The sequence below is a fragment of the Danio rerio genome, chromosome 22 (genome assembly GCF_052040795.2).
Source record: "Danio rerio strain M-AB ecotype USA chromosome 22, GRCz13ab, whole genome shotgun sequence".
In the NCBI taxonomy this organism is placed as follows: Eukaryota; Metazoa; Chordata; class Actinopteri; order Cypriniformes; family Danionidae; genus Danio; species Danio rerio.
Window position 1 is genome coordinate 8,184,881 of NC_141042.1, and position 245,227 is coordinate 8,430,107.

The window sequence follows — 245,227 nt, forward strand, 5'->3', positions numbered from 1 at the left end:
AGTGCTTTAAGAGGACAGGTTCTTCCCAGAACAGGCCTCGCCATGGTTAGCCAAAGAAGCTGAGAGCACGTTCTCAGCAACACATCTAAAGATTGTCTTTAAAAAACAGACGGATGAGTTCTTCCAGCATTGCTGCGGAGATTGAAAATATGGGAGGTCAGCCTGTCAGTGCTCAGATCGTACGCCGCACACTGCATCAAATTAGTCTGCATGATTGTGGTCCTAGAAAGAAACCTCTTCTAAAGACGATGCAAGAAAGCTCGCAAACAATTTGCTGCAGGCATGCAAACTAAGGACCAGGATTACAAGAACCATGTCATGTGGTCTAAGACCAAGATAAACCCATTTGGTTCAGATGGTGTCAAGTCTGTGTGGCAGCAAACAGGTGAGGAGTACAAAGACAAGTGTGTCTTGCCTACCATTAAACATGATGGTGGGAGTGTCATGATATGGGGCTGCATGAGTGCTGCTGACATTAGGGAGCAACATTTCATTGAGGGAAACATAAATTCTAACAAGTACTGTGACATACTGAAGCAGTTCTCTCAGGAAACTGGACTGCAGAGCAGTGTTCCAGTATGATAATGACCCCAAACACACCTCCAGGATGACCACTGGCTTGCTAAAGAGGCTGAGGGTAAAGGTGATGGACTGACCAAGCATGTCTCCAGACATAAACCCCATAGAACACCTCTGGGGCATTCTGAAAAGGAAGGTGGAGGAGCACAAGGTGCCAAAATGTCCACCACCTGATGTCCAGAATTTCAATGGCAACCTGTGAAGCTCTGGTCAACTCCATGCCCAACAGAATTAAAACCATGCTGGAAAATGATGATGGCCACACAAAATATTGACATTTCACATTTTCACTTAGGGGTGTACTCACTTTTGTTGCCAGGGGTTCAGCTATTATTGGCTGTATTTGTAGTTATTTTGAGAGAACAATAAATTTACAGTGCTATACACACTTTACACTGACTACTATTCATTGTGTCAAAGAGTCATTTCTACAGTGTTGTCTATGGAACCAGATTAGTCTCAAAAGAAATTCACGCAAAAGACACGATGTACATATGCTTAGCCAAATTCACGTGCATAAAACCAAATTCACGTGCGTTAAGTATTTATTTATATTCACAAAAAAATTTCACGTGTACAAAATAAAAATACATTTTCATAAAATACGTTTCACAAATGCAAAACACCATTTGCAAATGTTTACGAGTGTACAAAATGTTTTGAATGTTTAAAACTGGCGAGTTCATCCTGAATGAGAATGTGCAAATCCTCTTTCACGTACGACTCCCCCTGGATACGCGTGTGTATTTTAGAGACTTTCCTGCCAGAGTCAGGACTGCTCGTACCTTTCAGCCAATCAGATGAGAGCTGTATTCAATGAAACCAACTCTGCGCTTCTTTTGTGCAGACTGTTCCTCTCCAGCATGGCGAACGGAGAAAGCAGCAGTCGCACTTTTTTAAAATTTATTTATTTATTTGACCATATCCTCACTCTTTTTATCCATTATTTTGCCGCAGCTCCACTTTTCTTATTTATTGTCTTGCACCCCCATGAGCAACATGTATCCTGCAGGGTAATCATAAGTATCATTCCGGCTACTCCAGTATTGCAGCGCCATTGTGGTCCAGTGGTCAGCACATTGGGTTACCATGCGCCTAAACCCGTGATCGAACATGTGATTTTATACATGTGAATTTGGCTACGCATGTGTACATCGTGTCTTTTGTGTGAATTTCTTTTGAGACTAATCTGGTTCCATAGTTGTCCTATGAAAAGTTATAAATAAATATTTGCAGAAGTAGGAGGGGTGTACTTACTTTTGTGACATACTGTTATATATACTGTATACACACATACGCGCGCGCACACTTGAAGTCAGATTTATTAGCCCCCCTGAATTATTCGCTCCCCTGTTTATTTTTTTCCTCAATTTCTGTTTAACTGAGAGCAGACTTTTTTCAACACATTTCTTAACATAATAGTTTTAATAACTCATTTCTAATAACTGATTTATTTTATCTATGCCATGATGACAGTACATAATATTTGACTAGATATTTTTCAAGACACTTCTATTACAGGCTTCACTAGATTAATAAGGTGAACTAGGCAGGTTAGGGTAATTAGGCAAGTTATTGTATAACGATTGTTTATTATGTGGACTATTGAAAAAAAAAAAAAGCTTAAAGTGGCTAATAATTTTGTCCTCAAAAAAACTGCTTTTATTATAGTCGAAACTCTAGAAGAAAACATTATCAGACATACTTTGAAAATTTCTTTGCTCTGTTAAACATCATGTGGGAAATATTTAAAAAAGAAAAAAAAAATTAAAGGCGGGCTAATAATTCTGACTTCAACTGTATATATTTCTTTTTTTGTGATTTAATATCACTAAGTTGCATCAGGGTCAAAATACAAAGGTCAAAGTAAACAGCACATTAAAGTTAAAAGCTTCAGCGGTATAATGTAAACTCTGTTTCAGTGTACAGTCTAGCTCTGGTATAAAGGATTTTGCTAAAGTAGCCAAAATATTCACCCAATAAAGAAGAGTTTTGCTCAGCAAGAAAAAAAAATACAGGAAACTTTGGTGCATAGATGTTAAAAGTATGTGATGTCATCGTGACAACATGACAAACAGGGAAAAGAACTTGAATCTTAAGCTTATATGTAGAAAATGCAGAGAGAATAATATTGTAGTAAAATCATTTCCAATAATCCTTAAAAAAATTAATGTTGAAAACACAAGTGGCTCCAGTTTCTCTCCTCAGTTACTGTGAACTAAAACTGTCGCTGATGAAGGGGTAAGACAACATCACACTGAATCAATCATAAGCAGAGCTTAAAAAGAGTGATGGCAAAACACATGGTTAACACTCAACTGAGCCGCAAATAAAGCTCAGTGTTTTTCTTTTGCTGTATCAATTGTAATACTTACCAAGTCGTTTCTGTAGTTTAGAGTTCTTGTTGCGATAGTAAAGAAAACCCAATACAGCTGCAACTGCAACCAGCAGCAGCAGAACAACAATTCCTGCTACAGCACCTGAAGATAGACCTGAACCTGTAATGATAAAGACAATCATTATAAACATTCTGATTTATCACACTATAAACATCAGTGCTTCAGAGGAGCAGCCGTGATTCTAGAGTGAAGGTGCAAACAGCACAGACATGCAGCAACAGACAGAATAACAATGAAAGACAAGTCAAACAGGATTAAGAAAAATCATTGAGTTAACTATTATTAGTTATTTTCAATTTGACATTATTAAAAGATAATACGGCAAAACAGTTTACTTCCAAGTCCTGTTATATTTGTTGTCCTATAATAAGGTGCCCTATAAAGAAAATCTAGATATACCCAGGCATACTCAAATAAAAAGACATACTGCATACATAGGACATATTGTGAGCCTCAGACACTACCGTTTCCTCGTTCTCATGTTAATTCTACAAGCGTAAAACCTTCGTGAATAACAGCCCAATCAGAACACAAAACAGACTAGTGAGACAATAATGATAATTTTCTTCCCTTAGTTATTTCGAAGTTTATTTAATTTTATATTTAACTTACTATGTATGTGAGACTTTTATTATGAAAATGAGAAACACAGATAGCTTACTATGCATTACTACGCAATGACTGCATGAGCCACTAACTTGTCAGAATGTGAATTGTAGGATTTGCGGATTGCAAATTTATTCAACTCCACCCTAAAGAGACATAAGGGGCCCTATTATACACCAGGCGCAAGGCGTATGGGGTGATTTGTTGTTAGTTTCAGACGGAAATATTCGGATTACGATATATCAGCATATCAATATTTTGTCTTAGCACTAGTGCCCTATGAGGCTTCAGTATTTGAGTTTAAGAGGAGTTCTCATATCGTTGGTACTAAACGCAGCGATAGTAATCGACATGGTTTTTCTCCTATCTCGGCTGTTACAGTGTTACTTGTAGATCCAGACACAAGTGTGTCTGCAGAGCAAGTTTTCTCCTCTTTATCTATGAACTGATATTTGATCAATCTGCAAATAAATTAGCTGGAAAACACATCAATGTGACCACTCAGTGAGCACTTTCCATTAGAGTCAAACACAGTCATTTCTGTTGAGCATGTGAACAACAATGGCCAATTACAGGTGCTTAGGAACTCGCTCGACAACAATTGAAAAGCAAGTGGGAAAATATATTATTTACTTTTGTGTATTTGCTTTAAATGCTTCTGTTATCTTCCTTGCTGACACATTCAAGAAGCATGTTTTCTTTGAGCAGGTAAAATTAGAGTTTCTGACTGCTTGTATTAAAAGTCAAAAATGTATTCTTGTGAAATAAAATAAAATAAAAAAAATGCAGATGGAAAACATTGTCAATGCATCGTGATGCACTGTGATATCAAATTGATGACATGATTATCATAATTGAGTCATAAAATAAACAAGATCATCAAATAAAAGTGAGTAAAATTCATTTGAAGCATTTTATAAATGAGGCCCCTGATGTCACCTTTAAGAAATTTGATAACTTAAATTTAAAAGCAGGAGCAAATTTTATGGGTTTTCAGCAGTTCTTCCAGAAGCTTGATAAACGTGGACCCAGGTCATCCTGATTATTTAGAGATGGATTATAAACAATTATTTTAACACTTTAGTTACTTACCACTGACAGTGACAAAAAATTTCTTGTATAGTATCTGTTTGTTGCTGCTGATCTTCACTGTGTAAAGTCCAGCATCTGTGTATTTCATGTTATTGATGATCAGAGATCCGGTCAGGTCAATCAGCTCCAGTCTGTGTCTGAATCTCTCATCAGTATCATATATTTTTTTGCTCTTGATCTCTTTATCATCTATAGCCATGAGTTTTTCTTTATCTCCAAACCTCCACACTATCAGTTCATCTCCGTGTAGTTGAGGAACATCAGTGTGAAGAGTGACAGGATATCCCTCCTTCACTGACACATGCATCATTTCAGCTTCAGGAGCATCAATTAAAGGTGAAGGCTCTGCAGGAAACACATTAACAGACAGAAATGAAACACTGAACACCAAAACACAACAATGACTTAACTTTATGGCTATTACATAATGCAGAAATATCAATTAATATTTTTTATTCAATAGTAAAAATATTTGTTCAAATAACATAAGATGTTTTGTACTACGTCTGCACAAAAAAAAAAAAAAAAAAAACTTAAAAATTTAGAGTTATTTTTTAAATTCAATCAACATTGAGAATGTTTAATTTTAACTGGACACAAAGCCAGCCAAATGTATAATGTTTTTTTTTTTTTTTTTTTTAGTTTAGAGTCAATTTTGGGCTAACTAACAAGTGATGTCCTTAAGCAAGAAAAAAACATTTGTTGAACTGGTTTTCTAAAATTAGTTACTTAATAATAAATTGTTAAAACTGCTTAATTTTATTTTAAAGTTAACTGTAAATAAGGGAAAATATATTAACATAAACAGCTATGGAGAAAGAAAAATTCTAAAAATTACGTTTTTCAGTATGTCAGGTATGTGTTTAAGTTAAATGTAAATATTTGTTTTATTTCATAAAGTTCTGATAAATTTCTAATAAAATATTGTCATTTAGAATACTATCTTTGCAGAAAATGTTTTCATTTACATAACATTTTGCTTTCCATAAAAGTGTTGTCTAAAAATAAAAGAATATAAACATTTCTGGAACAATTGCTTTTTTTTGGTCAAGTGTCATATCATGCTTTGACAAGATTTTCATTTTAAGTTCAGAAATAAAGTCTGGAGAGCAAAATAAAAACTGTTTTACTCAAACACCTAACTATAAATTAATCATAAGTCCAGAGAAACTGAGATATACGAAAATTAAAAAAAATATAATAATTATACAATTCAGAGTTGTATGCAAGTCTCTTCCACGCTCAAGGAAACATGAACTGTTAAAGCATTATTTAGAAAGATTGATTAAAAAAGAAACCTGAAATCATTCAAAGGACTCCTATTGCGCAAAAAGCTGTTTGGACAGAACTGTGTAGATTTAGTGTGTCCACTGTCATATTGGAGTGACAAACACAAGTCTTTTTTCGCAATCTCGATTCGACCCCCTAGACAATCTTAATCCAGCATTTCTACGATTCTGTCAATCATAAGTTCAGGAGAGAAGAAAAGGTGGCTGCACGAGTCTTTTCATTGTTTCACATACGTTGCTCAGCGACATGGACACCTACAAATGATGTTGAAAGAGTCACATACTGTATTTATAGGGTATAATTCACCTAAAAATGTCATTTTTGTCTTCATATAATGATGTTTTGAAATCACAAGTGACGTGAGCTGCTGATCGTAAGCTGTTATCACAGAGAGGGCATGTGCGCGTCTACTGTAGTGAACAGAACCTGCATATTGAGTAACAGGTAAAGTTGTAAATAATATTCAGTTTGTGTCAAAAAGTGATCGTTTGGGAGTGGCGAGCGAAGTATAAACAAGCACTTAGCAGTCAAAATGAAATAATACAGTCATGAATAATTAAGAAGCCGGCTCTTTTCATAGGATAAGAAAACTCAGCTATGAATAATGAGAAACCGACACGCCATCACTCCACTTGCAGTTTTGCACTACGTCACCTATTTTGATCCTGCCCCAAAAATCATTTCAAATCATTTTGTGATATTTTCAGTCGGTATACATTATCAATACTCTGGTGACAAGTATCAATATTTTTCTAAATGTACAAAAAATCTTAATTAACTAATCAGTTCATTGACTGCAGCAGGGGGTGATGCAGTGGCGCAGTGGGTAGTGCTGTCACCTCACAACAAGAAGGTCGCTGGTTAGAGCCTTGGCTGGGTCAGTTGGCATTTCTGTGTGGAGTTTGCATGTTCTCCCTGCATTCGCGTGGGTTTCCTCCAGGTGCTCCGGTTTCCCCCACTAGTCTAAAGACATGCAGTACCGGTGAACTGGGGAAGCTAAAATTATCTGTAGTGTATGAGTGTGAATGAGTGTGTATGGATGTTTCCCAGAGATGGGTAGTGGCTGGAAGGGAATCCGCTGCATAAAACATATGCTGGATAAGTTGCCGGTTCATTCCACTGTGGCGAACCCAGATTAATAAAGGGGCTAAGCCTTCATAGTCATATGGATACCTTCTTCTGATCAAGCTGGACTGAGATATTTGTGTTTAGACATCCCAACTCTCTTAAATTGCCCACTAGTTTCCCCCTCACAGACCCACTTTCACTTTGCTAGATCGCTTGCCTGTGCCCGCGGTCAAAGCTATAAGACTTCGTACAGGAATAAGTGTCTTAGGTTTACAGAAAACTAGAAAGTAATAAATTGCTATTTTGACAGTGTTTAAATGTATATTCCACAAAATTAAGATTTTGCTAAGACTATTTTAAAGATGTGCCATTTCAGTCACAAATGTCTCTCTGCACAGAAGGATTTTTAAGCTTGTAAGACAGCTGTGTGCTTGTTTTACACTGTTGCAATTCTATAAAACGTGCTGTTAATAAAAGAAATGCATCATTACTTTTTCATGCATTTTTTTCTCATTCATTTACAAATGGTGATGGGTTTTCTTGTGATAAATCGATATATTTATTGCAAAGTTGACAATATTGTGATATATCAATATCAGGAGCAAGATACGGTGATAATATCCCCTACAAGACTAATGACAGTTTGATAAACATAAAAGTGAAGTTTGTGGTGTTTGGTTGGTTTAATGACATTAATTGTAAAAGACAAAAAACTTAATTTACATATTCGGATGTTTCGATGCTTACAAAAAGAGCTGTTAGAGATGAGACGAAGTGTAAGAGTCGAGAGAGGCAAATCTGACAGAGAATTTCAAAATATCAAAGATGGTTTACTAAAGTGGGTCAGCCATCTGCTGGCACTAAAGGAGGATACGGTCCAGATAACAGTTCTAATCAATTGCTAATAGCAGCCTGGAGGAGGTATGGAAACATTACCTCCGAAAAGAAGATAAAGAAGGCCAACTAAAAAATATGACTTTGGTGGACAACCCTGATGAACTGCTAAAATGTGGATTTACATGTTTAGAGATATACTACAAGCTTTCCTGATCTAGTAATACAAAAAGTATATCAGCAATAACATTTATGAATGAATACTGTATAAAAGGCTGGAGCATACAAACCTGCAGCGTGCTTAACTGACTTCTTTATACTGAATTCATACATCCTTTATTCTCAGCGGAGGATAAAGTAAAGGATTTTTGTTTTGTTCTCATATTTGTTTTATTCTTTTTTTCACCGAATTTAATTTATTAATAATAGTGTATTTGTATTAATTTTCTTTAATAAGCACAGGTACAGGTGCAAAACAGCTATAGTTCCCTCTGACCAAAAGATCTGATGGCTATTTTTTCCTGAAACTTCACAGAAACATTCTGGAGACACAAAATACATATTTCATATCTTGTAAAAGGAGCAAAATAGTAGCCCTTAAATAGTTTGCAAAAAAATGTTTCCTCACCATTGACAGTAACAACGAAGTTCATTACTAATTTTCCTCCACTGTGGTCGATATGTAGAATATAAAGTCCAGAATGTTTGGCTCTCGTGTTGTTGATGGTCAGAGATCCAGTCTGATTCAGCTTCAGTCTGCCTTTGAATATCTCAGTGTAGTTAGGATATGAGATATTATTTTCATTGATTTGAGCAATGGTGGAACCTTTGTCTCCAAACCTCCAAAGTAATAGATCGATCTCCTTTAAACCCTGACGAGGATTTAAAGTGACAGAATCTCCCTCCGTCACTGTCACTGCTTTTACTTCATCTGCAGTAGCAGCAAACACACCTGCACAAAAAGCAGAAACAGATATTTAAATACAATATAAAGAATACAGTGACAAAGACAATAAATAAAGTTTTCATACACACCCTTTTAAAAGTTTTAGAAAATTCATATTCTGGTCACCCAGGCTGCATTTAGTTAAAAGAAATTACAACCTGAAATCTATGGGTATCTTTTTCAATTCATAATAGTTAAACAAAATGTTTATATTTGAATATATATGAAAAATGCTAACTATTCCTGTAATGTCAAATCTGAATTTTCAGAATCATTACTTTTCAGTGTGACACAATCTTCAAGAAATCTAATGATTTCATGCACATGAAACAATATGCTAACATGCGGAATTGTCCCCATTTAGCATGTCTTTAAAGGGGGGGTCCACTACGATATTATATTTTAAACTTTAGTTGATGTGTAATGTAGCTGTGTGAACATAAACAGCATCTCTGAATGTAAAATGCTCAAAGTATAATGCAAAGGGAGACCTTGATGTTTACAGAGTTAGCTTAGAAAAGCCTACAATGAAAGAATTTTGGGGACTACAAAAAATACTTCCGCCCCCTGTGAGATCACAAAAGTTAGTTTATTGTGCATCCACATTGCGCAGCTAAGGGCCGTGGCCAGAGGCGCTGTAGCGTTACAGCAGAGGGAGAAATGCCATCCTGCTGTTTTCACAGAGCTTCTCTGTTTCTGTATTTGGGCTTCCAAATGACACAACCCAAACACAGAACTGCTTACAGTTTAATATTAATTACCTTCCAGAGAAAGTTCAATATTAATTACATTCCAGAGAATTTTAAAATACATAGCAAGCATGATTTGACAAAAAACTGCTTCCAGAATCTCTCCCAGTTCAGTGCTGGATTCGGCTAAAATCTCCTCAAAGATGGAGCAACTACAAGGAGACACTGTGAACTAGGCCTGGGCGAAAAAAAAAAATCTAGATTTTTTATGAAGTTTGACCGATTCACGATTTCGATTTTTTTTATTATTGTGTAACTAGTCAACTTAAAACATTGCAACAACATGACTGAAGTAACATTCTCTTTGTAAGTAACTTGAAAAACCATCTGGTTAAGGAATATTGTATTTTTAATAGCCATGCCATAAATTGGTCAACAAGGTGTAAATAAATGTAAAACAAATTCACGAGTCAAATATCACTGCAGAAGATTTGAATAAAAAATACTTGTGTAAATATTGCAGTTGCAGGAATAAAGAGGTATTGTTTTGCAAGTTTTGCTAAGCCTAGGAAAGATTGGCTGTCAGCTCGGCTTTGACTGTCTTCTTCTGATTAAATGACAGGTTGTAAAGCTGCTGCCTGTTTCTTAAAAAGATACAGTGGAAGTAAAGGATTGAACATGGAAACTGTAAAGCCTAATTTAACCCAATGCGTGAAGTTGTGGACGCATAGCAGGAGCAAAAACAAGCACCAGATGTGTGTCTAATATAAAATTATATATTTAATCTATTTTTCTTTTTCCCCCCTTTAATATCGATGCGCTTTGCACCACTCTCGTGCTGCCTGACCTGTCTGGTTTTCAACTAGGTCCATTAAATGACGTCATGGGGGCGGGTACTTTCATTTTCTCTGCCACAGCTGCTCACCTCTGCTCGTGTTCAAACTAAGTTCGGCACGTTTTTTTCACATGGCTGGTTTTTTAAATTAATCATATTGCCACACTGCCTCCAAAAACTTTCGTCAGTCATAAAAAAATTTGAATCAGGCTCCTTTTTTTCTGCATCTGAGAAAGTATTTGAAAGGTGTTTTGACAGCTCAGAGCCACCATATAAGTGAAATGTGCACCTCATTTAAATAATCATATTGCACTTTAGAGTTATAATTACGACAAGCATTTGATGTTTTTTTGTTTGATATGTTTTTTGTCATTTAAGTGTTGTGCATGAGAATAAATGTGTAACAGTGCGAGTATAACTACTCTAGCCTATATAATGTTGAATATAATGCAAGATGGAATCTGATAATGACAAATGTCTCATTTTATTTTAGTGGAAAAAGTGGTCTAATAATCACAGATTGCAAGCATACATCTCAAACATAATAATTCAACTTTCAAATTATGAATAGTTGTATTCAGATGACATCACTTTACTGTGCATTAATGACCAGGACATATTTAAAGTCTGTTAAAGTCCACCATTCCAAGTCTATACAAAATTTAGCATTTTAACCAACAGTAGACCTACACAGAGGCCTAATAATATTGTTGCCTTAACACGTTTGGGAAATAACAATAATTATAGATTAACCATATTAACCTTTATTTTACATCGACAGAATCGTGAGAAAAACGTGATTTGATTTTAAGCAAAAACAAATTGTGATTCATCATTTTAGCCAGAATTGTGCAGCCCTACTATTAACCGCACTTTAATTCATCATGTTTAATAAATTGTATTAATAAATTGCAGCAACACTGCGTTTTTATTGAACAAAATGGAATTATTGCAATTTTGGTCAAATGAAAAAATTTTACCATCAGCATGACAGCTTAATGTCACGAGTTTATAAGAGGCACAGAGGCTATTAGCATTTGTGCCAGCCTGATCTCACGAGGAAACGTAACGTTTTGTCAGTTTAGTGGCTACTTCAGTCGTACCAAAATGTACGATTTTAAAAAGGAGGCGTGGCACCTAACCCCACCCCTAACCCCAACCGTCATTGGGTGATGAGCAAATCATACTAAATTGTACGAATTAGATTGTACGAATTCATACAAATTAGCCACTAAATCAAAAAGTTACGAATTGCTGTGAGATTATGTTGGTTGTGCACATATTTTTTGTTGTATTGATAATAAAACACCAGATATAGATAACAAATATAGTTTTGATGATTTAGTTTAACAAATTTAATTAGCTGTGTTTACAGGGTTCAACACTAAGAATCTTTTTGTTCAGATTTTAACTTGGCCTGCCAAAATTTTCACTTGCCCCATAAAAAAAAAAAAAAAAAAAAAAAGTTAATAGCTATTTCTTAGCCACATATTTTTAAATGTGTCAAAAGCCAAACATAACTGCATACATACACTTTAGTATATTCAACTGTATTAGTTTATACAGTTTATTCAACATAAATTTTCTTTAAATACAACTGTAAAATTGTAAAAACATTTTTGACAAAAATTGTACAACAATACAAATTGTAAACAAAAAAATACAATTGTGATGTAACTAAATTTGGGGGGGGGGGGTTAATAAATAATAATATATACATACATATTTTATTTTATGTTAGTAAATGTATAATGAGCAAAATTCAAAGTGTTATGCAAACATATCTAGCAGTATGGGAATGCTGTTATAGGCAAACAAGGAGATCTAAACTCACCAAAACACCCAGAAACAGATTAACGTTACAGGGTCCCTTATGCGAGTTTAAATTCACTTGAATAAATTTGATCACAACTCTAAACGAGATAATAAACTTAGGAAAACACAAAACAATAGCACACAATAGCAAATATTTAACGTTATGATATTGCAATGCGAAACCGAAAGTTTCAATAATAAACAGAAATGTCACACTTACTCCACATTAGCAGTAAAATCAAAATGAAGATTGAAGTCCTCTTCATAATGTCGAAGATTCAAGCAAAATGAGATTTTGGATGATTTAAATATTTGTTTTTATGTTTGATTCTGAACCACACCCGAGATAACGTAGCGACAAATCTATAACAAGGTTCAGAAAACCAAACCACTATTTACTAATTATATATTTCTAGAAAATAATCTATAATCTTTTTGATTTCAATTATAAAGTAACATTACCACAAAAAAGACCTCTCAAGCCTCTAAAAACGGATATTCTAACGGTATTTTTTCTTTCCTCTTTTTTTCCATTTCCTCCGTCTTCTTCTTATTATTTTGGCGGTTGGCAGACCAAATCTAAATAATGAACTCCTGCCACCTACTGGATTGGAGTGTGAAGCACATTATGGTTGAAAAAAGCATGAAATCAAGGATATCAATGATAAGACTGGAGGGAATGAGATAAGCAGGAGAAAGAAAAGTGGGGGTGGTCTATTGTTAATACTTGTGTAAATTAATAATTCCTTTATTTTGCTAAACCATTGTTTCTTTTAAATAATAAATTAATTGATGCACTTAATAATTTTAACTTGATTTCCTAACAGGACCTAAAGTGACAGATTATTTACACCATATAATCTTAGCACTTGGATTAATTGGAATCTCAGTTTCTCATATGCCACACATTCTGCAAATACTTGCTCTATTATTGTGTCTGCTTGTCAACATTTATCACAACAACCAATCTCATGCTTTTCTATTCCATAAAGACACTGATTTAACAAACAATAACCAACATGCAATCTTGTCAACACCACATAATTCCTTCTATTACTAAACATATTTCTTACTAACCCACACTTCCTTGAATAAGATGTACAGTTGAATTCAGAATGATTAGCTCTCCTGAATTATTAGCCATACCCTCCCCCCCGGCCTTTAGTTTTTCCCTATTTTTTGTTTAACGGAGAGAAGATTTTTAGACACGTTTCTAAACACAATAGTTTTAATTACTCATCTCTAATAACTGAGTTATTTTATCTTTGCCATGATGACAATAAATAATATTTGACTAGATGTTTTTCAAGACACTTCTATACAACTTAAAGTGACATTTAAAAGGCTTAACTAGGTTAATAAGGTGAACTAGGCAGGTTAGGGTAATTAGGCAATTTATAATGATGGTTTGTTCTGTAGACTATCGAAGAAATATAGCTTAAAGGGACCAATAATTTTGGCCTTAAAATGGCTTTTAAAAAAATTAAAAACTGCTTTTATTCTGGCTAAAATAAAACAAATAAGACTTTCTCCAGACGAGAAAATATTATCAGACATACTGTGATAAATTCCTTGATCTGTTAAACATAATTTGGGAAATATAAAAAAAATTAATTAATAAATAAAAGTGTGGCTAATAATTTTGACTTCAACTGTATATGTATATCTCCATTATCCCACTCCTTAAGCCGTTTACTACCTATTTCTTTTGTAATCATCCCTTTCACATCCCTTTACTCATTGTTATCTTTATTTGTATTTGTGTATGTTGCAATGCTTGTTTAGTGAGTTGATCTGCCTCTTCATTGCCCACTACTCCCATGTGACCAGGAATCCACAAGGAGCTTACAAGAAGTCCATACTATCTTAAACTCTGCATCCCCTCGTTTACCATGTCCTGTCTTGCTGTTGAAGTTCCACTTATTAAGCTATTCAGTACTGACATAGTGTCTGTACATACTACTGTCCTAATTGTTTTCTTTGTGTATTCATAATGTCAATTTACTACCTGTTCTGTTATTTAAATCACCGCATATTAAACATGTCCTTGTGTCTGGAAATGACAGACGTTGTCTTGCAGAACTGAAAAGGTTTCTTCATTGTAATAGGGGGATTTAGACAATTAAGGGGAAAGTTTGTGGTACACAAGAGTGACGGTCTGTGGATATAGTATCTTCATACTTTGTACAGTATTTTCATTAACTAACAATAACTAACCATGGCAGCAAGAAGGTAGCTGGATCGAGTCCCGGCTGGACCAGGTGCCACATGAATCCATCTGTCTCTCTTTTCCTCAAAGTCAGGAAAGAATAGCATAATTTATTTACAAGCTGAATTGCAAGCTTTAGGTTAAATAATAATAACAAAAAAATATATTACATTAGGAGTAACAAAGAAATAATTAAATTATGATTAAATATTTAAATCGGCATGGCGGCTCAATGGTTTGCATTGTCGCCACACAGCAAGAAGGTATATAATTGCGCTATAGGTGAATTGAATAAACTAAACTGGCTGTAGTGTATGTGTGTGTGATTGAGAGTGTATGGGTGTTTCCCAGTGGGTTGCAGCTGGAAGGGCATCTGCTGCATAAAACATATGCCAGAATAGTTGGCGGATCATTCCACTGTGGCAGCCCCTGATGAATAAGGGACTAAGCTGAAGGAAAATAAAGGAATGAATGAATGAATGAAGGCATGAATGAATAGTGCAATTATGTAAGCTTATGACATATCTATATTATAAATATATATTACGACTTTTATCAAACAGACTGAACATATTGTTTGTAAATAGACTGACAAAAACATTACAAATCTTTCTATTATTCAAATCATTTACCAATTGTTGAAAAATTAATGCCTCCTAGTGGCAAATTACAATAATTTTTCAAGTGAGTTTGGCCACTCCCCCTAAATCTGTAGCCCGACGCCTAGAGTCGAGAAACACTAGTTTAAACCAATGAGCATTAAGTTGTTCTATCAGGATGCACCAGCAGCACAGAGGGTGTTTTTCACATCTGCTCAAAAGTTTTACTTAATCATTATTACAAACCAGCAGCGGCACAGTCTTCTTCAGCTCTTCTGTTATTATATTAAAAAAAAAATAATAATAAGTTTAAAAATAAATTTTAAATTGTTTTTTGAAGCCCTAAAACAAAAATGGCTAAAAATATATTTGACATATTTATATTATTCTGTTTATTCTCATGGAGTCAAAACGGTGAGTCTTTGTAAATTATTTTCCCACATGCATTGCTCAGTTTGGATTTATTAAACTATTATACTTTATTAGTTTGTAATGTTGTTTTGAAATTTGCCTATTTAAATAAAATAGTTTTGTTGTTGTTGTTGTTAATCAGGTGTGTGTGGTGATGGAGTGAAGTCGGTGTTGGTCACTGAAGGAGATTCGGTCACTCTTAAATCTGCTCTTGTTGGAATCCAGAGTAATGATCTGATAATGTTGAGATTTGAGCCTGGAGATATTCTCTTAGCTAAAATCAGTGAAAAGAGGGAGATTTCTTATAGTCGTGATGGGAGATTGAGAGACAGACTGAAGCTGGACAGTCAGACTGAATCTCTGATCATCACAGACAGCAGAATCACAGACTCTGGACTTTATAAAGTGACCACAGTCAGCTCAAACACGCGACTCAACAAATTCAGCCTCACTGTCTATGGTGAGTTGAGAATTACTTACCATGTTTTATAGACACCATCAACAATTCAGTAATGACACACTGATTCATTTCTTTATAATTACATAGTTTAATTATTAACCTTAATAATATTTTGGTTTCATTGCTACTTTAATATAAAAAAACTATATAATATCTGTACATTTTAATCAACTAACTAATAGCAGGTTTCCTATTTACTTTTTTCTTGTTTACTTTACATAAAATATTTGATTGATTTTCCTATATTTTCCAGCTCATCTGTCTGCTCCTGTCATCAGTAACTCTTCATCAGTGCAGTATTGTTCAGTGGTGTGTTTAGTGGTGAATGTGAGCGCTGTGAGTCTCTCCTGGTTCAAAGGAAACAGTTTTTTGTCCAGCATCAGTGTGTCTGATCTCAGCATCAGTCTCTCTCTACCTCTGGAGATTGACTGTCTGGATGATTCCTACAGCTGTGAGGTGAAGAATCCCATCAGCAATGAGACCACACAACTCAGTAATCAAATGTGTCAGCCGTGTTCAGGTACTTTAATGGTCATTTATACACTTTAAACTCTCTCTTTCTTATATCTAACGAACAACTCAATAAATCAAATATATACATTATTATATGTTATATATAACAATATAACATATATCTCATTACTTCTCTTCTAGACTGTGTCTGCTGTTGTGGTTTTACTGAAGCTGTGATTCGATTGGCTCTCTCTGCACTGGTGGCTGTGGCTACTGTTGCTGTGCTGTTCCATGACATCACATCTAAAAGACCTGACAATAAAAGAGAAAACAAACATCACCTTCAGACTCTGATTAACCAGGAAGGTGAAGATGTTTTTTGATTTCTATTTGATTTACATTATGTAACAAAATAAATATTGATGTAATTTATTTTTTAAAATAAAGGTAGGTTATTTATTCATTTTCTTTTCGGCTTCGTCCCTTTATTAATCCGGGGTCACCACAGCGGAATGAACTGGCAACTTATTCAGCACATTTTTATGCAGCGGATGCACATCCACACACACTCATTCACTACAGACAATTTAGCCCACCAATTCACCTGTACCGCTTGTCTTTGGACTGTGAGGGAGACCGGAGCACCCAGAGGAAACCCACGCGAATGCAGGGAGAACATGCAAACTCCACACAGAAATGCCAACTGACCCAGCCAAGGCTCGAACCAGTGACCTTCTTGCTGTGAGGTGACAGCACTACCTACAAAGCCACTGCATCGCTGGTAGGTTATATTAATCAATTTATTTAATGCAACTTGTCAGAAAATAGAGTCTTACAAATCAACTGATCAATCATGTAATAAATTTGTAATATCACTCATGCTTATTTTGTTATATTTTTGGAAGATTAGTCCAGTTAGATTTACTTATTACATCCCATGCCCGGAGCCCGGAGCCACTGTTGTTGCTTTTCTTGTGTAAGAAAGATGTTTTCGAAGAGAATGGATGTATGGATGAGAGTGTTTGTTAGTGGTGTCTGATAACAGAGAACATTTTGATAAAAGTCACTGTGACTAGAAAAACATTTCATTGTTTGTGCTTTTCATGCTTTTTCCCTCAGTTTTTTTTAACCCTGTGTGTTTTAGTAGGCTAATTAGTGTAAACATGCAGACATTAAAAAGTGGAAAATCCCAATAGTACTGTATCTGCAGACTTGCACATGTAAGGGCTGGAACACACCAAGCCGACGGCATTGGATTGTGTCTGGACCAAAAAGCTGCAATTGAACACACCAAATGGACAAAATATTGTCTTTGATTAAACAGAGTAGGCCGATAACTAAAGGTTTTTTGTTTTTATTTGGTATTTAGTTAATGATATGTTGAACCCATTTTTTTCTTTTGGCTTAAGTTCACCTTTTATAGATGATTGTGCTTTCTTCTTATGAAATAAAGGCATTAAGTCACTCTGAAATCTTTTGTTGTCCTTATTAAGGAGTTGTGATTTCACCCTTTCATAATTTTACTGTGTTGTTACCGCTGATGTATTGAGCTAATAAACATTGAGATGTCTCTGCATCTTGTCTGAACACAATATAATTTTTTTAAATATAATATTTAATATAATATTTTCAGCTTAGTACCTTTATTAATCCGGGGTAATTAATAATATTAAATATGTACAAACCCTCTTTGCAAATACAAATTCTAGAATTTATTACAGTAAAATTGATAAAATACTATAGTGTTTACATCTTACTGCAATGTAAGTTTTTTTCTACTGAATTGCAAACAGTAAATACTGTACAACTTATACAGTAATCGAGTAGACTGAAACACTATCATATTGCAGCATTTATTATAGTATTTAGTTTGTTATAGTATTTATATGTTGTTATTTTATACAATATTCTAAACAAAGAACTAATTAAATGAAAAAAATATATATTTTAAGAGTTGCCTCTGAATTTTTTTTTTTTCATTGAGTTTACATTTTTAAGGTAAGTGGTTGCAAAAATATAAATGGGCTGAATTGAAACAAACAAATAACATTTTCCTAAACTTAATTAGTTTGTTTAAATTCAGCTAATTTAAATTGCTTGCAACCGCTTACCTTAAAAAATATGTAAATCCGATGCCTGATTTTTTTTCAGTGTATGTGTTTATAACAATTTGTCTTTTTTATTTATTTATTTATTTTTTAGCTAGAACAGCATAACATTTTTGCCATAAAATTGAAATATTCCTCTGAATACTCATATTTTCCCGAAGGCTATCACACATAGTTGCCTACAATATAATACTGTAATAGCTGTAGAAAATCTTGCAGGTACTAATGAAGTTTTTATTTATTATGTTTTTATTTATTACATATTTACATTAATAATAATTACATAAAAACTTAATATCGTTTAAATTTGTAGTCTATTTAAAAAAAAACTATACCATTTTACCTCATTGAATTTAGTAATATTGGCATATTTAGTATGCCTATTTAGTATAAAAATGTAGCATTTATTAAAATAATAAACACTAATGTTAGTAACTTGCTGATGCTGATAAATTTCAACAATGTTTTTTTTTTCATATGCTAAAGCAACAATCAATCAATAAATAAAACGGTTTGTTAATCAAGACCATCAAGATGAATTTTTTTTTACGGAAAACATTCTGCCAATTCTGCCGGCACATTATCCTATTATCCTATACCACCGGAAAATGACTAATCTTCTGTAATAATTTTAGCCTATTGTAATTTTAGCCTAAAATTGTGCCTTTTTATTATGTTATTACTTTATCGGAAAACTCTTTTTTGTGTGTGTGTGTGTGTGTGTGTGTGTGTCTGTGTGTGTGTGTGTGTGTGTGTGTGTGTGTGTGTGTACAGACGAAGAAGGGAGGTGCTTCTGGATGCGTTTCTGACTAGTTTGAAGGAACTGCTTCATTACACAAGATGCACTTTTGTTTTCGGCCTGTTTTTATTTTTTCTAAGTTCAAAGGTGTATAGTAGCGTTTCTTGATTGATTTTCTTTGTAAAATTAGCAAAAGTTTGCTTCTGTTGATTAAATGTCAAAAAGGACATTCGACATGTTTATGTTCATTTGTTTGTATCTATGGAGTCTGCCTGGTAAGTAACGTCTTTCCTTGGTTATTTTTGTGTATTATCTTTTGCTGTATCTACATACCTGTATACTTAAATCTCAAAAAATCTCTCTCCCTCCCCCCATTATTATCAATATAATATTGGATTAAAACATGAAATCGTTTTTAAAAACAAAAAACGAAAAACATTGTAGTAAATCTTAAATAATAGAAAGCCTAACCATGTGTTTGTTGATCAGGTGTGTGTGGTGATGGAGTGAAGTCGGTGTTGGTCACTGAAGGAGATTCAGTCACTCTTAAATCTGCTCTTGTTGGAATCCAGAGTAATGATCTGATAATGTTGAGATTTGAGCCTGGAGATATTCTCTTAGCTAAAATCAGTGAAAAGAGGGAGATTTCTTACAGTAGTGATGGGAGATTGAGAGACAGACTGAAGCTGGACAGTCAGACTGGATCTCTGATCATCACAGACAGCAGAACCACAGACTCTGGACTTTATAAAGTGACCACAGTCAGCTTAAGGTCGCCAATCAACACATTTAACATCACTGTCTATGGTGAGTAGAGAATTACCGAGTCTAAACGTAAGTGTCTCCTCAACATTTACTTTTAGCTAGGAAACAATTTAGAACCTGTGATAGCAATGATGATTAGTCTGTCTTGCTATGACACATTACATTGTAGTTTTTTTTTTACAAAACAGTTTTGCTATCATATACATAAAATGCAAAGCATTTTCATACTTTTTGCATATAATATAATTTAAATATAAAAATATAATGAAAATAGTTTGCATTTACTTATCATCTCATGTATTATCACGTTTTTCAATGATAGCCTTGCATGCTTTCAAAACAAGCATTATTCATTAAGATGGGCGATAAAGCCTCAAAATTCAATCACAATATTTCCAGAATAGTTTTGACAATGACATTTATGACTATATAGCAAAAAATAGAAAAAAAGAAAAATGGAACATTGCTTTATTAATGATTTTAGGTGGCAGACAGCAACATCTATTAGTGCCAACGACCAATTTTAAGAACAAAAATCTGCTCAGTATATAATTTATTAAAGTAAATGAGATGTGGAAAATTGGTGAAACTAAATAAAAATGTATCATGAATAAATATTAGTTTTAAGAATATTGCAATTTATTTAAAAAATGTTTAACTGATATTTCACTGACATAATTAATTAATATTGCCTAAAAATACTTTATTAATATTTCAAAATATAAAAATTATGAATAAATGTATGAAAAACTGTTATTTCAAGGATTTTATGTCCAAAACATGAACAGTTTAAGTTGTTTTATTTGTAGTATGGCTAATTTGATAATAATAGACATTTACATTGTTTCAATTTGTTAACATTGTTTTTTCTACGTTGGGCGACATGGTGGCACAGTGGCAAACACTGCAAGAAGGTCACTGGTTTGAGCCCTGGGTCAGTTCACATTTCTGTGTGGAGTTTGCATGTTCTCATCGTGTTCGCATGGGTTTCCTCCGGGTGCTCCGGTTTCCCCCACAAGTCTAAAGACATGCGCTATAGGTGAATTGAATAAACTAAAATTGTCCATAGTGTATGTGTGTGAATGCAAGAGTGTACTGTATGGGTGTTTCACAGTGGCGTAGCGGAAAGGTCCTCACTTAGCGTGATTTCCGTGCAATGCTGCTCTTGTTCTCAGGAAGGTGTTATTGTTGGCAGATTTGCAGAGGGTCGTGTGTGCTAGAAAATCTTAATGTGTCATATGTCATCACATCGCTTTATCACTGATATCACAATATGGCATTTTTTTTTATCATGTATAAATGTTATTATCATTGATGACATAACATGGCACAGCCCTACTACTCAGTATCATATTGATCATACTTAAGTATCATATTTAAGACGTTATATTTTTTTAGCCAGTGATTAAACTAATTAAATGTGTTTACTCATCCTCAATTCTGTATATTCAATGATGTCTTTCAGCTCGTCTGCTCATTCCTGTTCTCAAAAGAGACTGTTCATCATCAGTGCAGTATTGTTCAGTGGTGTGTTCAGTGGTGAATGTGAGTGCTGTGAGTCTCTCCTGGTACAAAGGAAACAGTGTATTGTCCAGCATCAGTGTGTCTGATCTCAGCATCAGTCTCTCTCTACCTCTGGAGGTGGAATATCAGGATAAAAACACCTACAGCTGTGTGGTCAACAACACCATCAGCAACCTGACCACACATCTCAATATAACTGAGCACTGTCTGACGTGTTCAGGTATGGCACTATTAAAACGTGTTTGATTACTAAAACTGATCTCCTAAGTTATACAGTGCTGCTATTTTGTATAGTATGTGCTGTATTAAATAACACCACATTAATACTACATTTTGTCTATTACAGATCTGGGCATTACCTTGTTGTACACAGTGCTGCCATCTGCTGGAGGATTTCTGATAATTGTTTCTGTGGTCTTCTGTATCTTCAGGAAACAAAGAAAAATAGGTCAAGGAGGCAAGTGTTACCTAGAAATACCTCTTATAAACATTAGAATAATGTGTGAAGTACATGAAACAAGTTTGCCGAACACTGTTTTCCAGTTTTCTTGTTTTTTTTGTCATTGTAGTTGAACCAGTTCAGAAGTGTGAAGCAATACCAAATGCTGATCCGACATTCTACAAAAGAAAAGCACAGAAAATGGTATGTTCATTTATTTCACTTGACATACCTTGCCTTGTGTAAGTGTTGATATGTGTGTGTGTCTGTTTCTGTGTGATGTGTCAGCCAGTCTGTTATATAGTCAGTGGTGCTTAACAGTATGTGAATAATGATGTAAATTAATGACTAATATGTAAATTAAGCATTACTACAACATGAGTCACGACTTTATTTGTGAATAACCGACTTCCTTAATTATTTCTTAGGATGTTAATGTTTTAATTAACACTTTAGTTTCAGAACTAACATGAAGTCATGACCTGATAATGAATCTTTAAGTCATTTCATTATCATTAACTCATTATTAACTGATTATCTCCTGTGTTTAAACATAAAGGTTACACACGTTCGTTTAGTGCGTGTTTACTTTGAAAAACAATAGGAATGTGTTCTGTCTACATCAAAATGAACAGTTAAGAATGAGTTAATGATGATGTGCCCCTACAAGTAAAGTCATGATATAAAGATACATTAACAGCTCATGAGTTCATGTTGGTTACATTTAGCTTAAATAAAATTGTCAATTAATACCACATTTAACAAATATGTACTAGCAATTAAGGAAGCCATTATTCTAACATAAACTCATGTGACTCAAGATGTAAATAAAGCCTAAACTCATCATTAGTTCTTAATAAAATAACGTTTAGGTTAAATGGTAGTGCATCATTATTCATGTAATGTTATTATAAAGTGTTACCAACATATCTGTGACATTAACTTGTATTTCTTTCAGAGAGCTTTAGAGGAGGAGGATGTGGTGTATGCTGGAATCGTCATGAAAAACTGATCAAACATTCTGTTTAAGGACTGAATTTCTAAAACTCAAATACCCCAAAATTCAAATGCCAGTTATTTAGTTTACTGTATGAGTCCGGATGAGAGACAGATCTTTGTATACCGAGAATCTCAAAGCAAAACATGAACTGAGTACATAAAGGGTTAGGAATTGGGCGGCATCACACCATGTCATTTTGTGTTTAATAGACCTCTAATAAACACCTAAAAATAGACATCTTGGCTAAAACAAGAGTAAATTTGGGATGTCAGTGAAAATCTAATAGAAGAATAGCCCAAAATCAAACACTCATTATACAGACTTCATATTTTAAGTCATTCATTCATTCCTGTGTATTGGTGACTCATCTAGTTTTGGGCAATTCTTAAACGGCTATTAGATGTTGACTGTCAGCTCAAATGTAGCCTTGTTTTAGCCAAGATGTCTATGTTTAGATCTCTATGAGACTTCCTGGATTGCAGAGTCTCAGTGAATCCACATTTTCCTGATTGTGCTCATTTTTGTTTTAAATTATGACTAGCACTTTAGGTTTGAGGAACTTGCATTAAAAAGAACTGAAACATCAATTCACATGAGCAGGTTGTGCTACAAATAATACAAATAAAATAATTTTCTGTAGTGCAAAACGAATAGAGAGGCATATTTTCCTTTTATACTGTTCTTACACTATTTAATAACATTATACCATTATGACTAAATAATTACAAAATAATTAAATAGCATTCCTATAGATCTTTTTTTAATTTGATACAGTTCATTATAAAAGCATTTGTTTTATTCGTTGATATTGATTGGTAATTTATTTAAGTATCACTGCACAACACACAACTTAGGAAAAAAATCTATATAATATTGAAATGCTTAGAGAAGTTGTGTATTTCAATAAAAGTAATTGAGTTTGAAGTTTGAGTGACCCCTGCTGGTGTTATGTTGCATCATTCCCCTTTTTTGAGACTGCACCCTTCCTTCTTTCACTGCTTTGATGTCTCACAATGTGGTCCATTCGTAAAAGTTCATTATAAAAATCAGGATGAAGCCTGAAAGTAACACTCATTTAAAATTCATTTTTTGTGGTTTGTGTTTTGACTAATTTTTTATCTAGTGAGAAGGTAGAATTGTAGTAATTAAATATGATATTATTATATAATTACAACTATAATAATCAGCAAATATGTTTTGTTGTATATGAATAAACTGTTGTCTTAAAAGTTTGTGCCAATTTTTTAAATGTTGCAAATGCTGATTCCCAAGAGTCACTGCAGCAAGTCAGCTGCCTATGTAAAAGCCATTAACACACACACACACACACACACACACACACACACACACACACACACACACACACACACACACACACACACACACACACACACACACACACACACACACAAACACGCACGCACGCACGCACACACACACACACACACACATATATATATTTATTTTTGTGCATGTGTGTCATTCATATGTATATGTATCACAACTCTGTGTAAATAACTTTTAAAAAAGTGTTTTGCTGTAGTAAAAGGAAACAGAATTTTACTGTAAAATGTATAGCATTTGTATTAAATTCTCTCGTGCAAAAATAAATTATCCATGTACTCATTACAGGTAATAACTGTGGCAATAAATGGCAAATTACAGTTCAACAATTGTTCAAATTTTCAAATATTGTTTAAGGGTTAATTGTTAAAATTAGTTGGGTCCGTCATTCAGTCAGTCAGTAGGTCAGTCATTTCGTCAACAGCGGCCTCTGTTGCATTTATGCGAGAACAGTAGACACCAATGGCACTCGCAAGTGAAATTCGAGATCTCAAAAAGCGTACTTAGCGGCCTCTCGTGCGATGTAAAAAATATATGTGGTTTTAACAGTAAATCTGTAAAATCTACAGTGAACATTTGTTAAATAATTAACTGGACAAAATACGGGAAATAGCTGTAACAGGTCTAACCTTTGTTTTCGAGAAAGTAGGCAGAGTGTCTGAAATCTCACCATACAACCTCATTCACTAGTCCCTAAAATAGTTGATTAGTTTAGTCCACTAGACAGAGTGAATGAATACAAATGACTGATTGATGAACAGCTGCTATTAATAACCACAATCACTGAAGGAAAGAACTAAAAAATAAATACAAATAATAAAACTACAGACACCTCCTCACAGCAAACCAACTGAATTAAAACAGAGGATTAAACAATTTCGATAAATAACAGCATTAGCAGCTTCACTGATTACAGTTTGAACACATTTCTGTCATATCTGCAAGAATATTTGATAATTAACAGAGGTTTACATTTTTTATTGAAAATGTTTCATTTGACCTCACCATCATAAAGATCAGATGCTACTTTAATTGAGCTCTTGAACCTTCACTCTTCTATTTTAATGTTTCTCTGGCCATCATAACTCTGTTTCTGAAACTCATCGGTTATAGCAAGAAAGGTGATGACGAGAAAATATACTAAATTTTTACAGATATAATTTCTAGTATTTTATAAGTTAGGTCATAATTGAAGAATTACCAATTTATATTAATGCTGTTTGGGACAATATTGCAGCTTCTCATGGAGGATCACTAAAGAAAGGAAGGAAATAATAAAAGCTTATAATTAGAGTTTTATGCACAAAACATTGAGAGCTCCAGCAGCACATTAAGAGACACAGACATCAAAAATCAGGATATGAACCTCAAACATGCTAGAGGTTAAAAAGGAAAAAAAAACTGCATATTTCATTCATGCCGCAATGCATGCTGGGTGCCAGCATAGTACAAACTCCCAGCATGCATTGCAGCATGAACATATTACGCAAACTTTATGTTCTTACAATCTCTTTCTTTGCTTTTATTCTATGTTGTTTTTGGGGGGTAATATTTCAGTAGAATGTTTTGTATTGTTCAGGGTTGTTCTTTTTTTTTTTATATCTATTTTATTTATTTATTTTTTGCCAACCTTATTGAGATTCAAAGACTAATTGTTGATGTCTGTGTGTTTTTAGGTTTGCCATAGAACAAACATTCTCCTTGTGAATGGTGTATTTAGACCTGTTAACCAGTCATTGATTGCTGAAGCTCCAGTGATTTCATTAATGCAAGTTATTAATTTCTCACACATATTTAACAAGATATTGAATGAGTTAACAGGAATATGAGAGTGGCTTTGATGTCATAATCTCATCAGTCTTATTCTAAAATTTTCTTTTGGCTTTTCCTGCTATAAAAATGGTGTGATCAACACAATTAATTATAGCAGCCAAAATGAAAACTAGTGTTAAAATAAGAAGTTGAAGAGCCCAACTTAAGCAGACTCTGACCTCCATCATGGTGACTTCAAAGAAACAACAAATAGTTCATTAAGCTTTTTTCTTGACAGAAATAAAGACAAAGTTCAGTAAATTAAGTGTTGTCCCCGATGTTTGTAGAGTTGTTAAATGATCTCTGCTGAGATCTTGAGAAATAAATGTTTCATTGTGTAATAATTTTCATTACTTATTCTTTTAACTTAGAGTTTTATTTTCAGTTGAGTTCATCTTTGGATTTGGCAGTGATTTGTGTTATTTGGTCTTGTTTTTCTTTCCTTCAGTGATTCTGCTGTTAACAGTTGTTCATCAATAATTATCAATTCTCCTTTAATTAGACACTTAATTATCTCATTAACTTCACCACTGCCTTGCTGTTCAACCCTCTGTGGTGAGGACACTAGTGAGGATTTTGCTTTGGGATTTAAGGGGTTAAATGTGTTTGATGAAAAATACACACTGTGCAATGTATTTTTAACAGAAATATTCTGTAAATTGAATTTCCGAATGTAAAATGTTGAAAACAGTTCATTACTGGCATCCCCAGCTGCCGGTATTTTACCGTAAATTTAACAGATTTTTTTTTGACAATGTGGATTTGCAAAAAAACAAAAACTGCAAAAATACGTACTTCCTAGGACAGGCATGTCTAAACTTGGTCCTGGAGGCCTGGTGTCCTGCAAAATTTAGTTCCAACCCCAATCAGACACACCTGGGCTAACTAATCTTACAAGGCTTTCTAGAAACATCTCTGCAGGTGTGTTGAGGCAAGTTGGAGCTAAAATCTGCAGGACACCAGACCTCCAGGACCGAGTTTGGACACACCTGTCCTAGGACGTATTTCACAGCCTCCAGAAATGTATATAGAGGTACGTTTTTAGAATGAGCCAGGGTTGCAACATGCAAATAAAAAAAGAAAGTTGTGATTTTTAAATTTACGTTGACTTGAATTTATTGAGAATTGACAAAGAAAGTCCTAACTGTGGATTCCTGAAGTCAGAGGGAGTATGCAGAGAAGACTTGCAGTTGTAGACACACATGACACACACAAGTGGGAAAATCCAGGAAAACATAAACACCAGTACAAACAGGTAAATACCAGAACTCAGAAGATTGCTGGAATCCAGGAGAAGGATCCCAGGAAAGTAGTAGCGTGGAGAGATCGGAAGATGTCTGTAAACATTCATTCATTCATTCATTTTCTGCCGCTTTTCCGGGGCCAGGTCGCGAGGGCAGCAGTCTTAGGAGAGAACCCCAGACTTCCCTATCCCCAAACACTTCCTCCAGCTCTTCCGGGGGGATCCCGAGGCGTTCCCAGGCCAGCCGAGAGACAATCCCTCCAGCGTGTCCTGGGTCTTCCCCGAGGCCGCCTCCCGGTGGGACATCCCTGGAACACCTCCCTAGGTAGGCGTCCAGGAGGCATCCGAAACAGATCCAAAGCTCATGACCATAGGTGAGAGTAGGGAGGTAGATTGACCGGTTAATCGACCTACATTACTACGTGTCTGTGAACAGGTGCATTCAATCAGTAATCAAAGGGAGAGTGAATGGCTGTGAGTGGGTTCAGGTGACTGAGGTGACTCCGATGACTGCCTGACGATAATGTTGCCATTGGTTTTCACAACACTTAAAAGACGTTTAGGGACTGAAGATAAAGTTTTTCAGGTGTAATTTTGTCCCATTCTTTCTGCAGACAAGTCTTAAGGTGGGCAACAGTACAGCCCTTTTGGATCTAGGAAGAAAAGTCTCACACGACTTTGTAAAACAGTTTACCCACTGCTCTGCCACCTGAAAAACATTCACATGCATAAGATATGATTGCTAGAACTTTTTGCTCTGTTTTTTATTTATTTAAATTACTTATCACAACAGGAGTGCATTCTAAAAAGATTAGTGTAAGTGCACTGTTTTAAAATATGTACTGATAATACGTAATATTGTAAGAATATACTCTTAAATGAGAGTTGCAGTGGTATATTCTTACAAGATTACTTTATTGAACATTAAATCCAGTCTAGAGAGGGGTGGAGTTGTTGGTTCTGTCTTACTTGATTTTTAAAATGCCTTTAATAATGTTAACCACAATGAACTTTTATTTAAATGATCCAGGTTTCATTTTTCTGTTAATGCATTATCATGGATGGAGTCATATTCAAAATTAGGAAAACAATGAACAAGAATAAATTACACATGCTCACCTATTATTATTGTAATTTTGGAGTCCCATAAAGATCAATTCTTAGACCAATTCTGTTTAGTTTATACATTAATGATTTGCCTGCAGTGTGTCCAGAAGTTCAAGTTCAAATGTATGCAGACGACACTGTAGTATATACTTATGCACAAACTAAAGAACAAACTAACAAACTTAATGCTGCACTAAAGAAAGTTTAGACTGTTTTAGACTGGTTATGTCGTTCATGTCTTACCCTCAATGTAAATAAAACTTTTTTTTTTTTTTTTTTTTAATTAAGAAAATGAGAAGCATTGCTCAGATATTTTAGTTAATGGAGAAGTAATATATATATAATTGATCATTTTAAATATTTAGGCATAATTACTGACTCTAATTAAAATTTTAAAAACGCATTAAGAACGTTTCCAAAATTCTAGAGCAAGTCAGAGGATTTATAGAAACATCAGGCATCAGTTATCTATGGCTAACCTTTTATGAATACAAATATTTTCCCTCATTTATCTTATTGTGCAACAAGCTGGTCACACATGAACATTAAAACATTAAAACAATTTTATATGATCTATAAACAAACCGTAAAAATGTTAGCTAAAAGCCTAGGAGCTATCATTACTGTAACTGTATTGAACAACATAAATTACTAACATTCGACAGTTTCTTATTTTATGTGTAATGTAAAAAATCTTTAATGATCTTGCACCAACACCTCTCAAACAATGTTTTTGGTTAATCTTTTTTTTTTTTTTTTTCAGGCAGAGCAGCAAAAAGATGGAATAAAATGCCAGTGCATATCAGAAAGAGTACCACTTTTAATATTTTTAAAACTTTTTGAAAAAAAGCTTTTTATTGGCTCCAGCAACAATGACATTAATTAACAGTAATTCCATCATTTTCCCACCTTCCTTGTCAGAAACAATTCCTACCCCCTATTCCTACTATCTATCGACTGTATTGGGGTGTAACGATAGGCCTACACTCAAGTCACAATTTGATACATCTCAAAACTGAACTCATACAACATTTCCTTGATATTGTATGCTAAAATATAGTTTGATATTAGTATTTTTATTGTTATTTCTCCATAAAAAGTATATTAATTTTATATTGTGTAGGCCTACTGTTGGTTAATGCTAGACTACATTTTGTGTAAATTTGGGTAATGGACTTTAGAATAAACTTTAAATAGATCCTGGTCCTCAATGCAAAAGACAGTGAACATCACATTAGAATGCAATTATTCCGAATTCAGAATATTTTTAGAACAAAATTATTAAATGATTAATAATGTTAGACACAGATCCTTGCTCCATCTTGCATATTCAACATGATATAGAGCAGATACACTGTACTGCCACTGACATTCAGTAAACGTTTATTCTCACACAGAACACTCACACTGTGAATACAGACATACTTGATTTCACTCTTGAACCTATTACTTGAATATTTAATTTTTACACAATCTTCATTTTAAAGATTATAATAGTGCCTGAATTTGTGCTTATTAGTCCAGTCATTATTCATTCTGAATGTTGACTGGATTTAAAAATAACTTTTCATTAAAACATATTTGTGCTTATATTGACTTAATATAATGTATTCTTAACCAAGCTCAAACAAGAACATTATTACAACAACACTGCTATTCCTTCATTCAATTCTTTGAATTTTACAGTGTTTCTTCCTCCTAACCCCACCCTCAAAAATTGCCCACCTGGGATTCTGTCAGCCCACCCATCTGTTGTTGCCAAGAACCGGGACTGAGACTGAAGATTTGTTCAGGTATACTGAGTTCTCCAAGAATATAGACTTGAGTAAACTCAGTTTAAGACTGCTAGTGTAAACACATCTGTAATCATTCATGTCAGGAATTATGATAAAATGTACAAAAAGACCAACATTATAAACGATGACAGCTGCTATTCTGCTTTAATTCTAATTACTTCAGCTCTGACAGTAATAATGTCCACCTTTTGTTAAGCTGCTTTAGCATGATAATTATTGTGAAAATCACAAAAAAATAAATTGAATTAAAATGGTATTTCTATTCTTATGGAGACATTTGGTCCCCACAACCTAAGCAATACAAGGTACACACACAACAGTTGAAAAAATCACAGTGGGTATTTATGGCAATTCTTTTTATAAGGCTGAAATTTGTATCATAAAAGCAACATATATAAACAATTATTTAATTTCATTTTCTTGTTGGCTTAGTCCCTTTATTAATCCGGGTCGCCACAGCAGAATGAACCGCCAACTTATCCAGCAAGTTTTTACGCAGCGGATGCCCTTCCAGCTGCAACCCATCTCTGAGAAAAATCCACACACACATTCACACACTATGGACAATTTAGCCTACCCAATTCACCTGTACTGCATGTCTTTGGAATGTGGGGGAAACCGGAGCACCCGGAGGAAACTCACGCGAAGGCAGGGAGAACATGCAAACTCCACACAGAAACGCCAACTGAGCTGAGGTTCGAACCAGAGACCCAGCGACCTTCTTGCTGTGAGGTGACAGCACTACCTACTGCACCACTGCTTCGCCCATAAACAATTGTGTTATATAAAAATAATTGATCTTTAATGAATGACATTTATGAATGCTTTCTGTAATCTGTAATTTATAACGTCAACAGTAAAAGAACATCTTCACTTGAATGCAGTTCTGATTAATCAGAGTGTGAAGATGATGTTTGCTCTCTCTTCTTCTGGTTAGCTTTTCGGGATCTGATGTCACATATGAGTACAGCAACAGTAGCCACGCCCACCATCGCAGAAAGAGCCAATCGAATCACAGCTTCAGTAAAACCACAACAGCATATACTGCCTAATACAAAAAAATAAAAAATGTGATGTTAAAATATTCTTTTATTGTTGTTGTTGAAAAAATATTGTGCTTTCTGTACCTTCACTCGACTGGGAGAGTGTGTTGATGTCCAGATGTGTGGTCTGGTTGCTGATGGTGTTGTTGATCACACAACTGTAGGTGCTGTTATCCTGATATTCCACCTCCAGATGCAAAGAGATGCTGCTGTTGAGATCAGACACGCTGGTGCTGGACAATAAACTGTTTCCTTTGTACCAGGAGAGACTCACAGCACTAACATTCACCACTGAACACACCACTGAAGATTTCTGATACAGTTTGAAAAAAGGACAGTCTCTTCTGATGACAGGAAGGGCCAGACGAGCTGGACAACATTGAAAAATAAATGTAATTTATTAACTGATAGTGATGTGAGATGTAAATTTGATTTATAAAATGTAAATGTTCTAAAATGTTTTATTATTAAGCTAATTATATTTACATTTAGTTTAATTATTGCACAAATGAATGTGTGTGTAATTTACTGAATTGTTTATTCCTTTTACAATAAACTCAACAGTAAATGTGTTTATAAAGCAGGGTATTAATTCTCTACTCACCATAGACAGTGATGTTGAATGTGTTGATTGGCGACCTTAAGCTGACTGTGGTCACTTTATAAAGTCCAGAGTCTGTGATTCTGCTGTCTGTGATGATCAGAGATTCAGTCTGACTGTCCAGCTTCAGCCTGTCTCTCAATCTCCCATCACTACTGTAAGAAATCTCCCTCTTTTCACTGATTTTAGCTAAGAGAATATCTCCAGGTTCAAATCTCAACATTATCAGATCATTACTTTGGATTCCAACAAGAGCAGATTTAAGAGTGACCGAATCTCCTTCAGTGACCAACACCGACTTCACTCCAACACCACACACACCTGATCAACAAACACATGGTTATTCCGAATTAAGAGATTTATTACAATTAGAGGTTTTGTCGTGTTTATGGAGCCTCTAATGGGATGGGAAAGATATTATATGTATGCTTTTGTGAAAATATTTATATATATATATATATATATATATATATATATATATATATATATATATATATATATATATATATATATATTCCCTCTTATTTAATTATAGAATATTATTATTTCCCCGTTTAAATTTTTTTCTGTGCATTTTGAAACTCTTTAGTTTGAAAAGTTATATTTGAGTAGGTTTAGTATGATAAAATGTCAAATATTACGAGCAAAATAAATGATGGAAAAATAAAGAATGGTGCGCAACGGAGCAAACAACAACATAATAATAATAATAGTAAGGAGGAGAAGAACAACAATGATAATTATAATAATACCAACAACAACAGTACTAATAGTAGTAATAGCTACAACAACTACAACAATACAAATCTAACTATTATCATTATTATAATTATTATTATTATAATTATAATTATTTTTATTATTATTATTAATAATATTTTTAAAATGAATAAACTTACCAGCCAGACTCCATGAGAACAAACAGAAGATTGTGGTAAACATCTTCTTTAGCTGCTCTGAACAGTTTCACAATAGAAATGCTACAAATAATGAGCTGTTTGAGCTGTTGGTCTGTCCTGAAGCGATTTAGTGAAAATCTGCTGTGAGTTTGAATAAACTACTGCAGTAGCTCCTCCCACACAGACAGACCTTATTTAGCGATTATTAAAGACCTGATTTTACTGCATTACAACCTGATGGCATTTTATTTTTTAATAATTTTCACAAAATGGAATCGGTTTATTTCTTCATTCTTTTAAAATATTTAATGATGCCAAAAGAATCTGAATTAAAGGGAGGTTGGGGCAAAATTGCAACAAAATTCAAGATATGAGCCAAATTATATCCAATAACGCTTTTCTGATTTAAAAATTATATTATATATATGATAGTATGAGTATTTTTCCATGATTATCAGGCCATGTTCGAAAGTTTGATAAACAAGAAAATACTAGCCTAAGTAACATTTTGCATGCATTTCCTCAGCATGTTTTGTCCTCAATGCAAATAGTTTAACATAATGTCAAAGAATAACCACAATAAAATATAAACACATTTTTGAAAAGAAAGTAGAAAAAAATCTCCCTTTCAATTTTATTACAGAAATTGTTTTCATCAAAAACAGAAGCTTTTCTCCATGTGATTTTCTGCAAAAATAAAGCAGCAGTAAATACAAATACAAGAACAATGTTTAGACACCCACAATTATTATAAATTTTAAAACCTCTTTATTTTACAGATTTTTTTTTATTCTTATAACATTCTCTTCTTTCTGTTACTCAAAGAGTGTTGATTTAAGAGTGTATGTACAGTCAGTAAAGGGCGGTGCTACTCCAGGAGATCATTCACATTCAACATCATCACTGCACGCCAGAAGATTTGACGATTTGAAGTGTTAGGACCCAATTATTTTCACACTTCTGAAATTGTTTTATAAAGAAAATGTTCATTTTTCTCTGTTTGTGCTCCTGGTGTCTGACTGGTAAGTTCTGTTTATATAGTAGGCTACTTATTTTCCTCAAACATAATAGGACATTTTTGAAAGTAGTTTGCTTGTTATGTCTTTAATTTCAAACTAATCAACAGTATGTTCAAGCATTTCTGTGTATTTGGCTGAACATTTTTTTTTTTTTTACCATTACAATCATAAACATTTTCAAAGTGACAAAAAAATTGTCAGAAGTATTTATTGAGTGCTATTTGTGTTTGCTGATCAGGTGTGTGTGGTGTTGGAGTGAAGTCGGTGTTGGTCACTGAAGGAGATTCGGTCACTCTTGAATCTGCTCTTGCTGAAATACAGAGTAATGATCTGATAATGTTGAGATTTGAACCTGGAGATATTCTCTTAGCTAAAATCAGTGAAAAGAGGGAGATTTCTTATAGTAGTGATGGGAGATTGAGAGACAGACTGAAGCTGGACAGTCAGACTGAATCTCTGATCATCACAGACAGCAGAATCACAGACTCTGGACTTTATAAAGTGACCACAGTCAGCTCAAACACGCGACTCAACAAATTCAGCCTCACTGTCTATGGTAAAGCTATTCACTCATTTAGTATAGAGTAATTTATCTGCTACCAATGTCTACTTAATTAGACTTTACCTGAAATTTTTAAATATGTTTTAGAATTAAAATGTTTAAAAAAATGGAAATAAATTTGAATGCTGACATTGTAAAAAATATATATATATATATTTAAAAAATTAAAAAATAAAAATAAATTTGACATTTGTGTTATTTTTGCACAAACAGTTTTTGCTCTGTATGACTTGTTAACCTAATTAACCTAGTGAAGCCTTTAAATGTCACTTTAAGCTGTATAGAAGTGTCTTGAAATATCTGGTAACATATCATTTACTGTCATCATGGCAAAGAAAAAATTAATCAGTTATTAGAGATGAGTTATTAAAACTATTATGTTCAGAAATGTGTTGAAAAAATCTTCATTAAACAGAAATTGGGGAAAATAACAGGGGGGCTAATAGATCAGGGAGCTAATAATTCTGACTTCAACTGTATATGAAATTATAGAACCTTTGTATAGGAAAATTAGTCTTGCCAAATGAAATTAGCTCTCGTATGTAAGTTTTTGTGATTAAAAAAGCAGCAGGTTTATGCATTAATTAATTATTGCTTAGTTAATGCACTGATGATCAGTTTTTGTATAACTCCCAAAGAACTAAACCATTTATTAATTAATACTGCAATCGCAACAAATGAACATATTATTCATACATTAACTAACTTATAAATTGGTGTTAGTTAAATGAGAAACAATGCATTATTTCCCAAATAATATATTATTTTATCAAATTATGTAAATTCATGTTAATTACCACACATTTCATTATTTTTTTATTTAAATGTGTTCTTAAGTCTAACAGTTAGAGCAGGGGATCCCAAACTAAAATAAAATAAACTAAAATAAAAATGCCAGTGACTCACAACCCAGACTATCCTGAGAGTACCCCGATATCATAAAAATACCAATAGGCCTAAAATTCAACAGTCTAACAACCATATACTTTTATAGTAATTTATTAATTTGTTTAATCTGAACATTAACCTCATCTAATGAGACTGGTGGGCACAATGTTTGGAGCACAGCAAGTCAATATCTATCTTGTTTTCTCTTTTTTTTTTAATTGCCATACATTTTCTGAAATTACTCTCAGAACTAAATGTATTTACATTTCATGTTGACACACAGTAGACTTCTGACTGTGCACTAGTAATGTTACAACTCCTCAGTTTGGAAAATTTGCCTCAATGAATTTTACAGTATTTTTAAAAATATATAAAATAGGTAAAAAATTAACAGTCTAACATCCATATAATATTATAATAATTTATTAATTTGAATATTAATTTGAACATCAACAATTCAATCTGGTTTTATTTATTCATTTGCATTTAATTGCCATACATTTTATGAAATTATAACTACATTCTAAAATGTATTTACATTTCATGTTCACACAGTAGAATTCTGACTGTGCACTAGTTAGTTTGTTACAACTCCTCATTTTAGGAAATTTGCCTAAATGAATTTTACAGTATAGTTTTAATAATCTGGAAAAGTTTATGTGTGCTAAAGTTAAAGTGCTTCTATTAATGTGCTGTATTCTCTTTTTCCAGCTCGTCTGCCTGCTCCTGTCATCAGTAACTCTTCATCAGTGCCGTATTGTTCAGTGGTGTGTTCAGTGGTGAATGTGAGCGCTGCGAGTCTCTCCTGGTTCAAAGGAAACAGTTTATTGTCCAGCACCAGTGTGTCTGATCTCAGCATCAGTCTCTCTCTACCTCTGGAGATTGACTGTCTGGATGATTCCTACATCTGTGTGATCAACAATCCCATCAGCAATGAGACCACACATCTCAACAACACTGATCTCTGTCAGCCATGTCCAGGTATATTTAATGATTATTAATTGCTTTTTTTATATTAAATTCACTCTCACTAAAGAAGCTCTCATCTCATATTCTAGATGTCTCACTTCTGGAAATATTGATTATTTCTGCTGCTGGTGTTTCCCTGCTGATTTTAGCTGCCATTGTGATTTTCTGCATCTGGAGAAAACGCAGAAATACAAACCAAGAAGGCAAATATTAATATTACTTACCATTACCTTTGATATAAATGTTAAACAGTGCTCAAACGTCATTTCATTAAGTGTTTTGTTTGTTTTGAAACAGTTCAGACACGTAACACTGAGATCACTTATGCTGATCCAACATTCCACAGAAAACCACCACGAAAAACAGTAAGATCATTAATTTCTCTATATATTATTTGTGTGTTTTTGTCTTGTATTTCTAACATTGTGGGGACTGAATGTCACCAGTATATATGCAGGGACAGTATTTAGGTCCCTAAGAGAAAATGGCTCATAAATCACACGTAAAATGAATACGTAAAAATGAACACAATGTTTTCTGTGAGGGTTGGTGTATAGGGGGATAGATTAAACAGTATGTACAGTAAAACATTATTACATCTATAGTCAGTGCCCATAGTTGTACATGTATAAGTGTGTGTGTCTGTTTAATTTAAGCAGTGAGTCATCTGTGTGTTTAATGGTTTATATTCACATCATCACCAAAACAGATTTTTATAAAAGCAGTAGGTTTACTTTTAATGTTCTTCTGCTCTTGATGGGTTTAAATCATGACTCAAGACCATAATTTAGAGGCATTATAATATAGAATAGAATTATTTTTATCATCATTACTTTGAAAACAAAAAGACAGACTGTTTAGCAGCTCACAAGGTTTTGGCATAATAGACAAATAAAAAAAATATATATGAAAAATTTTTTAAAAATTAAATATTTAATAACAAATAACAAATAATAATAATAATAATAATAATAATAATAATAATAATAATAATAATGATGATGATGATGATGATAATGATGATGATGATTAATAAATACATATTTAATAAAAAATAAAATAAAATAAAATAATTCCAGTATGCAATATATTCAATGGTTAGTACAAGATGTTGTAGTGTAAACTGGATTACAAATTATACAAAAAATAATTTTTGTCAGCGCTTAAACTTTTTATGCCATCAAAGATACTTTTCTATTGAAATATTATGTGACGTCCATCCATATATTTTCTAAACCATTAGAATCACAATGTTAGGGTTTTATGCGTACAAAAGTGTCCATTTTATTATCATTTTTAATTCAATTTGTTGTACCTATTTGACGCTTTTTATAGCATCTTTTCATACTGATGTGCGTGTGCAAGTTTTAATAGTAGTTCAGTATTATAGTAGTAGTATAGCGTAGAGTATTTTGCATAACTCACTCTTAAAAATAAATGAAATAAATGACCAGAGATGCAGCTTGTGAAATGTGATCTAATGCACTACTTCATTCAGCGCTGACAAAAAAAAAAAAACAACAACAACAACAACCAACTTTTCATTCAGTCAATGGGAACATACATTGATGATAATCTAGGTAAATCAAACATTTAGAACAGTATCAAGGATTCCCTACTTAGACCAAAGTCCCTTTAAGGCAAGTAATTTCACTCGGCGACCATCTTTGAAACTCCTCTTGGGCAGTATGCTCGGGCATTCTGTTTGAATGGGGAAACATCAAATTCTCCAAAACCACTTTCCAAGCTTACAATTAAAATTCATATTATGATTAACCAATAAAATTAAACAACAACCGTCTATTTATTTTCATTTTTAAATGTTCGTTTCACACAAAATCTGCAGAAACTCATGTTTGGTCCGAGCACCTCCCCTGGAGAATTGTCATTCTATAGCGATCGCTGATTGGCTCCTGTACTAGAATGCGGAGTTTATTCACAATATAGCGATCGCTGATTTGCTCCTGTACTAGAAGTCGAGGCGCCATATTGACAGTTACACTTTTCCCCATTCAAAAGTATACGAGTGACATATCTTGTGTATTCTATAATCTTTGCTTTAACCCACTATGCAATTAAACATTTCTTAATAATAATAAAAAAACAACAATAACAATAATAGCAATAATAATAATAATAATAATATATTCCATAATGCTTAAGTCATAACCTTCTAAAGCACATATCACTTGTTAACATATCACATACTGCATCAGTTATGGTGAAAATATTGTTGCCATAAACATGGCACAATCACATCACTCACCACAGTAAACTTTCAATCCCAGACTCTTCATTTAATAGTCTACATGATGTTGTGTTTTCTTTCAGAGAGCTGCAGAGACTGATGATGTGGTGTACGCTGGAGTTGCCAGACGATGATCACCTCTTGATTCAGATGGGATTGCAGTGTTGCTTTTATCAACTTTTTACATTTCAAATACAAAGCAAAAGATGACATCACATAGCAAAAATCTAGTTAATGATGTAGATGCATACAAAAAAGGACAATTTCTTAAAAGATTTTCTAACGGGGACATTTCGAGTTATTCAGAAAGCCATGGTTAGTGTGTGCAGATTTGTCTCACCTGGGTTTAAATATAATCTCTGCAGGATATTGTTCTCCAGCTGGATTTGAGGAGCCCTGCACATAGAAAAAACAAAAATAAAACCCTTTTTTTATTATTTTATATTAAGTGCCCCTACTATGTACTTTAATTTAAATTATTCAGTTGGTACAATGCACTTTTTGTGTATATACATGTTTTTACATTGTACTATTTTGTAAAAAAACAAACAACCCCCCCCCCTGCATTTAATAATATCTGTCACTAATTACTGTAATTACATTTATAATTACAGTACTGATAGGGGTTAAAAATTAGCACATAAATTAAGTTCAGTGGGCCTTCATTCCCTCTGATTTGGGTAGACCTTACATTTTTTCACATTTGCAAATTGTATTTTAAAGCAGTATTTTTGTTCTGAGCTACAATATTAATTCTTTAATTAAAGATAAAGCTTAACAGTTAATAGGGCTGTGGTTATGAATGTTGTGTTATTAGTCTGGGTTATTAGATTCAACAGTTGTTATCTATGACTATGACACGGCTGTCTAGAATACTTGATTCTGATTGGTCACATTCCACAGTATGTTATTCCCAGATAACAACCACTGGCTATAACACAGGGTCATTCTGTTCCTTTGAAATATCCTGATTTGCACGATTGGAGTGGCGGTCCTCCTCTGATGATGTCGTACATTTTTTGACATTTCAGCCACAATATTTTTAACCACGCCTCTTAGTTTGCTAGAAGAGAATGATGCGCAGAAAGAACCCCCCGCCCCCTACTCAATATTCTGTTTCAGTTGGGTAAACATCAATATACTGAAATCTCTGAATGCTGAAGTCTCAGCAACATCTGGATCATCAGACTTTAAGGGTGGGGTGGGTTGAGGTGGAAGGGATGGGTCATAAATGTAAATATTATAATGTATTATAATGTCATCATAAATATATTACAGAAAGTAATTACAGATTTATTAACATGCAAATAAAAAAGCACAATGTAAAAAACATGCATATACATAATAACTGCAGTTGTACCAAATTATATGCTTAAATGTAAGTATATAATTCAGGCCACATAATATAAAGTATGACTTATAAATCTTATCATAATATGTTTATTTTCTTAAGAATTTGTTCACCTTCTGATAGTTTAGTGTCCCCTTTGTCATACAAGATGGTAATTTGTTTCTTGATTCTTGAAAAGTGGGCAAGGCAGTGGCGCAGTAGGTAGTGCTGTCGCTTCACAGCAAGAAGGATGCTGGGTTACTGGTTGGAACCTTGGCTCAGTATCCCAGAGATGGGTTGCGGCTGGAAGGGCATCCACTGCGTAAAATCTTGCTGGATAAGTTGGCGGTTTATTACGCTGTGTAATAATAATAAAGGGACTAAGCCGACAAGAAAATGAATGAATGAATGAATTCTTGAAAAGTTTTTTTGTGGGGGAGGGAGGGGGGTGTATAGTGGACATTTATGGTGCTTTATGGTATGCGTTTTAAATATATACATATATAACTGTGCCACCTACATTGTATAACTTGATACATGTAACACTTACACATGTACGTTTAGGACCTGATCACGCAGCATGTGCCTCACATTTGTTGGTGTCTTGATATTTTATCCTACCTGTGATGCTACCAACACTGCATTTAAATGGTTCAAAGGTTCATTTTAAGAAATAAATTAGCATAAATTGTGCACACATTTTTGATGTGGAGCTATGTGATATGAGGCTCTACCCTATCCAAATTCCCAACACTGGATTGGGGAAGGTTAAAGCAATATTACAGTCACATATGTCATAGCTCCAATTCAAAATGTACACTGATAGCACAATCTAATAGATAGCATATTTAGCCATCAAGATATGGTACCTACTTGAAGGGATCAGTGTTTTATACATATTCTTGTACAGGGGTCAGGAACCTTTTTTTCAGCAAAGATCAATTTCTAATTTTTTTGGCAAATGGATTTTTTAAAGAGCCATTTTGCCATCACCTGTCATGAATGTTGAATTTACGTGCGTGATGGTTACCATAGAAATGTAAGTTGCTTGCTCTTTATTGGTGTCACGATTCAAGTGTAATCCACATTCATTTTCTGAACTGAAAAACACGTAGGCTGTGGTGTAATGGGAGTCGTGAATAACTCAACTGTCTCACTGGAGTGAGTTTTTTGACATCTTTAGAACTTTACACTGTGTTTCATTTTAGTTTCCATGGCAACAACATACTTCAATTAAAAACAGTGGCCAGTTTGAAATTTTGATTAGAAATTTTTAATGATTCTAAATTCTAAACATTCTAAGTTCCATAAGTGAGTCGGTACTTCTCAAAGGGTTAACACCACTGTTGATTCAACTCTACTGTGTGCAGTTATGAATATCTGTGGCTTTAAAAGTCAAATATTTTAACATTAGCCTACAATACCAGATTATTCATGGAAATTATTTCATGGCTTCTCATCGATGCTTTCATCTTATTAATGTCTGTAATGTCAATATATTTGTCAGTCTTTGTTGTCTCTGATCATGCAATGAAAACCTGCTAGAGCTCCACCTAGTGGATTAATATGTCATTTTACTGTCAGCTCCACTCACACTGTGATTGTTTTATAGCAGGGGTCACCAATCTCGGTTCAGGAGGGCCGGTGTCCCTGCAGGATTTAACTCCAACTTGCCTTAACACACCTGCCTGGGTGTTTCAACTATATCTAATAAGACCTTGATTAGCTTGTTCAGGTGTGTTTGATTAGGGTTGGAGCTAAAATCTCCAGGACACCGGCCCTCCAGGAACAAGTTTGGTGACCCCTGCTTTATAGCATAAAACCTCTTAAAGGGACAGTTCACCCAAAATTGAAAATTCTGTCATCATTTACTCACCCTTTACTTATTTCATTATCTTTTGTTGAACACAAAACAAGATATTCTTAAGAATGCTGAGGAAAAAACAACCATGGACTTCTATAGTATCTTAGTTTCTACTATGGTTGTCATTGGCTGCTTTATTTCCCAGTATTTATCAGAATATCTTGATTTGTGTTCAACAGAAACAAAAATGCATAAAGGTTTTGAACCACTTGAGTTTGAGTTTAAGATTTTATATTTGGTGAACTTTAGTGGGTATGGAGAATACATGATCAATCTGCATTTTATTTAGATTCTTACTGTACATTGTTAATAAACATGCATAGATATATCCTCCGGCTTTATGCTTGACTTCTGAAAATAAAAACAACAATAAAACATCCCAACATATACAGTACATTTGTTACATTTGTACTATACTGATATAAAATGTGTCAAAAATACTAAAACCTAGATAAAAATAGAGTGTTAACACAAACAATTTTAGAATAAAGTGTGTTCATGCAGCTTTCACATGACTAAGAACCAACACGATATTCTACAGACAATGACATCAGCTTGAAGCAAAATCACTCTGATTTAACAGACATTGCTGTTTTAAAAATAGATAACACAAGCAAACCATTAAAATATAAGAGTAAATCAGTGTTATCATGGAATTTATTTTCAAATATTTAAAAAAGTATTTTAAAATGTGTCAAACATTAATCTAAACATGCCTGCAGTTGGAAACACACTGTTAACAGTTCTGGGAAGTTGTTAACCACAAGAGTGAGAAAAAGGGCACAGTGTGAAATTGAGCACGCAGACACTGAGCTAAAATAAAGACGTGACTCATTTCTTCGACTTATTTTACACTCTGCTCTTAGTTTGATCTTTATCTCTTGTCAAAACCTTTTTAGCACGTTGCTAAATGTGTGATTATTAACCCTATCAGACACATATTGATAAACGCCTGTCCTGATCAAGTGTCTCCACTGTCCTTCAGCTGTAAAAATCATTATTTGTTTGATTTGATATTTTTCTGCTTACTGTGAACCAAAAATCTACAACTTTACAGACAAACTAAACCTCCAAACCTCAAATCGCCTGCAGCAATAAAATATGCAAATAAAATGTTTTCATCATAATAGGTTCAATACAGCTATCTGAATGATCTGATTTTACATTAATAAAAACATGTTTGTGCCAATATGTTTATATAATCTACATATGTTATACCATGAGGGCTGTTGAATGCTTGAAGCTGATTGACTGATGAACATCCTTTAAGGCTGATTTATACTTCTGCATCAAGCGCACGAGTATGCTATGGCGCAGCCTACGCATTGACTCATAGCCCTATGCCATGGCCATCGGCGCTGCTGACGTGCACCTCTCAAAAAATGTAACTACACGTCGCAATGAGGCAAAGCACAAGCTCTGTGATTGCTCGTCTTGGTAGTGCTGACAGGTGGGACTGAGAGCCCCGCAAGCCTGATGGAGCGATTGTTTACAAGTGTGGATTCCCGTGAAGGAGCTCCTGATGGAAAGTTTTATTTTGTGTTTACCTCATAGTTAAAGTTGTTGCACGTCCGTCGGTTCCTCCCTCAAAATGAGCGAGTTTGAGCCACTTGTACATTCAGGAAGCATTCAGAAAAAACAAAACACCAGCGAAAAAACTTGACACAGAGGAACATTAACACCTCACTGCCAACTAGCGTTTCGGAAGTGTTAATGCAGACCAACAGAGACAGCGCGCAGAAGTATAAATGCACAGCTACGAGCATTGCATGCACAGTGGGTTACGCCGGTCACTTAGTATAGGATAAAAAATAAAAGGGAAATAATTAATGGTTTCTTGAATGGCCTGGTCTCAATCAATCCACAAACTGGTACCGGTTCGCGGCCCGGTGGTTGAGGACCACTGTCCTAAAGTGTGCAGGTATTTTCACATAAACACACAGATAAAGTAGTTCTGGCAGGTTTTGAGTGAATTTCAATTACTACACTGAATGATGTCACACTGACAACAGTCAAAAATCACATCAAAACACAACACAAGGCTGTGTAAGAAACTAGTGCTAGACACAGGTGCAGTTTGGGGACAAAAACCTTACAAATGTCAAAAATACAACATCTAAACAGTATCTTTAGCTGTGGGAACCATAGTATAAGCAGAATAATGTCCGATGCATTATTAGAAAATAAAGCACACACCCCATTTAGAGCAGCTCAGGTCAAATTAAACAAACAAAAATATGATTTTAATATTTTATAGCATTCAGGGAATCAAAATGTTGTTCTGAAATGGTCAGCACTGTTCTATATATTGACGAGACCTTGTACAGGATTTAAACCTGTCTATTCATTAAGATAGATCAGATGATTTTGGACCTGTTTGTTTCTAATCCTGACATCTCTGCTGTTTAGTAGCTGATGAAATTAATCTGGTGTACTTCAGGGGATAGTTCACCATAAATTAAAAAAATATATATATCATCCTTTACTTGTTACAAGCCTGTTCGTTCAACACAAAGGAAAATATTCAGAAAAAGCTGGAAAACACTCTGACTTTATAGTTTGTTCTTACTATGTATGTCAGTGGCAGGTTTTCCAATCTTCTCCATGAGATCCTGTTTTGTGTTCAATTGTGAAATGTATTATTGTTTAGAACCAACAATGGTAAGTAAAGTTTAATTTAAGGGTGAACTGTCCCTTTAAAACACTGATTTTCTGATCAAAAACAGCATCTGTGCTGAATAAAGAGATGAATGAACAATTATCACTTACTTTCAAAAGAAATGATATATATTAAACATGAATTTATGTGAATAATGATATTTTTGATATTTATTTTGATCTGTTTAGTGTGATCCTGAATGTCACTGTGTGGCTGATTTTACTAAAGGTCAAAAGGTCAAACACAAAACTGATCATCATGGAAAGTTAAACCACTTCTTATTTGATTATTTTAATCGACTGTCTGAATTTTAAGCTGTTTTAAACTGCAGATTTAATCAAAAGTCACACATAACCCATTAACAGTTTAATGGCACACAGACAGTATTTCTCCACTAAAGGCCCTGCCAAAGCCAACTAGTGGCTGAAGATGGAACACCACCAAACTTCACTTCACACTATCAGCAAAAATCACACACACACACACACAAAAAAAAAATAATTTCATAACAAAATGTCAAAACTTCTGCCCTCACAACATCCGCATTTTAAAATCTGAGCATACAAAGGATTTTTGCTAATTTTACATCAGTCACATTGTTACGAACTGCCGGACTCTAAAAGCAATCATAAATAACTGCTATCTGGAATTTTCTTCTACAGTGAGCATATTTCATGTCAAGGGGGTAAAGGTAACAGATTCTTTTTCATAAAAGGGAAATAAGAGCTTTTTTTAAAAAAATGCTCATTTTAGAAGAAAATGATAGATAACACTAAGAGGTTTTTGCATCTCAACTATTCATTAGAGAATTATCTTATCTATTCATCAGAGTTATTCATATAATAATAATAATAATAATAATAATAATAATAATAATAATAATAATAATGTTGCCTTACAGCAAGAAGGTCGCTGGTTCGAGCCTCGGCTGAGTCGGTTAGCGTTTTTGTGTGGAGTTTGCATGTTCTCCCTGCGTTCGCGTGGGTTTCCTCCGAGTGCTCTGGTTTCCCCCACAGTAAAAAAACATGCGGTACAGGTGATTTGGGTAGGTTAACTTGTTCGTAGTGTATGAGTGTAAATGTGATTGTGTATGGATGTTTCACAGAGATGGGTTGTGGCTGGAAGGGCATCCGATGCGTAAAAAACATATGCTGGATATGTTGGTGGCTCATTCCGCTGTGGTGAACCCAGATTAATAAAGGGACTAAAGCCGAAAAGAAAATGAATTAATGAATTAGTATTATTATTATTATTTACAGTTTTGTAGGTTTTAATAATAAAGCGGTTTATTGATCAGATTATTGTGTTATCTAAACCTCTTTTTAATATTTGAGAAAATGCAGGGACTTGAGGAAAATCCTTTAGATCTTAATAACCCTGTAAGCCTGATTTTAAACTATCCACATTAGTTTAAATGTGAGCTTTCTGTGTTCATGTATGTTTCCTTGGGGTGCTCTGGTTCACAGTCCAAAGACATACTGTAGGTCAACTGGAAAAACTAGATTGGCTGTAATGTTTGAATAGGAGTGATTGTATTTGTGTTTCGCAGCACTGAGGGTTATATGTGTATAGTGCTGGGATGTGGTTGGAAGGGCATCGATGTAAAACATAACAGTGCTGTATCAACCGCTGATAAAGAGGGAATGAGGCTGTTTTTTGTATCTGTAATTACAGATGTTTTTTCCCCCACTGGTCTTATTTCCTCATCACCATCAGGAGCAGAACTTCTTAATGTCATTCTCTCTATTTAATATGTTGTGAAACAAAATAAGGTGTGTTTGATCAGGGTTTAAGTTGAACTCTGCAGGTAGATCTCCACAAACAGGGTTGAGCACCCCTGTTCTACACCATAGGGTAGGGTTGTCCAAACTCGGTTCTGGAGGGCCACTTTTGCGAAATAAATAAATAAATAAATAAATAAATAAATAAATAAATAAATAAATAAAAAAACATCCTGATATTTTCACTCTATGACTGGGGGAGAGAAAAGCTTTATTAAATACACATTTAAACCTTTATATGTCTTAATATAAACATTAATCTCATGAGTGCCTCTGTTGAAAACAACTTGTTCAGTTCTGGGAAAATGTTCATCACAGAGTTAAAAAAAAACACGAGTGTGAAATGAGAAGCGGAGAAGAAAACAGCTGAAATAAGTGTGAACATGAGTCCTTCCTCCAGCTCCAGTTCACAGAACTCTGCTCTCAGTCTGATCTTTATCTCTGATCGTGACTATTTTTATTTTATCCTAACATATTTTTGCTTTCGTTTTGAACCCCATAACCTACAGATGTCTGGCCTGGTCAAGAATATAGCATGTATTGTCTATAAAATCATTCATTGCTTCAGTCAGTGTTTCCCTGTAGCCCATAAACTCAGTGTGGTTACTATAGATTAACTTTTGTTTTGTTTTGTGTAGTTAAAGTATAATATATATGCATACTTCAGGGAGAATGATGTTCATATACAGAAGTTAAGTAAATTACTTTTCATTTAATATTGAAGTTTTCAGTGTTTTGAGTGATTGTGAGTGAATTATGAACTACAGTAATCCCTGATGAGGTATACATTTTATTTTATTTTACATTAAATAAGCTTAGTTTTACTTTTAGGCTAAATGTAGATACAAGCACCTATTTTACAAGAAAGGTGCTCTTTGAAAATTGCTAGATCTTAATTTTTTACTTTTTACTTCCTTTATTACTATTTATATTTCCTGCATAAGCTGCTGTGTTCAATTGTGCAATAATATGAAATATTTAATAGATGGTTATAAATATATTAACATACTATTTATTATTACCATTAATTGCTAAGAAAGATATCAGTGCAAACTATTTTACTCTATTTAAATAACTCAACAATCCTTTTTTAGATGACTATTAGAGATTGTCCTTTCACTGGTAAGCTCAGAATATCTCCACTGTCTTCCTTAAGTGATTTTTAATTTTTTTTTTTATTTTATTTTTTTTTACAGTTTTAGAGCTTTTCTATTCCAATGTGATATACATTTTTATCGTAATCACATGGTTGACACAGGGGCATGACTGTTATGCTTATATCTTTTGCAGCACTTGACATAAGAACACGCTCCAAAGTAAAAGAATTTCATCTTTTACATGCTGCACCGCTCATCAATTTCAGATCTAAACAGTTGTCTAATCACCAAAACTCGCAAGTGGGACAAGCCTTATGAACTTCTGTTTACAGTAGTAGCAGGTTGGCATGATAACTGTTTTATTTAATGTTAACATAGTAGTAGTTTTTATTTATTTATTTATTTATTTTAACTATGAGCTCTCTACTAAAGATGCATTCTGTGTGATGGCCCCTTAGAACTTCACACTGTATTCCATTTTAGTTTCCATGGCGACTCATCAACCTTCTATTAAGAACAAAGGCCGATTTGAAATTTTGATTTGAACTTCTGTCAGTACATTCTAAATTCTAAACATTGTAAATCCCACGTGTGAAAGAACTGCTAGAATCACAGAAATTACAATGCAGCATGTGGAGCCTTACTGCTCAAAGGGTTAAGGGCAGGACTTAAGTTGTACCGGAACACGCCGGATTTGAATCTAGCACCTCTGAAATCTGATCCGGCACCTCATTTTACCGATCCCCCTCCTCTTCACTTTCACTTTGTTCTGCGACCCCCCAACCCTCTTCACTGTAGTTTGCGACACCTCTACATCCTCGGGTAGCATGCCGGATCCGTTACCCCAATCTGTTCCAGGACCTCGCACTGGTTAAGGGGGTCAAATTCCCTCTGAAATTCACACCATGCATACACTATAATAAATTTTGTGCATTGCGTCGTTGCTAATTTATTCTAGGTTTTGAAATAATTAATGACAGTAAAATTTATCTGAAATTACTGAAATTGTTTGGTGTAGTGATATGAAACCGTAATGTGTTGAAGACCTGCCTGGAATTACTTTAGCTGTGTTTATCTGAAAAAAAAAAAAAAAAAAAAGATTCCTGTTGAAATTAAGCATTCACAATCAAACAAGTTCGCAAATAAGATTAGAATGTATGGATGAACTGATCTGAGATCGCTCATACCTATCAACATTGGGATGTGAAAATAAGGGATATGCCCACTATAATGTGGGATTCACCCAGGAATCAGGAATTGCGCTGTTTTTAATATTCATTTATAAGTGTTTTCATTCCTAAACAAAGCGAAAGCACAGAAGACTCACGTTTTAGAGCTTGGGGTGACCCCTGGTGGTTCGGCGGTATGGGTTGCGTATAGGGAGGCTCGGCTGTTTAGAGAAAGACTGAAAATACGGGAGAAGAACGGGAAAATACCTTTACGGGATGATAGCGACATAGAACAGTAAAACACGGGAGAATCCCTGGAAAGACGGGAGGGTTGACAGGTATGGATCGCTGCGCGTGTTGTGAAGGACAGATATAGCGATCCTCGAAATCATGATCAGCAATGCAACGATTGGCTGAAGGCACAGCAGCATAATGACATCATCTGATTAATATTCAATTATCCACAGAAGCAAAATTACATCAAATTATCAGTAAAGGGTTTGTTAAATATGACACGCAACACATTTGTTGTGAGCTGCAGGCTTTACACTCTCATGTGTCAAGAGTATTCATCATGTATTTAGAAGAAAATCAATGTATTTAGTTCTACATTTAGAAAAGATTTTCTTTATTATAGTAGCCGTTTTTTAATCGGTGTAAAGAATAACTGGATGTTTACAAAAGCATTTTGATATTGGTAAAGGTGTCTGCAACTTTTGTGAAGCATCAAATCACTGGCATAACTATCAAAACATGTTTATGACTGCATAAATGTATTATTGATTTTAAAAAAAGTCACATATTGCGCATTATCATACACAAATTGTACTAAAGTGACTAAAGTTTTCTCTTTACACCACCAGGTGGCAGTCTTTACTTTCATTTCAAGGGTGCAGATTGCATACGTTTTATTAATATATATATATATATATATATATATATATATATATATATATATATATATATATATAAATATATATATATATATATATATATATATATATATATATATATATATATATATGTATATATATATATATATATACAACTTTATTTATTTATTATATATAGTTTAAAAAATATTTACTATTTTCCCAAGTGTATATAACTACTACTGTAAGAAAATATCAGAATTCGTTATATACTTTCTGTATTATCTTTGCTTGAACTGACTCGATCTAATCCTGTTCATATGAATTGAACCTGCTCTGGATCAGGTTTGAGCTAGCAGAACTTTTGCTATGACAACAACACTCGGATCAGCTTTGAAGAGCGAAACTATCCTAGATCGTGTCAAATCGCCAATATCCAAATCCAGCTAACTGAGTAATCCACGTACCAAAAAACGGACCCCTGGGCCCGGTTTATCAAAAGGTTTAATCCAGATCAAATTGATCCAGATTTATTAATTCTGTTTTTGCGATCCGTGATCACATAATCCAGCTTACTTTTTGAGCCAGTTTTTCAAAGCAACATCGAATTGGATCAATCTGATCCGGATAGGAACTTTTCAGGTTCACTCAATCAGGATTGCCAGTGCTCAAACAGGATAGGAAATCACAATGTAGAACTATAGATATGTGAAGAGCGACAAGTAGAATAGCCAGCGTGGGGTCAATTTAACTTTATTTTTTTTTAAATGAAAACTAAGAAAATTTAATAAATATTAAATTAATAATAATAATAAATAATAAAAACAAGAAAAAGCCCACCCCATCCTCTTCCTGCAGTCCGCTCATCTGAGACCTACAACACTGTACATTGACAATATTTATAATAAGTTTCAAATATAGATGTAAATAAAAAAAAGACTTAATGTCAAAAACTCCACAATAATTTCAGATTTCCTCATCTGATGTGGAGAGACCAGCTTGCGTATCCTTTAGGAGGCGGATCTCAAGTGCTTGGCCTGGGTTTGCTGCAGTTTGGTCAGATTCAGTTGTTCCTCTGCCAGTTGAAGCTGTGCTTCTGCCCTTTCAGTCTCTTTTTGCAATTGTTGAAAGAGATTTCAAAAATCAGTCATTGCCATTCTTTGCATTTTTTGTTTATTTTGTAATCATTGCATGCATCACTAAAAAATATTCTACAAAGAAAAATATTTTCTATTGTGATGAATATATATATCAATTAGTGACAGAATAAAATTGATTGTTTTTGGTCAATTTTGACAGCTGTTTGGGGGATTATTTTTATGAGGCCAAACTCTTTCTACTTTGCTGTAGGTCTATACTGAAAGGCTGAATACGTTAAAGCCAATAATCACTATAGCCTGACAGATGAACAAATAAAATTAAAACCTTATGAATAAATAGTATATCTTGTAAGATACTGCATGATTCAAAAATAGTATTATTTAATACATTTTGTATGTTTTCTTTACATTTTAGGCATGAAATCCACGCTAAATCCACCCTTCTGATGGGATCACATTAATCCAGGTTTTTTGGATCAAAGTGATCCAGATCCTACAAAAAAGGTCTGAAAAACCCAAACTAAAGGTTTGATCCGGATCAAAACCAAGATTGGATTACGTGATCTAATCCGATTATGTAATCCTTTTTTTCTTTTGAAAAACCCATTTTCAAGATTTGATCCAATCCCTTATCCAAAATCCTAGTGGATTACTTTTGAAAAACTGGGCCCTGGTCAAATATGGCCTGTTTACTCCTGCTGGTGGATTTTGTATCTACACTTATTTTACTGATCATCTCCTCCCAGGGCCACATATGAAGTTAAAAAAATTCCAGATGCTAAGCCCAAATCCTTAAAACTAAGTTTAAAAATCCAATTTATATGGTTCAATATTAAGATGGATATCTCAAATATTATCTAGAAACATTTCGTTTTTATTAGTAACATTATTATACTCACTTAATGAAACTGATGTATTTAAATGAAACAGAAAGTAGAGATAATTTGAATGTAAAATGGATAAATGGATAATATCAACATTTCTTTAAATTATTGAATGATCATGTTAATTGGTGATGCTTTAGTCTAAGTCACAATTCACAGCATTTACTACTAATATCCACTAATATCTTTATTATTAAGATATTAAATGTTTATTAGCACTTATGAAGTATGATTTTATTTTACATCCCTAATCCTGCCCAATATCTAAACCCACCTTCTGCCTTACCAACTATCAATACGCAGCTAAAAGGTAGATCATTGAGCTAAAAGTTTTAGTTAATGGTTTATTAATAGCAATAATTTTACATTAGATTAAGTGTGGTTGATTCATTTAATCAAAGGTTCTTTTATACTATTGTGTGTTTTTAATATTAAATGGACATATTTGATGGCTCATCAGTGAGAGAACATTTAAAATTATTGATCAGCTGTAATTATTGGAAATAAAGATGTTGTACTGTGGTTTAACATGCTTCTGTAAACAAGTATAAATAAAACACTGATATCAGTTGTTCACATACACGACTGAAGCTCAGAGGAGCTAAAAGTGTTAAAGAGCTGCAGCTCCTTCTGCTTTTCTGCATGCCAACATGTGCGAGAGAGATAAAGTGTGAAAACCAGAGCAGAAGCTGTCCAGCGCAGTGGAAACTTTGCTTTTAATATGTGTGTTCCACATGTACCACATTTAAAACTGTCACATAAAGAGAAGTGCATCTGATAAATCAATTTTACTCACTTCTGCGTGATTACTGTTTGTAAAATGCTTTTTGTTTGTATGATTTAGAGTTGATTTCTATGGATTTGTTGTGATCTTGACTGTCATTATGTTATTAAGACTAAGGGTCAAAGGTCAAACGTCTCTCAGAGGAGACAGTAAATCACATCTCAGACCTCTTTTTTGATCAGTAACAGCACATTTGTACATTTAAATTCTGTGTATTGATATCCGGGTATCTATCTTAATATATTTTTATCACCATGCTAGTTATTACTTAATTATTATTGGGGTTTTGTTCGTGTTATGTTCATTTTATTACCTTATTTTTATGTTTGTCATCATGAGATATAAAATGGATTTGTATCACAGTTTTTTAAAGCATTATGCCTGCACACAAGAATATACAGAATCATTTATAATCACTTTCAGGGATTTTAATGGTGTACAAACAGCTATGGGATACCACCTCTGACTAAATAAATAAATAAAATGAAATAAAATAAATAAATGTAAAAAAAAGTAAATATAATGAAATAACGACATTTTTAAATAAGCCTAACATTTTTTTTACATTTATATCCTTGTTTATGTTATGTACCCCCTCCCCACATTTAACTTTTAAAAAATGTATTTCAACATTAATTTATTTCCACTTTTATATTATTATTATTATTATTATTATCATCATCATCATTATTATTGTTATTATTATTATTATTATTATTATTATTTTTATTTATATTTTACATAAAAGCATAATCAATCAAACATGACCAAAAGGATTCCCTGTGGACTCAACTTCAACTTCATAACACATTTATGTGGAAATAAATAAATGTGATAACACAAAAATAAGTAAATAAATATAGAAAATATATAAAAGTGGATAGATGTAATTTTTTAATTATTTAATAAATTTGAAGAAAGGAATAACTTTAACAAATAATTACATTTTTTGTTAGTTTTTCATTTTTTATAGAACTAGTGTTATTTATATTTGCTTTTCATTTATTGGTTTATTTAGCCATGTATTCATTTATAATTTAGTCATTAATTTTGACTAAACATGTTATTTTAGGTTGTAAAGGGCTTAAAACAGATGTGGAAATATTTAGAAGTGTGTAACTATTTCATATATTCTTCATCTGTTTATTAGTCTGATTGTGTTTTTTTTTTGTAACTGCTCATCATCACTAAAAGCTCATGTGATAAATGTCTCCTAATGCAGATGAAACAGTTTTATCTCCCTCTAGTGGCTGAATGTGGAATAACATCGTGCTTTTTTAAAGAGTTTTTTTATTTTGGTTTTAGGGGTCTCCAACAACAGGCTGATATGGGTGCAAGGTCAAAACACTCTTTCATTGTCTTATGTCATAATATGCATTTGACCTAATTATCCCAGCAACTCCCATATGAATCGTTCAGCGAATCATTTGTTCCCAAACCCCACCTTAGCCCGAAGCTATTCTGCGCTGATTGGTCCGATGACCCAGTCTGTATCGATTGGTTGACAGCGTTCAGCACGAGACAGAGAGAAAAGCCCACCATGGCTATGAAATAGCATCCCGAGAGTATTTGAGAGCCCAACGCAGGACTGCAATAAATAAATGCAGTTAAACACCAGCATATTGCTCTACTCTTAAACCTAACTCCAAGTAATAACAACACACATTCAGTATTAATCCACACAGTGGCAAAAATTTACCTATTTTGAAAATTGACCGCGCCGCGCTTGTGTAGGAACGGCTGATGGTGGCCATAGCAAAGGCAAACAGTTTTAGCCAGTTCAATAACGCATTTAAATCGGTAAAGGAAGAAGCATGCGTCACGTTTTTAATGTGGTTTTGGACGCAAAATGTGAACATCCCCATACAGATTTAACATGAGAGATACGGTACAAGCACTAATCTATAATACATACGTGATTACAAGCCACACTGAGCGATTACAAGTTACAACACACAATTAAACACATATTTTGCAAACTACACAAAATGAGGGAACAATTTAGGGACACTTACATGTTATGATCCGGAGGAAGAAGAAACTGGTGCATATGAACTGTAAAAGTTACTGACAAAGTCCCTGTCAAAGTCTGACAAAGTCTCATAGTCTCTGCTGCTCCTTCAATAGCAAATTGCCTGCGAATCCCGCACTGCAGCGTAGGTTATTGTATCAGAAATCAGAAAAATGACAAGTACAAACACAGCACTAGGTTGGCTATACTGTGGTGTTGGTGTGAAAATGAAATTTAACCCTTTATTCCCCGCAGCCGGGGCCGGCAAGTCCATAAAGGCGACCCAGGCGGCCCCCTTATGCAGCTCAAAGGACCGAGCTGTCCCGGGAGAAGCTTGAAAATACCCAGAGTTGGACCATAGGCCTTCTGGCCATTCAAAGCAGTTGCAGACCTGGACAGTGTCATCCAGCCCAGCACCTCTTTGTGCTGCAAAAGGGATGATTTCTCCATATGAGCTATCAACCAAGGCTGAACCTGTACGCGAGCATCCCGCGAAACACTTTTAACACACAAGACGGGGATAATTTGTTCCAATTGGCCCATAGCCAAGGCTTAACCTGGACGCGGGCATCCCGCGAGACACTTTTAACACACAAGATAATTTGTCCCAATTGGAATGTAGCCAAGGCGGAACCTGGACGCAGCAGGCGTCCAGCTTTGAACTAAGGAGACAGGGCTCATTTGTCCCTACTGAAGCTATTTTTACCACACAGATAGAGGAATAATAAAGACACTGAACACCATATGACCATTATTGTGTATAATATTTATTCAGGACGATTCAGCGTCTTCTGTTGGTTCGAGTGGGCGAGCCCCCTGGCTTTTCCCCTGGGCAGTTCACCATGGCAGCGTCCTCCTGCTGGTTCCCTCCTGGAAGAGACACATAAAGGCCAGTTAGCCAATGCCACACGTTCTGCTGTTACCATCCATGCTAAAGAGAAATTGATTTACCAGGGGAGACCCGGGAGTCTCTGTCCTCTTGCACCCACTTCCGTGGGGGGCTTTCTGTGCCCGCTGCCTCCCCCTACTCCTCCCCATCCTCCTCCACCAGGGCCCTTTCAAATAGTCTGCGGCGCTTACGTGCTTGGAGAGGTCCGAGGTGAAGTGCGTAGAACTTATCTGAGGTTGAAGTTTCATGGCACATGAATTGCGCCACCTTCCCGCGATCCTCTGAAGAATGTGCATTCTTTGCCTGCGTCGGAGAGAGACAGACAGGCAGAACCTTTTTAAGATCAAAGCTGCTGGTGGTAGTCACAGGGGCGTCACATGCATACTTACGTGGGTCGCGATGGCAGTCCGTACGTCAGTAAAGGTCGGTTTGCCGGGAACCACGCAGACTGAAAATATTTGTTTAGGGTCCGACAAGGACTGGCCCTGGAAGTGAAAAAGAAATAGGTAGCCTGGCCCCCTCCGGGCTCTTGCAGGGCAAGGGGCGTGGGGCGGGGGCACGGGCCGAGTATCAGCGGGGGGAAACGGAGTCCAGGGGGGCGGGCTGGCAGGCTGAGCGGCAGACAAAGCCTGGGTCAAAGCCAGACGGGCCATCTGGGTCCTAACCCACGGATCGAGGCGGGAAAGGGGGGGGCGTTGTGTGCGGAGGGACACCCCCCATGCCTCCATGAAAGAACGCCCAGGACGGGGAGGAAACTACCACAGCCATAGAGGCCGACCCATTGGTGCTTTGGGGGGCCGGGTGGGGGCCTAACCCCTGAGGCGTCACACTAGCTCCTATCGGTCAGAATCGGAGGGGTCCAACTAAGTGCGGGATTTGTTGAGTTCACCAAAACCTCGACGGCAGGTCAGAGAATTTTTGGTGTCAGGCAAATACCTCAAGGCGCGGGACGTCCCGACAGGTACGCTGGGAAGGATGGTCTCCCGTCGGGCATGGCTTGGGGGGCGCCAGGAAAGACATATTCCTGTTGGACCTTTCTCACTCCGGATACATAAACGGTGCCACTGGTGAACCACTGCCGGAGCCTCTGACCTCCGATGGCCACAAGTCACGTGCTCTGCCCAAGGACCCCCCATGCTCTCCGGCCAGCCAAGCTCCACAAAGGCCTGGAGCCTCTGACCTCCAAGGCCACAAGTCACGCGCTCTATGCCCAAGGACCCCCCACGCTCTCCGGCCAGCCAAGCTCCACAAAGGCCTGGAGCCTCTGACCTCCAGGGCCTTGTGTCACGCGCTCTCTGCCCAAGAACCCCCCATGCTCTCCGGCCAGCCAAGCTCCACAAAGGCCTAGAGCCTCTGACCTCCAGGGCCTTGTGTCATGCGCTCTCTGCCCAAGGACCCCCCACGCTCTCCGGCCAGCCAAGCTCCACAAAGGCCTGGAGCCTCTGACCTCCGAGGCGACAAGTCACAAGCTCTCTGCCTCTGGATTGACACCTGATCATCAGCAGTGCCCGGGCACCCCACTCTTAATCCCAGGAACACTGACTTCTCCTAACCGCACGGGAAAGACAGACACGCCACTGGTGACCCAACTGGCCAAGACGTACCGCTGGTGGCCCAACCGGCCTTTGGGGTTGTGGATGGGGCACCACTGGCCTTTGGGGTTGTGGATGGGGCACCAATGGCAAGTAGTTCTAGCCTCAGGGGAAAATGAAATCCCGTGTTTGCCTCCACTTTCATCTAGGGCTGCGTTTGATGCCTTTGGACCCTGGTTCTTTGCCTGCACCAGGGTAATAGCGCCTGCACCTACCTTGCGCGGGCTTGGGCACTCCCATCTGGGGCTGCAATTGATGCCTTTGGGCCCTGGTTCTTTGCCTCCACCAGGGCCACTGCGCGCACCTGCCTTGCGCGGGCTTAGGTACTCCCATCTGGGGCTGCGTCTGATGCCTTTGGGCCCTGGTTCTTTGCCTGCACCAGGGCCACTATGTGCACCTGCCTTGCGCGGGCTTAGGTACTCCCATCTGGGGCTGCGTCTGATGCCTTTGGGCCCTGGTTCTTTGCCTGCACCAGGGCCGTTGCGCGCACCTGCCTAGCGCAGACTGGGACACTTCCATCTGGGGCTGCGTTTGATGCCTTTAGGCCCTGGTTCTTTGCCTGCACCAGGGGCATAGCTCCTGCACTAGGGCCACTGCGCGCACCTGCCTTGCGCGGGCTGGGACACTTCCATCTGGGGCTGCGTTTGATGCCTTTGGGCCCTGGTTCTTTGCCTATACCAGGGTCACTGCGCTTACCTGCGGGCAGGGGCACTTTCATCTAGGGCTGCGTCTGATGCCTTTGGGCCCTGGTTCTTTGCCTGCAACAGGGCCACTGCATGCACCTGCCTTGAGCGGGCATGGGGCACTTCCATCTGGGGCTGCGTTTGATGCCTTTGGGCCCTGGTTCTTTGCCTGCACCAGGGGCATAGCTCCTGCACTAGGGCCACTGCGCGCACCTGCCTTGCGCGGGCTGGGGCAGTCCCATCTGGGGCTGCGTTTGATGCCTTTAGGCCCTGGTTCTTTGCCTCCACCAGCACCACTGCGTGCACCTGCCTTGCACGGGCTGGGGCACTTCCATCTGGGCCTGCGTTTGATGCCTTTGGGCCCTGGTTCTTTGCCTCCACCAGGGCCACTACGTGCACCTGCCTTGCGCAGGCTTAGGTACTCCCATCTGGGGCTGCGTCTGATGCCTTTGGGCCCTGGTTCTTTGCCTGCAACAGGGCCACTGCATGCACCTGCCTTGAGCAGGCATGGGGCACTTCCATCTGGGGCTGCGTTTGATGCCTTTGGGCCCTGGTTTTTTGCCTCCACCAGGGTCACTGCGCGCACCTGCGGGCCTGAACACTTCCATCTGGAGCTGCGTTTGATGCCTTTGGGCCCTAGTTCTTTGCCTGCACCAGGGTCATAGCGCACACCTGCCTTGCGCGGGCTGGGGCACTCCCATCTGGGGCTGCGTTTGTTGCCTTTGGGCCCTGGTTCTTTGCCTGCACCAGGGTCATAGCGCACACCTGCCTTGCGTGGGCTTGGGCACTTCCATCTAGGGCTGCGTTTGATGCCTTTGGGCCCTGGTTTTTTGCCTGCACCAGGGCCACTACGAACACCTGCCTTGCGCTGGCTCAGGCACTCCCATCTGGGGCTGAGTCTGATGCCTTTGGGCCCTGGTTCTTTGCCTGCACCAGGGCCATTTCGCGCACCTGCCTTGCGCGGGCTGGGGCACTTCCATCTGGGGCTGCGTTTGATGCCTTTGGGCCCTGGTTCTTTGCCTGCACCATGGTCATAGCGCGCACCTGCCTTGCGCGGGCTTGGGCATTCCCATCTGGGGCTGCGTTTTATGCCTTTGGGCCCTGGTTCTTTGCCTGCACTAGGGCCACTAAGCCCACCTGCCTTGCGCGGGCTTGTGCACTCCCATCTGGGGCTGCGTCTGATGCCTTTAGGCTCTGGTTCTTTGCCCGCACCAGGGGCATAGCGCCTGCACTAGGGCCACTGTGAGCACCTGCCTTGCGCGGGCTAGGGCACTCCCATCTGGGGCTGCGTTTGATGCCTTTGGGCCCTGGTTGTTTGCCTGCACCAGGGGCATAGCGCCTGCACTAGGGCCACTGTGCGCACCTGCCTTGCGTGGGCTGGGGCACTCCCATCTGGGGCTGCGTTTGATGCCTTTGGGCCCGGGTTCTTTGCCTACACCAGGGTCACTGCGCTTACCTGCGGGCTGGGGCACTTTCATCTAGGGCTGCGTTTGATGCCTTTGGGCCCTGGTTCTTTGCCTGCAACAGGGCCACTGCATGCACCTGCCTTGAGCGGGCATGGGGCACTTCCATCTGGGGCTGCGTTTGATGCCTTTGGGCCCAGGTTCTTTGCCTGCACCAGGGTCATAGCGCGCACCTGCCTTACGCAGGCTTGGGCATTCCCATCTGGGGCTGCGTTTGATGCCTTTGGGCTCTGGTTCTTTGCCTCATCCAGCACCACTAAGCCCACCTGCCTTGCGCGGGCTTGGGCACTCCCATCTGGGGCTGCGTCTGATGCCTTTGGGCCCTAGTTCTATGCCTGCACCAGGGTCATAGCGCACACCTGCCTTGCGCGGGCTGGGGCACTCCCATCTGGGGCTGCGTTTGTTGCCTTTGGGCCCTGGTTCTTTGCCTGCACCAGGGTCATAGCGCACACCTGCCTTGCGTGGGCTTGGGCACTTCCATCTAGGGCTGCGTTTGATGCCTTTGGGCCCTGGTTTTTTGCCTGCACCAGGGCCACTACGCGCACCTGCCTTGCGCTGGCTCAGGCACTCCCATCTGGGGCTGCGTCTGATGCCTTTGGGCCCTGGTTCTTTGCCTGCACCAGGGCCATTTCGCACACCTGCCTTGTGCGGGCTGGGGCACTCCCATCTGGGACTGCATTTGATGCCTTTGGGCCCTGGTTCTTTGCCTCCACCAAGGTCACTGCGCGCACCTGCGGGCTGGGGCATTTCCATCTGGAGCTGTGTTTGATGCCTTTGGGCCCTAGTTTATTGTCTGCACCAGGGTTTTAGCGCGCACCTGCCTTGCGCGGGCTCAGGCACTCCCATCTGGGGCTGCGTTTGATGCCTTTGGGCCCTGGTTCTTTGCCTGCACCAGGGTCATAGAGCACACCTGCCTTGCGCGGGCTTGGGCACTTCCATCTGGGGCTGCGTTTGATACATTTGGGCCCTGGTTCTTTGCCTGCACCAGGGCCACTGCGCGCACCTGCCTTGAGCGGGCATGGGGCACTTCCATCTGGGGCTGCGTTTGATGCCTTTGGGCCCTGGTTCTTTGCCTGCACCAGGGCCACTAAGCCCACCTGCCTTGCGCGTGCTTGGGCACTCCCATCTGGGGCTGCGTCTGATGCCTTTGGGCCCTGGTTCTTTGCCTGCCCCAGGGCCACTGCGCCCACCTGCCTTGCATGTGCTTGGGCACTCCCATCTGGGGCTGCATCGGATGCCTTTAGGCCCTGGTTCTTTGCCTGCCCCAGGGCCACTGCGCGCACCTGCCTTGCGCGGGCTTGTGCACTCCCATCTGGGGCTGCGTTTGATGCCTTTGGGCCCTGGTTTTTTGCCTGCATCAGGGTCATAGCGCACACCTGCCTTGCGCGGGCTTGGGTACTTCCATCTGGGGCTGCGTTTGATACATTTGGGCACTGGTTCTTTGCCTGCACCAGAACATAGCTCCTGCACTAGGGTCACTGCGCGCACCTGCCTTGCGCGGGCTGGGGCACTCCCATCTGGGGCTGCGTTTCATGCCTTTGGGCCCTGGTTCTTTGCCTGCACCAGGGCCACTAAGCCCACCTGCCTTGCGCGGGCTTGTGCACCCCCATCTGGGGCTGCGTCTGATGCCTTTGGGCTCTGGTTCTTTGCCTGCACCAGGGGCATAGCGCCTGCACTAGGGCCACTGTGAGCACCTGCCTTGCGCGGGCTGGGGCACTCCCATCTGGGGCTGCGTTTGATGCCTTTGGGCCCTGGTTCTTTGCCTGCACCAGGGGCATAGCGCCTGCACTAGGGCCACTGCGCGCACCTGCCTTGCGCGGGCTGGGGCACTCCCATCTGGGGCTGCGTTTGATGCCTTTGGGCCCGGGTTCTTTGCCTACACCAGGGTCACTGCGCTTACCTGCGGGCTGGGGCACTTTCATCTTTGGCTGCGTTTGCTGCCTTTGGGCCCTGGTTCTTTGCCTGCACCAGGGTCATAGCGCGCACCTGCCTTGCGCGGGCTTGGGCACTCCCATGTGGGCTCTGGCACGCCTCTGGGGGCTGCTGGCCTGCCCTTAGACCCCTGGCCTAATAGCGCAAAGCGCAAACATGCAAATGCATTTGCTATTTAAAGAGTGTGGCGCAACGTCTCAAAACAACCCTTGCGCCAAGTTGAAACTAGCAAACAAGTATTGTGCCGTGCCTTGAGCCACATTGCGCCGGGTGTATGAAAGGGCCCTTAGTAATTTTTAACATGATCTATTTTCTTTTCCAGCTTGCCTGTCTGCTCCAGTCCTCAGTAACTCTTTATCAGTGCAGTATTGTTCAGTGGTGTGTTCAGTGATGAATGTGAGCACTGCGAGTCTCTGCTGGTACAAAGGAAACCATGTATTGTCCAACATCACCTCTGGAGATCGTCTGTCTGGATGATTCCAACAGCTGTGTGATCAACAACCCCATCAGCAACCAGACCATACAACTCAACAACACTGATCTCTGTCAGCCATGTCCAGGTACAATGATATTTCTTGTTCATTTAAATACACATTTACTCTCACTAATGAAGCTCTCCATCACACTCTCTAGAAACCTCAGTACTTCGGAAAGTGTGGATCATTTCTGCTGCCAGTGGATCTCTGTTGACTTTAGCTGCCATTGTGATCTTTTGCATCTGGAGAAAATGCAGAAACACAAACCAAGAAGCAATATAATACCTACTTTTACCTGTTTTGTATATTTAAATGTAAAACAGTGCTCAAACATCATTTCATTGAGTATTTTGTTCGTTTTTAAACTCTTCAGACCTGTAATACCGAGATCATTTATGCTGATCCAACAATCAAAATGCAGTAAGATCCTTTATTTCCAATCAGCCTCATTATGGATACGTGCCTCTGTATACATTTCTGGAGAGCTACTTTTTTTTTTTTTTTGCAGCTTTTGTTTTCGCAAATCCTCCGAAGGCCATTGTGTATGCTCTTCAGATCTCAAATTTCTCTCATGCGTGCCATTTGTGCTTGCTTTTCTCACGTAAATCCACCAGAGCATGATGTGACTGAATGACACACTGACTGACAGACAGACCAACTGATTGACCCACCCACCGACCCCCTTCCTTAAAAACCCACCTGCAATGTTTTCAAAAGCACTGACCCCCTTACCCTAACCCAACCGACAAAAGCAATCATGAAAAAGAAAAGCCCTTGCAGCTGCCTGATTTTTACTACATTTTCAGATCTTACCACGTTTTCACCCTGTTATTTACTTGTTTCTTTTATTTTTTGGCTTTTGTCTTACCTGCTTTCTCGGACTGTTCTTTGCCGGACTCCAATCCTGTCGTCACGATCAACTCTACTCCACCTTCTAAAAGTGTTGAATCGATAGTCGATGCCATTGTCCATCGCCGATAGCCCATAGACATCACAATGCTGAGCCAGCGTGATCCAACGCCCTGGCCCCATCGCAGCAGCAACCCGATCTCAAAAAATACACACTTAGTCCCTGTTTACACTATCTTAGTTTTAAAATGGCATTTAAAAAACAATCCACGTTCACACTGGCGTTTCACCTAGCATTTCCTAACAGCCTTCCTTACACACTAAACCACTAAAATCGCACATCACGAGACACAGAGGCATGCACTGCAGCATATGCGCACATTGAGCTCCAGGCCATCAGCGGGTGCTTTGAGCACAAAACTCCAGAGAGCAGTGCACGCCCGACAGATTATCAAGCATGTGCTGCTGAATCGAGTCTCACTGTAGTTGTTAAGCATGATATTTACTTCATCTTGTCTCTAACGACTCTTAAGTCTTTTGAATCTATCAGGTAACGTGTCAGAGCATCAGTACACTGCTTTAATCTTTCGCTTTCACACTTGTACTTCGTAATTTTACCAAAAACCTTAGATACTGTTCATTGGTTGCTTTTGGTTGTGCACCTTTTTTACCAACCAAGTTTGTCAACGCCATTATAACGGCACAGATCACTCTTCAATGCAGAATTCTGTGTAAAAAGTGATTGACTGGTGGTAATTTGTGTGTATTTTATCTTTATTTCTTTATGATTTGATTATGGGTAAAACAAAGACCATGCAGGTCAGGTAGTTTAAACAATAGACTACAAATTATTAATTTGTTATGAACTGATTAATAATTCATAAATAATTCACGCCGCCTAGAACGACGATAGCATCGTCCATCGCAATGTTTCACATTAGACATCTTAAGATGCCAAATTGGTTGACATCGCCCAATTCTACCTCTCAAGTTCACTGACGTATGTGGCAAGCCACTGGGCAAACTGGGGGTCAGCTGGTACCGTGAAAAGAACAGAGGCCGTTGGCGGCATCATACCGCCCTGTAGCGTTTGTTTTAAAGACGAAATGCAGCCATACGTGCCTCTGGCTACATAAGTCGAGCTTTTTAGAAATGTATACATGTCTATGTCTTTGCAATGAGCCTGTGTTGTTTAATTATGTATAAGATGTACATATTGTGTATATACAGTCAAAGTCTGAATTATAAGCCCCCCTGATTTATTTTTCTTTAATTTCTGTTTAACAGAGGTTTTTTCGAACACATTTCTAAACTTAATAGTTTTAATAACTCATTTCTAATAATATCTCCTTTTATCTTTGCCATGATGACAGTAAATAATATTTGACTAGATATTTTTCAAGACCCTTCTACACAAGTGACATTTAAAGGCTTAACTAGGTTAATTAGCTTAACTAGGAAGGTTAGGGTAATCAGGCAAGTTATTGTGTAATGATGGTTTGTTCTGTAGACTATCTAAATAAAATATAGCTTAAAGGGACTAATAATTTTGACCTTAAGAAGGTTTATGAAAAAAGAATTAAAAACTGCTTTTATTCTAGCTGAAATAAATATTTTCAGACATACAGGTACTGTGAAAATTTCCTTGGTCTGTTAAACATCATTTAGGAAATATTTAAAAAAGAAAAACAATGTGTATTTAATTTAAGCAGTGAGTTTACATTTACATCAGCACTGAAATTGATATTTGTACAAACTTCATTTATTAAAATGTTTATTGGAACAATCTCCTGTTCTGAAATTTAAATTGCCACACAAAGCCACAATTTAGTGTCATTATATTATAGAACAGAATGTTATTGTCTTTGTTTTGAGTCAGGCGGCACAATGGCTCAGTGATCTGTAGTGTGTTTAATTTTATCATCAGACTTTATTACAGTATTTAAAGACTTCAATTTCTTCACCGAACTCTGATTAAATGTTTTTTTTATTTTTATTTTTTTAGCATTACTGAAGAAAACTAAAATCCTCAGTGATTCCAGAGATAAAAAATGAAATGGTCTTCCCCCAATAATAACCTACTTTAAAAAATGCATATCCATACAAAATACTCATTAAAAAAATATATGCATTTTGATTTATGATGTGCATTCATTGTCTCTGTATTGTCAAAAATGGTCTGTTTGCTCCTGCTGGTGGATTTAGTAACTGCACTTCCTTCTTTGAATGTTTTTTATTATTATTTTTTTTATGTATTTAAACCACATATACCTTTTTTCCCAGTGTAAGGTACAGTAAAATATAGCAGTAACACTTTAATGAAAGTGGGTGTTCATAAGACTGTCATTAAACCTTTATAATCAGGATGTGACACATGAATGAATGAGAATGAGATTTTGTGCGACCTATAACAACTGTCAATAAATGCAATTCGCTCAGCTATGATATATTAAATGTAAAGACGGCTTTGTTTTTTTTATGACAACTTGACAAACAAAACCTCACAATCTGTTTTTGTCTTTATCATAACAACTAGATTTTACTTAATGTCTATTATTGGTTTTGTAAGTGTTATGTTCAAGAGTGACGCAGTGGCGCAGTAGGTAGTGCTGTCCCCTCACAGCAAGAAGGTCGCTGGTTCGAGCTTCGGCTGGGTCAGTTGGCGTTTCTGTGTGGAGTTTGCATGTTCTCCCTGCGTTTGAGTGGGTTTCCTTCGGGTGCTCTGGTTTCCTCCACAGTCCAAAGGCATGCGGTACAGGTGAATAGGGTAGGCTAAATTGTCCGTAGTGTATAAGTGTGAACGAGTGTGTGTGGATATTTTCCAGAGATGGGTTGCGGCTGGAAGGGAATCGGCTGCGTATAAACGTGCTGGATACACAGTTCATTCTGCTGTGGCGACTTTGGATTAATAAAGGGACTAAGCCGAAAAGAAAATAAACGAACGAATGAATGAATGAATGCGTGTTATACTTATTTTATGAGCCTAGATATATGTCTGTCAACGTGGGATATAAAATTATCAGTTTTTTTTAACTATTATATTATAAAAATAAGTAAATAATTAAATGTAAAAAGAAAAGTTGAAAAGAAACAATATTTTTGACATTTATATCCATAATTTTTTCCCTACATTTAATTTCTTTTATTTATTTCTAGATTTATTTATGTCCACTGATTCATCTATAGATTTATTTATTTATTTATTTCTACATTTAAAGGTTTTTCTACACCATAAGGTTTCACTCTCATATCTTAACAAATAGGATCAAATATATATATATATATATATATATATATATATATATATATATATATATATATATATATATATAGTTTAAATGTATTATTTAATTCGTTTGTATGTTTATTAATTTATTTTGTATTAGCTTTTGTTACCTTTCTTTGTAAATGTATTTATTTTTAATTTAGATTTAATTTAGCCATTCATTTGGCATTCCATAGTCAGCACACCTCTACTAATGACCTGCTTAAGTGCCAACTAGTGACTGAACACAGAAAACAAGTTATTTTAGGATGTAAAAGGTTTAAAATAGAAGCGAAAATTTCTAGTGTGTAACTAAGTGTGTAAGTGTGTAACTATGTCATATTTTCTTCATCTATTTATTATAGTCTGATCATGTTTTTGGAACTGCTCATCCCTAAAAGCTCCCGTGAAGGTCTAATTTTCAGTAATGTTTAATCACGAGTTAACCCTTTATTTAATTGATTTTCTTATGTCTGTAAATATAAATGTATTTGAAAGCATCAAATATAATAGCATATAGATATTTCTATATGTTTTCAATGTGATTTAGAGTAATATATGGATTTTTTGATGCTGTTTTAGCATCCTCTAGTGCTTTTAACTGCTTTTTAAAATGGTCCACTGATGAGCCTAAACATTTTGAACACTGACCAGTCCCAATATAAATATAAAAATCTTTAAATATACACTGAATGTGCAGGTGTGTAAAAGCGTTTGGACGTTCTTTCCCATTTACTGCTTATGTGAAACTCATAGCATTTTGTTCATCATTTTGGTTCAGTTCAGGTAACGTCTGTTTTTGAGTGTGAAATACAAAAAATGCAGCTAATTAATGAATTAATTTTGAACTCAAATGTCAGCTTCTGGATATAGCCGTTGTCTTGTTTTACATTTTCACACGTGAGAGTTCAGTACATTGGTTTTTATTTTTATCTGTTTACTGAAATATTAACATTACATTCACCAAGATAAGTGATGAATATAATGAAATCACAATAGGCGTTTTATGCACAGATTTTAACTAAGGCCTGTATTACAAAAATGAATGTGTTGTTTTCTACACCTCTGCTGCCATCTGGTGTTCAAAAAGATGAAGTTCATCAACAAAACCTTTTCTTGGCAGGAGATAAATGCAGTGAGTCTTAAGATTTATCATTGAAACACAACTGATCATTAACATTATAATTTAGTTAAATTTCATAACAAAACTCAGTAAATAATTGAACTACCAATGATGTAGTCTCATGTCATCTTCAGATTAGTTTGGATTACTTTGAACAGGACTAGGCAATATTATTCACTTTTATGCAGCTTTTTCCCCTCATTCCCATTTCCCAGATTCACTTTTCTCTAAAAAACATGTTGTAGAAAACTAATAGTAGAAAAAATAAATTAATACAATCCAACACAAATTTCACACAAATTTTCTTTATTATTTTTGACTTGAATACCAATTGAATACATTTTTAAGCGTTTTGTGTGAAAACAGTTGTTAGAAAGCAAAACTAGAAACAATAATCGTCCACTAAACTTGAGGACAGAAAGTTTCAGTAAGTATTTGACATGTATTCATTATGAACATGCAGTCGTCAAAAATGACCAACAGATTCATCAATAAATCAAAGGCAATTTTAACAGTGCAACGTCACTTCAGTAAGTGCTCGAGTTGAACAAGAGCTTCTTTAGTTAAAGGCTAGTTTAAGTGCTTCAGCATAAATACAAAGTCCTTTATATACTAAATTTGACACACAGATCAGATTTACATAAAGAAGATTCACTTCAGAACAACATTTTAAAGCATAATAAAATGAGAGTGAAATAATAGACTCAATAATAGTAAATAATGAAAAGTATAAAGTTTAAATGAAAAGTAAAATACTGTATATAAGAGTTACAGCTGATTAACTTCTTCAATAAACGTGTAACAATAATAGACTGAATATAAGTCTGGCACTGATGGTCAAGATGTTTCTGAAATGTGGGTTTCATACCCGAGACCCAAAAACAGTGCCATTATCCTGATATTGGTGTTAATTATTAAAATTAAAATACATCTAACGCAATGATTAGAGAAACACTGCTGTGGTAAAACGTATGATAAAAGCTGATCGCTGTCTACAATCACACTCAATCAAAGCTCTGAGAATTAAACTACTAACAGAGTAACAGATATGATGAGTAACATTTATAAAATGATATGACAGTGTTTTAGCAACACACTTCCATCTCCATCTAAACACAGAATCTTTTTATACACACACACGCACATACACATACGTGCACGCACGAGTTTAACGGCTGATCAAACACAGGTTTGTTTCCTACATTCACTGGACGGATTGTAGAAGCTCAGAAAAGCAGAAATATGATTTGTGGTTGTAGCTGGAGCTTTAAAAGTGCTATAATGAAAATCTGGTTATACCTAGGAATAACAGAATAATAATCGCTGCGTACATGGAAACAGCCATACCTCATGAGCCTCAAACCTCATTGTTTCCTCGTTCTCTTGAAAATCTATAAGACTGTTAAGTTGCACACGGGACTTTTAGTTAGCATGCTTTCAATATTTGCATGTACTTTAGGTAAGTGTGTACTATTGTGTACTATGTGTATGTACTATTTATAAGTTCTTAATCAGTTTAAAGTTTTTAAGTCATCAGAAGTTTGTCAGCCAAAACACAGACTGTTACCTGTAGATAATACAAAATAATTCAACTAACTGAATCAATTCACTATACAGTATGTCACCTTTAAATGTTGATGATGTCACAGTGATTGGCATTGGTGGGCGTGTCTTCTCTCATTAAAGTGAACTCATCCTCTCGTTCTCATACACGACATTCTGATCATCTTCATACAACAATGGTGATTCTTCAGTCACTGAATCATTCACTTGGTTTCCTGTGGAACCTGAAACCGAGATGGATATTAAAAGAAGATCTGAAAGGTTTTAATCATTTCTAAAGAAGCAAAAATAATGACAAAACTTACTATTAAATTTGTATTAAAAATAAAGTGTCCAAGATCATTTGCAGAACACACAGTTGACAATATTTTGATTCTTTTGGATAATATCAGTTTTGTTTATGCACTTATTCTTTCCTCTGAATTGAACTTTATTTATGAACACTGAAGAAACATGGAAACTCGATGTTAAGTTTAATAATTTGAGTCATTAAAGTATTTAAATAATTCTAAACACAGTTTCAGTCATTTACATTAACTTCTGACTATCAGCTAGTGCCAAAGTCTAAATTGTATTATAATGATGAGAACCAACATGACTATAAAAAAACTAAACTAAATCAAAACACAAACTTAAATACAATTCAGTCATGCAGCTGTAAAAGAATTGTTGAATCAGTATCTTAACTAAATAATCTAGTCTAAAACCTCAATAAACTGCAGGAAGTTGCAAAGTCTTGATGGTCATGTGGATTGTGTAGATCATTTAAAACCCTGTGTCAAATATGGTTAAGTAGTCTGCACAAGGTTAAGGTTGAAGATACGATGGAACTCATTTTATAACATACACAAAAAAGCTTTTCAGTTTTATAAAGACCAGGGGCCTCATGTACAAACACTTGCATTAAATTCATACAAAACATTGCATTTGGACAAAGCTGTAAATGTGCATATGCAGTAAAAAAAAATTCAGATGTATGAAACACCGCGTACGCGGAATCCCACGCATATTCTCTTTGTACATCCGAATTAACGTAAAACTGAGCTGTGTGAGCTGAGTCGAGCAGAGCACACACATCTAACGCCATCATCTGATCTTATATGAAGCAAGAGATTGCGATGACATGTAGTAATGTCCCAATTCTTAGGAGTAAATTTTGAAGCCCTTCCCCTTAACACTCACTTTTAAGGGCCAGGGGGAAGAGGTAAGGGTACAAAAATAGAGTTGGGATTGGGCCTTATAATACTCACCATAGACCATAACATCGAATGCACTGATATTGTGTCCTGTGCTGGAACTCTTTTTCATTAGTTGATAAAGGCCCTCATGCTCACGTCTGATGTTACTGATGATCAGTGATCCAGTCTTTTCATCAATCTTCAGTCCATCTTTGAATCTCCTATCAGGACCATTATATGGAATGATCTGTCCACCTTTCACTTCAGCTATGGGAGACTCCACACTTTTAAACCTCCATTCAATCTCATCAGTCTGTATATCTGCAGCACACTGTAGAACAGCTCTATCTCCCTCATTGAATGACATTGGAACCCCTTCATGTCACAGAAAGGACAGAAAAAACATTATAACTAGAAATTCAGTAAAGTATCTTTGGACACAATAAGGCAGAAATATTCTGCATATGTAAGAATAAGAACTGTAGATGCAAATAAAACATGTTAATAACTATACAATATGGACAAAACTATATGTTAACATAAAAGCAGATAACAACCGCCTGGATATACTTTATTCTTACTTAAAGGGGTAGTTCACCCACAAATGAACATTTACCCACTATTTACTCTCCTTCAAGTGGTTCCAAAGCTTTATGAGTTTCTTCCTTCTGTTAAACACAAAAGAAGATATTTGAATAAATCCTGTAAGCATTGACTTTCATAGTAGGAAAAACAAATATGGAAGTCAATGGATTCCAGCTTACTCCAAAATATCTTCAATTGTGTTGAACAGAAGGAAGAAACTCTTTTGGGTGAACTACTGTATCCCTTTAATCTGCATGATCAATTACTGCAAGTTCACTATAATCATTACTGGAGCAAAGAAAACACAAAATGAATGACAATTACATTAACACACTATATTAACTCTTAAAATTCAGTGTATATCTGTTTTTTAAAGCACAAATGACTCACCTTTGATAAGAACACCGAATTTCTTTTCAGTGGTTCCACTGCTGCTGATGATCCTCATTTTATAAGCTCTATTGTCTTCAACAGTGATGTTGTTGATGGTCAGAGATCCAGTCTCCTCGTCCAGCACTAGTCTGTCTCTAAATCTCTCATCTAGATATGTTATCTCTCTAGCTTCTCTGGTCAATTTAGCAATTAGACGGTCTTCAATCAGCCACAGTATTTCATAGTTTCTCTGTATTTCAGTATCAGACTTTAGTGTGACAGATTTTCCTACCCATCCAACAATAATGGAATCTTCATGTGTGAGAGCAGCATATAAAAAATAAAAAAACAGAGAAAAAAAGTTGACATTAGATCAAGTAAACAGTTTGCAGTGTTTTGACTGGGAGGAAATAAACATTTACAGATCAACATGTCAATGTGTTTTATCTCATAGAGCAGGTGCCCGAACAAACTCTGGATTAAAGGATTAGCTTCACATTGACAAACTCAATATCAGGCTTTGTTGGTACCATGACGCTGATCATCATCTTTCTCTGTAAACTCAGGCTTTGATCCTGAGTTTATAAGCGCACGTACATGCTGGCGGGACATTAGTAGCAAACAGCCCAACATGCGCCTTGAAACATAAAGATAATGCGATTGACAACAAGCAAGAGAGTGGGGATAAAAATAAAAAGTTGCAAAGACAATGGGCTTAAAAATAAGAATTTACAAACATTTATACAGCAAGATGAAAAGAGCTGTTAATGAAATAAGGAGATCTAAAGGAAACAGCTTGCTTTATTAGTGTGTCTTTGAACTAATACTGCTGTTGTTCAGCGCCACCTACTGGACTGATTATTTTTTAAGAGTGATCTAATGGGGATCGAAAACAACTGCTGAGAGTTAAGGCTTATGCCATCCTGTGCCATTTAAATGGAGCATCATCATCGATTAAGTAATCATATTCTCTTTTTTCCCAAATATATAACCAACCCAAACAAATATTCACTAAGATGTATGAAACACACACGTACTGTCCCACTAACACATAGATTGAAAGAGTGGCACAAAGTGAAAATAAAGTAGCATTTTAATATAACAGAAAAACAAGTGCCATGGTAAATCCTACACAATACAAACTAACTTAATGAAACAAACTGCTCCCGATTAGAATCAACATGCCAGCAAATCAGGCAGCAGAGTATCAGTAATGTATTTTTATTTTTTGTAATTTGCATACCTGTAAGTTTCATGCAAGTAATATGGTTTGCTTTTTAGTTTGTGTGTGTTTGTTTGTGTGTGTGTGTGTGTGTGTGTGTGTGTGTGTGTGTGTGTGTGTGTGTGTGTGTGTGTGTGTGTCTATACTGAAGAACCCACAGAGCACAATATAACGGTAAACAGGTCGGGAACACTGCCGCTGTATTTCAACATCATATCTGATGGCAGACAATAAACAAGGAGAAGTCTAAATTTTATTTTAATGATGAAAATCTACAGTACTATAAAAGACTAAACCAAATCAAAAACACAAACTTAAATACAATTCAGTAAAGAAGGAGTAAGAGAATTGTTGAATCAGTATCTTAACTAAATAATCTAGACAAAAACCTCAATAAACTGCAGGAAGTTGCAAAGTCTTGATGGTCATGTTGATTGTGTAGATCATTTAGAGCCCTGTGTCAAATATGGTTAAAGGTGCAGTAGGTGATTGTCTTCAGAAAGATTTTTTGTTGTGCTGGTTGAAAGTCTCTTGACAGTCCAATAGTAATGATTACAGTAAATGATCTAAATGTGTTTATATGTATTTTTATATTCTGGGTAAAGCATAACACTAAAAATTGTTCATCCAATTAAATAGAGTCGGACCGTCATCTCCCTTAAATCCGATAAGCTGGTCAGACTGTCTGTCAACAAATGTAGATTCCGACTTCTGCGCATGTGTTCACGCAGATCCTCCATTAGCGCGTGCCCGTCTGCATTACAAACGCATGCGCTCCGAGCGAGCTGCGGGCCTCTTGCAGATGCCCAGTCGGAGCCGGAGGTGCCGAAGGACAGCCGAGCTCAGGCCGATTGCTGTAAAGCCAGGCGCGGGTATAATTCGCTCTTAAAGCGGCCGCGCGGTCATGAGACGGACCGGGAGAAATCAAATTCTGAATTGAAACTTTTAAATACCTCAATCAATATTGGAGTCACTTTAGCACGCTGGAGGAAAAACACGCTGAAGTATTACTGTTAGACAGGTAATGTTCTGTTTTGAAACTATTTTAGTCAGGCTAAGCTTATGTTAGATTGTGTTGTGTTATGAATGACTTATGCACAGATGTGATGTTCAGCCACTGAAATATCCTGGTGAAAAATTGATGTGATTATTTTCAGTTTCATACAGTTCTTTGACAGCATCGGTAATGTAGATTTATATTTAGTTTAACAACAAAACACCAGTAAATAGCGCTATTTCGCCTAACCTGCTTTATTGAGCTGAAGTTGCTTTTATATTCACATTGGGTCATTTTTGAACAATGACAGTCTTCCTATACTGTTTACCATGCTACTCTGAATATTCACTCTGAAATAGCATGTAAGTGTGGCTGAGTAATTAATGTAATTCCTGCACGGTGCGGGCGCTAACTGGTGAACTGGTGTTAGCTTTTTTGGCAGATCACCTACTGCACCTTTAAGTAGTCTGCACAAGGTTAAGGTTGAAGATACGATGAACTCATTTTGTAACATACACAAAAAAGCTTTTTAGTTTCAGAAAGACTTGATGATTATGGTTAAGCCTTCTTACTAAATTGTCCAGTTTCACAACTAATTGTGTCTGCAGTGTTTGATTATGACTGGAATATTAAAACATTAATGATGTGGTTTAATAAGAGATCTTTATTCTTTAATCTTTCATCTGAACTGATTCAATCTTACTGGAGTCTGTACACTTTGAGCTGAACTACCAGCAGTAGAAAAGCAATATATGAGGAAGACACCATAACACTTAATGATTTATAATACTCACCATAGACCGTAACAGTGAATGCATAGAAACTGTCTGCTGTGCCGGAACTCTTTCTCTTTAGTTGATAAAGCCCCTCATGCTCACGTCTGATGTTCTTGATGGTCAGTGATCCATTACTTTTATCAACCTCCAGTCTGTCTCTGAATCTCCAATTAGGACCATTATATGGAACGATCTGTCCACCTTCCACTTCAGCTATGGGAGACTCCTCACCTTCAAACCTCCATTCGATCTCATCAGTCTGTATCTCTGCAGCACACTGTAGAACAGCTCTATCTCCCTCACAAAAAAAACTTGGCTTCCCTGCATGTCACAGAATAAAAATAAAGAAAACACTATAACAAGAGATTCAGTAAAATATTATCGGATACAATGAGGCAGAAATATTCTGCATATATAAGAATAAGAACAAACTGTAGATGCAAATAAAACATGTTAATAACTATACAATATGGACAAAAACAATATTTTAATAAAAGAATATAACTGGATGTACTTTATCCCTTACTTAAAGGGATAGTTCACCCACAAATTAACATTTACTCACTATTTACTCTCCTTCGAGTAGTTCCAAACCTTTATGAGTTTCTTCCTTCTGTTAAACACAAAACAAGACATTTTGAAGAAAGCATTGTATAAGCATTGACTTTCATAGTAGGAAAAACCAATATGGAAGTCAATGAATACCAGCTTCAAAATATCTTCAATTGTGTTGAACAGAAGGAAGAAACTTTTTTGGGTGAATTATCTTTTTAATCTGCATGGTCAATTTCTGTAAAGTCACTATAATTATGACTGGAGCAAAGAAAACACAAAATGAATGACATTACATTAACACACTATATTAACTCTTAAAATTCAGTGCAAATCTGTTTTTTAAAGCACAAATGACTCACCTTTGATAAGAACACTGAATTTATTTTCAGTGGTTCCACTGCTGCTGATGATCCTCAGTTTATAATCTCTGTTGTCTTCAATAGTGATGTTGTTGATGGTCAGAGATCCAGTCTTCTCATTTAGCACTAGTCTGTCTCTAAATCTCTCATCATGGTATGTTATCTTTCTAGCTCCTCTGGTCATTTTAGCAATTAGACAGTCTTGATCTCCAATCATCCACTGTATTTCATTATTTCTCTGTATTTCAATATCAGGGTTTAGTGTGACAGATTCATCTATCCTTCCGTCAATAATGTACTTTTTAGGTATGATTTCTGCAAAAAAAAAAAAAAAAAAAAAAAACAGAGAAAGAAATGGTTGCCATTAGAGTAAGTAAACAGTTTTCAAAGGTTTGACTGAGAGGAAACAAACATTTACAGATCTACATGTCAATGAGTCTTTTTTTCTCAGAGAGCAGAAGCCTATGGTGACTGAATTACAGGATTAGTTTCACACTGATCATCATCTTTCTACGTAAACTCATTGATCCTGAGTTTATAAGTGAACGCACATGCAAACAGCCAATCATGTGCCTTGAAACAAAGATGTTTTACATTGCATGTAAAAATGTAATTGACAACTAGCAAGAGGGCAAGCACCATTCACAGGCAAATATTATAGAGTTAAAAATAAGAATTTATACTCTTAATTTATACAGCATTATGAAAAGAGCTGTTGATGAAAAGAGGAGAGCTAAAAGCAAACAGCTTGCTTTATATATGTAAGTGTAGATGTAAAGCAGGGATGTCAAACTCAATACCTGGAGGGCCGCAAGCCTGCACAGTTTAGTTCCAACCCTGTTCCAACACTTACCTGTAGGTTTCAAACAAGCCTGAAGGACTCAATTAGTTTGATCAGGTGTGTTTAATTAGGGTTGGAACTAAACTGTGCAGAGCTGCGGCCCTTCAGGAATTGAGTTTGACATCCTTAATGTAAAAAGTATAGACCTTTTTCATAGAATGCAAAATTATCCATGATGCTTTGTGTGTATGGCTAAGGAGGATGCTTCAAACTTCCGGTCGGCAGCTTGATGTGTATAAAGAGTCACATTTTGACAGCAGTAAACAACGGTTTAAATCTACTTTACTTGCTTTTAAAGGGCATCTATGGTGAAAAATCTACTTTTCAAGCTGTTTGGACTGACATGTGTGTAAGTATAGTGTACAGACCGTCATATTGGGCTGATATAAACACACCCAGTCCATTTTTTAAAATTTAACAAGATAAAAACGGTGGACCAATTGGATCGGTGTTTAGATCGACTGCAACTTGACGTAGGAGTGCGGTCCCCCCGCCCATCAATATTGATTGACAGGCACGTCACCAAGTTTGTTGATTCACGTCCGCCATTTTCAGCGTGAGTCAAAGCAATGTCGCTAAAGGAACACCCTTGCTCTATTTTTAGATGTAAGGCTCATTGGGCTCAACACAAGATCAATAATCTCCACATGATCGCTCTAATCAGAATTATTGTTTGTACCTTTTGGTAGGTTCGCAAACACGTGTACTTTTCATTGCATCTACCTTAAACTTTAGCCGTTCACATTTCTCACGTTCACAGAAGCTCCCTGTGACCTTAACTAGGTGCAGCTCGAAAAGTGAAAGTGCGTTGCCTCGTGTGTGCGTCTCTCCATTGGAAATAAAATAATGAACTTGCCTGCAGGTTGCACACCAGAAGCGCCGTGGCGCCACGCAGCACCATGCATTTTAGAATTTTAAACATAGTTTTCTATGAGGGTACACACACCGGCAATTCAAGTCGGCAGCTGTCCGCATCGCCCAACCACAATTCGGGACACTTCATGTTACTGCCCCACCACAGAGCAACATCTGAATAGTTTAGTTTTAAATAACATGTGAATTTGAGTGTCTGAATGTGCCGTGTCGAGGCTCTGGTGCCTTAGTCAAAGTTAATTCAGTGTGCGTGGTTATTATTCTCGGTGTACAAGCTCGACACTTTAAACTAGCACACAGTTAGCTGTAAAAACAAGACAAAGACACAAATGATTGTGTTCTCTCTGCTTGGTCTGTGTCCGAGTCGTACATGTACAGCTGAATGCTCATCCTCTCACTCAGTTTGCATCTCTCTCTGTCTGCCTGCCTGTTGCAAACACAGATCGGGCGAGCTCTTGGCTCCGCCCCCTTGTTATATTCGGCGGAATTTAAAACTAATTTTCATGTGTAGCAACACACCCCTAAAACAGCGAGCTGTGTACACGACCCCAAAATAACACGTTTGAACACATTAAAATAAAAAAATCTGAACTGTGTGTTGAACTGAACATAAACTGGCAAACTCAGAAGAATCATAATATTAATATTAAATCTTAAAAAAGGGGTAAACTATGTGCCCTTTAATGTCTTTGAACTAATACTGCTGTCGATCAGCACCACCTCCTGGACTGATTATTTTAATAAATGCGATCTTATGGGAATTAAAAACAGCTGCAAGTGATTTAAGCTTATCATCAAACAGCATCTGTGCCATATAAATGGAGCTTCGTCATCGCTAAAGTCATAATTTTCTCTTTTTTTTCAAATATATAACCAACCCAAACCCAAATATTCATCATAATGTTTAACACACACACTTTCAAAATCAAAGTTGTGCATCACAAAAACAATACACAAGCCACTCAAAACAGAATTGACACCCATTTTGGATCAAGATTTACCAGTTGTAAACGATGTAAATTGAAGTTCTAAGCATCCTACCGGAAGACGCTGGTCACTATGGCACCCTCCATACAGCAATGAAGAAAAGGGTCTATAGCTGATAATGTGTACTGTATAGGTATACAGAGACTACAAATTAAAAAAAAGTAAATAATATAAAAATAATAAACTACAATTCCAAATTTCTACTGGATTACAAATATAATAATTATACATTATCTCAAATAATTATAATAAATAAAAATCCTCATCAAAATCATCTGATTTAATATTTAAAAGTGACCTTTAATTTGCAGCATGAGGATTAGGAGGAGTGGCTTCATTGCATCATAGATGTGTCACAGTTGATTGCTTACAGTCTCTAAACCAGAACATATCCTGCCCCAGAGAAGGTTAGCCATGTAGTGCAAGATAACATGACAACAAAGAGCGATCTAAGCTGAGCTACCTTCATGGTACTTAAATCCAGAATTGGTGCAACCCAAACTTAAATTTAACCTGCTAGCCAGCTAACCTGCCTTTACGGTACAGACCTCTGATCAATATAACAGAATATAAATTCTGCTGGAGGAAACAAAATCCAGAACTGAAACTGAATCTTAAGTATTTTAACAGGTGTAAAAACCATGAGATCAGGATTATATACAAATGCTAAATACTGCAGTGACAGAGCACATCTCATCTGTATATCCTAGAGTTTGAGACCATTAAATAACAGAAAAAAAAATGTTTCATGAGGAAACACTGAGATGATCACTGCACTGAAAGACACGAGATCCTCACCATGAAAGTAAACAGTGAATGTCTTGTACGTGGCTTCTCCTCTGCTGATGATCTTCAGTTTATAAAGTCCAGTATGTTCAGGTTCGATGTTATTGATGGTCAGAGATCCAGTCTTCTCGTCCATCTTCAGTGTGTCGCTGAATCTCTCATCAGGATATATTATCTTTCTGGTGTTGCCAGTCATTTTAGCAATCAGATCATTTTGAACTTTAAACATCCACTGTACCTCATCCTCTCTCTGTATTTCAGCATCAGCCTTAAGAGTGACAGATTGTCCACGACTCACTAACATTTTCTCCTCTTCGTGTGTGACAGCAGCACAGAAAAACACAGAAAGAAAAGGATGGCATTAGCTCAAGCACAAGTTTTCTGTGTTTCGACTGAGATAAAAACTTACAGTTCAAGATCTGCTATAAATAAAAATATTAGCGATAAATGCTGCTTGAGGCAACATCCAGAACTGACGTTTTATCATGTGCAGAAACAGCTAGCTAGATCATGATTATTCATAAACACTAAATACTGCAGTGACAAGAGTTTTAGATAATTAAACCACAGAAAAAAGATTAAAAAATAAAAATACATGTAGAAGAACAGTGATGATCACTGCACAGAAAGACTGCAGATACTCACCTTTAAAACAAACAATGAATTTACTGTTTGAGGTTCCTCCACTCCGCTTGATTATCTCTAACCTATAATCACCAGTGTGTTCCCATTTGATGTTCTTGATGGTCAGAGACCCAGTCTCCTTGTCCAGCTCCAGGCAGTTACTGAATCTCTCTCTAGGTCCACCATATGTCTCTCCAATCCCTTCAAATATTTCAGCTATTAGGAAGTTGTTATTGCTAAACCACCACTGGATCTCATCACCTTCAAGTAGTTTAGTTTCAGTCTTTAAAGTTACATTTTCTCCCTTTGCTGTATTTATTTTTTTTCCTTCACGGGACACAGAAGCACATGAAAAGAGAAAAAAAAGATTGTAATGAGTCAGTAAAGCTTCACTGGACATGAAGAGACAGAAACTGTCAACAAGAACAAACTGCAACTTTTAATGTCAATGTAACATATTAAAGGGTCACGAAACACCAAAACACATTTTTTGAGCTGTTGACAGTCGTATATGTGTCCCACACTGCTAAAAACACTATTAGGACACCTATATTTCACTAAAAAGTGTAAATTGGTTGTTTTTGCGTTATTTCAAGCAAATTCGTACTTCCTGTTTGAAACGAATTTTTGAAGCTGCGTCACGGTCATGACATAATATCGTGTATTCCCGCGTGCAGACTGGGCGTCTGTGCCTGAGTGAGTCTTATTACGTCTTACAGTGTGATGCATTAATGCATGAGTAAGGCTTGGTTCAAACCAATCAGCGCGCTCTATTTTGCAACTTCATTAATATTCATTAGTGTCACTGTTTACACCAGAGACGCCACGTTGTGTTGGCAAAACAAGCGTGAAGTGTTGCTTTTATAGTTTGCTGCCATTAAGTTTCGTTTTCCTTTTCTCTCTGTGAGAGCTCAGACTCACGTGTGGATTAACAGTGTACGCGACGCGCGACAACAATAACTTACGTGTCTAAGGAGGATTATTGTTTACCTGAGAGCTGTTCTCATCTGCAAACGCTGAAATCCGGATTCGCTTGTAGTCTTCTCTTCATAAAGACGCGGCTCTAGTTGCTGGTGATTGTCCTGTCTCTACAGATTTGGTAAGTGAGCGACCAGTGCTCTTTGTTTTTTTAGTTTGTTCATATCGAATTAAGTTAACTATTGCACTGAGTGCAAACTTGTTAGCACTGCATTTTGAGACCGGAATAACACACGCAGCTTTCTGACGCTACCTGCCGAGTGCATCTAAGTTTCCGGGAAATGCGGAGGGTTTTTTTTCTCTCATTCTCCGTGCGGTATCAAACATTGCATGAAAAATACACGCTTAGAGCAGCGCCTCGAATCAAATATCACGTTTGTCGCGAGGGGCATGAATGAATTCCCTGAATGAAAGAGCCAAACTGCAGTTAAAGTCCAACATTTAATAATTTGGCAAATAATTCAACTACAGATGTCCATGTAGGTTAAAGACAATGACTGTAAAAAATACACCATCACTTTCTCGTGTGTGTATTTTGACTGAAACTCGCGCGTGCCCAAATAGACACTCCCACACCATCCCACTTTAGTTCCTCCGACACTCCCCCTAAACAGAGCTGGACACGCCCACTTTTCTGACTTTTTCCAAAGTAGAGGTGTGAAAACACCCTGCTGAAACGAGGGGGTTTCATGGCCCTTTAATATTCATTAGTGTCACAGTGTTTACGCCCCAGAGACGCCACGTTGTGTTGGCAAAACAAGCGTGAAGTGTTGCTTTTATAGTTTGCTGCCATTAAGTTTCGTTTTCATTTTCTCTCTGTGAGAGCTCAGCTGGAGTCACGTGTGGATTAACAGTGTACACGACGCTCGACAACAATAACTTACGTGTCTAAGGAGGAACATTGTTTACCTGAGAGCTGTTCTCATCTGCAAACGCTGAAATCCGGATTCGCTTGTAACGTTAGTCTTCTCTTCATAATGACGCGGCTCTAGTTGCTGGTGATTGTCCTGTCTCTACAGATTTGGTAAGTGAGCGACCAGTGCTCTTTGTTAATTCAGTTTGTTCGTATCGAATTAAGTTAACTATTGCAAATATAGCACCGCATTTTGTGACCGGAATATCACATGCGGCTTTCTGACACTACCTGCCGTGTGCATCTAAGTTTCCGGGAAATGCTGAGTTTTTTTCTCTCATTCGCCGTGCGGTATCAAACATTGCATGAAAAATACACGCTAAGAGCAGATCCTCGAATCAAATATCTCGTTTGTCGCGAGGGGCATGAATGAATTCCCTGAATGAAAGAGCCAAACTGCAGTTAAAGTCCACCATTTAATAATTTGGCAAATAATTCGACTACAGATGTCCATGTAGGTTAAACACCATCACTTTCTCATGTGTGTGTATTTTGACTGAAACTCGCGCGTGCCCAAATAGACACTCCCACACCCTCCCACTTTAGTTCCTCCGACACTCCCCCCTAAACAGAGCTGGACACGCCCACTTTTCTGACTTTTTCCAAAGTAGAGGTGTGAAAACACCCTGCTGAAACGAGGGGGTTTCATGGCCCTTTAATAATCTTTCAAAATTTGAATGACTTTATAAACCATCTGCAGCCATTTACAATAATGTATTGAATGATTCGGATTTCTGCTTTCCAATCCGTCTCATCATGGACCAACGTTTATCCTTTTCTCATCATCTTATTTCTCATAATTTTTTTTTATTAAATATATTCGATCATTTGAATGAGTATTTAACTGTGAATTGATTTTAATTAAAGAATAAGTTAACACACTGCTTAATATAAGAATGTTCAGAGCATTTGCCTGTCTCTTTATAACTATTTTCAGAAGCCACCAAACTAGGTCAGAGGTCACGGAGAACTTGAGTGGAACTGAGGGCTGAGCACTGGAAGCAACTGTTTCTATTGTTATTTCTAGTAGTAAATATTATCTAAAATGTCTAAAGGTATTTTGCTATTTTTACGGTTCATTCTTTTTAAGTGATTCCACTTTTATTCAAAATAGACTTTGTGTAGTAAGAATATAACTGCCTGAATGTAGATTATACCGGTTTTTAACCAGTTTTGATAAAGACGGCTGAGAGTACACTCAGCCTTGGATATGAAACAGATTGTACTTTAAGTGTGTGTGTTCTATTTGATTTGTAAGAGGCGAAATTATCATATGCATTTGTTTATATGACAAAACATGTCTTTTTGACTCAAGAAGGTCCATACTGACTACAATGGCAGATATTGATGAGATGAGGGCCTGTTGTGTGGACTTTGGGGGTTTTATGATGTGGTCAAATGTCGATTGGTCAGTTTGAATGTCTCAGCGTTTGGGCTTTAGTCACATGGACAAGAAAGATACAAAATAGCTGATAAACTCAGGCTCTGTCTCTTTTCCTGCCCCCTCTTTTCCTGCTCTGCTCCTCTCCTCCTCTGGAGTCTATCTCCTTTGACTCTACTGGAATCAGGCTAACTTCTGAGCCTGCTCTCTTTGTTTCTCTCTCCCTACCCTTGTGTCTCTCCATCTAACTCTGGTAACGTAATTTTACATTTAAGCCAGGTACAATTTATATCATATTTTTTATCATTTCATATAAATTATCATTTTATACAGTTATTTTGTGATTAATTCAGTTGTAACCATAGAGAATTATTGTCACTATATCATCTCATTTTCAAGTATTTGTGAATTACTTTTGATTTAACATCAACACTTAATTATTTCATATTGCAATACAATACAATCCCATAATATCAACGCTCTCCCACATTTATAGTTATTAATACCGCCCTTATTTCCGTTTTTGGTATGAGATTGCAGAAGAATGGTTTGACTAGAAATGTACAGTTTTTTACCATCATGCTGATAACTTTTTAGTCGCTAAGCAGAACTACAGTTTACACCTCTGAGGTTAAAACCCATTCTTACAGAATCTTCGCTTCCACTTTATATTAAGTGTCCTTAACTACTATGTACTCACATCAAAAAATAAATACAATGTACTTACTGTGTTCATAATGTATTTGAGAACACCTATGGTGCTCTTGAGTTGGGAGAGGGGTAGGGTTATGGACAGGTTTGGTGGTGTGGGTAGGTTTAAGGGTGGGTTAAGGTGTAGGGAATGGTCAGCAGTGTTTTTACAAATGTAATTACAGAAGTTAATTACAGATGTAAATATATACAGGAATTTAATCAAGCATAAGTACACAATAAATATATGCATTTACACAATAAGTACATTGTAACAAACATATTAATTCCTGTGTAAGTACATATTAGTTAAGGCCACTTAATATAAAGTGGGACCGAATCTTCTAACAATATTTTGTACTTTTTCCTCACAACTTTATAATTTAGGATGTATAAAAAAAATTCATGTAACATTAACAGTTAACTGCTTTTCTCCTTCTTGTAGTTTGCGAGGGCGTACTCTCACTATGTACAGTTGCCTTGAACTGGGCCAAAGCACGCTTGTACTCCCTCCCATCTCCCTCTACGGGCTGCACTCGCATTACATTAGGGGTGTCAAAATTAATCGTTTCTTCGGTGCATCGCAATGCAGACGCGGACAATTCGGTATCAGTTCAGTAATAATCATAACCGGTTATTACTGACGTCATTTACCTCATATGCGCTCTGTCGCGCGGGAGGCGATCGCGAGTATTTACAGCGCTTTAACTACTTAAAACTCATAAACTGTGCACAATTTTGCTGTGTGTGTTTGCTGGATCAGTCTTTCACTGACATATACAACAATAGCCCCTATTTCACTGATATCGGGAGAATGAAAGTAGCCTACTCCATTTCTCTCTTTCTTTCTCGCTCTCGCTTTCGCTCAGTCTCCGTTTCTCTCTATCTCTCTTTCACACACACACACACACACACCCAGTGGCCCATTTGACCTGCTGGGGTTGCTTTTCTTCTCCTCTCGGCTGTTTTACAGCTATACGTTTGGATACAGAAACGAGCGCATGTCTGCAGAGTTTTCTCCACCGTGTCTATCATGCATCAGCTGTGAGATCGCCGCTGCCGCTTATCAGTGTCACTTATCTGAAGAGCGCAGCGCGCAAGAGCCAATAGCAACCGTTTTTGTTGAGGGTGTGACCAATCAAAGAGGTGTAAGAGAACTAGACAAGGATCTGAAATTGAGCTGGATGTTTATATTTGTTTATATTATTTGCTTAATGCTCATTTTGTTTAAAGTTACAGTTTGTATATCTGACTGTTTGTATTAAACGACAAAATTGTTTTACAAATAATATATAAATATACAAACATTCATACATTTTAATACAAGAAATGCTGCTGTGAAGAAAATATAAAACTGTGTATGGAAAGCATTGTCAATGCACCGTGATGCACCGAAATATTGAATTGAACCGAATCGATCGCATGATAATCGTAACTGAACCGAACCGCGAGACTAGTGTAGGTTCACAGCTCTACATTAAATTCGGGCCTGGGCACGCTTACGTCATCAGTGATGCGCTGGTCAGAAGCGCTCTCGCTCAGCACAGTGGAGATTTCTTCAGTTATATCGTTGTTTAAGTCATTTGATATGCAGTGACACAGTCAAATATTTCACTGAACAGATCAGCCACTTTCGGCACTCATTAACAATCCTAAAGTCCTCGTCCCAGGAATTAGGAGGTTTGCTTAAAGGTTTCGGCCTTTAGCACATTTAGCATTTTTGGCGTTGCACTTTGCCAGGGCCGGCCAAGTAAACCGTGCCTGAGCCCGATTCAGAGCACTCACACTTCTCAAACGATCCGAGAAACGGGCATGGGCAAGGATTCGATAGCATAGTGTGAGTAGGCCCTTAAAGGGCCATGCATGTTTCAGCAGGGTGTTTTCACACCTCTATTTTAAAAAAAAAGTCAGGAAAGTGGGTGTGTCTAACTCTGTTTAGGTGGGAGTGTCGGGGAAGGATTTAAATAAAAATGGGAGTTACCATTTGGGCACGTGCTAATTTTCACCGAGCCTAAACACACAGACGCAGGGGAGAAAGACAGTGACTGTGTTTAATAACAGTAACACTGTTGAATGTTTGATACCGCACATTGTATAAGAGAAAAAAAAAACTCTGCATTTCTCTGTAACTCAGATGCACTCGGTAGGTCAGAAAGCCACGTGTGTGTAGACTATCCTGTAACAGGATATTCGTAATTAAAGGTAATAGTTTAATTGCGGTGCTGACATGTTTACACTCAGAGAGCAGCATTTACAGAGCATCTTTCAGCCCATAATATTGTAGTGAGATTAACGCCCTGTAAACTTTAGTAACTTGGAAATCATTTTGACTAAGGCCTGTTTTTAAACACTGAAAGAGTACTGCTGATGATACGAACTAACTTTGCCATCTGAATAAACAAACAAAGACCCCTGATCGCTTACCAAATCTGTAGAGACGGGACAATCAACACCAATTGGAGCCGCGTCTTTTTTAAAAGGAGACAAGCGGCAAATCCAGATTTCAGCATTTTCAGATGGGGAAAAGCTCTCGGGTAAAAAATGTTTGTATAAACGCACTGTTGTCACGTGCACTGTAATCCACACGTGAGTCCAGCTGCGCTCTCATAGCAGGAAAATGAAAACAAAACCTTTGTTGCAGCACATTTAAAAATTAAACACTCATGAACAGTGTCTCCAAACAGGTCTTGTACTTCCACTCCACTTGTTTTGGCAACACAACGTAGCGTCTCTCTGCCATCTGAACACAGTTTTAGGTAAAAACAGTTGCGCCTCATATACAATAGAGCGTGCTGATTGGTTTGAGCCAAGTTTTCTCATGAGTAAATGTTGCACACTCAGAGACGTCACAAAGTACTCCCAGGTACAGACAGAAAATCTCCACGCTGGAATACACACAAGGATCTAATCGCAGTGACGCAGCTTAAAAATATTTGTTTCAAACCGGCTAAAATCTGTGGGCTTTGATTGTCAGCGCTTAATGCCACAGCAATCAGATTATCTCTCCAATAAAGTTCTGTCAGTTTCAGAAGATTTCAGACACCCAGCGTGAGATTAGCTGTGATTAAAAAACTGCTTTTATTCTAGTCGTAATAAAAAAAATTAGACTTTCTCTAGAAGAAAACATATTATCAGACATACTGTGAAAATTTCCTTGCTATGTTAAACATGTGGGAAATATTTAAAAAAATTCTGACTTTAACTGTATATATTTCTTTTTTGCATCAGTTGCATCAGGGTCAAATTACCAAGGTCAAAGTATACAGCACATTAAAGTTAAAAGCTTCAGTTGTATAATGTAAACTCTGTTTCAGTGTAGAGTCTAGCTCTGGTATAAAGGACGATTTTGCTAAAGTAGCCAAAATATTCACCCAATAAAGAAGAGTTTTGCTCAGCAAGAAAAAAAATTACATGAAACAGCATAGATGTTAAAAGTATGTGATGTCATCATGACAACATAACAAACAGGGAAAAGAACTTGAATCTTAAGCTTATATGTAGAAAATGCAGACAGAATAATGTTGTATTAAAATCATTTCCAATAATCCCTAAAAAAATTTATGTTGAAAACACAAGTGGCTCCAGTTTCTCTCCTCAGTTACTGTGAACTAAAACTGTCACTGATGAAGGGGTAAGACAACATCACACTGAATCAATCATAAGCAGAGCTTAAAAAGAGTGATGGCAAAACACATGGTTAACACTCAACCGAGCCACAAATAAAGCTCAGTGTTTTTCTTTTGCTGTATCAACTGTAATACTTACCAATTTGTTTCTGTAGTTCAGAGATCTTGTTGCGATAGTAAAGAAAACCCAATACAGCTGCAACTGCAACCAGCACAAGCAGCATAACAACAATTCCTGCTACAGCACCTGAAGACAGACCTGAACCTGTAATGATAAAGACAATCATTATGAACAGTCTGATCTATAACACTATAAACATCAGTGCTTCACAGGAGCAGTCGTGATTCTAGAGTGAAAGTGCAAACAGCACAGACATGCAGCCACAGACAGAATAACAATGAAAGACAAGTCAAAGAGGATTAAGAAAAATCATTGAGTTAACTATTATTAGTTACTTTCACTCCACTAGGTTTGAAATATATATTGCACATTTAAAGCCTCCATATTAAATCAACAGTATTAAATATTAGAACATGATGCATTGCTGCATTTGCTATAGTAAAAAAAATGTGTCTGTTTTTTTTATTGTGTCTGTTTATTTAATGTTTGTTTGCGTGTTTGTTTATTTGACATTAATAGAAGATAATACGGCAAAACAGTTTACTGTCAAGTCCTGTTATTTTTATTGTCCTATATTAAAGGTGCCCTATAAAGAAAATCTAGATATACCCAGGCATACTCAAATAATAAGACATACTGCATACATAGGGCATTTTGGGAGCCTCAGACACTACCGATTCCTCGTTCTCATGTAAATTCTACAAGCGTAAAACGCAGGTGAATAACAGCCCAATCAGAACACAAAACAGACTAGTGAGACAATAATGATAATTTTCTTCCCTTAGTTATTTCTAAGTTTTTTTTAATTTTATATTTAACTTACTATGTATGTGGAACTTTTATTTTGAAAACGAGAAACGCAGATAGCTTACTATGCATTACAATGCAATGACTGCATGAGCCACTAACTTGTCAGAATGCGAATTGTAGGATTTGTGGATTATAAATGTACTCAACTCCAACCTAAAGAGACATAAGGGGCCCTATCATACACCAGGCGCAAGGCATATGGAGTGATTAGTTGCTATTTTCAGACCAGTGAAACTGTTGATTTCAACTGTTAATTTTCTTTTACACCATGTTCTTTAAATAGTAAATCCATTTGCGGCACTTTGTGGATTATTGGGTGTGGCGGTCAATAAAGGAGGCGTGTTAACCAGTTAAACTCTTCTGTTATTTTGGAATTTCCGCCTGGATTTTGCCTACCCAAATTTAAAAGCTTCCCAAATCCACATGCAAAGGTGTAAATGCAAAAATTTGGCATCATTTTAAAGAAAACCCTTTGAATTTTCATAAATCTCTATTGAAAGTGTTTAAAATAACTGTATATGTCGTCTGTGTTATAATAAACACCTAAAAAAAAAGAGGCACTTGCTGTATTTGTTTTTTATACACTCAAATTTGAAAGTGTACCTTTTAGGCACTGTGTGGTCTAGCGTGCTGTAATAATTTTGGTGGTTCCTGCACATGTCTGTATTCATAGGAAAAAAAAATGTCTCTACCATAATCTATGCAAAAGTTATTGTATTCCAACTGATGAGCACCGGCAAGAGCTTTCATTTGAGCTGTAACTTGTACATGTGTCATATAAAAAAATATGAAAATGAACCAATGTAAAATACCTAGCTCGGGTATCCAAAATATTGTGTATTTAAGTGTAAATAACTTGTACAGTAGAATTAAAACCAAAGTGATGCATATGTGCATAAAATACAGATTCTACATTTTCAAATAAAACCACTTACGGGGGTCTGGTGCAATGCTAGCTCCTTAAATCTGAAAACGAAAGTCGATGACGAAACCGGATTTGATTTCTGGATTATCAATGTAAATAATAAAATCCCCAGCAATAGCAAAATAGTCAAATTCAGAGGTTACTATTGATAACAGCTCTGTAAAATCATCAATAGAAGCTGGAGAATATTTTGCAGGTCTGTAGATAATGATCAATAATAGGTGTGGAGCACCTTTCAGTGCTATACTCAGATATTCAAAAGACAAATAGTAACCAAATGACACTTGTTTACACTCAGACATCTTTAAACAGGGCAGCGATGCCTCCACCTCTCCTATTAGCTCTGCAAAAACTCAAAAAACCTAAGTTTAAAGGAGCTGTTTCATTCAGAGCTGCTGCGCTACAACTGTCATCTAGCCAAGTTTCAATTAGAAGCATAAAATCAAGGCAATTTGTGTTGATAAAATCATTGACTAAAAGTGACTTATTGTTGAGTGATCTGATGTTTAAAAGTGCTAACTGAACAGTTTTAGCTGAAGACATTTGGTTAAAGCATTCATTTATAAAACATCTCCATAGTCAATCGATGGTCAAAATGTTGCAGACACCAAATGTTTATGAGCTTTAAGAGAAAAGCAGGATGCATTTCGATAGTAAAACCCAAGCTTAAAGGTGCAGTAGGTGATTGTCTTCAGAAACATTTTTTGTTGTGCTGGTTGAAAGTCTCTTCAAAGTCCAATAGTAATGATTACAGTAAATGATCTAAGGCTGTACTCACACATGTACAGTTGCCTCGAACCGGGCCAAAGCACGCTTGTCCCCCCCTCCCCTCCCCCGATGCCCTGCACTCACATAACAATCGGGCCTGGGCACGCTTACGTCATCGCTGCTTCGCTGTTCAGTAATCGCTCTCGCTCAGCACAGTGGAGATTTCTCTAGTTATATCGTTTCAGTCGTATGATATGCAGTGACATGCAGTCAAATATTTTGCCTAATAGTCCTTAGGGATGCGGTGACACGCAGTCAGATATTTCGCCGAACAGATCCGCCACTTTTGGCGGTCATGAACAATCATAAAGCCCTCGTGCTGCAGGAATGAGGAGGTTTTCTGAAGGTGCAGCTGTCGTGCAGTGAGGGGTTTGCATATTTAATAAACTACGGCAGTTTGCGTTTACTGAACAGTAAGAATGATTGATAAATCCATATGACACAGTCCCTTAAAAGTCACATCTAGCTTTCAGTTTCGGGCTTTGGCACGTTTTGCAATTACACACAAGCGTACCGTGGCAAAGCCCAATTGAACCGCGCTCAAGCCCACCTCTTCCAACCAGGCCAGGGCCGGCCAAGTGAACCGTGCTTGAGCCCGATTCAGAGCACTCACACTTCTCAAACGATCCGGGAAACGGGCCTGGGCATGGTACGGATAGCATAGTGCGAGTAGGCCCTTAATGATAAAGAAGTCCTGCCGGCCATACGGACACAGTGTTCTATTGGACAGATAATTTGCAAACCAATTGGTAGCTTGGTTCGACATAACAATCCATGTTAAAGAATTATTCAAACGTGTGTGATCAACAGTATCAGATGCCTTTGAAAGATCAAGAAAAAGATCAGTGCAATAATTCATTACGATCCATTGCCTGCAAAAAATAATCTAAAACCAGTGTGGCAGAAACAGTACTATGTTGCTTTCTGAATCCTGGTAATTTGATACTGTTATTTGATACTGATACTGTTACTGTAGTTTTATACGTTATTTGTGTCCAGAAGCAGGTTAAGTTGATTACTGATTAATTTTTCAAATATTTTTGAAACGAAGTCAAATTTACTTTAAGTTTTTAAACTGTTAAATTACTTTTTAATTTGATGAATAAATTACTTATGTTGTCCACTGCTGGAGACATTATAAATGTTCAAAGGAATCTGTGCTCACCTCTATGAGCATTCTGATCTGTTCCTGTTCTTGAAGCAAAAAATATTATTGTAGTGGGAATGCATGATTTTGCATGAAAATAATCAGATAAGTTGGCCATGTTGTTTTAAGCTATCAGTTGCTATTTTGACAGTGTTTTCATATTTAAACACAGGAAAACATTCTTGTAATAACCTAGGAAATTATGTCTTGAAAGACAAGTGTCTCATATGTTTATATTTCAAATTTAACGAAGATATCATGCAAAATAAGATTTCTGCAAAGTTTTTCGAGACTATATCGGTGTTCTTCAAGAGACGTCACAAAGTACACCCAGATAGGGCTGGGTATCGTTCCAAAATTTTCTATACCAATACCGATACCTTGAATTCGATACTGTTTCCGAACGATACTTTTATTTTAAGAAATATATTTAAACAAGATTACATAACTCATAATCTCTGAGAAACTTTGGTTTTATTTTTTCAGGATGTTTGTGACACTTTTAACAGCAGGCTTATCTCTAAGACCAATAAACAAAGAAACAAAAGCACAAAATGAACAAAGTGTAGTTAACACAATATATTAGTGCAAAAAGTTTTATTAAAGTTCAAGCAGTTTTAAGTCAATCAATTTTAAGTATTTGTGAGGCCTGCTGCTGCTTGAAGATTTAGTTCAACCAAAAATTTAAATTCTGTCATTACTTATCTTCAAATGAAGATATTTTTTAATTTAATCCAAGAGCTTTCTGATCCTCCCATAGATAAATCGTTGAATAAAGTTATTTTTGTTTACTTTGCACACAGGAGTATTCTCGCAGCTTGATTATGATTGAACCACTTGTATCACATGGACTTATTTTGACTATGTTTTTGGTTCCTTTCTGGGCATTGAAAAATGCATATCCAGTAAATCTAATCTTTCTCCACAGTAGAAAAAGGCAGCAAACCTTTAACAATAAAATTGTAACGGCCCTGTGGCATTCATCTTTCAGCAGGAGCAGAGACTATAACATTAATGTGAAGAAAACATGAAAGCTAAACTGTTAATGCAGCCAAGGATAAGGATATTTAAATAAGATAGGTTTAATGTGAGGTAAACTTCATCATTTACTGTTAACCTTAAAGAATTTTAGTATCAACTTAGCTAGGTATTTAAAGCCATCAAAACAGTGCATAACATTACACAGCCTACGTTAGGTCCAAAAAAAGGATTAATAAATTTACCCCACACAAACCCCGGTTACACTGTCAGGTCTTGATGCCCAATTCTGATTTGTTGCCTATATCAGATTTTTTGAGACACTGCTCGCTGCAGAGCCATTTGGGCAGAGCTGAGCTCCAGCGAGGGGGAGCATGAGCTCTCGTTCCTCCTCCTATAAGCTGTTTTAATGCGTACACCAACCCCACCCCTAACCCTACCCCCAGTGACATCACTCGTAGAAGAAATGCAAGAAAGGAGGAGCGAGAGCTGAAGCTCCCCCTCACTGGAGCTCAGCTCTGCCCAAATGGCTCTGCAGTGAGCACCACTTGGATTTTTTTGCTTGTACATTTACATTCTTTTAGGGTGTACTCACACTATTAGTGTGGCAGAGCGCGGTTCACTTGGGTATGACTGTTTATGAGTGTCAAAAGTGGCGGATCTGTTCGGCGAGTTCTGCATCTGTGCCACATTAGCGAAATATGCAAAGTGTAGTGTATAAGCAGTGAATGGTTCAGTCCTGATTTACCCACACACAGTTTATGTGATGGAATGGCCCTGATGTGTGTAGTTGAAGGTGTGTGCGCACTGGTGTTAGAGAGAATAAAGTTGCTCTGTGTAGCCCGCAGTACATGTATTAATAGCAGCAAAAAGCAAAAGTTACAACACGAAGTTCGCCTAACTTTAAAATGATTTTGAGGCGGAGGAGGTGGGAAAGGGCCTTCAGCTTGCGCTTATGTCTGTTTACCTTTCGGAGCCCCAGCCATTGGCAGTTATCCCCCTCAGTTACGGAGGACGACGCTTGTGGTGGGCACGTTGTTTCGATGACTGCACCGGCGTGATCATCTTGCCGTCAAACAATGCAAAAATGTTTTAAAGTTTAGTATACGCATTACAGTCTCACATTTGACAAGCTCTGAGCGAGTGGGCATAACCGCGTAAACTTTTTAAGACAGCCTCGCTGCAGCCATCACCAGCATTTGATCCAGGCATGTTAAGGATGCCGCAGGACGTTGACAAGATTATACCCTTGGGTATCGAAATTTGGTACCGAACGAAAATTATTTTTTCGATACTCGATAGTATCGAGACGATTCGGTCGGTGCTTAAAAAGTATCGAACTCGATACCCAGCTCTACTCCCAGGTACAAACATCCAGTCTGCACACTGGAATACATGCAAGTATCTAATCACCGTGATGCAGCTTAAAAAATTTGTTTCAAACCGGAAGAACGAATTTGCTTAAAATAAAGCAAAAACAACCAATTTTCACTTTTTTATGAAATATGTGTGTCCTAGAAGTGTCAACAGCTCAAAAAATGTGTTTTGGTGTTTCGTGACCCTTTGCCATCAGATCATTTACAAACCATGATTTTAAAACACTTGAATTACTCACCACTGACAGTGACAATGAATTTCTTGTATAATATATTTTTGTTGCCGTTGATCGTCACTGTATAAAGTCCAGCATCTGTGTCTTTTGCATGTTTGATGGTCAGAGATCCGGTCTGGTCATTCAGCTCCAGTCTGTGTCTGAATCTTTCATCCGTATCATAAAATCTTGTGCTTTTTGTCTCTTTATCATCTTTAGCCATTAGTTTTTCTTCATCTCCAAACCTCCACACTATCAGCTCATCTCCATGTAGTTCAGTAACATCAGTGAAAAGAGAGACATGATATCCTTCCTTCACTGACACACTTTTGATTTCAGCTTTATGATCACCAATTACCAGTGGAGGTTCTGCAAGAAACACATTTACAAACTGAGATTAAACAATGAACCAAAATATAAAGTTTAGCTTACTTTAGCTTATTTTATGGTTACTTTATTCCATGGTCTGTTAAAATTCTTGAATCTGATTGGCTGGAGGGAGTGCATTATTTTCATTAAAACGCACATGTAGTTTCCGTCAGATTTGATCACAGTTCGAAATAAATGCGCTTCTCCCAAACGTTTATAATTACCATAGCAACTCGCATGTGCTGCACAGGAAACGAGGACTGTTAGCGGCTGACAGGAATACGCAAAAGTAGAAAAATACTCACAAATTACGCCACAAAATCAAGTTTTAAGAGATTTTCAAGCGAGAAAATTGTTATTTTAAAGTCTAATCGGCAGTTTATGTATAAGGATAGCGCGTTTAAAAATGTTGGAAGGTCTAGGCCAGGTGTGGGCAAACTTGATCCTGGAGGGCCAGTGTCCTGCATAGTTTAGCTCCAACCCTATTCAAACAGATCTCCCTATAGAGTTCAAGTGATCTTGAAGACACTGATTAGTTTGTTCCGGTGTGTTTGACTAGTGTTGGAACAAAACTCTGCAGGGACACCGGCCTTCGAGGATCAAGTTTGCCCATCCCTGGTCTAGGCGGTCAGCGGCAGAACCTGTAGAAGTAGTTACTAAAAACTAGTTACAAAATAAACAGTAAAAACTGATTTGATTATTATTACAACAGTTGAATAAGGGACATAATTACACATTCTGCTACGGTAAAAAGGGGCCCCTTGAAAAGTCTTGTTGTGATGTATTTAATACATACAGTTAAAGTCAGAATTATTAGCCCCCTTCAATTTTTTTTTTTTTTTTAATAAATATTTTTCATAATGTTCAACAAAGCAAGGAAATTTTCACAGTATGTATGATAATATTTTTTCTTCTGGAGAAAGTCTTATTTGTTTTATTTCGGCTAGAATAAAAGCCATTTTAAATTTTTTTTTAAAACATTTTATGGACAAAATTATTGGCCCTTTTAAGATATACTTGCCTTTCATCATGGCAAAGATAAAATTAATCAATTATTAGAAATGAATTGTTAAAACTATTATGTTTAGAAATGTGTTGAAACAATAGTCCCTCCTTTAAACAGAAATTGGGGAAAAAATAAACAAGCAGTCTAATAATCCAGGAGGGCTAATAATTCTGACTTCAACTGTATGTGTTCGAGTAAAAGGTTTTTTATTCTGTAAAGGTCTGATAACATTTCTTGCTAATTTCAAATAAAAACATAGTCATAGCATCAAGAAGCTCAGGGCAAAACTGCAATCAGATTAGCCCGTTGTATAAAGCTCTCATGCTCTATACTATGTATATTTTAAAGTCAGGTATGCATCTTTTGATCTATCTTTGAGAATTTGATGTCTTGTATTGATTGCTTATGAATTGACTGAATACTTGACATAATACATATTTACCTGACTATTAAATTATTATGTTTGAAAAGATTCTGCTTACTCTGTAATTATTCATTTTAGCAGATTACGCTGTATCCTTGTTTCCGCACTTCCTGTGTCAGGTCAGTAGACAGACTAATGTCCAGTTGAGATGGAGCATTGGGCACACACTAATTGTATTTTAGGGATCCGACTGACTCTTGACATTGATTCAAGTGTACTTGGGTGGAAAAGGAGTTATTTCCATCTAGGGCACAGGAGTTGCACGACTCACCTAGATAGGGTGCCTGACCCTTGTTTAAAAGTAATGTTGTTCTAAATTAAGTGTACATGGGAAACTATTAGCTTGGCTAAATCAAAATTATTATAGAAAATAGTAGTCGGTTATATTTATAATAATGGCCCTAACCTCTGATTAGGAAAATATAATACCTTTAATTCAAAAGTTTACATCTAAGGGGAACTAATCAAAAAAACTTCATCAACATCAAGCATAGGAGTGACCATCTAAAAGTATTAGTCAATTACCTCTGTTTAATAATTAAGACAAGATGTGAGTGTGACCGTGAGGGACGCCATCGGCCGAGGTGATTCCTCTGAGCACCCGAATTAACAAATGTAATAGTTATGAGTAAAGACAAAAGGTTTAAACATTCATCTAAATCATTCTTCTAAATGTTTTATGATAGGAGTCAGATAACATGAAAAATATGTTAATATTCTAAAACACCTCATATTCAAACTGCAGTCAGAGATGAATTGAAGTGAAACTGAAACAACTTTGTGCACTGGAAAGCCTGAACACACAATATACCTTGATCCAACAGTAGACACCTTCATTGGGCCAACTGGGTGGATCTTACAATGTGAATGCGTGTACATAGATAACTTTTCCTGATTCTATGCAACAAATGATAATGCTGTCATTTAATTCAGTATTTTAAAACTAAACAAAAAAACATCTGGCCCTGTTGAGTAAAGGCCTTGGTATGCTTCACACAAAGTTATTTTTTTGTTCTTCGTTTGAGGGCAATGAGAAGTTTGAAAAGGCTGAGTGACGGTATACTGTTTCCAAACACTCCGACACCCATAAGTAAATGGGCAGTAGGTGGGGTTGTAAATGTGTTTACTGTTAAACACAGCAACAATGGCAGCTGAGATCAAATAAAAAGCCGCTTTTCCACTATCGTGCTGAATCGTTCTTTAAACAGAACTGTTCCATTCCGTGCCAAACCGGGCCAGACAGCACGGATACGGTTTCATTTTCCACTGTCGTGCTGCGACAAAGCTCTTTAAAACATTACACAAAAACGCATTCGTAGTTGCCTTGGTAACGCAATGTAAACGGCTCCCTTTGTTCAATTAAAGTTAAATAATTTTTTTTTCATAAAAGCAAAAGCAACCATGTGACTAAACACTGTTATGCCGCTCTATCAAATAGGAGTGCTAAATGTGCACCCTTATTTATTTATATGTTGCGCAGCTCTGGCTAAATTTTATTTGGAGGGAAAATTACCAAAATGTAACGTGATGATTGAAAATAATTGGAGGGGAAATAAATAATATTTAAAATCTCTGAACATAACAGAAAAATAAACAATGATAAGACAACAATAATAGTGCATTTGCATTATAGTGGCAGCAATATAATTTTGTACAGGCCTTGTCAAAGGTGAGCGGGCACTTTCACTAATAAAAACACAGCACATAATATTATTTCATTTTTAACAATTAATTAAATTACACTGCGTTTTTATATCAAAAGTTGATAATGATATAAAATATACTACATTTTGATGGTAAAATGAAACCAATTAAGCGATGGCTGTTATTTGTTTTACTATTCAAACATTAAATAACGAATGCAGCAAGTGAAAAAAGAATATGAAACAACACATATATTGCAGGATTTAAAGCATATAAAGCACTATTATATTTAGCAAAATGCTGCTCTATTATCTTTTTATTTTGATCATTTTATTTTTATTATTATAATTATTTTTGTGTTCATAATTAACTAACAAGCTGTAAGCGAATTATTGCTAGACGTTTTAGAAAATTTTTGCGTAGCTATATTAAAGATCACCACAAAAAAAAAACACACAACATGTTACATGCCTCATAAATGTCATATAATTTATGTATAACTGAATCATATAATTGCCTATAGCTGAAATGATGAAAATTGCTCATTTTATTTTTATAAAACATTTGTCAAAACGTATTGATATTTTTTGAGTGAAAGCAATACTGACAATTAAGAATCCATATTTATTTAATTCATTCATTCTTTTGACTTGTTTATTAGTGCATATGCTATAATATAAATCATACAACAGTATCTTGGACAGTTACAGTGCCGCTCCGTAAAGCTTTCAAGCAAAGTCTTTTGGACGGCCGACATTACAACACGAACACGCCGTCCTTCAGGTGGTCTCGCCGGTATTAACAAGCTGTCCTGGCTTTGAATTAAAAAGTGCAATTATTTCCTCGTTAATAGTTAAGAGTCTGCAAGTTCGTGTTCCATATATAGTGATGTTGTTGTGGAATTTGGACATCGACGATGCAAAGCGTGACTTTATTCGCTTTATTCGATGCGCAGCAGGAAAAAAAAAGTCAGCAGCGCAAGTCGCTGGCATGTCTCTCCCTGATCAGAGCGAGTTTTGTGCTGTGAAATACAGCGCTGCGTGCAATAAACTCACATTCAGGCAGGCGAAGTAGGTCTGTATTCAAGTCAATAAAATAATAACTTTAATGAATAAAATATCTTCGTAAGAATGTGATGAGTTATTAGCTTCTCTGCCAGAGACTGCTCTATGGTTTTAAAACCCTTTTCAAACTGTATCGTTTAGACCTGGATCATTATTTTAAATTAAATGTACTGTAGTTTATTGAGGATGTCTGATGACTAGCGCGCTTCTGCTGAGCCAGCTGTGGTAGCTTAGCAACCGAGTCACGACGTCAACACACAGAATCTGTCAGCACAGTTCAGCACGGTTGTCTAACCGTGCCGAGAATTCCGGGCCGAGAACGGTTTGTAATCGTACCGCGCCGTTCCAGGCTCAGTGGAGAAACAACCGTAACCGTACCGAAGTGTTCTTAGAACGGTTTGGCACGATAGTGGAAAAGCAGCTAAAGTTTCATAAACATCTCCAGTAAAAAGTGACACAGTGGCACATCACAGCGCTTTATATTAGCTGTGGACAGACAACAATGTTTAAAACATTATCAGAGTTGATGCAACACAGTTCGATTTTTTTGTCTGGTGTTTGAATCCCTCTGAGTCTTTAAAATCTATACATCTTCACCAGCTCTGCTCCTCGACCTCCCATTGTATTTATGTTGCTAGTTTTGTGTTGTCGTACTGGATGTTTTTCTTCTGTCTGACTTTGAACTGCGAGAACAGGAAGCATGTCAAATAAAGCAAAGCTCCATGACACACCCACTAATTGCGTAATCGTCACAGTCTAATAGTAGCTCAAACTAGTTTAAGAACAAGAAAAAGTATTTTTAAAAGATTGCTTTGGTGAGCTATTTTGAACTGCCAAAATAAACTTAAAAATAAATTTTTTTTGGCTGGATGTTGTTCGAAAAAACATAATTTCAGTTCATTTCTGATTCAAGGCTGATATATATTTCTGAGTCAAGTGCACACGTATGGTCCGGCGCAGACTTTGTGCAGTCGCATACCAACAACACATAGGGTAATCTCTGTGATTGGTCCGCTTGGTAGCTGTGACGAGTGTAGGCTGTGCTGAGAGCCGCAAGCCCAATGAAGCGAGTGTTTACAAGTGTTGAATCACGTGAAGGAGCTCCATATGGAGACTTTTGCTTTGTGTTTAACTTATGATTAAAGTTGTCCAGGAACATGTCCACCTGATCTCACCTCTGCATGAGCGATTTTTAGCTACTTGTAGCATTCAGAAAAAACAAAGCACACCCGCGAAGATACTAGACACAGAGAAACATAAAAACCCCACTGCCAGCTAGTGTTTTGCAAGCGTTATTGCAACGCAATACAAACAGTGTGCAGATGTGTAAATACACAACTACACGCAAGGCAGACGGCGTGGCGTTCCAATCACTTGAAGCAGAAATATAAATCAGCCTTTAGTTTGAAGAATAAAGGGACTTTATGTAAGTTGATTTTACCTAAATCTGTACTATATAAAATGTTTTACATTGATCATTATGTGTTTCTGAACATACGTTATGTGATCAGCAGCACAATTCAGAACACCACAACTGATATTTTGGTAAGTCCAATTCTGTGAAAAATGTTAAAAACATAAGCAATAAGAAAATATTTGCGGGTTGAACTTTCAATGTCTGCTTAATTATTTTAAAAAAGAAACATGCATTACTTCGCAAATAAATACTTCCTTACCATTGACAGTAACAATGAATTTCATTTTTAAGAGCTCTCTGCCGTCGATCTGTAGATTATAATGTCCAGAGTGTTTGGCTCTCATGTTGCTGATGGTCAAAGATCCAGTCTCATTCAGCTTCAGTCTCTCTCTGAATATCCCAGTGTGGTTAGGATAGTAGATCTCCTTATCAATGAATTGAGCAATGGTGGAACCTTTGTCTCCAAACCTCCAAAGTACCAGAAAAATCCCCTGTATATCCTTATCAGGGTTTAAAGTGACAGACTCTCCCTCAAACACAGACACTGCTTTCATTTCATCTGCATCAGCACCAAACACACCTGCGCAAAAAGCAGAAACAGATGTTTATGTACAATATAAAGAACACAGTCACAAAGTGTGACATCTACAGTCACATAAAATGAAGTCTTAGAAAATGTCAAATTAAACATTTTTAAAAGAAGCATCTTCTGGTTACCAAAGCTGCATTTATTTGTTGGAAAAAAAACATTTGTAATTTAGGGATTTTTTTTCAATTTATAAAAACTATAAATTAAATATTTCGATTTGGATATATGTAAAAAAGTCAAGTCAAGAACAGCAGCAATAAAGATGAATATTTAAAGTCTACATGCAATGTCCGTTTTTTCCTGTAGTGTGACCTCAGACAGACATTATCGGAAAATTTAACTGAAAACAAACAGGAAATGCATTTTTATTTTAGATTTTAAGTGCAAAATAAATTTCTTAAGGACATGCAAAGATTAATTGTTGACCACAAAACTAGTAATGCGAGCTAACAAAATCATATGGTTAGTTCTGATTTCATTTGTACTTTTAAAATACATATCGAATCGATGTCAACAAAGCAAAAAATGCTTTTCTTATTTAGAATTTTTGTATTGTTTCCAGTCCAAAAATAAATAAAAAAAATCTTAAAACAAGAAGCATTTTTTAGACAAAAAACACGTTTTGTTTTCAAAAATATTAATAAAAAATTCAGAGAGTTATTTTGTCAGTAAAATAAATTAAACATAAGAGTTAAGTAAAAGAATATAATTTCAAATCAAAAACAAAATTATTTTACTTACCCTAATTGGAAGATTATTTCACTTTTGTAATGAATTTTGACTATATAATGCTTAATATATAATATTTTTGATATTTGAACAAGAAACCTTAACTTTTTTTTTTTTATTATTTACTTATTTTTCTCACCTGGCTTTAAAGAAAATTAGCCATTTCTCCTAATTTTTTTTCTTTTTTGACCTATTGGTGATATTGCTCAGATGCCACGACAAACAGACACAGTGCTCCTGCTAAATTTACACTAGTTTTTCTTCCATTTCTTGGGTCAAAATAAGACTGAAAATTAGCCCTTTTAACTTCTCCCCCAACCTCCCGTCGGCCTGCAGATACCCATACTAGTGGATGTTATTTTCAATCAGAACACAGGGTTTGAATTGCCGACAGGTCCAAATATTTAGCATGCCAAACATCTGTCAGTGACTCTGAGCCATTCTCTCTGATCACGGCTTTGATCAGGGGTCACCAATCTTGGTCCTGGAGGGCTGGTGTCCCTGCAGGGTTTAGCTCCAACTTGCCTCAACACACCTGCTTGGATGCTTCAAGTATACCTAGTGAGACCTTGATCAGCATGTTCAGGTGAGTTTTATTAGGGTTGGAGCTAAAATCTGCAGGACACCCGCCATCCAGGAACAAGTTTGGTGACCCCTGGCTTTGATAGTTCATACTGTGTGATTGTTACTCATGTGAACAAAAAATGATTTGCCTGTGATTTCAGGCATTTGTCTGCGATTTCTCAAAATATGTAAGAGAGTCAATATTGGGGCTAAAATCATGCAGTCTGAACTTAGCATTAGTTCACTTATGCCTTGGGCCAGGAGTGAACTATCCTTCAAGTAAGTTTTAGGTAAAATCTGAATCTTAAGTAATATCTAAATCAGTATTTTTCATTTTAGAAAACTTTTAAATTTACTTCACTACATGCCTAAACTAAATATAGTAGTTTTTACTCTGTTAAATGTTATAGTAGGGCTGTAACAATTCACTGAACTTCAATTTAATTTACAATTTTAATGTCCATTTTCTCACTTTTCTATAGAAATTTATCTGATCTAATTGAATCTAATTCAGGCTAACAAAACTAAGAAAATGTGCAAATACTTAGATTTTAAAACACTATGAATGACAGCAAGTGCAAACCTCTGCAGGTATTTAGAGTTTTATTGGCAGTTGTCATTTTCCTTGCATGTCTCAACTTTGGCCTTAGTATTTATTTGTAGCTTTCTGTTCTAAGGCTGTAGCTTCACCTTTGGGCAGGTCTAGTTTAAGCTAAAAGCACAACAGCAACTAAAGTGAACTGATTATTTTGTAGACATCTTGAGACACTGAGACAAATGTAGACAAAACCTTTGTTTAGAAAAACAAAAGAAATGCCAATTTGCCACTTTATGGATGTCACAGTGGCTAGCACTTAGGGTTGTGCAATATTTTGATACTGTTGTGTGTGAAATAAAAGGGCTATAATTTCATATTATACTATCGTTTATTTCATGGTTATTTAATTGCATTGTTTACATCACTGCAATCTGATTGCAGAATAACATGAATAACAGCATAATGAGAAAGTAGATCGAAATTACAATGATAACTTTTCCATTTTATGTTGAGCTGTAATAATTAGTTTTTAGTTTTAGAATAGTCTAATGTTTATTTTATATTTATACATTATTAATCAAGCATTTCTTCACAGAAGTTTACAGCAAGAAGATGCTGATGCGGGAATGTGAATTTAAAAAGAACAAGAATAAATCAACTTTCCAACTTTTTTCCCACGGAAGGCCTTGCCCCTCAAAATGTCTGAATACGTCCCTGCATGTATAATACACCAGTGTCGACCTTTCCAGCTTCATTTCGCTAGCTATATGCAGATAAAAGTGCATTTACATTGCATCGCTGTAAATAAAATACAGAACTTAGGAAAACAAAGAACAAAAGCACAGACTTACAATACAGTGACAGCAATGCGAAACCGAAAGTGTTACTAATAAGCATAAATAGCACACTTACTGCAAATTAGAAGTAAAATATGAAAGAAGTTCGAAGTCCTCTTCATAATGTTGAAGTTCCCAGCAAAAAAAAAACAGTTTTATATGCAAGTTACTCGTTTTTTTTGCGTTGTTTTCCGAACCACACCCCACACTAGTGATAGCGACGGTTGATAACAAACCCCCCCAAAAAAGGAACAAAGCCACATTTACTCACTACTTGTATGCTAATAAAAATAATCTTTACGATTCCAATTATGATGTCAAGATACCATAAAAAATCTAACAGCTAACAGCGGAAAGACTAACGGTGTTGCTTCTTCTTCTTCGTTGATGTTTAACGGCGGTTGGCATCCAACTTTAATGGTACATTACCGCTCCCTTCTGTACTGGAGTGTTGACTGGATTTGAACAGAGATGATTGCAGTTCCCTCTCATTTTGTATTCACCTCTCCACCCTTTCCTTTTTTTTTTTTTTTTACTTTTTCTTACCTTAAATATTCATATTAAACTCTATACCCTATTTGCTAAACAGGTGACCATTAAGAAATATAATAATTGTGACTAAATGTATTTTGATGTTTTTCCTAATATATCCTTTAGTGTGCACCATTGCAACCCCATTTTCCTTAATTTTTCTTTTAACATGATTTTTTCTTTGTCATATTTTTTACACTCAAGCACCACATGTTCCACAGATTCAATATTATTACAATATTCACATCTTCAAGTTACGTGTTTACCTATCACATGCAAGTATTTATTTAATCTACAATGTCCAATTCTCATCCTAGTTATAATAATTTATTATTTTCGATTTCTCTCAATAGCCCTCATTTCCCCAATCTTCTGTTGAATACTGTATAAATGTCTTCTTTTCTTCTCTTCATCCCAACTTTTCTGCCAATTTTATGTATACTTCTACTTCTGTCCTACTACTGGCTTGCTTTGCTAGATTATCCACCATTTCATTTCCTTCAATACCTACATGTGCTGAAACCCATGTAAATATTACCTGTATCCCAATATGACAAATTTGTGTGTAACATTCAAGTACCTCATATACTAGGTCTTGTCTTGATTGTAATTTAAATGTTTTTAAACTTTTTAGAACAGCTCTGGAATCTGTACATTTTATTACTTTATTAGGTCTAGATTCCACAATCCACTGAAGGGCCAACCATACACCCACAATTTCTGTTGTAAGTACAGCTAAATTATTAGATAGTCTTTACTGCACACTAATTCCTAATTCTGGTATTCCATATGCCACCCCAGTTTGTCCGTTTTGAGGGTTCTTTGATCCGTCAGTGTAAATTGAAAAAAAAAAATATATATATATATATATATATATATATATATATATATATATATATATATATATATATATATATATATATATATATATATATTTCTCCTTCAAATAATTACAAACGACTTCACATATATTAGTCTCCTCTTTTGATTTTATGTAACTGTTTAATATTTTCAAATCTACCGTAGGTTGTTCAAGAAACCATAAAGGCCTTACTGGCATCAGAACTGTTGGACTAAATTGCATTTCCTGTAATCCCATCTCATTCCCTATTTCTTCATAAACCCAACCAAAGCTTAAATTTTAACTCCTTTTATTTTCCCAACATTCCTGCATTATTTTACAAACAGGATGGGATCTATTATGCCCTTCCATGTTTGCCCAATAATTTGCTGTTAACTGTTCTCTTTTTAATCTTAATTGCATCTCATTCATATACCTGCAATGAAACAGCTGGTGATGTGCGAAAAGCTCCACTACATAAGTGCTTGGGTTTGTATCACTTCTAATTTATTTAGTGTTGTTTTAGCTGCATCACTATAGGCTATACAACCATAATCTAGTACTGACTTAATCAATGCAACATATATCTCCTTCACTGACCTCCTACTTGCCCCCCAATCCACTCCTGTGAGACATCTCATCACATTCAAAACCTTTTTACATTTCCCAGTAACTTTTTTAATGTGCTCACACCATGTTAGTTTAGTGTCCAAAACCATTCCAAAAAACCTAAAGGATTCCACCTTCTCCAAAACATGACCGTGCAGTTTAAGATTTATCTCTACTCCCACTCTTTTCTTAGTGAAGCAGACATCTTGAGATTTTTCTTTTGAAAATCTAAAGCCCTATCTAATTAACCATTGTTCCACCTGACTAACTGATTCCTGGATCTTACTTACTATATATTTTAAGTTCCTATCCCTTTTCCACATTGCCCCATCATCTGCAAACAACGATCTACCAATTCCAATATCTACTTCCCAGAATATATCAATATCATTTATCATAATATTAAAAAGCAAAGAACTGATGACACTACCTTGTGGAGTTCCATTTTCGATAACATAATTATTTGACAATTCTTTTCCAATTTTCACTCGAATGGAACGTCCACAAGAAATCCTTTATCCAGTTAATGGCCCTACCTCTGATTCCCAACAGATGTAACTTAATCATCAACCCTTCTCTCCCCATCAAGTCATATGCCTTCTCTACATCCAGAAAAACTGCCACGACCGATTCCCTATTTATCTGAGATTTTCTTATCTCATCTACTAGGCATAATACTGGGTCCATTGTTCCCCTCCCCTTCCTGAATCCACTTTGATAATTAGTTATTATTTCCCTCCTTTTAACACATAACTCAATCTGTCTGTCACCATACGCTCCATAATTTTACCTATATGTAATGTTAATGCAATTGGTCTATAATTCTCAGGTTTTGTTGGATCTTTTCCTGGTTTCCTAATGGGAACTACTACTGCTTCTTTCCAACTCTTAGGAAGCTGTCCTTCCTCCCACACTCTATTATATATTCTAAGCAGCCTTTCTAAATGCTTTCTCACCCATAACTTTCAACATAATATACATATCATCTTCTCCTGGAGATGTCATCTTTGTTCTATCGATCGCTCTCTTCATTTCTTCCATAGAAAAAGGGGCACTTAATGCATAATCTACTTCTTCCCTTTTCTCAAATAATCCAGGATATTTCCTTATTGTATTTTCCCTTCCTTCCTTCCATTCCTCTTCTAAATTATTTGAGCTATGTATTGCTTCTAAAGCTTTGGCAATCATCTCTGCTTTCTCATTGTCTTTTATGCCTTCTTCTCTCCCTTTACTGGATATTCCCTCTCTTTCCTTTCCTAACGGTGTTACTTCTTCCCTTCTTCTTCTTATTTGAATTTTATGGCGGTTGGCATCCAGCGTTTTGGTGCATTACCGCCACCTTCAGCTCTGGAGTGTGGACCAGAGGTTAGGTTTACAGACTAATCATTTTTTCCCCCACTTCCCTCTTTCCCACCCCTTCTCATACACACATATACATACTTACACACACACACACACACACACACCTCTCCCCTACTCCTATGCTATAATAATAATCATACTCATACTCATAATAATAATAATAATAATAATAATAATAATAATAATAATAATAACCACCACAGTACTCTTACTCCTACTTTTACTTCCACTACTTCTAATACGTGGTTACATTTAACTTTACCTTCTATTATAATTTAAATTATTTATTTATTTCATATACTAGCATAAACACCAGTTTCTCTCAGGAACTTGTATTCTGTTCTTAACCCTGTCCTTTGTACTTAGTAAACCTTTTAATGCTATTTCCTGAATCCCTATCTCCCAAAGATCATTTCTCATTTCCTCCATCTGGTTTTCATACCTATTGCATTTTAGCATCACATGTTTTACTGACTCCTCTTCACTACAGCCCTCACATAATCCAGTTTCAAGCTTTCCAATCAAGTTAAGTGTTTTATTTAATAAACAATGACCCAGTCTTAATCTTGTTTTCACTATTTCTTCTCGCCTGTTATCTTTTGTGTTTAACAACCTGTTGAATTTGATACGAATGCCTTCCTTTCTTTTCACTGTCCCACTTCTCTTGCCACTTTTGATTTATTCTTACCCATATTAGACTTTTCACTTCTGCTTTACTAACCCTTATTTGCACTTTTACATTTTGTTTTATTTCTTCCCTTTCCTTCTTCTTTTATTTCTAATCCTAATTTACCAACACCCAGTGGATTGGAGCGTAACAGAGCTGAAGTGAGAAAATGGGGTAAATAATATTTATGATATAATTTTAAGACATGATTTCATTCTTCTACTATTTGATTTTATAAGTTTGTTTATCCCCTTTATCACAGATTTTGAATTATTTAAAACTATTTGTTTTTTCTTCTTTTCATTTTCTTGTAAAATAAGGCATTATAACCATGTGCTGTTTTCACAAACCAGATAATTATCTCTCTCTCTATCAATGTAAAGAAGGAATAGCACAATTTATTTGCAGAGTTTCAATGAGCTTTAGGCTAAATAATTACAAAATAAATATTTTACATAAGTAATTAAAAAATAATAATAATTTCAGTACAATTATTTAATAATTATTTTATGTTGCATTAATTTCTGTAATTAGTAATTTAGAGAAAATTCTATAGTATTGTAAAGCATACAGTAAAGCACTTGAATTTATCTGGTGTGGTAATACTATAGGCTAGTTGCTATAGGATTACATAGTAGACAAATTACCTGTTCAGGATGTGTGTGCACCAAGGTTGCAGAAAATAACCCCCGGGAGCGCTAGCATTTACAATGGAAGGACATACGATGCAGTACAGAGTTTGTTGTATTAGAGATAAGTTATATTGATTACATATTTACATATTATGGATTGTTTGACACTATCGGGCACACATGTTTGATTACTTCTTTATCTTTGGAAGTAGTAGTAAGCTAGTCTAAGTGTAATACAAGTCCTTTGAAGGGAATTTCTATCACTGGAACAGAATTAATAATCAGCCAGCTAGCTGTACTGCATTGTTTTTAAAAGATGTCTCTCAGATCCTCTTCAGTTTTTTTTTTTATAGATGCTTCTGGCCCTCAGCTTAATATTGATAAATGTGAGCTACTTCTGATTAAAAAGTATGCTGCTTCCACTATCCCCGTCAAAGTAAACTGAAAATATTTAGGAATCAAAATAACAGAAAACTAAGATGTCAGGAAAATTTGGACCCAATATTAAAAAAAATAATAATAATAAAAGTAAAATAAAATTAGTGTGTGGTTATTAAGAGATTTATCATTAAAAGGTGGGACTCTACTAACAAAAGCAGAAGCCGTCTCAGGTTATCCTGTTGGTAACTTATCCAGCAGTGGCGCTGTAGGTAGTGCTATCGCCTCACAGCAAGAAGGTCGCTGGTTCGAACCTCGGCTCAATTGGTGTTTCTGTGTGGAGTTTGCATGTTCTCCCTGCCTTCGCGTTGGTTTCCGCCGGGTGTTCTGGTTTCCCCTACAGTCCAAAGACATGCGGTACAGGTGAATTGGGTAGGCTAAATTGTCTGTTGTGAATGTGTGTGTGGATGTTTCCCAGATTTGGGTTTTGGCTGGAAGGGCATCCGCTGTGTAAAAACTTGCTGGATAAGTTGGCAGGCATTCCGCTGTGGCGACCCTGGATTAATAAAGGGACTAAGCTAACAAATTAATGTTTTACGCAGCGGATGCCATTCCAGCTACAACCCATGGGAAACATTCATACACTATGGACAATTTAGCCTACCCAATTTACCTGTACCACATGTCTTTGGACTGTGGGGAAAACCGGAGACCCACATGAAACCCACGCGAATGCGGGGAGAACATGCATACTATGCATTAATAAACTTCCTATCAAACTCCCATTTTCATCAGCAAATGTTTCTGGCTTGAAAACTTATTTATAAGCACAATTTCACTTTTTTTTTTTTAAAAATGTGGAACAACTGTATATTCTACATAAGAGGAAATTTTTAGCCTTTAATAATGGGTTCAGTAATGTGGTGATATTAGTGAACCAGTTATTTGATAATAATGGTAATTTATTTACTTACTCTGGTTTTACTTCAAGATATATCCTGCCCATATCTAGAATAGTTTGTAAGGCCATCTTCTCTGAGATTTGTATGCTATTTAGAAATAGTAATAATTTGTTGATTTCTGTATGTCCCCTCAGGCCTGAACTGGTTTGCCTTAGCTTAGCTTAAAAACAAACAAAAAAAGCAATACAGTGATGTTTTTTAACATCATAGCTAACAATTTTCATCTGCAGATTATGGATACAATTAAAAGATGCAATAGAGGAGAAATAGAGGTGGCCGCTTTAAGACAGCTATTGATGGGAGTTGTAGTCCATGGCGAAGTGCATTGTGGGTAATGTAGTTTGACGCCCATGCCATATGTTGTGAGCTCTAGCTGTGTGCTGCGCTGTGAATGAGAGAGAGAACATTTCACAAGGTTTTGTTTTACGTTTACTCCATTAATTTCACCCGGGAGCTGTTCAGCACTGTAGCTTAAAAACACTAAAAGAAGGACATGCATCGATCAGCTTTGTCCGTCTCCTCATTTGCTCGAGCATGAAATAACGAGCTCTTACTCTGCCTCCAGATATCTCGGATAAATTTTTAGTAAAAAATGTTTTTTTTCTGCAGATGAATAGCCTTAGATAAAATTATGATTAAATATATAAAAAATACACGGTATTGTGTTTTAAATCCCCAGAAACCACCTTCTCCTGCGTTTTCAGCATAAAGACATTTTCTGCAGATGACAAGTGTTTACCTAAATGTCTTTTAAAACAACAAAAGCATCACTGTGTTTTATCTAAAATAAAACTCACTGGAATTTGTGCAATGTAGCATCGTTTAAATTTATCGACTAACAGTTTGAAAGAAACGAGCGAAACAACAAACAACAAAAATACAATAGAGATCGGTGTCTGTGCAAATAATTTCACAATCTAATTATTAAATCTGTAATGAACACAGAGCTAACGCAAATATAGCAAAACAACCATGAACTGATTCACTGCGCGGAGCAAATCCATCGTAATTTGTATACTAAAAGATGCCATGTTGCGCATGCGAACTGGAAGTCCTAAATTTGTAGCCCGACCCCTAGGGTTGAGAAACACTGGTTTAAACCAATCAGCATTTAGGTTGTGTTAGCATGCAGAAGCACAGCAGGGTTTTTTTTCCACATTTGCTGGAAAGTTTCACCGTCTCAGCGGCAGCACGGTCTACTTCAGCTCTTCTCTTAGTTTATTGTGTAAAATTATAAGAATTAAGAACAGTTTTTCAAGTGCACAAACAAAAATTGCAAAAGTATTTATTTGACATGTTTGCATTACTCTGTTTGTTGTTATGGCGTCTGAATGGTGAGTGTCTGTATTATTATAATAATAATTATTATTTTTTTTTTTATTATTATTTGTCCACATGCATTGCTCTGTTTTAATTTATCAAACTAGTGTATGTTCTTTGTGTATAATTTTATTTTAAAATTTTCCTTTTCCATTGATATCAGAGAATTACATTTCACACAATATTGTATGTATCTCAACACATTTTTTAATGTGTCAGAGAGGAAACATCATAACACCATTGGCACAAATGAATCTCCGATGAAAAAAACATAATGGTCTTCAGTAATGTTACTTATTAGAAAAGTAACACCAGTGACAATTTTCATTTAAAAAAATCAATTTTAGATAATGTCTGCTGAAATGTATCCAACCACATCTTGACAATCATGATAGTCTTACTAAATTAAGGAGCTTAATCCATCTATATTCTATTCTATTTAATTTTTTTTTTCAATTTACAATAAAGGATGTCACCAGTTACGCCAACTAAAACATAAAACATAAAAAAGACAAAGTTCTGATAACTGAAAACTGACAGGCTTTTCTTCACAGATCTTCAGGAAATAGGAAGAAGAAAGTTACGTCAAAAGAGGGATTTTCAGTTTAACGAAACAGATTTTTGTTAAACAGTGACACAACTCCAGGAAACAGAAACTTTTATTACATATTTTATAACTTTTACTCAATATTTTATTTTAAAATGTCATTTACATCATATATTTGGTGGTTATGAATACAGTATTGTTTACTGAATGGTAGAAACAACTTGACCTCACAATAAAGCACTTTCTTTCTGTACACTGCTATAGGGACAAGCAGTTTTGTGATGCTTGCAATTTTTTACGCAAGTAATTAAACAACTATTGCCACATTGATGACTTTAAAGGGTGTATTTTTTCAAATATTGTTTCATATTAAAATAAAAATAAATTATAAACCTAAAGTGAATATTGCTGTGAGGTCTTGGAACAGAAAATGCATGTTTTTGTATAATGACCCTGAAGTGAAGCAAGACAAATTTTAAAATGGTTTTAAAAATACTAACTCTGGTAAATCTCCTAAATCTGAGTACCTGTTTGTGTGTGTTGATCAGGTGTGTGTGGTGCTGGAGTGAAGTCGGTGTCTATCATTGAAGGAGATTCGGTCACTCTAGAATCGTCTCTTACTGAAATACAGAGCAGCGATGTGATAATGTGGAGGTTTGGAGAAATTCTCTTAGCAACAATCTACACAAAGGACGAGAAGAGGAAAACGTCTTATCCTGATGAGAGAATCAGAGACAGACTGAAGCTGGACAGTCAGACTGGATCTCTGACCATCACAAACAGCAGAATCTCAGACTCTGGACTTTATACAGTGACCAGCAGCAGCTCTACCACGCTACTCAACACTTTCAGCCTCACTGTCTATGGTGAGTAGGAATTACATACACTGCTTTAAATTATTTTAATTAAATAGTTTATTAACCTTCATAATATTTGTTTCATTGCTACTTTAATTCAATTTAAAACCTTTACAATATTATATTTGTGCATATACATTAGTCAGTACTGAAGCCAAATCTGGAGCTAATCTAAAATAGCTTCTGATAACAGTTCAAAATTAGTACACCCAAATGTATATATTTGGGAAATTTATATATTTGGGAAAATATAAAACAAATTAAAAAGAGCAAAATTCAAGTTATACAAATTATATTAAATAAATATTTTTGATCGATAGGAATTGCCAAACCTAAATATGTGAAGTGGTCTCTAGTTATTTTAAATGGAGTGTTTAAATGCAGAAAGCTGACTCTAAAAATGGGGGAATGTGTAACAAAAATGCTTTTTGAGAGGTTGATTGTATATTCAGGAAGTTTCCCAAAAGTGGTAATTAAATGTAAAAGGGCAGGAACAGATCTTTCAGAGTTCTTCAAATACAATATCACATCATCTGCATATAAGCTGATGAGAGCCTTACTCCTTCCAACTTAAAGACCTGTGATGTCATTATGATGTCTTTTAGATATAGCAAGGTGCTCTACAGCGATAGCAAAAAGAGCAGGTGAAAGGGCCCTGTTGTACTGAACGATGTAGAAGAAACTTGGATGATCTGTCAGTATTTGTTAAGATTGAACACATTGGTCTGGCATAAATTAACCTGATCCATGATATGAAACTCTCGCCAAAGCCAAACTTCTGTAGCGATTTAAACACATAGGGCTACTCAACCTGATCAAAGCCCTTTTGTGCACCCAGAGACAGAATTGCTGGTTCAGTAACTTTCGAGTGATTAGCATATAATGTATAAGGAGATGATGTACATCAAAAAAAGAGAATCTGCCCGGAATAAATCCTGTCTGATTAGAATGAATTATGGAAGATGTTTATTGAGCTGATTGTCTGATGTTTTTGTAATAACTTTCCTATATGGAAATTTTGAAGGGCCATTTGTCTGTAGCTAACCGGATCAGTTTCATCCCTATTTTTCTATAGAATAGAATAAAATAGATATGTTAGCCTCATATATAAAATAAAAAAATATTGTTTTTATAGTCAATTGTCATCCTAAAAAGAAGTGGGGCCAGAATGTCACAGAAACGGACACAAATTTTTGAGCTGAAACAGTCTGGCCCAGCCACCTTTCCTGCTGGAAAGACTTAATGGCCGACACTATGTCCTCCAGAGTTAAGTTTAAGTCTATTTCTCCCCAGGCTATATCACTGAGAACAGGCATTTCAAAAGAATCCAAAGCTATATTACAGTCATATTACTAGAGGTGTATAGTTCACTATAAAATTCTTTACAACGGGTGTTGATTTGTTTTGGGCAGGGGTATCCAAACTCGGTCCTGGAGGGCCAGTGTCCTGCAAAGTTTAGGGTCGCCACAGCGGAATGAACCGCCAACTTATCCAGCATATGTTTTATGCAGGCAATAGTGCTACCCACTGCACCCCTGTGCCACCCCTTGTCTGGCTTATCACCGGTTTCAAAATATTTTTGTCTTGTTCTTAACAGCAAATGATTTATTTAAATACAAAGGATAGAGTTGTATTTCTATTTAAGCCAGTTGGCACTTCTGTGTGGAGTTTGCATGTTCTCGCTGTGTTGACCTGGGTTCCCTTCGGGTGTTCCGGTTTCCCCCAAAAGTCTAAAAACATGTGCTATAAATTAATAGTATAAACTAAATTGGCCGTAGTGTATGAGTGTATGTGTAAATAAGTATGTTTCCCAAAACTGGGTTGCGGCTGGAAGGGCATCCGCTGTGTAAAACATATGCTGGAATAGTTGGCGGTTCATACTGCTGTGGCAACTCCTAATATATAAGAGATTTTGCCAAAGAAAAATGAATTAAATGTATTATGTTTCTATTTCTAAATATGTTTGGTGTCTAAAATAATATTTTAATAAATATATCAATTTAATAAAACTGTTTTGTTCAAATGCACTAAAATATAATACCCATATTCACTGAGAAATGGATAAAAATATTTATATTCATAATAAACATTATACATGTTTATGCTTGTGTAAATATATATATATATATATATATATATATATATATATATATATATATATATATATATATATATATATATATATATATATATATATATATATATATGCATTTATATATACACACACACACACATTTTAAATCAACCAAGAAATAGTAGTAGAAAAATAGTTTCTAACTTACTTTTGTCACTTACTTTACATAAATAATTGTATTTATTTTCTAGCTCGTCTGCCTGTTCCTATCATCAGTAACTCTTTATCAGAGCAGTATTGTTCAGTGTTGTGTTCAGTGGTGAATGTGAGTGCTGTGAGTCTCTCCTGGTACAAAGGAAGCAGTGTATTGTCCAGCATCAGTGTGTCTGATCTCAACAACAGTCTCTCTCTACCTCTGGAGATTGACTGTCTGGATGATTTCTACAGCTGCGAGGTGAAGAATCCCATCAGCAATGAGACCACACAACTCAGCAGTACTCATATGTGTCAGCCGTGTTCAGGTAGGTTAATAGCCATTTATACTGTACTTTTCTCTCTCTCTATCTCTCTCTCTCTCTCTCTCTCTCACTCTCTCTCTCTCTCTCTCTCTCTCTCTCTCTCTCTCTCTCTCTCTCTCTTTCTTTCTCTAAATTAATCGAATTTAAACATTTTATATGTAATGAGATAAGCTATAAAATCTCATTACTTCTCTCCTAAGACTGTATCTGCTGCTGTGGTTCTACTGAAGCCTTGATTCGATTGGCTCTCTCTGCTGTGGTGGGCGTGGCTTCTGTTGCTGTACTGGTCTATGACATCAGATCCAGAAAGAAAGTAGAAAGAACAAACATCACCTTGTATTGGTTATCAGCTTGATTGTCCACGAGACTCACTAAAGGGCACTTCAGCTGTCTGTACACATCGTCTTTACACAAGCTACAGGTGATGCCTGCTGACAAGGCTGACAGCCACCACCAGGTCCTAATGCAGGCCTTATAAATGAAGTGAGCCTTGTCAAGTATGGTCTTACTCATACTTAAAATTGGTCCTCTGCTTTTAACCTATCCTTGTGCACAAGCACATTTTTGCATGAGGAGTGAGTGAGCACACACACAAACACACTGTGAGCAACAGAAAATCTGCATCAACAAATTGAGTTGAATTGAGTTAATCTGAAATTGACATGTCAGATTAAAATTGTTGCATTGTCTTTGCAATTACCCTCCCCCTTCACGCACTGTAAAAAATGTAATGACAAAGTGTCAAGATGAAAAAATCCAAGTCGAATATCCTTTTGTTGCTTTAGCTTATCTTAGCAAGTTAATCAGATTTTAACATTTTTTTTTAATCATACAAAATTTAACTCAATATTTTTAATTAGTTTGATTGAAGTAAGTAGAGATGACCAGAAAATTAAGGCAGCAAGACTTTTTTACAGTGTGCTTTATCCCCTCAGTTTTTAATAACCTTATGTGTTTTAGTAGGCTATTTAGTATAAACAAGAAACTTTAAGTAGGTAAAATTATCATCTTTGAATAAATGTTTTACATTTGTTTTCATTTTGTTTTAAGTTAATGACATGTTTGACCCTTATCTGTTGGGTTAAGTTCACCTTTTATAGAAGTTTGTACTTCTTATTTATCTAATAAAGCTAATAAACTACTCTGAATACAAAGTTTGTCATTATTGTGGGGATCATGAGAGTTGGGATTTCACGCATTCATATGTGTTTTACCGAGTTGGTTGTTGTTGCCATATAGATTTTCATTGAATATAGAAGATAAGACACTTTCGGCAAGGTAAGACTGTCTGACCAAGATGCTTTTTTTATTTTTATTTTGATTTTTTAAATATATTTTTTTCTTTGTATCTGTAAAGTGACAATGCTAATAAACATTGAGATCTCTAAAAATGTATGTGTCACTTTCAAACTAATATGCAATATTTACAAACCCTCCTACATTAAAAAAACATACATAGGAAACAGGAAAGATTAGAATTTACAACAGTAATTTGTAATAAATTGTAGTATATTACCCCAGAATGCACTATTAAAGTACTATATTAAATTGATAAACTGTAAACTAGTAGACAGTGGACTATTTCATCATATTGCAGTATTTACTATTTAGTCTAGTATTTACACTCTGTTAATCTATACACAATTCTGAACGGAAAGGACTAGTGAATTGAAAAGCAGTATTTTACGAGAGTTGCTATATGGAGAAAAAAGAAATGCTAATGGGCAACAGTGTGGTCCAGTATGATGTAGTAAAATGGTTTACAATAATTAATCTTTTTTTTTTACTAGAAAGGCATAGAGGCCTCTAGTTGCCGAGTTGCTGATAGAAAACATTATGTATATGTTGTAGAAAGATTTTACAGTTGCCATGTAGTTTTTTTTTTATTATTATTATTATAACAAAATGAAACAGTTACATAAATTATATCACATTACATGCCAGGGAGCAAAACATAAATGTATCTTTTAAACAGATTCAGTTTTTACAGCGTTCTTGTTAGTGCATTCAGAAATCAAAGACATAAAGATTTAGTTCTTTAAGAAGAATCTGAAAGAAAAGAGTTTCCCATAGTAATTTGCTAAATCACTAGTTACTATAACAAATGTTACACTGCAAAAAAATGCTTTTCTACTTAGACTTTTTGTCTTGTTTCTAGTCCAAATATTTACACATTCTTGAATCAAGAAGTATTTTCTAGACAAGCAAAACATATTTATAACAAAACATATCTTGTTTTAAGAAATATGCCAAAAATGAAGAGAGTTTTTCCTTAAAACAAGCAAAATAATCTGCCAATGGGGTAGGCAAAATAATCTTGTTTTTCGATTTGTGATAAGATTATTTTGATTACCCCATTGGCAGATATTTGCTTGATTTAAAGAAAGACTCACTTCATTTTGGCATATTATTTCTTAAAACAAGACATTATCTTTTGCTTGTCTAGAAAATGATTCTTGATTTAAGAATTTTTAGATATTTGGACTAAAAAAGACAAAAAAATCTAAGTAAGAAGCATTTTTTGCAGCGAGAATTACACAAATAACACGCTGCAATTTACTATGGTTCAATTTACGGTTCAAAAACCTTTACGTTTTAACCACGGGACATTTACTAATGTTTTATAGTCATTTACTCTAAAATAATTGTGTGTTTTCATATGCTATAACAAACAACAATTCAATAAACAAAACCTTGTTAATCAAGACCGTCAAGATATTCTATCTGCGTGGAATCCGTTTTTCAAACTTTTTTTTTATCTTACAGACAAAGGGAGGCGCTTCTTGACGAGTGTCTAACTAGTTTGACGGACAAGGCTTCATTCTTGTTGTCAGCCTGCTGTTATTTTCAAATGTCAAATGTTTATAATAACACCTCTTGTGATCCTTTTAAACATTAGCAACGGTTTGCTTCGTTTAGAAAAAAAAAAAAAACTCGACATGTATATGGAGTCCGCCTGGTAAGTAGTCGTTATTTACGTGGCTTAATTTTTTTGTAAAATCAATTGTCCTATGCATATCCTACTTAAATCTTAAGTAACAAATAATGTTTTGTAGCCTATTTCTTTTTCTTCTATTAATATTAAGAACAATAAAATTGCGCTAAAACATGAAACCATTTTAAAAACCTAAAAACTGTGGTAAATCTGCAGATAAGAGTAGGCCCTACCGTGTGTGTCGATCAGGTGTGTGTGGTGCTGAAGTGAAGTCGGTGTCGGTCACTGAAGGAGATTCGGTCACTCTAGAATCGTCTCTTACTGAAATACAGAGCAGCGATGTGATAATGTGGAGGTTTGGAGAAATTCTCTTAGCAACAATCTACACAAAGGACGAGAAGAGGAAAACGTCTTATCCTGACGAGAGAATCAGAGACAGACTGAAGCTGGACAGTCAGACTGGATCTCTGACCATCACAAACAGCAGAATCTCAGACTCTGGACTTTATACAGTGACCAGCAGCAGCTCTACCACGCTACTCAGAACATTCAGCCTCACTGTCTATCGTGAGTAGAGAAATATACTATATTTAAAAGGTCTCTTCTATGTTTAATTTAGCTATTAAGCCTAAAGAAAATTATTTTATATAGCAATGATGTCTTACACATTGCATTGTTAGAATTTTTGTTATCTTAGGCATTCACTGCACAGCATTTTCATATTTCTTGCAAAATAATATGATATTAAATTAAAATATAATAACCCACATAATAATCTACTTTGTATTGTATTCACACTTTTTCAATGATAGCCTTTTAAAACAATATATATATATATATTTTTTTTCTGTCTCATGATGTTTCAAGTTTTATTTTTAGTCAGTGTTTTTCTCATTAGCATATCTTTGATTATCCTTATTTATATTTAATCTCTGGTGTCTTCCAGCTCGTCTGTTTGCTCCTAACATCATCAGAAACTGTTTATCTTCTTCCTCATCTTCATCAGTGCAGTATTGTTCAGTGCTGTGTTTAGTGGTGAATGTGAGTGCTGGGAGTCTCGCTTGGTACAAAGGAAGCAGTGTATTGTCCAGCATCAGTGTGTCTGATCTCAGCATCAGTCTCTCTCTACCTCTGGAGTTGGAATATCAGGATAAAAACACCTACAGCTGTGCGATCAACAACACCATCAGCAACCAGACCACACATCTGGACATTGTCACACTCTGTCAACCTTGTCCAGGTACAGCACTTTGTTCTATATACTGACATATGTTGTTTATATAATAAAATTGATCTATTAAGTCATATTGTGCTGATTTGATTTAATATTTGCTGTAGTAAATAACATCACATTAATACAACATTTGGTCAATTATAGATCATGGACTTCCTTTATTGCACACAATGCTGCCCTCTGCTGGAGGACTTTTGTTTGTTGTTTCTATGGTCTTCTGGATCTGCAGGAAACGAAGAAAAACAGATCAAGAAGGCAAGTGTTACCTATAGTTATACATCTGCATAAATATACCTCTTATTGACACTAAAGAACATGCAAATGTAATTACCAAACTTTTTTTTCAGTTTTCTTATTTATTTATTTTTATTTATTTATTATTATTATTATTATTATTATTATTATTATTATTATTATTATTATTATTATTATTGTTTGCACACCTGTCATTAGTTGAAGCAGTCCAGAGTGGTGAAGAAATAACATACGCTGATCCGACATTCTACAAAAGAAAAGCACAAAAGAAGGTATGATCATTTATTTTATGTACAGTGTGTATTTATTTCAGCAGTAAATCAGATGTACTTGTGTGTATAGTTGATGATATATGTGTGAATAATGAAAATAAACAGCACTATAATGGATGTTTTAGTTTAATAAATGGTCAGTAATGCTTTTGATAAACGAATCTACTGTATGACATGAATTCATGTTTGTTTCAGAGAGTTGCAGATGAGGAGGATGTGGTGTATGCTGGAGTCGCCATGAGACACTGATCAAATTCATTCTGTCTAAAGACTCAACCTATCAACTTTCTGTATCCCAAATACCCCAAAATTAGATAGGAATTAGTTAACTGTATCATTGCAGATGACACATATACCTCTGAATGCTGAGAATCTCATTGGGGTGGAGGAAATGGGAACTGAGTACATAAAATCAATGCAAAAAAAAGCTTTTCTTACTTCAAGTTTTTGCCTTGTTTTTAGTACAAATCTTTAATCAAAAGCATCTAGAAAAGCAAAAATATTGTCTTGTTTTCAGAAATGATGTCAAAGTTTATTGGGTTTTCCTTTGAAACAAACAAAATAATATGTCAATGCAGTAAGCAAAATAATATTACTTCAAAGCAAAACAAGATAATTTTTTTTATCCGATAGGTTGATTATTTTGCTTGGTTAAAGAAAATCAAAATCAAAATACAATTTTACGAATAACTTTTTCTGAAAATGAAAGAATATTGTTTATTGTCTAGAAAATGCTTCTTGATTTTAGAATATTTGGATTAGAATTAAAACAAAAACTCTAGAAAAGCATTTTTTTTTTGGTTAAGAGGCTTTCTATTAAAGAATTTTCTTTTCTAACTGACATCTAAATCTAGACCACTTGTTAAAACATGGCTAAATATTAAATCCTAACTGTAGAGTTAGGGGTGGGGTTAGGTGAGCCCATTAAAAAGCATTGGATGCAGCTCAGATTGCACTGCACCACGTCTGCAGCCAGACCACTCTCCCCTCATCAGACTTCAGAAGGTTCAGAATCCTGCAGCTCATTTGTTAAAGGAAACAAGAAAGTGGGAACAAATTATCCCCATTTTAGCTTCTCTCCATTGGCCCCTGTTCATTTTAGAATTGATTTCAAGGTCTTAGCCTACCCAATTCACCTGTACTGCATGTCTTTGGACTGTGGGGGAAACCGGAGCACACAGAGGACACCCACATGAATGCAGGGAGAACATGCAAACTCCACACAGTAACGCCAACTGACCCAGTCAAGGCTCGAACCAGCGACCTTTTTGCTTTGAGGCAACAGCAATACTTACTGAGCCACTGCGTCCCCTACCAGTGGATATATTGTATATTGTTAGAAGGAAGAAACCTGAATGAAAGCGATATATAGATGGAGATTAAAAAGCTAGATAAAATAAAATAAATTATAAAATAGATGTGCAGTGATGGGTAAGTAATTGGAACCATCTTCATGATAAATGTCTTGAATAGCATGAATGTCCATTGGTCACATTTAAGGCAAAGTGAACCACTGTTCATTTTTTATATGCCTCCTTATCTGGCCTTAAATACCATCTAAACCCTTTCTTAACTCAATGATAAATCCTGATCAGTTTCAGATGGAACCTACTGCAGAACTTGAGAAATGTTTTTCTCTACTACGGTGTAAGCCATTCACTCGTCTTCTACCTTGCAATTATTAGATCTGTCACTGTCAGATTGTCCACTGTTGTTGGCTAGTCAAGGTTTATTTTCTTGTTTACCAAGTTTCTTTTTAAAGGACCTTTTTGATTTACCCTTACAAAAATTACTGCAGTTTTTTTAAAGGAATACTGCAGTTTTAGTTAACTTCTGGAAAGTGCAGTTTTTTTGGACACGAAAAAACTGCATTATTAAAGTATATTGCAGAGTGCTTTCCCTGGCTGTGTGTTCTAGTCCTGATTGATGCGAACACATGGCCTGTGTAATGCCGCATTCACACTAGAGTTTGAGCATGCAAAATTTTGTAGTATGGCACTGCAAAAAGGTGGGATTAACAAGATGATTAGACATTTAAAAGTGTCCAGTGATTGGTCCATATTTTAAATTTCTGTCCAGAGAGGTCATGCTTTGAGTTCACCAAGCGAACTGCGAAACTTGTTGCATAAGCTTGCGTTTCGGGTCTGTCATATTGTATTCACATGCGAATGAATGGAAGTCTATGGGGAGTAAAGTGCAGTGTGACTGGGGCTTTAGTCTGTTTGTCTAAAGTGCTCTCCTTTCTATTGTCTTGTTCCTCCCATCTTGTTATCCCATTATTAGCTAATTCTGTTCACCTGCTTGTTCTTTCATTTTTTGCTGTCTATTTATTTGCTGTCTTTTTATTATTATTCTAGTCCCAGTGTTCTCTATCTTATGCTGATCTCTTGAGTACCCAAGCTGAGCTATTCTTTATTGTGAAGCCAAGTCCAGTTTAGATAAATGTAGTTTAAGTCTTGTTTCTGTTTTCCATTTTGGGACAGTTTGTGTTTGTTTTTGTTTCTTTTTATATGATAATAAAGTATTTTTTTCTGTGATTGAGTCCTCGCCTCTTCTCCCTCACCCTAAACATTCGCTTTATGAAGTTTATTTATAAACTAATTTTGAGGGGATCATGTTCTTATGATTGCTCACGGCTGAACCCACACCATGTTATGATTCACCAATCAGACGTTACCTAAGTCTCCATCAATAAGCTATAGTTCCATACCATAGTCATCTTCGTTTTGAAGAATTCCCCCTTCCTCCTGTAATTCTCCAGCGGTTATCACTGTTTCCCCACAGCAAGAACATCACTGGTTCTAATCCTTACCAAGCCAGTCAACATTTCTGTGTGGAGTTCACATGTTCTCCCTGTGCTCGCGTGGGTTTACCCCACCGGTTTCCTCCAACCATCCAAAAACTAATCCAAATCAAAATGCTCCTAGTAAGTAGTTATATCTTCATAACAATCCATAATTGCTATCTAGCTTCAAACAGCAGGAAAGTTTTCAAGATCTGCCTGAGCTCAAACTCCCCTCTCACCCTGCAAACGGGAGGGAGCCCTGGGTTCAATTATCTTATATGAGCTCAAGGCTCTCTCCTGGGACAGCATGCCAAACACGATTTACAATCAGTCATCTTCTAAGTGTGAACTCGTGAAATCAATTTCTGGATTAAAAAAGTATGTCTCAGGGCCTACTCTTCAGCAGAATCATACCTTAGACCTAATATTATTACATACTTATGACTTAGGAGGCCAATTGGTGAACTGAATTGCATAACCTAGTCTGATTGTCTAAATGAGCCACATTGACGGGCTGGGCAGTGGTAAAAAGGCTGGCAGAACTCACACACGTGGCATCAAGTGGCCAGTCTCAGGGATGCTTCATGGTCCTCTTACTGGACCTAATGGTGTAAATAACCTACAAGCATTGGACAGGAGCTTCGGCTGACCCCTCCAGGTCACAATAGCATGCTCCACCTGGGGGATAGCTTTATAACCCCTGGCCGCTCTGCCATCAAGGATGGTGAGGGTGAAAGCGCACAAGGATTGGGCAGAGAAAGGTTAGGGCTTAGAGTGTTTGCACCTCTTGTTAGCCCCAACGTACCACCCATCTGGTCAGTCCGACAGTGGAACTGGGAGACAAGCCATCTCCTGCCGCAACGAATTGCACAGCCAGCATGTCTGACTTCAAGTCCAAGCCCTCACTCACAGTCTCGATGGGCAGCAGAGGGTTTGGACTGTCACCGGAGAATGACAGTCCGAACCCTCAGATGCCACGGTGAACTTCTGGTCCCCAGTGTCATTGAGCATGAGCGCAGCAGCCATCTCAGAGGATGAACCATCATACATGTCCGAAGCTTAAACGAAGCGCACTGCAGAGGAGTGTGGGCTCTGCAAGCCTAAAGGTGACGCATAAGCCCCTCACTGTAAACCTCAGGCCTGCCTGAGTGCTAACTGACTTGCAGGGAGCAGTAGCGGTGGTGTGCCATTTTTGCAAGAGTGAGCTGCGACCTCAGTTGCGCAACAGACATGCTCTTGCAATGAGGACATGAGCTGTGCGTGCTGGACCCCCAAACATGTGATTCATGAGATTGTCAAAAATGTGAACATTGGTGTCAAGCTGGATTTGAAATAGTAATAATGGATTAGGTGTGTGACCAATAATTGGGAGGTTTATAATTTGCATTTTGATGTAATTTATTTTATTATGATATTGCTTTCTTGCTTTTATGTGGTTTGTATTTGTATTTACTGCAGAAGAAATTTATCCATGTAGCTGATTCTGGAGCAGTTTTTTGATAGTCCTTTGTCCTTGTTAAAAAATAAGGAAAAAATAATAATTAGGGAAAATTGCCCTTTTAAAAACACTATAAAATAAGACATATCAACAATAATTGGCAAACACCCTGAGCTATTGAACATCAATTTATCATTAAGCATTGAAGGCTTTTTCGGTTTTAATATGAATAATAACTCTGTAAGTATGCTTACATGCCCTCCTCCTGCTCCCTTTTCCTAGATAGGGCAGAACGGCGGCTCAGTAGTTAGCACTGTTGCCTCACAGCAGGAATGTTACTGGTTCAAGTCCTAACCAGGCCAGTTAACATTTCTGTTAACATTTTCTGTTTGCATGTTCTCCCCATGTTCGCGTGGGTTTCCCCCGTGTTCTCTGTTTTCCTGCACAGTCCAAAGACATGTGAATTAATGTTAATTGACTAAACCAAATTTGGCACAGTAGATGAGCTCTTAGTCAGGATCCATGTTTCAGTCAGCAGTTTATCTCTCCATAGCAATCCCTATAATTCGGCATAAGCCATAACTAAACCAAGGCAGTTTTTTTTTTTAGATTAGATTAGATTCAACTTTATTGTCATTACACATGTACAAGTACAATGCAACGAAATGCAGTTTAGGTCTAACCAGCAGTGCAATAGCAGCAAGTGCAGATAACAGGAATAAGTTTAACTGAGCTCAAACTCCCCTCTTGTCCTTTAAAATGAAAGGGAGCCCCGGGCTCGAGGATCTTATGAGCTTAGGGCTCTCTTCCGGGACAGCATGCCAAATAAGCTTTATAATCAATCATCAGCTAACAAGCACCTTTTGTGAGAGGGGTCTGCAGACCTGGGGCCTCATGTACGAAAACTTGCGTTGAATTCATACTAAAACATTGCGTATGCACAAAGCTGTAAATCTGCGTACGCAGTAAAAAATTCAGATGTATAAAACACTGCGTATGCAGAATCCCACACCTATTATCTTTGTACATGCGAATTAACTTGAAATTGAGCGCACTTGCACAAGCTCAAAATCCCTCTCTGCCTCCTCCCTCTAATAAATATTGTAATGACTCCACTTCGGCAAAACTAAAGCAAAAAGCCATGGCAAAAGCAAGCAAGAAGAGAAACTTGTAAATATGAATTGGAGGGGCTCCTTTTGGAGGTGGAGCAGAGAAAAACTGTTATCTGTGTTGTGAAATCTGGCGTACGCAAAGTTTTTGTGCGTACGCAGCATTGATGCATGAGGCCCTTGGTGCTGTGAAATCTGAGCTGCATTCAATTCAATGCTTTTGAATTCTCTCACCTAGCCCCACCCCTAGCTCTACCACTCATAGTGATGTCACCAGCCTCAAAATAAGGAATACAAGGTACACACATGCACATACACACTTAAAAGTTACAGAAATCACAGGGCTTTATTGCAATACTTTTTTTAATGGCAGAAACTTGTATAGTAAAAGATATATACAAACAATAGAAGAAATGAATACAAAAATGTACACTGTTTCTGTATCACTTTTTGGGATGAGTCAGACAGCTTTATCCTTTTTACAGTTAGTTCAAAATGCTGCTGTAAGGCTTTTAACGAGTACCAAAACACATGACTACATCACACAAGTGTTACACTCTTTCCACTGGTGACCTGTGCATTATCGTGTTGATTTTTAAAATTATTATTCTGGTTCTTAAATCTCTAAATGGCTTGGCTCCTTCTTACCTGTCAGATCTGTTGACTAAAAATCATCCTGATTGGTCTTTTCGGTCATTAAACCAGAAATTATAAAGCATCCCTAAGTCGAGGCTGAATTGCAGGGGTGACTGTGCTTTTGCAGTAGCTGGTTCTACCTCGTGGAATGCTTTGCCCTTCTGCATTAGATCTATATCATCTCTGTCTTTTTTTTAAATCTAGGTTAAAAACTTACTTTTTTTGATTTGGCATTTTATTAGTAAGAATTGTGTGTTTTCAGCTGTAATTTTATATCTTACTTTTTGTGATTTGTATTGTGCAGCACATTGGTCAATGTTTGGTTGTGTTAAATAGTGCTATATTAATAAAATTGACATTTGCATATTATAACAAATAACATATATTATAGATTATATATATTAGATAGTTTTATATAAAATTAAGGTGACGCGGTGGCACAGTGGGTAGCACGTTTGCCTCCACAGCAAGAAGGTCACTGATTTGAGCCTCGGCTGGGTCAGCTGGCATTTTTGTGTGAAGTTTGCATGTTCTCCCCGTGTTTGTGTGGGTTTCATCTGGGTGCTCCGGTTTCTCCCACAAGTCTAAAGACATGTGGTATAGGTGAAATGGGTATGCTAACATTGACCATAGTGTATGAGTGTGTGTGAAAGAGTGTGTATGTGTTTTCCAGTGATGGATTGCAGCTGGAAGGGCATCCGCTACATAAAACATATGCTGGATAAGTTGGCGGTTCATTTCACTGTGGTGACTCCAGATTAATAAACAAACTAAGCCGAAAAGAAAATTAATTAATATATAAAATTAGATCATAATGACATAAATGACATTTGTTTATACAATTTGCACAATAATGTGTAAAGTAAAATACGGTTATTCAAGAACATCTATGACGTTCTGATAATCAGAGTCTGAAGGAGAAATGCGCTCTCTTCTGGATCTGATGTCATAGACCAGTACTGCAACAGTAGCCACACCCATCACAGCAGAGAGAGCCAATCGAATCACGGCTTCAGTAAAACCACAACAGCAGATGCTGCCTAATAATAGAGAAAAAATAGCAATGTTTATATTTATTTACTTTGTTTAAAAAAATAAAGTGTCTTCTACAGTACCTTCACACAGCTGGCAGAGTGTGTCAGTGTCCAGTTGTGTGGTCTGGTTGCTGATGGTGTTGTTGATCACACAGCTGATGGTGTTGTTATCTTGATATTCCACCTCCAGAGGTAGAGAGAGACTGATGCTGAGATCAGACACACTGATGCTGGACAATAAACTGTTTCCTTTGTACCAGGAGAGACTCACAGCGCTCACATTTACCACTAAACACACCACTGAACGTTTATACTGTGAGAATGATGATGATGAACATTTACTCATGATGACAGGTGCCGGCAGACGAGCTGGTCAATATTGGAAAAAATATCATAATTTAGTAAGTAAGAGTGCTGTAATATTTCAAACTGATTTACGAGATGTAAATATTATGAAATGTTGATAATTAAAAAAATATTTACATTTAATTTAATTATATCAATGCACAAATGAATCTGTGAGTCATTGCTAAATCATTTATCCCTTTTACAATAGACTCAATAAATGTCTATATAGCAGTGTAAGTATTTCTCTACTCACGATAGACAGTGAGGCTGAATGTTCTGAGTAGCGTGGTAGAGCTGCTGCTGGTCACTGTATAAAGTCCAGAGTCTGAGATTCTGCTGTTTGTGATGGTCAGAGATCCAGTCTGACTGTCCAGCTTCAGTCTGTCTCTGATTCTCTCGTCAGGATAAGACGTTTTCCTCTTCTCGTCCTTTATGATGATTGTTGCTAAGAGAATTTCTCCAAACCTCCACATTATCACATCGCTGCTCTGTATTTCAGTAAGAGACGATTCTAGAGTGACCGTATCTCCTTCAGTGACCGACAACGACTTCACTCCAGCACCACACACACCTGATCAACACACACAAACAGGTACTCAGATTTAGGAGATTTACCAGAATTTGAGGTTAAATATTAAATGTATACTTTTGTAAAGATTGTATGATATGATATGATATTATATTAATATTTTATATTCCTCTCATGTCTTTTTTTCATGCTCAATTTAAAACTTTTTAGTTTGAAAAGTTGTATTTGAGTATGTTTATGATAAACCTTCATTGCAGACAAATTTAATGATGGAATTTATAAGTTACAGAATGACAACAATAATAATAATAATAATAATAATAATAATAATAATGATAATAATAATAATGACAATACTTACCGGCCAGACTCCATGAACACAAACAGATGAAGATAATTGTGCTAAACATCTTCTTTAGCTGTTCTCTGAACAGTTTAACATGAGAAATGCTACTAATAATGAGCTGTTTGTACTGTTGAATGAGCTGCTGGTCCGTCCCGACGCAGTTTAGGAAAAATCTGATGTGAGTTTGAATAAACTCATGCAGTAGCTCCTCCCACACAGACAGACCTAATTTAGTGATTATTGAAGACTTGCATATACTGCACACCCCGGGGGTATTGTAGTCATTAACCAATTTCACTAAAATGGAATCAGTTTCTTAGTTCTTTTGATTGACGGATGCACACAAGATCTGCATTGAAGTTTGAAGCAGAAAAGCTACAAAATTCAAGTTATGGGCAAAATAATCCTCGATAATGCATTCTTGAAATTTTTTATTTTATTTTTTTTATATTAATGGGATGAGTGTTTTTTATTTTATTAAATTTGTTTTCATTATTAGCAGGCATGACTGTAAACAATGTTGATTCTGATTTAGAAAAGTTTTCTGAAAAATTAAAATACTAACCTAAATTATAGTGTTTTTTTTATTTTTGCCCTCAATGCAAATAGTCTCAAACAATGCCACAGAAGTACCGCAATAGTTTACAAACAATCATGCTTGAAATGCAAAATTTGTCAATCTTCTTCCCAAATTTATTATGGAAATATTTTTCATTGAAATAGAAGTTTTTTTTCTTTGTGATATTCTGCCAAAATAAAGCACCAATAAATAAAAATACAAGAACAATAAACAAATAAAATAAATGAAGACACCCACACATATTATTAACATTATTATAATTAAAAGCTCTTTATTTATTTATTTTTTTATAGATTCACATACTCATTCAGTATAGCTCAAAGTGTGCTGATTTAAGACAAGCAATCAGTAAAGGGCGGTGCCATTCGAGGAGATCATTCACAGAGTCTCTTCACTGCACACCAGAATATTTGACATTTTCAGTTGTCAAGATCTGATTATTATCACTCTTCTTAAAGTTTTTGGTCAAGAAAATGTTTATTTTCCTCTCATTATGCTCCTGGATTTTGGTTGGTAAGTTTTATCTAATTTACTTAGTAAACATTTTTTTTTACCATGACACTTGAAATGAAGATGTGTCAAAGTGTTCCCTGAGTACCTGTTTGTGTGTGTTGATTAGGTGTGTGTGGTGCTGGAGTGAAGTCGGTGTCGGTCACTGAAGGAGATTCGGTCACTCTAGAATCGTCTCTTACTGAAATACAGAGCAGCGATGTGATAATGTGGAGGCTTGGAGAAATTCTCTTAGCAACAATCTACACAAAGGACGAGAAGAGGAAAACGTCTTATCCTGACGAGAGAATCAGAGACAGACTGAAGCTGGACAGTCAGACTGGATCTCTGACCATCACAAACAGCAGAATCTCAGACTCTGGACTTTATACAGTGACCAGCAGCAGCTCTACCACGCTACTCAACACTTTCAACTTCACTGTCTATGGTGAGTTAACATTTTTTTTACTCACCTTGCAGTTTAATTTCTACACAAAAAGATTTTATCAAATTTTAAAAATTACCAGAATTTAGATTTTAGAATTAAAAGAAAAGAGTTAAACCATAGTGTTGCAGTAATTAGTTTTTATCATGACATAACTCTAAATGCTGACATTGCAATTAAAATAACTAACTTACAATGACTAAAGCTAAATGAACATAAACAAATCTAAAAGAACAAATCATGAATATTCAGCCATTTTTTTTTTTCTGAAAAGTTATGGCCATTTCCATCATATCTAAAATATTGAGTTTGACAGTTGGAGATTTTATGTTTTTGTTTTGTTTTTTCTTGCATTTTCTATGCGAGTAACTTTATCTAATAATTAAAGGGTTAGCTCATTTACGGAATTAAAATTTTCTGATCATTTTCTCTCCCCCTTGTCGACATTTATTTGATTTCTTTTTTGTTTCTGTCTTCATTCAAAAGGCAACCCATACAGAATTCTGATTCAAAAGGTGTCTTGCCTAATGAATTATTCAGTTTTTTATATTATTTAAATAAATAAATGAAAAATGTTTGTACTTTTTACCTTATCTCATCCCTTGTTTTGGGATACAGTTAAAATCTGAATTATTAACCCCTCTTTGATATTTTTCTTTTTTTTTTATATATTTCTATGTTTAACAAAGCAAGGAAATTTTCACAGTATGTCTGATAATATTTTTTCTTCTGTGGAAAGTCTTATTTGTCTTATTTCAGCTAAAATAAAAGCAGTTTTTAATTTTTTAAAAAGAATTTTAAGGTCAAAATTATTAGACCTTTAGTCCAGGGCTCTCTGCCGGGACAGCATGCCAAACAATCTAAGTGTGAAATGTTGATAAAGCACTCCAGATCAAAACTGATTGTGTGCGTGATCTCAACAACATAAAATACTAACAAATAAAACATCCCTCTTACTTAATCACCCCTTTTACACCCCTTTCACACATGGATATTGCTATAAAATTACTGGAATGAGTTTTAGCAATTTAAAAAATTCTAAAATTCTAAAATATGTTCACACACAGTGAGCAATATCAGCAATTCACTGGTAACATCCAGCCCCTCATTCTGAATTAATCAACTGAATTTTGTCTATATTTCTTTTTTTTTAAAAAGAGCACATTTGTTGACGCATGTACTGTATTTGCGGCAGTTTACGGGTATTTTTTATGGAAAAATCTGTATATGAAAGGAGATTCTGTTAATGCATTGCATTCTCTTTTCCAGCTCGTCTGCCTACTCCTATCATCAGTAACTCTTCATCAGAGCAGTATTGTTCAGTGGTGTGTTCAGTGGTGAACGTGAGTGCTGGGAGTCTCTCCTGGTACAAAGGAAACAGTGTATTGTCCAGCATCAGTGTGTCTGATCTCAGCACCAGTCTCTCTCTACCTCTGGAGATTGACTGTCTAGATGATTCCTACAGCTGTGAGGTGAAGAATCCCATCAGCAATGAGACCACACAACTTAGCAACACTGATCTCTGTCAGCCATGTTCAGGTACATATTTAATAATGTTTAATTCTTCATTCATACGCGATTTGCTCTTACTAAAGAAGCTCTCCATCCCATTTTCTAGATGTCTCACTTCTGGAAATGTTGATCATTTCTGCCGCTGGTGTTTCCCTGCTGATTTTAGCTGCCATTGTGATCTTCTGCATCTGGAGAAAACGCAAAAATACAAACCAAGAAGGCAAATATTTTACCTACTGTTACCTACATTATATATATACATATGTACTGTATACATGTAAAACAGTGCTCAAACGTCATTTCATTGAGAGTTTTGTTTGTTTTCAAACAGTTCAGACCCGAAAAACAGAGATTACTTATGCCGATCCAACATTCTACAGAAAACCTCAAAGAAAAACAGTAAAATCCTTTATTTCTGTATATTTTATGTGTTTTGGGAGGGTGTGTGTGTTCTGTATTCCTTTCATTGTGGGCCAGTGAGGAACACTTGTCACCACAAGTATGCCGAGATGAAGGGACAATATTTTGGTCCCCGTGTGTGTGTGTGTGTTTGTATGTTTAATTTAAGCTGTGAGACAGTTGTATTTAATGTTTTACATTTGCATCATCACAAAAATAGATATTTATAAAAGCAGCATGTTTATTTGAATGATTTTCTACTCTTGATAGGTTAAATCATGTCTCAAGAACATAGTTTAGAGGCAATACGATATAAAATAGAATAGTTTTTTTATTATCATTGCTCTGAAACAAATGTAAGACTGTTTCACAGCTCACAGTTTGTTTTTGGCATGCATAACCACAACACTAGGAAACACCCATACACTCTTATTCACACTCATACACTTAGAACAATTTAGCTTATTCAATTGACCTATGTCTTTGGGCTGTGGGGTAAACCATAGCACCCGGAGGAAACCCACGCGATCACAGGGAGAACATGCAAATTCCACATAGAAATGTCAACTGACCCGGCTGGGGATCAAACCAGTGACCTTCTTGCTGTGAGGTGATTGTGCTACCCACTGTGCCATGCACCATGACGCAAGTACAAAAATGGAATGAAACAAAACATAAAATAAAAATATTACAGAATGTAATATATTAAATAGTTAGTGCAAGATATTGTAGTGTAAACAATAGAGATACTTTTCTATTGAAATATTATGTGATGTCCACTCGTCACATAACTCGATGTGAGAGTTTCATGCAAACTGAAGTGTCCATTTAACTTAAAACATTTTCTTTGGTAAATCAGTTAGACCCTAATGTTGAGGTTTTAAGCTGTTTGTTAAATTTTTTCCAACTATTTTTAATAGTTTTAATAGTAGTGGAAGTAGTAGTGTAATGTAGAGTTCGAGTATTGTGCACGACTCACCCTCAAAATAAGTACCTAATAAAATAATAAGATCAATATTAACCCAAGATAAATATCCAATACAAACTAGTAGAAATAATGTTTTCTTTTTTTTTCAAGAACTTTATTATTAAATTAAGAATTGTTTCTTTCCTTTTGCATCCCTCCCAAATCTAAAGCTAGTAAACTTGAAAATTTTCAATGATATTTACCCATAATTAGAGTTTCTTAGACATAGTTTTCATTTTGATCACAATAATTGTACATTTTGTGAGGTTGAAATTGAAATGACTGCACTTTTATTTTTTGACTATTTATAGCAGAACCTTCTGGTTTGAGTCATTCGAGTGGCTAAAAGAATCTCTTAAGTTATATTCCCAATTTTCAAAAAGAATTGGTTTGGTTTATTAGTTTTATTATTAGTATTCAGAATATTAGTGATAATTTGTTAAAAATAGTTGTTAAAAATCAAAATTCGGAAGACTCAGATTCACCACTTTAACTCACCATTTAACTAAATATATACTACAATATATCTTACAGTAGTATTCATAATAATATTAATAATAATAACTAGCACTGTCGTCTCACAGCAAAAAGGTCACTGGTTCAAGTCCCAGTTGGGTCAGTTAGCATTTCTGTGTGGAGATTGCATGTTCTCCCTGGGTTTGTGTGGGTTTCCTCTGGGTGCTCCGGTTACCCCCACAGTTGAAAGACATGCTGTAAAGGTGAATTGAATATACTAAATTGGTCATGTATGTGTGTAAATGATTGTGTATGGGTGTTTCCCAGTACTGGGTTACAGCTGAAATGGCATCCGCTGTGTAAAACATATGCTTTATAAGTTGGCAGTGCATTCTGCTCTAGCGACCCCTGATTATTAAAGAGACTAAGCCAAAAAGAAAATGAATGAATGAATGAATGAATAATAATAATAATAATAATAATAATAATAATAATAATAATAATAAATATTATTATTATTATTATTATTATTATTATTATTATTATTATTATTATCATTATTATTATTATTATTATTATCATTATTATTATTATTATTATTATTATTATTATCATCATTATTATTATTATTATTATTATTATTATCATCATCATCATCATCATCATCATTATTATTATTATTATTATTATTATTATTATTATTATTATTATTATATATTTTATTATGTTTAAGCCAGAATTCACTTTAGCACATATCACACACTGCGTCAGTTATGGTTAATATATTGCTGCCAAACATTATACATGGCACAATCACATCACTCACCGCTGTAAATGCCTGATCCCAGACTATCCGATTAACAGTCTACATCGTGTTGTGTTTTCTTTCAGAGGGCTGCAAAGACTGATGATGTGGTGTACGCTGGAGTTGCAAGACGTTGATCACTTCTTGATTCAATTGGGATTGCAGTGTTGATTATTATAGTACTGTTGATTATTATTACCATTCAACATCTAAAATGCAAAAATTTAATTAATTATAGTTATAGATGCATTCTGAGATTAACAATTTGTAAATTATTTTTAAACTGGGACATTTCAAGTTACTAAGTCATGATTAGTTTGTGCAGATTTCTTAAATGAATTTGTGCAGATTTCTTTTGAATAAAATCTCTGCAGTATATTGTTCTCCACGGCTGGATTTGTGCAGCCCTGCACATAGAAAAAACAAAAAATATTATCCATTCAACCATGTTTTTAACATATAATATACAGATCTTTGAAGAACAGAACCATTATGTATTAAGTGGCCAATAATTTAAAATATGTAATTGATACAATTCACTTTTTGTGTACATACAAGTTTACATTGTACATTTTTATTTAAAAATATTTGCATGTATCTGTTACTAATTTCTGTTATTACAGCATTGATGAGTTAAACTTTAGCATACAAATCAAGCTTTGTGGGCCTACATTCCCTCTGATTGGCGTAGGCCTTACATTTTTTTAACACTTGCAAATAGTATTCAAAGCAGTATTTTTGTTCTAGGCTATAAAAGTTTATTAATGATTTAATTAAAGGCGAAACTTGACAGTTAATAGGGCTGTGGGTATGAATATTTTGTTATTAGTATGTGTTATTCAGCAGTTATTATCTGTAATTTTGACACGGCTAGAATACTTGATTCTGATTGGTCACATTCCAAGGTATGTTATTCCCAGATAACAACAGCTGGCTAAAACACAGATTCATTTTGTTGCTTCAAAACATCCTGATTTGCACGATTAGAGTAGCAGTCCTCCTCTGATGATGTCATTCCTTTTTTAACATTTCAGCCAATACTTTTAACCACACCCCTCTACCACTAGTTTGCTAGAAGAGAATGATATTCAAAAGACTCACTTGTAGAATTTAGAAGGTTCAAAATTTATAATTAATTTCCCCTTTACTGCACGGTGTCACCATACGGCAACATGATAGTTATATTAATTTCCCTGCCACTGTTTCTTAAAGATCAACATAATTTTTTTTGTTTGAAAGAGAAGACCTTATAGTAGCCAATGATGTGCTTTGGTTAAGTCACGTGACATGCTATGTTTTTTTGTAGCGTGATTTCTGACAGAAAATTTCTGTTTATTGTGAGTAGTTTATTGATTCATTAATTTTGTTGTCGGCTCTGTCCCTTTATTAATCTGGGGTCGCCACAGTGGAATGAACCGCCAACTTTTCCAGTACATTTTTACGCAGCGAATGCCCTTCCAGCCGCAACCCATCTCTGGGAAACATCCACACACTCATTCACACATACACTCAAACACTACGGACAATTTAGCCTACCGAATTCACCTGTACCGCATGTCTTTGGACTGTGGGGGAAACCGGAGCACCAGGAGGAAACCCACACGAATGCAGGGAGAACATGCAAACTCCACACAGAAACGCCAACTGAGCCGAGGCTCAAACCAGCGACCCAGCGACCTTCTTGCTGTGAGGAAACAGCACTTCTTACTGCACCACTGCGTCGCCATTGTGAGTAGTTGCTGAATGCAAATGTAAACGTCAATAAAAACACAGGATCAAATTATGTCAGATCCACAAAAAAAAATCTGAAACATTGCCTTCAGTAAGTTATGATGACATATTCACAACTCAAAAAGTTTTTTATTTAATTAGTGTTTTGCAAATTGATCAAATGTATGTTACCAAATGGCAACACTGTGCAATAGTGGAACATGCAATATTGCAATGGGTTAGCTGGTTAGCAAGGTCAGCTGAGAACTTTTAAGTTGTAACAATAACAACATGAATGCTAGGAATATAATGTTGATTAGTCATGTGTTAATGGCATTTGCATTATGGATAAAATCTAGTTTTGATGGCAATACTACCTTAGATATCAATACAGGGAACAGTTTATTAGCGAGCACCACTATGAACTAATGTAAGTGAAAGAAGAAAAGGACAGAACTGGCTCTTCCTGCAGATGAAAATGAGGATGAGATGGGTTTTAGTGACCATGAGAATGATTCAGACTGGACATTTGATAGAGACAGTTCAGGGAAGTTAGCTCAGAGGCAAATAAGACAGGCGTAGTATAGTATATAGTATAATATATCTACATAGTTAGCTAGTAGCTACATTATTTTGATGCATCTGGATATACTGGACTTGTAATTTATTTGTTATAATAATTACTGGAGGAAATATTTATATTAACTGTATGTTGTATACATGATAATACCATATTAGGTTTGTTTTTAATAATATTCAGTTAAAAATAATGGAATAAATGAAAGCTGTTGGAATATGAGTTGTTGTAAAGTATGTTTAAGGTGTCATTTATAAGTTCTGTTAAAGCTTATAATACTGCAATACCAATTAAATCATTTCAAACAACAAAATTATTAATTATAAGAAAAGTTCTAAATTTAATATTTCTCAGGTAGATCCACTTTTGGAAGTTGTTGCCATATGACAACATATCATAAAGTACCTTAAAAAAATGTTTTTCCAATTTTTTTTTTTTTTTTACAGCACTTCATGTCATATATATATAAGACCATCTGCTTAAAACATGTGCTAAGTTGGCTGTTTATTCCGCTGTGGCAACCCCTGATGAATAAAGGGACTAAGTCAACAGGGGGGTCCCAGCCCACAAGCGGGCCTCAGCGAGCACTGTAAGGGGTCGCTTCATATTTAAAAAAAAGTTTTATAGAAGTGGACAATTAGGAGAATGATCATGTTGCCTTAGTTCATTTTATCCCCTGGCTGACCAAAAAATGGGCAAATTTGTAATTCGTCCACCGCAAAAAAGATTAATTCTCTGATTTACCTTCAGCAGCTAATGCTAATGACCCAAGCATACTAGACCCAGGTGAGGAAGCTCCAAACATTTCGGGTCGCAGCACTAGCAATACTGGAAACACCAAGATAGTTACCTGAACTATGGTTTTATTTCATTTTCTCAAAGCAAAGAGTCCCTGACCCAGACACTACTTTATCTGCAACAAAGTTCTTGCTAACGAATGCATGAGGCTGTTAATATGACAATTGCAGACGACTCATACCCAATACTGCAAGGTGTACCAAATACAAATGGCCTACTGATGTTTTGCTTTTATATTTTACATTAGGCTATTATTTGTGCATAAATATATATCTAGATGTAGTAATAAACTCCATGCCTACCTTTTTCTACATACCTACTGCAAAATTATATGAGCGATAATATCATTACATGTGGAGGGGGGCGTTACAATATTTTTTTAGGGAAAAAAGAAGGTTTCAGGCAAAAAAAAAATGGTTGGGAACCACTGCCATATGGGACATGCACCATACATGTCCTCTATATAGAGAAAAATCCTGCATATTTTCAAGAAACAAAAGGAAATTTACATCTAGTATGAAAAAGGGGAGACTAAATTATAAAAAAGTAAACTAATACTTTACAAATGTGCTTAAACATATTATGATAAGATTTATAAGTCATTTTTTTTGTTTTATATTATGTGGCCTAATTATGTACTTATATTTAAACTAATTATTTGGTTCAACACACTTATTATGTACATGCATGTTTTTACATTGTGCTTCTTTGCATGTTATTTAATCTGTAATTACTTTCTGTAATTAAATTTATGATTACATGGTTGCCCCATCCCTTCCACCTCAACCCACCTCACCCTTAAATTCTGCATGACCCAGACATTGCTCAGATCTCAGTATTCAGAGATTTCTGTATATTGATGTTTGCCCAAGTGAAACAATATCAAGTAGAGGGTAGGGCTTTCTGTACTGCTCAAAGTGTTAACACCACTGTTGATTCAACTGTACTGTGTGAATTTATGAATATTTGTGGTTTTAAAGGTCAAATATTTTAACATTAACCTACAATGCCACATTATTAATGTAAATTATTTCATGGTTTCTCATCGATGTTTTTATCTTATTAATGTCTGTAAAGTTAATAATGTTTGTCAGTCTTTAATGCCTCTGTTGATGCAATAAAAACCTGCTGGAGCTCCACCTAGTGGATCAATATGTCATATCACTGTCAGATCCACTCACACTGTAATTGTTTTATAGTTTAAAATTCTGTCATTATCTACTCAACCTCCACTTATTTCATTATCTTCTGTTGAACACAAAACAAGATATTCTTAAGAATACTGAGGAAAAACAGCCATGGACTTCTATAGTATCTTAGTTTCTATTAATGTGATTGACTGCTTTATTTTCCAGCGTTCATCAGAATATCCTAGCTTGTGTTCAACAGAAGAAAGAAATTCATACTCGTTTAAAACCTCTTGAGTTTGAGTAACAGATATATTTTTATTTGGTGAACTATCCATGATGAACCAGCATCTTATTGAGATTCTTTCTGTAGATTGCTAAATAAACATGCTGAGATACATCCTCTGGCCTCATGCTTGACTTCTAAAAATAAAAGAACAATAAAAAATAAAATAAAATAAATAAAAAAATAAAGTGTTAACACAATTTTAGAATAAAGTGTCTTCATGCAGCTTTCACATGACTGATACAAACACTGAGAATAACCAACACGATATTCTACAGACAATAACATCAGCTTGAAGCAAAGTCTCTCCTAGCTCTTAAAAAAAGACAATGCTGTCCTAAAAATAACAAACAGAAGCAGACCATTAAAAGATATCAGTAAATCAGTGTTATCATGGAATTTGCAATCAATTATTTTAAAAAGTGTTTTAAAACGAGTCAAACGTTAATCTCAACATGCCTGCAGTTGGAAGCACACTGTTAACAGTTCTAGGAAGCTGTTAACCACGAGAGTGAGAAAAAGGGCACAGTGTGATATTGAGCACGCAGACACTGAGCTAAAATAAAGACGTGACTCATTTCTTCGGTTTATTCTGCACTCTGCTCTTAGTTTGATCTTTATCTCTCGTCAAACCCTTTTTAGCAGGTTGCTGAATGTGTGATTATTAACCCTATCAGTATCAGACACATATTGATAAACGCCTGTCCTGATCAAGTGTCTCCACTGTCCCTCAGCTGTAAAAATCATCATTTGTTTCATTTGATAATTTGCTGCTTCCCATAAACCACAAATCTATAACTTTACAGACCAACTGAACCTCCTAACCTCTAATCGCCTGCAGCAGTTAAATATGCAAATAAAATGCTTTTCATCATATTACAGGTTTACAGTTTTTTTGGATTGCTTAAGCACGATTTTCAAAACAGGGCCCGTGTTTTCAAAACAGTACACACAATTAGCACAACCACACACCCAATTAGCAAAACACTACAGATCCTTTGCATAATTAAACACTCTTGTAAAAACTTTACACTTCTGTTTAAAAACCACACTTTACCATAAGAAAAACACATTTTCACATTTACTATACTCTGTTTGCACAAGTTACACACTGCTGTGATAAACCTAAAACACTTTTAGCACTTCTACTTCCCTATGATTAGAGTAGGCTACCATCAACAAAGTACAAATATAAAAGTAAATTCGCCAAAAACTACAAGACCAACGCTGCACACTGAAGAAACTCATTTATTTCTCAACACGTCCACATGGAGATTCATAGTACTATAACATGTCACTTTTCAAATTGTATTGCAAGTTTATGGTTATATATATATATAAAAAAAATAATAAATAAATAAAAAAAACACACACAACAACAACAACAAAACACACTAGACATTGTCTCTTCATCTAGCTGGATCTGGCCAGAGAATCATCAACATCGCAGGTAATGTTGTCATTAGCAAGACACCTTGGAAAGAAACGTCTTTAATGACAAATCCATCCTTGGATTGCTGCTACCTCCATCTGGTCACAGGCTTCCTCCATGGCTTGGATTAAGGGTATGTCAGTCTGGAGACGGAGATCATGTACCTTTCATCGCCATGCTGAGAAAAACTCCTCTATAGGGTTGAGGAATGGAGAGTATGGTGGAAGATACAGGACGGTGAAATGTGGATGTTGCTCAAACAAGTTCTGAACCAGAGCAGAACGGTGGAAAGACACATTGTCCCAGACAACAATGTATTGTGTATGACCAATTTGGTTTGCTACTGTTATGTTGTGCAATTGGTCCAAGAATGTAAGTATAAGTGCTGTGTTGTAAGGGCCCATATGGGCATGGCGATGGAGGACCCCATTCTGTGTAATGGCTGCACAGAGTGTTATATTTCCCCCACGTTGCCCTGGGACATTGACTATAGCCCTGTAGCCAATGATGTTTCTTCCCCCCCCCAGTGTTCTCGTCAGGTTGAACCCAGCCTCATTTACGTAAAGGAACTCATGCTGGATCTCCTCTCCATCCATTCGTAAAACTACCTGAAGAACAGTGTCAGGCAAAATTGTGTGGTTCAGTATAGATCTCGTATTACATATTACAGTACAGTAAAAGATTGAGACTGTATTCAAGAACATACTTCAAAAAGTGAATGCATACCTCTGCATAATCATGCCGCAGTCGATTCACCCTTTCAGAATTGCGCTCAAAAGGCACTCGATAAATTTGCTTCATTTGAATGTTTTTTTTTTTTTTTTTTGCTTCATTTTTTTGATATTGAAACCTGATGGATATCATTGAAATTGGCATGGTTATTGACAATGTTAGCTTGGAGCTGTTTGAGTGTTATAGCATTGTTGGCCAAAACCATGTTTACTATCTCCCTCTCTTGCTGTTCTGTGAACATAGGAGGCCTTCCCCCTTGTCGTTCCCGACCCTCAATCCTATGTAGAAAAATAAATAAATAAAAACAATAAACAATAGTACAGTAATTTCACAGGACAAGGTAACCGAAGTGCTGATACTGCATAGAATACAACACTGTAAGCAATTACTGAAACTCTGCAGATGTTTTTGATATGGTGATTTTTTGTACCTATTTTCCAGTCGAAATGTTCTTATCACACTTGCCACTGTGTAACGGCTAAGATTTGGCTGTACTCGCGGACCAGCCTCCCGCAGTGTCAGGCCGTGGTTGACAACGTGGTCAACCAGAGTTGCGCGGATCTCATTTGTCAGATTCTGTCCTCTTTGAGCACCTTCTTGTCTTCGTCTTCCTCTTCCTCTGCCTCTACTTCTACCTCTATTTCCACCATGGCCACCATCTCTGTTGATTCCTCTTCCTCCCCTTCCTCATTGTCCTCCACGTCGTCTTACTCTCTCCATTGTGCTTGAAAACCAATGAACTCACCTGCTGCTTTTTATAGTGCTTAAACACCTGATTGGTGTGTCTACAATAAATCAAACAAGTGTTTGCACACCTGATGACTGTGTTGAACCAATTGGTTGGACGGTGTGGTAATTTAACAGTCAGTGCTTTGGTATTGCAAGGAAGTGACTTTATAATACATTTTAGTGTGTCATGTATGTTAAGTGTGTTTAGTGTTTTACAAATCACTGTGTGTAGAGTTTTGCAACAAGTGTGAGGCTGACAATGTGCTTATAGTTGTGCAAATATGGGCTGATGTTTTAATACTTTTGTGTAAGGTTTTGCTAAAAGTGTACTACTTTTAATTTTAGTGTGTAAGCAATCCTAAAAAACTGTAATACAGCAAAATGAATGATCTGATTTTACATTAATAAAAACATGTTTATATATATATATATATATATATATATATATATATATATATATATATATATATATATATATATATATATATATATATATATATATATATATATATATATAGTAAATAATCTACATATTTTATACCGTGAGGGCTGTTGAATGCTTGATTCTGATTAACTGATGGACATCCCAGGGCAGTGGTCCTCAACCTTTTTATCACCATGGACCAATCAACGCTTGACAATTCATTTATAGGTTGCTTGGTGACCATCAACCGTTTTCCCAGAGGATGACAAGCTGAAACTGTCACTCTGATACAAGTTTTATTTATGGAGAGAATCACAAAGCACTGCAGTGTTTGAGTGTTCTGTGTTTATCTGAGATACTTTAGTCTACAGAAATGTGAATATTCAATAGAAAGCATGAAGCTGATCAGGCAGCTCGTGTCATGTTACTCGCAATGTGCTCCCAGCATTCATTTAACTAGGTGGGTCTGGAAGGCGCGAGGGCGTCACACTGCTTGCGCATGAAAGCTGCTTACCTCCGTTGGAAATAACGAACTAGCGCAAACTATAAAAGGTGCGATATGCAAACCATCCTTAAAAGGCCACCAACATTTGCGATATCTTGCACATACATGCTGGATTCACTTGATTTGTTGACAAATAAGTTGCAGATCCATTCCTTGACAGTTCGCGGGTCCTTCACTGGGCCTTTTGCCCTTAGCAAAGAAACTTTCCAAAGCCGTCTATTTCTTACTTATTTTGCTGCTTGGTGGTTAAATTTGGGCGCTCAAATGATTGAGGTGTAATCAAGTGAATACTATAATTTTTCAAAATAAAAGATTTTTCAAAAAAAAAGATTGTTCAAACTCAGATAATAAATAAAACTGAAATAATTTATGATTTCTTGTATGACCCTGTACCAATCGATGTCAGTCCGCGGCCTGTTGGTTAAGAACCACTGTCTTAGGGTGTGCGGTTATTTTCACATAAACACACTGATAAAGTAGTTTTGGCAGGTTTTGAGAGAATTTCAATATCACTACGCTGAATGATTTCACTGTGACAGCAGACAAAAATCACATCAAAACACAACAGAAGGCTTTGAATAAGATGTGTATGAAACTAGTGCTACACACAGGAGCATTTGAGGACAAAAACCTGACTAGTGTATGAAATACAACATCTAAGCAGTGTTTTTAGCTGAACCACAATATTATATGCTATTTTAATTTTATAGCATATTCAGGGAGTCAAACTGTTGTTCTGAAATGTTCAGCACTGTTCTATAAATTAACGAGACCTCGTACAGGATTGAAACTTGTCTCTTTATTAACATGGATTAAGACAGGTCAGATGATTTTGGACCTGTTTGTTTCTGATCTTGTCATCTCAGTTGTTTAGTAGCTGATGAAATGAATCTGGTGTACTTAAGGGGATAGTTCACCATAAATTAAAAAGCATTGAATCATCCTTTACTTGTTACAAGCCTGTTTGTTCAACACAAAGGAAAATATTCAGAATATGCTGGAAAACTCTGACTTTGTATTTTTTTTCTTACTATGGATGTCAATGTCTGGTTTTCCAACTTTCTCCATAAGATCTTGTTTTGTGTTCAGCAGAAGAAAGAACTGTATTATTGTTTAGAACCAACGATAGTGAGTAAATTTAAATTTAGGGTGAACTGTCCCTTTAAAAGACTGATTTTCTGATCAAAAACAGCATCTGTGCTGAATAAAGAGATGAATGAACAATTATCACTTACTTTTAAAAGAAATTATATATATTAAACATGAATTTATGTGAATAATGATATTTTTGATCTGTTTATTGTGATCCTGAATGTTACTGTGTGGCTAATTTTACTAAAGGTCAAAAGGTCAAACGGTTAGCATTTTTGTGTGGAGTTTGCGTGTTCTCCCTGCATTCGCGTGGGTTTGCTCCGAGTGCTCTGGTTTCCCCCACAGTCCAAAGACATGCGGTCCAGGTGATTTGGGTAGGTTAAATTGTCCGTAGTGTATGAGTGTAATTGTGAGTGTGTATGGATGTTTCCCAGAGATGGGTTGCGGCTGGAAGGGCATCCGCTGCGTAAAAAACATATGCTGGATAAGTTCATTGCGCTGTGGCGACCCCAGATTAATAAAGGGACTAAAGCCGAAAAGAAAATGAATGAATTAATTAGTATTATTATTATTATTTACAGTTTTGTAGGTTTTAATAATAAAGCGGTTTATTGATCAAATTATTGTGTTATCTAAACCTCTTTTTAATATTTGAGAAAATGCAGGGACTTGAGGAAAAATCTTTAGATCTTACTAACCCTATTAGCCTGATTTTAAACTATCCCCATTAGTGTAAATGTGGCCTTTCTGTGTGACCCCTGTGTTTATGTGTGTTTCCTTGGGGTGCTCTGGTTCACAGTCCAAAGACATACTGTAGGTCAACTGGAAAAACTAGATTGGCTATAATGTTTGAATGGGAGTGATTGTATGTGTGTTTCGCAGCACTGAGGGTTATATGTTTAGTGCTGAGATGTTGGAAGGGCATCACTGTGTAAAACATAAGACTGAGTAGGGCTGTATCAACTGCTGATAAAGAGGGAATGAGGCTGTCTTGTATTGTCCACATATCTGAAATTACAGATGTTTTTTCCCCCACTGGTCTAATTTCCGCATCACCATCAGGAGCAGAACTTCCTAATGTCATCCTCTCTATTTAATATGTTGTGAAACAAAATAAGGTGTGTTTGATCAGGGTTTAAGTTGAACTCTGCGAGTAGATCTCCAGGAACAGGATTGAGCACCCCTGTTCTACACCATAAGGCAGGGGTGTCCAAACTCAGTTCTGGAGGGCCGGTGTCCTGGAGAGTTTAGCTTCAACCCTAATCAAACACACCTGAATCAGCTAATCAAGCTCTTAGCAAGAAAACAGTGCAGAGAAAACCAGGCCACGTTTGCAAAAAATAAAAAAATAATAAAATAAAAAACAGAAATATAAAGCAAATATAAATAAAACTTTCTGATATTTTCACTCTATGTCTGGGGGAGAGAAAGGCTTTGCTAAATACATATTTAAACCTTCATATGTCTAAATATAAACATTAATCTAATGAGTGCCTCTGTTGAAAACAACTTGTTCAGTTCTAGGAAAATGTTCATCACAGAGTTAAAAAAAAACACGAGTGTGAAATGAGAAGCGGAGAAGAAAATAGCTGAAATAAGTGTGAACATGAGTCGCTCCTCCAGTTCACAGAACTCTGCTCTCAGTCTGATCTTTATCTCTGATCGTGAATATTTTTATTTTATCCTAACATATTTTTGCTTTCGTGTTAAACCCCATAACCTACAGATGCCTGGCCTGGTCAAGAATATAGCATGTATTGTCCATTAAAATCATTCATTGCTTCAGTCAGTGTTTCCCTGTAGCCCATAAACTCAGTGTGGGGACTATAGATTAACTTTTGTTTTGTTTTGTGTAGTTAAAGTATAATATATAAGCATACTTCAGGTAAAATGATGTTCATATACAGAAGTTAAGTAAATTACTTCTCATTTAATATTGTATTTTTTAGTGTTTTGAGTGATAGTGAGTGAATTCTGACCAACAGTAGCCCCTGATGAGGTATACCTTTAATTTTATTTTACAAAAAATAAGCTTAGTTTTACTTTTAGGCTAAATGTAGATACAAGCACCTATTTTACAAGAAAGGTGCATTTTGAAAGGTGCTAGATCTTCACTTTTTTACTTTTTACTTCCTTTATTGCTATTTATTTTTCCTACATAACCTGCTGTGTTCAGTTGTGCAATAATATGAAATATTTAATAGATGGTTATAAATATATTAACATACTATTTATCATTATCATTAATTGCTAAGAAAGATATCAGTGCAAACTATTTTACACTATTTAAATAACTCAACAATCGTTTTTTAGATGACTATTAGAGATTGTCTGCAGACCTTTCACTGGTAAGCTCAGAATATCTCCACTGTCTTCCTTAAGTGAGTTAAGTGAGTTTTTTTTTTTTTTTTTTTTTTTAGGGCTTTTAGGACAGTTTTAGGGCTTTTCTATTCCAATGTGCTATACGTTTCCATCGTAATCACATGGTTGACACAGGGGCATGACTGTTATGCTTATATCTTTTGCAGCACTTGACTTAAGAACACCATTTTTTAAAGATGACGCTCTTCATGTTCATGAACTATGATTTAACTATGAATTCATTTGTAAATCTCTGTCAGTATATTATTCAATGATCTGTAATCTGTATTATGTTTGATCATATCAACAGACTTTATCATTTAGAGACTCAATTTCATCACTAAAGTCTTATTAAATGACCTTAATGATTTGAAATTTTTTTGAAGGAGACTGAAATCCCCAGTATTTGTAATGATAGAGTCATAAAATGGTCTCTGAAAACATAACCATTTGTTTAAGATCATAAATGTCATTAAGCACCACACAACTGCTGAAAGAGGCAATTAGAGGTCATTGTATGTTAAAATACGCTCAATATTGCCCCAAAACACCAAAATACGTAACCAAGTTTCAATAATAAATTAGATGTATTTGAATTAAATATACAAATGTGGCTCACTAAAGCAAATTACACAAACTAACATTACTGAAAAAAAATGATCCGCCTGATCGACAGTGTATAATTCACACCCTGATTGTCTCCTCTTCTCTCCTCTCTTCTGGGGTCTGTTCTTCGTACCTCGCTTAAATTATCTAAGATGATTTGGCAGATCCTGGATCTTTTAATCTTGATAACTGATCTCTTGCTAATTTAGTTCTTCAAACAAGTTCGCGAATCACACAGGTGCCACTTTAAAATTGCACACATTTAATGTTATAATGAAAGCATTCGACTGCTTTCCTAACTTTTTATGCTCATTTAAGACCAATTAAGTTGTGTTTGGGAAAAAACACCAAGATCGACATCCTTTTATGTTATTATTATTAATTATGAGTGTATTTCTGTTTAAACAAGCACCCAAAAGCCAGACTTTCTCTCCGCTTCAAATTGCGTGTACAGAATCCGTTTGGGAAACAGCATCTGTTTATCATTATGAGGCACTTCAGCTGACAGTCATGCATCATTAAGTTATATGACTGTTTTAAAGATTATAGGATGGGCGATGGCACCTGTAATCAAAAGGAAAAGGAATCGCGCGGTTTTTAATATCTATTTATAAGTGTTTTCATTCCTAAACAAAGCGAAAGCACAGAAGACTCACGTTTTATAGCATGGGGTGACCCCTGGTGGTTCGGCGGTATGGGTTGCATATGGAGAGGGTCGGCTGTTTAGAGAAAGACTGAAAATACGGGAGAAGAACCGGAAAATACCTTTACGGGATGATAGCGGGATAGAACAGTAAAATACGGGAGAATCCTGGGAAAAACGAGAGGGTTGACAGGTATAGATCGCTGCGCGTGTTGTGAAGGACAGATAAAGCGATTCTCGAAATCATGATCAGCAATGCAACGATTGGCTGAAGGCACAGCAGCATAATGACATCATCTGATTAATATTCAATTATCCATAGGAGCAAAATTACATCAAATTAGCAGTAAACGGTTTGTTAAATACGACACGCAACACATTTGTTGTGAGCTGCAGGCTTTACACTCTCATGTGTCAAGAGTATTCATCGTGTATTTCAATGAAAATCAATGTATTTAGTTCTACATTTAGAAAAGATTTTCTTTATTATAGTAGCCGTTTTTTAATCGGTGTAAAGAATAACTGTTGTTTACGAAAGCATTTTCATATTGGTAAAGGTGTCTGCAACTTTTGTGAAGCATCAAATCACTGGCATATTAACAGTCAAAACATGTTTATGACCATAAATGTATTATTGGTTTTAAAAAGTGACATATTGTGCATTTCTATTATACACAATTTGTACTAAAGCGATCTAAAAAGTTCATATCAATAAGTTATCTCTTTGCACCACCAGGTGGCAGTCTTTACTTTCATTTCGAGGGTGCAGAATGCATAAGTTTTATTATTATTTATAACTTTATTTATTTTATTAATAACTATAACTGTATATATATATACATATATATATATATATATATATATATATATATATATATATATATATATATATATATATATATATATATATAGTTAAAAATATTTACTATTTTCCCAAGTTTGTATAACTTTAACTGTAAGAAAATTTCAGAATTCGGAACATACTTTCTGTATTATCTTTGCTTGAACTGAGCCGATCTAATCCTGTTTATATGAATTGAACCTGCTCCCTATCAGGTTTGACCTAGCAGATCTGTTGCCATGACAACAACTCTCGGATCAGCTTTGAAGAACGAAATGATCCTGGATCGCGTCAAATCGTCAATATCCAAATCCAGCTAACTGAGTAATCCACGTACGAAGAACGGACCCCTGGTCAAATATGGCCTGTTTACTCCTGCTGGTGGATTTTGTAACTACACTTATTGTACTGATCATCTCCTCCCAGAGCCACATATGAAGTTTAAAAATTCCAGATGCTACTGACCCTCCCCAAAAATTTTTTGGAATGGGAGCCAAAAAACATTTATGTGTGAGAAGCCCAAATCCTTAAAACTAAGTTTAAAAATCCCATTTATATGGTTCAATATTAAGATGGATATCTCAAATATTATCTAGAAACATTTAGTTTTTATTAGTTACATTAATATACTCACTTACTGAAACTGATGTATTTAAATGAAACAGAAAGTAGAGATAATTTAAATGTAAAATGGATAAATGGATAATATCAACATTTCTTAAATTATTGAATGATCATGTTAAATGGTGATGCTTTAGTCTAAGTCACAATTCAAAGCATTTACTACTAATATTCACTAATATCTTTATTATCACGATATTAACTGTTTATTAGCACTTATGAAGCATGATTTTATTTTACATCCCTAATCCTCCCCAATATCTAAACCCACCTTTTGCCTTACCAACTATCAATACGCAGCTAAAAGGTAGATCATTGAGCTAAAAGTTTTAGTTAATGGTTTATTAATAGCAATAATTTTACATTAGATTAAGTGTGGTTGACTCATTTAATCAAAGGTTCTTTTATACTAATGTGTGTTTTTAATATTAAACATATTATTAAACATATATTAAACATATTTGATGGCTCATCAGTGAGGGAACATTTAAAATTGTTGATCAGCTGTAATTATTAGAAATAAAGATGTCGTACTGTGGTTTAACATGCTTCTGTAAACAAGTATAAATAAAACACTGATATCAGTTGTTCACATGCACGACTGAAGCTCAGAGGAGCTAAAAGTGTTAAAGAGCTGCAGCTACTTCTGCTTTTCTGCATGCCAACATGTGCGAGAGAGATAAAGTGTGAAAACCAGAGCAGAAACTGTCCAGTGCAGCGGAAACTTTGCTTTTAATATGTGTGTTCCACATGTACCACATTTAAAATGTCACATAAAGAGAAGTGCATCTGATAAATCAATTTTACTCACTTCTGCGTGATTACTGTTTTTAAAACGCTTTTTGTTTGTATGATTTAGAGTTGATTTTTATGGATTTGTTGTGATCTTGACTGTCATTATGTTATTAAGACTAAGGGTCAAAGGTCAAAGGTCTCTCAGAGGAGACTGTAAATCACATCTCAGACCTCTTTTTTGATCAGTAAACAGAACATTTGTACATTTAAATTCTGTGTATTGATATCCGGGTATCTATCTTAATATATTTTTATCACCATTCTAGTTATTACCTAATTATTATTGGGGTTTTGTTCGTGTTATGTTCATTTTATTACCTTACTTTTATGTTTGTCATCATGAGATATAAAATGGATTTTTATTACAGTTTTTTTAAAGCATTATACCTGCACACAAGAATATACAGAATCATTTATAATCACTTTCAGGGATTTTAATGGTGTACAACAGCTATGGGATACCACCTCTGACTAAATAAATAAATAAAATCAAATAAAATAAATAAATGTAAAAAAAAAGTAAATATAATGAAATAACGACATTTTTAAATAAGCCTAACATTTTTTTTACATTTATATCCTTGTTTATGTTATGTACCCCCTCCCCACATTTAACTTTTAAAAAATTTATTTCAACATTAATTTATTTCCACTTTTATATTATTATTATTATTATTATTATTATTATTATTATTATTATTATTTTTATTATTATTATCATTATTATTATTGTTATTATTATTATTATTTATATTTTACATAAAAGCATAATCAATCAAACATGACCAAAAGGATTCCCTGTGGACTCAACTTCAACTTCATAACACATTTATGTGGAAATAAATAAATGTGATAACACAAAAATAAGTAAATAAATATAGAAAATATATAAAAGTGGATAGATGTAGTTTTTTAATTATTTAATAAATTTGAAGAAAGGAATAACTTTAACAAATAATTACATTTTTTGTTAGTTTTTCATTTTTTATAGAACTAGTGTTATTTATATTTGCTTTTCATTTATTGGTTTATTTAGCCATGTATTCATTTATAATTTAGTCATTAATTTTGACTAAACATGCTATTTTAGGTTGTAAAGGGCTTAAAACAGATGTGGAAATATTTAGAAGTGTGTAACTATTTCATATATTCTTCATCTGTTTATTAGTCTGATTGTGTTTTTTTTTTGTAACTGCTCATCATCACTAAAAGCTCATGTGATAAATGTCTCCTAATGCAGATGAAACAGTTTTATCTCCCTCTAGTGGCTGAATGTGGAATAACATCGTGCTTTTTTAAAGAGTTTTTTTATTTTGGTTTTAGGGGTCTCCAACAACAGGCTGATATGGGTGCAAGGTCAAAACACTCTTTCATTGTCTTATGTCATAATATGCATTTGACCTAATTATCCCAGCAACTCCCATATGAATCGTTCAGCGAATCATTTGTTCCCAAACCCCACCTTAGCCCGAAGCTATTCTGCGCTGATTGGTCCGATGACCCAGTCTGTATCGATTGGTTGACAGCGTTCAGCACGAGACAGAGAGAAAAGCCCACCATGGCTATGAAATAGCATAACGAGAGTATTTGAGAGCCCAACGCAGGAATGCAATAAATAAATGCAGTTAAACACCAGCATATTGCTCTACTCTTAAACCTAACTCCAAGTAATAACAACACACATTCAGTATTAATCCACACAGTGGCAAAAATTGACCTATTTTGAAAATTGACCGCGCCGCGCTTGTGTAGGAACGGCTGATGGTGGCCATAGCAAAGGCAAACAGTTTCGCCAGTTCAATAACGCATTTAAATCGGTAAAGGAAGAAGCATGCGTCACGTTTTTAATGTGGTTTTGGACGCAAAATGTGAACATCCCCATACAGATTTAACATGAGATATACGGTACAAGCACTAATCTATAATACATACATGATTACAAGCCACACTGAGCGATTACAAGTTACAACACACAATTAAACACATATTTTGCAAACTACACAAAATGAGGGAACAATTTAGGGACACTTACATGTTATGATCTGGAGGAAGAAGAAACTGGTCCATATGAACTGTAAAAGTTACTGACAAAGTCCCTGTCAAAGTCTGACAAAGTCTCATAGTCTCTGCTGCTCCTTCAATAGCAAATTGCCTGCGAATCTCGCACTGCAGCGTAGGTTATTGTATCAGAAATCAGAAAAATGACAAGTACAAACACAGCACTAGGTTGGCTATACTGTGGTGTTGGTGTGAAAACGAAATTTAACCCTTTATTCCCCGCAGCCGGGGCCGGCAAGTCCATAAAGGTGACCCAGGCGGCCGCCTCATGCAGCTCAAAGGACCGAGCTGTCCCGGGAGAAGCTTGAAAATACCCAGAGTTGGACCATAGGCCTTCTGGCCATTCAAAGCAGTTGCAGACCTGGACAGTGTCATCCAGCCCAGCACCTCTTTGTGCTGCAAAAGGGATGATTTCTCCATATGAGCTATCAACCAAGGCTGAACCTGTACGCGAGCATCCCGCGAAACACTTTTAACACACAAGACGGGGATAATTTGTCCCAATTGGCCCATAGCCAAGGCTTAACCTGGACGTGGGCATCCCGCGAGACACTTTTAACACACAAGACAGTGATAATTTGTCCCAATTGGAATGTAGCCAAGGCGGAACCTGGACGCAGCAGGCGTCCAGCTTTGAACTAAGGAGACAGGGCTCATTTGTCCCTACTGAAGCTATTTTTACCACACAGATAGAGGAATAATAAAGACACTGAACACCATATGACCATTATTGTGTATAATATTTATTCAGGACAATTCAGCGTCTTCTGTTGGTTCGAGTGGGCGAGCCCCCTGGCTTTTCCCCTGGGCAGTTCACCATGGCAGCGTCCTCCTGCTGGTTCCCTCCTGGAAGAGACACATAAAGGCCAGTTAGCCAATGCCACACGTTCTGCTGTTACCATCCACGCTAAAGAGAAATTGATTTACCAGGGGAGACCTGGGAGTCTCTGTCCTCTTGCACCCACTTCCGCGGGGGGCTTTCTGTGCCCGCTGCCTCCCACTACTCCTCCCCATCCTCCTCCACCAGGGCCCTTTCAAATAGTCTGCGGCGCTTATTTGTTTAGGGTCCGACAAGGACTGGCCCTGAAAGTGAAAAAGAAATAGGTAGCCTGGCCCCCTCCGGGCTCTTGCAGGGCAAGTGGCGTGGGGCGGGGGCACGGGCCGAGTATCAGCGGGGGGAAACGGAGTCCAGGGGGGCGGGCTGGCAGGCTGAGCGGCAGACAAAGCCTGGGTCAAAGCCAGACGGGCCATCTGGGTCCTCACCCACGGATCGAGGCGGGAAAGGGGGGGGCGTTGTGTGCGGAGGGACACCCCCCATGCCTCCATGAAAGAACGCCCAGGACGGGGAGGAAACTACCACAGCCATAGAGGCCGACCCATTGGTGCTTTGGGGGGCCGGGGTGGGGGCCTAACCCCTGAGGCGTCACACTAGCTCCTATCGGTCAGAATCGAAGGGGTCCAACTAAGTGCGGGATTTGTTGAGTTCACCAAAACCTCGACGGCAGGTCAGAGAATTTTTGGTGTCAGGCAAATACCTCAAGGCGCGGGACGTCCCGACAGGTACGCTGGGAAGGATGGTCTCCCGTCGGGCATGGCTTGGGGGGCGCCAGGAAAGACATATTCCTGTTGGACCTTTCTCACTCCGGATACATAAACGGTGCCACTGGTGAACCACTGCCGGAGCCTCTGACCTCCGATGGCCACAAGTCACGTGCTCTCTGCCCAAGGACCCCCCATGCTCTCCGGCCAGCCAAGCTCCACAAAGGCCTGGAGCCTCTGACCTCCAAGGCCACAAGTCACGCGCTCTATGCCCAAGGACCCCCCACGCTCTCCGGCCAGCCAAGCTCCACAAAGGCCTGGAGCCTCTGACCTCCAGGGCCTTGTGTCATGCGCTCTCTGCCCAAGAACCCCCCATGCTCTCCGGCCAGCCAAGCTCCACAAAGGCCTAGAGCCTCTGACCTCCAGGGCCTTGTGTCATGCGCTCTCTGCCCAAGAACCCCCCATGCTCTCCGGCCAGCCAAGCTCCACAAAGGCCTGGAGCCTCTGACCTCCGAGGCGACAAGTCACAAGCTCTCTGCCTCTGGATTGACACCTGATCATCAGCAGTGCCCGGGCACCCCACTCTTAATCCCAGGAACACTGACTTCTCCTAACCGCACGGGAAAGACAGACACGCCACTGGTGACCCAACTGGCCAAGACGTACCGCTGGTGGCCCAACCGGCCTTTGGGGTTGTGGATGGGGCACCACTGGCCTTTGGGGTTGTGGATGGGGCACCAATGGCAAGTAGTTCTAGCCTCAGGGGAAAATGAAATCCCGTGTTTGCCTCCACTTTCATCTAGGGCTGCGTTTGATGCCTTTGGACCCTGGTTCTTTGCCTGCACCAGGGTCATAGCGCCTGCACCTACCTTGCACGGGCTTGGGCACTCCCATCTGGGGCTGCAATTGATGCCTTTGGGCCCTGGTTCTTTGCCTCCACCAGGGCCACTGCGCGCACCTGCCTTGCGCGGGCTGGGGCACTCCCATCTGGGGCTGCGTTTGATGCCTTTGGGCCCTGGTTCTTTGCCTCCACCAGGGCCACTACGTGCACCTGCCTTGCGCGGGCTTAGGTACTCCCATCTGGGGCTGCGTCTGATGCCTTTGGGCCCTGGTTCTTTGCCTGCACCAGGGCCATTGCGTGCACCTGCCTTGCGCAGACTGGGGCACTTCCATCTGGGGCTGCGTTTGATGCCTTTGGGCCCTGGTTCTTTGCCTGCCCCAGGGCCACTGCGCCCACCTGCCATGAGTATGCTTGGGCACTCCCTTCTGGGGCTGCGTCGGATGACTTTAGGCCCTGGTTCTTTGCCTGCCCCAGGGCCACTGCGCGCACCTGCCTTGCGCGGGCTGGGGCACTCCCATCTGGGGCTGCGTTTGATGCCTTTGGGCCCTGGTTCTTTGCCTGCACCACGGTCATAGCGCGCACCTGCCTTGCGCGGGCTTGGGCATTCCCATCTGGGGCTGCGTTTTATGCCTTTGGGCCCTGGTTCTTTGCCTGCACTAGGGCCACTGTGAGCACCTGCCTTGCGCGGGCTAGGGCACTCCCATCTGGGGCTGCGTTTGATGCCTTTGGGCCCGGGTTCTTTGCCTATACCAGGGTCACTGCGCTTACCTGCGGGCTGGGGCACTTTCATCTAGGGCTGCGTTTGATGCCTTTGGGCCCTGGTTCTTTGCCTGCAACAGGGCCACTGCATGCACCTGCCTTGAGCGGGCATGGGGCACTTCCATCTGGGGCTGCGTTTGATGCCTTTGGGCCCTGGTTCTTTGCCTGCACCAGGGGCATAGCTCCTGCACTAGGGCCACTGCGCGCACCTGCCTTGCGCGGGCTGGGGCAGTCCCATCTGGGGCTGCGTTTGATGCCTTTGGGCCCTGGTTCTTTGCCTCCACCAGCGCCACTGCGTGCACTTGCCTTGCACGGGCTGGGGCACTTCCATCTGGGCCTGCGTTTGATGCCTTTGGGCCCTGGTTCTTTGCCTCCACCAGGGCCACTACGTGCACCTGCCTTGCGCAGGCTTAGGTACTCCCATCTGGGGCTGCGTCTGATGCCTTTGGGCTCTGGTTCTTTGCCTGCAACAGGGCCACTGCATGCACCTGCCTTGAGCGGGCATGGGGCACTTCCATCTGGGGCTGCGTTTGATGCCTTTGGGCCCTGGTTTTTTGCCTCCACCAGGGTCACTGCGCGCACCTGCGGGCCTGAACACTTCCATCTGGAGCTGCGTTTGATGCCTTTGGGCCCTGGTTCTTTGCCTGCACCAGGGCCATTTCGCGCACCTGCCTTGCGCGGGCTGGGGCACTTCCATCTGGGGCTGCGTTTGATGCCTTTGGGCCCTGGTTCTTTGCCTGCACCATGGTCATAGCGCGCACCTGCCTTGCGCGGGCTTGGGCATTCCCATCTGGGGCTGCGTTTTATGCCTTTGGGCCCTGGTTCTTTGCCTGCAACAGGGCCACTGCATGCACCTGCCTTGAGCGGGCATGGGGCACTACCATCTGGGGCTGCGTTTGATGCCTTTGGGCCCTGGTTCTTTGCCTGCACCAGGGGCATAGCTCCTGCACTAGGGCCACTGCGCGCACCTGCCTTGCGCGGGCTGGGGCAGTCCCATCTGGGGCTGCGTTTGATGCCTTTGGGCCCTGGTTCTTTGCCTCCACCAGCGCCACTGTGCGCACCTGCCTTACGCAGGCTTGGGCATTCCCATCTGGGGCTGCGTTTGATGCCTTTGGGCTATGGTTCTTTGCCTCATCCAGCGCCACTAAGCCCACCTGCCTTGCGCGGGCTTGGGCACGCCCATCTGGGGCTGCGTCTGATGCCTTTGGGCCCTGGTTCTTCGCCTGCCCCAGGGCCACTGCGTGCACCTGCCTTGCGCGGGATGGGGCACTCCCATCTGGGGCTGCGTTTGATCCCTTTGAGCCCTGGTTTTTTGCCTCCACCAGGGTCACTGCGCGCACCTGTGTGCCTGAACACTTCCATCTGGAGCTGCGTTTGATGCCTTTGGGCCCTAGTTCTTTGCCTGCACCAGGGTCATAACGCACACCTGCCTTGCGCGGGCTGGGGCACTCCCATCTGGGGCTGCGTTTGTTGCCTTTGGGCCCTGGTTCTTCGCCTGCACCAGGGTAATAGCGCACACCTGCCTTGCATGGGCTTGGGCACTTCCATCTAGGGCAGCGTTTGATGCCTTTGGGCCCTGGTTTTTTGCCTGCACCAGGGCCACTACGCGCACCTGCCTTGCGCTGGCTCAGGCACTCCCATCTGGGGCTGCGTCTGATGCCTTTGGGCCCTGGTTCTTTGCCTGCACCAGGGCCATTTCGCGCACCTGCCTTGCGCGGGCTGGGGCACTCCCATCTGGGGCTGCATTTGATGCCTTTGGGCCCTGGTTCTTTGCCTCCACCAAGGTCTTTGCGCACACCTGCGGGCTGGGGCATTTCCATCTGGAGCTGTGTTTGATGCCTTTGGGCCCTAGTTTATTGTCTGCACCAGGGTCATAGCGCACACCTGCCTTGCGCGGGCTCAGGCACTCCCATCTGGGGCTGCGTTTGATGCCTTTGGGCCCTGGTTCTTTGCCTGCACCAGGGTCATAGCGCACACCTGCCTTGCGCGGGCTTGGGCACTTCCATCTGGGGCTGCGTTTGATACATTTGGGCCCTGGTTCTTTGCCTGCACCAGGGCCACTGCGCGCACCTACCTTGAGCGGGCTGGGGCACTTCCATCTGGGGCTGCGTTTGATGCCTTTAGGCCCTGGTTCTTTGCCTGCACCAGGGGCATAGCGCCTGCACTAGGGCCACTGTGCGCACCTGCCTTGCGCGGGCGGGGGCACTCCCATCTGGGGCTGCATTTGATGCCTTTGGGCCCTGGTTCTTTGCCTCCACCAAGGTCACTGCGCGCACCTGCAGGCTGGGGCATTTCCATCTGAAGCTGTGTTTGATGCCTTTGGGCCCTAGTTTATTGTCTGCACCAGGGTCATAGCGCACACCTGCCTTGCGCAGGCTCAGGCACTCCCATCTGGGGCTGCGTTTGATGCCTTTGGGCCCTGGTTCTTTGCCTGCACCAGGGTCATAGCGCACACCTGCCTTGCGCAGGCTTGGGCACTTCCATCTGGGGCTGCGTTTGATACATTTGGGCCCTGGTTCTTTGCCTGCACCAGGGCCACTGCGCGAACCTACCTTGAGCGGGCTGGGGCACTTCCATCTGGGGCTGCGTTTGATGCCTTTGGGCCCTGGTTCTTTGCCTGCACCAGGGGCATAGCTCCTGCACTAGGGCCACTGCGCGCACCTGCCTTGCGCGGGCTGGGGCAGTCCCATCTGGGGCTGCGTTTGATGCCTTTGGGCCCAGGTTCTTTGCCTCCACCAGCGCCACTGCGTGCACCTGCCTTGCACGGGCTGGGGCACTTCCATCTGGGCCTGCGTTTGATGCCTTTGGGCCCTGGTTCTTTGCCTCCACCAGGGCCACTACGTGCACCTGCCTTGCGCAGGCTTAGGTACTCCCATCTGGGGCTGCGTCTGATGCCTTTGGGCCCTGGTTCTTTGCCTGCACCAGGGCCACTGCGCGCACCTGCCTTGCGCAGACAGGGGCACTCCCATCTGGGGCTACGTTTGATGCCTGTGGGCCCTGGTTCTTTGCCTCCACCAGTGCCACTGCGTGCACCTGCCTTGCGCGGGCTGGGACACTTCCATCTGGGGCTGCGTTTGATGCTTTTGGGCCCTGGTTCTTTGCCTGTACCACGGTCATAGCGCGCACCTGCCTTGCGCGGGCTTGGGCATTCCCATCTGGGGCTGCGTTTTATGCCTTTGGGCCCTGATTCTTTGCCTGCACCAGGGCCACTAAGCCCACCTGCCTTGCGCTGGCTTGTGCACTCCCATCTGGGGCTGCGTCTGATGCCTTTGGGCTCTGGTTCTTTGCCTGCACCAGGGGCATAGCACCTGCACTAGGGCCACTGTGAGCACCTGCCTTGCGCGGGCTTGGGCACTCCCATCTGGGGCTGCGTTTGATGCCTTTGGGCCCTGGTTCTTTGCCTGCACCAGGGGCATAGCGCCTGCACTAGGGCCACTTCGCGCACCTGCCTTGCACGGGCTGGGGCACTCCCATCTGGGGCTGCGTTTGATGCCTTTGGGCCCCGGTTTTTTGCCTACACCAGGGTCACTGCGCTTACCTGCGGGCTGGGGCACTTTCATCTAGGGCTGCGTTTAATGCCTTTGGGCCCTGAATCTTTGCCTGCAACAGGGCCACTGCATGCACCTGCCTTGAGCGGGCATGGGGCACTTCCATCTGGGGCTGCGTTTGATGCCTTTGGGCCCTGGTTCTTTGCCTCCACCAGCGCCACTGCGTGCACCTGCCTTGCACGGGCTGGGGCACTTCCATCTGGGCCTGCGTTTGATGCCTTTGGGCCCTGGTTCTTTGCCTCCACCAGGGCCACTACGTGCACCTGCCTTGCGCGGGCTTAGGTACTCCCATCTGGGGCTGCGTCTGATGCCTTTGGGCCCTGGTTCTTTGCCTGCACCAGGGCCATTGCGCGCACCTGCCTTGCGCAGACTGGGGCACTTCCATCTGGGGCTGCGTTTGATACCTTTGGGCCCTGGTTTTTTGCCTCCACCAGGGTCACTGCGCGCACCTGCGGGCCTGAACACTTTCATCTGGAGCTGCGTTTGATGCCTTTGGGCCCTAGTCCTTTGCCTGCACCAGGGTCATAGCGCACACCTGCCTTGCGCGGGCTGGGGCACTCCCATCTGGGGCTGCGTTTGTTGCCTTTGGGACCTGGTTCTTTGCCTGCACCAGGGTCATAGCGCACACCTGCCTTGCGTGGGCTTGGGCACTTCCATCTAGGGCTGCGTTTGATGCCTTTGGGCCCTGGTTTTTTGCCTGCACCAGGGCCACTACGCGCACCTGCCTTGCGCTGGCTCAGGCACTCCCATCTGGGGCTGCGTCTGATGCCTTTGGGCCCTGGTTCTTTGCCTGCACCAGGGCCATTTCGCGCACCTGCCTTGAGCGGGCTGGGGCACTCCCATCTGGGGCTGCATTTGATGCCTTTGGGCCCTGGTTCTTTGCCTCCACCAAGGTCACTGCGCGCACCTGCGGGCTGGGGCATTTCCATCTGGAGCTGTGTTTGATGCCTTTGGGCCCTAGTTTATTGTCTGCACCAGGGTTTTAGCGCGCACCTGCCTTGCGCGGGCTCAGGCACTCCCATCTGGGGCTGCGTTTGATGCCTTTGGGCCCTGGTTCTTTGCCTGCACCAGGGTCATAGAGCACACCTGCCTTGCGCGGGCTTGGGCACTTCCATCTGGGGCTGCGTTTGATATATTTGGGCCCTGGATCTTTGCCTGCACCAGGGCCACTGCGCGCACCTGCCTTGAGCGGGCATGGGGCACTTCCATCTGGGGCTGCGTTTGATGCCTTTGGGCCCTGGTTCTTTGCCTGCACCAGGGCCACTAAGCCCACCTGCCTTGCGCGTGCTTGGGCACTCCCATCTGGGGTTGCGTCTGATGCCTTTGGGCCCTCGTTCTTTGCCTGCCCCAGGGCCACTGCGCCCACCTGCCTTGCGTGTGCTTGGGCACTCCCATCTGGGGCTGCATCGGATGCCTTTAGGCCCTGGTTCTTTGCCTGCCCCAGGGCCACTGCGCGCACCTGCCTTGCGCGGGCTGGGGCACTCCCATCTGGGGCTGCATTTGATCCCTTTGGGCCCTGGTTCTTTGCCTGCACCAGGGGCATAGCGCCTGCATTAGGGCCTCTGCGCGCACCTGCCTTGCGCGGGCTGGGTCACTCCCATCTGGCGCTGCGTTTGATGCCATTGGGCCCTGGTTCTTTGCCTCCACCAGGGTCACTGTGCTTACCTGCAGGCCTGAACACTTCCATCTGGAGCTGCGTTTGATGCCTTTTGGCCCTAGTTCTTTGCCTGCACCAGGGTCATAGCACGCACCTGCTTTGCGCTGGCTCAGGCACTCCCATCTGGGGCTGCGTTTGATGCCTTTGGGCCCTGGTTCTTTGCCTCCACCAGGTCCACTGCGTGCACCTGCCTTGCGCGGGCTGGGGCACTTCCATCTGGGGCTGCGTTTGATGCATTTGTGCCCTGGCTCTTTACCTGCACCACGGTCATAGCGCGCACCTGCCTTGCGCGGGCTTAGGTATTTCCATCTGGGGCTGCGTTTTATGCCTTTGGGCCCTGATTCTTTGCCTGCAACAGGGCCACTAAGCCCACCTGCCTTGCGCGGGCTTGTGCACTCCCATCTGGGGCTGCGTTTGATGCCTTTGGGCCCTGGTTTTTTGCCTGCATCAGGGTCATAGCGCACACCTGCCTTGCGCGGGCTTGGGCACTTCCATCTGGGGCTGCGTTTGATACATTTGGGCACTGGTTCTTTGCCTGCACCAGAACATAGCTCCTGCACTAGGGCCACTGCGCGCTCCCGCCTTGCGCGGGCTTGGGCACTTCCATCTGGGGCTGCGTTTGATACATTTGGGCACTGGTTCTTTGCCTGCACCAGAACATAGCTCCTGCACTAGGGCCACTGCGCGCACCTGCCTTGCGCGGGCTGGGGCACTCCCATCTGGGGCTGCGTTTGATGCCTTTGGGCCCTGGTTCTTTGCCTCCACCAGTGCCACTGCGTGCACCTGCCTTGCGCGGGCTGGGGCACTTCCATCTGGGGCTGCGTTTGATGCCTTTGGGCCCTGGTTCTTAGCCTGCACCATGGTCATAGCGCGCACCTGCCTTGCGCGTGCTTGGGCATTCCCATCTGGGGCTGCGTTTCATGCCTTTGGGCCCTGGTTCTTTGCCTGCACCAGGACCACTAAGCCCACCTGCCTTGCGCGGGCTTGTGCACCCCCATCTGGGGCTGCGTCTGATGCCTTTGGGCTCTGGTTCTTTGCCTGCACCAGGGGCATAGCGCCTGCACTAGGGCCACTGTGAGCACCTGCCTTGCGCGGGCTGGGGCACTCCCATCTGGGGCTGCGTTTGATGCCTTTGGGCCCTGGTTCTTTGCCTGCACCAGGGGCATAGCGCCTGCACTAGGGCCACTGCGCGCACCTGCCTTGCGCGGGCTGGGGCACTCCCATCTGGGGCTGCGTTTGATGCCTTTGGGCCCGGGTTCTTTGCCTACTCCAGGGTCACTGCGCTTACCTGCGGGCTGGGGCACTTTCATCTTTGGCTGCGTTTGCTGCCTTTGGGCCCTGGTTCTTTGCCTGCACCAGGGTCATAGCGCGCACCTGCCTTGCGCGGGCTTGGGCCCTCCCATGTGGGCTCTGGCACGCCTCTGGGAGCTGCTGGCCTGCCCTTAGACCCCTGGCCTAATAGCGCAAAGCGCAAATATGCAAATGCATTTGCTATTTAAAGAGCGTGGCGCAACGTCTCAAAACGACCCTTGCGCCAAGTTGAAACTAGCAAACAAGTATTGTGCCGTGCCTTGAGCCACATTGCGCCGGGTGTATGAAAGGGCCCTTAGTAATTTTTAACATGATCTATTTTCTTTTCCAGCTTGCCTGTCTGCTCCAGTGCTCAGTAACTCTTTATCAGTGCAGTATTGTTCAGTGGTGTGTTCAGTGATGAATGTGAGCACTGCGAGTCTCTGCTGGTACAAAGGAAACCATGTATTGTCCAACATCACCTCTGGAGATCGTCTGTCTGGGTGATTCCAACAGCTGTGTGATCAACAACCCCATCAGCAACCAGACCATACAACTCAACAACACTGATCTCTGTCAGCCATGTCCAGGTACAATGATATTTCTTGTTTATTTAAATACACATTTACTCTCACTAATGATGCTCTCCATCACACTCTCTAGAAACCTCAGTACTTTGGAAAGTGTGGATCATTTCTGCTGCCAGTGGATCTCTGTTGATTTTAGCTGCCATTGTGATCTTCTGCATCTGGAGAAAACGCAGAAACACAAACCAAGAAGCAATATAATACCTACTGTTACCTGTTTTGTATATTTAAATGGAAAACAGTGCTCAAACATCATTTCATTGAGTGTTTTGTTAGTTTTGAAACAGTTCAGACCTGTAATACCGAGATCATTTATGCTGATCCAACAATCAAAATGCAGTAAGATCCTTTATTTCCAATCAGCCTCATTATGGATACGTGCCTCTGTATACATTTCTGGAGAGCTACTTTTTTTTTTTTTGCACCTTTTGTTTTTGCAAATCCTCCAAAGGCCGTTGTGTATGCTCTTCAGATCTCAAATTTCTCTCATGCGTGCCATTCGTGCTTGCTTTTCTCACGTAAATCCACCAAAGCTCGATGTGACTATATGACTCAATGACTGACAGACAGACCAACTGATTGACCCACCCACCGACCCCCTTCCTTAAACACCCACCTGCAATGTTTTCAAAAGCACTGACCCCCTTACCCTAACCCAACCGACAAAAGCAATCATGAAAAAGAAAAGCCCTTGCAGCTGCCTGATTTTTACTACATTTTCAGATCTTACCACGTTTTCACCCTGTTATTTACTTGTTTCTTTTATTTTTTGGCTTTTGTCTTACCTGCTTTCTCGGACTGTTCTTTGCCGGACTCCAATCCTGTCGTCACGGTCAACTCTACTCCACCTTCTAAAAGTGTTGAATCGATAGTCGATGCCATTGTCCATCGCCGATAGCCCATAGACATCACAATGCTGAGCCAGCGTGATCCAACGCCCTGGCCCCATCGCAGCAGCAACCCGATCTCAAAAAATACACACTTAGTCCCTGTTTACACTAATGCATCTTAGTTTTAAAATGACATTTAAAAAACAATCCACGTTCACACTGGCGTTTCACCTAGTATTTCCTAACAGCCTTCCTTCCACACTAAACCACTAAAATTGCACATCACGAGACACACACATACACAGAGGCATGCACTGCAGCATATGCGCACATTGAGCTCCAGGCCATCAGCGGGTGCTTTGAGCACAAAACTCCAGAGAGCAGTGCACGCCGGATAGATTATCAAGCATGTGCTGCTGAATCGAGTCTCACTGTAGTTGTTAAGCATATTTACTTCATCTTGTCTCTAACGACTCTTCAGTCTTTTGAATCTATCAGGTAACGTGTCACAGTGTCAGTACACTGCTTTAATCTTTCGCTTTTACACTTGTACTTTGTAATTTAACCGAAACCCTTAGATACTGTTCATTGGTTGCTTTTGGTTGTGCACCTTTTTTACCAACCAAGTTTGTCAACGCCATTATAACGGCACAGATCACTCTTCAATGCAGAATTCTGTGTAAAAAGTAATTGACTGGTGGTAATTTGTGTGTAACATATCTTTATTTCTTTATGATTTGATTATTGGTAAAACAAAGACCATGCAGGTCAGGTAGTTTAAACAATAGACTACAAATTATTAATTTGTTATGAACTGATTAGTAAGTCATAAATAATTCACCGCCGCCTAGAACAACGATGGCATCGTCCATCGCAATGTTTCACATTAGACATCTTAAGATGCCAAATTGATTGACATCGCCCAATTCTACCTCTCAAGTTCACTGACGTATGTGGCAAGCCACTGGGCAAACTGGGGGTCAGCTGGTACCGTGAAAAGAACAGAGGCCGTTGGCGGCATCATACCGCCCCGTAGTGTTTGTTTTAAAGACGAAATGCAGCCATACGCACCTCTGGCTACATAAGTCGAGCTTTTTAGAAATGTATACAGCTCTATGTCTTTGCAATGAGCCTGTGTTGTTTAATTATGTATAAGATGTACATATTGTGTATATACAGTCAAAGTCTGAATTATAAGCCCCCCTGATTTATTTTTCTTTAATTTCTGTTTAACAGAGGTTTTTTCGAACACATTTCTAAACTTAATAGTTTTAATAACTCATTTCTAACAATATCTCCTTTTATCTTTGCCATGATGACAGTAAATAATATTTGACTATATATTTTTCAAGACCCTTCTATACAAGTGACATTTAAAGGCTTAACTAGGTTAATTAGCTTAACTAGGAAGGTTAGGGTAATCAGGCAAGTTATTGTGTAATGATGGTTTGTTCTGTAGATTATCTAAATAAAATATAGCTTAAAGGGACTAATAATTTTGACCTTAAGAAGGTTTATGAAAAAAGAATTAAAAACTGCTTTTATTCTAGCTGAAATAAATATTTTCAGACATAAAGGTACTGTGAAAATTTCCTTGGTCTGTTAAACATCATTTAGGAAATATTTAAAAAAGAAAAACAATGTGTGTTTAATTTAAGCAGCGAGTTTACATTTACATCAGCACTGAAATCGATATTTGTACAAACTTCATTTATTAAAATGTTTATTGGAACAATCTCCTGTTCTGAAATTTAAATTACCACACAAAGCCACAATTTAGTCTCATTATATTACAGAACAGAATGTTATTATCGTTGTTTTGAGTCAGGCAGCACAATGGCTCAGTGATCTGTAGTGTGTTTAATTTTATCATCAGACTTTATTACAGTATTTAAAGACTTCAATTTCTTCACCGAACTCTGATTAAATGTTTTTATTTTATTTTTTTATTTTTTATTTTTAGCATTACTGAAAACTAAAATCCTCAGTGATTCCAGAGATGAAAATGAAATGGTCTTCCCCCAATAATAACCTACTTTAAAAAAATGCATATCCATACAAAATACTCATTAAAAAATATATGCATTTTGATTTATGATGTGCATTCATTGTCTCTGTATTGTCTAAAATGGCCTGTTTGCTCCTGCTGGTGGATTTAGTAACTGCACTTCCTTCTTTGAATGTTTTTTTTTTATTATTTTTTTATGTATTTAAACCACATATACCTTTTTTCCCAGTGTAAGGTACAGTAAAATATAGCAGTAACACTAATGAAAGTGGGTGTTCATAAGACTGTCATTATACCTTTACAATCAGGATGTGACACATGAATGAATGTGAATGAGATTTTGTGCAAGCCTATAACAACTGTCAATAAATGCAATTCGCTCAGCTATGATATATTAAATGTAAAGATGGCTTTTTTATGACAACTTGACAAACAAAACCTCACAACCTGTTTTTGTCTTTATCATAACAACTAGATTTTACTTAATGTCTATTATTGGTTTTGTAAGTGTTATGTTCAAGAGTGACGCAGTGGCGCAGTAGGTAGTGCTGTGCTGGTTCGAGCTTCGGCTGGGTCAGTTGGCGTTTCTGTGTGGAGTTTGCATGTTCTCCCAGCATTTGCGTGGGTTTCCTTCGGGTGCTCTGGTTTCCTCCACAGTCCAAAGGCATGCTGTACAGGTGAATAGGGTAGGCTAAATTGTCCGTAGTGTATAAGTGTGAACGAGTGTGTGTGGATATTTCTCAGAGATGGGTTGCGGCTGGAAGGGAATCGGCTGCGTATAAACGTGCTGGATACAGACAGTTCATTCCGCTGTGGCGACTTTGGATTAATAAAGGGACTAAGCCGAAAAGAAAATAAACGAATGAATGAGTGTTATGTTCATTTTATGAGTCTAGATATGTGTCTGTCAACGTGGGATATAAAATAAATGATCCGTTTTTTTTTTACTATTATATTATAAAAATAAGTAAATAATTAAATGTAAAAAGAAAAGTTGAAAAGAAACAATATTTTTGACAGATATATCTATAATTTTTTCCCTACATTTAATTTCTTTTATTAATTTCGAGATTTATTTATGTCCACTGATTCATCTATAGATTTATTTATTTATTTATTTCTACATTTAAAGGTTTTTCTACACCATAAGGTTTCACTCTTATATCTTAACAAATAGGATCATATATATATATATATTGTTTAAATGTATTATTTAATTCGTTTGTATGTTTATTAATTTATTTTGTATTAGCTTTTGTTACCTTTCTTTGTAAATGTATTTATTTTTTATTTAGATTTAATTTAGCCATTCATTTGGCATTCCATAGTCAGCACACCTCTACTAATGACCTGCTTAAGTGCCAACTAGTGACTGAACACAGAAAACAAGTTATTTTAGGATGTAAAAGGTTTAAAATAGAAGCGGAAATTTCTAGTGTGTAACTATGTCATATTTTCTTCATCTATTTATGATAGTCTGATCATGTTTTTGGAACTGCTCATCCCTAAAAGCTCCTGTGAAGCTCTAATTTTCAGTAATGTTTAATCACGAGTTAACACTTTATTTAATTGATGCTTAATTTCCTTATGTCTGATAATATAAATGTATTTGAAAGCATCAAATATAAAAGCACATAGTTGTTTCTGTATGTTTTCAATGTGATTTAGAGTAATATATGGCTTATTTGATGCTGTTTTAGCATCCTCTAGTGCTTTTAATTGCTTTTTAAATGGTCCACCGATGAGCCTAAACATCATGACCACTGACCAGTCCCAATATAAATATAAAAATCATTAAATATACACTGAATGTGCAGGTGTGTAAAAGCGTTTAGATGTTCTTTCCCATTTACTGCTTGTGTGAAACTCAAACATTTTGTTCATCATTTGGGTTCAGTTCAGGTAACGTCTGTTTTTGAGCGTAAAATACAAAAAAATGCCGCTAATTAATGAATTAATTTTGAACTCAAATGACAGCTTCTGAATATAGCCGTTGTCTTGTTTTACAGATTCACACGTGAGAGTTCAGTACATTGGGTTTATTTTTTATCTGTTTACCAAAATGGTAACATTACATTCACCAAGATAAGTGATGACTATAATGAAATCACAATAGGCGTTTTATGCACAGATTTGAACAAAGGCCTTTATTACAAAACTGAATGTGTTGTTTTCTCCACCTCTGCTGCCATCTGGTGTTCAAAAAGATGAAGTTCATCAACAAAACCTTTTCTTGGCAAGAGATAAATGCAGTGAGTCTTAAGATTTATTATTGAAACACAACTGATCATTAACATATTATAATTTAGTTAAATTTCATATCAAAACTCAGTAAATAATTGAACTACCAATGATGTAGTCTCATGTCATCTTCAGATTAGTTTGGATTACTTTGAACAGGACTAGGCAATATTATTCACTTTTATGCAGCTTTTTCCCTTCAATCCCATTTCCCAGATTCACTCTACTCTAAAAACATGTTGTAGAAAACAGATTGTAAAAAAAACTAAATGAATACAATCCAACACAAATTTCACACAAATTTTCTTTATTATTTTTGGCTTGAATACCAATTGAATACATTTTCAAGCGTTTTGAGTGAAAACATTTGTTAGAAAGCAAAACTAGAAACAATAATCGTCCACTAAACTTGAGGACAGAAAGTTTCAGTAAGTATTCGACATGTATTCATTATGAACATGCAGTCGTCAAAAATGACCAACAGATTCATCAATAAATCAAAGGCAATTTCAACAGTGCGACGTCACTTCAGTAAGTGCTCGAGTTGAACAAGAGCTTCTTTAGTTAAAGGCTAATTTAAGTGCTTCAGCATAAATACAAAGTCCTTTATATACTAAATTTGACAGGCAGATCAGATTTACATAAGGAAGATTCACTTCAGAACAACATTTTAAAGCATAATAAAATGAGAGTGAAATAATAGACTCAATAATAGTAAATAATGAAAAGTATAAAGTTTAAATGAAAAGTAAAATACTGTAAATAAGAGTTACAGCTGATTAACTTCTTCAATAAACGTGTAACAATAATAGACTGAATAGAAGTCTGGCACTGATGGTCAAGATGTTTCTGAAATGTGGGTTTCATACCCGAGACCCAAAAACAGTGCCATTATCTGATATTGGTGTTAATTATTAAAATTAAAATACATCTAACGCAATGATTAGAGAAACACTGCTGTGGTAAAACGTATGATAAAAGCTGATCGCTGTCTACAATCACACTCAATCAAAGCTCTGAGAATTAAACTACTAACAGAATAACAGATATGATGAGTAACATTTATAAAATATGACTGTTTAAGCAACACACTTCCATCTTCATCTAAACACAGAATCTTTTTACACACACACACATGCACACACATACGTGCACGCACGAGTTTAACGGCTGATCAAACACAGGTTCATTTCTTACATTCACTAGACGGATTTTAGAAGCTCAGAAAAGCAGAAACATGATTTGTGGTTGTAGCTGGAGCTTTAAAAGTGCTATATAATGAAAATCTGGTTATACCTAGGAATAACTGAATAATAATGGCTGCGCACATGGAAACAGCCATACCTCATGAGCCTCAAACCTCATTGTTTCCTCGTTCTCTTGAAAATCTATTGGACTGTTAAGCTGCACACGGGATTATTAGTTAGCACGCTCTCAACATCTGCATGTACTTTAGGTCAAGTTCTTAATCAGTTTAAAGTTAAGTCAGCCAAAACACAGACTGTTACCTGTAGATATCAGAAAATAATTCAACTAACTAAATTAATTCACTATACAGTATGTCACATTTAAATGTTGATGATGTCACAGTGATTGGCTTTGGTGGGCGTGTCTTCTCTCATTAAAGTGAACTCATCCTCTCGTTCTCATACACGACATTCTGATCATCTTCATGCAACAATGGTGATTTTTCAGTCACTGAGTCCTTCACTTGGTTTCCTGTGGAATCTGAAACAGAGATGGATATTAAAAGGAGAAGATCTGAAAGGTTTTAATCATTTCTAAAAAAGCAAAAATAATGACAAAACTTACTATTAAATTTGTATTAAACATAAAGTGTCCAAGATCATTTGCAGAACACACAGTTGACAATATTTTGATTCTTTTGGATATAATCAGATCTTTTGGATATTTTAATAATTCGCTCTTAAAGCGGCCGCGCGGTCATGAGACGGACTGGGAGAATTCAAATTCTGAATTGAAACTTTTAAATACCTGAATCAATATTGGAGTTACTTTAGCATGCTGGAGGAAGGACGACACCATGGCTGAAGTATTACTGTTAGACAGGTGATGTTCTGTTTTGAAACTATTTTGTTAGATTGTGTTGTGTTATGAATGACTTATATGCAAAGACGTGATGTTCAGCCACTGAAATATCCTGGTGAAAGATTGATGTGATTATTTTTAGTTTCATAAGGTTCTTTGACAGCATCTATAATATAGATTTATATTTAGTTTAACAACAAAACACCAGTAAATAGCGCTATTCCGCCTATACCTGCTTTATTGAGCTGAAGTTGCTTTTATATTCACATTGGGTCATTTTTGAACAATGACAGTCTTCCTATACTATTTACCATGCTACTCTGAATATTCGCTCTGTAATAGCATGTAAGTGTGGCTGAGTAATTAATGTAATTCCTGCACGGTGCTGGCACTAACTGGCGAATGACATGAACTAGTGGGTTGTCTGTCGGCTGTTGTGACGCGGTGCGCGCGCTCGCAATTTCAGGGGGTGTGTCTGAATCACAGTCCCTCCCCGCTGTCCAAAGATAATATGCTAAGCGGTAAGCATTTTGGCAGATCACCTACTGCACCTTTAAGTAGTCTTCACAAGGTTAAGGTTGAAGATACGATGAACTCATTTTGTAACATACACAAAAAAGCTTTTTAGTTTCAGAAAGACCTGATGATTATGGTTAAGATTTCTTACAATATTGTCCAGTTTCACAACTAATTGTGTCTGCAGTGTTTGATTATGACTGGAATATGAAAACATTAATGATGTGGTTTAATAAGAGATCTTTATTCTTTAATCTTTCATCTGAACTGATTCAATCTTACTGGAGTCTGTACACTTTGAGCTGAACTACCAGCAGTAGAAAAGCAATGTATGAGGAAGACTTCATAACACTTAATGATTTATAATACTCACCACAGAGCGTAACAGTGAATGCATAGACATGGTCTGCTGTGCCGAAACTCTTTCTCATTAGTTGATAAAGGCCCTCATGCTCACGTCTGATGTTCTTGATGATCAGTGATCCATTACTTTTATCAACCTCCAGTCTGTCTCTGAATCTCCTATTAGGACCATTATATGGAAAGATCTGTCCACCTTCCACTTCAGCTATGGGAGACTCCTCACCTTCAAACCTCCATTCGATCTCATCAGTCTGTATATCTGCAGCACACTGTAGAACAGCTCTATCTCCCTCACAGAAAAAACTTGGCTCCCCTGCATATCACAGAATAAAAATTAAAAAAACACTATAAGAAGAGATTCAGTAAAATATTGTCAGATACAATGAGGCAGAAATATTCTGCATATATAAGAATAAGAACAAACTGTAGATGCAAATAAAACATGTTAATAACTATACAATATGGACAAAACAATATTTTAATAAAAGAATATAACTGGATGTACTTTATCCCTTACTTAAAGGGATAGTTCACCCACAAATTAACATTTACTCACTATTTACTCTCCTTCGAGTAGTTCCAAACCTTTATGAGTTTCTTCCTTCTGTTAAACACAAAACAAGATATTTTGAAGAAAACATTGTATAAGCATTGACTTTCATAGTAGGAAAAAAACAATATGGAAGTCAATGGATACCAGCTTCAAAATATCTTCAATTGTGTTGAACAGAAGGAAGAAACTCTTTTGGGTGAACTATCTTTTTAATCTGCATGGTCAATTATTCACTCTAATCATGACTGGAGCAAAGAAAACACAAAATGAATGACATTACACTAACACACTATATTAACTCTTAAAATTCAGTGTAAATCAGTTTTTTAAAAGCACAAATGACTCACCTTTGATAAGAACACTGAATTTCTTTTCAGTGGTTCCACTTCTGCTGATGATCTTCAGCTTATATTCTCGTATGTCTACAATAGTGATGTTGTTGATGGTCAGAGATCCAGTCTTCTCATTCAGCACTAGTCTGTGTCTAAATCTCTCATCGTGGTATGTTATCTTTCTAGCTCCTCTGGTCATTTTAGCAATTAGACGGTCTTGATCTCCAATCATCCACTGTATTTCATTATTTCTCTGTATTTCAATATAAGGTTTTAGTGTGACAGATTCTCCTATCTTTCCGTCAATAAGGAGCTCTTCATGTATGATAGCTGCAAAAAAACATTTACAGATCAACATGTCAATGAGTTTTTTCTCAGAGAGCAGAAGCCTATGGTGACTGAATTACAGGATTAGCTTCACACCGATCATCATCTTTCTACGTAAACTCATTGATCCTGAGTTTATAAGTGCACGCACATGCAAACAGCCAATCATGTGCCTTGAAACAAAGATATTTTACATTGCATGTAAAAATGTAATTGACAACTAGCAAGAGGGCAAGCACCATTCACAGGCAAAGATAATAGGGTTAAAATAAGAATTTATACTCTTAATTTATACAGCATTATGAAAAGAGCTGTTGATGAAAAGAGGAGAGCTAAAAGGAAACAGCTTGCTTTATATGTGTAAGTGAAGATGTAAAGCAGGGATGTCAAACTCTATCCCTGGAGGGCCGCAAGCCTGCACAGTTTAGTTCCAACCCTGTTCCAACACTTACCTGTAGGTTTCAAACAAGCCTGAAGGACTCAATTAGTTTGATCAGGTGTGTTTAATTAGGGTTGGAACTAAACCGTGCAGAGCTGCGGCCCTTCAGGAATTGAGTTTGACATCCTTAATGTAAAAAGTATAGACCTTTTTCATAGAATGCAAAATTATCCATGATGCTTTGTGTGTATGGCTAAGGAGGATGCTTCAAACTTCCGGTCGGCAGCTTGATGTGTATAAAGAGTCACATTTGGACAGCAGTAAACAACGGTTTTATTCTACTTTACTTGCTTTTAAAGGGCACCTATGGTGAAAAATCTACTTTTCAAGCTGTTTGGACAGACATGTAAGTATAGTGTACAGACCGTCATATTGGGCTGATATAAACACACCCAGTCCATTTTTTTTTATTTAACAACATAAAAACGGTGGACCAATTGAATCGGTGTTTAGATCGACTGCAACTTGACGTAGGAGTGCGGTCCCCCCGCTCAATATTGATTGACAGGCACGTCACCAAGTTTGTTGATTCACGTCCGCCATTTTCAGCATGAGTCAAAGCGATGTCACTAAAGGAACACCCTTGCTCTATTTTTAGATGTAAGGCTCATTGGGCTCAACACAAGATCAATAATCTCCACATGATCGCTCTAATCAGAATTATTGTTTGCACCTTTTGGTAGGTTCGCAAACGTGTACTTTTCATTGCATATACCTTAAACTTTAGCCGTTCACATTTCTCACGTTCACAGAAGCTCCCTGTGACCTTAACTAGGTGCAGCTCGAAAAGTGAAAGTACGTTGCCTCGTGTGTGCGTCCCTCCATTGGGAATAAAATAACGAACTTGCCTGCAGGTCGCACACCAGCAGCGCCGTCGCCCACGCAGCGCCATGCATTTTAGAATTTTAAACATAGTTTTCTATCAGGGTACACACACCGGCAATTCAAGTCGGCAGCTGTCCGCAGCGCCCAGCCACAATTCGGGACACTTCATGTTTCTGCCCCGCCACAGAGCGACATCTGAATAGTTTCGTTTTAAATAACATGTAAATGTGAGTGTCTGAGTGTGTTGTGTCGAGGCTCTGGTGCCTTAGTCAAAGTTAATTCAGTGTGCGTGGTTATTATTCTCGGTGTACAAGCTCGACACTTTAAACTAGCACACAGTTGGCTGTAAAAACTAGACAAAGACACAAATGATTGTGTACTCTCTGCTTGGTCTGTGTCCGAGTCGTACATGTACAGCTGAATGCTCATCCTCTCACTCAGTTTGCTTCTCTCTCTGTCTGCCTGCCTGTTGCAAACACAGAGCGGAAGAGCTCTTGGCTCCGCCCCCTTGTTATATTTGACGGAATTTAAAACTAATTTTCATGTGTAGCAACACACCCCTAAAACAGCGAGCTGTGTACACGCCCCCAAAATAACACGTTTGAACACATTAAAATTAAAAAAATCTGAACTGTGTGTTGAACTGAACCTAAACTGGCACACTCAGAAGAACCATAATATTAATATTAAATTTTAAAAAGGGGTAAACTATGTGCCCTTTAATGTCTTTGAACTAATACTGCTGTCGATCAGCACCACCTCCTGGACTGATTATTTAAAAGATGCGATCTTATGGGAATTAAAAACAGCTGCAAGTGATTTCAGCTTATCATCAAACAGCATCTGTGCCATATAAACGGAGCTTCGTCATCGCTAAAGTCATAATTTTCTCTTTTTTTCAAATATATAACCAACCCAAACCCAAATATTCATCATAATGTTTTACACACGCACTTTCACAATCTAAGTTTTGGATCACAAAAACAATACATAAGCCACTCAAAACAGAATTGACACCCATTTTGGATCAAGATTTACCAGTTGTAAACTATGTAAACTGAAGTTCTAAGCATCCTACCGGAAGACGCTGGTCACTATGGCACCCTCCATACAGCAACGAAGAAAAAGGTCTATAGCTGATAATGTGTACTGTATAGGTATACAGAGACTACAAATTTAAAAAAAAAAAAAGAAAATAATATAAAAATAATAAACACTACAATAGCAAATGTCTACTGGATTACAAATATAATAATTATACATTATCTCAAATAATTATAATAAATAAAAAACCTCATTAAAATCATCTGATTTAATATTTAAAAGTGACCTTTAATTTGCAGCAAGAGGATTAGGAGTGGCTTCATTGCATCATAGATGTGTCAAAGTTGATTGCTTACAGTCTCTAAACCAGAACATATCCTGCCCCAGAGAAGGTTAGCCATGTAGTGCAAGATAACATGAAAACAAAGAGTGATCTAAGCTGAGCTACCTTCATGGTACTTAAATCCAGAATTGGTGCAAACCAAACTTAAATTTAACTTGCTAGCCAGCTAACCTGCCTTTACGGTACAGGCCTCTGATCAATATAACAGAATATAAATTCTGCTGGAAGAAACAAAATCCAGAACTGAAACTGAATCTTAAATATTTTAACAGGTGTAAAAACCATGAGATCAGGATTATATACAAATGCTAAATACTGCAGTGACAGAGCACATCTCATCTGTATATCCTAGAGTTTAAGACCATTAAATCACAGAAAAAAAATGTTTCATGAGGAAACACTGAGATGATCACTGCACTGAAAGACACGAGATCCTCACCGTTAATGTAAACAGTGAATGTCTTGTACGTGGCTTCTCCTCTGCTGATGATCTTCAGTTTATAAAGTCCAGCATGTTCATCTCCAATGTTATTGATGGTCAGAGATCCAGTCTTCTCGTCCATCTTCAGTGTGTCTCTGAATCTCTCATCAGGATATATTATCTCTCTGGTGTTGCCAGTCATTTTAGCAATCAGATCATTTTGAACTTTAAACAGCCACTGTACCTCATCCTCTCTCTGTATTTCAGCATCAGCCTTAAGAGTGACAGATTGTCCACAACTCACTAACATTTCCTCCTCTTCGTGTGTGACAGCAACACAGAAAAACAGAAAGAAAAGGATGGCATTAGCTCAAGCAGACAGTTTTCTGTGTTTCGACTGAGATAAAAACTTACAGTACAAGATCTGCTATAAATAAAAATATCCACGATAAATACTGCTTAAGGCAACATCCAGAACTGACGTTCTCATCATGTGCAGAAACGGCTAGCTAGATCATGATTATTCATAAACACTAAATACTGCAGTGACACGAGTTTTAGATGATTAAACCACAGAAAAAAGATTAAAAAATAAAAATACATGTGGAAGAACAGTGATGATCACTGCACAGAAAGACTGCAGATACTCACCTTTAATATGAACACTGAATTTACTGTTTGAGGTTCCTCCGCTCCGCTTGATTATCTTTAACCTATAATCACCAGTGTGTTTACGTCTGATGTTCTTGATGGTCAGAGACCCAGTCTCCTTGTCCAGCTCCAGGCAGTCACTGAATCTCTTTTTAGGTCCACTATATGTCTCTCCAATCCCTTCAATTATTTCAGCTATTAGGAAGTTTTCATTGCTAAACCACCACTGGATCTCATCACCTTCAAGTAGTTTAGTTTCAGTCTTTAAAGTCACATTTTCTCTCTCTGCTGTATTTATTTTTTTTTCTTCATGGGACACAGAAGCACATGAAAAGAGAGAAAATAGATTGTAATGAGTCAGTAAAGCTTCACTGGACATGAAGAGACAAAAACTGTCAGCAAGAACAAACTGCAACTTTTAATGTCAATGTTACATGTTAATAATCTTTCATAATTTGAATGACTTTATAAACCATCTGCAGCCATTTACAATAATGTATTGAATGATTCGGATTTTTGCTTTCCAATCCGTCTCATCATGGACCAACGTTTATCCTTTTCTCATCATCTTGTTTCTCATAATTTTTTTTTTATTAAACATAATTATTCGATTATTTGAATGAGTATTTAACTGTGAATTGATTTTAATTAAAGAATAAGTTAACACATTGCTTAATATAATAATGTTTAGTGCTTTTGCCTGTTTCTTTAGAACTATTTTCAGAAGCCACCAAACTGTGTCAGAGGTCACGGAGAACTTGAGTGGAACTGAGGGCTGAGCACTGGAATCAACTGTTTCTATTGTTATTTCTAGTAGTTAATACTATCTAAAATGTCTAAAGTGATTTTGCTATTTTTACGGTTACTTCTTTTTAAGTGATTCCACTTTTATTCATAATAGAATTTGTATAGTAAGAATATAACTGCCTGAATGTAGATTATACCGGTTTTTAACCAGTTTTGATAAAGACGGCTGAGAGTACACTCAGCCTTGGATATGAAACAGATTGTTCTTTAAGTGTGTGTGTTCTATTAGATTTGTAAGAGGCTAAATTATCATATGCATTTGTTTATATAACAAAACATGTCTTTTTGACTCAAGAAGGTCCATACTGACTACAAAGGCAGATACTGATAAGATCAGGGCCTGTTGTGTGGACTTTGGGGGTTTTATGATGTGGTCATATGTCGATTGGTCAGTTTGAATGTCTCAGCGTTTGGGCTTTAGTCACATGGTCAAGAAAGATACAAAATAGGTTGTAAACTCAGGCTCTGTCTCTTTTCCTGCCCCCTCTTTTCCTGCTCTGCTCCTCTCCTCCTCTCCTCCTCTGGAGTCTATCTCCGTTGACTCTACTGCAATCAGGCCAACTTCTGAGCCTGCTCTCTTTGTCTCTCTCTCTCCCTACCCCTGTGTCTGTCCATCTAACTCTGGTACCATAATTTTACATTTAAGCTGGGTACAATTTATATCATATGTTTTATCATTTCATATAAATTATCATTTTATACAGTTATTTTGTAATTAATTCAGTTGTAACCATAGAGAATTATTGTCATTATATCATCTCATTTTTAAGTATTTGTGAATTACTTTTGATTTAACATGAACACTTAATTATTTCATATTGCAATACAATACAATCACATAATATCAACGCTCTCCCACATTTATAGTTATTAATACCGCCCTTATTTCCGTTTTTGGTATGAGATTGCAGAAGAATGGTTTGACTAGAAATGTACAGTTTTTTACCATCATGCTGATAAATTTTTAGTCGCTCGGCAGAACTACAGTTCGCACAGCTGTGGTTAAAACCACATTCTTACAGAATCTTCGATCCCACTTTATATTAAGTGTCCTTAACTACTATGTACTTACATCAAAAAATAAATACAATGTACTTACTGTGTTCATAATGTATTTGAGAACACTTGTGGTGCTCTTGAGTTGGAATAGGTATAGGGTTATGGACAGGTTTGGTGGTGTGGGTAGGTTTAAGGGTGGGTTAAGGTGTAGGGAATGGTCAGCAGTGTATTTAAAAATGTAATTACAGAAGTTAATTACAGATGTAAATATATAAAGGAATTTAATCAAGCATAAGTACACAATAAATACATGTATTTACACAATAAGCACATTGTAACAAACCTTTAATTCCTGTGTAAGTACATATTAGTTAAGGCCACTTAATATAAAGTGGGACCGAATCTTCTAACAATATTTTGTACTTTTTCCTCACAAATTTATAATTTAGGATGTATAAAAAAAATTCATGTAACATTAACAATTAATTGCTTTTCTCCTTCTTGTAGTTTGCGAGGGCGTACTCTCACTATGTACAGTTGCCTTGAACCAGGCCAAAGCACGCTTGTACTCCTTCCCATCTCCCTCTACGTGCTGCACTCGCATTACATTCGGGCCTGGGCACGCTTACGTCATCAATGATGCGCTGGTCAGAAGCGCTCTCGCTCAGCACAGTGGAGATTTCTTCAGTTATATCGTTGTTTAAGTCGTTTGATATGCAGTGACACAGTCAAATATTTCGCTGAACAGATCAGCCACTTTCGGCACTCATAAACAATCATAAAGTCCTCGTGCTGCAGGAATTAGGAGGTTTGCTTAAAGATTTCGGCCTTCGGCACATTTAGCATTTTTGGCCTTGCACTTTGCCAGGGTCGGCCAAGTAAACCGTGCCTGAGCCCGATTCAGAGCACTCACACTTCTCAAACAATCCGGGAAACGGGCATGGGCAAGGGTTCGGATAGCATAGTGTGAGTAGGCCCTTAAAGGGCCATGAAACCCCCTGTTTCAGGAGGGTGTTTTCACACCTCTATTTTGGAAAAAAGTCAGGAAAGTGGGTGTGTCTAGCTCTGTTTAGGTGGGAGTGTCGGGGGAGGGAAAGAGGGAAGGCTTTGAATAAAAGTGGGAGTTACCGTTTGGGCACATGCTAATTTTCACCGAGCCTAAACACACAGACGCAGGGGAGAAAGACAGTGACTGTGTTTAATGGCAGTAACACTGTGGAATGTTTAATACCGCACATTGTATAAGAGAAAAAAAACTCTGCATTTCTCTGTAACTCAGATGCACTCGGTAGTTCAGAAAGCCATGTGTGTGTAGACTATGCTGTAACAAAGTACAGCGAAAATTCAACACGACGGTCAGTAATAGTTTAATTGCGGTGCTGACATGTTTACACTCAGAGAGCAGCATTTACAGAGCATCTTTCAGCCCATTATATTGTAGTGATATTAACGCCCTGTAAACTTTAGTAACTTGGAAATCATTTTGACTAAGGCCTGTTTTTAAACACTGAAAGAGTACTGCTGATGATACGAACTAACTTTGCCATCTGAATAAACAAACAAAGACCACTAATCGCTTACCAAATCTGTAGAGACGGGACAATCAACACCAATTGGAGCCGCGTCTTTTTTAAAAGGAGACAAGCGGCAAATCCAAATTTCACCATTTTCAGATGGGAAAAGCTCTCGGGTAAAAAATGTTCTGTATAAACGCACTGTTGTCACGTGCACTGTAATCCACACGTGAGTCCACCTGCGCTCTCATAGCGGGAAAATGAAAACAAAACCTTTGTTGCAGCACATTTAAAGATTAAACACTCATGAACAGTGTCACCAAACAGTTCTTGTACTTCCACTCCACTTGTTTGCCATCTGAACACAGTTTTAGGTAAAAACAGTTGCGCCTCATATGCAATAGAGCATGCTGATTGGTTTGAGCCAAGTTTTCTCATGAATGAATGTTGCACACTCAGAGATGTCACAAAGTACTCCCAGGTACAGACAGAAAATCTCGACGCTGGAATACACACAATGATCTAATCGCAGTGACGCAGCTTAAAAATATTTGTTTCAAACCGGCTAAAATCTGTGGTCTTTGATTGTCAGCGCTTAATGCCACAGCAATCAGATTATCTCTCCAATAAAGTTCTGTCAGTTTCAGAAGATTTCAGACACCCAGCGTGAGATTAGCTGTGATCAAAGAACCAATAGGAGCATGTAATCTGACGACTAAGTTTAAACCTCCAAATGTTTCCCTCTGCTTTTATGAGTGAAGTGTTGTTTTTTATTTAGTTTATTTATAGTAAAGCACACTTTGGTAGTTGTAAAATGCTTTATAAATAAAAGTTTGAATGGAATTGAATATTAATGTACACCATATTACTAAACTAGTCTTTAAGTTCTTCTAAACCTGTATAGGCTCTAAACCTGTGTGGCTTAATACAGCTTTACAGAAAAGTATGAAAACATTTACAATTGTCAAAGTTTTGATTATTCTTTGTTTGAATGTTTGTAATTATACTGCTGCTTCCTTCTTAAAACCTAAAAAAAATCTGAATAAAAGTTACAGAAAAAAATAGAAACTTAATTTTTTGATAATGAATTTTGGAAAATATTTTTTTTATTAATAAACGCGTATGGCTTTATACATATTTAATATTATATTTGCAATAAAATCACAAACATTTTGCTGAAATGGTCTTGAGAAAGGCCAGTGTCAAAACATATGAACCGAAGATTCTAATGTTCATAGAAATTGAAAAGGCAAACACACAGTTATTGAGTGAGTTCAAAGAAAAGTAAATATGAGCTGCATAATGTTGCTTATTACAGTGAACACTAGACAGGGGTCACTGCTGAATATGTGAACAGCAAACAGACTTTAGGAGATTATTACCCCAGTAACTTTAGCAGTGAACACTGGTGTCAAAATAATATTACGATGAGCTAAAAAACCTCACATAAATAAAGAGCATTACATAAACTTAGATAAATGAATTATATAAATCAAAGTCTGAGACAATATAGAAGGGAATAAAATAGGTTTCTATAAATTTGTAATGAACTATAAATGGATTCTTTCATTCAAAATCCACATCATTTAGGTCACAACTTCATATTAAATCATTATAACCATTTTCTTTATATAATATACTATGCATCTTCATATAGTCAAGTGTTCATTCATTTTCTGTCGGCTTAGTCCCTTCAGGGGTCGCCACAGCAGAATGAACCGCCAACTATTCCAGCATATGTTTTACACAGCGGATGCCTGTCCACCCGCAACCTAGTACAGGGAAACACCCACACACACTTGCATTTACACACACAATCATACACCACAGCCAATTCAGTTCCCCTACAGCCCATGTATTTGGACTAGGGAAAATGGAGCACCCGGAGGAAACCCATGCCAATAGTGATGGGAGAACAGGCAAACTCCAACTGACCCAGCCGAGACTAAAATCAACAACCTTTTTGCTGTGTGCTAACCACTAAGCCACCGTGCTACCAAACAATATTTTAGAATTGTCAAACAATATTTAAATATTTACAATATTTTTACATGTTGCCATATCTATCTATCTATCTATCTATCTATCTATCTATCTATCTATCTATCTATCTATGCCTTCGTGGGCTTTCACCTACTGGAGGGGGTAGGCGGGTCTGTGACCAGCGCCCCATGGCTGCAGGACCAGATGGCTGCCCGCCCTCATCGGACTATATCCTCACCCCCTGTGGCAATGTTGTGTCTTGTCTTTGTGTTTATGTGCTTGGTTGCTGGGGCTTTCTCTCTCTCTCTCTCTCTCTCTCTCTCTCTCTCTCTCTCTCTCTCTCTCTCTCTCTCTCTCTCTCTCTCTCTCTCTCTCTCACTCACACACACACACACACACACACACACACACACACACACACGCACACGCACACACACACGCACACGCACACACGCACACACACACATATATATTTTTATAAATATATACATACAGTATGTCACAAAAGTAAGTACACCCCTCCCATTTCTGCAAATATTTATATAGTGTTTAATAGTAGTCAGTGTAAAGTGTGTATAGCAGTGTAAATTTATTGTCCTCTCAAAATAACTACAAATACAGCCAATAATAGCTGAACCCTTGGCAACAAAAGTGAGTACACCACTAAGTGAAAATGTCAAAACTGAACACAATTAGTCCCTTTTCTTTCCCTGTGTCATGTAATTCATAAGTGTTACACTGTCTCAGGTATCCACAGATAGCAGGTGAGTTAAATTTGGAATGAAAGCTTTTCCACTCTCTCAACCAGGTTACTGAAAGTTCAACATTGCACCTCATGGCAAACAACTCTCAGAAGACCTGAAAAACAAATTGTTGCCTTACATAAAAGATGGCCTAGACCATAAGACGATAGCCAACACTCAGACTACTCAGGCCCAGACCATTTAGTGCTTTAAGAGGACAGGTTCTTCCCAGAACAGGCCTCGCCATGGTTAGCCAAAGAAGCTGAGTGCACGTTCTCAACAACACATCTAAAGATTGTTTTTAAAAAACAGATGGATGAGTTCTTCCAGCATTGCTGCGGAGATTGAAAATATGGGAGATCAGCCTGGCAGTGCTCAGATCGTACGCCGCACACTGCATCAAATTAGTCTGCACGATTGTGGTCCTAGAAAGAAACCTCTTCTAAAGACGATACAAGAAAGCTCGCAAACAATTTGCTGCAGGCATGTAAACTAAGGACCAGGATTACTAGAACCATGTCCTGTAGTCTAAGACTAAGATAAACCCATTTGGTTCAGATGGTGTCAAGTCTGTGTGGCAGCAAACAGGTGAGGAGTACAAAGACAAGTGTGTCTTGCCTATCATTAAACATGATGGTGGGAGTGTCATGATCTGGGGCTGCATGAGTGCTGCTGACATAAGGGAGCAACATTTCATTGAGGGAAGCATAAATTCTAACAAGTACTGTGACATACTGAAGCAGTTCTCTCAGGAAACTGGACTGCAGAGCAGTGTTCCAGTATGATAATGACCCCAAACACACCTCCAGGATGACCACTGGCTTGCTAAAGAGGCTGAGGGTAAAGGTGATGGACTGACCAAGCATGTCTCCAGACATAAACCCCATAGAACACCTCTGGGGCATTCTGAAAAGGAAGGTGGAGGAGCACAAGGTGCCAAAATGTCCACCACCTCCATAATGTTGTGATGGAGGAGTGGAAGAGAATTTCAGTGGCAACCTGTGAAGCTCTGGTCAACTCCATGCCCAAGAGAATTAAAACCATGCTGGAAAATGATGATGGCCACACAAAATATTGACATTTTACATTTTCACTTAGTGGTGTACTCACTTTTGTTGCCAGGGTTTCAGCTATTATTGGCTGTATTTGTAGTTATTTTGAGAGGACAATAAATTTACACTGCTATACACACATTACACTGACTACTATTCATTGTGTCAAAGAGTAATTTCTACAGTGTTGCCCTATGAAAAGATTTAAATAAATATTTGTAGAAGTAGGAGGGGTGTACTCACCTTTGTGACATACTGTTTTAATATATATATATATATATATATATATATATATATATATATATATATATATATATATATATATATATACACACACACACACACACACATACACACACATACACACGGTTCCAGATCCAGACTGATTACACTCTCACAGCTGAAGCCACTCACACAATGATTATTTGGACAATTTAAACCCCTCTGTTCCACACATATGATGCTGAGTATTGTTAAGCTGTTGCTGTCCTTACGCAAGCGGTTTTTCCTGTTGCCTGTGTTTTTGACTTTTGGACTGATTCGCATTTCCACTATCGGGCCAGTGCGAGCCAGAGCTTTTATCGGCCAATCACCCGGGAGGTTAAGCAGTGAGGCCGAAATCATGTCGCGTTTCCACTGTCGGGCTAGTAGCTCGCAGCACATCACGCTAACCACACCCCCAGAACATCCCCCGGATTGAACATCACTCAATCCACCTACTTCAGCGGGAATCAGGCAGATAAAGCACACCACATCATCATGAAACTATTCGCCGACCGACTGTTGGCATCGAATTCCAGTGGTCTTGCCAATAACAGAGGGACCCAGTGCAGGGAGCAAACACATCCATAATATAAAACCACATATATAAAATTCTCCGTTAATAACTAGATATAAAATGTATTTTATAACATCCTAAGTTAGACAGACCCTGTCCAACATTCATCCCAAATGCTCCGGAGAGAACTAAAACATAAACTTTTCCCTATAGGCTTTATGACACTTAATAGGTGATTCCCTTTAAAGATGTTGCTTATTATATCTTAAGTAAAGGAAAGTGTTTAGTGTTTCAGCACTTAAGAGCAGCACGTAATAAAGCCTATATTTCCTTGCGCTCAGGAGCTATGCACTAATAAAGCTGTTCATGAATTTAAAATTTACTTTTCAATTTTACCACATCATATAAAAACATACACACGTTTAAGGACACAGAACACATTTTGAACTTGCAGTTTTCCCCGATGCATCTGTAAAGTGCTGCGCAGCTGCAGACAGAAAAAAAGGTCGTCTAGTTTCTGCTTTCACTCACCCCGAAAATGCTCTGTTTGCATGATTTGATTAATATCATCGTATCCAAATACTTCATAAATAATGTTTAAAACATTCTCTGGTCTTTATTGTTTTTAGAAAATATCTAAAAATCTTTTTTTTTCAGAGAGGCTTTTGAAAAATGAAAGTTTAATGGCTTTAAAACAGTTCGATATAGTACCTAATTGTTAAAGCTAGCTTTTGTTAGTTTTATATTGGTTTATTTTTTTTTTATGTGATTTTATTATATCTGATATTTGTAATTCTTTAAATTATTTCAATATAGCTTAGGCTATTTTATCTAGATATGACACAATTGTTTTAAGCTTACAAAAGTGGACACGAAATTTGTAAAGTTTAATGTCTTTCTGTTGTATTCATATTATCTCCGAAATAAATAAAAACAATAAAAAACAAAAGAATAAAGCCGCACGGCATCAACAGAGCTATGAAGGGAGCGCTCTTTTCCTCGGTCTCACACACACATACAGGCATCTAAACGAGCACAAAAACACATTTTAAACTTGACAAATACCTTTTACTGTCTGCTGTGTCTTTAATATGGTGTAAAGATTATTATGCATTATTGAAACATCAAGGAGGAAGCAGCAAAGAAAAGTCACTTATAAATTAAAACTACTTTATTATTTTATGCAACAGCCTTACATTTAAAAGAGAAACATAAGGCCGATCATACGCAAAAAGACCCCAGCCTATAATTAGTTCCAGATGTTTTCTTTCCCTTATTTATTTATTTATTTATTTATGTGTTTGGCGCATGTACTCGTGTGCAATCGGAAAACTGTCCCCGCCTCTCCTTTCACTCCGCCTCGAAGTCCCGGCTGGCCTTCTTTGGCCCAAGGCATTCGGCAGGCCGAAAAAAAGGCCGGGCGCTGGCCCCAAGAAAGCCCCGATTTGGCTCGCTTAAGCCCCGGAAGTGACAGTGGAAACGCGACTGGCCTTGGCTCGCTCGCTTTAGGCACGATAGTGGAAATCTATTATCGTGTTTTGACCCTTTTCTGCCTGCCCCTAATCTTTTGCCTGTTTTATTGGATTTTGCTTCTGGATTGCCTACTACACTGTTTATGCTGGTATTTGACCTTTGCCTGATTGACCATTCTTATAATAAAGCTGCATTTGGAACTACCCCAGTTTGTATTGCATCCCTTCGCAACAATAGGTGTTTAGGCACTTATTCTTTCCACTGAAATTAACATGGCATTAACTATATTTATGAACACAAAAAAAACATGCAAACTCTATGTAAAGTTTATTAATATGAGGCATTAAAGTATTTAAATACTTCTAAACACAGATTCTGTCATTTATATTGACTTCTGACTGGCATCTAGTGACAAAGTCTACATTTTATTTCAACGATGAGACTATATGACTATAAAAACACAAAACCAAATAAAAACAAACAATCACAATTCAGTCAAGAAAAATTGTGAAATGGTTATCTTAACTAAATCATCTAGACTAAAACCTCAATAAACTGAAGGAAGACGCAAAGTCTTGATGGTCATGTTCACAGCTAATTGTGTCTGCAGTGTTTGATTATGACTGGAATATAAAAACACTAATGATGTGGTTTAATAAGAGTCGGTACACTTTTGGAAGACTTCATAACACTTAAAGACTTATAATACTCACCTCTGACAAAAAGATTGAATGCTTTGACACTGTCTCCTGTGCTGGAACTCTTTTTCATTAGTTGATAAAGCCCCACATGCTCATGTCTGAAGTTCTTGATGATCAATGATCCAGTTCTTTCATCAACCTCCAGTCCGTCTCTGAATCTCATATCAGAACCATTATATAGAAAGATCTGTCCACCTTCCACTTCAGCTATGGGAGACTCCTCACTTTTAAACCTCCATTCAATCTTATCAGTCTGTATATCTGCAGCACACTGTAGAACAGCTCTATCTCCCTCATTGAAAAATACTGGATCCCCTTCATGTCACAGAACAGAAAAAAAAAATTTAGTAAAATATTATGGGATACAATGAGGCAGAAATATTCTGCATATGTAAGAATAAGAACAAACTGTAGATGCAAATAAAACATGTTAATAACTATACAATATGGACAAAAAATATTTTAATAAAAGCAGATAACTGGATGTGCTTTATCCCTTACTTAAAGGGATAGTTAACCCACAAATTAACATTTACTCACTATTTACTCTCCTTCGAGTAGTTTCAAACCTTTATTAGTTTCTTCCTTCTGTTAAACACAAAACAAGACATTTTGAAGAAAGCATTGTATAAGCATTGACTTTCATAGTAGGAAAAAAAATATTTAAGTCAATGGATACCAGCTTCAAAATATCTTTAATTGTGTTGAACAGAAGGAAGAAACTCTTTTGGGTGAATTATCTTTTTAATCTGCATGGTCAATTATTCACTCTAATCATGACTGGAGCAAAGAAAACACAAAATGAATGACATTACACTAACACACTATATTAACTCTTAAAATTCAGTGCAAATCTGTTTTTAAAAGCACAAATGACTCACCTTTGATAAGAACCCTGAATTTCTTTTCAGTGGTTCCACTGCTGCTGATGATCTTCATCTTATATTCTCGTATGTCTTTAATAGTGATGTTGTTGATGGTCAGAGATCCAGTCTTCTTATTCAGCTCTAGTCTGTCTCTAAATCTCTCATCGTGGTATGTTATCTTTCTAGCTCCTCTGGTCATTTTAGCAATTAGACGGTCTTGATCTGCAATCATCCACTGTATTTCATTATTTCTCTGTATTTTAATATCAGGTTTTAGTGTGACAGATTCTCCTATCCTTCCCTCAAAAATTAGCTTTTCATTTGTGAGAGCTGCAAAAAATAAATAAATAAATAAATATAGTATATATTACCATTATAGTAAGTAAACAGTTTTCAAAGGTTTGACTGGGAGGAAACAAACATTTACAGATCTACATGTCAATGAGTTTTTTCTCAGAGAGCAGATGACTATGGTGACTGAATTACAGGATTAGCTTCACACGATCATCATCTTTCTACGTTAACTCATTGATCCTGAGTTTATAAGTGAACGCACATGCAAACAGCCAATCATGTGCCTTGAAACAAAGATGTTTTACAGTTTACATTGCATGTAAAAATGTAATTGACAACTAGCAAGAGGGCAAGCACCATTCACAGGCAAAGATAATAGGGTTAAAAATAAGAATTATACTCTTAATTTATACAGCATTATGAAAAGAGCTGTTGATGAAAAGAAGAGAGCTAAAAGGAAACAGCTTGCTTTTTATGTGTAAGTGAAGACGTAAAGCAGGGATGTCAAACAATTCCTGGAGGGCCGCAGCTCTGCACAGTTTAGTTCCAACCCTGTTCCAGCACTTACCTGTAGGTTTCAAACAAGCCTGAAGGACTCAATTAGTTTGATCAGGTGTGTTTGATTAGGGTTGAAACTAAACCGTGCAGAGCTGCGGCCCTTCAGGAATTGAGTTTGACATCCTTAATGTAAAAAGTATAGACCTTTATCATAGAATGCAAAATTATCCATGATGCTTTGTGTGTATGGCTTCCGGTCGGCAGCTTGATGTGTATAAAGAGTCACATTTGGACAGCAGTAAACAACGGTTTAAATCTACTTTACTTGCTTTTAAAGGGCACCTATGGTGAAAAATCTATTTTTCAAGCTGTTTGGACAGACATGTGTGTAAGTATAGTGTACAGACCGTGATATTGGGCTGATATAAACACACCCAGTCCATTTTTTTTTAAATTTAACAACATAAAAATGTGGACCAATTGGATCAGTGTTTAGATCGACTGCAACTTGACGTAGGAGTGCGGTCCCCCCGCTCAATATTGATTGACAGGCACGTCACCAAGTTTGTTGATTCACGTCCGCCATTTTCAGCGTGAGTCAAAGCGATGTCACTAAAGGAATACCCTTGCTCTATTTTTAGATGTAAGGCTCATTGGGTTCAACACAAGATCAATAATCTTCACATGATCGCTCTAATCAGAATTATTGTTTGTACCTTTAGGTAGGTTTGCAAACGTGTACTTTTCATTGCATCTACCTTAAACTTTAGCCGTTCACATTTCTCACATTCATAGTGATCTTAACTAGGTGCAACTGGAAAAGTGAAAGTATGTTGCCTCGTGTGCGCGTCTCTCCATTGGAAATAAAATAACGAACTTGCCTGCAGGTCGCACACCAGAAGCGCCGTTGTGCCACGCAGCACCATGCATTTTAGAATTTTAAACATCGGTTTCTATCAGGGTACACACACCGGCGCTTCAAGTCGGCAGCTGTCCGCAGCGCCCAGCCACAATTCGGGACACTTCATGTTTCTGCCCCGCCACAGAGCGACATCTGAATAGTTTAGTTTTAAATAACATGTGAATGTGAGTGTCTGAGTGTGCCGTGCCGTGTCGAGGCTCTGGTGCCTTAGTCAAAGTTAATTCAGTGTGCGTGGTTATTAGTCTCGGTGTACAACCTTGGCACATTAAACTAGCACACAGTTGGCTGTAAAACTAGACAATGACATATATGATTGTGTACTCTCTGCTTGGTCTGTGTCCGAGTCGTAGATGTACAGCTGAATGCTCATCCTCTCACTCAGTTTGCTTCTCTCTCTGTCTGTCTGTTGCAAACACAGAGCGGAAAAGCTCTTGGCTCCGCCCCCTTGTTATATTCGGCGGAGTTTAAAACTAATTTTCATGTGTAGCAACACACCCCCAAAACAGCGAGCTGTGTAAACGCCCCCAAAATAACACGTTTGAACACATTAAAATAAAAAAATCTGAACTGTGTGTTGAACTGAACCTAAACTGGCACACTCAGAAGAATCATAATATTAATATTAAATCTTAAAAAAGGGGTAAACTATGTGCCCTTTAATGTCTTTGAACTAATACTGCTGTCGATCAGCACCACCTCCTGGACTGATTATTTAAAAGATGCGATCTTATGGGAATTAAAAACAGCTGCAAGTGATTTAAGCTTATCATCAAACAGCATCTGTGCCATATAAATGGAGCTTCGTCATCGCTAAAGTCATAATTTTCTCATTTTTTTTCAAATATATAACCAACCCAAACCCAAATATTCATCATAATGTTTAACACACACTTTCAAAATCTAAGTTTTGGATCACAAAAACAATACACAAGCCACTCAAAACAGAATTGACACCCATTTTGGATCAAGATTTACCAGTTGTAAACGATGTAAACTGAAGTTCTAAGCATCCTACTGGAAGACGCTGGTCACTATGGCACGGAGGGTGACATACAGCAACGAAGAAAAAGGTCTATAGCTGATAATGTGTACTGTATAGGTATACAGAGACTACAAATAATAAAAAAAAAAGAAAATAATATAAAAATAATTAACACTACAATAGCAAATGTCTACTGGATTACAAATATAATAATAATAATAATATCTAAAATAATTATAATAAAAAAAAATCCTCATCAAAATCATCTGATTTAATATTTAAAAGTGACCTTTAATTTGCAGCAAGAGGATCAGTTGGAGTGGCTTCATTGCATCATAGATGTGTCACAGTTGATTGCTTACAGACTCTAAACCAGAACATATCCTGCCCCAGAGAAGGTTAGCCATGTAGTGCAAGATAACATGACAACAAAGAGCGATCTAAGCTGAGCTACTTTCATGGTACTTAAATCCAGAATTGGTGCAAACCAAACTTAAATTTAACTTGCTAGCCAGCTAACCTGCCTTTACTGTACATGCCTCTGATCAATACAACAGAAGATAAATTCTGCTGGAGGCAACAAAATCCAGAACTGAAACTGAATCTTAAGTATTTTAACAGGTGTAAAAACCATGAGATCAGGATTATATACAAATGCTAAATACTGCACCGACAGAGCACATCTGTATATCCTAGAGTTTGAGACCATTAAATCACAGAAAAAAAATGTTTCATGAGGAAACACTGAGATGATCACTGCACTGAAAGACATGAGATCCTCACCGTTAATGTAAACAGAGAATGTCTTGTACGTGGCTTCTCCTCTGCTGTTGATCTTCAGTTTATAAAGTCCAGTATGTTCAGGTTCGATGTTATTGATGGTCAGAAATCCAGTCTTCTTGTCCATCTTCAGTGTGTCTCTAAATCTCTCATCAGGATATATTATCTCTCTGGTGTTGCCAGTCATTTTAGCAATCAGATCATTTTGAACTTTAAACAGCCACTGTACCTCATCCTCTCTCTGTATTTCAGCATCAGCCTTAAGAGTGACAGATTCTCCAGGACTCACTAACATTTTCTCCTCTTCGTGTGTGACAGCAGCACAGAAAACAGAAAGAAAAGGATGGCATTAGCTCAAGCAGGCAGTTTTCTGTGTTTCGAATGAGATAAAAACTTACAGTACAAGATCTGCTATAAATTTAAATATCCACGATAAATACTGCTTGAGGCAACATCCAGAACTGACGTTTTTATCATGTGCAGAAACGGCTAGCGAGATCATGATTATTCATAAACACTAAATACTGCAGTGACAAAAGTTTAAGATGATTAAACCACAGAAAAAAGTTAAATAAAAATATATTAAACCTTTTATAAAATAAAAATACATGTGGAAGAACAGTGATGATCACTGCACAGAAAGACTGCAGATACTCACCATTAAAACAAACACTGAATTTACTGTTTGAGGTTTCTCCGCTCCGCTTGATTATCTTTAACCTGTAATCACCAGTGTGTTTACGTCTGATGTACTTGATGGTCAGAGACCCAGTCTCCTTGTCCAGCTCCAGGATGTCACTGAATCTCCCATCAAGACCATCATATGTCTCTCCAATTCCTTCAATTATTTCAGCTATTAGGAAGTTTTTATTGCTAAACCACCACTGGATCTCATCACCTTCAAGTAGTTTAGTTTCAGTCTTTAAAGTGACATTTTCTCTCTCTGCTGTATGTATTTTTTTTTCTTCATGGGACACAGAAGCACATGAAAAGAGAGAAAATAGATTGTAATGAGTCAGTAAAGCTTCACTGGACATGAAGAGACAGAAACTGTCAGCAAGAACAAACTGCAACTTTTTATGTCAACGTTACATGTTAATAATCTTTTCATTATTTGAATGACTTTATAAACCATCTGCAGCCATTTACAATAATGTATGCAATAACATCAGCAAAAGTCATCCTGAATTCCAATTTCTTTTCCTCCATGTAGCACAGATCGGATATGGCCCATGTACGTGTAAGCAGGAACAAATCACATGGATTCCGATTTACTCAAATCAGAATCAGGCCTCGTTCATATGTGGAAATTTATACGATATGAATCGGATCTGTGTTCTCGTGTCTGCAGTGTAAGCAAGCAGATCGGATTTTCACCTGTCAATGTGAGTCGCGCGTCATTAAAAACCATAGCGGATGATGTCAAGTCTGACACTTTTATTTCAAAGCAGACCTCACCAGAGTCCCAAACCTTAAATCTCATACACGAGGACATAAACAGCTTTTATATTGTTATATAACACAGGTATTTAAGCATGTTAACGAGAGCGAGAGAGCGCTATGTCCGCCACGTAACCAATATAAACTAATATTAAACTAGTGCATTGCTACATCACGTGCATAAATCATGCCATGGACATTACATTAAGACGCCTAAAGGTTTAAAAAAGCCTATTTATCTAAAGAAGATTAACAAATGAGAACCTTTCTGTCATAAACTAAAGTAAAACAGCTTATTAAAAGCTGCGAACAGATTACATACAGGAATAGAGAAAAGAGCACTCTTTAATTAGTCACTCAGCGCCTACTCTTCTTTTTCCTGGTCATTGCACCTTTGCCGTTTGCTGTGTAAATGCAGACAATCGGATACGAGTCACTTTTAAAAGATGATGTAAGCAGGTCATCAAAAAAATTGGATACGGTCACAAAATCGGAATTGACCATCAAGATCTGCAGTGTAAATGCAGCCTAATTGTATTTTATCTACAGGAAATAATAGGTAAATTATTTAAAAGTCATGCTATTCTCTCTCTAATAAATATTTATATGAATACAATGATTAAACCAATGACTGTAAAAAATATGGACGACGCGACAGCCCTTTTTCCCATTGAACGCCTTGAGGGCAAAACGCCTGCTTGAAGGGCACAAACTGTCGCAAAAGACTGCTGAAATTGGAGCCTTGACATGCGCAGAAGGACTGTCTGATGGAGCCAGAGGAGGAGCCGCGAAAATGAGCAGAGTCGAGCTTCCAACCAAACGCTTTATGTAAAATCAACTACGCCCCCCGAACTTCTCAGCATGCGTTTGCTGTCATATCAACACAAATGGATGTAATAACGTTAACAAATATGAGGGTTTTATATATTCAATCGCGCCAGCTCCAGGCCGCAGCGCATAACTTACTCGCGGCGTCGCGGGCTGATTCCGGCTCGCATGCGGCAGCGCCTGCTCGCTCGGCCGCCGCATCTGGCTCGATTGACTCGGGCTGGAATTGGGTAGTGAGTCCAGGCATCCGGAGTAGGTCCAGCAGAGGTAACATTAGTCAGTCTGAGCTCTAAGAGATAAGTCTCCGGCAGGCGAGAATCTAGCCGGAACTGTGTTTTGCTATCTGGGTGGTTAGGCGTGTATCAGCAAACTAATAAAGCCCGAAAAAAGCCCTGACCTTAGCGAATAAACAGTGTTCCACCAGGATCATGTATGTCAGAAACTATAGTTTACTGCTGAACTCATTTTGTCATGGTAAAATAACACAGAAATCGAATAATAACATTTCAGTCTACTTCAGTCTCCTGCCGAAGCTCAGACGCCGCGCTTTGAGAAACTGTCAATCACAGCTGTCAATCACAATGACACGCCCAGCATTAAATTACTGCTAAAAACAAACTGTTTACAAAAATGAAGATCTGCACCTATTTCAGCACAATAACCAGTGCCTTAATCGACCAGAACTATCTTTCGGGACATTTTATTGCAAGTGTAATAATTTTTTTTATTTGGGCTCAAGTCTCCTTCATTAACACGGAGGAGGCGGGCTTTATGACTTGTACTGCAGCCAGCCCCCAGGGGGCGATCTAGCGGCCGAGACCCTCACTCAAACGTAGGCTTGCGGCACACTTGGATTAAACTGAATCAATAAATCATGCCACAATCAAATACTGATAAAAAAATAATCATATACTTTTAAAATCTAATTAGTCGCAAAATAAATCCCAGCGTTTTTTTTTTTCTTGCTGCATCTATAATACTTACCTATGCGTTTCTTTTGTTCAGCAATCTGGCGGCGATGGTAAAGAAAACCCAATCCAGCTACAACAGCAAACAGCAGCAGCAGAACAATAACAATTCCTGCTACAGCAGCTGAAGTCAGACCTGAACCTGTAATAATAAAGACAGACATTATGAACACGCAGATCCACAACATTGCATTTATTTATATATATAAAAAAAAAACAATTGATTCCTCAAGATAAAATTTTACATCAGATCATCTGAGTTATTTACAGACCATGACATTACTCACCACTGACAGTAACAGTGAAATCTCTGTATGTTATCTGTTTGTTGTTGCTGATCTTCACTGTATAAAGTCCAGCATCTGTGTCTTTCATGTTGTTGATGGTCAGAGATCCAGTCTGGTCATTTAGCTTCAGTCTGCCTTTGAATCTCTCATCAAAATCATAATATGGTGAACTCTTGGTCTCTTTATCTTCTTTAGCCAGGAGTTTTGCTTCAACACCAAACCTCCACACTATCAGCTCATCTCCATGTAGTTTAGTAATATCAGTGTGAAGATTGACTGGATTTCCCTCTGTCACTATCAAGCTCTTTCTTTCAGCTTTATAAGCTTCAATAACAAGTGGAGGCTCTGCAAAAGAAACATTTACACAAAATATTTAGTTTTACAAAAATTGGTAAAATGCCAATGGTTACTATGCCAATTATTTATATTTATTTTTGCTGCAAACACAATAATAAATAGGCTGATTTAATATTCTTGCTAGAGCTTAAAGAGACACATTATATTAAGTCTGCACAAATATCCTTAAATAATTAAATTAAGAGTCGTTTTCAAACTCAGTCAAAATTTAGAGTGGCTAATAAATAAATAAAACTTTAAAGAGAATTAAATTTAGTAAACCTATAAATTGAAGAATTTGAGGAACCCGTTACTAAAACTAGTTATTAAATAATAAATAATTAAAATGGCTTGATTTTGTAAATCAATGTTTCCTCACCATCTACAGTAACAGAGAAGCTCATTTCAATTCTCTTTCCACTGCAGTCTACCTCTAGTTCATAACGTCCAGAGTGTTTGTGTCTCATGTTGTTGATGGTAAGAGATCCAGTCTCTTTCAGCTTCAGTCTGTCTGTAAATATCTTAGTCTGCTCAGTAGGATATGAGGTCGTATTTCCACTGATGAGAGCAATGGTGGGACCGTTGTCTCCAAACCTCCAAAGCAGCAGAATAATCCCCTGTACATCTCGATCAGGGTTTAAGGTGACAGAATCTCCCTCCATCACTGATACTGCCTTCACTTCATCAGCATCAGCACCAAACACACCTGCAGAAAAAGCAGAAAAAGATATATACAACATAAAGTCCAAAGTGTACAGAGACAAAGCAGTGGATGTTTTTCCAGCTGCAACTCAGTACTGGGAAACACCCATACATTCTATCTTATTCACACACACTCATACACTACGGCCAAATTAGTTTGTTCAATTCCCACACTCATACACTGCAACCACATTAGCACAGCATTTTTTATTTGCTTATTACTAAAGTTCATAGATATAACTTAATTATCTCAGGAGTTTCCCTAATGAGACAGTGAAAGTAACATTAACATGAAATTCTTAAAGGCATTATTTCCAGAAATTCATAATAAAATCTGTTTTATTTGTATTGAGCAAAGTATATTTGTAAGGCTTTTGTGCATGTTTTATATATATAAACTGGCACTCCTCATTTAGATTGACACTTCTTATTAGCATTTGATTTCTCAATCGGTTTCCATTTGGGTTGCTGGTTTAAGCATTTGATTTATCATTTAGATATTACAGGTTTATACTGAGTTGATATACAGTGATCCCTCGTTATTCGCAAGAGTTACGTTCCAAAAATAACCTGCAATAGACGAAATCTGCAAAGTAGTCAGCTTTATTTTTTTACAATTATAGATATTTTAAGGCTGTAAAACCCCTCACCATACATTATTAAGTTCAGGAGAGAAGAAAAAGCGGCTGCACAAGTCTTTTTATTGTTTCACATACATTGCTCAGCGACATGGACACCTCCAAATGATGTTGAAAGTGTCACATACTGTATTCATAAGGTGTAATTCACCTAAAAATGTCATTTTTGTTTTCATATAATGCTGTATTCGCAGTCCTGCTGACTGTGAGCTGTTATCAAAGAGGCCAGGCGCGCACCCTGCTTAATGATAGACATGCGTGCATCTACTTTAGTGAACACTGAAAAGAACCTTTATATGCTGTGAGTAACAGGTAATAAAGTTGTAAATAATATTCAGTTTGTGGTACAGAGTGATCATTTGAGAGCCTTGCGTGAGGTATAAACAGCCCTTAGCAGTGAAAATGAAACCGAAAGCGAGCACATAAATAATCATATCGCATTATAGAGTTACGATTGCAACAAGCATTTGATAGGGGTGTAACGAGTTATCGTTGTACGATTTATTGCGATGCAAAAATGTCACAATATGCATCGTGGCGTTATGACGATTTGATTACGATATGACGTCCGTTTTCTCTTATTAGTTGAGCTGTTTGCACGTGAGCTACGTTCCACCTGCTGTCGCACGTGAGTTCAGATTGCAGCAGCAGTAATGTTAGCAGACCAAGATGAGTGGAGCTGAAATAGAGGATGGCCCATCCTCTCAAAATCAGACGTCTGGCAAGATTTCGGTTGTACAGTCATTGCTTTAGACTCGTCCGCTTTTTAACACGCATACTGGGTCAAACATCCTAAGTTTTAAAGTCTTCACAGTGATTTACATACTTTGCACAGCGACAGGGATACCTCCTAATGGTGTTGAAAGAGTCACATACTGTATTTATAAGGTACAATTCACCCTAAAATATCATTCTGTCTTCATATAATGCTCCCGCTGCAAAATCACACATGACGTGAGCTGACTGTGAGCTGTTACTACAGAGGGCGGACTTTGATAGACGCGCGCGTATGGCAAGCCGTTTTAGCATTTAAACCTTTGTTCTGACTATCCATAAATATATTTTGAGATATCTCTAATTATAGTTTGACTAGTCATAATTATAATTCGACTAGTCAGAATGACAATTAGAGATATTTGCAATTACAATTGTACTAGTACGAAATCAGATTGGAGATATCTGCAAATATATTATGACTAGTCATATTCCTCCATTGACTTCCATTAAAAAATATTTGCAGAAATCTCTAAATGAGTTTTGACTAGTCACAATTGTAATTAGAGAGATCTCTAAATGAATTTAATTAAATATGAATTAAATACCTGGAAATGTGGATTTTTTTTTGCACACACAAAAAACGCAAGTGACCAAGCAAAGCCTTAAGCTCTTACTGTTAAATTCAATTGAATAGAAAGCTTATTTGTTTTGCACCTTTACTTAAATTGTTCCTTAATTTTGTCTCTGTCATTTCAATAATATTTTTAAGAAGTTTTTAAATTGTTTTATGTTCCAGAGACAGGCCTGTTTAATTTATTTTCTTAAAGAAGGTTCAGTTTAACAAGTTGAAACAAAAGAATTACATAAAAAATAGTTTACTTGGTAAAATTTGCATTTCAGTTTAATTTTCAATTTTTATTCCAAATATCGTTATACATATCGAATCGTGAACATTATATCGTGATACACATCGTATCTTGAGCTGAGTGTATCGTTACACCCCTAGAATTTGATGTTTTTTTCTTTCAAAGCGAACACACAGTTGTGCATGAAAATAAATGTCTACAGTGTCAGTATAACTACTCTAGCCTATATAATGTTGATTTTAACATAATAGTTTAACTAACTCGTTTCTAATATCTACTTTTTTATCTTCCCCATAGTGACAGTCAGTGCATTACATTTTACTAGTTATTTTGCAAGACAGTTGTATTCAGACAAAGTCCCTATAAGAATTTTATAATTTTTTTATTAAGATTAAAGTGTTATTTAGACTCAATCAGTTAACTATGAAAGATGAAATAATTAGTCAAATGATTCTGTAACTGATTTGTTGTGTAAATCAAAAATATACAGTAAATATTTCTTAAGGAGGCTAATAATACTGACCTTATTTTCATTAATTCAATGTCTCATCATAACCAATACAGTCAAAATGTTCGGGTTTATTATACTGAGCAAAATAAATATTAATTTAAAAAATTTTAATTGTGTATTTTAATATTTTAATGTATTGATATGGAAAGTAAATTAAAAAACAGAGCAAACTTTACTGTAACCTTAGCAGTGCTGTGCGCTATTTATTTAACCCAAAGGTTATGTGCTGACTGACTGACAGGTGTGTGATGCGTGATGCCAGCAAACACAACATAGCTTTCAGTTAAGATGAACACAGTTTCCATACTTATACTTTATAAATAAAAGTCTGTGATTCTGCATATTATGACTTTATCTTGCTGGAGTTTATTGCCGTTTCACTTTACTTCAGGATACATTAATGCCGCTTTGTAGGTCTATTGGAGACATAAATATTCCTAGCAAATCTAATAAATGTTGGAAACATACTTGTTACATAAATGCACAAAATCGCACTTCAGCAGTGTTTATTTGAGAGCGCACAAGAAGATCTGCACTTGAGAAGCGTATATCTGAGGGCGTGCAAAAAGTTCTGTGCGCGAGCAGAGGAAATCGGCATGCAAGCAAAGAGATTTGCATGCTCGTATTACATAAATGCAATCTGGACTTGTAATACTGCGCTCACAACATTTGTCACTGAAATAACGGCATAGGTAGTTGGGAGGTCTCTGTAAAAAAGGCCTGCCGCCATAGCTGGAAAAAATCCCAGAGGAAACACTGCATATACAGTTCTCCCCATCCAGTCTGGAATGAGTATTCTGGGACGTGTGTGGGTCTGTGTGCGTTAACAATCGCTTTTTATCCTTTTTAATCTTTCCATGTCCCCAGTCTGAGAATCAGGTTACAGAGTAATGACCCGTTTCCACTGATGGTATAGTATGGTACGGTACGGTTCAGTTTGGTACGCTTTTTTGGCCGTTTCCACTATCAAAAGGCGTACCAAACCAAACCGTACCGTACCACTTTTTCGGCACCCTTTCGAAAGGGTCCCAAACACAAGAAAGGATACCAAAAGGTGGAGCTAGATACACAGCTGAATGCTATTGGTTTACAGAGATACGTCATTCGCTTACGCAACAAGCCAGAATGTAAACAAAGGACCCGCCATGTTTAAAATACAAAGCGAGAGATTACTTGAGCTCGCCGCGCGTCTATATCTGAAATAACTAACTTCTTGAGCTGATAATAACGTGCGCTTGATTATTGACAAGCTCTGGAAACCCGATCCTGTGAGAAGCTGACAAACGCGAGAATGACTCATTCAGAAAGAGAAGGAGAACTGCGAGAGTGGAGTGCGGAAAAAATGGAAAGCCAAGGAGCACGTTATTTCTTCAGCAAACGTGAACAAACTGCCTTGTTTTAATTATTATCATCACCTTTTGGACTAATATGAACTGGGTAGGGTTGTAACAATATACCGGTATGACGGTTTACCACGATTTGAACGTGCACGATTATCATACCATGAACAATTGCATATCAACGGTTTTAACCCTTAAAGACCGAGACAGCCGCCCGCGGCTAAAAATAAGTATTGCTCTTAAATGTTTAATAACTTTTGATCCGCTGATCCGATTCATACAATTCAAAGATTGGCATAAAGAAGAGAGTCTCAGCTTTCCAGTGCTGTATCACATAACATTCGCGGACTTTCAGAGGCTCCGGAATCAGTGCGGTTACGTCATCAACATTTGACAACGCTGATTTGACAAAGAAACGCTCGTCACTGTGTCTCCGGACAAATCAGACATGATACATTGATGCATTGTCCCTCCTCCATGCCCAGATTGGTTCAAACTTGCTATATCACAACCAATAAGCATAGGTTTCGCTTTTGTTTGTGGACCAAGCTTTTTGAACAACACGGAATGAGAGATAGGCATACATTTATGCGCGGCTAAATAAAACGCAAAAAAAAAAAGTTTTGCATGAAATAATTCTCATACTAAGTACTTTTGCATGCACAGCAGCACAGAAACATGACAAAACAGTGACACAGCAAAGACGAACTGCTGCTCTTGCTGTTTTCAAAAGACGCAAATGAAGATGCAGCTGTCTGTCGGCATTGCAGACAACCATATCCAAATCCATATCGATAGACAACCATATCCATGCTGGCACATAAAACCAAAGGATGTTCCATATTGAATCTAGTTTCGTTATGTAACTATTTATAGTATAGTAAATATTTATATCTATTTTTTACTGAGGATTTGCACCATGTTTATTTGGACTTTATTTGGACTTTGACACATTATTTATTATTTTATTATTTTTATTTGTTCATTGTAAGTGGTGTTGTTAATAGTAACTATAAAATATATTATTTGGAAAAAGTCAAATTTGGTTCACTGTTCTATTATTTTGTAACATTTGTAACATACCGTATACCGCGAAACCGTGGTATTGTTTAAGACGATTATCATACCGTGAAAAATTCATACCGTTACAACCCTAGAACTGGGAATGATGGAATGACTCTCTAACAGAGGTTACATGTGCTGCTGAAGATTACAGACACAGATGAGAGGTTTTCACTAACTGAAGGCTACACTTTGTGTTGTTTTGAAGCTAATTAAGGACGGAATGTTTGCTGTGTGTACTTTTTCTGTAGTTGGTAACATATCGGGGACTGTAAGGGTCGGTGTGTGTTTATATATGTTCATTTATTTATTTATTTTAAATAATTACAGACGTTACAGTAGGCTATTTCGCACTTTCATTGATCTGCAGTTATAATCAACTTACGTTCATAGAAAAGTTAGCAATAAACATTTATACAGAAGCATTCATGTGTGTAAAACGTCTGTTTTGTGAGAAGTGCTTTTCATATGATATGTGAACGACCTGTGCAGCTTTATTGTAGACATTTTCTCGAGCGAGCATGATGTTGACTGAAACTTTGTCATACACCACGCCCACCAAAGGGCTACCCTGCTAGTGGAAACGCAAGCCTGATAAAGGTAACTTGTACTGACCCGAACCGTAAGCGAGAGTACCTTACACGAGTTTAAATGCACTTGGACTAATGTGATTGCTGTAAACAAAGATACTGACAACTTAAGGAAACATAAAACAAAGACATTATGACAGCATTGGGTAAACTATAAAATGTTTAACGTGAAAAATGCTTAACATGGCTTAGTGTACCTAAACAAACCAGAGAAACCAGAGAAACACACGTTTCTATTAAATTTTACTTGTGATTGACAATAATTACTATCGAAAGAACAAGTTCTAATTCTGTAGATGAAGTGAACAATGTGACATAAAAAATTTTCTACCCTACTTAAGTCCATTAGTACAGCTTTATATGGTTTACCGTAACAACAAATGGAGACAACCAAATTTCTATAAAATAAACTTATTATACAACAATTATATTATAAACTGCTGTCAAAAGTGCAAGCTCTTATTGTAGTGTATTAAGTGAACAACATCACTTTAAACTTCCACAGAAGTCCATTATAAGGTAACAGCTTAAAGTGGCTTACTGTACCTTAACACCGACCAGTAAAAACTAAATTTCTGTCAAACTTTACTTTTCTAAACTATTATCAAAATATCAAGCCCTGATTCCGTAGATAAAGTGAAAATGCATAGAATAATATTCTTCACTTTAGCTGTGGCTTGTTGTATTAACAGTAGTTAGTGTTAATTACAAGTAAAGTTTGATAGAAGTTTCTTTTTCCCAGCATGTAAGTTAAGGTACATTAAAGCCACGTTATGTTTTTTGTTTTTGCTTTTAACGTTAATGGACTTTAAAGGGTGAGAACCCAACAAACACACAACGTTGCCTCAACGTAGCGACCTTCCTACAACGTTGTACCAACCTTGCAAAAAGGTTGAGGATTCTACGTTGTTGCTAAACGTTGTCACAACGATGTCATAAGGTTGCCATTTAAACATCACGAGGGCCGCATACTTTAGGTTGTGCTTAGGTTGCGTGGACAACCACTGTACAACATTTACTGGTCACAGCTGAATCAGTTTAAATTTCAACAAGCCATCGTCTCATTCATCAACGACCGAGGAGACGTGAGTATTGCTTTATTTCTTCTTGCTAAATAAGATACGTAAATCGTGAATATTCAAACAAACCTACGATTTCGACAACAATCTGTTCCAACATTACACACACACACAAAAGCCGTAATGAAGTTGTTACGAGCGAGTAACATTTCGGCATTCCGTTCACTGGAGATTTTATATGTAATGAAATTACAATAAATGTCTGAAATTTCAATAACTTGCTAGTCATATTCGTTTCCATCTGTCCTCTCTTGTTCACTGCCTATTTTGACTTGTGTCTGCTGTGGATCTCTGAAGCTGGATTATCTGTTGAATTTGTTTCTTCCTCTGACTGCTTTCTCCATACCAACAACTATGCCTGGTCTTCAGCTGCGCTCCCTGGTCTGCTGTATTCTCCAGTCCAGAGCTTCACTGCCCAGTGTCTGAATTTTAATTTTTATATATATATATATATATATATATATATATATATATATATATATATATATATATATATATATATATATATATACATTTTAATGATTTCTTGTTTACTTTTCTTGTTTGTTTACCCTTTAGTTTAATTATATATATATATATAATCTAAACTTTATACTGTTTGTTTATAATTAGATTTGTACTGTATGTATTAAATGTTGTGAAATATACAATAAAAAGTTTGATTATATTCATTTGTGTGGCATTTTTACACTTTAAAGTTTACACATGCAGTTGTTAAATGAAATAGGAAAAATAAATGAACAATATTTAATATTAAGCAATACTGGAAAAGAATTGCTGCTTATTCTGTATTCTAGGCAGTATTGATAAACTGCCACAAAAAATATTAATACAAGTAGTAAGAACGCCGCCTCGCGGTTGCTGAATGTCGCACGACAACGTTGCTACAGCCTTCTCACGTCTTACATTTCTACGTTGTGACAATGTAGCGAGCACGTAAGCGGCAACGTTGCCTTTGAAAAAATACAACGTTGTGCAGACATCGCTACAACGTAAATGTGTTTGTTGGGAAAACGCCCCGTGCGGTTAATTCGCTTTCTTTATGGAATTAGGGCTGGTTAGTTGGTGTTAATTACAAAATAATTTGACATAAATGTGGGATTCTCTGCTCAGTAATTAGGTAATAGTTACATTAAGCCACGTTTCACGAAAATTGTTCACATTAAGCGTAAATGCGAAATCGAAAGTGTTTTTTAAAAAGCAGAAATATTGCACTTACTGCACGTTAGTAGTAAAATCTGAAAAAAGTTGGAAATCCTCTTCATAATGTTGATGTTACCAGCAAAATCAGATTTCGATGAACATTATTACAATCACGTTATTCGTTTTGTGTTTGATTCTGTACCACACCCCACACGACTGATATAGCGACTTGTTTGAAAAACTAGACCCCTTACTAAAACGGCAGTTTCTAAATATGAGTAATTATGTTAACAAAAAAACTTTAGGATTCCAACTATGATATAACTTTACCATAGAAAGCTTACAAGACTCTAACAGCGGACACTAACGGTTTTCTTTGTTCCGTTTTCCTTTTCCTCTATTTCTAACGCTGCTCTATCGCCACCTACTGGACTGGGGAGGAACTGATAGGCAAACATGAGAGATGAAATTTTTTTTTATTCTTTCAAGTTTTTAGCTACTTGTTTTTATTTACTGTTAATACACTAAAATTAATAACGCGTGTAAGGGAGGAAGGACAGGCGACGAGGATATTTTGTCTCTTTTTTAAGTCAGGAAAGAAGTCTTTAAGCTGTAGGCTAAATAATAATAACAATACAAAAAGTTACACTGGGAGTAACAAATAATAAAATTTTCCACAGTGTTAACTTAATTTGTGTAATTATGTAAGCAATTATGTAAACACATCTAACAGTCAATGGTTTATTGTTTGTAAATAGATTGACAAATAAATGAATAAATAATGCAAATCAAATAACTTACCAATTGTTGTAAAATGAATGCCCCCTGCTGGCAAACTAGGGATTGTTCAAACCAGTGAGTTTGGCCACTCCTAAAACCTTTTGCCCAACCGTTGAGAAACTGGTTTAAACCAATGAGCAAGTTGTGTTATCTTTATGCACGAGCAGCACAGACGGTGTTTTTCACATCTGCTTTAAAGCTTTTCTGAATCATTTTTTAAGCCTGCAGCACAGTTTTCTTTAGCTCTTCTGTTATTTTATTGTGAAACATAAAAACTTTTAGAACTGCTTTTTGAAACCCTCAATAAAAAATGGGAAAACATATATTGGATATGTTTATATTATTCTGTTCATTCTCATGGAGTCTAAATGGTGAGTTTTTCTGTACATATTGTTACTTTTTGTTTACATGAATTGCTCTGTTTTGATTTACAAAAGTAATGCACACTCTCTGTTTATTGTTATTTTGATATTTGCCTCTTCCAGTGATATTACAGAAATTATTTTATTGCACAATAATGAATTGAAGACTGAACTTTGTGAAGTGAAGCATAACAAATATTAAAATAGTTTCAAAAACACAATTCTGCAAATTCTAATTCTGAGCACTGTGTGTGTTGATCAGGTGTGTGTGGTGTTGAAGTGAAGTCAGTGTTCATCATTGAAGAAGATTTGGTCACTCTAGAATCTACTCTTACTGAAATCCAGAGCGATGATCTGATAATGTGGAGGTTTGGACCTAAAAGAGAAATTCTCTTAGCTACAATCACCAGAAAGAACAGTAAGGCAGAGACGGTCTATGGTTCTGATGGGAGATTCAGAGACAGACTGAAGCTGGACAGTCAGACTGGATCTCTGACCATCACAAACAGCAGAATCTCAGACTCTGGACTTTATACAGCGACCAGCATCAGCTCAAAAATCCCACTCAACACATTCAGCCTCACTGTCTATGGTGAGTGGAGAATTACTTTCATTTCTTAATATTAGTTTAATTATCAGCCTTAAAAATATACTTGTTTCGTAACATTTAAATACTTTAATTCGGTTAAAATTTCTGACATTTACATTTCAATCAACATTCAATCAACACATTGGCACAGCTTTCTTATTTACTTTTCACTTGTTTAAAACATAAATAATTAAATTTATCTTCCTATATTGTTCAGCTCGCCTCCCTGTTCCTGTCATCAGTAACACTTCACAAAGTTCTTCATCCTCATCTTCATCAGTGCAGTATTGTTCAGTGGTGTGTTCGGTGGTGAATGTGAGTGCTGTGAGTCTCTCCTGGTACAAAGGAAACAGTGTATTGTCCAGCATCAGTGTGTCTGATCTCAGCATCAGTCTCTCTCTACTTCTGGAGATTGACTGTCTGGATGATTTTTACAGTTGTGTTGTTAACCATCCCATGAGCAACCAGACCACACAACTCAACAGTACTCAAATGTGTCAGCCATGTTCAGGTACTTTATTGGTCATTTATACGCTCTCTCTCACTCGCTCTCTGATATTTAATGAACTTAATCTGGAACTGATATTTAATGAACAATCTGGAATCAGTCAAGTATATATTACATATATAACAAGGTATGATATAAAATATCTCATTACTTCTCATTTCTCTTCAAAGACTGTGTCTGCTGTTGTGGATTTACTGAAGCTGTGATTCGATTGGCTCTTTCTGCTGTGGTGGGCGTGGCTACTGTTGCTGTGCTGTTCTATGACGGAAGATCTAACCATAAGAAAAGAGAACAAACATCACCTTCACACTCTGATTAATCAGGAAGCTGAAGATGTTCTTTGAATCCTATACACATTAGTTCACAAAAAATAATTGATGTACTTACAAATTAATTTTACAAATAAAAATTTGGTTAAGTAGGTTATATTTATCAATTTATTATGAAGCCGCCTTTTAGAAATTATTCCTACAAACCATTTATAATATAATATAATTTTGTTATTTTAGTAAGTTAATTGTTACATCACATGTTTGGAGCTACTGCTGTTGCACAAAAGGACGAGACTGGTGATTCTAAAGCATAGAAAACTGTTCTGAAATCTAGTAGGAAAGGTGATTCAGAAGAGAATTGCTGTCGTGTTTGTTATCGGTGTCTGATAACAGAGAACTTTTTAATAAAAGTCACTGTGATTAGAAAAATGCTTCACCGTTCATCTGCCACTCCATTTGTTTAAAGGAAGTTAATTTACTCACCTTCAGGTCAAAGATGTAGGTGAATTGTCTGTATATGTCTTTTCTTTTAAAAAAGACTATCATAATTATAATTATAAGAATCACCAAAGAGCACAAATTTAGCTAAACATCTTCTTTATTGTACTAGTGAATAATAATATAATGTGATGTAGTGTATATTTATATAACACATTTATAGTGTATGGCCATACACCCAAATAGCTTCAAAATCAAGAGGGGGTCTCTCCACATCACCACCAGTGTGCAGCATCCACTTGAATGATACGACGACAGCCACATGACAACGGGCCAGTGCGCTCACCACACACATGCTATTGGTGGAGTGGAGAGACAGTGATAGAGCCAACTCGGTGGATGGGGATGATTGGGAGGCCATGATCATAAGAGCTAATTGAGGGTCTTTGGCCAGGACTCCGGGGTTACACCCCTACTGTTTATGAAAAGTGCCATGGGATTTTTAATGACCACAGAGAGTCTGTCTCATCTGAAAGATGGAAAAAAGTCACCTACATCTTGTATGGGCTGTGGGTGAGGAAATTTAAATTGTTGGGTCACCTATTCCTTTAAACAAATGGGAGTTGCAGATGAAAGGTGAAGCATTTTTTCAGTCATTATTCCTTTATTGTCTCACTCATTTGAGAAAAAGCTCTATATGCTGGCGCCTCTACAGTAAGCCAACAACCTTCCCCAGGTGCAAATGCTGGCCTCATATTAAATTGTACAAGTTTATTTTAAAGTGTCCAAGGCCTTTTTACCCTCGCACTTCATTTAAAATTTCATTATAAAATGTATTAATTTGTTTAGTTTGACTACAAATAATGAGTAAATTTTTTGCGTGGAGACGCTGGAAAAAGTTATATTTAATCTCACTACAAGACAAGTTTATAGTATGGGTAATTAAGGTAAAGTTAGTTTTATATTATGCTCCTTAGTAATATAATTTCACTAAAATGTTCTTTGCAAATTCTAAATAGTGAAATCATATTAGCAGCCAGTTACTATCAAAGTACAACATCGTTTACAGTAAATAGTGCTAATGTTGTTTTTAAGTCATACTTGCATGTGATTTCATACTTAATATTCAAAGTACCATGGTAAACAGTATAATGAGCATGCCACAAGTTGCCAACTTTACCCCAATGTATAGTTAATGCATTTTATTTCCGTGTTCATGCATTACCCCCAATATTTACCCTTTTAGAAATATTTTATTGTGTTGGCTGCTGTTGACATATTGATCTCCCTTGAATATAACAGAACATGTAAGAGATGTTTACGACAGAAGGTAAGACCGAAAAAGAAGCATGTTTTTGATTTTTCTTGTCTGTGAAGCAAAAATACTAATAAGCATTGATATGTCTCTGCATCTTGTGTAGACATGACAAAATTTAATGTGTCAAATTCAGGTTAATATCAAATATTTACAAAGCCTGTCACATGAAAGTTAAAACATAAGATACTTAAAAATTTACTACAGTAAAATGTAATAACTTTATAGTAATTATAGTATTCAGTATTTTATTAGTGAATTGATATACTGGAAATACTGAGTTACTAGTGGTATACTGTCATATTGCAGTATATACTATATTGTTATAGTATTTGCATTTTGTTAATCTATACTCCATTCAAATTGAAGAACCAGTAAACTAAAAAAGAAAATTTTGAGTTGCTATATGAAAAAAATAGAATTATTGGCAACAGTGTATTTCAGTTTGCATTATAATGTACAACAATTTACAAAAAATAGTTTTAAAAGTTCTATTTTTTGTTAGAGTGGAATATCTGATTGATCTGAATGAAATGCCTCTGAATACTAATATTTTCATGAATCGTACATAGCACATTTTAATATTTGTAGAAATGTTAGTTTCTAATGTCGTTTATTTACAGTAAGTTTTCAAATAAAATTACATATGAATATCACATCGTTGTAATGTACTATAATTTTATCTATTGTTCAAAAACTCTACAGTATGTACCACAGGAAATGTACTTATGTTTTATACTAATTGTACTCTAAAATACCACAGTTTTCATTTATGCTATGCCTATGTAAGCAACAATTGTAACAGCCTTCCATTGCTGTTATCGCCAGAAATGGGGGTGAGCACGTATTTCACGCGTGCAATCAGAGTCCATGCATGCTAAAGTTGTTTTTAAGCAGAATGTCTTTATTTGTGCAGGTGAATTAAACAAAGCCTCAATCTTTGCTTCTCCTTTCTTCTTTATCATGTCAATATAACATTCACTCCATGAACACACAGCACATATTTAAACACTGCTGTTTTCTGGCTAGCAAACAAGTTACTCTGTAGCACGGTCAAAAACCGTGTGCTTTCCCATACCTGACGCTCTTCCTCGCTTACACAGGCACCTCAGTTATAGTTTTCAGTTAGTGACACCTAGTGGACAACATAAATCACTACAACACAAAAAATGGCTCCTACACACCGGCCCCTTAATTGATTATGGTAATTAACATAACAATTACAAATATTACGTAAAGGAGCCATAACAAATATTGAAGCACCACATGACACAGACTGTAACAGTCCACATTAGTCATTTACCTCCAGCAACAGACAAAGCTTTCTTACTGGTCGTTCTAAAATACTACTCTTGGTTTTAACCTTTACAGTTCGTACCAGGCCCTTATCATCTGAAAAGGTTTCTAACACTCGACCAAGTGGCCATGAGCCACGAGGCGCAGTAGGATCCAGTAAAAGTACAATATCCCCTGTACTAAAACTTCGACGTTCCTTTGTCCATTTTTGACGTTTTGGGAGTAGAGGAAGATACTCCCGTATCCATCTTTTCCAGAAAAGATCAGCTAGGTACTGCACTTGTTTCCATCTTCTTTTCACATAGAGATCTGTTCTTTCAAAAAGACCTGGTGGTAAAGCAGGCTTGCCTTTCATGAGAAGCAGATGATTTGGAGTAAGAGCTTCAAGGTCATTGGGATCACTGGATACCTTGGTAATGGGATGATCATTTAGGATTGATTCTACTTCACACAGAATGGTATGAAAGGATTCGTCATCCAGTGTTTGTTGGCGAAGTACAGAGCAAAGAATGTTTCTCACCATCCGAATAATGCGCTCCCATGCACCTCCATAATGGGAACCAGCCGGTGGATTGAAGCTCCACTGAACCCCTACTTGAAGTAACTCCTTTTCAATTTGCTTGTCGTTCCATGCAGAAATGGCCTCTTTTAACTCTCTGTTGGCACCAATGAAGTTTGTCCCATTATCTGACCTGATGTGTACTACTTGACCTCTACGAGAAATAAATCTTCGTAGAGCATTTATACATCCATCTGTGTCCAAAGAATACGCTACTTCCAAGTGCACCGCTCTACTTGCCATACAAGTAAAAATCACTCCGTATCGTTTTACTGTACTACGTCCTCTTCTAACTTCGATAGGACCGAAGTAATCCACACCAGTATTTGTAAAAGGTGGAAGATCAGGTGTAATTCGTTCAAGAGGTAGGTCAGACATCTTTTGTTCGCCCGTCTTTCCTCTGTAACGTCTACATACAATACATTTGGAAATTACTTTTCTTGCAGCAGCATTAGCGTTTATAATCCAATATGTTTGTCTGAGTTTGGACAACATATGATTCCTACCACAATGACCCAACTGGTCATGAATGTGACGAAGTAGAAGATTTGACACATGGTGATTTTTGGACAAAATGATGGGATGTTTGGCTTCGATAGGCATGGCTGCCTTTCTGAGTCTTCCTCCTACTCTGATGAGTTCGTCATCCAATACAGGGTCCAATCTGTATATGCTGCTCTCCTTCTTGACCCCACAGGAACCATGCTTCAGTTGTTGAATCTCATCTCGAAACTCTTGCTGCTGACTGAAGCGAACAATGGCTATTTCAGCCTCAAAGAGGTCTTCCAACGACAAAAATTGTCCACCCAAAGTTGCCTTGAATGACTTCATTTGTAAATCTATGTCTGATTTTGAAGCACTGCAATTCCTTTCCAGTAACAGTAATTCCTTTCTTTTGAGACATATCAGTTTCAGTAGCTTTTTTACCTTGAGCATCCAAGCAACTGCCACTTTCAGTTTTTTCCAGTCTGAAAAATGTGTGATAAGACAGTTACTGGCATTCTGGATATCTTGCATGATAACAGCATTCACTCTAAGATCTTTCTTGATCTCTGGATCATCATCTTCGTGCATATCGACAATTTGCTCTTTGGGGTGTAACTGATGCTCTTCTGTTCTCCAAAGAAAGCTAGGACCTGCAATCCATCTCTTACTGTGCATAAATGCCTTGATATGCATTCCACGTGAAGCATCATCTGCCGGATTTTCCTTGGTGGCAACATATCTCCACTGCTGAAGCAATGTCCTATCTCTAATGTAAGAGACCCTATTTGCAACAAAGGTTTGGAAGCGTTTGTCTTCATTTTTGATGTACTTTAGCACAGTTTGACTGTCAGTCCAAAAAACTGAGTTCTCCAATTGAAGTCTTAATTCCCTTCTCAACATCTGGTCCACTTTAACAGAGAGAACAGCTGCTGTTAACTCCAAGCGAGGAATGGTTAGAGTTTTAAGGGGAGCCACTCTGGACTTAGCAAGTAGAAATGTTACATGCACTTTATCATCACTGTTAATCATCCTAAGATAAGTAACCATACCATATCCTTTTTCAGAGGCATCTGAAAAATGATGCAAACAGGCATGCATGATTTCACCGAAATCTGTAGGTTTTAAGCATCGGCCTACTTGAAACTCTGACACTTCATCCAAATTAGAAATCCAACAAGTCCACTGTTTTCGGAGAGCTGGAGGTATTTCTTCATCCCAGCCCAGATTCTGTCTACACATCTCCTGTAGAAGCAACTTGGCGGGCAATATAAGAGGAGCAAGAAATCCCATAGGATCATAAACTGAACTAACAGTAGACAAAATTCCTCTTCTTGTGCACTGATGGGGTTTCAACTGCAGTTTAAATTGAAACGTGTCAGCTTCTGCACACCACTGGAGCCCCAAAGTTCGTTCTACAGGCAGCTTGTCCCGGTCTAAATCCAAGTACTGGATGTCCTTACTTCTGTACTCTTCTGGAACTGATTGTAGTACCTTACGGCTATTACTAGTCCATTTCGTCAAACAAAATCCACCCTTTTGACAAAGAGCAATAAGATCCTGCACCATGGCAATAGCAGCCTCCTCTGAGAAGATGCTTTTCAAGCAGTCATCTACATAGAAACAATCAAAGACAGTGTCGATCACTTCTGATGGAAAAAGTGCTTGATTGTCCTCTGCCGTTCGTCTTAATGCATAACATGCACAACTTGGAGAAGACGCGGCTCCAAACAGATGGACTATCATTCTATATGTAGTGACTTCCTGCTTCAAGTTTCCATCAGACCACCATAAAAACCGAAGAAAATCCACATCATCTTCTGCTACCTTGACCTGATGAAACATAGCTTGAATGTCAGCCATTAGTGCTATGGTTTCCTGTCTGAATCGTAACAATACTCCCAAAAGTGAATTTGTAAGATTGGGACCTTGCAACAATTGTTTGTTGAGTGAAGTATCTCTAAACGTTGCCCCACAATCAAACACGACCCTCAATGTTCCTTTCTTTGCATGTAATACTCCATGATGAGGAATATACCAAACCTTTCCATCATCACGATCTAATTGATGCTCTGGCACCTTTTCAGCATATCCTTTCTCCAGAACATCAGACAGAAAATGAGTATACTCCTCATGCAACAGTTGATTCCTTTCAAGCCTTTTTCTCAAACCATTACACCTTTGTTTGGCAACACTTAAGTTGTTTGGAAGTACAACATCATCACTACGAAATGGTAGCCTCAGGCTATAATGACCATCCAGCATTTTGACAGAGTTCTTCATCATTTCCATAAATTGCAAATCCTCCCTTGACATTTCCTCTTTCTCGACAACAATTTCATTGAAGTCGTGATTATACTGATTTTGGAGCAATTCTTCAAGCCTTCTGATAGAAATCCTATTAACAGTAACAGAGGGTGTACCAGTTTCATCCTCACAGTTACTGCTTGCTTCTGAAAGTCCATTAACAACCCACCCCAGTAGGGTTCTAATGGCATATGGCCCATCGCCATAGCTGTTTATTATTTCCCAAGGTTCCATTACTTGAGATGCATTAGCTCCAATCAGTAAACCTATATTGGCTTCAATGTGAGGAATTGTTACTCTGTCCAGATATGGCCATTTGGAAATGTCCTCCTGCGTTACAATATTGTCTGAATTCACAGGCTGTTTCTTCTGTGTGTACACTTCAGGAAGAGAGAAGAACTTATTACTGTTGATACCGCATACCTCTAAACCAGTTATGACATTACAAGACACAGGCTGTTCTTGCCCCATAGTACGAAGATAGATGTTAATTTTTTTTCCTCCAATGTTAAGCTCATTCATGAGCTGCTCTGAACAAAATGAGGCTGAGCTCCCAGGGTCCAGAAAGGCATAAGTCTGAATTACTTTCTGACTTTTAACTGATTTTACTTGTACTGGAATAATTGAAAGCAAGCACTTTTTATTCCCGGCCCCTGTATGGCCACAAGTTTGGGTAGAGACTATGCTGCTCCTCTTTTCAGTGTCCTTTGCCTGTGGAATTCCAGCTGCCAATTTGCGATATATGTGCAAAACTGTAGGATGCATTTGCTTGCAGACTTCACAGACAAGACGATTGTCACATTCTTTGCTTAAATGTCTAGATTTCAAACAGCTGAAACAAATTCCTTTTCCTTTCAAAAAGTCAATCTTTTCTCGTTGTGTCTTCTTCTTTAAAACATGACACCTTTCCAAAACATGATTGCCTTGACATAACAAGCAAGTCTTGCTTTCATCAATCTTGCTCACAAAACGAGTTCCTTGCTGCAAGTTTTTAACTGGAACTGGGGCAACAACATTTGTAGCAAAACTGTTTCCCTTGAATACCTTACCAGCTTTGCTTGCAACTTGTTGTTTGTCTTGAATACATCCAAACACAGGATCAGAAACGATCTTTGCATGTCGTTCGATGAAATCAACAAGATGTGAGAAATTGGGTCTGGCTTGGATCAGATCCATTATCTCACAGGCCTTTTCTCGCCAACGTTCTCTCAACTTGAAAGGTAACTTCATTACAACGGTTCTCATATTACTTGGCATGTTGAGCTCTTGCATAAAAGAGATGTCATTAAGAAGGTTACAACATGAGCGCAAAAACAAGGAATATGCATATAACCCTTGTGCGTCCTCACCCTTTAACAAGGGCCAGCCTAAAGCTTTATCCATATATGCAGCAGCAATTTTAAAATCATTACCAAATTGCTCCTTCAGAAGATTCTTAGCCAATGGATAACCTATTTCAGGATCAAGATGTTGACAACTTCAAACCAGTTCTTTAGGTTGACCTGTGGTAAATTGCTCCAAAAAATACAAACAGTCCCTTTTATTGCGAGTTCTTTCCTCAACACCATGTTCAAATGCTCTCAAAAAGGATACATAATAAAGTGGATCACCATTGAAGACTGGAATCTCTCTATTTGGAAGTGTGTGAGGTTGCGCTTGATGTACAAGATATGCAGTGAGCTCCTCCTGCTTTTTCAAAATCTCAAAAAGAGGTTCATCATGAGATGGAAGAGGGTTTATAGCTTGTGTTGCCATACTGCCACTGGAATGTTGTACAAACTGACTTGAGTCCTGATGTTGATGAGTGCTGGTGCCATAAGTGTTCAATCCTCCTATGTGCTGCATTGTTGTTGATTGTGATGGGAAGTTAGAAGTAGCACGAACTGATTGTGATGGGAAGTTAGAAGTAGTGCCAGTTGGTTGTGATGGACTGCTGTTTTTAGCTCCAACTGTGGCCACTGATAGTTGACTTGTTGGTACATATTCAGTAGCTTGTGGATTTAATATTTTTCTTCTTGTTGAATCAAAAATTCCATTTCCAATCACATCCCTTGACGTTTGACTCTTTGTAACTTCCTTTCCTTTTGAATGAGAACTACCAGTACGTGAGCATTTGCTTTGGCTGCCAACAGTACTCAAAACAGCAAGTTTTGCAGTAGATGCTGCTATTTCAGCATCCAATTCAAGTTGTTCCTTCTGTTTTCTCAATTCCTCTTGCTTTGTTTCAATTGCATGTTTAGATTTCAATGCAGTGGCACGGGCCATAAGTGCAGCTCTCTCTGCTTCGGCCTGTACACGAGCTGATGCAGTAGAAGAACTACTACTGGAACTGTGCTTACTATAGTTAGTGGCACCCTTTGAAACATTTGAAACACTGTCCTCTGGGACGACCTCATCATTAATATTTGCATCAGTAACCCCTTCAGTTATTTCCTGACATGTGTCAGATGTGGACAACCATAAATTGACATGTTCAATAAACTCGTTTTTTGAAATCATTTTTGCCTTGTACCATATATCATGTTTCTCAATTTCATTATCAGGCAACAAAGTCAACAAAGATTCATGTGCTTCTTGAGCCTCCAAACATAACCCTTTGAATTTTTCAAATACACTTTGTACTTCATTTTCATATTCTCTGTTATTTTGCATCAACCTTTTAATAGTTTCTATTATTTTGCCTGCTTTGTTCAACTTTGCTTTCCTAATTGCTTGCAATGATTGCAGTTTTTCCAATAAGGCCTTTGCGGTAAGTTTAACTGGCCTTTTTTGCCTTTCAGGCTCACTATCATCATAAAGCTGTTGTTTTGACCCAGCAAATTCTTCCTCATTTAAACACTGTTCCTCCATATTACCACAATTTCAGAACAACCATACAGTACAAAAAATTGTCCAACCCTTTGGCAACCAATGCATTGGATTTACGCTTGTTTTGTGTGCACACATAATAAATGGCCATTAAGTTCAGTTATTGTTGCAACAATGTACCTTTAAATCCTGTGTTGAATCACCATCCAATGCGAATCCAACAGGAACAACGAACGAAGTCCAACGCAACTAGAACAGGAACAGCAAACGAAGTCCAATGCAACTCTATCAGGAACAGCAAACGAGATCCACAGCAACCCCAACAGGAACAGCAATGAAGTCCAACGCCACTCCAACAGGATCAGCAAGCGAGATCCACAGCAACTCAAACAGGAACAGCAAACGAGATCCACATGGCTATCGGTCCCAAGTATAAATGTGTTCAAGAGCTGTCACTAACGTGAATTTATACTCACAGATCACTGGAAGCAGAGGTTTTTGACTTAATGTAACAGCCTTCCATTGCTGTTATCGCCAGAAATGGGGGTGAGCACGTATTTCACGCGTGCAATCAGAGTCCATGCATGCTAAAGTTGTTTTTAAGCAGAATGTCTTTATTTGTGCAGGTGAATTAAACAAAGCCTCAATCTTTGCTTCTCCTTTCTTCTTTATCATGTCAATATAACATTCACTCCATGAACACACAGCACATATTTAAACACTGCTGTTTTCTGGCTAGCAAACAAGTTACTCTGTAGCACGGTCAAAAACCGTGTGCTTTCCCATACCTGACGCTCTTCCTCGCTTACACAGGCACCTCAGTTATAGTTTTCAGTTAGTGACACCTAGTGGACAACATAAATCACTACAACACAAAAAATGGCTCCTACAACAATCAATCGATAAATAAAACCGTTCAAAACCACCAAGATGTTTTTTTAATGAATATGAAAATATAGGCCTATTGGCAATTCTGTCGCGATATTATTGTTTTTTTTTAAATAGGTCTACTTTTGTATTTTGCACAGTCAAAGGGAGGTGCTTCTGGTCTTTTGTGACTACACTTTGACGGAACAGCTTTACAAGCGGCACTCACCTCTCCAGCATGCCGTTTTTCATCGTAGAAAGTTCTACGTTTCTAAATGTTTATATCAATATTTCTATCGTGACCTCCTTTGAAAATTAGCAAGAGTTTGATTCGTTTAGGAAAAGTAAAATTAAAAAAACATTCGATATGTTTATTTTCATCTGTTTGTCTATATGGAGTCCGTCAGGTAAGTAACCTGTCTCTGTGGCTTAATTTATTTTTTGTATTAGGCCTAACATTTGATTTAAAGTCTAAATTTTAAATAAGTGTGTATCATTTTATTATTATTTTTGTTTTGCTTTTCCATTAATATCAACTATAAAATTGCATTGAAACAACCTAATTTTTTAATTGTGGTAAATCTCCAAATAACGTTTGTGTGTGTTGATCAGGTGTGTGTGGAGCTGAAGTGAAGCCAGTGTTCATCACTGAAGGAGATTTGGTCACTCTTGAATCTGCTCTTACTGAAATCCAGAGTGATGATCTGATAATGTGGAGGTTTGGACCTAAAAGAGAAATTCTCTTAGCTACAATCAACAGAAAGGACAATAAGGCAGAGACGGTCTATGGTTCTGATGGGAGATTCAGAGACAGACTGCAGCTGGACAGTCATACTGGATCTCTGACCATGACGAACAGCAGAATCTCAGACTCTGGACTTTATACAGCGACCAGCATCAGCTCAAACATCCCACTCAACACATTCAGCCTCACTGTCTATGGTGAGAAGAGAATCAGCTACTCAGCTTAAAACTAATATAATGTTTAATTTTCAGCTATTGAATCTTAAAAGTGAACATTTTACATCTATAATAGCATTGATGACTATTTTGTCTTGTTAAGGCACATTATATTGTTAGCATTTTTATTATCTTAGAGACATAAACAGCATACCATTTTCATACTTTTTTTTTATAATACCCAATATTAAAATATAATAACATTGTGTATACTCAAAACATGTCATGTTTTATCAATTTTCTCAATTAGTGTTATCTGCTTTCAAAACAAGTCCACTATTAATTACATCAGATTGTTTTAAGTCATCTAATCTAATATATCTCTGTTTGTACTCAGCAATGTTTATTTTCTGATGTTTTTCAGTTTGTCTGCCCCTTCCTGACATCATCAGAGACTGTTCATCATCAGTGCAGTATTGTTCATTGGTGTGTTCAGTGTTGAATGTGAGTGCTGTGAGTCTCTCCTGGTACAAAGGAAACAGTGTATTGTCCAGCATCAGTGTGTCTGATCTCAGCATCAGTCTCTCTCTTCCTCTGGAGTTGGAATATCAGGATAACAACACCTACAGTTGTGTGATCAACAACGCCATCAGCAACCAGACCACACAACTAGACGTCAACACAGTCTGTCAACCATGTCCAGGTACAACACTACTGAGATGTGTTTATTTACTAAAACTGATTGTTTTATTGTGCTGACATTTCATATACATTTTGCTGTATAAACATCACATTGATACTGAATTTTATCCATTACAGATCAGGGCCTTGCTTTGTTATACACATTGCTGCCCTCTGCTGGAGGATTTCTGTTAATGGTTTATCTAGTCTTCTGGATCTACAGGAAACAGAGGAAAACGGATCAAGAAGGCAAGTGTTACCTAGTGATACATCTGTGTAAATATCTGCTATTGATAGAATAATGTGTGAAGTACATGAAAATGTCATTACCAATAATGTTTTTTTGTTTTCTTTTTTAAAAAAACCTTTGACATTGTAGTTGAAGTTGTTGAGAGCGGGGAAGAAATAACATATGCCGATCCGACATTCTACAAAAGAAAAGCACATAAAACGGTATGATCATGTGTTTTATGTAAGGTGTTTACTAATTTCAGCAGTGATTCAGATGTACAGTACTTCCCAGCTAGAATTTTATTGTTCTACAAATGTTCTAAAATATTAACATTCGATGTTGTTATCAATGTTTTCAGCAGCTAGTTCTAGTCAACATTCTCCTAAAAGGCATTCTTTAAAAACATTTTTAAAATGTGTCATCGCAAAACTGTTGTGTTACACAAACACTTTCTGTACATTTTAAAAATATAAATAATTTGGGCGACAATTTGTTAGCAAGGTCACTTTTGAGTCCCGACTGAGCCACCATTTTGCCATATTATAGTATAATATAATATAATGTTATACAATATAATATATAATATAATAATTATGTTGCATAATTAGGTTTCATTCTTGCCTGTACATGTACAAGACCTAGGCCTATATTTTAAATAAATCATTTATTGAATTTCTTCTTTCTAATAGATTATAAATTTCCTAATGCAGTCACTCTGAAATGCCCCATAGTGAAGTACCGAGTTCTCAACCACTGCAAGACACACTGGGTTTTGCACAATATGCACATCGATACAAATGACCTATATTCTTATAATATAAAGTGAACAGGAAGTGTTTGTCGAACACAACAGTTTTGCATGGCAACACAAAAGTATTGAGCACAAAACATCTTTGCGGGGTAACGCAAAAGTATGGCTAGAGAAAGCAAAAATTTAGGAGAAAATGTAAATCATTTTGAAGAAATTTCAAGCTATTCAACCTAGTTGTTTTATCTCTCATCACTACATCCCTTATGGGGCTCTGTATCGTTTAAGCATTGGTAGAACATTATTTCTTATTGTTCGTTGAATGGTTTCAGTGCCTATAGTTTTATGTAAGTTCTCAGATTGTTCTTCTTAAAAGCTAAAAAACATTCATTTAAAACATTTGTAAAATGTGTCATTACAACATTATTTTCAAATCAGAATATTCCCTTAAAAGATAGGATAACATTTAAAAAAAAATCCTCCTAAACACATTTACACAAAACATTGTTAGCACATTACTGATTAATGTTCTAGTGAAGTGTTTTTTGGTTGTTTAAATATTCTTCTGATTGTTAAGATAATATTCTTTAATAAAGTGGAAATACACAGCACCACCATAGATGTTTTTAGTTTGTCTGATTTTTAGCTAGTGATGTTTTTGATAAACATATCTTTGACATGATTTCATGTTTCTTTCAGAGAGTTGTAGAAGAGAGGGATGTGGTGTATGCTGGAGTCGCCATGAAACACTGATCAAGCACATTCTGTTAAGGATTCAACCTGCTAGAACTCAAATACACAAAATGAAGTTTACTGTATTAATGCAAATGACACACAGACAGAGTATAGGGTTCAGAGGCTTCCCACCAAGCAATTTTGTGTTTGATAGACCTATGATAGACATCTAAATAGGTCCTTATCACTATAAAGTGCCTTTGAGACCTCAGAATGAAGAGTACATCAGAACTTTATGAGTACATCAGAGGGTTTCCTAAAGGGGCGTTTACCACATCATGACAGGGTGGACAGCAAACTCGAGGACACGTGCAAAATGATTAATAATATTATGAAAAAAGTATTCTTTAATAAAATATTCTTAAATAAATTCTTTTTAATTTTATCTTAATTATCTACTTTTTAGACTGAAGTTGGCTGAGCAGTGTGTGGGACATGGCAATATCACATCCATTCAATGAAAGCATATGGCAAATGTTGACAAAAACATATTTCAAAACACATAATTCCACCTGCATTTGTGTAAAAGTTTAACCAATTATATTAAATCATCAGTATTTCCTTATTTCACATTATGTTGATATAGGACTGATTCAATCTTGTGGGACATCAAAGGCACTTTATAATGATAATGACCCAAACATAAAAATCTTGGTAGAAACAAGGCTAAATTTGGCCTGTTGATAAAAATCTTAAAGACATCTAAGAACAGCCTAAAAATCGACTAGTCATCAAATAGATGGATAAGACTTCATGTGCAGTAAGTCACTTCTGTCTATTTGATGACTTGTGTAGTCATGGGGGGAAATTATGGAAATTAAGAATAAGAAATGATTCTTTGTAATGATGTTTGAGTGACCCCTGCTGGTGTCATGTTGTGTCATTCACCCAATAGTATCTGCAGACTTGGATAAGCTGAGACAGCATATTTCAGAGATGCAATGTCAGACACAATGCACTCAGTGGAGCGAGTGATGTTACTATGTGGGGTAGGGTTTGAGGTGAGGTTAGGTGTGCGCATTAAAAGTATTGTATGCAGCACAGATTTCAACCCGGTCTGCATTCAGACCCTTCTCACTTTACATTTTGGGGCTGCATCATTCCTACTTTCACTGCATTTGATATCTCAATCCTGTGTTTCACTTCTGACAGCTGAGTTAAAAATAAAGATGGACCCTGAAAGCAGCAGCATTTTCTGTGTTAATGTACTTATTATTCAAGGTTTTCCTACTTGATTCCTAATGACAAGGCAGTGTTATAGTAATGTCATTTTTAGCGAAACACTGTTTAGTTATATGAGTAAAATATGTTGCCTCAGAAATCTGTCTGAAATCAGTTTTGTGGGGTGTCTGCGTCAAATATAGATGTAAAGTATGTTTGTATAAAATGTAAAGTATAAAATATAGATGCTTCCAAGATTAGATCAAAGTCAACACCCTGTGTTTTTTTCTCTCGATGCATTTAATAGTTTTGTACAAACTTACTGCAAAACTTCATATGCAATATTTAAAAAATAAAACATTTAAAACCATTTGTGCATGAAGAATTGTTGTTTTTTTTAAAAGGGCAAAAACATTGGATTCCTAGTGATGTCACACAGTAAATCAGGTGTAATACCAACATTTCAGAATGTTTTTTTTTATTATTATTCATTGGTGTTCCCTTTCCTAATATTTTTAATAATTTGTGCAATTGCAAATACAAACAAGGCCCTACATTTAATTGACATTGGTTTTAATAAATGGTCTTCTTGTGTCACATTCGGTCACACTGCTGATATAGAGTACTAGAGAGAGACAGATAGGGGATAGCTACTCAAGTCAGTACACTTTCAATCTTTGCTTCCATGAATTAGTTACAAATCAGTTAAGTCACTTCACACGTGCTCATATTAGTCCTCATTCCACAAAAAGTCATGTGACAGATACAGCAGATGTTAGATGGGAAAACTTCATTCGAGCTAAGAAAAGTCATCCATTGATTCATTTTTAATTTTTTTATATATATATTTTTATAAACATAAATTTATATATATATATATATATATATATATATATATATATATATATATATATATATATATATATATATATATATATATATATATATATACAGTTGAAGTCAAAATTATTAGCCCCCCTGAATTATTAGCACCTTTGTTTATTTTTTCCCAATTTCTGTTTAAGGGAGAAAATATTTTTTTGAACACATTTCTAAACATCATAGTTTTAATAAGTCATTTCTAATCACTAATTTATTTTATCTTTGTCATGATGACAGTAAATATTATTTGACTAGATATTTTTCGAGACACTTCTATACAGCTTAAAGTGACATTTAAAAGCTAGGTTAGGTTAAAGCTAGGTTAATTGGCTAAACTAGGCAGGTTAGGGTAATTAGGCAAGTAATTGTATAAGGATGGTTTTATTCTGTCGATTATCTGAAAAAAATATAGCCTAAAGGGGCTAATAATTGTGTTCTTAAAATGGCTTTTTAAAAATTCAAAACTGCTTTTATTCTAGCTGAAATAAAACAAATAAGACTTTCCCCAGAAGAAAAAAAATATTATCAGACATAATGTTAAGATTTCCTTGCTCTGTTAAACATCATTTGGGAAATATATAAAACAGAAAATAAAAATCAAATGGGGGCCAATAATTCTGACTCCAACTGTATATACACACACACACACACACACACACACACACACACACACACACACACACACACTCACACACACACACACACACACACACACACACACACACACACACACACACACACACACACACATATATATATATATATATATATATATATATATATATATATATATATATATATATATATATATATATATATATATATATATATATATATACACATACATACATATACATACATATATACAAACATACATATATACATATATATATATATATATATATATATATATATATATATATACATAGAGATATACAAACATACATATATACATACATATATATATATATATATATATATATATATATATATATATATATATATATATATATATATATATATATATATATATATATATATATATATATATATGAACTTAAATTAAATTAAATTAAATTATGTCATTTGTGCGTCTGTGTAAATATTCATAATGCATGTTCTTGATGTTTCAGCTGTTGGCTGTAAGGAGAACAAATTTGTGGCTACAATTATCCGGGTCATTTGTAACAACAAAACTCTTGGTTAGTAACATCAGTGAAATGTTCCCACCAACCCAAAGCAAATTTAAAACAGTATGAATGTGATTTAATTTCAGTATTCCTATAGCTCTTGAAGGAGCGAGTCATAGTTTGAGTTCAGGGTTCATTGTGGGCTCATGAAGCCTGCACACACAAATAGTGTTCAATTGTTGAAGCAGATGCATTTGCGCATTTTATTCAGCTTTTTAACACGGACACACACACACACTAATTATACTAATAGGTCAGTGTTTAATGACAAAGAAAGCTGGTCCTGACTTGTCCTTGTGTGTGCATTAAAAATATTAATTGGCACACAGAAGGAACCTTATAGAGCCAAGCTAGAGTTCAACTTTGTAGATAAACTCTTTTTATTTTTTAAATAAAAAGTCTTAAAATGTAAAACAACTTATACAAAAACATCATATAATATAAATAAGTTGTCATTTAAAAAGAATATGTTAATAACTTAATTTTGACAAGAATGTCAGATAGAACCTTATAATTCTAAGGTGATGAAATGTTCACAACAACCCAAAGCAGATTTAAAACTGTACGAATATGATTTAATATACATCACAGTAGTGCATAACACAACAACATTTCAAAAGGAAAACATTAATTTAACAACACGATGCCATTAAGATCACAACACAACTATATTTCAAAAAGCAAACATTAATCTCACAACACAACAACATTAATATCACTACGCAATTTATACAAAATTAGTATGAATGCTGTCTGCATAATGATCTGTAATATATGTCCACAGTCATTCACAAATTTCTCCAATTTCTTGTTCTCTCTTCTTCTGGTCGGATCTTCTGGATGTGATGTCATAAACTAGTACAGCAACAGTAACCACGCCCACCAGGGTAGAGAGAGCCAATCGAATCACAGCTTCGGTAAAACCACAGCATCCTAATAAGAGAGAACATTTCCAATGTTGATATATTCATTTCGTTTATTGACAGAAATATATTTTGTACCTGAACATGTCTGACAGAGCGTGCTAATGTCAAGTTGTATGGTTTGGTTGTTGATGGTGTTGTTGATCACACAGCTGTAGGTGTTGTTATCCTGATATTCCACCTCCAGAGGCAGAGAGAGACTGATGCTGAGATCAGACACACTGATACTGGACAATACACTGTTTCCTTTGTACCAGGAGAGACTCGCAGCACTCACATTCACCACTGAACATGACACTGAACAATACTGCACTGATGATGAACATTCTCTGATCATGACAGGAGCAGGCAGATGAGCTGGACATTATTAAAAAATACAATTTAAAATTATAATTTTATTATTTTTAATTTAATTAAAATTTTAATGCTCAAATTATTCTGTTTGCCATTATTATTTTTTCAAACATTTTTACAATCTACTCAGATGTCTATTAAGCAGGGTAAGTATTTCTCTACTCACCATAGACAGTGAGGCTGAATGTGTTGAGTGGGATTTTTGAGCTGATGCTGGTCGCTGTATAAAGTCCAGAGTCTGAGATTCTGCTGTTTGTGATGGTCAGAGATCCAGTCTGACTGTCCAGCTGCAGTCTGTCTCTGAATCTCCCATCAGAACCATAAACAGTCTCTGCCTTATTGTCCTTTTTGCTGATTGTAGCTAAGAGAATTTCTCTTTTAGGTCCAAACCTCCACATTATCAGATCATCGCTCTGGATTTCAGTAAGAGCAGATTCTAGAGTGACCAAATCTCCTTCAGTGATGAACACTGACTCCACTTCAACACCACACACACCTGATCAACACACACACAGACCCACATGGTTACTCAGAATTCTGAGAATTTGGTTTTGTCATATAGCCCCTAATGCAGGGGTGTCCAAACTCAGTCCTGGAGGGCCGTTGTCCTGCACAGTTTAGCTCCAACTTTCTTCAACACTCCTCCCTGGAAATTTTTTGTTGATTAGCTGGTTCAGGTGTGTTTAATTGGGGTTGGAACTAAAATATGCAGGACACCAGCCTTTCAGGACCGAGTCTGGACACCCCTGCCCTAATGGAATCTGGGAAAAATATAAGGTGGAAAATATCAAATGTAGGCTTTAGTTTAAAAATACATTTTAATAATAGAACATATTGTTTACCTTGTATGCCTTTTTACTGTATAATTTGAAACTTTTTAGATTAAAGGTTAAAAGTATTTACAGTTTTTTTTCATCCACTAACAAGGAGTACTGAAACCAGAAATTCAAAATTGTTCACACAATCAGCTGTACAGGAGTCTATGCGGAGCAAAATATTAATTATTTTTCATTTATTTAACACAAATGCATGCAAAATTAATAAAACACGTTTTATCTTATCCATAATCCACAAGCAAAAAAAACAACAACATTTTTTTTCACATGCTAACAACATTTTCAAAACAGACTAATTGCAATTTCCATTTATTGTTTGTATTTATTGTGAAATATAGAGAATCTTATCACAAACTGATCAGAATTTCAGCTGAAAGCCTACTCAGCATTCCTGTTTTAGTTGCATTACATTTTTTATTTTTTGGAAAAAGGGATAGTTTGGAACTTATTGTATTAGGAAATAACAAATACTGTAATACAGGTTTGTAGGGAAAGAAAGATAATGCATAGTAATGAACTGATAAAGGCACTGACAATGGGAGTCTATCTCAAATTTTATATTTCTGTGGTAATACTGTCCAGCCAAACTCCATGAGCATTAACAGTTTCACAATGGAAATGGCAAATTTTGTGACAGATAATAATAATACAGAAGCAAGAGCAGGTAAACAAATGATGATGATGATAATTAATAATAATAATAATAATAATAATAATAATAATAATAATAATAATAATAATAATAATAATAATAATAATAATAATAATAATACTCACCAGCCAGACTCCATGAGCACAAGCAGATTAAAGTAATTTTGATAAACATTTTAGAGCTGTTCTCTGAACTGTTTCACAACAGAAATGCTACAAATAATAAGCTGTTTGAGCTGTTTAATGAACTGCTGGTCCGTCATGAAGCGATTTAGTAAAAATCAGCTGTGAGTTTGAATAAACCCCTGCAGTAGCTCCTCCCACATAGACAAACCTAATATAGCAATTATTTAGGTAATTTTTTATTAAAGAAGACTTTTTCCCCTAATTTCTGTTAAACAGAGAGAAGTTTTTTTTTCATAGAATTTCTAAACATAGTTTTAATAACTTATCTCTAATTATTGATTTATTTTATCTTTGCCATGATGACCGAAAATAATATTTGACTAGATATTTTTCAAGACACTTCTATACAGGTTAAAGTGACATTTAAAGGCTTAACTAGGTAATTAGGTTCAACTAGGCAGGTTAGGGTAATTAGGCAAGTTATTGTATAACGATGGTTTGTTCTGTAGACTATAAGGAAAACAAATATAGCTTAAAGGGGCTAAAAATTTTGACCTTAAAATGGTGCTTAAAAAATTCAAAACTGCTTTTATTCTTGTCAAAATAAAGCAAATAAGACTTTTTCCGGAAGAAAAAAAATATTATCAGACATACTGTGAACATTTCCTGAATTTGTTAAACATAATTTGGGAAATATTTAAAAAAAGAAAATAAACTCAAAGGCCAGCTAATAATTCTGACTTAAACTGTATACATGTATAAACTGTATATATATATATATATATATATATATATATATATATATATATATATATATATATATATATATATATATATATATATATATATATATATATATATATATATATATATATATATATATATATATATATATATATACATACATACATACATACATACATACATACATACATACATACATACATATATATATATATATATATATATATATATATATATATATATATATATATATATATATATATATATATATATATATTTATTTTTTTATTTTTTTATATATTATATATCAAATTAGAAGCTTTTCAGTACTGTAGCTAAAGAGTCAGTACAGTCAGTAAAGGGTGGAGCTACTCGAGGAGATCATTCATACTGAACATCCTTACTGCACACCAGAGGATTTAACATTTTCTGGTGCTAGGATCTGATTAATATTATCACTCTTTTAAAAGTGCTTGATGAAAAAATGTTAATTTTTCTCTGTTTGTGCTCCTGGAGTTTGGCTGGTAAGTTCTGTTCATACAATAATTACATATTTGGTTCAAATAATCATATTTCCAAAAGTAATTTGCCTGATATATGTTTACTGATATATGTTTATACATTAACTTTGTATATTCAAGCATTTCTGTGTTTATTTTGCTGAAATTTGTTCCATATAGCATGACAATTGTCAACATTTTCAAATTAACTAAGGAAAATACACCATAAAGTGTTTACTGAGTATTGTGTGTGTGTTGATCAGGTGTGTGTGGAGCTGAAGTGAAGCCAGTGTTCATCACTGAAGGAGATTTTCTCACTCTTGAATCGGCTCTTACTGAAATCCAGAGCGATGATCTGATAATGTGGAGGTTTGGACCTAAAAGAGAAATTCTCTTAGCTACAATCAGCAGAAAGGACAATAAGGCAGAGACTGTTTATGGTTCTGATGGAAGATTCAAAGACAGACTGCAGCTGGGCAGTCATACTGGATCTCTGACCATCACAAACAGCAGAATCTCAGACTCTGGACTTTATACAGTGACCAGCATCAGCTCAAAAATCCCACTCAACACATTCAGCCTCACTGTCTATGGTGAGTTTACACACTTTTAACTCACAGAGAAGTTTATTTATTAATTTGCTACCTATTGTCTTTTTAATAAAATTTTAAAAGTAGATTCATAATTTAGTGTAGATTTCATAATTGCAGTGCTGTAATTTGTAATCCGAATGCTGACATTGCAATAAAAAAATAATAACAACTTACAATTACTACAACTATAAAATAAATTAACTAAAAGTTATGAGCATTTCCATCACTGGACATTTGATGATTAGACATTTTTTTTAGATATGGTAATACTTACCAGCCAGGCTCCATGAGCACAAACAGATTAAAGTAATTGTCATAAACAATTTTAATAAAGATTTTTGATAAAGACTTTTGAGAAAAATGTGTATACATTTTCTCCATATCTTAAACTTCTGATGTTCTAGTTGTTTTTCTCAGTTGCTTCCAAAAATGCAGTTTCATTGCAGCTGTTTAAATGTTGTTTATAACCACAAAAGTCGGCTACGAGGTGGCGCAGTAGGTAGTGCTGTCGCCTCACAGCAAGAAGGTCGCTAGGTCAAGCCTCGGCTGGGTCAGTTGGCATTTCTGTGTGGAGTTTGTATGTTCTCCCCGCGTTCGCGTGGGTTTCCTTCGGATGCTCCGGTTTCCCCCACAAGTCCAAAGACATGCAGTACAGGTGAATTGGGTAAGCTAATACTGTCCGTACTGTATAACTGTGAATGAGTGTGTATGAGAGAGAGCATCTGCTGCGTTAAATGTGTTGGATAAGTTGGCGGTTCATCCTGCTGTGGTGGCCCCAGATTAATTAAGGGACTAAGCCGAAAAAGAAAATGAATGAATGAATAACCACAAAAGCTCATCTGACACTATGCAAACGTTTGTATTAACGTATATATATATATATATATATATATATATATATATATATATATATATATATATATATATATATATATATATATATATATATATATATATAAATATATATATATATATATATATATATATATATATATATATATATATATATATATATAACGTATATGTTTTTTTCAAAAGCTAACAAGCATGTTTTTAAACCTGTTCACACAAAAGTACAGGAGTCTATGCAGCGCAAACGGAATCATTTTTCATTGCTTTCACACAAAATGCACGCAATAAACACATTGTTTAAAATTCCAAAACACTTTTGCTGTTCATACTCTACAAGAGGAAAAAACTATAAATTTTTTTGTACTGTAAAACAGAATATCTTGGAACTTATAGTATTTTGTTGGGAAATATTAATTACTGTAAAGAATACAGGTTGGTAGGGAAAGAAAAGTAATAGCTAGTGATAAATTCATAAAGATACTGACAGTGGATGTGCAGGACAAAGGAGTATGTAATTAACATACTGTTAGTACAATCCAATCAATGTCTAAATTTTTACATGTACCAGCGTTTAAGTGGGATACAATACCTGACAGAAATTGTCTTGTACAATATTAAAAGTTGCCTCTCTGACTTGCAGTTTTGAAAAATTTAAACTGTGGGTTTTACTTGTACTGTAAAGTGGGCCGATTACATTTGCAAATTCATTCAAATTAAAGTTTTAAATTTTTGCAATGCTCTCTGTTAGTGCTTTTAGGTCAGTGTGTTATGAATAAAATGTGTTTTCTGAATGCAAAGTGTTGTCAGAAGTTTAGTGAGACAAGTTTTTTTGAGCCGTATATGAATTGCTGTGTTGGTCTAAGTGAGTTCTGGAGGTGAGCTGATGTTGTAATGCATACTGTGTGAACAGATCAGAAAACATGGCATCAGTTTTGCACTTTGCTTATTAGTGGTTGAGAGAGAAAAAAATCCTGCAAAAAAAAAAAAAGTTTCATTTTGAAAGAAAGAAATTTATGAATATATTTCCTTAAGTCTTAAACATTCATTCATTCACTTCTTTTCGGCTTAGTCCCTTTATTAATCTGGGGGTGCCACAGCTGAATGAACTGCCAACTTATTCAGCATATGTTTTACGCAGCGGATGCCCTTCCAGCTGTAACCCATCTCTGGGAAACATCCATACACACTCATTCACACTCTGTGGACAATTTAGCCTACCCAATTCACCTGTACCACATGTCTTTGGCATGTCGGGGAAACCAGAGCACCTGGAGGAAACCCACATGAACACGGGGAGAACATGCAGCGACCTTTTTGCTGTGAGGCAACAGCACTACCTACTGCGCCACCGCGTCGCCCGTCTAAAAAAAAAAAAATTATATTACTGAAATTACTTTAGCGGCAGTAGTAATCCAGCAAAAAATTTCTGAAAAATTCCCAGAGCAAATTTCCCAGTATTTTAAAAAAGGCCCTGTTTTGCACATGATCTTTTCACAATACAGGCATCTTTCTGGAAAAGTCTGTATATGTGAAAGGAGAGTCTGCTAATGTGCTGATTTCTCTTTTTCCAGCTCGTCTGCCTGCTCCTGTCATCAGTAACTCTTCATCAGTGCAGTATTGTTCAGTGGTGTGTTCAGTGGTGAATGTGAGCGCTGTGCGTCTCTCCTGGTACAAAGGAAACAGTGTATTGTCCAGCATCAGTGTGTCTGATCTCAGCATCAGTCTCTCTCTACCTCTGGAGATTGACTGTCTGGATGATTCCTACATTTGTGTGATCAACAATCCCATCAGCAATGAGACCACACAACTCAACAACACTGATCTCTGTCAGCCATGTCCAGGTACATATTTTCCTATAAATTTATATATAGGGAGTAAATTGTCAGGATATTCTGGTATAAAGTCTTAAACTTAAACTTAATGAAGCTCTCCATCACATCCTCCAGACATCACATTACTTCAGAAAGTGTTGATTATTTCTGGCACTGGTGGATCTCTGTTGATTTTAGCTGCCATTGTGATCTTCTGCATCTGGAGAAAACGCAAAAACACAAACCAAGAAGGCAAATATTACCTAATGTTACCTACATTGATATAAATGTTAAACAGTGCTTAAACATTATTTCATTGAGTGTTTTGCTTTTTTTGAAACAGTTCAGACCCGAAATATCGAGATCACTTATGCCGATCCAACATTCTACAAAAAACCCCCACGAAAAACAGTAAGATCATTTATTTCTCTGTGTGTGTGTCTTGTATTCCTTACCTTGTGGGCACCAAATGTCACCACAAGTATATATATATAAACGAATCACAGCAGTACATGAAAAATCCCAGACTCTTCAGTAAATAGTCTACATGGTGTTTTGTTTTTTCTTCAGAGGGCTGCAGATACTGATGACGTGGTGTACGCAGGAGTTGCCAGACGTTGATCACCTCTTGATTCAAATGGGATCGTTGTGTTGATTATTATTAACTTTCTACATCTCAAATACAAAGAAAATATGGAATCACATAGCCAAAATCGAATTAGTCATAGTTAAAGATACATTCAGAGAAGAACAATTACCAAAAGATTTTCAAACTACATTTCAAAATACTCAAAAGTTATGATTGTGCTTCTTTATTCAGGTTTAAATATAATCTTTGCAGGATATTGTTCTCCATGGCTGGATTTGAGGAGCCCTCCATATAAAAACAAAATAGTATTCATACAATCAAGCTTTTAAAATAAAATAAACAGATGTTTAAAAAACAGACCCATTATATATTAAGTGGCTATGTACGTAAAAAAAATGCAATTGGTACAATGCCCTTTTTGTGTACATACAAGTTTATACATTGTACATTTTTATTTAAAAAATACCTGCACATAATTACATTTGTTACTAATTTCTGTAATTACATTTATAATTAAATTTTAAATAAAACAAATTTAGCTTACATATCAAGCTCTGTAGGCCTACAATCCCACTGATTTGCTTGGTCCTTGCATTTTTTCATATCTGTGATTATGACATGGCGGTCTATAATAATTCATTCTGATTGGTCACATTCCAACCTGTGTTATTCCCATATAACAACTTCTGGCTATAACACAGGGTCATTCGGTTGCTTCGAAACATCCTGATTTGCACGATTGGAGTGGCTGTCTTCCTCTGATGATGTCAATAATTTTTTGACACTTCAGCCACAATATTTTTAACAACGCCCCTCTTATCACTAGTTTGCTAGAAGAGAATAATGTGCAAAATGACTCACATAATTTAGAATGTTCAGAATTCAGAATCAATTTAAAATTTCAAACTGGCCACCCTTTTTTAATTGAAGTTTGTTGTGTTGTCATAGAAACTACATAGTGTAAAGTTCTAAAAACTCATGTCAAAATCTCATTCTAAAGAGACAGTTGAGATACTCTGAAATTCCCATTACACCATATATGTTTTTTCAGTTCAGAAAATGGAAGTGGCACTAAACTTCCTTTTTCGTCGACTTCAATTGTCTTGGAGAGCGTGTCGTCATGTATTTTTGCACTTAAAGTTGACTTTTTTTTCAACTGCAGCTGCTCAGAACACTCCAGTGTTCTGTCAAATTGTTCTACCATGTCAGATTGTCCCAGAGTATGTGTAAAAAGTAGGTCCCCTTCAAAAGGTAGGTAGCATATCTTGATGGCTAAATATGCTATTTATCAGAGTGTGCTATCAGCATAAATTTTGAATCAGAGCTATGTGATATGAGGCTGTAATATCACTCTAACCTACCCCAAATACAATGTTAGGCCTCATATCACATAACTCCACATCACAATTTATGCTGATAGCACAATTTATACAAACCTAGTTCTTAAAATCAGCCTTCAAACCATTTAAATGCAGTGTTGGTAGGATAAAAATGTCAAGAAAGGCAAAAACAGCAGGCAATTAAAATGTGACTCACATTCAGGGCCTAATCAGACTCTAAAGTTACATTTATCAGTGAAAAAGTTGTATAAAACGTTATACATTTCAGGTGCCACAGTTTATAAATAGTTTGAAACGGTGGCTTAGTGGTTAGCACTGTCGCCTCACAGCAAGAGGGTTGCTGGTTCGAGCCTCAGCTGGGTCAGTTGGCATTTCTGTGTTGAGACTGCATGTTCTCCCCATGTTGGCGTGGGTTTACTTTGGGTGCTCAGGTACACATGCGGTACAGGTGATTTGGGTAAGCTAAATTGTTCGTAGTGTATGAGTTTGAATGTGAAAGTGTATAGGTGTTTCCCAATTCTGGGTTGCAGCTGGAAGACCATCCGCGTAAAACATATGCTAAGTTGGCTGTTTATTCCACACTGGCAACCCCTGATGAATAAAGGGACTAAACCAACAAGGGGGTCCCAGCCCACAAGGGGGCCTCAGCGAGCACTATAGGGGGTTGCGTCATATTTTTTAAAATTTTATAGCAGTGGAATATTAGGAGAGTGATCATGTTGCCTTAGTTCAATTTATCCCCTGGCTGACCAAAAAATGGGCAAATTTGTAATTCGTCCTCCACAAAAAAAAAAAAAAAGAGTCTCACTGATTCACCTTCAGCAGCTAATGCTAATGACCCAAGCATACTGGACCCAGGTGAGGAAGCTCCAAACATTTCGGGTCGCAGCACTAGCAATACTGGAAACACCAAGATAGTTACCTGAACTATGGTTTTATTTCATTTTCTCGAAGCAAAGAGTCTCTGACCCAGACACAGTGCATTATCTGCACCAAAGTTCTTGCTAACGAATGCATGAGACCGTCTAAATTAATATGACAATTGCAGACGACTCATCCCCAATATTGCAGGGTGTACAAATACAAATGGCCCACTGATGTTTTGCTTTTATATTTTACTTTAGGCTATTGTTCGTGCATAAATATATCTAGATGTAGTAATAAATGAACCATTGTTTTACATACCTACTGCAAACTTATATGAGCGATAATATCATTACATGTGGAGGGGGGCGTTACAATATTTTCCAGGAGAAAAGAAGGTCTCAGGCAAAAAATGGTTGGGAACCACTGCAATATGGGACATGCACCATACATGTCCACTATATAGAGAAAAATTCTGCATATTTTCAAGAAACAAAAGGAAATTTACATCTAGTATGAAAAAGGGGAGACTAAATTATGAGAAAGTGAAGTAATCTTTTGAGCTTAAATATTGTGATAAGATTTATAAGTCATTCTTTTTGTTTTATATTATGTGGCCTTAATTATGTACTTATATTTAAGCTAATTATTTGGTTCAACAAACTTATTATGTACATGCATGTTTTTACATTGTGCTTTTTTACATGTTATTAAATCTGTAATCATATTTATGATTACATGTTTGACCCATCCCTTCCACCTCAACCCACCTCACCCTTAAAGTCTGCATGACCCAGAGATCTCAGTAGTCAGAGATCTCAGTATATTGATGTTTGCCCAAACTGAAACAATATCGAGGGTAGGGCTTTCTGTACTGCTCAAAGGGTTAACACCACTGTTGATTCAACTGTACTGTGTAAATATATAATTAATTGTAGTTTTAAAGGTCAAATATTTTAACATTAACCTACAATGCCACATTATTAATGTAAATTATTTCATGGCTTCTCATCAATGTTTTTATCTTATTAATGTCTGTAATGTTTATACTATTTTTGTCAGCATTTGATGTCTCTGTTGATGCAATAAAAACCTGATGAAGCTCCACCTAGTGGATCAATATGTCATTTCACTGTCAGCTCCACTCGCACTGTAATTGTTTCATTATAGTTTAAAATTCTGTCATCATTGATATTCTTAAGAATGCTGAGGAAAAACAGCCATGGACTTCTATAGTATCTTAGTTTCTATGAATGTGATTGGCTGCTTTATTTTCCACACTGTAAACCCTAATGTTGTCTTTACTTAAACAATCAAGTAAAGTTGACTGAACATTACATAAAATTTAGCATTTTGGTTAATTTAATTTACTTATATACAATGAAAATGCATAAACTTAAGATTTCAAGTGTATGGTGAGCTCAAAATCACAAATAATCCAGTGAAAAATTAGGTTGTTTTTAATGTAGTTTTGACTGTAAAATTCTAATATGTGCAATCTTTTACTGGAGGTATTTTTTATCAGCAAACAAGGCTTCATGTATAATTATTCACCATAATAGGAATAAATGGCTACTTATTTTTTTCTTTCAAACATTTTTTCATGGTCTATACTTACACACACAGACACACACACTAAACTGAACAATTTAAGTATAATCTACCAAACCGGCAAGTTAAATAAACGTAAATATGTACGTTTTGTGAGACTCCGTTACTCAATTAAATTCAGGCAATGAGTTTACTCAATTTCGTACAGTCAACTTATTAGGGTTTTCTGTGCAGCGTTCATCAGGATATCCTAGTTTGTGTTCAACAGAAGAAAGAAATTCATACACGTTTAGAACCACTTGAGTTTGAGTAACATATATATTTTTATTTGGTGAACTATCCATGATGAACCTGCATTTTATTGAGATTCTTTCTGTAGATTGTTAAATAAACATGCTGAGATATATCCTCTGGCCTCATGCTTGACTTCTAAAAATAAAAAGAACAATAAAACATCCCAGTATATACAGTACATTTGTTATGTTTTTACTCATGATTTGCTGTAATAATACTGATATAAAATGTGTTAAAAATATTAAAACCTAGATAAAAAATAAAGTGTTAACACAATTTTAGAATAAAGTGTCTTCATGCAACTTTCACATGACTGATACAAACACTGAGATTAACCAACATGATATTCTACAAACAATAACATCAGCTTAAAGCAAAATCACACAGATTAAAAAAAGACATTAAATATAGCAAACACTAGCAGACCATTAAAAGATATCAGTAAATCAGTGTTATCATGGAATTTAATTCAAATATTAAAAAAAGTATTTTAAAATGTGTCAAACAGTAATCTCAACATGCCTGCAGTTGGAAACACACTGTTAACAGTTCTGGGAAGTTGTTAACCACAAGAGTGAGAAAAAGAATACAGTGTGAAATTGAGCACACAGACCCTGAGCTAAAATAAAGACGTGACTCATTTCTTCGGTTTATTCTGCACTCTGCTCTTAGTTTGATCTTTATCTCTCGTCAAACCCTTTTTAGTAGGTTGCTGAATGTGTGAATATTAACCCTATCAGACACATATTGATAAACGCCTGTTCTGATCAATTGTCTCCACTGTCCCTCAGCTGTAAAAATTATAATTTGTTTCATTTGATAATTTTCTGCTCCCCATGTACCACAAATCTATAACTTTAATGACAAACTAAACCATCAAACTTTAATCGCCTGCAGCAGTTAAACATGCAAATAAAATGCTTTTCATCATAATACAGGTTTAATACAGCAATCTGAATGATCTGATTTTACATTAATAAAAACATGTTTGTATAGATAGTATATAATCTACATATTTTATACCGTGAGGGCTGTTGAATCCTTGATTCTGATTGACTGATGAACATCCCAGGGCAGTGGTCCTCAACCTTTATATCACCATGGACCGGTCAGCGCTTGACAATTCGTTTATAGGTTGCTTGGTCACCATCAACCGTTTTCCTAGAGGATGACAAGCTGACACTCACTCTGATACAAGTTTTATTTATGGAGAGAATCACAAAGCACTGCAGTGTTTGAGTGTTCTGTGTTTATCTGAGATACTTTAGTCTACAGAAATGTGAATATTCAATAGAAAGCATGAAGCTGATCAGGCAGCTCGTGTCATGTTACTCGCAATGTGCTCCCAGCATTCATTTAACTGGGTGGGTCTGGAAGGCGCGAGGGCATCACACTGCTTGCGCACCCAAGCTGCTCACTTCCGTTGGAAATAATGAACTTACGCAAACTCTAAAAAAGATGCGATATGCAAACCATCATTAAAAGGCCGCTGACATTTGCGATATCTTGCACAGACATGCTGGTTTCACCTGATTTGTTGACAAATAGGCTGCAGATCCATTCCTTGACAGTTCGCGGGTCCTTCACTGGGCCTTTTGCCCCTAGCAAAGAAACTTTCCAAAGCCGTCTATTTCTTACTTATTTTGCTGCTTGGTGGTTAAACTTGAAATGATTGAGATGTAATCGAGAGAATATGGTCATTTTTCAAAATAAACGATTTTTCAAAATAAAAGATTGTTCAAACTCAGATAATAAATAAAACTGAAATAATTTATGATTTCTTGTTTGGCCCGGTACCGATCGATGTCAGTCCGTGGCCCGGTGGTTAAGGACCCCTGTTTTAGGGTGTGCGGTTATTTTTACATAAACACACTGATAAAGTAGTTCTGGCAGGTTTTGAAAGAATTTCAATATCACTACGCTGAATGATTTCACAGTGACAGCAGTCAATAATCACATCAAAACACAACAGAAGGCTTTGAATAAGATGTGTATGAAACTAGTGTTACACACAGGAGCATTTGAGGACAAAAACCTGACAAATGTATGAAATACAACATCTAAGCAGTGTTTTTAGCTTTGGGAACCACAATATAAGCAGAATAATGTCCATTATCCAATGCATTATTAGAAAATAAAGCACACACGAGCTGGAGCAGCTCAGGTAAAATTCATTCATTCATTCATTTTCTTTTCAGCTTAGTCCCTTTATTAATCCGAGGTCGCCACAGCGGAATGAACCGCCAACTTATCCAATACATTTTTACGCAGCTGATGCCCTTCCAGCTGCAACTTATCTCTGAGATAGATAAATTTAAACAAACAAAAATATGATTTGAATATTTTACAGCATATTCAGTTAATCAAACTGTTGTTCTGAAATGGTCAGCACTGTTCTATAAATTAACGAGACCTCGTACAGGATTGAAACTTGTCTCTTTATTAACATGGATTAAGACAGATCAGATGATTTTGGACCTGTTTGTTTCTGATTTCGTCATCTCTGTTGTTTAGTAGCTGATGAAATTAATCTGGTGTACTTAAGGGGATAGTTCACCATAAATTAAAAATCATTTAATCATCCTTTACTTGTGACAAGCCTGTTTGTTCAACACAAAGTAAAATATTCTGAAAATGCTGGAAAACTCTGACTTTGTATTTTGTTACAATGGATGTCGTCAATGTCTGTTTTTCCAACTTTCTTCATTATATTTTGTGTTGTGTTCAACAGAAGAAATACATTTATTATTGTTTAGAACCAATGATGGTGAGTACACTTAAATTTTAGGGTGAACTGTCCCTTTAAAACACTGATTTTATGATCAAAACACAACATGTGTGCTGAATAAAGAGATTGATGAATTATTATGCCTTACTAACAAAGGATTCATATATTAAACATGAATTTATGTGAATAATTATATTTTTAATATGTTTATTGTGATCCTGAATCTCACTGTGTGGCTGATTTTACTAAAGGTCAAAGGTCAAACACAAAACTGACCATCATAGAAAGTTAAACTGATTTTTAATTGATTCATGTAATTAATTGTCTAAATTTTAAGCTGTTTTTAATTTTAGATTTAATCAGAAGTTACACATTACTCAGTTTAATGGGGACAGACAGCATTTCTCCACTAAGGGCCCTGCTGAAGCGCTAACTAGTGGCTGAAGATGGAATACACCTTTTAAAATTATAAACTCCACATCACACTATCAAAAATCACACTAAAAATTTATGAAATTAACCAAGATCACAAATCATAAATTGAAGAAATGTATTTTTGGTGACATGGTAAAAACCTATCAGCATCCATCAGTATTAGGCAATTTATTATTTTATAAGTTTATTTAAAATAAAGTTGACAAGCAAAACTATTTTATGTATTTATTATATTTATTAAGTATATATATATATATATATATATGTATATATATATATATATATATATATATATATATATATATATATATATATATATATATATATATATATATATATATATATATATATATATATATATATATATATATATATATATATGAGGCAGCACTGTTGCACAGTGGGGTAGCACAATCGCCTCACAGCAAAAAGGTTTCTGGTTTGAGCCTCGGCTGGGTCAGTTGGCATTTCTGTGTGCAGTTTGCATGTTTTCCCCACGTTCACGTGGGAATTGTCAGGGTGCTCCGGTTTCCCCCACAGTCCAAAAACATGTGGTACAGGTGAATTGGGTAAGCTAAATTGTCCGTAGTGTATGTGTGTGTGTATGGATGTTTCCCAGTGATGGGTTGCAGCTGGAAGGGTATACGCTGTGTAAAACATATGCTGGATATATTGGCGGTTCATTCCCCTACCCCAGATTAATAAAGGGACTAAGCTGAAAAGAAAATTAATGAATGAATATATATATATATATATATATATATATATATATATATATATATATATATATATATATATATATATATATATATATATATATGTACTTTTTAATTAAAGTGCAGTGGGAGGTTGTTCAAATATGATTAATGTCTTGCAAACTATTAGTCTCAGATAAGGTCACCATTTTTTTTAGCCATGTTTACATACAAACTCTCAGTTTCACTATAAATATAATTTTCTTTAATTGTTTTGTTGTCATCATGTTGTCATTTTTTGTTTAGCATTTTTACTTTAATCTTTACTCTCTCTCTCTTTACTCTTTTTAAAACAAGATGTCAAAACATCTGCCCTCACAACATCCGCATTTTAAAATCTGAGCATACAACTCTTTTACTGACTCTAAAAGGAATCATTAATAAGTGCTATCTGGAATTTTCTTCTACAATTAGCATTTTTCTCATTTATATTCAGTTATTTCACATCAAGGAGGTGAAAGTAACAGATTCTTTCAGCTGGTTTGAGCCTCAGCTGGGTTGGTTAGCTTTTTTTGTGTGGAGTTTGCATGTACTCCCTGCATTCGCATGGGTTTGCTCCAAATGTTCCGGTTTCCCCCATAGTCCAAAGACATGCGTTACAGGTGAATTGGGATGGTTAAATTGTCCGTAGTGTATGAGTGTGAATTTGAGTGTGTATGGATGTTTCCCAGAGATGGGTTGCGGCTGGAAGGGCATCCGATGCGTAAAAAACAAATACTGGATATGTTGGCGGTTCATTCCGCTGTGGCGACCCCGGAATAATAAAAGGACCAAGCCGAAAAGAAAATGAATGATTGAATGATTATTATAATTATTATTTTTATTATTATTATTATTATTCACAGTTTTGTAGGTTTTAATAATAAAGCGTTTTTTTTGATCACATTATTGTGTTATCTAAACCTCTTTTAAATATTTGAGAAAATGCAGGGACTTGAAGAAAACTCTTGAGATCATAATGACTCTATCAGCCTGATTTTAAACTATCCCCATTAGTGTAAATGTGGGCTTTCTGTATGTTCCCTGTGTTCAAGTGTGTTCTAATTTCCTCATCACCATCAGGAGAAGAACTTCTTAATTTATTTTACAACATAGTAAGGGCGACAATAAGTTGTTTAAGATGTTCTTCTTGGAGACATCATATAGAAAGAAACAGCGCAGACACTACTGAGACACTTATAAAAACAAATAAATAAATCTTTATATTTTCACTTTATGACTGGGGGAGAGAAAAGCTTTATTAAATACTCATTTAAAACTTCATATGTCTTAATATAAACATTAATCTAATCATGGCAGTGCCTCTGTTGAAAACAACTTGTTCAGTTCTTGGAAAATGTTCATCACAGGGTTAAAAAAAAAACACGAGTGTGAAATGAGAAGCGGAGAAGAAAACAGCTGAAATAAGTGTGAACATGAGTCCTTCCTCCAGCTCCAGTTCACAGAACTCTGCTCTCAGTCTGATCTTTATCTCTGATCGTGACTATTTTTATTTTATCCTAACATGTTTTTGCTTTCGTGTTGAACCCCATAACCTACAGATGTCTGGCCTGGTCAAGAATATAGCATGTATTGTCTATTAAAATCATTCATTGCTTCAGTCAGTGTTTCCCTGTAGCCCATAAACTCAGTGTGGGGACTATAGATTAACTTTTGTTTTGTTTTGTGTAGTTAAAGTATAATATATATGCATACTTCAGGGAGAATGATGTTCATATACAGAAGTTAATTTATTTTCTTCTCATTTAATATTGAAGTTTTCAGTGTTTTGAGTGATAATGAGTGAATTATGACCTACAGTAATCCCTGATGAGGTATAGCTTTTAGTTTATTTTACATAAATTAAATTTAGTTTTACTTTACTTTTAGGTTAAATGTAGATACAAGCACCTATTTTACAAGAAAAGTGCATTTTGAAAAGTAAGCTCACTTTTTTACTTCCTTCCTTTTATACTTTATATTTCCTGCATAACCTGCTGTGTTCAATTGTGCAATAATATGAAATATTTAATAGATGGTTACAAATATATTAACATACTATTCATTATTATCATTAATTGCTAAGAAAGATATCGGTCCAAACTATTTTACACTATTTAAATAACTCAACAATTCTTTTTTAGATGACTATTAGAGATTGTCTGTAGACATTTCACTGGTCAGCTCAGAATATCTCCACTGTCTTCCTTAAGAGTTTTATTTATTTATTTTTTTAAACCGTTTTAGGGCTTTTCTATTCCAATGTGCTACTTTTTCATTGTAATCACATGGTTGACAGAGTGGCATGACTGTTATGCTTATATCTTTTGGAGCACTTGACATAAGAACACCATTTTAAGATGACGCTCCAAAATAAAAGAGTTTCATCTTTTACATGATGCACCGCTCATCAACTTCAGTTCTAAAGCAGTTGTCCAATCACCAAAACTTGGAAGTGGGACAAGCCTTATGAACTTCTGCTTACAGTAGTAGCAGGTTGGCATGATAACTGTTTTATCTGACGTTAACATAGCTGTTTTTATTTAAAACCATGAGCTCTCCACTAAAGATGCGTTCTGTGTAAATGGCTCCTTAGAACTTTACACTGTATTCCATTTAGTTTCCATGCCGACTCATTAGAATTCTATTAAGAACAAAGGCCGATTTGAATTTTTTTTAGTGTCTGAAAATTCGGAAATTCTGAACATTCTAAAGGGCTAGTGTTTTTCAGCCAAATAATGATCTTCCAGTGAAAGGTTTATGCCACTATTTTTAATTTCATAAGGTTTCTTTTACAGCATCGATGTAACTTAATTCAAATATAATCAGTTAAGTAACGTAGGTAAGTTTAAATGCAGGCGCCATCATTAGCAGCAGGCTAGCACAGAAACTCCATTGATACTTGGGTAACATTTATTTTTATATTTTAAAGACATGAAAAATATAATTTAGTCCAGTGCTTCTTGTATGGTCTGATGCTCACTTTTTATCATATCTCAGCCAGGCAGTCAAAATCGCTGTTTTTTTTTTAAAGAAATCAGATCTTAAATGCAGCGATTTTGTATGGGATGACAATTCACCAGAAGCCCTGAGTTCTGGCTGACTGAAATTAAAAGTCTGTGTGCATATACCTCATTCTACATGTGAAACGAAACAGCAATAAAACTTTACAACGCAACAGTTTGTATTCTCTAGTTTATTATTATAATTTTTCATTTTCCATATCTGCAATTCCTGTATTTTGGCATTTTTTTGCAGTCCACTTAGAATCCAACATGGAAATCAATCACGGTGCATTGACAATGCTTTCCATACACAGTGTTATATTTTGGGGGGAGGCTATAACAAGCTGACTGTATAAACACACAGACACACAGCACTACACTGTCTCTCATTCACAAACATACACAAACATAGGCAGCACTAAACAAACAAACACACACAAACACACACACACACACACACACACACACACACACTTAAGCCTTCTCAATATGCGCTTAGCCGGGAGAGCTCGCGCTGAGCGAAGCAAAAAAAAAAAAAAAAAAAAACACAAAACGAAAAAATATGAAAAAAATAAGCACTTTTCTGACGGTACCTTACTGAGAGCTTCTCTCCGTGTGAGCTCTCCCGGCTAAACGCATATTGCGAGGGCTTAAAGGGAGCAGTGGCTGTAATATCAAGCGACAAAAAAGAAAAAGACAGCTGTCTTTTTGTAGGAAACACACTTTAGATCTTTTTAGGGTAAAAGGTTTTTGAGTTATTGCCGCTATAACTGAATGTGTGTCAGGAATATCGAAAACAAAACCAACTTAACCCCACTCATTTCTGGCGCCCCCTGGATGTACAGCGCCCTTAGCATTTGCCTATACTGCCTGTGCAACGGGCCGGCCCTGAGCTGGCTCCTGAATGTTGTAAATACCGGCGCTCACCTCCCTCGCGACAGAGTGCATAGGAGATAAATGACGTAAGTACATAATAACTGGTTATGATTATTACTGAACCGATACCTTATTGTCCGCGTCTGCATCGCAGTGCACAGAAAAAACAATTTTGATACCCTTAATATATATATATATATATATATATAAATATATATAGTATATAATATATATACTATATATTGCACAGAATCATCAGAAATGTTCTTGGAAAAATTTGATGTTTTACATTCTTTGAAGAATATTATCTTGGTGATGGCTGAAAACCTTTTGAATAAAAGTTTTTGTACATTTTGTACTATTTAGAGTTCAATTCAATTAAATTAAGTTCATTTGGAGATCGGTGTTTGTTGTGATCTTAAATATAATTGTGTTAATAAGACTAAAGGTCAAAGGTCATTACACAAAAAGACGATCATCATAAGACATACATTCATGTATTTGTATAATCAGTTTTTTAACCAATATGCCTGTCAAAATCAGTCATTTAGAGATGTTTATTGGTGTACTGACAGTATCTTATAGCGCCAACTAGTGGCTGAACACGGAAAACCATATTACATTTACAGTCTAAAAACGAACATGAAATGATTTTGCAGCAAGTTTTTCACTATTAAATTTAATATTGTTGTCTAAAATAATAATTATGTGATCTCTGCTTATTCGGTTTTTGATTGTAATTCCTGTTTACACATAAATTCATTTGTAAATCTCTGTCAGGTCAGTATATTGTAAAGCGGTCTTTAATCTTTTGTGTTTGATAAGCACACTTTATAGTTTAGAAATTCAATTTCATCACTAAACTCTTATTAAGATATTGCTTAGATATTAACTGTTTATTAGCACTTATGAAGTATGATTTTATTTACATCCATAATTCTGCCCAATACCTAATCCCAACTTCTACCATACTCACTATGAATATGCAGCTAAATGGTAGATTATTGAGCTAAAAGTCTTTATTTAAAAGACTTTAAAAGTCTATAAAAGTTTATTATCAGCATCAATTTTACATTAAGGGTGACACAATGGCTCAGTGGTTAGCACTGTCGCATTATGGCAAGAAGGTTTCTGGTCCCGCCTGGGTCAGTTGGCGTTTCTGTGTGGAGTTTGCATGTTTTCCCCATGTTGGTGTGGGTTTTCTCCAGGTGCTCCAGTTTCCTGCACAGTCCAAACACATGTGCTATAGGTGGATTGAATAAACAAAATTGGCCGTAGTGTATGAGTGCACTCAAATATATATTTTGTGCTTGTTCAAACTACTTATTTAAAATGAGCTGAAACGACACAATTCTAGAGATTTCATTGGGACAACTTAATTATTTTTTAATTTCTAAAAATTTGTGAAAAGTCTTAAGTTAACTTAATTTGTGTTGGGACAACATGGGTGAATTGTGTGGAACCCTGCATTTTTTACAGTGTGCAGGGCCACACTGCTTTAATGCTAACTGCAGATGTCTTTGGCTAAAAGGGAGCTGATCGAAGTGACAATCTAATTAAAAACGCTGGACTCTGCAGTTCTCATGTTATATCAGGTATGTTCACACTATGCTGAATCATACACTTTAAGCCTGGTTCATACTTCTGACGGCCACGGCGAAGGGCTATGCGTCAGCGCCGTAGCATACGCCGGCGTTTGACGCAGAAGTACAAATCAGCCTTCCCAAGGTCATTTCCAATTCAGTTTCTATTTACACTATCATGTCTTTTTTTTGAGAAAACAGCTGTTTTAGAACTTCAAATGTTCAACACCTTTACAGTATTATGTCTTAACAATAAATATGAAAAAGATAAGTTAGTCAAACGAGGATCAAACCCAGGTCGATGGCGTCATAACCAAACGTGCTAACCACTAGACCACAACAGCTGTACATTAACAGGTGACTCATCTGAGTTATATCATCATTAAAAAGAGCAGAGCTGCGGTAAAATAATGAATAAGAAGACTGTGGTCAAGTAAATAAATAAATTAATTTAAAAAGTGTGACTGCTGAGAGCAACAGATTCTGGAGCTAGGGACACCGGCCCTCGCGGCCAAAAAAAACGGACCGGCCCACCGGGAATTCTCCCGGTCCTCCCGATTAGCCAATCCGGCCCTGACAGTGTGTGTGTGTGAATGAATGTGTATGGATGTTTCCCAGTACTGGATTGCAACTAAAAGGCCATCCGCTGAGTAAAACATATGTTGGAATAGTTGGCAGTTTATTCCACTGTGGCAACCCTGGATGAATGAAGGGAGTAAGCTGAAGGAAAATGAATAAATGAATGAAAAAAAAAATTACATTAAATTAAAGTGTGACCCATTTGAATTAACGTTTCTAATTCTAATGTGTGATTGTAATATTAAATAGACATATTTGATGGCTCTGTGTGAACGTTTAAAACTGTTGATCAACTGTAAGTATTGGAAAAAAAATCATGCTGTGGTTTAACATGCTTTGATACAAGTAAAAATAAAACACTGATAACAGTCGTTCACACACACTACTGAAGCTCAGAGGAGCTAAAAGTGTTAAAGAGCTGCAGCTACTTCTGCTTTTCTGCATCCAAATGTGTGGGAGGGAGATAAAGTGTGAAAACCAGAGCAGAAACTGTCCAGCCCAGTGGAAAGTTTGCTTTTAATATATGTGTCCAACTATGTACCACATTTAAAATGTCAAATAAAGAGAAGTGCATGTGATGAATCAATTTTACTCACTTCTGCATGATTTTTTTATGAATTATAGTTCATTTCTATGGGTTTGTTGTGATCTTGAATGCCATTGTGTTATTAAACTTAGGGTCAAAGGTCAGCTGTCTCTTAGAGATGATTATTATTAGACTATAGTAACTGTAAATAACATCTCTGACCCTTTTTATCAGTAAACAGCACATTTGAAGATATAATTCTGTGTATTGATTTCTTGGTATCTTTCTCAATATAGTTATATTACTGTAATGCTAGTTATTGCTTAATTATTATTTAGGTTTAGTTTGTGTTATGTTCACTTTATTACCTTATTTTTAAGTTTGTCATCATGAGATATAAAATTATTTTTTCCATTAATTTTTTTGCAATAATTCATTTTTCTTGTCGGTTTAGTCCCTTTATTAATCTGGGGTCGCCACAGCGGAATGAACCACCAACATATCCAGCCGCAACCCATCTCTGGGAAACATTCACACACTACAGACAATTTAGCCTACCCAATTCACCTGTTCTGCATGTCTTTGGACTGTGGGGGAAACCGGAGCACCCAGAGGAAACCCACGCGAACGCAGGGAGAACATGCAAACTCCACACAGAAACACCAACTGAGCCGAGGCTCGAACCAGCGACCCAGCGACCTTCTTGCTGTGAGGCAAACGTGCTACCCACTGCGCCACTGCGTCACCTATACTATTTTGTTTAATATTATATTATATTATTTTATATTATATTATATTTAGTGCTGTCAAAATTAACGCGTTAACGCATGCGATTAATTTGAAATAATTAACGCGTTAAAAAAAGTTAACGCAATTAACACAGTTTATTTTTTATTTTTTTCCTGTTTTTTCCTGCCAGGGGTAGATGCCGGGCAGTTTCCCGCTGTTTCGATGTACTTTTTGGGCCGGGCTGATCATCTTCTTATGATTTGATCAGCCCATAAAACACTTAGCAGACTGTCATGTTTTTCTCCCCTGTGAGCTGAAAGTGAGATGTTTTTTTTCCGGACAGAGCGGCCGTGCGACATAATCTGCAGCCCATTGGTTCTTTTCTTTGTTGACATTGGGCTGACCCAATCACAAACTTCCATGTTGGGCTCTGTGTAATGTAGGTGTGTATTTGTCAAAATAGCCGAGAGTCCCGCCTGTTTCTTAAGCCTGATTTATACTTCTGTGTCAAGTGACCAGCGTAACCCACACCGCATGCAATGCGCGTAGCTGTGCATTTAAGGCTGATTTATACTTCTGCGTCAAACGCCGGCGTATGCTACGGCGCAGACGCATAGCCCTTCGCCGTGGCCGTCGGCGTCGCTGACGTGCACCTCTCAAAAAATGTAACTACACGTCGCAACGACGTGTAGCAACAAGTTGTTGCACGTCCGCTGGTTCCTGCCTCAAAATGAGCGAGTTTGGGCTACTTGTACATCCCGGAAGTGTTCTGGAAAAGCAAATCAGCAGTGAAGAAACTCGACACAGAGGAACATTAACACCTCACTGCCAACTATGTAATCCATCTAATTCAAAGTTAAATTAAGGCTATAAATGAACATGTCACAAAATTACACCTTAACACTTGTAGATAATATGTATGTGATGAACACGCGGCACGGCAAAATACTAAAGTGAATCAGTTTAGGCTATCAGTGGGCTATAAATAGCCAGCCGGATGACGAGCTAATTCAAGGCTACGCTTAGACTACGAAAATAACATATATTTTTTAAATGCCCAAACACCTTGTAAATGCGATTGACTTTACTCACTTAAAGGAATATCATACACATCTCAAAGTATTTTGCCAAAAAAAGACAGGTAAGCAAATTTAAGTTTTTTTTGGGGCTAGAGATGGGTTACACATAGCCGGACTAGATTGCGTCTATACTTCACAGAGGAACTGAAACTACATTTATTACTTCCAGGAACCTCATAAACCTTATTGAATTTGCTTACATGATGGAGTATCATACATATCATAAGCTTTATTAGCAAAAAAAAAAAACATACAACCAAATTTAAGGTTATTCGGGCTAAAATGGGGTACATGTAGCCGGGCTAGATCTGGTCTATGCTTCACCTAGCCTTTGAAATGACGGCTATAGCTTGCTGGGCAATCAGGTGATGTGCTCCACTGGCACGATCATCTTAATATTATTTTGCTGTTTTTCATATGCGCATGTTAAAGATTTGAGGTAATAACATTGCCATGATGATAAAAAAAATCAAAACAACAACGCAATTTAATAGGGCACAAAAGACGTAATTCTACTATTTGCTTTTTGAAGCCTATGGCTATACTTCTCACCATGTATTTTCTAAAACATACAGTATAGGGTAAGATGTTTATTACTAAGAAAACTAAATCAAAATTATATTTTGATTGAACACATCACATCATATAAGGTACGCATACAGAACCGTCTGTTTAGTATTGTGAAAAGGCAAAGCTGAATATCTGTGGTTAAAGTGCCACCCAGCGGTCAAAAGCTGCTGGCGCACCAATTACTGCTGCCGCTGCGGTATGAATGGCGGCAAAAGGAACACATTGAAGTAGTAAAATCTGTACATGTTATGATCTGGAGGAAGAAGAAACTGGTCCATTTGAACTGTAAAAGTTACTGACAAAGTCCCTGTCAAGGTCTGACAAAGTCCCATAGTCTCTGCTGCTCCTTCAATAGCAAATTGCTGGCGAATCCCGCGCTGCAGTGTAGGTTATTATATCAAAAATCAGAAAAATGAAAAGTACAAACACAGCACTAGGTTGGCTATACTGTGGTGTTGTTCTGAAAATGAAATTTAACCCTTTATTTCCCGCAGCCGGCGAGTCTATAGAAGCGACCCAGGCGGCCGCCTAGGGTGGCAGAATAGAGAGAGGGCATCGACGACATCTCCTCACTTTCATCCGCAATAATCTCCCCCACCCCCTGGTTCTCGCTGTTGTACGCGCAATCATAACCCCATCTCTCGTTTTAACTTTAAGGGCTCTATTTTGACGGTCCATGCGCAGAGCGCAAAACGCAGGGCACAAACGCTTTCAGGGCGTGTCAGAATGCATTTTTGCGCCAGACCGCACAGTACACACCAGCTGATTGGTGGAGAGGAGACAGAGTGATGAAGCCAATTATGATATGGGGAGGATTAGGAGGCCATGATGGACAGAGGCCAGTGGGCAGATTTGGCCAGGATGCCGGGGTTAAACCCCTACTCTTTTTCAAAGGACATCCTGGGATTTTTAACGACCACAGAGAGTCGGAACCTTGGTTTAACGTCTCATCCGAAAGACTCACTGAGCAGTATAGAGTCCCCGTCACTATACTTGCAACTGTAAGGGCATCCACTGCACAGAACATGTGGTTCATTCCGCTGTGGCGACCCCGGATTAATAAATAAACTAAACTGAAAAGAAAATGAACTAATTAATTTTTAAATTAGCGGAAATTATTTTTCTTCCCCACATTTAACTTTTTAAAAATGTATTTCAACATGAATTTATTTCCACTTTTATTTATTTATATTTTCTTTAAATTTTTTTTAATTAAACATATGTATGTTCTAATATTCCACATTTATCCAGACCAACCATGTTACACAAATTTGATCAGGGCTAAAGCTGAACTCAAGATTGAGCACTGTGTTCTACACCATAAGGATTCACTGTGGACTCGACTCATGCCTCCGACTTCATAACACACTTATGTGAAAATAAATAAATGTCCAAATACACAGATAAGTAAATATATATATATATATATATATATATATATATATATATATATATATATATATATATATATATATATATATATATGTATAAAAGTGGAGATGTTTTTTTTATTAATAAATGTGAAAAAAATAAGGAATAATTTTAACAAATTATTAATTTTCATGTTTGTTTTAAATTTTTGTCATTACATTTTTTGATTAATTTGTCTATTTAGTTATTTATTAAGCCATTTATTTATTCATAATTTAGTCAATCATTTGTCTACTAAAGACCTGCTGAGGTGACAACTAGTAAATGAACACGAGGAAAACATGTTATTTTAGGCTGCAAAAGGCTTATTAAAAACGGATGTGGAAATATCTTGAAGTATGTAACCATTTCATATTTTAGAGAAATGATAGTGTTTTCGTAACTGCTCATCATCACTAAAAGCTCCTGCGATATGTCTCTTGAAATGCAGATGAAACTGTTTTATCTCCCTCTAGTGGCTGAATGTGGAATCACATCGTTTTCACAGCTTTTAACATCCACTGATGAGACAAAACATTATGACCAATCCCATGTGAAGCAAATATCACTGATCATCTTCTTATCATGTCAATGAGTAAACATTTCAGAGAAGCAATAGCGTTTGTCAACAACGTAAATACAAAAAAAATAAAATAAAAAACAATTTTAGGCGAGGCAGTGGCACAGTAGGTAGTGCTGTCGCCTCACAGCAAGGAGGTCGCTGGTTCGAACCTCGGCTCAGTTGGCGTATCTGTGTGGAATTTGCATGTTCTCCCTGCCTTCGCGTGGGTTTCCTCCGGGTGCTCCGGTTTCCCCCACAGTCCAAAGACATGTGGTACAGGTGAATTGGGTAGGCTAAATTGTCCGTAGTGTGTTAATGTGTGTGTGGATGGTTCCCAGAGATGGGTTGCCGCTGGAAGCGCATCTGCTGCGTAAAAACTTGCTGGATAAGTTGGCGGTTCATTCCACTGTGGCGACCCCAGATTAATAAAGGGACTAAGCCGACAAGAAAATGAATGAATGAATAACAATTATACATACACTGAATGTGCAAGTGTGTGAAAGTGTTGTTTCTTTCCCATTCAGTGCTTGCGAGAAACTCATATTCATTGGTTCAGTTTCTTGTGATATCTTTCCACCTGAAGGTAACATTTATTGTTGAGTAAATACAAAATATGCCACTTTATTTATTTATTATTCTTTTTATTAATTTTAAACCTATTTGGTCAGTCTGAATTTAGTCGTTTTCTTGTTTTGCAGATACACAAAGGAGAGTTTACATTAGTATTTTTTTTGTTCCCTGAAATAATCACATTAAATTCACCAAACTAAATGATTAAAAACCATTTTAAAGCACAATAAGTGTTTTATCCATAAATTATACAGAAGCACTAGACCTTTATTTAAAAAAAAAAAAAAAAATGAATGCGTTTTCTACACTTCTGCTGCCATCTGGTGTTCATAAAGTTGAAGTTCATCAAAATCTTTTCTTGGCAGGAAATAATTGCAGCTCTAGATTTA

The 245,227-nt window shown here is 37.0% G+C and overlaps 13 protein-coding genes across 28 annotated transcripts in view; 8 read left to right on the plus strand and 5 right to left on the minus strand.

The window, feature by feature from the left end:
- The window catches only part of sc:d217, a 21,487-nt gene extending 8,792 nt beyond the window's left edge, over window positions 1–12,695 (minus strand). For 2 of the 3 annotated variants that reach the window (XR_015520990.1, XM_087302160.1), the window contains exons 1-4: window positions 12,374–12,677; window positions 8,497–8,820; window positions 4,677–5,021; window positions 2,955–3,077 (exon numbers count right to left, since the gene is read on the minus strand). Coding sequence is in view for 2 of the 3 variants with exons in the window: in XM_087302160.1 (XP_087158286.1) it covers window positions 2,955–3,077; window positions 4,677–5,021; window positions 8,497–8,820; window positions 12,374–12,419 (838 nt within the window). In the remaining variant the exon portion in view is untranslated. Of the gene's footprint in view, window positions 1–2,954; window positions 3,078–4,676; window positions 5,022–8,496; window positions 8,821–12,373 lie in introns of all 3 variants that reach the window. The other variant, NM_001423708.1, reaches the window with a different exon arrangement.
- Window positions 12,696–15,183: 2,488 nt separating this feature from the next.
- On the plus strand, window positions 15,184–16,643 carry LOC100006805 (uncharacterized). Its single transcript, XM_087303835.1, is given in 5 exon segments — window positions 15,184–15,375; window positions 15,515–15,832; window positions 16,086–16,352; window positions 16,487–16,614; window positions 16,617–16,643. Coding segments are annotated over 5 exon segments (801 nt in total). The 5' UTR covers window positions 15,184–15,314.
- Window positions 16,644–19,202: 2,559 nt separating this feature from the next.
- Window positions 19,203–24,528, plus strand: LOC141380165 (CD48 antigen-like). Of its 2 annotated transcripts, XM_087303788.1 has the most exons (6): window positions 19,203–19,407; window positions 19,622–19,939; window positions 21,363–21,641; window positions 21,768–21,878; window positions 21,991–22,064; window positions 22,819–24,528. In XM_087303788.1, the coding sequence occupies exons 1-6, from the start codon at window positions 19,347–19,349 to the stop codon at window positions 22,870–22,872; spliced, it is 897 nt and encodes a 298-aa protein (XP_087159914.1). In that variant the 5' UTR covers window positions 19,203–19,346; the 3' UTR covers window positions 22,873–24,528. The 2 variants fall into 2 exon arrangements, with proteins under 2 accessions (XP_087159914.1, XP_087159915.1); XM_087303789.1 differs by lacking the exon at window positions 19,622–19,939 and having other exon boundaries at window positions 19,210–19,407; window positions 22,819–24,487.
- Window positions 24,529–29,135: 4,607 nt separating this feature from the next.
- On the minus strand, window positions 29,136–32,874 carry LOC147838383 (uncharacterized). The gene is made up of 4 exons (XM_087303832.1): window positions 32,706–32,874; window positions 31,810–32,127; window positions 31,290–31,574; window positions 29,136–31,210 (listed from the first exon to the last, which is right to left on the minus strand). The coding sequence occupies exons 1-4, from the start codon at window positions 32,746–32,748 to the stop codon at window positions 31,053–31,055; spliced, it is 804 nt and encodes a 267-aa protein (XP_087159958.1). The 5' UTR covers window positions 32,749–32,874; the 3' UTR covers window positions 29,136–31,052.
- Window positions 32,875–33,592: 718 nt separating this feature from the next.
- LOC137489027 (uncharacterized) lies at window positions 33,593–40,128 on the plus strand. The gene is made up of 6 exons (XM_087303802.1): window positions 33,593–33,727; window positions 33,963–34,280; window positions 35,886–36,155; window positions 36,233–36,346; window positions 36,441–36,508; window positions 38,475–40,128. The coding sequence occupies exons 1-6, from the start codon at window positions 33,688–33,690 to the stop codon at window positions 38,523–38,525; spliced, it is 861 nt and encodes a 286-aa protein (XP_087159928.1). The 5' UTR covers window positions 33,593–33,687; the 3' UTR covers window positions 38,526–40,128.
- A 26,375-nt stretch (window positions 40,129–66,503) lies between these two features.
- On the minus strand, window positions 66,504–198,710 carry LOC103908669 (cell adhesion molecule CEACAM3). Of its 6 annotated transcripts, XM_087303346.1 has the most exons (15): window positions 198,388–198,710; window positions 190,043–190,369; window positions 189,328–189,672; window positions 189,057–189,182; window positions 186,463–186,768; window positions 185,808–186,107; window positions 182,344–182,658; window positions 181,475–181,777; window positions 171,413–171,718; window positions 170,780–171,079; window positions 167,378–167,692; window positions 166,488–166,790; window positions 69,931–70,224; window positions 69,028–69,330; window positions 66,504–68,001 (listed from the first exon to the last, which is right to left on the minus strand). In XM_087303346.1, exons 1-15 carry the CDS (start codon window positions 198,431–198,433, stop codon window positions 67,895–67,897), a joined length of 3,996 nt encoding a protein of 1,331 aa, XP_087159472.1. In that variant the 5' UTR covers window positions 198,434–198,710; the 3' UTR covers window positions 66,504–67,894. The 6 variants fall into 6 exon arrangements, 5 of the variants coding, with proteins under 5 accessions (XP_087159472.1, XP_087159475.1, XP_087159476.1 ...); XM_087303347.1 differs by lacking the exons at window positions 66,504–68,001; window positions 69,028–69,330; window positions 69,931–70,224 and adding an exon at window positions 163,840–165,277; XM_087303349.1 differs by lacking the exons at window positions 166,488–166,790; window positions 167,378–167,692; window positions 170,780–171,079; ... (7 more) ...; window positions 190,043–190,369; window positions 198,388–198,710 and adding exons at window positions 72,926–73,228; window positions 73,822–74,136; window positions 77,321–77,620; ... (3 more) ...; window positions 98,044–98,364; window positions 101,117–101,436.
- Window positions 107,375–113,486, plus strand: LOC147838384 (uncharacterized). Of its 4 annotated transcripts, none has more exons than XM_087303840.1 (4): window positions 107,375–107,437; window positions 109,438–109,755; window positions 112,072–112,341; window positions 112,539–113,486. In XM_087303840.1, the coding sequence occupies exons 2-4, from the start codon at window positions 109,536–109,538 to the stop codon at window positions 112,691–112,693; spliced, it is 645 nt and encodes a 214-aa protein (XP_087159966.1). In that variant the 5' UTR covers window positions 107,375–107,437; window positions 109,438–109,535; the 3' UTR covers window positions 112,694–113,486. The 4 variants fall into 4 exon arrangements, with proteins under 4 accessions (XP_087159966.1, XP_087159967.1, XP_087159964.1 ...); XM_087303841.1 differs by having other exon boundaries at window positions 112,177–112,341; XM_087303838.1 differs by lacking the exon at window positions 107,375–107,437 and adding an exon at window positions 108,178–108,356.
- Window positions 115,081–135,524, plus strand: LOC101884194 (uncharacterized). 3 transcript variants are annotated; one of them, XM_087303799.1, is made up of 7 exons: window positions 115,117–115,297; window positions 126,133–126,352; window positions 126,459–126,776; window positions 128,043–128,312; window positions 128,392–128,505; window positions 128,617–128,684; window positions 130,999–135,524. In XM_087303799.1, the coding sequence occupies exons 2-7, from the start codon at window positions 126,313–126,315 to the stop codon at window positions 131,047–131,049; spliced, it is 861 nt and encodes a 286-aa protein (XP_087159925.1). In that variant the 5' UTR covers window positions 115,117–115,297; window positions 126,133–126,312; the 3' UTR covers window positions 131,050–135,524. The 3 variants fall into 3 exon arrangements, with proteins under 3 accessions (XP_087159927.1, XP_087159926.1, XP_087159925.1); XM_087303801.1 differs by lacking the exons at window positions 126,133–126,352; window positions 126,459–126,776; window positions 128,043–128,312; ... (1 more) ...; window positions 128,617–128,684; window positions 130,999–135,524 and adding exons at window positions 115,490–115,840; window positions 116,220–116,513; window positions 116,652–116,762; window positions 116,961–117,034; window positions 117,230–119,573 and having other exon boundaries at window positions 115,081–115,297; XM_087303800.1 differs by lacking the exons at window positions 126,133–126,352; window positions 126,459–126,776; window positions 128,043–128,312; ... (1 more) ...; window positions 128,617–128,684; window positions 130,999–135,524 and adding exons at window positions 115,523–115,840; window positions 116,220–116,513; window positions 116,652–116,762; window positions 116,961–117,034; window positions 117,230–119,573 and having other exon boundaries at window positions 115,103–115,297.
- On the minus strand, window positions 123,727–125,407 carry LOC147838385 (uncharacterized). The gene is made up of 4 exons (XM_087303817.1): window positions 125,275–125,407; window positions 124,638–124,955; window positions 124,118–124,405; window positions 123,727–124,042 (listed from the first exon to the last, which is right to left on the minus strand). The coding sequence occupies exons 1-4, from the start codon at window positions 125,321–125,323 to the stop codon at window positions 123,876–123,878; spliced, it is 822 nt and encodes a 273-aa protein (XP_087159943.1). The 5' UTR covers window positions 125,324–125,407; the 3' UTR covers window positions 123,727–123,875.
- LOC147838386 (uncharacterized) lies at window positions 198,073–203,517 on the plus strand. Of its 3 annotated transcripts, none has more exons than XR_015521568.1 (5): window positions 198,073–199,462; window positions 199,716–200,045; window positions 200,260–200,553; window positions 200,721–200,997; window positions 201,903–203,517. XR_015521568.1 is itself a non-coding variant. In XM_087303808.1 (4 exons), the coding sequence occupies exons 1-4, from the start codon at window positions 199,402–199,404 to the stop codon at window positions 200,867–200,869; spliced, it is 834 nt and encodes a 277-aa protein (XP_087159934.1). In that variant the 5' UTR covers window positions 198,073–199,401; the 3' UTR covers window positions 200,870–203,517. The 3 variants fall into 3 exon arrangements, 1 of the variants encoding a protein (XP_087159934.1); XR_015521569.1 differs by having other exon boundaries at window positions 200,260–200,357; window positions 200,480–200,553; window positions 200,721–202,489; XM_087303808.1 differs by having other exon boundaries at window positions 200,721–203,517.
- Window positions 203,518–211,424: 7,907 nt separating this feature from the next.
- Window positions 211,425–215,472, plus strand: LOC147838387 (uncharacterized). Its single transcript, XM_087304818.1, has 5 exons — window positions 211,425–211,837; window positions 212,220–212,498; window positions 212,615–212,725; window positions 212,856–212,929; window positions 214,156–215,472. Exons 1-5 carry the CDS (start codon window positions 211,606–211,608, stop codon window positions 214,207–214,209), a joined length of 750 nt encoding a protein of 249 aa, XP_087160944.1. The 5' UTR covers window positions 211,425–211,605; the 3' UTR covers window positions 214,210–215,472.
- Window positions 215,473–217,766: 2,294 nt separating this feature from the next.
- On the minus strand, window positions 217,767–220,461 carry LOC147838388 (uncharacterized). Its single transcript, XM_087303831.1, has 4 exons — window positions 220,315–220,461; window positions 218,868–219,197; window positions 218,426–218,704; window positions 217,767–218,357 (listed from the first exon to the last, which is right to left on the minus strand). The coding sequence occupies exons 1-4, from the start codon at window positions 220,361–220,363 to the stop codon at window positions 218,209–218,211; spliced, it is 807 nt and encodes a 268-aa protein (XP_087159957.1). The 5' UTR covers window positions 220,364–220,461; the 3' UTR covers window positions 217,767–218,208.
- A 984-nt stretch (window positions 220,462–221,445) lies between these two features.
- LOC141380164 (natural killer cell receptor 2B4-like) lies at window positions 221,446–228,713 on the plus strand. The gene is made up of 6 exons (XM_087303790.1): window positions 221,446–221,582; window positions 221,822–222,151; window positions 224,575–224,844; window positions 224,950–225,066; window positions 225,158–225,225; window positions 225,385–228,713. The coding sequence occupies exons 1-6, from the start codon at window positions 221,543–221,545 to the stop codon at window positions 225,433–225,435; spliced, it is 876 nt and encodes a 291-aa protein (XP_087159916.1). The 5' UTR covers window positions 221,446–221,542; the 3' UTR covers window positions 225,436–228,713.
- Window positions 228,714–245,227: the final 16,514 nt, after the last annotated feature.

Coding starts and splice junctions, on each gene's coding strand:
- LOC147838388 (XM_087303831.1), bottom strand. CDS start 220,363: ATGTTTATCAAAATTACTTTAATCTGCTTGTGCTCATGGAGTCTGGCT. Junction 219,198..220,314: donor GTGCTCATGGAGTCTGGCTG/GTGAGTATTATT, acceptor TGTGTTGATCAG/GTGTGTGTGGTGTTGAAGTG. Junction 218,358..218,425: donor GCTCTGTCAGACATGTTCAG/GTACAAAATATA, acceptor CTCTCTTATTAG/GATGCTGTGGTTTTACCGAA.
- LOC103908669 (XM_087303346.1), bottom strand. CDS start 198,433: ATGAAGAGGATTTCCAACTTTTTTCAGATTTTACTACTAACGTGCA. Junction 182,659..185,807: donor ATTCTCTGTTTACATTAACG/GTGAGGATCTCA, acceptor TATTTTTTGCAG/CTCTCACAAATGAAAAGCTA. Junction 167,693..170,779: donor ATTCACTGTTTACATTAACG/GTGAGGATCTCG, acceptor GTTTTTTTGCAG/CTATCATACATGAAGAGCTC.
- LOC141380164 (XM_087303790.1), top strand. CDS start 221,543: ATGTTAATTTTTCTCTGTTTGTGCTCCTGGAGTTTGGCTG. Junction 222,152..224,574: donor ATTCAGCCTCACTGTCTATG/GTGAGTTTACAC, acceptor CTCTTTTTCCAG/CTCGTCTGCCTGCTCCTGTC. Junction 225,067..225,157: donor CAAAAACACAAACCAAGAAG/GCAAATATTACC, acceptor TTTTTGAAACAG/TTCAGACCCGAAATATCGAG.
- LOC147838383 (XM_087303832.1), bottom strand. CDS start 32,748: ATGTTTACCACAATCTTCTGTTTGTTCTCATGGAGTCTGGCTG. Junction 32,128..32,705: donor GTTCTCATGGAGTCTGGCTG/GTAAGTTTATTC, acceptor TTTGTTGATCAG/GTGTGTGTGGTGTTGGAGTG. Junction 31,575..31,809: donor ATTCAACATCACTGTCTATG/GTGAGTAGAGAA, acceptor AATGTTGTCCAG/CTCGTCTGGCCCTTCCTGTC.
- LOC147838386 (XM_087303808.1), top strand. CDS start 199,402: ATGGGAAAACATATATTGGATATGTTTATATTATTCTGTTCATTCTCA. Junction 200,046..200,259: donor ATTCAGCCTCACTGTCTATG/GTGAGTGGAGAA, acceptor TATATTGTTCAG/CTCGCCTCCCTGTTCCTGTC. Junction 200,554..200,720: donor AATGTGTCAGCCATGTTCAG/GTACTTTATTGG, acceptor TTCTCTTCAAAG/ACTGTGTCTGCTGTTGTGGA.
- LOC147838384 (XM_087303838.1), top strand. CDS start 108,317: ATGTTTGCATTACTCTGTTTGTTGTTATGGCGTCTGAATG. Junction 108,357..109,437: donor GTTGTTATGGCGTCTGAATG/GTGAGTGTCTGT, acceptor TGTGTTGATCAG/GTGTGTGTGGTGCTGGAGTG. Junction 112,342..112,538: donor TATGTGTCAGCCGTGTTCAG/GTAGGTTAATAG, acceptor TTCTCTCCTAAG/ACTGTATCTGCTGCTGTGGT.
- LOC141380165 (XM_087303788.1), top strand. CDS start 19,347: ATGTCAAAAAGGACATTCGACATGTTTATGTTCATTTGTTTGTATCTA. Junction 19,408..19,621: donor GTATCTATGGAGTCTGCCTG/GTAAGTAACGTC, acceptor TTTGTTGATCAG/GTGTGTGTGGTGATGGAGTG. Junction 22,065..22,818: donor AAAGAAAAGCACAGAAAATG/GTATGTTCATTT, acceptor TATTTCTTTCAG/AGAGCTTTAGAGGAGGAGGA.
- LOC147838387 (XM_087304818.1), top strand. CDS start 211,606: ATGTGGAGGTTTGGACCTAAAAGAGAAATTCTCTTAGCTACAATCAAC. Junction 212,499..212,614: donor AGTCTGTCAACCATGTCCAG/GTACAACACTAC, acceptor TATCCATTACAG/ATCAGGGCCTTGCTTTGTTA. Junction 212,726..212,855: donor GAGGAAAACGGATCAAGAAG/GCAAGTGTTACC, acceptor TTGACATTGTAG/TTGAAGTTGTTGAGAGCGGG.
- LOC137489027 (XM_087303802.1), top strand. CDS start 33,688: ATGTTCATTTTTCTCTGTTTGTGCTCCTGGTGTCTGACTG. Junction 33,728..33,962: donor GTGCTCCTGGTGTCTGACTG/GTAAGTTCTGTT, acceptor TTTGCTGATCAG/GTGTGTGTGGTGTTGGAGTG. Junction 34,281..35,885: donor ATTCAGCCTCACTGTCTATG/GTAAAGCTATTC, acceptor CTCTTTTTCCAG/CTCGTCTGCCTGCTCCTGTC.
- LOC147838385 (XM_087303817.1), bottom strand. CDS start 125,323: ATGTTTAGCACAATTATCTTCATCTGTTTGTGTTCATGGAGTCTGGCC. Junction 124,406..124,637: donor ATTCAGCCTCACTGTCTATC/GTGAGTAGAGAA, acceptor AATATTGACCAG/CTCGTCTGCCGGCACCTGTC. Junction 124,043..124,117: donor ACTCTGCCAGCTGTGTGAAG/GTACTGTAGAAG, acceptor CTCTATTATTAG/GCAGCATCTGCTGTTGTGGT.
- LOC101884194 (XM_087303799.1), top strand. CDS start 126,313: ATGTTTATTTTCCTCTCATTATGCTCCTGGATTTTGGTTG. Junction 126,353..126,458: donor ATGCTCCTGGATTTTGGTTG/GTAAGTTTTATC, acceptor TGTGTTGATTAG/GTGTGTGTGGTGCTGGAGTG. Junction 126,777..128,042: donor TTTCAACTTCACTGTCTATG/GTGAGTTAACAT, acceptor TCTCTTTTCCAG/CTCGTCTGCCTACTCCTATC.